Consider the following 237,943-nt stretch of genomic DNA (forward strand, 5'->3'; position numbering starts at 1 on the left):
CTCCCTTCAGGATGAAACATATGTCACCACTTGATGTCAGCACAGGACTTTGCAGAACCCAGCACAAAAATGCGGATCTGCAGATTTTTTTTTTTTAAAAACAAGCTGTTTACATTTTGCAAACCTATGTCAATTAAAGAACTCTTGTAGGTATAAGGTAATTATTCAAATTAGGTTATTTATAACAACACAGAGCTTCGGAAACTGTATTCTCACCGGACCTTAGTTTACACAGTCATTTTTTCCTACTGTGGTTGTTTTAAACAGTGTTCCATGACTGGGCAGCTGTGTCCTTGGGGACAGGCCACAGTGTACTCAGTGCGTTATGGCACTGACTTGGCTTTTTCTGTGTTGATATTATTGCAACAGGTCTTACTTTTAAATTTTCCTAATATTATGGAAAATTGCATAGAGTGTTTTGAAAGGGCTGTCCTTTCCTCACATGTTTTTTTTATAAAGAGTTACTGGGATTTCTTTTTCCATTCCTTTAATTACCGCAGTGAGCACATGGAGACGTGTTTCATTAAGGAGCCCCACACCCCTATTTCCTGCAGCCCTGCTTAAGGATTGCCTCCTGCCTGAAGCGTTACCCTATCCAGCGTGGAGCCTGCACGCGGTGTGAGATATGAAATCTGCAGTTCCTCAGGGTGGGGTAGCCGGGTGAGTTGGTCCTGCTCTAGCAACTGGTTCCCGTGGCAGTCCTCCCCCCAGCAGTGCAGGGAGCCAAGGAAAGGGGGTTTGCAGACCAGCTGCCCGGGCAGTGATGGGGCGGTGATGGGGACATGCCAATGCCACCCACCTCGTGCCCCTGGCTGGCCATCAGCCCTGCTGCGGCAGGGGCAGCTGTCCTGAGTAACTCTGTCACTGTCATATGCTTTTGGGAAACGCACACCTCAGCTAGCGAAAGGGGGCAGCAATTATTTTCCAGAAAATGTCGCCCCTGCACTAAGCAAATAATGAAAGCTGATGGCTGGGCTTGCAGCCACGTTTCTCCTTGGGGGTGTCCTCCCGCCAAGCGGCATGCGGGCACTGTGTTTAGTTTCAGGTTGTGGATGCTGAAGATGGTTCAAGTTGAAGTGGACCGTGGTGCACCTGCCCTGTGGCAGGAGGTGCAGGCTCACAGGAGCAGCTCCAGCCTCCCCTCTCCTCCTCTTCTCTTTGCATCAGCCCTCGGCAGGGAGCTGGAGGCCCTGGGGTGAGGGAAAGCCCACAGCTGCTTGCTGCCACAGGGCTGGGAGAAGGAGGAGGGACGGGGACTGGGCCCACGAGGAGCAGACCCCTCCGGTGTCACCTTGTACCGTGCCCCACCCCTGGTCCTGTCTGCCTGTTGCCAGAGCACAGCTCTGGGAAGCGCAGGGGCAGAAGAAAACGGAAGGAAGTGTTTTCTCTGATGTGCTTAGAGATGTGTAAGTTGGTGGTTAGTGAACCGGCAATGCTCAACTCACTGGAAGTGAGGTGATAGCAGGGGCCCCTCTTGCTCTGAGCCATCTGTGCTGCAGATGGACCTGGCGAATTTCTTGCCTCTGCCTCCTCTCCTGCCCCATTTTGCCTCTGGCACGGTCCTCAAAACTCTGCTGACGTCCTCTGTGCTCTCTCCTTGCTCCAGGTTACCCAGAGCCCCGGCTGGCAGGGCGAGGAGGTAGGAGCAGGCACCCCTTTTGCTAAACCCCCCCACGGCTACAGCAAGCCACCTCCTTGTCCTCCACATCATCATTTTCCACGCAGGTCACTCATCTCCTGCCTCCTGCCCAACAAACTGAAGACAAAAACTGCCCCGTGCCCTGAGTACCGATGGGTCCCCAAGGCACCATCCCTTTGCCTGAGGCAGAGGAGGGAACCAGGACCGGCCACCCCCTGCCTGGCTGGTCTCTCCCTCCCCATAGGGAAGAGCCCTGGAGAAGCTGCAGGCAAATCACAGCAATCGCTGTCAGCTCCAAAGAGATGGAGAGGGCAGAGGCCAGGTTTTGCTGTGGTGTAACTCAGTAATTCTTCTGTCAGAGGGCTGATTTTTGGGTCAGACATGTTGTGGGTCTTTAAGTTATACTTTGCATAGAGAATATGGAAGTGGAAGCAGCAGATTCAGGAACAAGGGAGAAGTTTTTTCAAATTAACGATGAAATGATCACTTGCAGACAATGTTTAGGAACAACAAGATGGGAGTGCATCCCTCAGCTCTGACTAGACACCAGTCAGTCCAGAACAGGGGACTGTGGTCACATGTAGTCTTGGTCAAGAGCTAGCAATGAGTGACACAAGCTAATCCCATTTACATGCCAACGTACACTCTGCTCGTACAAAGCACAGTTATCAGCATCCACGCTTATAAGCAGCACAGGTCTTTGTGTATACAGAAGCTACAAAAATGTCAGCTGAACTTTGCCTGGCCAGCAGAGAGGAAGCACATATGCTGCAAAGGGTTAATCCTTAGGGCAGTTAAAATGGATTATAATTCAGTTAAACACCTGGACTGCTGTCAGCCAGTTCTGTTCACCATCTGCAGAAAAAAAAATATTTTTTCTTGCCAAATCCAAAGGGCATCATCATTTCCAAAAGCTGGAGGAACTTGCAGTCATTTTGGAGGAGCGTCAGCACTGCCCTTCTGGTGTGGTTACAGATTGCAGGAAATCCTGGAGGAGCGGGCAGGGGGGAGGAATGCAGCCCCAGGGAGCTCTGATTCTCTCCCGTGGATGTTGCACCCACAACAAGGACTTGAGCCTAGCCACAAGGTTGTGCAAGTCTCCTGACAGCCTGGCAGCAAAACCAGAAACTGTCTTGGAATTACTCTGACATCTGCCCCATCCCTGCAAGCGTTCAAGGTCAGGTTGGACGGGGCTTTGAGCAACCTGGTCTAGTGAAAGATGTCCCTGCCCATGGCAGGGGGGGTTGGACTAGATGAACTTTGAAGGTCCCTTCCAACCCAAACCATTCTGTGATTCTGTGATCTCTGTAGATGCAAGCTCTGACATTTTCTATTTCTGTTCACACATTGCTAAAAATAGTAATTGTTGTTAATATTTCAGTTATTAAAATACATTCTTTCTTTACTTCCACTTTCCTGTTTCTTTACCTTTTTCTCCCACTTCTATTTTAATATCCTTTTCCCTACCAAAATTGCAACCAATAAAACTGGGTGTGGAACAGTCAGAGGATGGCAGAGCACATGCACAGATGTCTTATCACTTGAGGTCCTAGATACAGTTTCAGTCATGGATAAGAGAGTTTAGTAAGGTGGTTAGTTTTGCCATGAGGTGAGCAATATCCTGATCCCCTGTGAAAAATGCAGAAAATCCCCTTGGAGTCTGTGCCATTTGGATGAGGATTTTTTTTTTCTCTCCAATTTTCTCTGATAACATCTCCCCATTATCCTAGACTTGACTTCAGGATAAAAATGGTTAAGGATGGCTCACAGAGAAACCTAAACAGAGGATTTTCAGGCAAACTTCCAGAACACTGACAAAGTCTGAAGTAGGCAATGAGGAGATAAGAAAGTGTTTGGAGTTTACCTGAAATTCAGACTTTTTAATGCTGTTTCCTATTCCTCTCTCTTTCTGCCTGATTCTCTCCCCTGAGGTCATGGGGCAGCAGCCCTGCAGCTGTGTCCAGATGTTGGGATTTTAGGTGTTCCCATGACCAGCCAGTCACTTCCTCTGCAAGAGATTCAGCAAGAGGGAAGCCCTGACCTGACCTCAGCACTGCCAGTGGAAACCAGCACCCAAGAGCTTCCACCCACAGCCCAGACAGACATAGCTGGGTGGTAGAAGTGGCTCCTGCCATAAACCTGACTCCCAAGCCGTGGGAGATATGGACTCTGTGGACTTGTGCAACTGCTACACTGCTGGATTGCATTTGGGAGTTGACTTCTGCATTTATGACAGGGAAAAAAAAAAAAAATCCATCCATATTGAAAAATGATGGCAAAAAAGCTTATTCAAGTTTCAAAGTAAATCTTCCAGGATAGGTTGAGTTAAAACTCTGTCCTCTCTGTGAGGACTCAAATAACATTTAGGCAGAGCACAGATGACATGGTGTGTGCGTTCGTATGTATCTCGAGTGAGAATTGCAATTCTCTCTGCAATTAAGCAGCTGGGATAAGTGTCCCTGCAGACAGAACTTGTTCTTAAAACAAATTCCTAAATCATCACATTTGAAGAAATGTCATTATTGTCCAAAACCAGCAAGCTCTGTTTGAAGTCCAAGCCCACCTTCTGAAAAACAGGCATTAGCTCATAAAGGAATAGATGGTGTCCCTTAAGGGAAGAACAAACTATCAGAATTTTAGCAAACATGTTAAAAAGAGGAAAATATTACTTAGAGATCAGATCTGATGGCTACGACAATTAGGTTGATTAAATGTCAAACCATTAAGAGTTTTCTGTCAAAACACTTTTTACCCAGGGTAGGAGCTTTGACCAGTTGGTGTATATTCCATATTTCCCTCACCTTCCACATCCTTCTCCCCAGCTGATGACACCAATAACAAAATAAGTGCCATGGTATTTGGTTAAATGAGGGCCTCCTCCACCTCCTTGGCAGACATCTTTTCCATCTTTATCATAACGAGCACAGAACATGTTTTCTGTGACTGGGCTACGAAGGGCAAACTTGCAAGTGTCCTCATCCACGTAAGGGATTTGAAGCACTTTCATTCTTTTGACCGGCTGTGCACGTTCAAACGTGTTCCCAAAGCCACTGACAATTCCAAATGTTTGCTTCATCAGAACATCGTTAGCAAAGTCCTCTTCTGGAAGGCATGCTGGGACAACATCCTCAGAAAATGTGGCAGGTTCCTCTAATTTGAGAAGGGCTATGTTGCTGTTGAAAGTTTCTGTATCAAATTCAGCATGTGCAATTATTTTTTCCACTCTGTGCATTTCTCTACTTGAATCTTACTTTTTTTGTCCACAATCCCTATGTCAGATTATTAAAGTAGTTGTTAATAAGACAATACCAACAAGTCTAAACTGCGTCTTAATAAAAGAAGGGACCAAAATTCCTTGCACTTTGTATAGGCATTGTACTGTACAAATAGAATAGACCAGGCCTGTATCCTGATGTTGTAGCATTTTATGCCCATTTTGGAGGGGTTTAGAAGGCTGCCAAAATGCAAGATCAAGTAGCAGATCAGAACTTTGCTATCAGAATAATGTTCTCAATGAAAGTTTTGATACAAAGTTTTGGGCTTCATTACAATATTCCCAAAGGCACCCTTACAATATACAACCAAAAGCCTCAACGCAGAAGAGAAGGATCTTGCCCCTCTCATTTGTAGAGCAACATAGTCAAACAGACTTAAACAGGAAATAGATATTCATTTTCCTTTAAAACTTTAACCTTCTGTATACAAAAAATCATGAGTTTATATTTAGTGTTTCTCAATGTGTATGAAGTCTCTTTTGGAATTAAATGGACAGACAATTGGAGTTTAGGCAAACACAGTTTTTGCTTTACTGTTGTAGGCTGAGTACAATTTTTATGACAGAACACCATTTTTCAGTGCCTAGAACTTGTGATAAACTACTTTTTCATAAATGACAGTAATAAACAATAAATTTGAGGTTTCAAGTATGGAACAGTCTCAGACTGGTATCCACATGTTGTCAAAACAGTTATTGCTAACATCTGAATGAGGCATCTGGAATTCTTCAAGGTTTGGCCAACACAGGAAATTGCATGAAGGTGTAATGTTAGACCAATTTAACTACATCAGCTCAACCTTACTTGCCCACATACCTTTCCAGTTTATACTTGGCTTCTATCATACACAAGCTACACTAGGCCAAGCCAGGCTTACAGTAACTGTCCATTACAACAAAGTTGAACATGTATTTCACTGTTAGTCAAGGGACAACATGAAGCAGTGAGAAATAACAAGAGGGTAAGAACAACTCCGGCAGAGTTCAGTATCTTGCATATGGAGACTACAACACAAGACAGTTTCTTATTTTTGTAGTAAAGGGCAAAATGAGAAGCACTTACCAACTTACCAAGCACCACACAGCCACTTGCTCACCCTCCCCGTCAGTGGGATGGGGGAGAGAATCAGAAGGGCAAGAGTAAGAAAACTCGTGGGCTGAGATAAGAACAGTTTAATAATTGAAATAAAGAAATAGTAGTAGTAGTAATAATAATAATAAAAAATTGTAATGAAAAGGAGAGCAACGAGAGAGAGAAACAAAACCCAGGAAGAAAAAAAAACAAGTGACGCAACCACCCACCACCCACCAACCAATACCCAGTCAGTCCCCGAGCAGCGATCGCTACGCCCCAGACAACTCCCCCCAGTTTATATACTGAGCATGATGTCATATGGTATGGAATATCCTTTTGGTCAGTTTGGATCAACTGTCTTGGCTGTGCCCCCTCCCAGTTTCTTGTGCGCCTGGCAGAGCATGGGAAGCTGAAAAGTCCTTGACTGGCATAAGCAGTACTTGGCAACAACTAAACCATCAGTGTGTTATCAACATTCTTCTCATACTAAATCCAAAACACAGCACTGTGCCTGCTACTAGGAAGAAAATTAACTGTATCCCAGCCGAAACCAGGACACAAGAACCCGTAAGTCTTTAGACTGGTTAACGCAAGGAGCTCCAGAAAGTAAAATACTCGTTCAGTATTTTCCCCCCACAAAACCTTTCATTGTACTTATCTACTAGCAGAACAACCTGCAAAGAGAGAGAAGAAAGATAAAGCACAAAAGTACACATACAGAGAAATCCTGAACAGCTAGCTGAGATCCAAGCAGTGTTCTTAAAGTAGACATTTTCATACGTATTTTCTGTCAAAGGCATCCCTCATTCAGAGCTGGTGAGAGTTTCACTGAGATGTAGCCACCACAGCGGGAAACTTGTCAAGACAGACCTTTTTCTGGCTCAAAGTAGAGTTTGTGCATTCAGTTATTTTACCAGCAGATTTTTGTTGTTATTTTTTAAACAAAATTTAGCTAATATTGTAATAGCACTGTTTCTGCTTGGGGTTTTTGTTTCACTTTAGCCCTCGCCACAACAGGAGCTCAGGCTATTCTGATACCACCATGCTGCAACTTGAGTAACAGGGTGGCTGGCAGGGAAGGGGCCCTGTGGCTCACCCAGCTCTACGTCCCATATCTGCAACCCTTCTTCTCTCCTGGCCTCCCTTTCCCAACATTTGCTTGATGCTGAAATGGAGGCACAACATCATTCATGGTAGGAGACCTGTGCAGAAACACAGTACTCAGGAGAGTGGAACAACCATCCAAAATGTCGACACCAGGTAAGTCTGTCTCAAATCAAGCTAGGTCCCCTTGGCAAGTGGGGATGAGTACGATGAAGAATAAATGGCTGCTGGTCCTGATGAGGAGGGTCAGGTGATAAACATCTCAGGACGAGGGCATCTTACCTGCCGCGGGGACACGCGGGGTAAACTGCCAGCCTCCCTGGTGACCTCCGAATGGCTGCTCGGGGACTTGGTGGTTTCGTCATTTTCAGGATGAGCATCTGGACTTGCTGTGGTTCCTATGACTTGCTCTTGACCGGCTTCATGATTTCCCTGAAGCTTACCACACGGGAACTTGACTGTGAAGGCAAAACCAAGATGCTAATATTTGATGTCTGGATGGTACTGGGACTTCGAGGCACGTGCCACATGCCGAGAGCAAGGCATTCCCATCCATAACCTTGAGGAAACAGCTGTGAAGGTTCAGCTGCTGTTACCAGCCTTCACTTTGGCTCAGAGCTAACTTTTTTGCTGATTTAAGTGAATTTATGGGATGTGGAGGACCACAGTCTTCCATCTCTGTGGGGGATGGTGCCTGTGCTGTTCCTGAAGCACCAAGCCAAGTGACATGCAAGGGATAGTAACCTCCAGCAGAAAAAAAGGAAAGACAGTTGGTGGTGAAAATAATTCCTATCACCGAACTGCCATTCAGCAGAGCTTGTCTGACAGATCCCTCAGTATAAGGGATGGTTTCATGGTCAGAAAAGTAAATCTAGCTTCCAGTGCACCTCGTGGTGTTCTTCACCACAAGAAATTATCAAACCTGCTGGGACATGGGTTTTGCAGTCAAAAGCAGCCATTAGAGTTACAGATAGGTACCTATAGTGGAGGAAAATTGCAGGGAAACAGGTTGCCTTCAGGGAATCAACTCTTCATGAAAACAAGAGAAAACTCAACAGTTCAAGGAAAACTCCTTGACAGCAGCCTTTTGCAATTGAATTAGATATGCAGGTGTCCTTATCAGGGGTGGCTCTGTTAGATTTTTCAAGACATTAACAAAAACTTTGCAAAAGCAAAAGGACCAGAATGGTTGAAAAAGAAAAATCTTTTTCCACTTCTAAAACTTGCCCATTTTGACCAAGTGGGCAAATGGGTTCACCATTTTCACAGTATTTAAAAGTTAAACACCTTCCATAATTAGCATAATTATTTTCGTGTACCTGCTGTTATTAAATCTTTTGTAATTGGGAAACAGAGAAAAGTATTCTATGTTAGGAATTATAAGCTCATGACAGCAATTTGGTATTAAATGACAAAGGACATTATAACATATCATCAGACAGACAGAAGAATAGACCAAGATTAATAACTGTTAATGTTCACTTTGACTGCAGGTAAAACTGATGGATTTAAATTCAGTGTCAGTAGTTATTAATGTCTTTAGGTTACTATATGTTAACTGCAGAAAACCTGCTTCTAGAAGAAAATAGGCAGGTTTTATTCCTTTGAAATGGAACAGGTGATATTTGAGGGGAAACAAGTGAGATATAACTGCAATCACATTATGTCATTACTGCTGAAATTATAATGTGAACTGTATATTGTAAAGGGAGAAGTTTCTTGGGTTCCTACTCGTTTGGATCTGTACGTGTCCAGCACAAGTTGGAGGCCTTGAAAACAGACACCAGTTCTCACCAATGATAAATCTAACACATTCCTTTCTAACAAAACCTCCTGAAGCATGAGAGACCTATTTCAATCTGTGAGAGAAGAGAAATCAGAGCCCCACTGTAACCACCAGTTTCTCATATGGCTTCGTACCTGCTGGAACATGGGTTTTGCAGTCTGCTCTGAGAACGCACCCACTTGCACCGAACATTTCCGTGAGCTATTTTTGCCACTGCGCATCACTCATAGTTGCACAATTTGATGTTACTTAAATTATGACCTTTAGCTAAGATCTTAATAACTTTGTTGGCAACACCTCAAGCAAGCCATGTGAAAGACATGAACAGTTAACATTATTCCTTATGCTACAACAGCACTGCAACACACCAGTACTTACTAAATGTGGTGAAGATGTGATGTGTGTCCCATAGAATGAACTTTAAATGTGGCTTCATACCTACAGGAACACAGGTTTTGTTGTCATTGCCGAGAGCGTAGCCAGCAGCACAGGAACATACAACTCCTTCATCTCCAGTTTTGCAGAACTGCTTACAGTTCCAGTTGTTGACCTTGCATGCATTTGGTATGACTGCAAATGAGACAAACGTATAGGCAGGTTATAAATTCATGGTGATTTCATAGAAGCACAAGCAGCTCATAAAACCTCGCTTGCAAACATTAGTCAAACACCCCATCATTTTGGGAAATACTGTGCAATTCCTGCCAAAGGCCTTAGTAATAACAAGTTGTGGCTATCGTTATTTAAAAAATGGTAAGGTGTCAACATTAGGTAGACCACTATTATTTTACATCTTATTCTGTGTTTCCCAGCAATAACTGGCAGGTCTTTGAGGGCAAAGGAAGGGATAATCCGTACATGCCAGAACAGCCATCGTACTAAGGCAAAGATGAACATGGGTGTGGGTAAGAGGCTAAAATTAGCAACAGCTAAAGTATCAGTAACAAATTAAGTATTGGACTCTTGGTAGACCCTTGCAATATTCCTTTTCCATCTGTATATGGCTCATACTACTCACTTTAGCTCAGTCCCTGGCACTGCAAGATCACAGGCAGCATGGGAGAGCTCTTCCCAGCACTAACAGTGTGCCAGTAAGGAGAGGTAAACCAGTCCTAACAGATGCTGTCTAACCTGTTCCTACAGATTCACAATGAGATTCTGCAGCTCACCCATGTAGCCTAATCCGCTCCTTAACTAGCCTTATAGCTTCTAAAAAGTGTTTCCTATTCTTTAACCTGAGTGTCCCTCCGTGTGGTGTGATCCCATTACTTCTTGTCCTGGCTGTTCATCCTAGTGAAAATGGAGACTTCTTGCTTTTATTACATACTTTACAATTCTCCTTGGTTGTGTACTGTGGGACTGAGGGTGAAATTTTGGGTTTGTGTTTACTGAATTGCCTCCTATTTATGTTGGACCACTGTTCCAGTTTCACAAGATTGTCCTAAACTCTCATCTCGACTTACGGTAGTCCTCCCAGTCTGGAATGAGCTACAAATGCAGTGAGTAAACACTCTCTCCCACCTTGCCTGTCGCGGTGGGAACTACCCAGTACCAGAGGTCCTCAGGCTCACCTCTGTGGAGCCCGGCACTCCACATAATCCTTCCACTGACCAGCAGTTTCCCAACCAGATGCGCACCAAACTTACAGCAGTTTCATCCAGACCAGTGTTTGTCTTTCTGTTACAATAAAAGCATTATATAAAATGATGTTAGAAGCCTCCTTTAATAGAGAGACCTGACATGTACTGCATCTTTTGCAGCCACCCAGCCTGTTATGCTGTCCTTGGAGAAGACTGATGGGATGTGATTTGTTCCTGATTAGTGCAACTCAGCAGTGTCTTTCCTCCTTGTTGCGCACAAGTAATCTGGTACCTTAAGGAATAAAGATTTTCTTCTCCATTAGGAACAGACTAACATTTTCCTTGGTCTGTCTTCCAATATCCAGATACTTAGATCAGCTCTTGATTTTCACATCATGTCTGTCTTATTGTATTTGCTCCTTAGCTCCTCTTGGTTTATGCCAGCATGTTTGCAAGTCCAGATTTTGCAAGTCCAGAATGTTTGCAGATCCAGATTTTTCTATACTTCCTTCGGGAGGTCAGGTCATGAAGGAGCTCATGTTTTTAGTTAATCCTCCTGTCCTTTCTTGACCTTGGGACAGTTTGGACATGTGCCTTAAACACTTCGGGGTTTTGTGGTTATTTTTTTTAAGAAGTAGCCAAATCTTTCTCTCTTTTAAAAATACATTACTTTTATTCTCTTGTTCTTTCTCTTTACTTCCTTCATAGGATCTGTCATTTTACAGTTACTTCTATTAACCTTCTGTCTTTGTATTGTCAGCCACTTCTAGTCTGTTGTTCAAAATTAAATGTAGATTAGCATACTCCAAACTGCTTTCTACATGTTTGTAAGAGAAAATTTTCCTTGAAGCATCCTGAAGACTCTCAGGGCACCCCTTGTCCCACTAAGTACCTTTCCCATCTCATCTCTGGTATGTCCAAATCTCCCTCTTACTCCCAGCTATTGTAATGTGGGTGACTCAGGTGTTTGTTCAGTCGTGTCCAACCAGTCCTCTGTAATCATTGGATAACTTTTACAGCAAAATTAAACAACAAGGCATGCATCATGTCTGCAGAATGATTCACACACTTACTCTGTAGAGAAGCATCTCAGGCTCCAACCTCAAAGGCAGGTGGGACGCTTCCTCAAGTGGAGATGTGCTGTTTGTGTTGAGATTTAGACAAGCACAGTGGGTGATGGTGTGGGGTTCTGGTTCCGCTCTGCACTGTTAAACCTTGTGGGGTTCATTTTGTCACCCCATAGCTTATGAATGGATAGTAAGGATTATTTAATTGTCACTTCTCTTGAGGACATGAAGAATAGCACATTGTTTGTGCTGTCAGTTTGAAAGCCCTGCATACTGACATATTAACCCTGTATTTTACACTGACACAATTGTTTCAGTCCAAAATGGTATTCCTCTAATAACTAAGCCCTGGATATTATTGCACTGCAGCAGACAAATGGGAGCAATGCGGGTGAGAAAGCAAACCTACCAGGTTTCCACTCCTGTCACCCTGGTCCACAAAGCACAAATAATGGCAAATAATTACCTGTGTGGTTTAGACAAAGCAGCACAAAGTCAAGTTAAAGCAAAGGCTGTACCTGCCTGCACCATCTGAAGGAAAAGGAGGACAATGGGAGGAAGCCACATTGTCCCTTGATGACCTGCCATTGCCATCCTCCGAGCTCACTGTGCATCTCCCACCAGTTTCTCTGCAGGGCTCTGGGGCAGCTGTGAAATGAGAAACACTACAGTGCAAAGGTCATTAACTCACGAGAAAACAAAACCTCTAAGAGCAAAGCCTGGGCTCAATGTCAGCATGGGACTGTTAAAACAGAAAAAAGCCACTGTGCCGCAGCAATGCCACTCTGCAGGCACCGTGTGTCGGCAAAGACCCTCTCTCCTTCATTGGCAGCGTGGAGCTGGCTTTGCCACCAAGGCTGTGACACCTGTGTATGTCAGACTCCTCAGGAAGAGGGGAGTCCATAAGCCAAGGCAGGTTCTGCCGCAGCAGAATAACATGTGGTTGCACGGTTAAACTTGTTTATGCTACTGAAACTCCAAATACCAGACTGCCATTTGGTGATTTCCTCTGCAGGACCATGGTCTACTGCCATCTCCTTTCTCCCTGTCTGCTGAAGGTGGCTCTACATCTTCAGGAAATATGGACAAAGCCTCCCTAAAAGAGCTTTACTAGCCAGGCAGCAAGGAGCTAAAGTGATCTGACTGTTGCCCATGCCCCAAGGAAGACAGAACAACCAGAGCCAGAGCTTTGTGCCTCCTACAAGCTGGGCAGAAGCAGGAAAGCATCTCAGAAGTGAGGAGTAGCTCAGGGCACCAAATTTGCAGAGCTCAGTAAGCGTATTGCAAAGATGTTGCCTCCTAGCTCTGGTAGTGCCTTAGGAAGCAAGTAATGCATGGAGCTAATCAGAACAAGAAAAAACAAGAGGGGAAAATTGAAGCTTTTTTTCTGGGGTAGGCCTAGAAAGTGTTGCACAAGGTTTTGGTCTCCCCTGTTCCAAACCACTGTAGTTTGAAGTGCTTTAGGTAAGGTGAAATCGATTGTCATGCTGGTAGGTGAAGCCTTTGAATCCAGTGGAGCTGGTAAGCAGGCACCCTATACAGATGCAGCAGGCTGGATGGGGCCTCTGGGACACAGAGAATCCAGTCTCTGCCACAAGCACCAGGCCAGACCACGCTTTCACAAATTCATCAATTTCCACCTTATTCTGGATGGATTCTTTTTTTTTTTTTTTTCCCTGGCTCACACCGCTCCATGGGGACAACTGTTGACAGGACCTTGTGGTCTGGGACCCTGCCTGTAGAAGACAGTCCTGTCAGGTGAGTAAAGAGGAAGGAAAACCTTGCTTGTTATTACTGTGCTCGCGCAGGTCACAAAAGCATGACCATAACTGTGACCCTTCACTTGTGTTGCTCACCTGGAAGCACAGAAAACAGTGGCTGGCAAGACCTCCAGGATCACCCAGCCCAGCTCACTGAGCCAACAAGGGATCAAGTTTACCTCTGTTATTCTTCGGCATGTTGGCCAAGGCTCCAGCAAAGGATTCTTCTGGGACATTGCTTCCAGTTGGATGCTGCACCTGCAAAAGCGTGTTTTCATGCCTTACTGTAGGATGCCGTAACGAAGGCCAGCTTGTCCACCTCCATTCCCTAGGGCAGCCCGCATCGTGCTGCATGCCTGACAGCTAGTTACCTCTCCTGCTCGCAAAGTGCACCAACATCGGAGACTTCACTGCCCCCCGGCCAAAACCTATCAGAGGGCTTTTCTAGTCACAGAGTTAGAAGATTTTCCCTGAGATCTCCCTGAACCTTCCTCGCTGCAACTGAGATGTGCTATATCTTTATATCTTCACCACTGACATGATCGCATTAGTCCCTACTCTCTGCAGCAGCCTTTTGCACACACGAAGGCTACAGCTATGTTTCTCCTTAGGCCTTCTCTATTTTAGTCTAAAGAAGCCTAATTTTTTTCAAAGCCCAATGCCTCATGCACAAGAGTCTCTTGCCCAGATACATCATCTTGGACTAAGACTGAGCAATGTCCTACATTTTTAGTCCTCATATTAGTCCCTTCCAAAGCCTCAAAGTTATTACACTCTTTAATTACCATCCTTCCTTTCTTCCCTTTCTTCTCAGGACTGGCTTTTCCTTAAAGGCTGAGGAAACCTGAGCACTAGAGGGTAGGTTAGAGCTTCTCCTTCCACCATCCTTGGTAAATGTCAGCTCTTGCCTAAACCAGCAGTGTTTGCTTGCTGTGAGGAGTTCTGGTTATTTTAAAATCCACCAGTTTACACAGCAGCTGTGTGCTGTACCTCTTGCCTGTATTTTACAATCTGTTCAAATTTCGCTATGTGAAATTACCCCAAAACAACTAGTCTACATAAAAAAGTGTGCTTTAATTCTTTCTTTTCTTGCAGGCCCTAGAGTTGGTTATGGGCTTTGGTAGGAGGCCAAGATTTAAGCAGATGTTTCACTCGTGTCCTCTCAGCATGGCACAGGAGCTGTTATGAACGAGGAATTAATATAAAGCCCTTGCACCTTGTGCCACTACAGGCACCATGTCACAGGATGAAAGGCTCTCTAGGAACCAGTTTAATTTGTAAAAGACAAATAAACTCCAGTTGTGAAGCCCAAGGACAAAGTCTCTCATATTCTACAGAATAATGACACTTCTCTTCTAAGCACAGTCATGTTGCATGCAAACACGGACTTTCATCACCCTCTTGCATGCTCATCTCTTGAGCCAGCTCTGTGCCTGCTCTCAAGGTGCTACTTGACTTGACAAAGACGTATATACACACGGGCTAGTAAAACCCTGCTACTACCACCATTGCCAGAGGGAGGTCCTCCCCTCAGACACCTCAACACCTTATATAGTCCAGTCGGAGTTTCACTTCAGCCCTCAGGCCTCACTGAAGTAGAAGAATGCCCTTACCTTGAGTATGTAAATAGGATTTGGGTAGCACCTAGGCTGGAGGCTGTCCCTTTGCAGAGGGATGTTTCACCCTGATGGAGCACAGGGCAGGCTACCAGTAGGACAAGGAATTCGAACAGGAATCCAGTGGACAGAAGAAGTCAGGGGAACAAACATTGCTGAACAAACATTGAAGTAAGCCCGCTGAGGGTTTATACAGGTGGAGACCATCAAGCTGGGGTAACTGACCTGCAGTCCTTCCTGCCCGCATTTAGTGCTGACTGCAGCAATACCTTCCTGCTGTGCAGGGTTGTATTTCTAGTTTTTCAGCCTGGTTTGCTCACATGACGTGCTATACGAAACTAGCCAGTACTGGCTCAAACCCTAAGAGCTAAGTAGCAGGTGTCTGGTGAAGTTCAGTGCACCTCAGACAACAGGGGCACGTAACAGTTTAGAGGAGCCTTGGAAAGGCCATCAGGATGGTTAGGGGCCTAAAGCACATGATGTACAGTCACAGGCTGAGGGGTTTGGGTTTGTTCAGCAAGGGAGAGCTGGGGGATCTAACTGCAGTCTTCCACCGCCTAAATGGGGGTTACAGTGAAGACACGGCCAACCATTTCTCAGAGGTGCCCACAGAAAGAAGATGAGGCAGCAGTCAGAGGTTGCAACAAGGACAATTCCAACTGGACATAAGAAATTTTAGCCATGAGTGCTAAAACACAGAACAGGTTGCCCAGAGGCTAACAGAATCTCTGTTTCTGAAGTTTTGACTGTACAGGACCCTGCACAACCTGCTCTAATTTTGATGTTAGCCCTGCTTTGAGCATGGGGTTGGACCAGATCACTTTCATCTGTCCCTTCCATTGTAAATTCTTCCATGATTTCTGTAACTAGGACTGAAGGTGAGAAGGCTTAAAGAAGAATATATGGAGGAATGCTACTCCACATACAAAAAACCACCAGAGTGCGGAGCTTCTGCCTGGAAACCTTACAGCACAGATTAGATCACAGTAACTGAACAGCCTGTATGTGGGAAAACAGTGGTTGAGTTTGCCTCTTTCTAAGAAAATTAGTATCTTGGCATCTAACTTGCCATTTATGAACCTCTAGGCCAGTGAAAGTCTTTTAACTACCCCCCCTCCATTCTCTACCTCCTAATCAGCCTTGACATAAGGTAGGTGAAATGTGTCACAGGTATTTGTTTAGGGATGTTCACTCTTTTTTCACTCTCAAATGAGATTTTGTTTTCATATATTTGTAAGCTGACTGGAGGGAATAATAAAAAAAAAAAAGAACAAAAAAGAAAGAATGTTTTATTTCAAATGCTGGTGTACATCAATATTGCACCTTACAGAAACACCTAGAACAAGTACACATGCAAGGAGCTTTCCGATCCTCAGCCATACACAATCCAGAATATGATACAGAAAACAGTGAACATGCACACATTTTTTTTTTTTCTGATGAGCAGAACAGAAGTGTTCAAATTAAACTAAAGTGAAGTACAACCCATATAAAGCAAAACTCCATTTTAATTAGCTGGTGTTACCTAAGCAGGCAATTTTGTGGAACATGCGGTTATTTAGCATCACATGTTGAATACCTACTTGTGCCTCAGCTTTTACTATGCAAGCTTCCCTGCTCCCTTAATCTTCTAAATACATCTCTGGGTAGAAGCTAAACAGCTCTAGTAATAACAAACTCCCTACTGAGCCAGCTGGCTGCAATATGAGGATTAACTGAAGTCCTGTCCTTCCCACTTTCATCATGATTAGTGGAGGCTCGTATTATGTCCAGGAGCCTCTGGTGGAAGCACTTGGGCAAACAGACAGGAACCAAAATGGCAATATTAAAATAATCAAACAAGCAAACAAAAGACCCCACTGAGCAGCCATTTTGTTTGGGGAAAGCCCCTCATTGTACAAATTCAAAATAACACCAGCAGTCCGCATATACATGCTTAAAGCCAGGAATAAAACAAAAAGAAGCAGCACCGTAACTTCAAGCAACCAGCTCTCAAAACAAGTTTAGCAGATGTGGCTAAAAAAAACCCCAAAAGAATAAAGTTTTCGTTACAGAAACTGCACCTTGTTAGCTAACAGAAGGATCAAAAGCCACACCACTACGAATTTTGTCTCATGACTGTTCTTACCCATCGTAAGAACCTGGACATTTTGGTGTAGACACCATACTTGCCTTTCTTTGCACATCCTTCTCCCCAGCTAACAATTCCAGTAACAAAATAAGTATCCTTGTATCTGGTTACATGGGGGCCTCCACTGTCTCCTTGACAAGCATCTTTTTGCTCTGTTTCATAACCAGCACAGAACATGTTTTCTGTTATTGCAAAGTTAGTGGATTGCTTGCAAGTGTTCCTGTCAACATAGGGGACTTCAAGCACTTTCAGTTTTTTGGACAGTCGTCCACCTTCAAATTCACGCCCGAAGCCACTAACCATCCCAGATCTTTGGTTCATCAGAACTTCATTAGCAAAGTCTGCTTCGGGGAGGCATGCTGCGATAATGTACTCAGAAAACATTATAGGTTCCTTCACCTTTATTAAGGCTATGTCATTATCGTAAGTCTCGGCAATGTATTTAGAGTGAACAAGTATTTTGTCCACAGTATGCATCGTTTCAGAGTGTTCTTTCTTTTCTCTGTCCACTTCACCTGTACAAGAGTAGTAAAAGGGTCATTAATATGGAGATAGTATAAGAAATTAGGAACAACCTTGATAAAGAAGGAGAGTAGTATACCCATTCCTAACACTTTGCCTAAGCCTTTATACCATACAAGTAAACTGTAAAAATGTATTGCAGTATTTATTAGCAGCACCTGGATCAGTTTCAGTTCCTAGCTTTTGCTAATGGAGATTTTTGTACCAGTTTACATAAAGGCATAAACCGATTCAGCTAAACTAATGCAACTTGGGTGGAAGCTCTTACAGGAGTTTGAGCCTGGCTTATATCAGGGAAGAGAAACTGGTCTGGGTCAATGCTAAAACAGTGCAAATATAAAGTTGTGTTGATCTAGTATCATGCCTCAGAAGTTGTCATAATTTGAGTTTGTTTCTTCTTCCTCTAGTCAACGTGTCATAGCTCTCCTGAGTGTTCCTGCAGAAACAGATCTGTATGCTTCAGATGTGCCATGAATGATAAGCTTTCTGAAGAAGCACCACTCTGATGAACACAATACTAGCCGACACTTCTAGAACATTTGTTCTTAATCACTTCCTGGCAAAGAAGTGAGGGATGCACCGTTATCACCTTCCACACCAGCTGCCCCTGTTATTGCAAAGCAGGATTCTCACAATAACAAGAAATTATGAAAAGCAAAACAACAACAAAAAAGTAACAAACCATAACAAATAAAGTAATATGAGTACATCTCTCACGAGATTTAGAGCACAGAGGATTAGTCTGCAACATATGCTTAAACATCACAGGAGTAAAATAAATAACCACTTACCAACAATAATTTTGATTTCTTTAGATTGGTTCATACAATGAGCTGCAGTAAGTATAAAATATTCATTCAAAATAGTTCCACCACAAAACTCTTCCCCTGCCTCGTTTAACAGAACAGCCTGTGAAAGAAAAGAGGTAAGTGCAGAATTAAGAAGAGTAGTTTAACGTCAATGAGCTATAAGCAGGGAATTGATTTCTCTGCACACTACATATATATGCTTATTATTGTGACATGTACTACCCTGCAGGTCTCTCCTAATATTGCATTCACACACACATATGCTACAGATGGGCATGTACTGCTATGGAGTCTCAATTGTCTTCATGTGAAGCAGATGTTTGGCTTCCATGTTACCTCACCCACAGTGCTTAGTAACGTCTTTTAGGAACAAGACACTGACTGACTGAGCAGGAGAGCGCAGCCCCCAAATCACCCCATCTCTTGAGCTTACCACCCCAAAGAATTCCTGTCCAAGTTCTGCTCCTGTTTGCCCCGCTTAGTGTCCCGAATACACGAACTCATTTTGGCTGGTCCAAACTCAAGAGGAAAACTTAGGTATGAAAGTGTATTTGTGAAGCAAACACATGCTTTATATGCCATGCTCTCAGGTATACTACCTAAATGGACTGCTATCAGGCAGAACTGGAATATAACCTGCAAAAATGACACTGGCGGGCCAGCATGATTCAAGCCCTCTCTGGTGACAGGTTAAGCAGCACTGTCTAAAATTGCACAATGCCTTTCATTTTGAAATCTAAGGCTGCAGTTTGCAGAACAGCAGATCTAAGTGCCTAGGTTCACGCAATTCAGCTACCTCCAGCTACAAATGGCATACTACATGGGTAACATTCAGAAGGCAACCAGGTTAAATGAACAATTGCACACTTTCCCTCAGAAACACGTTCTGCTTACATGCAGAGCACAAACACCAGATTTACCTGCCATGGACATTCGCCAGGAAGACATTCATCACCACCTACTATCCTGGTATGGACAAATGAACCCTTGATACTTGTTCCATTGCCAGGACGGGTGGTTGGGCTTTCTGTGGTAGTAAGAATGTCCTCCTCCAAACTTGTTCCATTCTTGGGAAGGCCATCTTGATCACTATTTACATTGCTATTATCAGCAGGTAAAAAAACCGACCTTTTTTTTCTTTTCACAAAAACTTTTCCACAAGGATACTTCACTGTAAAGACAAGAATGTTAAAATTAGAGAAGGACAGAACCAGCACAAGAGGAAACTCCTTGACAACACCATCTCACAATAAATCAGTAAATGCGGCTGTCCTGTTTTCAAAACACTAGCAAAACCTTGGCAGATGTAACAAAGGAGGAAGACCAGATGGTTTGAAAAAGGAAAGCCATTTTGTGGTCCTAAAACTTGTCCACGGGCTCAGTCTCTGGACAGCATTTTCAAGGTATTTAAAATTTAAAACATCATCTTCAATTGTTTACATTGCTATATTCATGTACTTGCTCTTACTAAACCCGTCTATTAAGATGGGTTTAGGAATTAGGAAACTGAGTGTTTTATTGTAGGAATAATATGGCTCATGACAGCAATTTCTTATTAGTTATAAAGGATATAAAACCCAACATCATGAGTATATGGTTGACTTATCCCTCCCCCCAGGTTTGTTGAAATACAACAAAAATGTACAAATGTAAATAGCATTAATCGTAATTATTTAATGTCATTGAATTATTTTAATGATACTATAGTTAGTATTTGATTAGGTTACATACAGTTACTATTTGATTAGGTTAACTGAAATCCAGAAGAAAAGTTTTGGTGAGCTGCTATTTTACATGGAGTGTAAGTGTTTAAGTAAATGAGATACAACTGCAATTGCTTTTCTCCTGTCAATAGCGGAGTATAGTCAGGTAATTCTGAGAGAGGCACTTTGCAAAGGGTTCCACATCAGCTAGATTTTGATAAGTCCATCACATCACCTCACACATGGAAGACTTTGGAAATACAGATCAATTGGCCTCTGTGTTAAGTCTATGTCATGTAGAATAATGATGGTTCAAAAGACATTCTTTAACTGTGAAACAGGTCTCACCACCATTGCTATTAGTTTTTTACGTGGCTTCATACCTGATGAAACACAGCGTTTGCCATCCTCTGCTAGAACATACCCTTTTGCACAGGAACACAAAACATCCTTCTGTACACTTTTTTTGATGCTGCAGAAATGCTCACAGTCACCATTGTTTATTTTGCAGTACTTTGGTATGACTATAAAAGAGGTAAGTTTGGAGAAAAACTGTAAATAAACACTGACTTCATAGAAGATCTCGAAGTTCACCAAATTAAACCACACTCTTTAAACAGGATCTGTATCTCCACCTGTAAAACACCTGAAGCACATCTTAGTAACAACACGAGTGGCTAACATTAGCTTATGCCTTAAAAAGCAGTCACATCCACCCCATGAAACATGCTTTCCAAGTCCAAGAGGGCCCAGTGGCCATGTCATGGCGAGTTTAAAAAAGCAGAGACAAAATGACAGTGGAAGAATGGATAAAACACTAACAGAGAAGTCCAGGTATTAGTAAATCCTTGCACGACTCCTCCCTCCCGCCTTAAAAAACTCAACTCCTCATCACTCCCCTCAGTCCTGTGTCTGAACTTCGGTTCCACACCCTTTTAGTCTGGGCTCACCACTCTAACTTCTGGGCTACTGATACATGCTCCAATGACATAATTAGGGTAGTAGATGTATGTCACAGAAGTGAGACTCAGGAAGGATTTATATGCAAAAAACAATTCCTTGCAAGGCTGAGAAAGTCTGCATTGTCTACTGAAATCTACTTTCTTTGGTTCTTCACTGCTGTGAGCTGAGCAGGGAGGCTGTACTTCTGTACTTGGAGTAAAAGCTCTTCGAAATCAGTTATAAGAATCCTATGTTTCTTAGTTTTATCATCACGTTTTGGGGATTCAAGCTCATGTAAAGAGGCACTATCATAATTAAGAGGAGCATTCATGATTGGATGGGGCTCTGAGCAACCTGATCTAGTTGAAAATGTCCCTTCCCACTGCAGCGTGGTTGGACTAGATGACCTTTAAAGGTCCCTTCCAACCCAAACTATTCTGTGATTCTACAATTCTAACACTACCCAGCTGTAGAGCCACCAGGGATTTGTGCTTCTGGCACTGTCCTCCAATTCATTGTTGACTGCCATCCTATTCTATGCATTTTTCCAAGAGGCAACCAATGCTCATTAAGAGTGAGTTAACTCTCTCTGTTTCAGCTCCCTGGGAAATTCACTGTCACAGTTTCCTAAAGCAGAAACCTACCAAATTCGCAGTTCTTGCCTTGATAACCATCCAAGCATGAGCAAGTATAGAAACCAATTCCGTCTTTACAATGTCCACCATAGTGACAAGGATTTGAGCTGCACTGGTCCCCATCTACAAAAATAAACCAAAAAACAAATTATAAGAGTGCAAGCATTTTCAGTGAACTCTGAAGGATGTTAGTTTAATAAGCAATCTTTCATCTTTCCTTTTAAAACATGTGTCCTGTGAGTTGCCACATTCCAGATGGAGCAAGGACTATAAATGCCATCATTCCATACCAGCAATGATTCATATACATATCCTCAGTTTTGCAATCTGGTTTTGGTGGCTACTGTATGACGGTGCATACGCAAGCCTTTTTTTGTAGGAAGATAAAATTAATACTTCATGGTCAGAGTATTTATGTCATTTACAGTGAAGGCTGTAAAAGCAGACAGGACATTTCCACATTGCAACTGCTGTCTGAAGAGATTAACCACATGCATCTCACAAACTCACACATGCAGGACAGTGAGGCTGCACTGCATTTGGAGACATGTTCCATGCAGCAGCCCTTTGTCCACCCCGCCAAAGGTATCTCACTCCTGCACTGATGCTCACTGCCACAGTCTCTCCTACCCGGTGACGTGCTGCAACAAATGCATTCCTGCATCACATGACCTTGCTGGCCTCTTCTGCACTGTTTGATAAGAAAAGCAGGATATCTGGAGAAGTGACACTTAATAATAATTTGTTGCTTTAGATACACGCTCTTCAAATTTCTGTGTTTTACCACCTGTTTTCCCCTGTTTGGAGCAGATGGAAGAATGACAATGCCCACAGAGGAGACAAGATGCAAGAAGCTGCTCATCCTAAGCATCCAGCTTGCCACCTGCATGGTGGCTCTGGCCTGTGACCTTATCTGCTGCAGCTTTATCTGTCACAGGGAACACCTGCTGCCCCCATGCCTCAACATCCCCTTCTGTAGCTGCACTGGCCAAAACCAACAGCGTCCCAAATGCTGCGTCTGTGTGGTCCACCACAGAGGCACTGAAGATGGATGTCTATCCTCAACAGAGGGAAGGCGAGACCACCATTTACCAAAAGAAAGACAGACTCAAGGCCTGCAGCACAGCTCCTGGTTTCTGCCTCCTCCGCAGTGCCAGAGCACTCCATTCTGTAGTGGTCTTGGCTAAGCAGCACCCTCCTGTTAGAAACCGTACTCGTTTAGTTTTTCCCTACACTGTAGTTGCCGCTGTGGTAATGAGTTTCATATCAATATTGCACAAAAGCATTGCAGAGTCCCCTACTAAAAAAGGAAGCAAGAATGAATTGTTCTAGTAACTTGGCTGAGGGTAGCTGTGGTTTTCAATACTTCTAAACACCAACAAAGCATTCGTGGACTGCGGTTTAAAATGTATGAAATTGGCATTTCTGCTAAGAACAGTGGCACAGATGTTCTGCTGCTTGTATTCTCATGAGAAAATGGTTTGAAATTTTCTGCTCTTGTTCACTGCAACACTGACACAGGCTTTGCTTGAAATTTCAGCCTGTAGGTTGCAGAGTTCATCCCCCACTTAGAGGATTGTGAAAGTCTGCATCTTCTTCATGGCAACTGTCTTCAATTTTCTGCAGATTCCAAAAGACAAAGCTGAGCTGTCTTTGGTCAACATTTTTGAGGTACTCCTCCTAACATGCAAGCTGGACACATACTTTCAGGAGAACACGCCACCAAACACTAATACATTAAAAATCTGTCCCTGCATTGTGATTATGAACACTAGAACCCTAATAAACACACCTCAGACCTTTAGGAAAAAAAAAACAGAAAAGACTGATGGGTAGTATCTGCTAATCTACTGATATGTCTCCCTTGAATGCCAAACAGTTCTGTAGAAAACACATCCCACAAAATGCTCTATAATACAGGAATCAACAACACTCTGGCATGGAAGGTGACATGCAACTGGCAAGTGACTGTGCGATACAGTCTAATAACTTTGTGTTGTCTAGGGCATTTTGGGCATTTCAGCTCCACCCTCATCTATGACTCTTTGCATCTTGAATTCCCCCATCTGGGGCTGCCCCTCTGGAGGACAACTGACCAGCAGAGTCACACACCCAGTTTCTACTTCTCACTGTCCTTTGCATGCAAAGGGCAACTATTCTTTTTTTGAGAGGACAAAGATCATCCCAGCAATTGGAGACAGCTGAACCTTGCCTTTGAATGAAGCGACTGGGTTCAAGCAACAGCAAGGCAGTAAATCAGATTCCTTCTTCAAAGGAAACACAAAGTGAGGGCATCCCACAGTGGAAAGAGAGGAAGCAAGGGAGCAGGAAGTGGGTACTTAAGAGGTGCATCCTTTTTAACCTTGCAATAAGGAAGCTTAATTCTCTAAACAAACGCAGAGTGTTTCTTACCTACATAGACGTTCCAGAATTCCTCCTACAGGTAGATGTGGGAAAAGGGGAATAAAAGGAGACAAAAACGGTTAGATGAGAATTACTGAATTCTTCAGAAGAATATTAGAGCTTTCATACAGAGGATACTTGCAGCTAACAATTGTTAAAACAAATATTTAAGTTACAGGCACATACAGTGCCTTGCAGCCTGCTATTACCATTTAATGAAAAACATATGACCCATCTATAGTGCCCGCCTCTACAGAAACAAGTCTCATGCATTTTTCAGAAGTATCTAAAATTCCTTAGAGATTTCCCAATGTAACTCAGTCAGCATAACGCACTTGATTTCTTGCATAACTCTATCTTTCCATCAGTTTTGACTGAATTTACTTACATTCCTGTAATGCCAAATTCTCAATCTGCACCCTGCACACACACCCGTGCCCCCATCAATCAGGACCTCAGAAATCCTGAGATTTAAAAATATTTTGTCCAATTTGTGTTGTTCTTTCCCTCCGCACTGAGGACTCCAGGTATGCTGTCTGTCCAAGACAGTCCTTTTCAATGACATCTGGACACCAGGCAGAACAGGCTGTGCTGGTTCTGCTATAGATCAGCCAACCTTTATGTTCTGAAGTACCCTGGCGATGCACCCATGACTCCCCACCCAGGCCATCTCAAGGCCACTCCAAGAACAGCCTGGCCATCAAGTAAGGCCAGATTAATTTCACTTTAGCATTAACTCCAGTTTCAGGGCTGTTCTTAACAGCCACATAGCTACGGCCAATGTTCCCAATTTCCCTCCACCACCAAGTCATTTCAAGTTTTCAAATACCACCTTTTCTACTGACCCCAGTCCCCACAGCTGCATCATCTCTTTAACTCTCCCTTGAGCTTGGGAACAGATCACATTTCTGTCTAACGTTAAGCAGCCATCAGGGAAGGTAACATGAGAGTCGCACATACAAACTTCATTCCACATGTGCAACTTAACACTAAGGCATATAGGAACTGTCAACAGTATACATTCTGTCAATTCAGATATTGAAAGAGAGAGCCACAAAATGGTAAACACTGCAAAGCTGCTTAAGATAAGTTCGGCAAAATTCTCCCATGAAGTTCCATGTCAGCATTTGCCTTCTCAATCTTCCCATGGACTCTCCACCTAAGAACTCTAGAACATAGTCATAACCCTCAGCTATGCCACCCAGATAGCGTGAACGCATTTCTAACATGGGTAGTATCAAATCATTTAAAGGTCAAATATCTCACAACGGCAATCAAACAGATGAGAACAGGTAAAAGAATGGAGGCTTTAACATGGCTGACCTTGCAAGAGCTAAATTAAGACTCTTATTGTATGTTTATGCCTTAGCAATTCCAACCACAGTCAAATCCACTATTTATTCTTTGTGTTAAATGATTGAGAGCAACTTCTAAGTTCCGATGCCCAGCTCAAAAGACCTTAATACTATTTTGCAAACATGAAATATATACATCTGTGTTTCATATTAGTTCATCCTTACGGTTTTCTCCCGGTCTTCAAAGGCTTCTCTTGCTTCTTCTTTTGAACAGCGCTCCTCATTGCATTCTCTTTCAATACTCCCTTTCTTCAATTCCTCCAAAAAAGAGTTAGCACGTTTTGTTCTTTCCAAGAACTTGTCAGCATTTTCTTTCTTGATGAATACTAGACAATAGAGAAAATTGTACAGGTGGCAGGTAACATTTGGTGGTGGTAAAGAGTCATTAGAAATAAGTGAAGTGGAAACAAATCAAAACAGACCCTCTCACCCATAAGCAACACTGCCTGTGAGGTCAGTCCTCACACAGACTGATATATCTCAGGACCTCTCAGAGCAGTCTCTCTCTGAGAATCAGTGACTCCAGGACAAACCGTAGGCACCCAAAATTCTCTCCTACTGTTTTTAGTCTTGAAAATAAGAACATGCAGGTTGCCACTGAGGGCTTATATTTCTGTTGCTCCTGCTGAAGACTCCAGTCTTCATCAGAATGACTTTCCCTGAAGGCCAGGGAGACTGTATTCCTTGATTTGGTTTTAAAGCTGACAACCAGGCAACACCACCTTCTGCTCCAGGGGCCTGTGGTACAGAAACTAAATGCCACATGAACTCAAGATGCAGTAACGTATCTACCGACAGGTGGGAAAAGCTCTTTCACAGCCCAGCCCACGTATGAGCTCTACTGCCCTTCACCACTCCAAATCCCACTGTGCAGCCCTGGGGTCTTCCTTCCCTCTTAACACCACTTCCCAATTGCCTGTAGAAATGTTCCTGCCTTACCATGTGCAGGGAGAGCTAAGGCAGCTGCGTTCTAAGATTTAACGAAGAGCAGAAGTAAACGAACGTCAGCTTTAGCAGGAAAGTACAGCCTGAGGTCAGTTTGCTGGGTTGCTTTATTTTTTAAAAGCCTGGTGTCACAGAAGTGTGAGACCTGCTGCCTTCAAGTTCAAGATGCAGGTAGCTGTTGATTTAAACTGAAGGATCAGAGGCATTAAACTCAGCTCAGCCACTTGGCTGCGTGAACAGTAGTGTTACTCTCCAGTGACTTGCGCACACATTACCAGATAGGAAAAACAGAAACAACACTGGAGTAAATAAATTGCCAATTACCCTGTAAAAAGCATACATTCTTGGAAAGTTTGCGGAGTCTGGAAGCTAGCATTTAATTATGTTCTGAACACCTGGAATTTAAAGAGAAAAAATACTTTCCAATCACAGACTGGAGTGTGGAAGACAGTGCTGGAGATGGGACTTCAAGACCAATGGCTCACGCTCAGCGGGCAGCTTGCACGTACCTGCTGGAGCACTCTTCATGCAGCTCAATTCAGCAATAAATAAACCAGCGGATAGTAACCACATACCCTAATATCCTCTAAGCAAACACAGTGGGGACTTACTCTGCTTTCACTGAAATTGGTGTATCAGCAACAGGGAGCCAAATTCTGCCAGTGCTATTTATATTAATCGATCCCATAGAGCCCATAAGAACTTTGGAGCCCCACTTATTCTGAAAGTCTCCTCGCAGGGAAGGCTTACAGAAAGTGCTTGTAACGCCTAGCTCAGCAACTGTTAGTTCATTCGCCTACTATCTTATTTGCCCTTAAATCCCTCTCTGCAGTGACAGGAAAGCGACAGGATGCAGCCAGTGGGGTTATCGCCGCTATATTCCTTTGCCTCCACATCACCCGCGTAAGAGGATGTTTTTGTAAACTTGAACTAGCCGATTAGTCTCCCGAGGCTGGTCATTCTCTTTCCCAAGCTCTCCTTCATGCTTCCTTCTTCGGAGACATCAAGGAGCAACAGGCGTTGGTCAACTCAAGTAGGACGTTCCAGAAACGTGCAGAAGACCTCATTTTAAAGCCTAAGCAGGCTGACTCACTGAAGGAAGAGTTAACGACTTTTGAAAAAGCCACTTGCTGATGCCGCTCTGGACTTTGGTGTTGACCCTAGCGGCACAAACAGAGGGGCAGCGGGACGTGCTCCCCCTCCGCGGCCAAGTGCGCCCAACCGAGCCTCGGCCAGGCTCCCCCTCAGGGACACGAGCACCTCAGGCTGCCAGGGCCGCTGTCCCCCCGCTGCGAACAACGGGGAGGGCCAGCAACCCCATTTTATAGGGGGAAAAGGGGAAGGCACGGCAGCCTGGGAAAAGCCACACAAGATGGCAGCGGGACACGGCACCCCTGGGGCTCAAGCACCCCGAGGAGCCCGCCCGGGCAGCTCCCTGCCCCCGAGGGGGAGCTCGCCCGTCTTTTGGCGAGGGGTGGCACAAGTGCAGGCGAGTCCTCCGCCAGCTTGGAAACCCAATTCCCCCCACCCCGGGGGAAGACGAGCCCTGGGGTGCCCGCTGCCGCCCCCCGCCGCTCCCGAAGGCAGCTCCCCGGGCAGGCAGGGGCCGGCCGGGCCCCCTCCCTCGGCGGGGAACGCGGGGCTGTCCTGTCCCCCTCACGCACCGCCACCGCCTCCCGAGCTCCCCCGGCAGCCCCTCGAAGGCTGTGAGGCGAGGGAATAAGTAATAGATTAAAAAAAAAAAAAAAAGGTGCCGCCTTACCGCCTGCTTCAGCCCGCAGCTCGCCCGCCAGCGCCGCGCAGAGCAGGAGGAGCAGCGGGCGGGCGGCCATGGTGGCGCGGAGCCCCCCGCTGCTGCCGGCCCGGCGGGACGGGACGGGACGGGACGGGACGGGACAGACGGACGGACGGGACGGGAGCCGAAGCCTTCACCCCCCCGGGCGGGGAGAGACTGAAGCGGCGTTGCTTCACCCTGCCCAGAAATAGCGGAAGCGGCGGGGAAGGGGGAAAGCCGCCGCGGGATCTCTCAGCCGGGGGGCGGCCTGATGATGAAGCTCTTTTTTTTTTTTTTAAATCCCAAGGAAGCCGGCTTTTTTTAATTGTAGCTGTTATTTGCGGGGGAGGGGAAGTGAATCGTCACTTTTAATGAGCAAGCGCTGGCCGAGGCTGGCGTCGGCCCGGCCGGGCGCTGGCAGGTGCGAGGCCGAGCCGGGCCAAAGCCGGGCTCCCGCCCCAAAACACCCGCCGCCCTTGGCACCTCCCGCCCGCCTTTCCCACATCCCAGCACCATAGCCTGCTGGCTCCCTGCTTTCCACACCCAGGGCCCGGTGACCTTGGCCTGGCACCCGGCGGGAGCTGGCCTCCAGCTCCCCTTTTTTGGGGGGGTTTCCCCTCGGTTGTGCCCGGCGAGGTCTCTGTGCGCTGTGGAGCCCATGGCTTTGGTGCTTCCAGAGCCCGCCGCGGGTCTCCTTCATCGTCCGGCCTTCTTTAAGCAGGCTGTTCTATTAAAAATATACCTAAACCCCAGCTTTGCTGTGACAAATTCACTCTGTGCAGCCATTAGTACTGGTTGTTTTCTTTCAGCGTTTTACCCTTTTTCTGCCAGATTGTGATGAGTTCATAAGTGTCAATATTTACACTGGAACCTTACAGAGAAGAAATCATCCTATGGAGCATGGAAAACCCCAAACTATTTTAGCTTCAGGGTCTGGAGGGATGATTTTGCAATGCTGAGTGCCTCATCTCAATGAAAATGAGGTTTTATTTGCTGCTTGCTGCTTCTAGTCACCTTCCGCCCTGGGAATATATTCTGCTGGCATATGTGCTTTCCTTTTACAAGCAATGAGCACCTCTGGGCTATGTTTTCGTATTGTAAGACCTCTTGTTTCTCAGGTCTCTGAATTTGCTGCTTTTCCCAATTCAGTTCACTGCTTAAATGAATAGTATACCATTCTTCTATGTCAGAAAGCAGGTTATAGGACCTTCCGTATTGCATGGTATATGTACCATATAACGTCAATGTTTTCCCCTAATAATAGAGTATGGTCAATTGTAAGTGTCCCTCTTGCTGATAAGCTTTTGTGACTGAGCTGATACTCAGCATGATTTGAATGAATCCAAAGTGTAAGTTCGGCATAAGATACATGAACTGTTTTCTAATCTCCTGGTCAGCTTTATCTCCCTCACCTTTTCACTGTTTTCATGCTTAGATTAGAAGGTACATTTTTTTCGTGGTGTAGTTGATGGTGTTTTCAGAGGTCTTCAGGCTCTACCGTTTATGCATTAAGGCTTTAGAGAATGGTCTTTGGCCAGTGTTTTGCGGATGGTCAGACAATTATCTTATTCTGGGTTTCGATCTCAGGACAGAGAGTACAATTTAGATTATACTGGACAGCAAACTAAACAAACATTCCCTATCATTTGCTCTCTTCTATATCGACGAGCATAATACCAAGGCAAAGATAAGATTAAATCAGTGGTATTCTTATAAATATAGGGTTAAATATTACACTTAATAGCCTTACTGCAATAACGCTTGGTGCAAGAAGACTAAAATCAAGTTTTCATAGCAGATCTGTAAATAAGGAATTAACCTTTTCCCAGCTTTCTTGTGGTGGAGACTCTCTACAGTTCCTCCCCCTCAAATCTGCCTGTTGCCACTGCAACTGTTGGAGAAAGCTACTTTAACACAAGCTAAAAGAAAAATTTTTTCTATTTATTCTGCTATTGCATCATTACATTGCAGAACCCATTGGCACAGGAAGTTGTGAAAGCCAGAAGCATAAATGTGTTCAAAAGAGATTGCACACATTTGTGGACAACAGGTTCATTCACGACGATTCAACCTAATGCAACTTCTGGCTCAGGAAGTCTGTACATCACTGATTACCAGAAGTTGAGAGGGTAGCTGGAGGAAGGATCATGGTATGCTTGATGTGTTGCTGACCGTCTTTCAGCATCTCGCTCTGACCCTTAGCAGAAAATGGATGCAGAACGAGGGGGACGCTGTCTGATTTGTTATGGCTGTTCTGTGCCCCCTTGACAAGACATGCAAGTTTACAAACAATACTGATAGGGAAGTTGTTTTATATGTTCAAGTAGGCATTAGGCTCGTTTCAAATCATTAATAGTGGTGTAGGTATCGCATGTATCACATATCTAAGGAATGCTTCAATAGGAAAATGGCACAGAGGGACTGAGGGGCAGCAACATGATCTGGAAATGCTCTGGTTCAACATCATTAATCCATGTGCTGCTTCAGCCAGTCGATGTATTTGGATACCCTTGTGTAAACCCCATAGCTGCCTTTAACAGCACAGCCCTTTCCCCAGCTGACAATCCCAGTCAGAAACCAAGTGTTCTTGTACTGGGTAGCATGAGGTCCACCACTGTCTCCCTTGCAGGAGTCTTTAACACCGGCCAGGTCTCCTGCACAGAACATATTCTCTGTAATATTTAAATCGGTCTCCTTTTCACATTCCTGTGTCTTTACACGTGGCAAATCAACTCTCATCAGAACAGAAGAGGTGGCACCTCCATCTAGTAGGCGTCCCCATCCGCTCACTGTGGAGAACTTGATGGAGGACAGTTCATATACCGCAAACCGTTTTTCAGGCAAACATATCGGCACCACATAATCAGTGAGATTCACAGGTGTTTCCAGGCTCAGGAGGGCAATATCGTTATTGACTTGTCCATTCGTGTATCCTTCATGAACTATTATCCTGGCGACTCCACTTTCTTGCTCAGTTTTCTCATCGTAATTTATTTTGTGTTCACCTGGAAAAGTGATTAATCGCAGGTCATGTCTGGCACCTCCTTGATTCCTCAGAAGTTTGGGGAGATAGGGGGTTTCTACTCTGACACCTCTTAAGGACAATTCCTTTATAAACCAAAGGACAATTCCCTTAATACCAAAGCCTACACATTTGTCTTTTACTCTGGTTTGTCAGGATGAGAAGCTGGCACCACAACCACAGCTTGATAACATGAGGAGGGGAAGATACATACCCAGTCTCACCCGAAGCTGTTTAGGATGAGTATACTCCAAACAGTGAGCTGCAGTGACCACCCACTCTGGGGAAAGCAGGGTACCACCACACTTTTCTTTCTGATTCTGTGTTATAAGGGCCTGCCAACGTAAAACAAATGTATGTCTTACATCAGAGGTGCACTTGACCTGAATCTCAGTAGTCAGGTTATATTGCTTCTTTCTGTCACTTTATGCAACTGTGTTTGAGAATATGATGCTGATTGTCTGGAGAATTTGGGGGGGCAGGGGGTCTTTCCGTTGACATGTTCTCCATCTTGTAGTATGGACCCTGCCTATTGTGGCCAAGCGCATATCCCTGCAAGCTGCAGCTAAAATTCTTGCTGGTGGTATGGTTAAGGACTAAGGGGTCAGGAGATAGAGGAGGTTGTATTACCACCCCACTCCTATGAAAGCAGGCACTCCAGAACAAGGCTAAGGTGTATGGCTGAAACAGGTGGATCTGCTGGGAAGGAATCTGGTTGTCCAGACCTGGCGCTTTTTACACATTTTTAACATCATACATTTAAAACAATGAATTTAAGATAGTGTTTTCATAAGGAAAAAAAAAGCAATGAAAGATTTCTGAAGACTCACTTGCCATGGACATTCACCTGGAGGACAGATTAAACCACCTACTATTCTCCCCTGTGCAGTTGCATTTTTTTTTGCCAGCACTGGTATTTTTCCACATGGGTATTTCACTGAAAAAAAAGAAAAAAAACCCCAAGGGCAGCAAGTGTGATTTTATTGCACTGAATTCACAGCAAAATGTGTAAGGTCTTCAGTGGGGTTATGTTAGCTGAAAAAGTGGTTTCAGGTCTGGGAGCATGGGTTCTCAAAAGTAATTTAAAAAAGCTCAGCAGGTAAGTAGTCTTTTTGTTTGGAAACAGCCAGAAATACTTTTACAAATAGAGTGCAGGCCCATACAGTATCATTGACATATATTCAGCTACCACAGGAGTTTGCAAACAATGTATCTGCCTCAGATACGTGTCATCACAATGAGGTAGGCTGCAGGCTGGAGAGCAGAAATGACCCTGTCAAGCTTTGTAGTCTACAGATTTTCAGCGACCCTGCTGACTTTAACTCAGTCATACTAAGTGCACAGCATCCGCAGCATGGTGAGGCACAGGCTTAAGCGTGGGACGTGCAGCTTGCTATCCTTCGTTCGGGTGGACCCAAACATCTCCTAAGAGCAGACACTATGTCTTCTGGCATGCCTCCCAGCAGACTGTGCCTAGTTTGCTTGGGTCCAGAGCATCCTTGATTCTTCCGGACTGCGCAGCTCAGTCTAAGGTCCGTTTTTAGCCTGAGCAAGCATGTGAAGGTTGGCAATAGGAGAATCAAATCCTGAGGACTGAACCTGCGACTGAGCTGCAGTGCAGAGGAAGCCTTGATGTTTTCAGTACGTCCTTCACCCAACAGAGTTTTCCTTTCAGGAAGAAGAAGGTCTGCTTTTGGGTTTTTTTGTGTGCCACGTGGCTGTGCTGTAACTGAACACACTGCCCCTTACATCCAGCTGTCACTGCAATAACACTGTGTGGACGAGTGCTCACCCTCTATCACTTTGTGAGCCAGAGCCCTATAGCCCATGCTGAGCTGAATCCGTGGGACATCCCCACGGATCTGTAATAGTGTGGACGTGCCGGCTACTTCACCTGATGCAAAGACAGCATCAGGCTTTTGCAGGAACAGGCAAGGTGTGGAGGAACAGGACTGGCTCTTTGGTGGCAGCTGGTGGAAGGTCAGGAGAGACGTAACACAAACTCACACCCTCTAACGCTGTATGCAGGGCAACGCAACTTTGGGTGTTTGAAAGGGACATTGTGAGAGGTGACAGAAGGACGGTGAAGGGACTGGCAGTCTGGCAGTTACACAGTTTTGTCTCCTTGCAACACACGGTCAGTGCTACGGGTATTTTGGTCCCCAAGAAGCAAGCAGCAACAAATACATCTTCCTTGCAGGGGAAGACATGCTGAAAAGCCTGTGGGGAATATTGAATTAATTGTTCTCAGCTTTTAACAAAAGCAGCTTCCCCATCACGTGATATTGCAGAATCTGCTAATAAGGGATAAGCACATTACTAGACATTGTTCTCTAATGAAATTGCTGTTGTTGAGGGCTAGGTTGTCATTATCAGTTCTCTGCATGAGTGCTCCATTGAGGTGTGTGTAGGGGGGGCACTACCCCTCAGAATTACTTCGCATGCTCCCCGCAGCTCTGTCCATTATTTTCATATCCCCAGGGGTCTCTTTTTCCCCTCTAATAAAGTAATTGAAGTAGGCATCTGCAAGAGTCAGGTGCCAGCTTATGTACTGGAAAAATAATTAACTTGTGCTATCCTAGCCCCAGTTGAAATTTACCTTTTTAGATGAGTGAGAGAAATACCTAGCCATAGTGTCTAGAGAAATACCAAAAGTGTATTGGTTCTACCAAATAGGAGGAAAAAAAAGAGAAGGAGAAAAAAAAAAAAAAAGAATAACTGATTTTCTCTGGTTTTAATAGGCCTCTTCCTCTCTTGACTCCTGTGCTGAAATAAATATGGTCATAAAATCCATAGGCACAAATTCAGATTGGAGATCCGACAGTAAAACAATGCTGCCCAAAAATATTTTCCCAAAATATTTTACCTAGGAAGGAGGGGTCCAAAAGGCTCCCTGCTCGGTGTGCACGCTTTCCCGACTGCTTTTCTGGGGTGTCTAGCTTCCATCAGAAACCCAAACCTACTGCTTTGGACTCTGCCTTTGAAGAAGTGGTGGGGAGCTGGTGGCTAAGGGTTCTACCTTGCACCTCCCCATGTGCACACAAAGACTCCTCTTCCAGGGCTGGCTTAGACTTAGCATCAGGCTAGTAGTATCTTACCTTGGGGAATGCAGGACACGCCATCACTTGCTAAAGCGTAATCATCCGCACAGAAGCACACTCGTTTTTCAGACTGCTCATCAGTACAGTACTGTTCACAGCCACCGTTGTCATAAATGCACTTCAGTTTGTCAGCCGTGGCTAAAGTTAGAGAAAGAGTATTTAGGTTTCCAAATGTGGGTTTTGGAATTGAGTGAATTGCAACTTGAAATGTTGACAGGGAGGTAAGGCAGCAAAACAGATTTCTGTGATTCATGTACAGTGCCTGCATGCAACACACCTTCTGCTTGGCAAAAGCGAGGCAGACCTGGATCTCCAGGAATTAGGGAGGAAAAGTCTATGCCTAAGAAACATACACCTAAAATTAAGTCAGTCTGCATTTATACAGTATCTGAGCTGTGTGGAGGTGGTGTAATTGTGTGGTCACCGTCATAACATATGACTGAAAAATTATAACTATTTCGTACTTTGCCATTTGGCAGAAGGATGCTCTGGGATGGCTGTTGACAGTGCCCGGTTAGACTTGACGCGTGCCTGGTCCTTGTTTGGGCTCAGCATGTTCTGAGGGTATAAGTGTAACACTCAGTATGCGGTGACCACTGAAATCAACGGAAAGACTTCATTAACCGCTGGATCTGTCCCCTCAGGCTTTGTACGATGCATATGCAGCGTAATTCTCATTCTTGTACTGTACCGAGCTTCTAAGTCAATGTAACTTCAGCACTTGGGTAGGAAAAAAAATTCCTCCTTTTCACTCAGACCATGAAAAAAAAGGCTGCTTTTTTTTTTTTTTTTTTTTTTAACAAAGTCATCATAGGGCAATAATCATCTTGGTGCCTTGCAGGGCCTGACTGCCAGCTGGTTCGATCCATCACACGACACCGCAGGGAGCGTGAGCAGTAGCTGTCACTGCAGAATGATAATGATTGCTGCTGTTTATCTCAATGCCTTGCATTTGAATTATTAATGACATTTTTATTTTGCTAAGCTATGCCAGAGCTGACCTTTTTCACAGCTTTTGCCGTCATATTCGACGGGACAGCGGCATACGTAATCCTGAAACTGGTCATCGCAACTCCCGCCGTTCTGACAGGGGTTGGAGTCACACTGGTTAGGGTCTGTAAAAACATTCAGTGTCAGACCAGCTCACGTGAAGAGCTGCAGCAGCAGGAGCGTTTTTGCAGCTGCCAGAACATCCCGAACGATCGTACCGGAATAGATGTGCCAGAACTCTTTCTGGAAGAAAAAGATGCGAGATTTAATTAAAGAAAAATTAACTCAGGTTAAGTCCTACAGTCCTTGTAGTACAAGAGGGGTTACAGGCATCCACAGTGATGCCCCTTTGCCTTTACAATTTATCAAAGTTGATATCTATAAAATATTCTAAATTATTTCCTACATTCTACATTATTTTTATATACCAATAGGGCAGGGCACTGTGTAACACACACAAATAGGTTATGCATCAATAACCTCCGTATAGTTGAGGTGGGGTTGACTGAAACAGATGTTGCACAATACAATAATTTAAGGTATTGTCCGGCCAGGAATTGCTGGGGGGCTAGGGTGACAACTTAGAGAGCATCCACTTTCCCACCATTCCCCCGATCAGTACTGCCCGGGCTGGCCCATGCAGTATGCCCTCCTGCAATTCAAAGATGCAAACAGCAGGACACAAAGTGATTTTTTTGCTCTCATGGTTTAACGCGTCAAAGCACACCCTTGAGTAGGGGGAGTCCATCTGACAGCGATCGCTCACCCAGCCCCGTGTTACTTACTGTCCTTTCATCATCATGGTAAATCTCTCTCGCTTCCTCAAAGGAACACTTTTCTTCCATGCATTCTCGCTCTAGTGACCCCAGTTTTATCTCTTCGAAGAAACTGTTGGCTCGTCTTTGCCTTTGCAAAACGCTGCTTGCCTCTTCCTGCTTTAGAAAGACTGAAAAACAGTGGCATGTTCTGTTTGTCGCACAGTTGCGCTCTCTCCAGACAGAGAGGATGGGGGGGACGATTTCCCCTGAAAGCTTTTCTGTTTCCCAGGCTTTTTCTGAGACGCTTTAGAAAAGAAATGGGCAAACGTGAAAGAGCCTCCTTTCTCTAGCCTGCCTCCCAGGTAAAGTGGCAGGACATGAATTTTACAGAGCTGAGAGCTTAAGAGAAGATGGCATGTGACACCAGTGTTGTACATCAGTGACTCCTAAGGTACCATCGCTCGTCATATAGTAGGTGTCAACAGGCACAGCACAGTTGCTTTCAATTCTAGCGGCTGAAAAGCACGTGTTGCTTTATCTAGCGCTGACGTACCTGGCAACAGCCGATTTTCCTGTACTCGCTACAGTAAGTCACTTGGTGACAGGTGGACCACAGTCACCCCTAACTCCCCAGTGCTCCATTCCTCACCCGTGTTATCTCACACCCCTTCACTCTTCGGCCCTGCAGAAGGGACTTCCCTTGCCACCAGTAGACCACAATTTTAGAACCACTGCTTTAATATATTTATCTTTAGTTTTCTTCCGTAAAAAAGGCTACGTTAGGGTACATAGGAAGGCTGGACAATGCTGTTTGCAGGGTGGATGGCTCCTAGGTGCTGCCAGCACCGTAGACCGCAGCCACGTGGGTCTTCTCCCTGTGCATCTCTGCCATGCTTTGGAAAGACGTTGGGTACACAGGTTCAATAGCAGACGTGAGCAGAGCTCACATTGTAGAGCTACATCAACTTGCAACGGACAGAAGTATGCACTGAAAGAGCTGATAGCATTGTCACCACGCTGATCTGCTCCTCAGCTTTAGGATACAAGCACATCACACACCTATGCCCTCCTGGTATAATTCGGCGTAATGAACAAGAAGTCCCAGTGTGGAAGTGTACTTTTGCTCCATGTACTACACAGAACAAGTCTTGAAATCATTAATTTTGCATTTTTTTTCTCCTCCATGTCAGTAGGGGATTCTGGAGCTTCATGACAACAGCTTAGATTTCAGCGCTTTTAACTATTTCACCTGGGATTGTGGGTAGATTTGGGGATTGAGGCTGATGTATATCACCTGCCTTTTCCACGGGCCATTCTCCGCTACATGACCCCTGAGAAAGCGGGAGTTACTTCCTACCTGCTGGAAGGGCCTCAAGGTGGTTGCTGAAGGACAAGACTCGTGTGGGTCCTCACCAACATACACACAAACATAAATCCTGAGAAGGTTTATGCCAGTCTGGTGAGGTATCTCTAAACATTTGTGTATAATCAGAACATTTGCTGAGTTACACGCAGAATAGTGGTAATTTTCCCTGTATTTGAAAGTTACTTGAAGGAATAAAATATTGTGTGGCGTGCATTGAATTTATCCCAGGGTGCTTCATAAGCATTTGCCCACTGTAGGAATGTCAGCTGAGTCTTTCTGCCGTGATTTCAAAGTCAGGCTGTATGCATTTAATATGGCTTTCTTCAAAGGCTTTTAATTAACTTTACACTGCAGATACATGACACATGTATCAGTGCACAGGCACAGGCTCTGACAGAGGAGCGTGCCTGGGCGTGTGGCTGGGGACATCCTCCTGCTTTTATTTCAGCGTTCTCCACTTATTTACATTGGAACGCTTCTGACTTTGCTGTGTGTTTTTCCAGCTTTGTTCACTGTAGTGTGGGAGACCCAGTCAATGCCTAACTGGGAATATGAAAGCACTGGGTCTGCTTTATTAATTTGGGAGCTCATTTTCAGAGATGTACTGGAGCTACCGAAGAGCTACCGCCTCACTGCCTTCTACTGCTGCCAAAACAGAGTGGATCCTCACCTCTTTAATTTCTCATCAGCTGAGTGACAGACTATTGATTCTTTGCTTTGAAAAAGACCACAGTTCAACATGAAAAAACAATAAATCCAAGTTCCTTTTTTCACGTAGTGGGCAGACAGCTGATGGTTTGCTTGCCTGCTGTCTGTGCAGTGAGATAATAGATTCACTTAGCAGTCTAGAGGTGCTTTTCCTTAGTTGGCAAAATAAGCGCGTGGACGCCCTCACCGAAAGCAAACAGGAGCCTCAGAATAACTCACAGGCACAACCAGAGGCACAACCACAACCAGGACAAACATGCAACAGTGATCAAAACTTGCAATGAAAATGGTGTCTGAGTAACATGAGGTCCATTGCCAGTAAATATAATTACAGCTGTATCTTATGGACATACCTGCATCCAGGGAAAGAGGAATCAGTAGCAGAAAGCAGAGAAACAAAGCCATGCACTGCCTGGAAACCATGGTGAACCCTGCGAGCCAGCGTCCCGGTAGTGTATTGACATTTCAGCAAGGACTGTTTGGCCAAAGAGCTCAGCTTCAAATGCTCGGAGCCAGAGGAGGGGCCGGCGAGTCACGGAAACAGAAAAAGATCCATGACAGCCCGGCGAGCTGAGCAGAAGGGCACATGCAAATCCTGCAATGTGCCCTTTTCACACAAGCGGGGAGCTTGGTTTTGAAGCGCGCTCTCCTGACCTGTGCAAAGGCTATGCTGATTACACAAGCTGCTACCCCGGGCCTCCATTTTATATCTAACGCACCTTTTTCTTGAGAAACATGAATACCGGGACCCTGCATCTGTACGACTGGCACTTAACTTGGCCACATGGCCCCGCATGCAGGGAGCAGGGATGTGATATTTATCTTGACTTGGCAGTCAAGATACGGCCTTACAGTGCTTTGGAGTATGATCGAACCACTGATACCTGTCCTTTCCCATTTTTCCATCGCCAATTGAAACTCTCCACTTCTGGCTGAATTTCCTTGGAGACACTAATTAACCAGCAAGAAACACCCTACACTGTTTTTCTCCATCTTTACTGCAAGACCCATGTGGCCTGCACAAATTGTACCAGCTAGAAGAGGCACTGAGCTGATCCACGTTATATTTCATTAGTAACGATAGGGGTTTGAGGGGCAAATCCGCAGCAAGTGTTTTATCTGAAACACAAGCAGTCCTCCTGATTTAATGGAAATCAATTAATGGCATCAGACTAGACAGCTGACAACATTCTTGGGGAAATATTTACTTAAGATAGCAGTGAGGTAAAGAGCATGTTTGCCTATGAGAAGTGAAGCGTTGCCTGAGGGCTGGAGGATTTTCCAGGCCATTCTCCCCTTCCTGTGTGGAGAGGAAGGAGGGTCAGCTCTGCATCTGAATGCTACAGCAAAGAAAAGCAACAGCTGCATTGTTACTTTGCTGCCAACGCTCAGTGTAGCTCCCTGCAGAAGTCGTGATTGCTTAGGAAAGCCGGTCTCCCGGCTGTTCTTCTCTTGCTTTCGTGTTATTTAGTGGCAGTGCGCACAACTGGACGTCCTGCTCTGAAATTGCTTTCCCAAGAGGGGGCACCCGGGCACTTCTCTGGATTGAAGCCTGGCTAATTCCCAGCAGCCCAGTTCCTGGGACGGCTGGGGACCCGTGGCAGGTCCTGTCCTGGGGCAGAGGAAGGAGGCCAGTTGCTGGAATACGAAAGGAGCCACAGCAGCCCCATACTGTCCCCGCCTCTGCTTTTCGGGAACCCTCTCCACACCTCGTAGCCTGCCATCATGATCCTCATTCCCTCATTCCTTGTTTGCTTGCCTACGGCAGTGAGTTTAAAATAGCAAGGGCATGTTCGGCTTAGCAAGACCAAAGCTAAGCTTGTTGGAGCTGCTTGAAAATTTCTCTTTGTCTCATCTTCTTGGGGAACGATCTATCCCCATCTATTTGAATGAGTCGCGCAGAGCAGAGCATGAGGCTGTGCTTGAGGCCAGCCTGGGTCTGCACCTATTCCCCCCCCCCGAGCTGCGTTTCCTTAGGCTGGGTGGGCATCTCCCTGCCAGGGAGGGTGGAGCGACTGCCACTCCGCAGCGGCATCGCAGCACCTCTGTGCCACGGCACCCCTTCGCTTCCTCGTCTTCTTCCTTCGGAGTGTGCAGATCCTGCACATCCTTTAGGACTGATGCAATATTTTCCTTCTGTCTTCCTTCGTCTGCTGGCATCCCTTAAGCGTGAAAGATTTTGCTTTTGTTGCTTGGGAATACAGCCAAACACTCCCTGTTTTTAGAGCTCAGGGAGAAGCCCAAGTGCTGGGAACAACAGTCAGTTCATAGGGGGACAGTCCTTCTAAGAAAAATTCATGCAATTAGGTTTCATCAGGGATGACCATGCCCATGAGGAGGGCCGCTGGGGATTCAGCAGCCCCAGGACTTCACTACAGCTCTTTGCTCATGAACTTCATATTCACAGGTCTCGTCTCAAAGCTGTTCCCTACTAACTTCAGCCGGGCCACTTCTTTGGTTAAAAAGCTGTGTTTTTAAAGAAGCACTCCCCTTCCTTACTGTCTTACACCCCAGCCAGAGGAGCAAACATCAGTTTGTTCGCTTTTCTCCCCTCCTAAGTCTTACTTAATTTTTCTTCTTGTGTGGTCTTGCTGTAGTTCATGAGAATTGCCCTGGTATTCTGCTCTGTAAGTCTCCTTGCCAGTGCAGGCTTCAGCCTTGGCTTATGTTTTCTGAGCAATTCCAAGAAAAATATTAATGCAAACATGCACCCCTGCTGCTACTAGAATCAGTTTGGGGACAGCTGTTCAGAAAATATGATTTAGGGTATTCTTTAGTGCGTGCTTTGGATGTGCCAAAGTTGCTTTATTAAAAAGAAAAGAAAAGAAAAAAAATATTAAAAATATTAACAATGTGACATAAAAAAAATCTAAAGCAGAAACATTAGCCAGGAAGACATGATGAACTGGTGTCTCAGAACACACCATTCTTTATTCTTGTTTTGTTTCCTGCTGACATTTTTCAAAGAAAAAACTCTTACGATTTTGCTATTTTTAGTTTCATATTTTGGGTTGAAGAGAAGACAGGTATGAAAGCTATTGGGAACTGTGCAACTTGATCTGATCCAACAAGTCATTGGTCATTTCAACATGACTTTTCTAGTCAGCACTCAGGAACAATTTTAAAAAAATAAATCAATGATTTCTATTTCAAAGAGGCCATAAGAGATCATTTGAGTAAGCTGAGAAGTCTGTGTCTTGGTAAGAAAGGTTTAGGAACAAGCTGCCTCATGAATTTATGGACAATTCAATTTAAATCAATTTAACTCACCATCATTCATTTATCAGACTAATTAAAAGCAAGTCAAGCCTGTGATCAAGTTAATAATTTCCTGTTTCTATTGTATTAATGTATAAATACATGAATATCCTGCTGCTAAGGTTTAAAGCAAATTATTTACTTTTTAGACCTCAAAAGAGAACTATTTCTTTCCAGGAGAAAATTACTTGCCTGTTGACTGAGTTCTGTATCCCTGTAGAGCAAATATTTTCATAAAGAGGAAGGAAAAGATGGGGAGGTAGCATTATTGAGAATTTCTCTGTGACTGGCTCTGAATACTAGTGCTCAACATTTTATTTTTTATTCTTGATGTGGCTTATTCCTTCCTCTTCTTTTGCTGCCTGAGGAGAAGGATGTCTGAAGATACCCGTTAGTAAAGGAAATAAAAGACACAGAAAAATTAGATTTAAAATAAAGGCAACACGCCCCAAAGTATGTTTATGCCACTTACCTAGTTGGTAATAAGAGATACTAACTCTACTACAGCCCTTTTCTTGACTGTGTCCCAAGACCATCACAGCTGCAACAGGACCACTGGTAAATCCGTAGTCTTTTAAATGCAACGGGGGACCTTGCTGTCTTGTCAATTGATGTGAAACGAGTAAATATAAAAACCTGAAAGGTGATTAATCGATTTACTTCAATTGATTTGTCCAAGATAATATTTCAGCACCGACCTGGCTAATCTGAGTACAAACCTTTCAGAACAAAAATGCAAAACTTGTTCCTTGTTTTACTACCACCATCTTTAGGCTGCTGCTGGTACAGGCGGTGGCGGCAACAGCCGTACTTGGGAGAGGTGCAAAGATGCCCAGCAAGCATATTTTAGCACATCATCTCTTCTTGTCTGAGCCCAAAGGGACTTAACGTTGTGGGTGATTGTGGCCCGTCTCGGCAGGGTCAGAGCCGCGGAGGAGCCGGCAGAGCTCCTCGTGGTTTGCCTTTGCCCTGGCCGCGGCTCGGCCTCTCCTCGCGAAGGGCTGAGGGACTCCTCTTCTTGCTACACTGCTAGGCTGGATGAGGAAATGTTGCCGCTTCGTCTTGCAGCCTGCTTTTTGTGTACACCGCGCTGCTTTTTTTTTTTTCTCTCGAGGCTTTGTCTAGATGTAACACTGCCCCCAGATTTCTCAAGAAAAGGCTTGGGCTTTGGGTGAGGATGCTTCACTGAGAACATCTTTCGGACCAAGCAGAACGGCTGGAGCCCATTGACGAGGGGCGTGTGTTTGTTTACGTATGACAAGGTATTTTGAGCTAACCACGTACAACAGCGTGTGAGCAGCCGAGGGAGGGCATGGATGCCGAAACAGCCGTACCGGCCTTACCCACGCTCCAGCAGAGCCCTCCGGCACCTCGAGCCCTGGGCACCCGGCGCCCCTGCCCTGCTGCCTGCGGAGGCTGTCCTGGTGGGAGCCACGCTGGCATTGCAGAGGCTGCTGTGGCCACGGAGGCAAGCGAGGCCGCTGCTGCTCGGGGAGGGGAACGGCGCGCCTGTTTCGGGGAGCTGACCCGGCCAAAAATTGCCTGGGGAAGGGGAGGGGGGCCGGTAACGGAGTTGCTCCCTGGAGCTGGAGGGAGCACGGGTGCAACGGCGCAGCACTTGGGAGGCAAGAGGGGAGCTTGCTGCTGGACTGGCGGCAGCCCCACGCAGCGGCTACTTTGGCATATGACGTGCAGCATTTTTGCAGGTTAAAATGCTTTTGTGCCCTGTGCTCCTCGCCCCGCCAAGCCCATGTGTTTGCTTTAAAAAATAATCCATGTGCTCTGCGCTCTCCCTTCTCTACCTTCTGATCTCTGACTGACCAACATGGTACAGCTGAACATATCACCTTGAGGTGGGACAGCTTGGAAATATGTGGAAAGGAATAAAAAACCCAGGAGAAATCCCATACAATCTTGCTGGCGAGGGAGCTGGCATCCCTCTGCCTGAGGTCTGTCTCAGGAGCACCTCCTGCTGCCTGGCAAGTAACAACTCACCGGTTAAGGAGAACAGCGGCTTTGGTCCCCGCATTGCTGTTGGAGCATGTCATTGCACAGCCTCCTGCATAGAAAAGTGACAAGCTCCAAGTTTCACAAGCTTTACATTTCTTTCCTGGAGGTATTAAGGCAAGAAGGGGAATTTTTATAAATCATAGAATCATAGAATCATAGAATCATCTAGGTTGGAAAAGACCTTTAAGATCATCCAGTCCAACCATTAACCTACACTACCAAGCCCACTCTAGACTAATCAAGGGTAGACCAGACTAAACCATATCCCGAAGTGCCACATCTACCCGTTTTTTAAACGCCTCCAGGGATGGTGACTCCACCACCTCTCTGGGCAGCCTGTTCCAATGCCTGACCACCCTTTCCGTAAAGAAATTCTTCCTAATCTCCAGTCTAAACCTCCCCTGGCGCAGCTTAAGCCCATTTCCTCTTGTCCTATCGCTAGCTACTTGGGAGAAGAGACCAACACCCACCTCACTACAACCTCCTTTCAGGTAGTTGTAGAGAGCGATAAGGTCTCCCCTCAGCCTCCTCTTTTCCAGGCTAAACAACCCCAGTTCCCTCAGCCGCTCCTCATAAGACTTGTTCTCCAGACCCTTCACCAGCTTCGTTGCCCGCCTCTGAACACGCTCCAGCACCTCAATGTCTTTCTTGTAGTGAGGGGCCCAAAACTGGACACAGTATTCCAGGTGCGGCCTCACCAGCGCCGAGTACAGGGGGACAATCACCTCCCTGCTCCTGCTGGCCACAGCATTCCTGATACAAGCCAGGATGCTGTTGGCCTTCTTGGCCACCTGGGCACACTGCTGGCTCAAGTTCAGCCGGCTATCTACTAACACCCCCAGATCCTTTTCGGCCAGGCAGCTTTCCAGCCACTCCTCCCCAAGCCTGTAGCGTTGCATGGGGTTGTTGTGACCGAAGTGCAGGACCCGGCACTTGGCCTTGTTGAACCTCATACAGTTGGCCACGGCCCATCGATCCAGCCTGTCCAGGTCCCTCTGCAGGGCCATCCTACCCTCGAGCAGATCGACACTCCCACCCAATTTGGTGTCGTCTGCAAACTTACTGAGGGTGCACTCGATCCCCTCATCCAGATCATTGATAAAGATATTGAACAAGACTGGCCCTAAAACAGAGCCCTGGGGAACACCGCTCGTGACCGGCCGCCAACTGGACTTAACACCATTTATCACTACTCTCTGGGCTCGGCCACCCAACCAGTTCTTTACCCAGCGAAGAGTATGCCTGTCTAAGCCGTGAGCTGCCAGCTTCCCGAGGAGGATATTATGCGAGACGGTGTCAAAAGCTTTGCTAAAGTCGAGGTAGATGACATCCACAGCCTTTCCATCATCTACCAGGCGGGTCACCAGGTCATAGAAGGAGATCAGGTTGGTCAAGCAGGACCTGCCTTTTGTGAACCCATGCTGGCTGGGCCTGATCCCCTGGTTGACCTGTACTTGCCTGTGGAGTTCGCTCAAGATGAACCTCTCCATAATCTTCCCCGGCACCGAGGTCAGGCTGACAGGCCTGTAGTTCCCCGGGTCCTCCTTCCGGCCCTTCTTATAGATGGGCGTCACATTGGCAAGCCTCCAGTCATCAGGGACCTCCCCTGTTAACCAGGACTGTTGATAGATGATGGAAAGTGGCTTGGCAAGCTCCTCTGCCAGCTCCCTCAGTACTCTCGGGTGGATCCCATCCGGCCCCATAGACTTGTGAGCGTCCAGGTGGCATAGCAGGTCATTAACTGCTTCCTCCTGGACTATGAGGGCTCCATTCTGGTCCCTATCCCTATCCTCTTGCTCAAGGGCCTGAGTACCCTGGGGATGACCGGTCTGGCTGTTGAACACAGAGGCAAAGAAGGCGTTAAGTACTTCAGCCTTTTCCTTGTCCTCGGTGACAATGTTCCCCCCCACATCCAGCAAAGAATGGAGATCCTCCTTGGCTCTCCTTTTATTGCTGATGTACTTATAAAAGCATTTTTTATTGTCTTTTACAGCACTGGCCAGATTGAGTTCTAGCTGGGCTTTTGCCTTTCTAATTTCCTCCCTGCAGGACCTAACAAGGGTCCTAACTGGACCTAACTGTCCCAAATAAATGGGACAGTGTTTAAAGAGGGTTTCTGGAAGTTGGAGCACATCTAATGCCTTGGCCAAAGGCCTTGGGCTGTCCTGCTGCAGCTGGCCTCACCCTGCCAGGGTGTTTGTAAGGGCAGGAGAAGCTGTTTATCAAGTGCTTTGCTATTAAGTCAGAAAACCACCTTGCCCTCTTAGAGTCTTTACATGGCCATTCATTTCTTACCAGCTGCTTATGATCTCCAAAAAATCTCATCTTTATCTTCCTTAACAGCTGTTAAAATAAACAGTAGTTATTGCTAATGTGGCCATCATAGCTTACGTGTTACCTATTTAACTCCTTTCAAATGAAAGCTCAGAGAACCTATTTCAACATCTAAACATCTTATTTTGATAATACGGTATCTAGACACAGTTTACACCAAATCTTAAGGGACAACAGAATCTGGATCTTCTGTTCCTCCATCCTAAGTTAAGGGAATTGAATTTGGGTAGCTCCCCCGTACCAAGCTGATCTGGCACTCACCCCCACAAATCTAGGGAGGCTGCTAATTCTGGGGATTTGTGTGGACACTCAAAACTTTACTGTGCAGTCCATAATAACCATCTGACGTACGATACTGAAGGGGAATGGGAGTCCTTGTCATTTTGAGAGAACTGATGTAAATGAGTTATGGTCCAAAGTCCTCAGCGTTGCTCACTGACAACATCTGTGCAGAATGAATTCCAGCTAACAACCTCTGTATTGAGGAAAGACTGTGCTCCAACTTTGAGCCAGATATCTAGTATGTAAGAAGATGAGTCCATGATGTTTGCAACAGGAAATAAACAACATCACAATAAGAAATCAATCCATTAGCAGGCTTTTCTATAGAAAACTTTACTTTCCACTAAGGTAAGTCTGGGTTGGAATTACTTCATTCTTTTGCTGTAACAAGTATGATGTGGTTGTGCTCAGAAAGGCTGGACCTCCTTTTGCTCAGTAGCAAAAGGAGTTCCTAACAGTAGGAAAAAAATAACAGCTACCTCTGTAGTAGGTAACAAGAGTGAATAAAACGAATCAAACCCCAGTAACAGCTTAGCTGGATCATGTAATTGCACATGGCCACCAACTCAGCCCAAATCACTCCAATTCAGTGTGAAATTTGCATGGCAGTGTCCATCTGCTGGAGGGCAGCATGGCCCTGCAGAGGGACCTGGACAGGCTGGATCAGTGGGCCGAGGCCAACTGTATGAGGTTCAACAAGGCCAAGTGCCAGGTCCTGCACTTGGGTCACAACAACCCCATGCAACGCTACAGGCTTGGGGAAGAGTGGCTGGAAAGCTGCCTGGCCGAAAAGGACCTGGGGGTGTTGGTAGACAGCCGGCTGAACAGGAGCCAGCAGTGTGCCCAGGTGGCCAAGAAGGCCAACAGCATCCTGGCCTGTATCAGGAATAGTGTGGCCAGCAGGAGCAGGGAGGTGATTGTCCCCCTGTACTCAGCGCTGGTGAGGCTGCACCTGGAATACTGTGTCCAGTTTTGGGCCCCTCAATACAAGAAAGACATTGAGGTGCTGGAGCGTGTTCAGAGAAGGACAACAAGGCTGGTGAAGGGTCTGGAGCACAGGCCTTATGAGGAGCGGCTGAGGGAACTGGGGTTGTTTAGCCTGGAGAAGAGGAGGCTGAGGGGAGACCTTATGGCTCTCTACAGCTACCTGAAAGGAGGTTGTAGTGAGGTGGGGGTTGGTCTCTTCTCCCAAGTAATTAATGATAGGACAAGAGGAAATGGGCTCAAGCTGCGCCAGGGCAGATTTAGACTGGATATTAGGAGAAATTTCTTTATGGAAAGAGTGGTCAAGCATTGGAACAGGCTGCCCAGAGAGGTGGTGGAGGCACCATCCCTGGAGGTGTTCAAAAAACAGGTAGACGTGGCACTTTGGGACATGGTTTAGTGGGCATGGTGGTGTTGGGTTGACGGTTGGACTGATGATCTTAGAGATCCTTTCCAACCTTAATAATTCTATTCTAGTTTTACTTTCATTAAAAAATAATCCAGCCACCAAGCCAGGAAACATGAAATTAATTATGACTCTACCCTTAATTGGTTTAGTGGTGGACATGGTACTGTTAGATTAATGGTTGGACTTGATCATCTTAAAGGTCTTTTCCAAGCTAAACAATTCTATGATTCATCTCCTACCACGGCATGATGGTCCTTAAAGCCATTAATCACTGAACATGCAAACATGTTCCTCTCCAGATGCTGCAAGTGTGAATGTGGTTTCTTGTTTCTCACCTAGCTGCAGCCGTTGCCAGACATGGATCCAGCTTGTTCTGCTAAGACCACAGGATCAAGAGGAGTGTGTGTAGAGGAGGAGGAGGGGAACCATGGGATACACAGCTGTCTTAGGGAAAACCCAACAGCAATGTGCCGTCTTTCAAAAGAGGGTGTGCAGGAGAAAAGGAATCAATCCAATTACCTGGCAGTTGCTTTCATTTTTATCCTCAGCCTGCAGACATGCTTTAATTCCCCAGTGCCAGGTAAGTGAGACAAGATCACAAGGGTAAAACGGTGTTTTTCTGAGATGGTCCAGAATGAGTAGGCAAAAGGATTTGAACACACAGACCCTGACAAGCAACAGCTGGACACACCTGGCTTTCCTTTGCAAATCCTTCAGCCTCTCTCTCTTTCTATATGATACCCATAAGAAGCTCTTAAGACTATGAGACAAAATAAAACACAGAGCATGTCTATATAAAGGCATTCAGCAAGAAGTGCTGGAATTTATTCAAATTTTCATAATTACAATAGAGACCTCTGACTTTGAACTTGTAATTCACAACAGCAGTAAAAAAGGAAATGGTGAAATGGGTTGTATTAAAGTGCAATGATGTGGAGAAAACCATTGAAATAACACAAATGAGGCTGCGGTGAGAAATGAGAGGACAGTCTCATCCTAGCAATGACAGCAATATAGAAGTAAATTATGTTACAGATAATTTACAAAATAACTTACACATAGATGAAGATAAGCCAAATCTCATGTTGCCATTCCACTGTTAAATATCAGACTAAATATTCCCGGTCAGCCCAGTATTATATGGGATAATTAAAACAAGATCAGAGGCTTTCTGTGTTGGAAAAGATGACTGACGTAAAACCCTGATCAGCCTTTATATTGCAGTATTGCAAGAAACCTAAGTATTTATGAATTGTAAAGTGACACATCAGCAGCATGAAGATTATAAATACATCTTTTACATTGATACATTATATCTACACACATATACATATCTACACACACATATATACACACAAGCACATACATGCACATATATAAGTACATAAATATGTGTGTGTGTGTATATATATGTTTCAATTTGTACTGACCATAGTCAGCTGCATTTTGATTGCGTCTGGGGTAGGGTTGCTTTTGCAACTCAGGAGTAAGATTATTCTTTAGAGTATTTGTCCTTTACGTTTCCTATGCTGCAGCCTCTAAAATCTAAAATTCTGGCATAAAGACAGACTGCAGCGCCCAGCCATCAAAGGGTCTGATGGTTAACAGCAGTTCCCATTGCTTCTGAAAAATTACCCTCTTAATGTCCACATTATTTTTAAGTAACATGATACATGAATCAGTTAAAAACCTATTTTCATATAAGTAAAAATTTTTGAGATGGACAGGAATGAATACAATATTCCATACATGCACACAGTTCTGGACTGTTTGTAAGGATGAAGTGCAAAGAACATCTGACAAGGTGAAAATTTACAACATTGCTTACATCACACCTTGAAAAATGGCAAGTTTAGCCTACCCTTCTTTTAAAAAAAATTTAAAATACTTGTCTGTAGCATAAATCTGACTCTTCTCTAAGATTTTTCTTCTCCCGTGCTCCCCTTTTGTAGAAAAACTATGTTGTCGTGTTGTTCTCTTTGAATAAATCTGCAACAAACACTATTGACTAAAAATACGACTGGTTTCTAACCGTCATAGGTTTGTCTGAAGGAAGGCTCTTTACCCAGAGTGCAGCCACAATAGTTTCCTCTGCCTGTAACTGCATGTTAATTGTGAGAGCTGAAGGTAACCATGCAATTACTGTTTATTAAGAAATCATTTTGTGAATAAGAACATTGGTGTTTCATTGTGCCCGTGCGTAAGGAAAAAGATACTACTAAATTGCCAAGGCTATGTAAACACAGTGATCTTGGTAAAGAATTTGATTCTGGGGCCAAAATACCTCAGAAAACAGCTATTCCATTGCACACATCATTAAAAGGTTGGAAAGGATAAAATAATAGTTTCTTTTGATGCTGTTGTGGTCAGTGGATCGGTCATGTCTGCATTCCAGTCTCTAGGGAGCAGAAGAATATCCTGAAGATCCAAGAGAAGAGAAAAGGCTGGACCAAACCTCCTTCCTGGTTGCTGTATGAGTCCCATTCACTGCATTGACCGAGGTACGTCCTTGGAGAAAGGGGTTTTTGGGGAGGAGAAATTGTAAACTCAGATTTATTTTCTTCATACCTCTCCTGTACAGCCGTTGCTGTGTTACTAATTTACAATAAGGATTTAGCACTGAACACATTTTGTTTGCTTGCATTCAGATCCTGGCTGTTACAAAATGATCCAGTTCTGCAGAAACCTGATTGTATATCAATGAGAAAATGTGTTTTATGCTAACAGCTCTGCAGCTTCAGACTTCAGAGCAGACCCTATTTCAAATCGTTTAACTTTTATTTACAACTTCACATTCCATGCACTTTTCATTAGGATCTTCTGGGAGAACCTGTAACAATGACCAGTGAAAATACTCAAAGCTCACAACAAACAGAGAACCACCAGTTCTGTGAGTCCAACATCCAGAACTCTGCACAAAATGCACAAAACTCCGGAGTTACCTTCCATGGAGGTGAGGTGAAAATTTAATGTTAGCCCTTAATGTCCGAGAAGCTGGTGCTGCTGGCATTGCAGCTATCACTGCAACTTGATGATGTGCTCAAAGTGCTGGAGGCAGTGCCTGATTCTGGGAAAGGGAAAGAAAAAAACCCACATGAAAATATGGTATGGTTGCTGTTTTTCACAACTTACTTTCATAACAGGAATCTTCAGAGGGACAATCATCTCATTTATAATAAATAGCCTACCAGAGCTGCTTAAAGATTGAGCTGATTTTGAATTGCCTATGAGCATCAGCAGATTGTTTGCTGGGATCCAACCTTCTCTACCAGTGCTCAGGTTCTTTACATACCTAAAATAATATAAAAATAAAAAGTCAAATTGCTTCGTTTCATGCCTTCGAAAGTTTTACCCTAAACATCTGCCTTCCAAACACACTTCTGCATATAAAAGTTTCCAAACAGAGATCTGCGTACCAAAGTCCATCCTCCCCTTCACGAATCAGTTGAACTAGATCTCCACTTTTCACTGTAAATTCTTCAGAAACTCCCTTCTCATAATCAGTCACAACTGTATATTTACCAGGAGTCTAAATGCACACAGAGGAAAAACAAACAAATTACTTCTTTTGAGTAATTTAAGGTATGTTGCAGCTTTTGTTAAGAACATTTTCGTACTTTTCCCTCCTTTCTCATGCACGTACATGCTGAAGACAGTGTAAATGTACATACTGAGAGGCAGTAAAAAACTTTCTGTTCAGTTACATGCAAATTCAGTACATGAATTCTCACACCCTGAAAAACATTCAGTGAAATGTTTTCCATTACAACAATTAATTCAAATATCTAAAAAAAAAAATCACAAGAAAAAAAACCCCAAACCAAGCTGCCAAACTAGTGACACGATGTATATGTCAAAGTCTGTTAACATGGTAGCTGAGCATGTCATTGTTTGACTGCTGTACTATGTATGGCATAAGCAGTCACGGTCTCACTAGTCCGCGGCTACACAAAGGCCCAGACAGACCTTCCCAAAGTACAAACACAACACTGATTTAAGAGAAGGGGTTTTTTTCCATTCCCTAGGAATTTTGCCCAGCTGAGAATTTCAAGGCAGACACTTTCCTTCCTGCAAGCTTCGAAAGTATTCCTGTGTACTGCCACACACAACTTATCAGTAACATTTGCTTAGCTCAACACAAAAGCATTTCTGGTTACCAGCTTCATCTCGCCTCCCCCTCCTCCTCCTCCTTCTTCCTCTGCATCTGATGAATTCAGCGGATCTTCAGCACTAGACCAGCCATCATTTTCTTCAGATGCATCAAGAGAGTGAGATGTTTTAGCCCAACCTTGGGGAACAAACAGCCGCTGGTTAACTTTGAGCCACTGACTGGGAGAAATGTTCTTCCCACCGAAAAAGCTTTTAAGTGATCAACATAAACAGGAGAAAAACAGTTCATGGGGAAGTTATTACAGCCACTAGGTGAAATTCACAGCTGGCAAAAGTTGGCCCATTTCCAGAGTAAGTGGAGTTGTGGCAAGACACAGCAGTGAATTTGGCCCTTTGGATTTATGTAGAGGGAAACAGATGGAAAGAACGCAAATTCCCAACTAAAAAGAAGCTATTTCTCCCTTATGCAATGATGAACGATGGGTAGATACTCTTTTTCTTGGGAGGAGGTAGAAGACAGGAACGTACACTCTAGGGGAAGAGGATGAACACATGGGATTGTCACACAAAGCAACTTAACCAGCCTGCTAGAACAAGGGATGGCTGCACATAGCTTTGTTCAAACTGTTGAGCGCTTAGAGTTGTCAAGAAATTCAAACACAAGCTACTGGCACTCTGTACTTCACCTGACAAAGCAGTTTATTATTTAAGGGTGTTCAGGCACAAGGATTACTTAAACACCAAGATAATTCAGCATGCTAAGTCACTGCACCAAGCACCACAAGAACCATCTTCTGCCTGTCATTTATTGCCAAGTGTTCCTTTTTGTCTCTCAGGGTGAAGCATTTCATTTATTTAGAAGGCTGAATCATATCCAGAGTGCACAAAATCCTTTTCCAAATAAAACTACAGTAAGTTTTACTAGTGGGATGCTTTTCACTGAGGTCAGCAGCTGCTAATAAATGTGTCAAGCTTATAATGAAAAAAAAGTCATGATAAAAGACAAATAAACATTTGTAAGTAAGATTTTGGCTCAAGCCAAAGGGCAATAACAATGAAACTCAATGAAAAGAATGAAAGGAAGAACAGACCTCCCAACTTTTATGTAACTATTAGTTAAGTGGACAACACACCAGCATTTTTGCTCTTTGCTGCTTCTGAGGCATTTGTTGCATGGCTGGTCATACCAGTGTATTAGGAAAAAAACCTGAGCGTCGCCAGAGTAAAGCCAGAGCAATCTAAGAATCACAGAAAGAAAGCACACCCAGAGCACACCAGACTGGGACTTTTGCCTCGCCTGTGCTGCTGGATGATCTGCACACGGTTTGAAGTACTGACCTATTTGGCCCTGTCCAGGGTTAAGAATGAACTTTCATCTGTGAAGAAACTGAGCAATAAATTCCTGCTGTATTCCATGTAAATCTCCTTGGAACCTCACATCTTATTGTTGGCTCATGGGACAAAGCTGAAACCCTTTCCGTTATTTCCAAGTTAAGAACAATGCAACAAAAGAAAACTTGGTTTCTCCTAATTGTTCCAAGCTCTCATTAGAAAACACAACCAACGAGTTGCACAAAAGTAAAATCACAGTAATTGCTCTGCCTGCAGCATCATACTCACTGGCCTGCTCATCTGGAACATTTTGGGTAACAGCTCTTGCTTCTGAGCATATATTGTGCTGGTGTGGGTAAGAGCAGACCTGCCTGATCCTGCCATAGCAACAGCACTCCTACTCCTCATACAAGCTGGCACTCTGTTGTTAACAACTCCGTATAAAAGCCCGTCTCATCCTGGGGCAGGAGGGGAAGTAGTCACCATGGTCATATTCATATTAGCTAACTACAGGCACCAAAATTATGCATGCACATTCATAGAATCATAGAATCATAGAATCATCTAGGTTGGAAAAGACCTTTAAGATCATCCAGTCCAACCATTAACCTACACTACCAAGCCCACTCTAGACTAATCAAGGGTAGACCAGACTAAACCATATCCCGAAGTGCCACATCTACCCGTTTTTTAAACGCCTCCAGGGATGGTGACTCCACCACCTCTCTGGGCAGCCTGTTCCAATGCCTGACCACCCTTTCCGTAAAGAAATTTTTCCTAATTTCCAGTCTAAACCTCCCCTGGCGCAGCTTAAGCCCATTTCCTCTTGTCCTAATGTGCATGTGTTCAATGTGTTCAATGTGCATGTGCCTATTCTGCACGGTGTGACTAAATCAGAGCTCCCTATAAAGGCAGGAAATGTCAAAAAATGGCAGATGGTCTTGAGAAAAGGCAAAGTTATAGAGAAACAAGCTTAGATTTGATGGCGCCAGGAAAACCAAGAATTCATTAACCACTTCTCTTCAGAAATGGGGCCACAGGTTTATTCACAGAGGTAGGATCTATCTGCAAGATGGGATTCTGTCACCAATTCATTTTCCTTGAGCTCACTGCAAGGTAAGCTGGAGCGATGGAGCAACGAAAGGAAACGAGTGGGGGTAACGTGCTCTGCACCAAGGAGCTGTGACCATCACCTGGTGCATTTTCATCCTGAAATGCCAGGGTCAACTGCCTGCTTATCCCTATTTGAGTTGGGGAAGGAGAAGAGATAAAGTGTCAGAAAAAAGATCGGAAGGTGCAAGACAGAAAGGGGAGTTACTAGATGTTTTTAATTAATTTACTTGGTTTAGTGGTTTCATAAAGTGAGAGGCTGCTGGACAGGACAGCAAATCAGACAAGTCTGTTCTAAGGACCCAACGATTTTACTGTAAATTAGCAACAAGCGAGGACTCTCCACCCTGGAAAATTTCAGCATCTGTGGAAGAGGCCACACCTTTGCTTTCGGACAGCATTTTCAGGCCCTCAGGATTTCCATGGTACCTGGAGATCTCAGAGGTTTGACTGCTACCTGCAGAAAAAATTAACCTCATAACTCCCACATCCACACTTGTAGAGTTTCTGCATGTGTCTGGCCTGGGATTACACTGCCTGCTGTTCAGACAAGGTGAATGGTGTTGCATAGTTTCCCCAGCACAGCAGCTGAACCTGCACTGTTTCCACAGGTGAGACGAAGACAAAGGTTGTGGAAACCTGGAAAGGAGGATGATGGTAGGGCTTGAAACAGCTTCATCTTTAGAATAATATTTTCTAAAAGAGATGGTGGTGGAAAGAGAGTCAGGAAGAGGAGGACTGCTTTCCTTGTACTCTCTAGTTAATTAGCCCCAGAGATTTGTAACTCAAGCCTTCACCAACAGCCTTGCTGGTTTGAAATGGGCCATTTAACTGAAATGCTTTTTTATTCTTTGCTTAGCTGTGGGTTGGGAGGACAGGAGGCAAACTGCTACAAGGTGTTCAGTTAAATTATCTGGGGTTCACAGGGTGGTAAAAATTGCCTACTATCACCCAAAGAAAGATGCAGCAGGGTTGTGACTACAGTAATAAATGCAGATCTAAAATGGAAATTCCACATGACAGTGATGATCCCCACTCTGACTAGAGTACATGTGTTTCAGATTTCCACCCCTCCCTTTTTTTAAAAGTTAAATCCTCTCCACAAGGGGCATAGTGACAGGAGGATGCTAACTGGAAAACCAAGTATCTCACAGCAACTGGATGCCACTGTAGTTCCATTAAACATCCAGCTTCTGGTTATTTCTTCAACAGAACATCCCTTTCCCACTGCCTTCTCCCAAAAACTAGTAAAGTCATATGCTGCTTTATTCAATGCCAAGGTAAAACTTCAACCAGTTGCATTATCAAAACCAGTATACACAGAAGCTGACAGACCTACTTGGAAAAACTCAGCTGCTATCAATACCACTGCACACAACAGCATCATACAGGTATCCCCAGTGCTCTGATGTAACACATTATATGAGGGATGTGTGGATATCTGTGGAGTACAAGATGTGGTATCACTCTACCTCTTAAACCAAAAGGAGTTGGGTCACTCACTACTTCATGGCGTTTAGGTTTTTTGTCAGGACTGGTAGGAGAAGCTGCAGGAGGATGAATAGGCAAAAAACACAGAAGAGAGATATTGAAGAACTGGAAAAAAGAGAGTAAGTGGATTGCATACTAAATACCTTTGAGTTTACACTGGAAAACAAATGGATTTCTGTAATCACTCTAATTTTAGCCGCCATTGGTCAATTACAGCAGAAGGAATTATTTACATGTAGTTATTTGAAGATAAATTGACAAATTTATTTTACAGTAGTAGATGAAAGTATATGTAAACTTTTCCAAATGAACTAGACATCAATTGAATACAATTAATGTTTGTCTAAAATTGAAATTCCAAATTAAGCAATCATTTTTATATAAATCTAGTGCTACAGCAATACCTGGTCCTGTAAGAAGGATCATTGGCAATGTCTGGCTTTTAGCAGAAGGAGATGGAGTTTCTGTCAAGGCAAGCATGGGATATTAGTGCTCACCTCATTAGCATTAGATACACAACCCTAGACTCTCTCCAGAAAGAACTCAAAGGTAATCAGGTTTTAAAAAGGCATTCTGAAAAGATGCTGGGGCGGGGTGGGGGAATCATGCTCTTGAACAAGTGCCATTATCTTAATGCAATTCAGACTGTTCGAAGACAGCTGTTCAAAGCAAGAATTGAATGTACCAGTGTGATTACTTGGCAGAAGGAAGCAAGGAAGGGCTCAGATTTCTATCGCCTGTTTTAGCAAAAAAAGTAAAGACCGCTTCTGGATGCATAGGGAAATTCTTCTTTCTTTTTGTATCCAGCAAAACAACATTGTCATACTTATTCTGCTGTAGTTGTGCTTTGGGAGTTCTGTTATCAAGGATGCTAATATAGAAATATTCTAGAAAACCTTGATTCCTTTTTGCCAAGTACAGGTGCATTTGGGGCAGATCCACTGAAGCTAGAAGCAGGCCAGGTATCTGGTCTGAAGACAACTTCCTTCCTCTAGTTTTCCTACAGGAGAGAGGCACTACAAACTCATTCCTTGGCTGTGACAGTGAGACCAGAGGCATTGGAACCTGCACTCCTTCCCTTGCATCTCCAACAGCTCCACTTTTCCCAGGCGCAGCTCCTTCTGGAGCTGGTTTCTCTTGAAATCTCCCTGTCAGGGTCAGGGACTGAGGAACCTAGCTTGAACTTAGGAGAACAAGCTAGTGTATACACTGAAAACCTGTTACGCTACACATACACACACAAAGTGATGCTTCAATTACAGCCTTAGACAGAAAACAATCTAGCTTTTTTTTAAAAAAATTACCTTTCTGACTTTTGAGGTTAGTAAAGCCCTGCAACATAAAGCGCTTTTTTGACAGTACAGAGCACTCTGAGGTAGAGCTAGTGTCATCTACAAAGGAAGAGAGAGACACAAAGAAAGGGGAGAAGGCCATGAAGAGGTCAAGGCAGAAGATCATTTACAGCCCTGCCAGGGAACTGGCACGTTTGGATGAGAAAGGACAACTGAAAGTCCAGGTACAACAGAAGAACCTAAGTGGCCAGTTGTTCTTACAGTGCAGGGGCTTGTATTGCCACTGGTCTAGTAGATAATCTCTGTGACGGGAACCAAAATCAAAAAGAAAAATAATACTCTTCAGAACAGATAATGCCAAGAAATTTATGCAGAGGAAGAGAAACCTGACAAGCTGGGCAGCTCTAAAAGGAGACCTACTGAAGACTTGGGCCTCATAACCCACAGATCCCACCTCCTTTTGGCTACCCTTCGTTGAGGTGGCTTTGGGCCTGTCCACACCACACAGTGGAATGCAGAAACCCCCCAGCTAAGGGCAGATGTGACCAGCACGCTGCTGCAGCGTGGGCAGCGCTTTGTGGGTGGGCTGCCTTAGGGCTGAAAGTGGCACAGCCCTGCTTGTTCAGGTATAATGCTGCGTTTGCCTGTGCTACCATGGCTACTCTGCTGGTGGATCTGCCTGTGCATCTGCAGTGCAGGCATGCTCTTCACAATTAAAGGTAACAATACATACGTGTAAACTCACCTTTGCCTTTCTCGGGGTACTTTGGTGCTATTGTGGTGCCATAACCTTCTAAGCTTGTGAGATCAGCTTTTCTCTCCTCCATTTTTTTGGTGTTTCTGATGTGGTTCCGTGAAGGACTGTTTATTGGAAACAAATTAAGACAATCAATCCAGCTCCAGCAAATCTGGGTCTGAAACAGGGGTGATGACCTTTGGTCACGGGCTGCCTTTTACATACAGATTTATAGGCTGCAAACCATTTCTTAGCTATGTCCCAGATCATACCTTCCAGGATTGAAGAAATCATGGTGACTGTGCATAGAAAGACCATGAGCACACACAAAGGAGAAAGACTCCCCAAACTGACTACAACCACACGTACTATGGCAGTGCGAACTACTGAAAAGACAGCTCAGGACAACTTCCACTCACTCCCAGCTACAGGCACACATTCTGTGCTGACATTTCCTCCTGAACATACTAAGGAAAAAACAGGAACTGGAAAAAAAAAAAAAAAACAACACCTCTGCCCCTCGGAAGGTCTTCACACACGAACAGATGAGGGATAAACAAAGAACACAGGCTGGATCTTGCAGTTGGATTCCCACACACCTCTGATTGGGAATGCAATGGAGAAAGACATCCCACAAATACTATACATCTGGGAAATTCTTCCCGAGTGATAAGTAGATGCATAAAACATGCAGGGCAGACAGCCACTGATACATATTTGAGCACACACCATGTGGGAATGACTGAAGATATGAGCGCATGGCCTTATGCGCATATACACATATCACAAAAAAAAGAGTGAGTAGCAGAGGATTAAAAAGAGATGTCAGAGAGGGGCAGAATAGCACGCGGGAGCAGAAGAATATACAGGTTGGTAGGGTGAAGGACAAAAAATAGGAAGAGAAGAAAAGCTTGACTCAGAACTTGGGAGGAGGAATCAACAGGAATCAGAACTGGAGGAATCAACACATTGCTTAGTTTTTATTAAAAAAAAAAAATTGGAAGAAAAGAACAAGGGACAGAGAAAAGAGGTAATGCCCTGAAAAAGATAAAAGGAAGATAACATGACATTGGAAAAGGAAGGGGAAAAAAAATATCCAGGTGAAGGAAAAGAACAGAGAAGGAAGGGAAAAGGCTGCTCTACCTAACTCTCTTATCTGGTGTATAAAGTATATAATTAGCTGTTCAACAAACAGACCCATAATACCACCAGGATTTTGGGCTGGCACAGAAAACGACATTTCTGTGTTGTTCTCTATCAACTGGCAAAGCCCATGCCACCGCTACTCATTTTCTGGAGATGTATAAATCCCAAGCTTTACAGCTTTATAGTAGGAAGAGACCTAAAAAAAACCCCTAAAACATAAGGGCCAGTATTAAGGGACAGGGGTAATGAAGAACTGCAAACTAGATGTATTAGCATATTTACAAGACAGCCAGGCTGATTTGAGAACATACATACTTACCTTGTACAAGATGATGCTGGTAGAGGTAAACTCTGTGTTTGTTCTAGTGTCCTGTGCTGACTAGCTTCTGTAATGGAGGAAAGAAAAAAACCTATTAAAATTGATTTGTGTTTTGAGCTTTTCACTTCTACAGTCCTACACAGTGAAGATATACAGGGCAGGTTTTGAAGTTCAAAGAGAAAAGAGATTAAAAAAACATATATATGCAAAATATTTTACCTCTGCATGCCTGCAGTTGACTCGTCAGCACTTTTCTTATTTCATTTACCCAAGTAGCTTTAACTTCAGGGGTTGGTGCCTGCCCGAAAATAAATACAATCAGCCATCAAGCACAGAACACTTATTGCACAAAGAGCTGCATGCCAAAGTGCAGCCTTGGAGGAATCATTCAAGAGAGACAGAGCTCCCTCTCCAGTCCTTCAGTGAAGAGAAACTAGTTGTGACAACTGGAACATGCTGAGGCAGAGGCTGTGCACGTGCTACAGTCAAATCCCGGCTCCCAAGCCATCCACTACGCTGGTGAGAGCAATAGTAACGGTGTATACAATATCCCCCATGGATATTGTAAAACGTGGTTGATTTTTTTTCCCCAGAAGACTCTGCAATTGAAATATATTGTTTAAGAAACTACCTTATGAATTAATCTGGTGTGTTTTGGTTTGGTTTTTTTTCCCCTACATTTCCTCGTCACTGTCTATTAGTGATATAACAGAGGGAAAAAAAACCCCAGATCTTCTTAGGGTTAGACTTCACCCCGCCTCCCTTTCTCTCTCTTTTTTTAATTTTAATGGCATGTTGTTTACCTGTATGATGTAAACTTCTTCCCTTGCATTATACCAGATTTCAAACTTTTTTGCATCCCCTTTGACATTTTCTGTTATTCCAACTGCTGCCATCTGCAAGCAAAGAGAACAGAAGCTGACCTACCAAATTGCAATTAATGACAACAATGGAAGCAGGCGGCTACTGGTATTCTTTGGTACCCTATTTCTGAAAAGCAAAGCCACATTTGGCTTCTTGCTCAAGGAAAAGAATAACTAATAACACGTGATCTGCATGTTGGATGTAAGAGATTTAGTGCTTTATGTCAGCTTGGCTACCTCGGAGAGAAGAAAGGTTTAGGTACATTAAATTGAGACTGACCCACAGGATGTGTCTTTTAAAATCCAGACCACCAGATCTTACACCTATTTCATACTAACCTGCTCTACTCATTATTGCATTTTCTGTGTAATTAATGCAACTGCCATTCAGCTAGACTAGTATGGTTTGGATTTTCTCAAAGGATAATTTCCCCCTACCCTGACTCTCTAACAGACCGCGACACAGAGTGACGCAGACCTGCAGCACCAGTTAGGTTTGCCTGAAAGGGTTAAGTTCCCAATGCAAATCCATAACACAGCTTTGCTAACAAAAAACTAGAATATTGTATTGCTGCAGGCTAAGCCCTCAGTACCTTGACCTTACTGGACTGCTCAGTGTCTTACATTTAAGGAGTGTTTGTAGCTGTAAGAAGGTGCTTTCTCATATCCCTCTCCGTTTTCTTCTCGCTTTTTACAGAACAGCACTGCTTTCTCATGGAGGAAGAGGTGTCGCTGCATTGGCTTGAAGCGTGCTAAATCTTTCACCTTCGAGTGACCCTTTTTATGATCAGTCCAGACATTGAAGGATCCCTGCATTAAAAGCTTGCCCAGATCATTTAGGTTTCCCTGGAACAAAAAAAGCAGTATTTCCAACTACAAAAAGATAACATTGGACTAAAATGCATACTCTAAGCAGGTCTTTACAAGTTCTGTCATTCCAAGTAATCTCTCACATCAGTGTTTATGTTGGGTTTGGAACTGTAATAAAAACAAAGTCAGTGTTGGATTTTTACACATAATTTGCTCTCTCCCCAACACTGTTCAGGCAGGATTTTACAGCCAAGAGTACCAGTAGCAGAGATACAGAGATCTACACATAGAGAGAGGAGGAGGCACAATAGACATATTTGGCTGTTTGGGCTTTTTTCCCCAAACTCTGCTCTAAAGCTGCTTACGTTGTGTTTTGTTTGTTTGGGTTGGGTTTTTTTTTTTTTTTTTTAAACTGGAAGTTTTGGGTGTAGTTTTACACATAGATGTAAAAACTTAGTTGCAACTCCCATTTGGCAGTAGCCTAAACCAGACTCTTCCTGACGATTTTCAGTTTCTAACTCAGTGTCAAGTAGATCAAAGAAAGAAAACTTGGGTAGACGGAGTAAAATATTATTCATAGCAGGAAAACTTCAGGAGAGTATAGAGACATCCATTTTCCATTATTTTCATTACACAATTCAGTTTAAAAGGCACCTTTTGTAAAACGTTCTTCTCAATATTGTTAGTATACAGTACAGGGCATACTGTACAATATATCTAAGAAATAAATGAAAACAAATTAAAAAGTAAGTAAAAATACTGTTACTCACGTCATAGCCTGTAATGGCTATCTGGTGCATAGAATCATTAACTGCTTTGAGAATACCCAGTATAGAAGTTAATGCCTCCTGAAGATCTTCAGCACCTTCACAGTTCTTACTGTACTTCAGCATTTCCTGAGAAAGGAAGGAATGGCAACATACATACTTAGCTTTGGAAACAGCAGTAACTAGGAATGTTCAAATTTTAACACTTTCAAAGTTATCCAGTAAAGCTTTATACTATATAATCTAGTGGGTTAAATACTGGCTGGAACTCAGAAGACCCTAAAGGTTTACTTCTCCAACTCTGCTGCTCATTAGCCAAATACATTTCGTCCATCTAGAGGTTTTGTAAACTCTACCTAAGAATTTTACAAGACTAACTTTGCAAACATATTTTTCATCACAATTGCTAAACAAACAAAACACAAACAAAAAAGGGTATTATTTATTATTTTTACTTTTTAGAGGTGAACAAATGTAAAAACATAGGCAAATTTCATTTATTATTTGAATTATGGTGAGGCCTGGGATGCTAGTAACAGACTTAAACTGACTGCACTGAGCATTGTCTATACATTTAAAAAGGCATCCCTTCTCCAAAGGACTTATTGGTGAAGCTGCATGTTCCAATTTGATCCAGATAAACAAAACTGCAAGTTCACGTGGAACCTTGACAGTATGAGAATAAGCATTTACTCATGGACTGCAAGCAGTAAAGATACTTTAAATCACAAACCTTTCTAATACTCCTCTCCTTAGACAAGCTTAATATAATTAATTCTTTAAAAGCTGTTAACTTCAGCTCAGTTTTAACTCAAGAGTAAATTTGGTCCAAGGTAATTTTTTTATACTACTGTTAAATACAATTACTGAAACGTGTGTCTATGTAGGAAATATTTCTTAAAACAAGCCAGCTTCAAACATGGCAAAACATTGTACGTTAATTCGAAAAATTGTGATATTATATTGCTCATTTTGCTCTCTCAGTATAGCATGTTTAAGTGAATCACAACAGCATCCTTCCTAAAAACACCCTACAATGCTCAGTTAAGTACGTTTCCTAGAATGCATTTCCTAAAACTCAGCAAAGCAAACTCCTGCAATATGGATGAGGCGACTATAACTGATAAGTAACAACTACTTCAGATACTCTCTTTTCTTTGTTGCAAAGGCTTCCTACTCCTTCTGTTTCCCCTAATCAACTTTTCATTCTTCTGTTTGGCAGAAATATAAGGGCAAAAGCAATTGCACAAAGTGTCTCTGTGTAACATTTTCCTGTCTACTAGCAGCTTTTTGGCTGAAAGAGAAAAGAACTGAGCTGAAAGTTGATAAACTGGGATTTTTCTGTTTCGATTTATACATCTGTCCGCTAACTTTTAGGTTTCTCTCCAGCAGGATGAGAGAAGCAGCATTTAAAAAAACAAATGCACAAAATATACTTAGCGTTACAGTTTAGTAACACGTACCTTTAGCAATAATTGGTATTTGGTTATTCTTTGAACGGGTTTCAGCAAGTATGAGTCCAAACTGAGCTTGTGATCGAGTTTCCTTTGACATTCCTGTAATCAGTGTTGGATTTCATCAGTACACTAATCAGTATTTCTGTTATTTGTTCTTGAGATAAATGGTGAAGTTTTTAAAAAAAAAAAAAAAACCCAAACCCAACCAAAACACACACACTCCCCTCAAATATATTGTAGACTCAAGCAAGCATACCTGGAAGAATACAGAATCTGAAAACTGCCTCCACAAACTTTCAGATCGAGGTTTATTTTGACAGTATTTTTCATAAATCTGGAAATCTTCCATCTGAAATTGGGGAGACAAGCAAAAAGTTAATAAATTCTTGTGACTTTAATAGACAAAGTTCATAAGAATTTTTTTCATAATCAATAAGGCTAAGAAAAAACAACCACCACAAAAAAATGCAGTTCTTTGAGGCATCCCAAACAAAAAACAATTATTCAAAATCACTGATTTTGTAATGGCTACTAATTTTGTACTTGGAACATCAGAATAAAATGTTCCTGTTAATTTTTGCTTCAGCTGAATATTAAGCACCTTACAAAGCAGCATATATTATATTTACAAATATATTTATATTACAATATGAAAAATACTTCTGTGAATGCCCAACCATGAGTCCCTCTATGCAATTTATTTGAAAGTCTTTGCCCTTTTTTCTTTATACATTTTCATTTTATGAATGTGTTTTTCCCTGGGAGTTGCCCTAAGGTGGACCAAGCAGTTTGATGGCCCTTATAACTTCAGCAACTAAATAGCACGACTTCAGCACTTGTTGAAAGCAAAAGGAAATAAGACTGTTGAAAATGTCATAGTAACTATAAAGGAAAGACTAGATAGGAAATCAGCAGGCACAGAAGTACCTCTGTCCCTCAGTTTTAGGAAACAGCATCTCCATGGATGTAGCCAGTGAGTGGGAGGGGGAGGGATGGCTCCTTCCAGGAGTTTTAGAACATCAATAGGTAGCACCAACAGGACATTGGTTTCCGTAAACAGATTCCTGTTTAGCCTTTGGTATACTATGGGTGAGACTCATTGTTTCATAAATCCCAGATTAAAAAAAACTTTAATTCTGTCATAGCTTTCTATTTTCAGAATATTTTTTACTTACTCTGTTGAGGTGTACTCTTTAAAGAAAACAACAACAACAAATCCGGTAAAGAAATCTAACCAAGTAAACCAATCATTTATAGTGATGTGAAATAATGCAGTGCATGACTCCATGTTTTCCTAACTGCCACTTCAAGAAAGCAGTTCTCTTTCAACAAGGTAGTAGCTCTTTAACAAAATTAATTACCCCACACAGAGGAAAATATCCCCAATTCTCAATTAATATGTACATACTCAACCTGTTACCTGTTCAAGACAGATGAAGGGGATGTGGTGGCAATTACTACATGAAAATCACTCTCACATGTTACAGGCTTAGAGGGGCTTATAAACGAAATGCTAGCAAAAGATGACACATACCTGATCCAGAAAGCACCGTCCTACTAGTTCTGGGTATTCTACATAGTTTTCTAGTTCTCTCAAGAATATTCTATGAGAAAGAAGATTTTCTTAGAGCACATGTTAAAAAAGTTGTAGTAAATTTTTACATTCTTGCAATTCCTTTTCTAAACTTCTGAAACAGAACTGTAATTCTGTACTACAAAACTAAACAAAACTCTTCTAGATCATGTACTTAAAAAGGGATAACAAATTAAAATAAACAAACATTCTGACCAATTTCTTTTAGCTTAATGTTGCTACAACTGAAATAAAATATGACATTGGGAAGGGAAGGGGGATTTTGTTTCCCTGCCTTATGTATTCAGCAGCAGGATTTGTACAGCTTAAAGTGTTTGGTTTTTCCTTCCAAATACTACCAAACACCAAAAAGCCAAGAAACGAACCAAACCCCACCTCTCCAAACCAAAAAAAAAACACAAAAAAAAAATGATCAGTGGCAAAACATCCAGTCTAGTTTTGCCTGAATAAGAACCAACTCTTTAATATGCTTAATTTCTCTTGAAAATACTTCTCTTTTCTACCAATTTAAATATTATCCTGTGAAGAAATACCTCTCTAGCAGCAAGGATTCAAGATTCAGAGAGGGGCCACTCAAATGTAAAATTAACCAGCCTCAACCAGATGAAAGAGTTGAGAATTTGTGGTTTAGAATAATAATTTACTTTCCATAGCAAATTTCATTAAAAAAAAAAAAAAAAAAAAAAAAAAAGCAGCCCAAACAAACCTTGCTTTAATTAGCTTGTAACCAGATCCCAATACCTTTCTTCAGGAAGAGGACCACAGTGCAAAATTCTACCTGTGTACTGCAAACATTTGAATAAAGTTTCACACAGCTTTGCACATCTTTTATAGATATTTTGCTTTTCCTCTTCTATGCAATATGAATTTTGACATGCCAGATAGCCAAGTGGGACTCAGTAAGGATCTTGTAGCAATTTAAATCAGATTAAAAGAAAGACTAAAGAATCCCATCCAAATGCTATTTTTAGATCTGAATGCAAATCCTCACCTGTTGTGAAAGTGATAAATTTCTTCCATGTTCCCAAACAAGATATCCTTCTTATTCTGGAGTTCTGGTGAAATGAGATGAGCCATTAAAGGATTGTCCATCTCTGCAGCATAACCCTACAACACAGGAGATAGGCACGCTGATTATTTCCCTGTACTTGCAGTACTTATCTCTCTCTGACAAGGCAGTCTGCCTGCAGGCTGACAGACAGCAAAGAGCTCAGTATTAATCATGAAAAAAGTATACAAATTCTGGTTTTCCATCAGTCCAGTAAGACACACCTATATATTAGAAAGACCCTTGAATATTACCGCAATTTTAATTAAGCAAGGTTGAAACAAAGTTTGCAATCATTTCCACCAAGCAAAGGCTATACATTCCCATACTGCTTACAAATTATAGTTCATAGTTTTTCTGTCAAGACTTCACACATCTGAGTTGAAAGCCACAATTCCAGTAGACACGCAAACCTTCATGATAGTCTTAGCTATGGGGGAACAAGCCAACAGTAGTTATTTCTGCAGGTAGCAGAAACCATTAAGCTGCAAATGCTATCTTTAAGACATTTTCATTAGCTTTTGTACTGAAAGTTGTAACTTTAGATTCTGACATCTTCCATTTATCATATAAGGCCACATTCTCTTGTCATGTATCTGGTACAGATAAGGAAAAGAGAGCACACAGGTGGCTTTAGCTCAGGACTGTTCTTCTTTGGTCCCAAGGTCACTAATCTGCAATTAAGTGATCTCCTGAAACACTAAAAAAAAAAAAAAAAAAAAACAAACCTACTAAAAAAAAATCAAAAACCACCACAAAACCAAATGCACACACCAAAACCAAACAACCCTCCCCAAAAATCCCAAACAAAACACCCCCAACCACTCAACCAGAAAAACTGCAAGAATGCTCTAGTACCTGTATTGTAAGTAGATTTCTTAAAGCAGATTTCTTAGTGTACAGGCACTGAAGATGATGAGACCTACTTTAGATTTGGATGAGATTTATCTTTTTTTTTTTTTTTTTTTTTTAAAAAAAAACCCCACAATTATCACGGACAAAGTGGTCACTGCATTAGTGACATTGATTATAATAAATTGCTCTGAATTATAACAAACTGACAAATTAAATGAAAGGATAAGCAAAGGTGCACCTACAATCAAGATTTTCAAAGTGATGTCCAAACTACAAAAAGCAGAACTAGCTGGTAAAGTCAGCTAGCCTGAAGAATTCAAGCATTTGGATAGGACAGCGATTAGTTTTTTTTTTTTTAAATCAGAATCATTCCTTTAAAAATCTGGGTATTTTTTCCTCAAACACCACAAAAAAGAAAAAACAATGGTATAGGCAAAGATGCTGGAGCTCACAGATAGCTTTGATAGTGTTGATCCCTCTCCCATATTTCTCCCCCCAAATAGGAAAACGCAGAGTCTGAAAGGGGGGGGGGGGGGGGGGGGGGGGGGGGGGGGGAAGTGCTACAGCCTTAAAAAGATAAAAATCATTTACATAAAATGGAATTAAAAAAAATTATCAGGGAAAGAAGAACTGCAGCCACCATGCAGTTTAGATGCAGTGAAGAGATGCATGAAGAGAATGATTCATTTCCACTTGAAGTAAAGATGATGCTGAACATCGCAGTAAAGACAGCACTGGCATAACAAAGGGGTACCTAACCCAGCAGAGGTGAAAACAAACCTGACAGAGCTCAGTACTTTGGAATTCTGAAAGAACAAAAGGCATGAAATCCATACACTGACAAAAAGCTTTTTACTTCCCCCCCCCCCCCCCCCCCCCCCCCCCGCCCTTCAGGCTGTTGCAGTACTTACATTAAAAAACTAATATATAAACCTTCATGTTTTACTACCTATGCAGTACTTGTGTTTTAAGAAAGGAGAGGGAAAGCCACCCCACGCAAAGGCATCACTTAATCTCACTTTAATATAAGGCTTTGCTTAGTCTTCCATTTGAAAGCTGTTCTAACACATCGAAGTAAATAGAAAAAGAAGTCAATACAATACCTAAAAATAGACTAGACCAATATTTTTCCCCAATAAAAATTACGGATTTTACAGACTAAGTGGGATTACCATGGTTATTAATGAAAAGAAAACTATCGAGCTCAGATAGAAGCAGCTATAGCAGTTTCCCACTAATCAATCCTGGGAACTACCTTGTTTTTTTCTATCGGAATCCTTGGCAGAGAGAAAATGCATGGCAAATAAATATGACATAATAATAGGAGACCACTGTCCATACAAAAGGAGTATCAGGTTATTTTACAGGAGAAATGGGAAGATTAACAGAACAGAGAAACAAAGGGAATTGGGAGACTAGCCAGAACTACAATTACTCAAAAGCTGGAAGACTGCCATTGAGCCATACCTCAGCAAGGATCTGATGCAGAATTACTGTTGGCAGTCTCAGTCACCCAAGTTCAAGAGATGAATCCCAAACTGCAAGGAGGCACAGAGAAGCGTGCCTGCACGGTCAGAGTACTGGAAAGTCTATCACATTGGCAGAAAACCAAGACAGCTTGGCCTAGCAAGACAAGGGTTGCACTATACTCTACGCAAAACAAAAGTAATAGAAGAATAGAAAGATTCTGCAACAACCCTCCAGTAGCAGCAGTAAGGACCAAAAATCCTCCAACTATTTGAGTCTTGATTTTATGAACAGAACTGTACAGATAACGTTGCATACAAAAGCAGAGAATGAAGTGATCCTTAAGGTCCGCTCCAGACCTACCTTGCTTTATTACAACACATCAGATGTGACCATCCTACTGTCATCAACACTTTCTAGCACTTGGACCAGACCCAGGACATAAATGCTATGGGAAAACTCAGCACAAATGAGGCAAAAGCAAGACCAGAGTTCAAAACCCTCATACAGTACTCTTACTTGAAGGTATGTACTCAGAAATTATCACTCCCAGTCCATAACTTAAGACAGCTCCTATTTAGGAGCTTAACAATTGGCATGGACACCAAGAGTAGCCACCTGGCTCAATTCGAGTTCATCCTGATTAAGAGAATTCAACCATTCAGCCTCAGTTATCTGCAACTTCATTGTCTCCTACAGTCAAACTGGACTACAACAAGATGACACATCCATGTCTGAAAACTTAAACTTGACGAACACCACACAGTACTGCAGCATATTTCTGCAAGCAACTCAGTAGTACTACAATTGTGCCTCCACAAGTGTGGAGCAAAGGGAACACCTTTGTTTCCCTTACAACTTCAAATGAAGATATTTACTATTACAAGGCACTCTGTTGCCACAGTTGTACCCAAGACATTTGGAATATCACTTCAAGATATGCAAAGAGGGATGCAAGAAGCAAATTTTCTCCTCTGACACAAGATTCTCTCGATGCAGATTCACATTCTTGTGCGATGCACGACCTTCCTGGAGTTGACCCAAGACTCTGGAACGAACTTTTGCAGGAATGAATGATCATTACAGATCTCACTATGTTCCACCTACAGTTAGGCACGTCGTATTTTCTGCCCAATTTGTGTTTTCTAATACAAAATCCTATTTGCGTGAATATTTCTAGAAAAAAATTGCACATTCCTGCCTCTGTGAAAATACAATGAGAGAGGAGAGATAGAATGACCACACTGCTGGACGGGACAAGCTGAGGCATTACAGTGATAAGGAAAGCATAAGAGCATCCATGAAATGGAAGGGATAAATAGATTCACTAACAGTTGCAGTGAATTTTAATCTTTACCTCAAGAACACAGAGAAGTTCTTCCACATATGCTCGTTCAGTCTCAATAAGTTCATTAATTACATGCCTGTAGACAAAGAATGACAATTAAGACACACCTATTCACTTATGCAAAGTAAAGAGGCAACATTAACTTTGTGTTTCTACTTTACTTCAGACAATAAAAGAACAATTTCCAGGTTGGAAAAATGTGATGTTTCATGGATATTTCTGTCAACAGTTTATATATGCTTATTGAGAAGCATGTATTTTTAAAACTTTTTTAAATTTTTGAAAATGTGTTTAAACAGAAAAAAAGTAAAATCTAGCATTTTAAGTGCCGTAGTAACTGAAGCAGTGAAGCATTTTATCATTGTACATACAAAATCTGATTATGCCTGTGTTTGCAAGTATTACATGAGCTGGAGTTAGAGCTGCATAGGATTATCAAATACAGACTTGAAGTCACACCAGTCATTTTAATTAGATGCATTTAGGGCACACTTTAAATATCACAGTGCTCCTTTAACTTTAACGCCCCTAATGGTCAAGCAAGCATGCTTCCCTCCCAGCCCCCTCCTCTTGTGATTTTGTATGATTTAACACATGGTTATAACAGTGAGAAGACAGTAGTAGTATTCAGTTTACAGCTAGAAATGCAAGCTCTGCTATACACATTGCAGGTGGTACTAAGTTCTTTTTTGAATAGAAGTGATGCTCTTTAGTTTTTACATAAGAAAGTGATTTTTTGTAACATTTATCAAAACAGGGACTAAAATGAGTCAATAGAAAGACAAAGTCTTCCGAAGCATGGAGACCAAAACCTCCGATAGATTTACAGGAGGCTTATTACTCAAAACTATGTCATCTCCGAGACGAAAGTATGTAGTTATCCTGCCATAGCATCACCTCACTGCAGCAAAGCTAGAGTCTGGTACTATATGAACTATAAATAATGCTGCAGACAGATTGAAATATCTTCTTCCTCTGTGTACAGAGCATAGCCCATGCATTTCAAAAAGCACTGAGGCTTAATTCAGAGAACTGTCTTATCAAATCCTTAGCCAAACTCAGCCCTTTGCTGGAACCAAATCGGAGAAAAAGCATTTTTTGTTTATCAAAATATACTTACTGTCGTAACACAGCTAGGTTTTCTTCATCATCCATTGTAGATCCTCCTCTGCTTTGATGGAGCTTCAGTCATTTCACTCTAAAGAAGGAAACAACCAACCAACAAAAAAAAAAGTCATCATGGCATCACAGATGGGGGAAAAAAACACTTTAAAGTGAGAGCTTTGCGCTCAGCTCTACTTGCATGCGTTTTCACAGGAAAGCCTGTACTCCATTAAAAAATGAAGGCAATTTGCAAGAATGCAGCAAAAAAAAGTAAGTCAACCTGAAGGTCCTGAAGCACACAAGAACATTTAGACACACGGAGTTCTCCAAAGGCCAGCTTAGAAAAGACCATGGTATGAGGCCCCTTTCCAGGAAGGCAACATCAGGAGCATCAGCATCTTGGAGGCAACACTGGCCTTACTCTGTTTTCCAAGCTAAAAAATGAAGTACTGTGCTAACTTTCTGGTTACTTCCTGATTTGACACAGAAGTTCACTCTTGCAACTTCTACTGTAATGGCTGACCTAATTACGGCTTGCTGAAAGAAATGAGAGGTTCTGCTTTCAATCCCCCCTTGAACCAACCCTTTTCTCCAACTGTTGTCCCTACTGGTCATGTGGTCCTGCCTTCCTCCTTGCATTGTCTCTTGCTGAACCTTTCCCGAGTTGATTAAACTCTCTAACCCAGTGGGAAACTACTTGTTTCTGTTGCTGCTGTCAGGTTACTTTCCTTGCCAGAGGCAGGGCAGGAAGACCATCCCCACTTGGGAATGGCAACCCATTAGGTCAGGTGAAGCTGTCTTGGAGCCAACGACAACTACCTCTTCACTTCTCCAGTTTTAAGAGTAGCCAATTACTACTGGCAAATAATAAATATTTCCTGTTCATAGATTTTATATTTTGCTGCCCCTAACATTTTTCTTAATATAGGCAACTATTTACTTTACCTTCCCTCATACCCAGCCCAGTGACAAAGCAGCCTCTATTTAAATCACGAGTGCTGCACCAGAGTTACTTTGATAGGGGCAATACCATCACTTTTCCAGTGGAATTGCCTCATTCTTCTTGAAGTTCCTGAATATTCCATTGTATTATGATTTTCTTAAGCAGTACGTGCATGAAAAGCGCAAAGAAAAAAAATATTACCTTTCCTCTTCTGTAGTTTACCTTCCGAAGAGCACTGCTTTCTGAGTTGGATACATATTCTCTTTGAAGACCTAAGCACATAAACCAGAATCAAACAGCAGTTAGAACTTGAGCAGATCTGACACAGATGTTTGTGCAACCACAAATTACAGCTGAAACTTTCTAAGCTTCTCAGCATAGTGTGAAAAATTAGTTAAAGGCTACTACAGTTACTTACCTGGAGAGGTACAAGGAGATTTTACAAAGGCTTCAGGTCTTGGTGCAACGGGCTGAACGGGACGTGTCTGCTTAGCTGCCAGTTTCTTAAGACTTACTTGTCTCTTTTGAAACATTTCTTCCATACTTTCTTGCTTCTGGAAAACCTTTTGCACATGCTCCTACCGTTGCCACAGAAATTTAAAAAAAAAAAAAAAAAAATCCCTGTCAGAGACCTATCAACAAGCTACACTGCCATTTATAGCACATTGATTTGAAATTGTGATGGCTTTTATACCACATATAAAAATATTACCCTACTCTTCACTCCTAACAAGGCATAATTTACAGTCATTTAGTACATTTAAAAATTGGAACATCACTTCATAAAACATTTCGTGTGCTTGCTGTAGAGAAACCAATGGGGTTCAGGTTTCAATTTAAAAAAAAAAAAATAGGGAAAAGTTTTCTTCACAGTATCTGATGGTTCTGTTACATGAAGAGATCAACCAAGAGGAAAAGTGACATATTCTCAAGTTCTAAAAAAAAGCGGTTACAAAGCAGAAGTCATACAAATATCAAGGACAGGCACGTTTTTGCTACATAAAGATATTTCAAATACTCACTTGGGAGATTTTTTTTTTTTTTTTTTTTAAAAGCAATCCTACTATCTGAAAAATTGAAGTAGTTATTAAAAGGCTCTGAAGCCCTTGATGCTTATCCAAATATATGACAGGACTAGCACCTCAGGTAGGGAAATGTGTTGGTTTTCCAGTTCCCAGGTATAACTCCTAGTACTGATAATTTAGCTTTATCAATGGCCATGCAAGAGAGCAATTCTAAAATTAACAAATAGACACATAGATACACATAAATGTCTTCTGGTACCTTTAAATCCTCATTTAGGATGTGTGCATACTCTCTGTAAATTTTATTCAATTCCTTGATTTTATTGCCTGCACCAGTGTCCAGGAATTTCTCAATCTCCTGTAATGCTGATTCTGCACCATCCTGAGACTGACACTTATCTACCGGCTGTGAAGCCAGCAGATAAATTCCTTCATCGCACCACTTCATAGACTAGAAACAGAGAAAAGAACAGGCTTAGAATGCACCAATGTCATCATCAAACACTAAGAGGTCTAAAACATTTCATACCTCTACTTGTGACGTATTCAGCTATTTAAGGAGAAAACTTCCAGCACACCCAGATATTTTTACCTGCTGTTATGACAGCTGGTTGACTGAGGTTTTAGCAAATAAGATGGGAAACAGAACTGTTCCATACAAAATTTACCTTTTCTAGTAAGCCATGAAGTTCTAGGGATTTGTTAAGAAGATTCCTCCTCCGTTCTGTCTCAGTAGTGAAGGCATCACAGAGATGATGAAGTTCACTACATTTTGGAATAATGGAGTCCACAGCATAATGATTGCTTTGAATAAAAGCATCACCCTCTGAGGCTAGCATTCTGGCTTTTGCTATAGTTTCCTAAGAAAGCAAGCATTAATTTAGGTACATCTTTCCTTGGATCAACATCAATGAAAAAAATTAAAAATGATACCATTTGTTTTTATACAGTAAAATACACATGTTGATATACATCTTCAGTTAACAGCTGCCTTGCTTCATAAATCAAAGTGATTTCCTGTCTTCCCAGATGCCCAAGAACTTTTATGCCTCCTCCTTTATTGTATCAGAGTACTTCAGAAGCATTAATGAGTTTAATCGTATGTCTCCCTGTAAAGGAACCACTATTGTCTTTATATGCCTTAGTTATTCAGCAGCATGCTTGTGTGCGTACGTATGCAATTTGAAATACAGCTGCAATCTGAACCCAAATTAAAAAATACCCAACTCTGGCACCTCAGCCTCAAGAGCAACAGCCTCGCTTATAGAGCTATATATTTTATTGTGAAGCACAGATCATAATAAGGTTCCTTTCCTACTTTGTTCAGAGTGTACGTTTATGTTGGTCATCTTTTAACCTATTGTACATTCAATACACAGCTTTTTAATTTCTGCGATTTAATGAAGTAAGTGGCTTTAATAGGAATGGAAGTGGCCTCTTCATGACTAAGAGCAGAACTTGGCTATGTAGACACTTCATGCAATTCTTCCATGAACCAATCACACCGACTGTGGCTGGTCACCCTGCTCTTTATTCAGGGATGCCCGAGAACTGGGCTGCTCCAACAGTTAAAGACTTTATTCCAAATTCCTTCTGCATATTACTTGAGACACTGATTCTGCACTGTTGTCAGCTTAAGCTCTGCTCATAAAATACACTCAATAATCAAATGCTGTTCCCCTCCATACATGCATTGTCACGCTAAAAATTAAGGAGACTTGCAGAGTTCTTACACGTGATTTTTCTTCAAAGTTGGCAAGATCTTTCAAAATGTGCTCCACATGCGAACAGCTGTTTCCCACATCTGTGAAAGCAGACAGTCTCTCAGACACAATATCCAAAGCTGCTTTGACCTGAAATGAGACACAGCTATGTATCAATGAAGATGATTCCACCTCTCTGGAGACCCATCAGTTAAATAGCTGATAGCCACTATTTCCAGTCAGGTGACCCACACTATGGGGTTACTGGGACACAGAGACAAATCACTCTTTTGTCAGCTTACCTTTACCCCTAATTCAAATGAAAACAAATACAAAGAAAAGGCAGTGAAGTAATCCTATTTCCTGGTACTGAAAAAAAAATGCAGGAAAACTAATGCTCAGGAAACGTTTATGATCTTGCTTTTACCAGATGACAATAATAAAAAGCAACATTAACATAAACAGCAAAATGTGTGGGAGAGGTCCTCACCCTAACAATTGGTTGAGAGGCAGGCAGACAGACACACACACTTGTAAGAGGGTTTCCGAGCGTAGCTCCCATGGAGACACAGGGGCTGTGCTCTGAGATCAGCTACACCAGCATACAGTGACTGTAGGTACCATCAAGCATATGAGTTAAACTAACATGAGATCAGAAACTGGCTGTAAAAATTTTAGTTCAGCCTCCACCCAGCTTCTAACGTTGTGGTTGCAACTTCCCACCCACAGCGTTGGAGACTGTTTTAAGAAATTTCAGCCAGAACTTTTAGGTAAGTCTTGGTTCCATAAAAGGGCCTATTGGCAAGATGAAAGTTTTGCAGCCAGCATATTATGCTTCTGTGGTGGAGAACAGGTTTCAAAGGAGTTTTTGAATGCTTACATACTGCTGGGCCCATGTTAAAAAAAAAATTGTAAGACTGCAGAAGAGAAGCTATTATGTCTCTATAGGCAAGTATTCAAGGTAGTAAAGATAGCAGGATGTCAAGTAAGGACACGTACAAGAAAAAGGTTGGAGAAAGCTTTCAAGCACACACAAGAGCTGCAAAAATAAGAGGGGGAAGTATTTTCTTCTGAATCATTTTTATATTATCAAATATTGACTGCCACCAAGAAGTTCTCACCTCTCTAAAATTCTGTTCAAAATTCCGGAGGTGCAGACACTGCTCAAGTTTTTGCTGATGCTTAATCCAAAACTCATCAAAGGCAGTCTCCGTTTGATGTAACTGAGCCAGAAGCCTTTAAAAAAAAAAAAAAAAAAAGAAATACTGTAAGAATGATGGGTGCAACCTTCAAGGGACAATACAATCTTCCACAGTAAACAAAAAGCCTCCCCAAAGCAATATTTTCCAGAAAAAATAAACTGGATACAGGAAACTTTTTGAGTATTGCACAGAATTGTTTCCTAGAATAACACTGACGTAAAACTGAAACCCAGCACAAACATTAAGTTCTGAAAAATTGGCAAGTGCTGATTTGAAGCTAGCTGCTGCACATACTACTTCTCAGCTCTGGCCTGGGGACATGGCGACTTGAGGCTAGCAAACATAAAAACATGTGTGGGCTAGGACCCAGAGGAACCCAAGCCTTGGGCGATAAGGAAAAATGAAGGCAAAAATTCGTACTGCTGTGACCAGCCAGCTGCCCTTACGTTTTATTCCTTGGAGCAAGGCTCATAATAAACCTGAAGGTCATTGCTCCTCCTCTTCTGAGCAGAATTACTACTTAAATATCACAGGCAAGTGTACAGCAGTACTGCGATTAAAAGAATCTTCTCCAATTATAGTTTTGGCCAATGCCTTAAGGCTTTTACTTTTCAACTTGTCTTCCAACATTGCATTTGACAGTATGGAATCCTGTGGACTTATCTTTACAGTGTGCTTTGCTGTACTTAGGCTATATCCAGGGAAGGCCATACATAAGAATTTTAATGAATTTTTGTCTTTAATAGCAGAGAAACGAACCTTGAATTTACAAGTTAAAACTGATTAGAAAAAAGGTGGGGACACACACGTACACACAGTTTGTTCCAGCTTCCGTCAGATATTGTATTGAGTGGGAACATTTTGGATAAATTAGTAACCCCCACCCCGATTGCCCTTCGTATAGCTGATAGCAACAACAACTAAAAAAAGTGACTTCTGCCAAGCTTTGTGGATTGGAACGGACAGTTATTTGGAAAGAAAAGTCAGCCCGAGTGTAACAGAAACATGGAATGACAGACAAAAAAAGAATGCAGAATACTGCCTCGGGGAAATGAGCTATGCTTTCATAGCTTTGTGCAAATTTACATCTGTGCTATGGTGATATCATGTCTTGAAAACTGGCAGTAATTTGAGGGAGGTGGGGAGCAAAGGAAAACAACATCTATTACTCGTATGCCCAAAGGAAGCATATAGGAAGTTTGTGCATAGACACTTCAAGAGCGGTGTACTCCCTAGCAGCCCTTTAAAGGCCACTAATGACATTGCTAAGATATCAGCAACGTTAGAAGCTCCTTCAGACAGGTTTAAAGAAAAAGAAACCTCCCACTTCAATTCAAAAGGGCTTAATGAAAGTGGACAAATCTACTGAAAAGAATCGATATACCACTTCTGTCTTCCCCTCCTGCTTTCCCTACAGCAGTGAAATTTCCTTGGATTGCCGTTCGGTTTCTAAACAAAGCATTGATATCTTTAAAATAAGTAAAACCTGCTCAACTACATAATCCAAATCTGACAGAAAGGGGGGGGGGGGGAACCCCAAACCAAAAAAACAGCGTTACTTTGTTGGTACTGGAACTCAAACCGCATCTCCTATTACCTTACATCCAGGCAACCCAGTAACGAACATCAGGGGACTACTTTGCTCAGGACAGATCTGACAACAGAGGAGTTGTTTCTGAAAGTACCTTTCAGATGTTCACATTGTAACATTTGCTTATTTGCTACGCATGCATATGTAATTAAGTAAAAGAGCTGGGGAGGGGTCAAAAAACAGAAATGTTCAGTATTTTGCTCCTCTCACCTTTCTACTGTTGTTTGATTGTCTAGCTGATCTTGATTCAGTTTGTATTCAGGATTCTCAGTAACTGGTTTTGTAATACTTCCAAGGATATCATCTCCCTGTTCTACTGCTAACCTGATATCCTCCTACAAAACAAAACAAATAAACCACACACTGTAGTTTTGTGGTGGTGTTTTTTTTTTTTAAGCAGACTTCATAAGGCACCAAACTGAGGATTTTCTTTTAATAGCAATAGAGCAAGCACAGTTCAATTAAAAGCAGTGTTTGACAACAAATACAGACAGTAAATGCTAAATGTCAGCTCTTTCTATGTTTACCATCTTAAGATCCCAGTGTAACTGAGTTGAATTTTCATGATAGATAGCCTTCTAGTGTCTTCGGCTACAAATATCTCAAAAGTTTTAGACGTATAGTTTTGAAACCCCACATAGTTTTAATTTAAGCCAGTTTGAAAGAACATTTGTCCATTCTTCAAAAGGTCATATATTTTCATATGCATGCAAATACAATCAAATTTCTTGTTGCAAACAAAAAATTAAACACACCACTATGTATAAAGGAATTTCTGTTTCCACATACAAATCATTATGCATTTTGTACATTAGTAAACTTAGCCTCAAGAATTGTCATTTTTGAATGCAAAAAGCATTTTAACATCAAACTAAGCAAAACAAGTTCAGTAAGATTTCAATGTTTCACATTATTATTGTCTATTAACATCCTCCAGATTTTCCATTAACATTATTAGCTATAAATTAAAACACAGTTTAACTAGAAGATAGCATCTTTACAGAAGTTACATACCTTCATTTTGTCCTTCTTTTCTGTGTGTGTTGCAAGAAGGGAGCTGGTTGATTGCACATCATTTGGTAGTTCTGTTTCAGCCAGCTCAGTCCCAAAGGACTGAAGAATCTGAGCTGTTTGCTTAACCTTTTGGGCGAAACCTTCTATAGCCTTTTGGAATAAAACACATTAATGATGTTTCATGCTCATCACATGCATACGTACAAACAGACACACACACACAAAATATAACTCTCAAAACAAACCCGAGCAGATGAATTACGAGACTGAAAAATGGTCAAAGTATAATTTTGCAAGCAACAGATACCGTCACCATTAATTCCTTAATTGTATGTTTTTCCTAGGCTTGTATCAGGTATATCTTCCTCATATTTTTATAATCTGGAGTTATTCTACAACTTGAGCTTTTTCTTTCTTGTAGCAAAACCAATAAACCTCAACACAATAATACACTGTAGTTCCTTTGCTCCAAGTGTTCAGAAAACCACTCCCAAATTATTACTCATTTTTTTTTCTCTAAGATGACTAAGTACCATTGGGAACATCTTCTCACTCCGAGCAAGTCAACTTGCATCACTTTGAATCCGTTTTATAAATGACAGGGTATAAAACAGAAGGGTTCGTTAAGCTGAAAAGTTAAAATAAAAACTTAGACTTACAGTGCGACGGGACAGCCATCTGTTATGGCAGTAATCCAGGGTGCCACCAAGATCTTCTGTTAATTGTGTTTTATCAATGTAACCCTGCAGTTCCGATACTGAGCCCAGCATTATGATCTGCAGCAGCAATGAAAAAAAGTGAATGCAAACAGTGGTGAGAAGTCCCTTAAGGATTCTAAGCCCCATCTTTCAGCCTCTGATAGAGAAATTTCAGTTTAATACCGAAGCAAGTGATGGAACTATTTCCTTTGGGTATAGAATAAACAAATGTAACAGTTGTTTCATTTGAAGATGATGTAAATTCAAGTAACAGCAAATAAGCATGTGCACCACAGTTAACTACGTATTAAAATAAAGCTTATGAATTATACAACATAAATTACTCCATTGGGGTTTTTTATCTTGATAAACCATACATGGCTATTTTCTAAGAGGAACCTTTCATTCAAGATTCAAGAACTACCTTTAAGAATGGGCTTTTTTGTTGGGTTTGGGGTTTGTTTTTTTTTTTGGGGGGGGGGGGGGGTGGTGGTGGTGGTGGTTAGGGGTGGTATTGGTGGGGTTTGGTTCTTCTTTTTTGTCCTTGCTGGCTAGGCTAAGTACTTTAACAGATCCCTGATAATAAAGTGAAAACAAAGGATTACTTACAGGTACTTTCATTTTAAACTCATCTTTGTTGAACTTGAAAGCAATGTCCGAGAGAGCTCGATGAAAAAATCCTGTTGGGCGCAGAACGAGGACTAGTTGCAGGTTTCCCGGGAAAGATGCCTGCAAAACAAGTTCAGTCTGTTACTTGGTGGGTCTCAGCTCCAGAAAATATTTTTTGAACAAGGAGAAGCCCCTGCTAAACCACAAACTAACTGTATCAAAGGCCTCCCCTAATGGGGTGACCAATCACAAACCTACCAAGGCTTGCACAGAGAACTTCATTCAAAGAGACATTTACTCATCTTTGGGAACAGGAATCTGTTCTCCTGGAATCAAATTTTTCAGGACTGGCTTGCACTGCTCTTCAGCTAAGATTACATCCTAGCCAGAGGCTAATGAACAAACAGCGATGGCTTAGTACTTTTTCAACAGCACTACCTTCACGGTTACCTTATCTTCTCTTTAACAGAGGGTGCCAAGAGAAACCTCCATTATTGTCTGAATGCCTAACACCGCATTTCTAATTTGCACATATACTACCTTGCCAGTTGCCTACACAAATTATTGCCACCAAGACTGAATTTCCCAGACAGAAGCTTAGAAATAAACTTTAATTTTGCAGACAAAAATAAAAATCAAACATAGTAATTCTCAGCTGTATTTTTTCTCATCATCTTCCAACTAGTAGTCTGATGGATCTTTCCCAGTTCTACAAGTGATAGAGGGAAAACAGAAGAGAGGAGAAGGAAAGCAAAGAAATAGCATTAAATTACTAAAAATCCACCACTGCTGTGGCAGAGGTTTGCATACTTGGCATTTAGCCATTCTTGAAATCATGCAAGTCTTCTCTATTCAGTATTTCCACTGCAGGGAGGCAGTGAAACTCACTAAAGAAATTATCATTATAATCATTAAGTACGCAATTTTATTCATTATGCTGTTGGAAATTCTGTCACATCTCTAGCAAATTGAATTACAAAAAAAAGCCAACCAAAAAACAAACACTGACTGAAGCTGTTAAGCTGTGCTCTGTTTCCATGTCTGGTTGGAGAGTGGTTGAATACTCATTTTAAGGTTTCCAAGGGTTCCAGCATTGGAAATTACAAACTTTTAAAGAGAAAAGTAGTTAAAAGCTTTTCTGGAAGACTTCATAGATTCATTGTGGTTCCCCAGATATTCAGTGTACAACTGAGATCTCCAGTTGCCTAAGGAACCATAAGGACTTGAGCTTCACAATCTGTCTCCACCTCAGTGATGTCCAAATTTTCTAGAAAGCACGGTGGTTCGGTCCCAAAAGAGTCTGTCTGAGGGCTGGGTACAGAATCCAGGTAGTTCTGAGTGCCCACACCAGCTCCCCATCCTTGCACTGTAAACAGTCTTTTTATGTGTATTAAAAGTAGTACACCCTGTGGACTTACAAACCCACAGTTATCAAACAGAAGAAAAGCTTTTTATAGAAAATTCCTGACTGTATTCAGAAGCAAAAGTTAAGAAAAGTTTGTTTTAACCATTTTTTTTCTCAATTATCCAACTCCAAATTTTTTTAAGAAAATTATTTAACTCATACTAAGAAACAGTGTAAGAGTGGCCGAAAGAATTTTTTAAATTAAATCTCCTGAATAATCTTTTTGGAATGATAGCTATGTAGCCTATTTATTTAGACTGCCTGTAACAGCAGTGTGCACACTCTGACCAAGCCATTAATTTTCACCTTTAACTTACAAAGTGTGAAATTTATTCAATGGCAGTATCAACATTTCAGAAGAAAAAGCTCCAAAAAGAAATATCTTTTAGCTAATACATTTTGACAAAATAATGGGTCTTCATGTGAGATATCCACCTCAGCAGATGACATCCTGTCATGACAGCAGATGACACACTGTCTTTGGCAGGGCACATTCATTACCCATGTAGCCTTACCCAGAATACTGGGAAATGCCTATCTCCTGTTAGCTTCAAGTTGAGTAGATACATTAGAAACACACAGTGGCATGAAATGAAGCAGAGTGAAAGACACTGAACGGTAAAAATAAACTTTAAGTTGCATGTACAGTAATAAATTTCTTCATTCTAACTTTAAATTCTCACTTTTACACTTTGTGACTGTAGTCTAGATTTTACTCCAGAGTTTTAGAAAAAATATCCTGAAAGGGGCCTGGGATCCTAGCAGACCACAAGCTGAACGTGAGTCAGCAGTGTGCCGCTGCAACAACCAAGGCAAATCAGACCCCAGGCTGCATCCTAGCAGAGATAGACACGTGATCATCCCACTCTACTCAGCACTTGTCCAGCTGCACCTGGAGTACTGTGTCCAGTTCTGGTCCCCCCAATCAAGAAAGCTGCAGACAGACTGGAGATGGTCCAAAGGAGGGCCACGAAGATTATCCATGGGCTGGAGAACCTGCCCTATGAGGAAAGACTGAAGGAGTTAGGTCTCTTCTCCAGGGAGAAGAGATGGCTCAGGGAGGACCTCATCACAGTATTCCAGCTACCGCTTAAAGGGTGCCTACAAAGAGGACAGAGGCTCTCTCTTCACAAGTTGCCATGTGGAGAGGACAAGGGGCAATGGGTACAAGTTGCACCAGGAAAGGTTTAATCTCAATATAAGAATGAAATTATTTTACAGTGAGAACAATCATTCATTGTAACAACCTCCCCAGGGTTGGGGTAGAGTGCCCATTGCTGGAGGGTTTTCAAGATGCGATTGAACAGGGTGCTAGATAATCTCATCGAGGCTCTCTTTCCCCACAAAAGGTTGGGCCAGATGATCATTCAAGGTCCCTCCCAGCCCTCCCAGGGAGGTGATAGTCCCACTCTATGCTGCACTGCTGTGGGTGGCTCCACCTCAAGTACTGTGTGCAGTTTTGGGCACCTCAATATAAAAAGGACATCAGACTATTACAGTGTGCGTGGAGGAGGGCGACCAAGATGGTGAAAGGCCTCGAGGGCAAGACTTACGAGGAGTGGCTGAGGATACTTGGTTTGTTCAGCTTGGAGAAGAGAAGGCTGAGGGGTGACCTCATCGCAGCCTACACCTTCCTCAAGGGGGGCAGCGGAGGAGGAGGTGCTGATCTCCTCTGTCTGGTGACCAGTGACAGGATGCCAGGAAATGGAATGAAGCTGCATCATGGGAAGTTCAGATAGGACATTAGGAAAAGGTTCTTCGCCGAGAGGGTGGTTGGTCACTGGAACAGCTTCCCCAGGGAAGTGGTCATGGCACCGAGCCTGTCAGAGTTCAAGGAGCATCTGGACGACACCCTTAGTCATCTGGTTTAGTTTTAGGTAGTCCTGAGAGGAGCAGGGAGTTGGACTTGATGATTCTTGTGGGTCCCTTCCAACTCAGGGTTGTTGAGCCTGAACCCAGGCTGTTATTCTACTATTCTATGATATTTATACTATTACTGAAGCAAACAGTAGTAGCCAAATGCAATGCAATAGTAAATTTTTCTAAACTGTGTATTAGCTTTTATGAGATAGAGAGTTTAACTGCATGACAAAATTAAGTAGGGTCTCATTAATGTTCAATTCAAAGAAAACAGATAGAGAATACACATTACATTTTTTTCCCATCTCAGCGTGTCTACCCCAAATGATGCGGTTGAAATCACTAGTCTTGTATCATCTAGACTAATTCCCATTCAAGACTTGCCAGAAGTTTTCTCAACCTCTCAGCAAAAGCTCAAATTCTAGATGACTATCTACAACACTGTTCTTGTTCCCACTAGTCTGTCTCCTATGCTTGTTGTTTCCCCATGTCTGTCCCGCTGCCTCCCCGCAACCAACCAAACAAAAAACACCCCAGTCTCAAAAAATCATTTCTCCTCTGCTTGTCGTAGCTAGGAGTCAAATCTTCAAACTGACCTTTGTGAAACAACACCAAAAAAGGGAGGATTGCTACAGTAAACAATGCTGGACCAGTGCCAGCTATTCCAGTTTATCTGAGCTTATATCTTCACTGCCCAAATACTACTATTTTCCTAATTTTTTTTTTTGCTTTCTAAAGCCCTGGTGACTTGTAGAGACAATGATATGATGCAAGAGACACTCCTTAGATGTGTTTGAACTTTATCAACCAGTCAACTTCACCCTGAACAAGAGAGAACAACAGCAACAAAAAAATCTCTGCTCCAGTCCAGCAACATATTTGTTTGAAGCCATTGTATGCTAAACAGGCAGAGCAAACAATGACTTCTCAACAATGCTCTGCCAAGTGTTAAGCACAAAAATAAATATTCATGTATGCTTAGCAGTGTCATAAAATAAAGTGCCTTCAAGGACTGTTTTAGTGAAGTCACTGAACATCATTGTGACTTGAAGTGGGGTTTGTGTGCTTGAAAACTGTTTTTTCCAAAAGTGTGTATCTTTACTAGATTAATTAATATCAACTGCTCCCCCAACATCTTGTCTCAAATATTGCACTTCAACTCATTTAATGCCTATGCAAAAGAGACCAGTGGGGAAAAAAAACCACTGTAGTATTTTTTGTCCCCTCTATGAAAATTAGGGTAGCCTCTATTCTATTCTAGCCCAACCCATATATCCTTCATCTCACTTGCATCAGCACTGGCACTTACTTGATTAGTTTTGTATCTACTTACCTCCTTCACTTCCCCATCCAGTCAGGCCAGTGCCAATTCCAAAGATACAGAGAAAGATACAGACATGCATGTAGTTACCAGCTTTGAAATAAATCTGACCAAACCAGGAATTTATATACAGCACAGCCCTTAAGTCAAAGCTTTCCAATACACTGAGATCTTTGCTGCCCTATGAGTACCCCAAACCTGGAACATGGGAAGAACTTTCACTCGTTGGACAAAACAGGAGCTACCTTAAATCCTCCATGAAATCAGTTAATAAATACTCAGGAGAAGGTTGACCTGCTTGCTTTCAGGCTTCCGCTGCTCAGGGATGGGGAGCTTTCTTACTGCATGCTCCAGGCCTCTGGAAAGGGGGAACTTACAGAAACTGAACCCAGCTGGCTTTTGGGCAAAATATAAAATTAAGTTAGTAGCATATAATCTTAACTATCACTTTCCTTCACAGAATAATGACAGAGGGGCTGTCTGTAGCACCAGTACTGTGACCCTGAAGTTAAGCAGCTGCTAACAGGGGGAAGTAAGGAGAGGCAGGCCATCTTACAAATGAAGATGACATGATGCTGAATGCCTGGTGAGGAACAACAAAAGCTGAGCAGGAAACACCACCTGCCTGATGCTTGGTAAGGGGTGGTAGCAGCTTATTTGCAGGGAAGGAAGGACAGTATTTCCCCAAAGACCGATACTGAGATTCTTCCTATCTTCCGTTTCCACTGTGTAACGCGGTCTTGCTCTGCTGGTGCCAAGAGGGAGCCATTTAAGTTACTCAACAATTTTACCTGCACCAGTCAGGCAGAGCAGCAATCCCATGCGCTCCGGCCTGACAGCAATTGTAAACCATACATATGCGCTACAGGCTATTGGGCAGACGGCATTTTCAAAGGAGGAGTAAGTCCCATTAAATGACATACTTTACACAGTAGTCACAATATTCATTGAGACAGGATGCAGTGCTGCCAGGCTGCCGCTCCGTGGAAGAGGCAGCGCAGGAGCAGAGTGGTGGCCAGGGTCTACAACCAGGAGCTGGTCACTACAGCTTTCAGCAGTGAATACCAGAAATTGAGCTTTTGAAAAAGAAACGAACACCTTTGGCTTTTCAAATCTCAGGTTTCCTCCTATGGCTTATTTAGTATACAAAGGAATGATGTAGATAGATAGGTATACCTTTTAGACAGAGATGCACTTAAAATAAAGTTGCAGTCTGCTGTTCAATGCCACAGAACAATTCACTCAGCTGCCCTGGTGCTCAGAAGTCTTTTATACTCCTACACAGCAAAGGAAAACTGTTCTGATAAACAATGAACCTACAATCCCTTTTCTTCTGCTTCCCAAGTAAACAGCCAGCTTTCATAAATATCTGAACCATGCGAGCCATCAAAGAGCTAATGCTTGACTCGGTTTTAGTAGTTCTGCCCTAAAATACTTGAAACAACACTATTTTTCATTTTTTGAAGAGCTTCAACATACCCGCATTACCAAACTCTGTGGTGGTGTTTTCCCTTCTGCACTTACTAGTATGCCGCAAGCCACAGGGCACTTCTTTCCAAAATACCTCAGTATATAAAGGAGCTAATAAGTACTCTTTTTTTTTTTTTTTTTTTTTGGCAAGACTGTTTATTCCTGGCTAGAATGAAGTCTCTTACACAGGCTTCTTGTCAAGAAAGAATCTTGAATTAAATCAATTCATAAAAGAAGCAGTCTGAAATCTAGCTTTAAAAACATTGAGCTGTTTTGCATTAGATCTGGGCTTAATGCTTGTGATGTTATGATCCTGTTTTCAGAGTTTAAGTGATTCACTTCTCTCTTTTTATGTATTAAAAAGCCATGTAATAAAAAAGAAAAGTGGCAGACTATACGAAGATAACTGTGAGAGTGCCCGCACATGTAATATTCTCAAAACATCCAAAGCAATAAGACAAAACCATACAGCATCTCAAAATAACCTTTTTAGCTTATCATTTACTGGAATCATTCATAACAATAGCTACAAAATTAATGTAAATACTGTTCTTGCTTCATCATCCTGTCAAGTTCTTTGTCTTGTTTTGAATCCAAGCAAAAATGAGAAGCATGACTAGTGGCTGTAAAAAGAACAGTTTTTTCAAACGTAACCCATACAAATTGTCATTACAGTTTTCAGGACATGATACAAAGAGCTAGTTAGAAACCGGGCTAGTGGGAAATACCTATCCATAACATAAAATAGTGCCTTTCATGGAGCATCAGTTACTAAACGCATCTTTTCTCCATCAACAACTCACTAAGAAACTCAACGTCTCTCTACAAACAAGGTCAGCGAACTCAAGGTTAGACTACTGTAGTTCACTGTTTCTCACCTTGGATATAAAACCAACGATAAGACTCCAGATGGCACAAAAATGGGACTGCCTGGCTCCTGCACGGTTTAGGCTGGTATTAGCACACCAGTCTCTCCATTGGCTTTTGGTCTCCTCCTGCCAGCTAAAGGTCTTGGCCCTAATCTTCAAAGCAATTAATGGGCTAAGCCTCTGTTACAGCAAAGGTGGCATTTTGATTTATGAAGAGCTAAGAAAAACAAGTCCCCTGGACCACGCGGTCTGAAACAGAAGGCATGAAACCTGCAGGCAACTCATCCTTAGTCAAAGGTGGCAAATCAGGAAGCAAAGTTCCCCAGGAGGTTGGATAAAACGCAACTCTTGTCACATTTAGAACAGGCTGCAAAGTTTTGTAACTGGATAAACCTTTCTCACTACCACTTGAGTGACCTCCATACCAACTGCTTCCTCAAGAGCAGTTGCCCACACGTAAGTTATTCTCTAAGCACCAAGTTTAAGGTAGTTTATTTTCTCTGGACTTTCAATATGAGGCTGATGGATGGCTGTGAGTGAAACTTTTCATGACTTTGAGTGCAGTTTTTTGTTCGTCTGAAAGGCTGTGTTCACGCTTCAACCTTTCCCTCAAGATGGAGGAAGACAATGATGACAGGACAACAGAGACAAAGACCATGCGATGACACAGGCTTCATTTTAAGAAAACACACTGGAACTATGAACAGGGCAGTGTGAAACCTCAGAATACATTGGTTAGTAAAGTTCCTTGCTCCTACAACTGTGGATTGAATATTGCTTGTTTGAATATGATAAGACTAGGAGAGAAAAGAAAAAAAAGAAAAATGGCGGGGGTGGGTGGGGGGGAACGCGAGTCATGTTTGACTGCATGGAAAGGAAAAGGGGATCAATTTGTCTGGTGTTTGTCATTCACCTGACTTCCGTTGGAGAATATGGAGCCGTTTTACCAAGCTCTGTGACTGCTCCTCCCTGCACCCTCATTCAGGAACCATACCTTATTTCCATGAGCCTACCCACTTGCTCAGCCACAGGAGCTAAAAAGTTCAGCAAGGTCTTGTGCATCTCTGTATACCGTGGTTGGACTGAAAACAGGACGTTATAATACAAATTTAGAAGAATCTCAGCAGCTGACGGGACAAAAATGTAAGAACTTTTGTAGCTTCAAACAACAATGTAATAAGAGTGAACAATTTGCAACAGCTAACTTTGATATTTTTCTTGTAATACCTCTCAGTTTTCTACAGCCTCTCTAGGAAGATGACAATTTACTGCCAAGACTTCACACTTAACAATATAAAGCTTGTCTTTTGGTGTCTCTACCAGAGCTCCACCTGTCAGCCTGGCTATCCCAGTAGGCCAGATTCTTCCTAGAGACTCAACAGTAGGGATGAATTCTGTCACCTTACAGCCATCTAAAAGCTAAGCTTTCCCTATAGTCAACAGTATCTCCAGGTTATCCATCCCACCTATCTCAGACAGGATGAGTCGCCCTCCAAACATGTGCCATTCCTGACTGCACTGGGCTAGTAACTTCACTTTAGCTAAAACAGGGGAAAAATAAAAAAATAATCTTTTTTGCAGTGTCTCTTAAGCCACAGTGTCTGCAGTCTTGAACTGGCTAAGGGCAACCTCCTGGGCCACCTGCCCATTGCAACTTTGTCAAGTAGAGTATAACAATAGCAAACCCTGCATGCCTGTGCACATGCTTGCTACAATCTCTCTGTCACATCTTGGGAAAAGAGGGACCATCTTTCAGCCCAGTGCCTCTGGCTTTGGTTTCAGTTCTGCTGTCGTTGCACGTGTTTCAGCAGCAGTCATCCTGGGTAAACACTGCAGCCACTGCCCTTCCACTATGTCTGCAAAAATAGGTTTACTTCGTCTTCACAGCCTTGACTCTATCTATAGCAACCCTAAAGTATCAGCATGAAATAAAGATTCAGCTCTTCATTGCTCATTTTCTGTCCCAGGAAAGGAAATGATCCCTAACAACAAAGAAGGCAGAATGAAGCCTAGAAATTTTTCATAATAGAGAAAGATTTTCCACACTAATTTCAGCCTGAAACAAAAATTCTTTATTAGTTTTGTTTCAAAACATACTTCTAATGCCTACTAGTACAAACCAAACATTTGTGTCTGAAGAGTCTTGAAAATAACATAAAATAATAATTATTAAAAAAAACCCCAACATGTTAGTATGAGTTTCTGGTTAGCAGCTGCTCAGTGCTTACAAATATATTTCATACAGTTGCTGGGATATTAGTGATGGGCAGATGCTCTAGCCAGGATATTCCTGTTGGGCAGCACTCCAGCCACAGCACCCTGCGCTGGCATCTCTTATTTCACAAATCGAAAGGGTCAACCCCCTCAGGGCGATTAGAGACAAATTGGGAAAGATGGCTGGGAAGATGCTGCATGACCTAGTACAAGTGAGCCAACAGCCAAAACGCTCTTCTCAAATAATGTGAGACTCATATCCTCACACACAGCAATACGCTTAAGCAATCAAAACTGCTAGAGATACCAGGCTTTCAGACATTAGGTTCAACCTAGACAGCCCAAATAACACTCAGATGGTTCATCATCATCATCAAAAGACAACTCTGATGGTTAGGAAAACCAAAGAAGTGGAAGTTAAGTCTCTAGTTACCCTTGAGCCATTTTACAATCTTTGTCCATCAGCAGGACCCAGAGAAATCCTTGCGACATTGGTGCAAGATATGTATCACGTATACTTGGCTTTGAGCTTTTTTCTATTTAGAGTTCACTTATGGCAAATATTATAGTAAAGAAACCGTGGAGACTGTAAACAAGGATTTGTCACTACATCTTTTTTTGGAATGGGAAGGTAAAATTTTCAAGTGTTCAGGGATGACGTGACTACTGCAGAAGCCCAAGAGGAGTACCGCCAGACGCAATATAAAGCCAACACTGAGCCGGTCCAGTGAAAAGAAACGGATATATAAAAAACAGATTATGCCTCTAACAGATTAGACTTCAGATAGGAAGCATGATTTCTCTTTTAAATAAAGCTCACAGAAGAATGAGAAAAGAAGAAGAAAGAAAAGTAACCCACCATCAACAGCACTGCAACCCATAAAGCTCGCTGCACTTAACACCCTTTTCCAGGCAAAGCCCTTAGCCACCAACACCATCACTACAGTGATGGATCCTGTATCATGAGGAATAGATACCCAGGTTCTGTATATTGTGCTTCTAGGCAAAATAACGCACACAGGAGGAATATTCCAATAAACATTAATATTATGGCTATAAGCAACATGTCTGTACTTGCCCCCAACCCCCTACCCACCTCAATTGCGTACATAAAAGGACTGTCATATGTGGAATACTTATCTGTCTTTAAAGAGAAACTACAGCATTGAATTTGGAAAGAATTTTAAAAATTCCAGAAATAGAGTCCTTTTCCTTTAATCACCCCAAATTGTGCTTTCAGTTTCCACTACTGGAATCTGTTCAATGCTGCATCTCAAAATTTCAAAGTGAGCTGCAAAAGCAGGTTTTGCTAATATTTCTGTATATTTTTAATATTTTAGCATTCCTAAACATACTTACTGTGGAAAAAGTTGTATTGTGGGAATATTATATCATTATATATTCATTCATAGAAAGTCATATAGCGGGAATGATACATTACCTTTAAATAAATACCTTTTAATTTACAATAAACAGTTCTTTTTCTTTGGTCAAAATGGGGCTACACAAAAATGACATTTACTGTTTTGATTTGACTTTTTACAGAGCTTAAAATTTTCAGCCATGAAGAATTAAAGAAAAGATGCTTACAGCTCTGTTTTTCAGCACTTACTGGGAAGATTATCAACACTAACAATTCAAGCAAGGATAACAAGAAAAACAACCCCATAAAGTAAACGAACAGTATGGTAAGCACATGATAAACATGAATTTGTCTTCTCCTACTTGTGTAAAAAAAACCCCACACCCTCTAATAAGCTTAGTTTTCATATTTAAAAAAATACTTATTAAAAAGGAGACTGAAAGTAACCACATATGCTGTTGATTGATCATAGTAGGTATGTAAGCTTTCCTTGCTTACAAGCAACCTTTGTTTTAATTCAAACACCACAAGATCAGCTTTTACACCTGAATTCCTTTCACATGTGGTAAACTTGAATCAGGACGCTCATCCTCAACTCTTCCTAAAAAGGAAGCTCTATGAGATAGATGCACAGGCTGTCCACGTAAATATGAGTTCCCACTTGGGAGAGCTGCACGCTGCACACGTTCACACGCAGACACACACACGCTCTCCAAGTGCCTTCGCAGGCTAACGTCCTGAGCTGCAAACTGCATTAAAAGCACGTCATCAACACATGATGCTTGGTCCCAGTCAGCTGGGATACAAAAGCACTACTGGATACTTTTTGTGTCATGTATCAGCTATCATTTTGTTGAAGAAATAAAGTCATTGCTGCTTTTCTAATTGTAAGAGGAAGGTTCAACATGGAAGATCTTTCTAAGGAGTTAATTTAAACCAGTACTCACTGCTATCCGCAGTATGGAAGCTTTCACAGAGGTCCATTTGTCCTGTCTGCGATCTATGACAAGAATAAATCCAATTCCAGCATCTCGTAAACTAAGTTTGGAGAAGGAAAGAAGAAAAAGAGAAAGTTTAGTTAAAAATACAAATGAAACTCCTCTGATCCTCTCACTAAAAAAAAAAGCTGTTAAAAACTAGTTAAAAAAAACGTAGCTTGACCTTTTTGTGCAGAATCTTCTCTTAGATGTTTAGATGAAGAAATACTATACTACACAGATACAGCAGTCCTAAATAAGTTCCACAGAGCTTCAAACCATATTAAAATCATGAATTCTTCTTTTGCATGAAAGACAGTTTTTACATTTCTTGTACTGAGATTATTTCAGAGGAAAATAAACCCCTTTGATTCTCCATTGCTTTGGTGCTGATATAATCCCTCCTTCATGCTGCTTTCAGCATAATTTCAGGATCAAAACAAAGTTGTTTTCCTTTTGCATCTACTTTTAACCTTCTGTTTGAGTCGTCTTCCTCCTCACTGGTATTCAAAACTCCTTAAAAAACGCAGATCCTTCTGATCATTCTGCGATACTGCTCCACGCATCTGAAATTCTCATAAGCCTCCAGGTTGCAAACTTGTTCCCAGGTGCATTTTTACATTCACTGAAAGAAAAAATCCCTATAGCATTTAAACACTCCGAGTGAGCGATGAGAAAAATGAGATCAGATGCGCTTCTCTGGAATGGAAACATCTGTGAGGGAGATCCCGCTCAAATCCTTGCGTACGGGTGACCTTTCTTTTTCGCCTGTGCTCAGCTGCATGTGCTACCGAGTCCCAATCAAGGGATCTGCTCCTGTTTTGTAATTCCCCATCTAAGCCAATTGTGCAATGCCAGCAGCAGCCCTTGCCAGCCAATCGCAATCAAAATGGGAACGACAGACAAAAACAAGGCAGACGGGCTTGGATTTGTTATTTTCTCATACATTTGGTCATTTTTAATATATGTGCTGTATTTTCAGTCCGGGTAATAATTTACTGCAAGGCCTACTGTCGGCACTGTGTGACATTTAGAAATATTGTGCTTCGGTTTGTTATCATCGTACCTTAAAAGACAATATAAAAATCAACAGAACAGAATGTCAGGATCCCCTGTTCAAGATTGCTGAATCATGAAAACACTGGCTTTGCTTTATAAGTTTATGTTGGTAGCATAATAATAAGAGGATGTTGAGGATGAAGAACACAGGTACCCAGATGTGTCATCTTAAGCTATTCTTCAAAATTACAAATTTAAACATGACTCACAGTCTATCCCCTCTCTTTTAGAAACTGTAATCTCTCTCAAATTTACAGACTAAATATTTAGGGGGAAACATGAATAATGATAAAAAGTGCAAAGGAACACTTGCTTGCTTTCAAAAGAAGCTAAGCAGTCATTTTAACATAGGAGAATATTAGCAACAACCCCTCACTGCCCACTTTCAGCACATGTTACTTAACTCTTGCCTCTGGGTTAGGACAACACTGATAAACAACATCTGAGTACTTGCCTTGTTAAGCCTGAATAACCCTTGCAGAGAAACAGAGCTTTATATTAGCAATATGCTTCCCACTACGGTAAATTTCCATTATTTACTAAAGCTTCCCCTTTTCCTTCTCTTTATTTGAAAGTCAAAAGGAGGAAAGAGATCCAGATTGATTTTAGCATCTTTCTGTTCTCCATTTAAAGTTCCCACCATTTTAATCTTTAGTCACTAAGCAAAATAAAATGCTAATAGCAACCATGTTCCATAATAATCCAGTAGCAAAACAAACTCTTTGTGTCACACAGCATAAATGTGGATGAATAGAGGCAAAAAGGTGCTACAGCTGTTCCCACAGCAGTTTGTGCAGATTCTGAAGAATATTAAGACTCTTAAAGAGCTATTTCTCCCGCTCAGTAGCAGTCCCCAGGAGTCCTGAAATTTCTCCATACTTCCTCAGTGGAAGCATAATCTCAGATCCCACAGAGTATCTAAATGCAACATCTGTATTGTATTTCAAGAAACTATTGACATTTCTGTGTAACAGGAATAAAATTAAAGCCTCTGGCAGAGCGTCAGTCAGATTTCTCTCCAGAGGCACAGGGAAATACAGGCTCAGCTGGGATCCCGGAGAAGATCTAGATGGCAGCTCCACACAGTTAATTATCTGCCTCAACACCTGGCAATAAGCAGAGCTTACTATCATTCTCCTAGAAAAAAAGACAAGGCTTACTTAAGTGGAAGAGTTGACAAAGGAAAGCTCATTTCTAAGATAGCCCGAAAGATGTCTTTAGCCAGCCTTCTTTTTCCACTGGATCAAATATGTCGGGTGGTTGCACGATTCAGAATGCGGCCCCCTTCCAGGCTCAAAAATAAAAGCCAGGATTTCCCGCTGCTGGCTAGAAGAGACCCAAGGGCAAAGTCTTGAGCACCTGACTTCAAACCGTAAACACTCCATTAACATAGATTGTTTGAAAAGAATTAAATGCTCTGTTCTGAACCAACCATGGTGGGAAAAATATTTGTTATCTTGACAACAGTGTCTTGGCTGGCTATTGAGTCTGGGATCCGTAGGCAGGAAGCAACAAACCAAACTAAGACATTGTGTACAACAAAAGTTGAGAACATTACGAAGACAACAAAGTCACGTATTCAAGACAAGTAAATATTGGAAACAGGCCTGTTTGCCAGTGCACCCTTGCTCTACTGACTGTCCTGGTTTCAGCTGGGATAGAGTTAATTTTCTTCCTAGTGGCTGGCATAGTGCTGTGTTTTAGATTGAGAAGAAGAATAATCTTGGTAACACACTGATGGTTTAGTTGTTGCTAAGTACTGCTTATGCTAGTCAAGCACTTTTCAAGCTTCCCATGCTCTGCCAGGTGCACAAGAAACTGGGAGGGGGCACAGCCAGAATAGTTGATCCAAACTGGCCAAAGGGCTATTCCATAGCATATGACATCATGCTCAGTGTATAAACTGGGGGGGTTGGCCGGGGAGCAGTGATTGCTGCTCGGGAGCTGTCTGGGTATTGGTTGGTGGGTGGTGAGCAATTGCATTGTGCATCGCTTGTTTTGTATATTATTATTACTGTTATTATTATATTGTTATTATTACTACTACTATTTTACTTTATTTCAATTATTAAACTGTTCTTATCTCAACCCAGGAGTGTTTCTCACTCTTACTCCTCTGATTCTCTCCCCTATCCCACCAGGGTAGGCGGAGTGAGTGAGAAGCTGTGTGGTGCTTAGTTGCTGGCTGGGGCTAAACCACACCATGGCCATTCTTTGCTGCCACACATACTCACATACGTAGTTACAAGACAGTTTGCAAGACACCCCTCTCTTTTAGGGCATAGGATGAATGGTGCTCTGGTAACAAGCAGGTATTCAATTTGTCTTTGGCTCCTGATGTAACTGTGAGTGCCAGCTGTCCCTCTTTCCCCTCAGCCATATTTATTACATTCTATCCAAATACTGATTTCCTCTCCACCCCCCACACCATTTGCTTGAGTGTAAAGCATTTTGGCTTCTGCTCTGTGTCTCAGCAGAAGCATGCTCTGATGGACACAGCCTGTCCTGCTCATCAAGCTTTACCCCCTGCCTTGCTCCAGTCACACTGTACTTATCAGCTGAGCCCAGGTCTTCGCATGCCTCTCAATCACTCTCCAATAAACTTGTCACCACCACCCAAATGGGAGAGCCCATTCATCACTTCAACCACTCTCATTCCTTGCTTCCTAAGTCTTGGTGCTTTGTTTTTTTATTTTATACTATCAGGACATATGATCAAATATGTTCTCACCCCACTCCTTCCATATGGCAGTCCCCTCATCCTCCAACGCAAGTCTCCCTTACCCTATGTCCTACTCAGTCTTTCAGTATCTTCCCTCGGGTGGACACGTCCCTTGGCTGTGGTCCTGCCTGTTGAGTCAGGCAGCTTGCCTGCACTGCCTGCTTGTCAACAGGCGGCACTCGCACTCCATGAGACAGTCTTCCTGCTCTCAGCCCTGTTAGTGGACCTGGCTCTAGAGCAGCTCATTCTACAACCACGGAGAAGCCCCTGCTCAGCCCCAGGATGAAGCGGGACATTTTTGACAACAGACTCGAGTAGCTACTGAGCATCTGTGACCTGGGATTTAGGCAGACTTTTCTCAAGGTATTTCCTTGACACAAAGACCATCACTCTTCTAAGTGTCAAGTCCAAGTCCTTGACCAAAGGATGGAGACGCTTGAGCTTCTCAAACAAAAGGCTGTTTCAATGTTTGAAAAGCACTGTAGATTTGTTCCCTGGCTTATTGGGAACAACTCAGCTATTTTGGCTGAACTTTAAATCAAGAACTCAGGTGAGACCTCACAAATGGAAAGAAAATTTGGCAGAGTTGTAAATGACTGGAAACCAACCCTTACAGTGAGAAATGGCAGACAACCTTAGCAGAAGCACCTGCCTATTAAGGCTTCTTGACATTTCCCTTACAACCTCTGTTTTCTTTAATGCATTAACTTGTATCCGGTGTACTTTCCGAAATATAATTTATATAAGCTTGTAATTCAAAGTTAGTATTTCCTTCCTTTGTTTCCCTCCTAACACACACAAAAAAGCCCCATTATGAGATAAGCTCTGTTATTCTGTTTTTTCACCACAACAAAGTACAGAACATTTTTAGAAAGGCAGAGAAACCATCCCTGCTCTGCAGGAAATATGTCCGGCAAACTCACAAAGGCCAGGTCAGAAAGATAGAAAGCAGAGGAAGGCGAACAGGGGCCACAGAGGGCAGATAATGGGAAAAAATGCAGCAGAGGGTAGGCCGTCTGCTCAGTCCCCTCCCTCTACCTTGGGGAGCCAGTGTAACACCATTTGGAGATGGTGAGAGAGTAAGGTTGAAGCACCTGCCCAACAAGCACTGAGTTCTCCACGTAGACTGTAGAGCAGGAACTGAATTTTCCACTTAGCGACTCCTCAGCTTTAGATTATGGGGACATCTCCCTCTGTCTTGTTTGCAAGACTTATGAGCTCATGCACCTGGGGGAAAGGGTGGGAAAGCTTATAGTACATAGGACTGCAGAAAGAAACTTCCCTCTGGGGTGTGTGGAAGCAATTACATAGTCACCATCTGAAAGATCCTTGCATTTCTCCAAGGTATGGGTGGTGACAGCTGCTACACAAATAAGTTCCTATTGCTTCTACGCTGCTGTAAGAAAACTGCTTGCATACATTGGTCTCTACTACAAACAAAACAAAGCAAATCTTCAGGTTCATTGAAGCGACTCAATAATGTTCAAGCTCTTGTATGTTTGAAATTCTGTGCAGTATTTTAGGTTAAATAACTCCAGTTTAATAGAAGTTAATTTCAATCTTAAAGCCTTATTATTAAACAGTTGGCTTACATTACACTCAGGATTGTTCCCTACCTTGAATACCTCTGTGTATACATAAAAACTGACTAGAAATTCTTGCTCTCAACAGCCGAACAGCTATTTTCATAGTAGGACTTCAGTAATATTCACTCAAGAATTACTGCATTGAGCAGAGCACCAAGGCAATGTCTGCAGCAATCTGCATTATAAGCAGCTGAAGCCTTTAGATCCCTAGTACCACCCATTCTTCAAGCTTACTCACCCTCTGTAGCTCATCACTGACCACCAATGTGCATCTTGAAGAGATGCAGGGTCTCAGGCTGCTCACAAATCCTGACCTTTTTTGGCATGCAACACATAGGCCTATGTAGGAAGGACTGGAATTGGCCCATCCACCCATCATCGGCCATACTACTGTATCACAATAGGACAAACATACAAGACACAGTGACAGACCATTTTAGGAATAGTATTGCCCATCCTGTCCATACAGCAGTTAGCTTTATGCTTGGGCATGCCACAAGGGTTCTGTGGACCAGCTCTTTAGGAAAAAAAACCCACAAAACCAAAACCCAAAAAACCTCTAAGGTAGAATTTTTCTCCAGTGCAGGAAGAGACAAACTGTAGTTCAAACAGGTTCAGCATATACAAGGAGACAGTCCAGTAGCCTGAGCACAGGGGTAACAAACACTTTGAACACCAAGCATTCCCGTGTGCCCCCAGTGATAAAAATGCTTCCAGCAGCTATCACTCTTTGAAGTCAGAAGCCATCCTACATTCAGTCGTCAGCAAACAAGCTAGGGTAATCAAGAACAGCATTCTCTGTTACTTTGCTTAGGAACAGGCTATTGGAAACCAGGCACTAACTAGCGAGGTTATTGTTTCCCAAGAGAAACTTTGCATCCTACATTTTTGGAGGCATTTCAACTGATTGAACCTGAGCCACTTTAAAGACCACTTCTCCATCTCTCCTGCTGCTGCTATGAATGACTTCTCAGGGGGGTGAGGGGGAGACAAGAACTCTTTCTTAATTGTAAGTGTTTCATACATTAAACAAATGAAACCACTAACACCCTGGCAATGAATGAAAACAGAGAAGAGCCATCCCCTTAGTGGCCTTGATATGCTCTAGAAGACAGCCAGATAACATGGTGAAGAACATGGTATTAACAAATCAAGATAGAAATCTCCAGCACAGCAACTATGAAAGAAAATAATTCAGCTAAGACCTATGGTGACATTTCACATTACCAGTTTTATGCTGGTTTCCCAGCAAGAAAAAGGGCAGGGACAATTCACCTGGCATAGCCTTGCCCCATATCTCCCCTCCTTGTGTCCTTTATGTAGGATAACCAAGACTTCTTCTATTTGCTCACTAGGTAAGTCCTAGAGGATGCAGTTCTTCCCAGAGCAGAAGAATGTAATGGTTTATGAATTTGACAAAGACAAAAAGTTCAACTGTAACATTAAACAAAATCTAATACCCAGGCACTAAGCAGTAATTAGACCTACAGCAGTTTCATTTTCTTACAGTTCTTGATTACTCCTTATCATAAAGCCTATTTTGTTTCAAAACTGGCAAATGTATCCACTTAATTCCAAAACAAATCCACCAGCTGGTTATTTTAAAAAAGGAACAAAAAAATTATCATATTTGGCATGTTCCCTTCATTTTAAAAGGCGTTCTACTTATTAATTTTAAAATATTTTTGTACTTGATTGGTCTAAGTATTTTGATCTGTTGACAGCTTCTTTCTCACTATCCAAAGTGAGATTAAGATTAAGGACTTCTTAACATTGGAAACCACACTCTCTAAGGAGAAGAAAATGGTCTTCTGCTTTCTTGTGTAAATGATGGAAATAAGAGGATATATCACACTTCACGAAGCTCCAGTTTGAAAGCTTTAGATATCGCAGGCTTTTATAGCCCATAATAACCAGCCTCACTGTAGAAGTCGCCTGATGAAATCAATTTAGAGATAGCAGGAACTGAAAAAGAGTAATAACCAGGCATTATTTGAGCTCTACATTGGACAATGAACTTTCTAGTTTCAACTGCTAAGTGAGCCTGTAGGTTTTAACACAGTATCTAAGCTGAATACCGCTTTGTAACGCTGCTGCTATTTCAGATCTTACTTGGGTGTTTTCTAGAAACCTGCACTTACACTAGTACTTAAAAGCATTCAACTGAAGAATAGCCTGGAAAATAATAATAAAAAAAGTTATAAAGGTTTATAACACCAGTGTTACAAATGATATCCCAGATTTGCAATGTAAATGTACAAGTCATAAAGTGATTACACATCTAAGACAAAATTGGAAGTGTTCTGAAAGCTGGACAGTAATACCTTCCCACTAACTACACTTGCTCTAAATTAGCTAACTTTAAAATGATACTTTCCATTTTTATGACAGAAAATTTGAAGTTTGCATTGGTATTGAGACACCAGTGGCAAAGAAACAATCTGCCAAGAAAATAAATACAATCAAAACCTATTCCCGAAAGATGGCTGTGCGTACAATTGCATAGCCCTGTCATGACATTTAATTGGTTAGACAGAAAATAGCAATTTGGTGCCAAATTCCGCCACAGATGTATATGTATGACTAACTGAGGCCAAAGAACATTGCACACATCTGAGAACAGAATTGTTCCTAACAAGGGTAACATTTATGAATATAACATTTATGAACACCCAGGTGAAGCTCTTTGGACACCTAGCAGACCTCCTGAGCCCCTCAAGCAAACTAGTGTGACATTCCGGCTCAGATTCAAACTGTGGGCCTGACAGGTCAGTTCGGATTCCCGCAAGAATCACTGTCAGTTGAGGTGTGTAACTGGTCTATCAGATATTAGTTCTTATTCCAGCAACATTTATGAGAAAAAACAGAAATGATGAGTGCACTCCATTTCTGGCATGCAGCACTGCATACGGGACAAAAATGGGAATGCAATGATTAACAACTTCTGCATAATTTTAAATGGAGTTAGTAATATAGTTTTGTCTTTAATTTTTGTAACCTGTATCTCTTCAGCTGAAAACACTGAAGAAGTCAGCTAGTGCAGGAAGTGCAGTTGGGAGAACGTGTCCATTGCTTCTGATCTCCTTGGAAAACCATCCATAGAGCACAGACCCAGGGAAGAGGCTCACCTCAAGCTTCCTGAGGTGCTTGGTGGTGTGGAAGTCACTGCACTGCACCTATCTCTCTGCATCCAAATCTCTGGAATCAGGGATAAAAACTTACCATCTACTCCTTACTGTGTTTCAGTAAAAGGCTATTGGTCTAGAAGAATTTGTTGTATTTGATTATTGGGCCCTCTCACAGTCAGCTCAATGAACTTTCACTGCAGAAGGAAGAACCTACCGAACTCAAACTAAGGCTGACCATTGGTCACGAAGAAATACAGGAAAAAGAAGGAATTCCAGCAAAAGAAATTTAAAATGAGACAGAAGTGCTGCTGTACAAGTGCAGCCTCTAGTGGTCTCTCCAAAAATCACTGAATGCCAAGTAAAATTACTTAGAGATAAAGCTTCTGGCAGTAACAGCTGCATTTCACCCAACACAGCTGATGTGATACCCCACAGTAGGAGCATAACCTGTAAGCAAGGAGGCATCACTTCTCATTGATTCTTATGTTTAAAATCTGATTTTGCAAATAAAAATTCACCACCCCCACCCCCCCCCCCCAAAAAAACCCCACCCAACTAAATCACTATGAATACAACAACATGCATACTATTCTACCATCTTTTTCATTCTACACTGGAATTCTGTGAATAGATGGATTTTTAAATGCACATTCGAAATACAGCATTTGGACCTTCTCTTTACTTTGGTTATGATAGTTACTGCCTTCCTTTCAGAGAAACAGATGAAGCTGCATGGGAAATGTAGAAAACCCAAGCCTTCGTGTTGGAGCTGAACCTGTAAAAGTTTCATCATTAGACAAGGTTCAGATAAGAAATTTGATGCACTTCTCTCCCTCCACTATGCACTTTTTTTTCCATTCCTTCTCCACATTCCAGTTAACTCTGCCTAAATCTTATCCAGTGTACCACTGATGAAAACCTTATCTCTTCCCTTTCCTATTCTGCTTACTTTTGGTCTCAGCTGTTATTAGCTCATGCCCCAGGTATGTCTGAGAGCATACTGTATTTAAATTTTCTCAGGATTGGGGAATCATCAGATACACAAAATGGTATTTTAGGATCTCACAGCAAGTGGGCAAAGAAGAATTTAGATGAATGTTGGGTTGTGAGGTGGCATAAATAAAAACCATGACAGGCAAGTGGTTATAATTTGCTCATGAGGCAGAAGAGAGGAGCAGAATCATACAGCCTGGAAGAGCAACAACATGAAAATGCTTTTTGAAACTTTATAAGCATAGACAAGGTAATTGCACATGAGATTGTATCAATGACAGGAGATCTTAGAAGCCAGATAAACAGGGGAAAAAAAAATGACGAAAGCAACTTCAAAGAGTTTTGTCTAAGAGGCTGATAATAATGCAAAACTTTGAAATTCTCATCCAAACTTCACAATGACTGTATCCCAGAAAACCACATGTGGTTACATGCAGCTCTTTCCCTGATCTGAAAATCCTTCAGTGACCACAGGACTGCAACAGCAGCAGCTTACTGCACCTGCCTGCAAAGCAAGAACCCACAAGGAAGATGGGCTACTATCAGAGACATACTGTCAATGAGGTGAGTGACAACTCGGTGATGACCAGGAGAGCTGGTCTCAAGCCTTGGTCTCAAAGAAAACCAAAGCTTCTTACCCTACACAGCAGTAAGTCTCTTGAAATTGTGTGATATGAATCCAAACATGTTTACCTGAGGCACTTCTGTCTCAAGCCCAGCTTGTGTTCCTCAGTCAAATAAAGCAGTATTGGTACATGCCTGATTTATTTTTAAGTATTTACACTGATTTATATAGCACACACAGTCACATTCCTTTTTTTCCCCTCCTCACTCAGCTTCAGAGATATGGGCATCAGTATCTTCCTTGACTGGTTCCTATAGCTCCTCTTTATCTCATATGCTATTCTAGGTCCTCAAAACAGTCTCTCTCCCACTTTCAAGCCAATAAACAAGCAAACATGACTGACTGCAGTACAGTAATGCTGGCTAGGTTCCATCATATATGCTGACATTCTTTCTGCTCCAGAAAGCTTATGCTGTTGGGGAGAAGCTGAGGGAATGTAGCCAGTGTTAAAAATGGGAACTAAAGTGTCTGGGCATCATTATCTGCCTGGACCTGGACATCTGCTTGTACCACATGCACTGATTTCCTTTCTGTGGTAGCAATCAGCCTTTTTTTATGGTAACTTAGAAAGCCTTACCCCACAGACTAAAATCAGAACAGCTTTGATGCATTTCTGCAGGTAACAGAAATAAGCATTAAAAGACAAACTTATTGCTTAACAGATCCTCTTTTAGTGTGTGAAATTAACTAAAGTAAGTTGTTTTTTTTTAAAGAAGAGTTTTAATTTTCTAAATGGAAAACCCAGTGTAATCTCTTCAGGTCATGCAGAGCTGCTCTTGGAAGGACTGTTTGAAGAAAGACAACAACTTTGAGGACTCATTTAGACTTAACTACAGATGGCTGAAGTAGGTCACAATATCCTTGAGGGACAATTAAGGGTAAATAGGTCAATAAAGGCAAAAGGCTTCATGTTGGTTAAGCTTAAGTAAATATGAGCAACAGAAAGCCTACACAATCCTTGCTTTAGAACTATTAAGTCAGACTCCATAAAAGCATTTTTACACCTATTCAGAACTATGATATTGGAATTATACATATTTCCAGTACACTTCAGCAACAACTAATGCCACTGCACAAAGTACTGGTACAGCCTTATCTGGCGTGCTGTGTTTTAGAAAGATGAGCTTATACTTAAATAGGGTGTAATTACTCTGAACTTAAGACTAGACTAATGAAAGCTCCTGCACGAGGTCCAGCATTTTAGTAATTAACTTGCACAATTTTACAGTGCTTAATTTACTTTGCCTCCTTGGCAGAAGAAGTTTACCACTGGACAGCGTGTGTCATGCATACTATTCAAATCCTCTAAGCCCTGAAGGTGTAAGTGGGATTTAGAGACTAGAAAGGCTTTGCCTATACAGAGCTGAGCTTTAAAAAAAGTTTAAGACATGCACAAGGTGGACATCAAAACAAATGTAAATTGTTCCAAACCCAGTAAAAATTCAGACTCTTATGAAACATGTTGAGCTTTGACCTAATCTTGTCAAACCATGTATCTGACACAAAAGCTTCAGACTGCCACTTAACTTTAAGATGCAACATGCTTACTTCAAACCTAAGCCTTTACATTTCCTTTCTGCTTACAGGAACATATGGCATTTACAACTGTTTGGCAGCTGTGCTCTCAGAAAGGAACGGCACACACAGCATGACAGATTTTGCTGGAAGTCCTAGGATGTTCTCACTGAGAAATTTGAGGGGCTGCCAAGGTAACAGCAGGGTACAGGGTCCACATCTTCAGCCTGGATTGTAACCCGACAAAGAGGAGAGTGTGGAAATGAAACACAGCTGACAGAAATAGACACTGAAGTTGCAAAGCTGTTGCTCAGCATGTCAGTGCGAACTGTCAGGGTGCCTGGCTTTTGGCACTTCTTACCCATATGTGACGACGTTCATCCCTGGCACTCTATAAAACAAAAGTGGTTAACTCTTAGCAAGTGGTGGGCTGCTTGTTTAGTTTGTGGATAAATGAGGAAACGCGTGCGGTTACCCTCCCACACTGGCTCTTTGCAAGGTCAGCCTGGACCCTGAGGAACTTACCAGCTGAAACCACAGCATTACCCCAACATGGCTGTTCCGGCTTCCAGAGTGCAGTGGTTGACCTATGCTGAGGAGACTGGCCAGACCCGAGCTCTATGCTCTGCAGTGTCCCTTGCGCTGAGGTTTGTTAGCTCTGGAGCTAACACCCATGCCGTGCTGTGGCATGTTTTTCTGGTCCTTACCTAAATCCACCCCATCACGCTTTGCTGCAGCTACGCTAGTGAAGTCTGCTCAGATCTGAACCTGCTGGAAGGCTTAGCACAGACATTTCTTTTTCAGTTTTCCAGGTAAGCCCGGTGTTATCCCAAATGATGGGCAGCTGGTGTAGTTAACAAGGAACAGTCTAACGGAAGCTTAGCAAACCCTAACAACTGAGCTTTCAAACTGTCAGATGTCAACACTTTTGGAGGTCACCTTGTTCTGTTTCATTACTCTGACAGGATGGCTCCCTAGTTTCCAACACCAGACGGTACCACAAACAACAGGATTTCTTAGAAGGCCACATGGTGTTCAAGCATTTGTAAACCATCAGGATCTCAAAGAAGGGGACGTTCTCCCGGGCAGGAAACCGACAGGGACAGCTTTCAAAACAGGAAATTGCCAAACACGACAAGTTAACCTGAGATATGCTCAAAATCATGCAGTAGGACAGACGGGCATTACAAAGAGAAGCTGTACAAGTCTCTTTCTGAACACAACTACAAAAGGCCTGTGTACTATTAATCAGCAGTGTTGGGACTCAAACTGGCCATCAAAACCTGTTCTGAATTTTCTAATCTACACTATTTTTATTTCTCTTGAAAGGAACTTGGTATTTAAGACTCAGTGTTACACTTATAAAATACTAATTTTCCAAGCTCTTGTGACCACAAGAATTTTAGCTTGCTTTCTTTGTTCAAAGGAGAATCTATATGAGCAATGAAGAAATGCATTAAAACTATATCCTTTTGTTCTCTTGTACAGCATATGTTTTTTGATTGCAGTAGAAACTGCTAATAAACCAGAAGCAAAACCATATGTTGAAAAATCCCCCTTTTTTTTTTTTTTTTTTACCCACTGCAATTATCTATTAATTTATTTTGGACCAAGTTCTCATGCTACACCCTACATTTGGTAAATTTATATTCCAAGAATGTGTACACGCTTAAAATATGTTTAGAGTGACAGCTGTGATGGATAGAAGTAGGTATGAATAACACTTGCCTTCAGGGTACATCGCAAATCTTAAAAGTCTATTTAGTAGGATAACTAGAAAGAGGTAAAAAATACTTTCAAAACAGAGGAAAAAAGAAGATAATACTGAATGCCCTGAAATGACTTCTTAAGGGTACATTAGGCAGCTATTTCAGGAGCCTATTGTAAACCTGAATGGAATATTCTTCCTCCACCCTTTGTATATATGGGATGTAAAAGATACATCCCGCAGGTGTCTCTTCCACTTTGCAATAAGAATGATGGACACTGTATGGAGGTTATCAGTTTTTTACTCAGCTAAGAGGTGAGACAACCTTGTTCTGCATTACCTCCTCTTCCTATCCAGCTCAGCAGCAATCCCCAAAGGACTCACCCAGTGTTAGGAGACATTCTTCTCTGCAGAAGGAGAATCAGACTAAGCTACATAGATTTATAAAATGTCCTTAAAGCATCTCAAACAGATACAAGACTTGGCTCACTGTCCTCTGCTGAAACCCAGTTGAATTTACAGTGCTCACCTCTTACAGACACTTATCTAGAGATACGACTTTATTCAGCAACACTATCAATAAGAACTATTAATTCCTGTGGATCAGTTCTTATATGTTAAGTACTTGTACCAATTCAACTTTTTAGTTAAAATACCCTCCCTAGAAAACATTGCCTTAAATATATCACATACTGCTGTGGATTCTCCTTCTTTCATCTTGTGTACTGTGTGTATAAAACAAAAAATCACCCCACCTAAGCAAAATCTTTCTCAGTAAGAGAATCCCCACCTTTTTAATAAAACTGTATTTTGTACTTCAATAATAATAATAAAAAAATTACTAGCTGCTAAAAGGAAAAATCTGTTTCAGAAGAATTACACTTATACCTTTACAATACATCTCATTACCAAAACAGTAGTTACAAAAGCATTAGCTATAATTTTCCATTGTCTATAGTACTCATCCTTAATCCCTCATTTTTTCCTGATACAGCAGTGATCTTTAAGTACACATGGTACATGACTTTTGTCACACACCATGTCAACAACCCTGTACTGAATATTTTGAGATTAGTACAAACCACACATTAGACATTGTGTTTTATCCAGCTCTCTATAGAACATGAATTTACCTTGCAATGTTAACAACACCCACCTGAAGATGGTTCAGCTCTCTGCTTAATGATATACAGTTGCACCAGAGTTCACCGAATATCTTAAATTGAGATGAGGTATTCCCTTTCCACTGTCTCCTTTCTTGATATCCTCATATATCAGGCATTTACACATCTAAGCACATGCTGATAGATCTGCTATTTGCACTATGCTACTCCATGGTCATCTAAGTTGTCAACACACAAGTTGTAATAGTTCCATTCCTAAACGCAAGGTGCCCCATGAGACATTTAACTCTTCATGATTAAAGTTCACTATTAAAAAGACAAGAGAAGTTTACACAGAAAAAGCTTGTGAAACCCAGTGTTTAGATAGTATAGAACAAGAATACAGTAAGAGGGGACAAGGTCGTGTCTAGCTATAAAATTAGAGGCAGTAATAAAGCTAGGTTAAGAGGTTTCAGTTTTTCTCTTTCAACAAAGTCCTAAGCTAGTCTTATTACCAAGACTACTACTTTTACTTGGGAACAAATCCTGAAAACCTGATGCCACTGCTAAGATTTACTATACCAGTGAATATTTCATTGGGTGAACTCTACTGCAGAGCACAGAAGGGTCCTGTCTTATGAGGCTCTTAGTAGCTCCTCACTGTCATTCCCATGAAATATCATTTCCCTTAACATGCGACTGCAGGCAGTCAGACAATGAGTTTTGAGTTATTGCTGCCAGCCCTTTGTTGTGACCAGGAATCTCGTACGGGGCCAAGCAGCACAAGTAGTTTTCTGAGGAACTGTTGTGGCTCCAGACATGTCCATGCTCTACAGGACTTTTCATAGAAAAGTCCATTTCCGCTTAGTCAGTCAGAACAGCTGAAAGACACAGTTACGTATTTCATAGGGTAAACGACGCTAATCTGGAGGGCAGTCCACGCATAAGAGCCAGGGGCTGCCTTTTTATCCTTCCTGTAAATCTGTACTCCTTAGGCCTCTTTAATAAACTTAAGTAAATGAATAACTAACTGCTCCACTCCCCTCAAAAGCAGTTTCCAAAGCATCCAAAACAGTCTGAAATTTTAGCCCTTGAAAACTAAGCTGACAGCAAAAATCCTACTTTATGACACCTTTAACGGCACTAGAAATATCACAATTCAAGGAAAACTATAATACTGCCCATCTTTGGGGTATAGGCAGTCAATAATTTACCATTAGCAAGACGTATTTCATAAGGGCATGTATGCTGACATCCAGCTAGTGGCATTCCTGCAGTTTGTTATTCCTATGAACCTGCATAACAGCTCATAAACAAAATTTTACACAATAAGCTCATAACACTGCTAGTGAAGATGTCAGGGATGTCTTCGGCCCTTTGAGAATATAGCAATTCTCAGGCACAAAAATGTCCCAGTTTTATCAGTATCTTAACAGTGGCATTATTTTTACAAGTTTGAAATTGAAAGTTATCACCCTAATACCTAAAATATTGTTTTATTCACACTAGTTAATACCTTACTCTTCATATCTAGCCAGCTGGGCTATCTCCTTCATTTACTCAGAACAGTGATCTCTTTCTAAAGAATCAGAAATTAAAGAAACAAGAAAATCCTACAAGACCAGCCAGACTTAAGGAATGGCCACTGATGGCTCAATATACATAGAATAATTGTTGGAAGGTAGGGGAAACAAACAGAAAAACCTCCAGAAAACCTACTCCCAGACTTTTAATTAGTAAAAACGTGCTCCTGCCAAACTGATGCTCTGGGATGCACTCAGTCCTCCCCCCTGCAGCAGATGCTGTTTGTTCTGATCAGAATTTCTCACACAAACCCCACTCTCTGCGGAAGTTCAGTGGGCCACCATGAAGCACACCACCAAGGACTTTCAAAAGGAGGAGCAGATGTGAATTTAGTACATAATTATTTGTAATAACAGTATTCAAGAAAGATACTATCAAGGGAGGCTTAGCACCACACAGTTTAACCAACACAGGGATAAACAAAGAAAATGAAGGTGGCTGTCAGCTTCACAGCCCTTCTCTCTGATAAACTAGGGGTTAACAAGTACAACCAGGAGTGCAGCTTACAGTATTGTGCTGCATATAACCAGTATTCCCTCACAGGGAGTAGGTCCTACGAAATAATTAATAGCAAACCCTTTACAAGAAGAACACTGTTTCTCTGCATGCACGTACAGTAAACAAAAGCACACACATGCATGAAGGAGATCTGCCACAATTCGCTCCAAACGTGAATCGAGCATGGTCCGTGCTGAGTTGCACTGAATGCTGTCAGTGAAAAGAATGTGAAATACAGCTTCAGACTAACATTTAATCAGTATTATGTAACCTGTGTTTCTAAGAGATTTTAATCTGGGAGAGCCATATAGCCCAATTTGACAAAGACATAAAGGAGATCCCTTGATTTATACCATCATTCGTGTTTGAAGGAATCTCAGGAGGCTTCTAGTCCAACCTCCTGCTCAAACCATGGTCAACTCCAAATTCAGACCAGGTTGTTCAGGTCTTTCTATGGCCAGGTCTTGAAAACCTCCAGGGACAGAGACTCAATAGCCTCTCTTGGCAGCCTTTCTCAAGGCTTCATTACCCTCCCAGCAACAATATTTTTTCCTTATATCCAGGTCAGAACCTCTCTGTTCCCATTCCCACATCAGGCCTCTTTCTCCCCACCACCCCCCTCTGTGAGGAGCCTGTTGCCATCTCCCCACTGCCCTCCCATCAGTGGGAAGGGTGGCTGTTGGGCCCCCACAGCTTTGCCTCCCTGACAGAGCAAGCCCCGCTCCTGTAGCCCCTCCTTGCACATCAGCTCCAGCCCTGACCATTATGGGGGCCCTGCTGGACTCACTCCAGTTTTTGAGCCCTCACCCTATTGTAGCTCAGAGCTGGGCCCACACTGCAGGTGGGGTCTGGAGAGAGCCAGCCAGGGGACCCCTGCTGTCACCCACTCTGGGCCATGCTCCTGCTGGTGCAGCCCCAGGGTCGCCAGCCTTCACTGCTGCCAGGGCATCCTGCTGGCTCACGTTTAGCCTGCTGCCCACCTGGGCCCCCACGTCCTCTTCAGGAGCCAATTAGTTCCCAGCCTGCACTCTTGCAGGGGGTTAGTCATCCCAATCGCACAACTTGGCATTTGTTATCGCTGAATTTCATGAGGTTCCTGTCAGCCTATTCCTCCTGCCCATCTAGGTTTCTCTGAATGGCAGGCCTTCCCTCAAGTGTATTGACTGGTTGACTAGTTTCTCAGCCACAAACTTGATGAGGGTACAACTCCATCTCCTTCTCCAGATCCTTGCCAAGGATGTCAGGCAACACAGATACATTGGGTTCCCTAAGGAACTCTCTCTCTGCAGGTAGAACATGAGCAATTAACCACTACTCTTTGAGCTTGATGACTGAAGCAGTTTCTCACCCAGCCAGCAGCCCATCTGTCAAGACCTAACAACACAAAGTGGATACAAGGGTGCTGGGGAAGACACTTAAAAGTCTTGCTCAAGGTGAGGTAAAAGACATGCACAGCTTCCCCTCATTCATGCATCCAGTAATTTCATCACAGAAATACATTGGTCAAGCACAGTTCATTGTCGTTCAATCCATGCTGGCTACTCCCCATCATCTCTCTTTCTTGTGCTAATAAGCATGTTTTAAGAGAACTCACTCCATAATTTTCTCACAGACCAAAGGGAGGTTGACCAGCCTGTAGCGCTCCAGATCATTATTCTTGCTCTTTCTGAAGATGAATGCAATGTATTTGTCTTTCTCCAGTCATCATGGTCCCTCTCTGATCTCAAAAACCTTTCAAAGATGATGGAGAGCAGCCTCACTATCACACTGGCCAGCCTCCTCACCACTCTCGATGTAGTTCATCTTATCCCAAAGACTAGATTTGGGTCAAGATTTCTCAAGAGATCTTTGACTTGATCCTCATGGGTCACTAGTCATTCTCCTCCTTGAACCCTCTCTCTAAACACATAGGCCTGGGAGATACTGTCAGAGAAGACTGAAGCAAAGAATTCAAGTGACTCAGACTCATCTGTGTTGGCTGCTACTAATTTACCCAGCCCATTCAACACAAGTCTACACTTTCCTTGTTTATTCCTGCAGTGCTAAAGCAACAGAAGTTTTATTGATGTCCCTTGCCCCTTGTCCTTCAGCTCCAGGTGTGCTTTGACTTTCCTGAAATCATCCCTACATGTTTGGGCAATGTTTCTATACTCCTGTCCCAGTGTTCACTTCCTATATGCTGTCTTTGTACTGCGGCTCAGTCACAAGCCCCCTGTTCAGCCAGTTAAGCCTCCTGTTATGTCTACTCATTTTCCAGGATGTACCATTCCTGTGCTTGGAGGATGATGTCTTTAAAAACTTGCCAGCTTTCCTCAGCCGATTTACTCTTCAGAGTTGCTTTCCATTGAATCCCACCTACCAGTTCCCTGAATAAGCCCAAAGTCTGTTCTCTTGAAGTCTAAGGTCTGTACCCTACTCTGCTACTTGCCTTCCTCACCTCCAGCAGGATCTTGAACCCCACTGTTTAATTCCCTAACAGATCTTCAAACAAAACCACAATTTTTATTGAGCAACCCATCGATAACACTACTGTGCCCTCTAAGAGAACCAGGATTAATTGCTGGGCCTGCTTAGCACCCTCAGTTGAAGTTTTGGAAGTGCTGCGAAGACTGTATATTCAGCTGAGCCAGGGAAACAGAGCACAAGTGGTTAGGACAAACCTCTGTATGTAACTATGGAGTATTCCCTCACACTGAGAGCCATCTTGAGTAGCATCCAGAAATTAGCATGTTCTGCCAAAATCATACGTGTTTTCAGTTAAAACACAGAACATTGCATTCTAAGATATAGCAAAGAAACAAGAAGGACAACGTCCATCACAGAATCAGCATCCATAGATACTAGGAAGTAGTTTTCTGATGAAATATAAATAACACTATACAACTCATCTAACAACTACATTATGCAGCTGTCACTAATCAACACTCATTGACACTGCACTATAAACTGCATTTTCCTTTTCTTTAACTAAATACCAAGCCTGACCTTTACACCATCACGTCAGTGACTGTGAAAAATTACTTAGCAGATAAAAGGGTATTTTCTCCTAGACAGGTGCCCACCTTGGGATGCTCGTCAGGTAGGTCAGGACGTTCTGGAACTCCTTCTCGGGGATCTCACTGAAAGCTGGATAGTCTGGAAAGGTGATAACAGGGCATCCATCTCCCCCTCTTCCACCTAAAAAAGAAACAAGCGTTTACATGCAAGTCCCTTTACCTAGCCTCCAATTTCCCAGTAATGAAACTACTGTGTTTCTTCCTTTTTTTTTTGGTGCAGGGCTTGTCAGCATGGACACTGTTTATTCTGAACAGTCTAGTCTCTTTTTCAGAACTTAGGAAGTTTTATAGGAAGGAACTTGTTACACCACATTAGATTTTTTCCGTACAAGTGTCTTTCCTCATGTGAACATAGTTTTGACACCAGGTGGCAGTGCATCTTTCTTTTGATAAATGTCAACTATGTAAATATAAACAATTTGGAGAAAGAAATGAACTGATTTAGGGGGGAAAAAAAAGTTAATTCAAAATTAAGTAGGTGAATCTCCATCTTGAACTGAATTCAACCTTCTTACCAGTTTGAATTCATTCCTACAACAACCCCCACCCCTTCAGTTAACTGTTCTGCTTCCAGGACAGTCTAAAAGAAGTGGCAGAACATTAAAAGAAATGGGGGAAGGTATTTCAGATAAGATTTCCTGTTCAACTTCTCAAATTACCTACAAAAGGTAAAGCAGAGCCGAACACCTACGCTGCAGTATGGCTGCTGCTGAGCTAGATACTATCTGTATCTTTTCTGGCATTTACACTGCTGGGTAGAATTCACAAATGCAACACTTTTTCATGTGCTTCACACACATTTTTATATACAAAATGTAATTTTTTTTTAATGTTAATGTTTCCTGTCTTATGCAAATATGCTTTCATACAGATAGGCTGGACAAAGGACTTGTTGAGCCTTAGCACCTGCATGAAGTTAACAGCTGGGGGGTGGCAGGGACACATTGCTGGAAAGTTATCTTTGCTTGACAGTTCAAAAAGAGAAGAAAAACTGCGGCAAAATAATAAGGGTATATTTTCCAGCCCTGAAATCTGACAACTGTGCAGAAACCAGCTGTAAACTGTATTAACAACACTGTCTGATCATGACAGCAGCAGTGATTTGTGAAAATTATAGTGTGCTATTACCCACTTCAAGTGCCTTTACATCTAACCTCACCAGAAAAAGAAGAGAAATATTTGAGCTCAGATTCATTTGATAAAAGAAACCACCATTTCCCTCCAAAACCGCATGTAACTAGAAGAGCTGAAATAGTATCCTTATGTTAATTTGTGGTGAATCTGACTTCACTCTACCAGCTTACAGGCAATATGGTGCAATGACTGTGTAACTCTTGAAATCAAACTACATCAGAAAACAATGTGCTCTGACAGCATTTAAACAACAACAACAAAATGCAACTATTATGCAAATACCACAAGTTTGCAAACATAACCTTTACAACACATCCAAACGCAGCAATGTTAAGTCAAAGGAGTTAATTTTAGCTATATAAATGTTCACAACACAAATGTAAGTTAAGACCAATTTTGATTTTATCATTTTTTTGTTCCACCCAGGCTCTCGGGACCAACGCATTTTCCCCTCTCATTAAAACATTTTTCAAGCATGTTAATGATTATTTCTGTTGCTCACGAGGTGTTCTGCTCTCTCCAGAATATCTATTTTTAGGTACAACTATACATTATTTGCTGTATCCCTGTTGATTACTTGCTTTGTTTTACTTAATTTCTATAAATAGGACATATGAAACAAAAGAATAACAACAATAGGCTTGCAGTACATGTCCTAAAAGCAGAAGCCCTGACTATGACCTTCAGGAAATTCCCAGACCACCACCAATTGTCAAGGGCAAATAGAGCCATCCCGCCTTGACATTGCCTATTAATTTTCAGTTTTTAGTACAGTCATCCATGGTTATCTTGGGTGGAGATGACTCTGTCCTGCCACATGCTGTTAGATGATCGTTGTTCACTGATTATCTTTTTCTCCAGTATTTTCCTGCTGGGACACTTAAGCACACATATACCTTCAAATGCTGCTCAACTGCTTTTCCTTATTAGGACCTCGCCACTGAAAAGAGTTTGGGGCAGGGTGACCTCAAGTGTTATACATAATAAATTCTGTAAAATTTCAACTTTAACATTACTGACCTATAGAAGCTGCTTTCTATATTGCAACTTTAAATACATGGCTGTCAATGGGAGATGGGCCGCTCTAGTGAAGCAGTCACTACTTACAAATGAGTGTTTGTCACAGCAAGCTACAAAACGGGCATGGGAAATATAAAAAAGTAAAAATCCTACACATAAATTGTGTTTGTATTAAATAACAGTAAAAGCAGTAGGTGGGTTCACTTTTTAAAGTGTTCTTCATTTCATAATGAACCTGATGCAGCAAGGAAAGATTTCTTCCTTTATTCTTGCTTTTCTATCACTTTTTCTTGCTTCACCTCTGCAAAAGCAGCATTACACAGTTTATTCCTAAATTAGCTGTGTAAAATGTGATTTTCTTCCCTTCTCCCAGAAGCAAATCAAGCCACAGAATTTAGGGGGAGGAGATAAAAGGGGAAGTTTAGGAAGCTAGGTTGGGTTTTGTTGCTGTTGGTTTTGTTTTTAGTGAGAGAGAATGCATTCAAGTGACAAAGTGAACAATTTTACTTCTCTCATCTTCTTGAAACACAGGTTTAAGGCAAAAGTGTAAACATCTTATTAAAACCAATTCATATAATAACTTCCCAGCATCTCAGAATTATATACACCCAATTACAAAAAAAGGACATGAAAAATTAGATGAACTCTATGAGTGCTACAACTCATGACAATAATTCAATTTGTACAGAGTAATTTTTAGAACGAGCGACTGGAATTTTAATCACCATCAAAAAAGTAGTGACTTAACTGTAGTATTTTAATAAATTCAGGTCTGTTGGTAGACTGACTGTGTCTAATTACCTCAGTCATAACCACTGGAAAATCACCTCTTTCTCCTTCCCTTCTAGCTCACAGTCCTGAAATTTTCAGCCACGGCTATGGAACAGCCTAAACTTATTTGCTGGGCAAGCTCTATCCACAATGGCACATACAAGCCCACTCACCTATTTCTAGGCTTAAGCAGGGATGGACTGACCTATACAATTGGAATTCAATAGTTTTATGTGTTCCTAAGACAACCAACTATCTCTTGAGAGCACTGAGAAGATTTTCTTAGTCTGATCTTAGTGTTTCGTTGGTTTTTTTTAATTCTGAAAGGATATTAACCCCCCTTGTTTTTGTTAAAAAATATAAACACTGTTGTGACTATGCAAAGGTAAGGTTGGATGGGGCTTTTAGCAACCTGGTCTAGTGAAAGATGTCCTTACCCATGACAGGGGGGTTGGACCAGATGATCTGTAAAGGTTCCTTCCAACCCAAACCATTCTGTGATTCTATGAAAATGTTGAAAAACATTCAGTATTATTTCTTTTTGAAATATTAAACAAATGCCACTTGAGTGCCAGCTTCAGTTTTTGTTTATTGCAAAGAGCAGAAGAGAATGCATCAGTCCTTAAGCGGGTGCAATCAGTCCGCACACATTTTACCCAAAACGATTCCCAAGAATTACTTGAAACTTGTCTCATAACATGCATCTGTAAGGAACATTCTCCAAGTGAGAGGGTTATTACTTGTCACTCTAAAAATGGAAACACCATAGAAGTAAAGAGCACTGAAGCATATGTCAGCAATTAATAAAAAAATAAACCACACCACCACTTTAAATGAAGTAGATCTATTTCCACCCTACTTCCGTGAGCCTTCATCAAAGGAAAACTTTGTTATTACCTCATTTATAACTGACTTTGGCAACCTATTCAGCTGAAACTTGTTTAACAGATTTGATACCAAAGAAAACACAAATTACCTTTCTAAAATGGGAATTTTCAGTGGATAAACCTCTACAATTCTAGTAAACCTCCAGTTAAGTGGAGCTCTTCTAAATAGATCTACATGCCTTGGTCTAAGGCCAGTTTTTACAACAGCGACAGCCCTGCATTTTGGAAAAATATGCGTTTTAAAAACATGTTGAATTGCATTAGCTCCACAGGTTAGGTAGCAAAATGACCTCACTGTGCTTAGGAAATAGCACTTCATGTTCCTAACTTTTGTATACAATTATTTAAACAATAGCACCAACCGTTAAAATTATGTGGACCCAGAGCATCATAACCTTGTGTATGAAATAAGTGGAAAAATGATCCTTGGAAAAATAGCTGTGCTACTGTGAGATGAGACTGGTAAAGTTTACTTTAAGCCTAGGTAATTTAGCATTTATTCTTCATACTCTACTACATCTAACTTTTTCCATCACAGCTGCAATCCTTTTTGGGTTTGTTTTCTTTTTTTTTTTTTGTTAAGCAGGTAGGGTGATAGAGAAGTGCCAAGCCAAGGAAACTGCAACCCTGTTTTACACAAATTCTAATCAAAAGGCGTACTGATGATTTGGTATCTAAAACCAAATCTCAAATGAGAAATAATTAATATTCTTTTCAATTTAAAATGGCATTGACAGGGAAAATTACAAAAACTATGAATTGTGCAGCTGCTAAAAAACGTAACACGTGCGCATGCACACAGACATAGAGAAAAGTGTAATTACCCACAGCCCTGGGAAAGACATGCTAGTTTTTTTGGTACGGCCAGCAAAACTGGGGAGCAGCAAAGGAGGTTGCTCAGACTTTCAGGAAAGAAGAGCAGATTATTCTGTAACGTTTTCCTAGTTATTCTGCTCCTGTTTGCATAAGAAAAGGTATTCTCAAAAGCACTCTGCCCAACCCCACAAAAAGGAAGCAAGGTAGTTGGATATAATTAGATGATGATGGAGCAAAAAGGTAGGTCGTCTGGCTTGAATCTATAATGCAAATGAAATGGTATTGGGCCTGTAAGAAAAAAATATGATCTGTATGTTGATCAATATGCACACACAAGATTCAAGAGCACCATCATTGTTAAACAGCTCAGATCTACAACTCTGGTTCAAAAGACCTAGCTTAAGTGAAAGTAATTTGTTTGCAGTCATGTCAAAAGTGAGGTCCTTGTGTGAAAGACAAGGGCTTACTACTGATTTTGCTTTACTGTTGTGGTGGTTCAGCTATTACGTTTGTATGTTTCTGATAAAGAATTTCTCCTTTCTACTTGCATAATATACTTAACTGGAGTACTCAGTATTTGAAATTACGTGTAGACTTCAATGAGGTAGTGGATAAGAGCTTCATTGCATATCCTTTGCAAAGGAAACAGAATCAAGAGGAATTTATTAAAATATTCTTTCCTTCAAATGAGAGAAGTTTTACTTGTATAACTTCACAAGCTGCATTTTGCCCACGCTGGTCAACAGCAAGTATACTGGCTTAGAAATCAGACTGCAATAACTAAATTTGTAGGTGAATGTATTTGAACTGGCCATCTCTCACCAAGGATTCATGTTTTTCCTTTCTCTTTACTACTACTATTTTTTTTTTTTTTTTAATCTCTACAGGCAGTAGGTTTAGCACAGTGAATATAAAACAGCAGTTAAGGCTACACCTGTGCAAGACAAACTGCTAAGTAATACACCTTCCACTGTCAATACACAAACTTTGAACATGTTATATCAGCAACAAAAATTGTTGATATTTTAAAATAACTGATGCAATGTATGTGGTACAGGATCCACTCAGAAGCTCTCAAACACAATTTTACAAACAGACTCAGCACCTGTGGATACTTCAAAAGGAACGGTTTAACCAGTGAGGTATTTTCAGGTCATGTCCACAGAGGAGAACAAGAGCACAGCCAAGGAAATAGTTACAGAGGACGAGGAGAAGGTTATTATTTAGAATGATAATTTAAAAGGCCAAAGATATAAGCATTTTGAAAGCTAGTACTAATGCTAAATTTTTCAACTGCAGAGAAGACAACTATGAATTGATAGGCAAAAATGCAAGTAGCATGAACTTGTATTTCTATTTCCTTTAATGGAAGTACTTTGTTTGAAGTTGTTCAATGAATAAAGAGGCATTCAAAGGAAAGTGAGCTGAAATAATTGGTTCAGTACTTGTGGTGGCCAAAAGTCTCATTTGCACATCATGCAGCTTGTACGATTTAAGATGCATATAAACATACACACCTGTCTGTACGCTTCTGTTCATCTACATTTATTTTAACGTACCTGCATACAGCAATGACAGATAGTTGCAAAGTTGGGCATGAAAGTCACACAGCAACCTTCCAATCAAGGAAAGAGAAAAGAAAATACTTATGAAAGAAAATATAAAATATGAATGAGACACTGTAAGGAATACATTTTCCAGATACTTTTAAATGGACCTTGCAATGTCTTTCGTGAAGACTAAAAAAAAAAAAAGGTAGAAGACCCTTTACAATGCAGAAGAAAAGTGGTTGCACAAATACTAACTAAAGGAAGAAAAAAGTAAAGCACGTGAAACAGTGAACCATCTAGAGAGCATGTTTAATACAGCCTAGTAACAACAAAAAAGAGTAATGACAATTCTTGCAAAGATAAGGACCTTGTTCCACAGAAACAAAAAACTCCAAGGCAAAAAGTAAACAGCTGGGCCTGACGTAAAATATTAACTTCAGGGTTTATAAACTTGTTATGTGAATGACTGATGGAAAACCTCATCCACAGCTTGTCCTTTCATTAGATTTAAGCTGAGCACACGACTGCATACTCACTGCTGAGCAAGAGCCTTCAGCATGTGTAGGAGTAACTAGTACCTTGATCTCATTGCACTTTGCTGCATTTAATGAAAAACTGAAGCATTAATCTAAGTGTTTGCTATATTTTATTTCATTTCAAGCCTAATTTGGATGTCCCTGTAGCATTTCCATTATAATCGAGCGGATTGAGGGACACTAATTGCTTTGTACCTGCAGAGGAAGAGAGCAAGAGAAAGAAGTGACCCCGATTTATACCAAAACACAGAAAGTAGCTACAGCCTTTAGCCACAGAAGCAGACTAGGTTTCATTCACTATTCAAGCAAGCGTCCCACGAGACCTAGCTACATCCTGTTAGAGAAACTAAAGCGATTCTCAAGTATATGTTGCATTGCTGTTAAAAAGACAAAACCTAAAAAGTAAAATGCATCTAAGACATTACACTTACAGCCCAGAAAGCCAACCGTATCCTGGGCTGCATCAAAAGCAGCGTGGCCAGCAGGTCGAGGGAGGTGATTCTGCCCCTCTGCTCTGCTCTGGGGAGACCCCACCTGGAGTGCTGTGTCCAGCTCTGGGGCCCTCAGCACAAGAAGCGGCTCCAGAGGAGGGCCACCAAAATGACCTGAGGGCTGAAACACCTCTCCTACGAGGCCAGGCTGAGAGAGTTGGGGTTGTTCAGCCTGGAGAAGAGAAGGCTGCAGGGAGAGCTTATTGCGGCCTTTCAGTACTTAAAGGGGGCCTATAGGAAAGATGGGGACAATCTTTTTAGCAAGGCCTGTTGTGACAGGACAAGGAATAATGGTTTTAAACTAAAGGAGGACAGATTTAGACTGGATATAAGGAAGAAATTGTTTACAATGAGGGTGGTGAAGCTCTGGAACAGGTTGCCTAGAGAGGCAGTGGAGGCCCCATCCCTGGCAACATTCAAGGCCAGGTTGGACGGGGCTGTGAGCAACCTGATCTGGTTAAAGCTGTCCCTGCTCACTGCAGGGGGGTTGGGCTAGATGATCTCTAAAGGTCCCTTCCAACCCAAAGCATTCTATAATTACGCAATTCACCATACCTGCAAAGATGCTATCTACCAAAAGTATTCATAATCTATGGACTTTCATTTTACTGAGTTTTATGCCATGTCCCAAGATTCTAGTTCCAAGACAACTTAGTAATAAGCAAAAAAGTCTCCTTCACACACACTGCGAATGTCTTACGTGGCATTCTAGCAAAGCCACTCATAAGCACGACTGTGAGAATGAACAAATTGTACATAAATAGAGTATCAAAATATTAGCTCTGTTCCTTTGTTCACAGAACCCCTAACATCACTATTTGGTACAGCACAGAAAATTAACCATCAGTGTTCTGCAGGAGAATATTAGGATAAAAGAATTGAAGTCCGTAGTGAAATGAAAATTCCTAATAGTCAAATTGCCCAAGAATAGTAAAATACAACAGAGTATATAGTCACAGTCCACAGTAATGCAGCTGTCCTACTACTTCAGGCAAGCAAAACTAAAACAAAAAGACTTCTAATAGACATAAGGGTGAATAAATAGAAGAAAATAGAATGAGGAACGGCTGCTCTTACTAAGCTCCACTGGACAGTGGATGTAATGAGTGCTGAAGATGCCTGTGGCTGCGGGAACTCAACAATCTTAAGATGTGAACAATCTCCAGTTGAACTCAATGAGATTTTATTCTACTGTAGTCACCAGTTTTCTTCCTCACTTCAGAGGGGCATAATGTAAACCCTACTTAGAGTTTCCTAGATAGGCTGATTCTTGCATAACACTATTATGAACCATTTTCTGCCTCTGGATAAGAAGGAAGAGCTTGGAAAGTAAAAAAAAAAAAAAAAAACAACCCACCAAAAAACAAACCTGCCAGAAAAGAACTGTAGCTTAAACACCATCATCTTAAATGGAGCATGAACAGCCAGCTTCATAAACAAAATAATCCTATTTCCAAGTGCTACCACCACCCCACAGAAAACACAGTCACTACTGCAGACCCACACTTAGTTTAGCTTGTATGGCAGGAATAAATCATAACTAATGGTTAATTACGAGTACAACAAGATTCAATGAGCTCCTACCAAGCAAAGCAGTACATTGCTTCATTCCCCCATGTCTCTTGATCTGATGCAGGGAGGGATTTCAAAGGAAGAAGGAACAGTCATAAAGCCCATCTTCAGCCTAGAGAGGTAAATGTCCTTTATGCTGAAGGAGGCAGGGCAGCTCTGCAAAGCCACTGATGCTCTCCCTCTCCATGTACTGAAGGGAGGGCAGGGCAGTAACTCCATCAAGTTCGCTGCTGCACACCTGCAAGAGCTTTACAGGCAAGAGGGCAGGAAAACAAACTCAGAAGCTTATCAGACACCTGCCACATGGCCTGATCAGTGAGCAAAGGCACTATCTTCCTTTACCCATTAGCAGCCAGACGTGGTTCCAGCATCAAGATGGACCAAGCCCAGCAACCGACACATGCATGGCACATAAACATAGGCCCCCATCACCTACCTGGCACAGGTTATCCAGGGGCATCAAAGACACTGCGCTGTGTGAACATGGCTGTGCTGCTTTTAGAGATGGCTTAGCGCCTAAAAGGAGGTTCCTTTGCAAAAGGCAGGTGGTGATACGACACTGAAAACCCCATCCAGAACTCAGCGCTACACATGCCTGACCCCTCCCACTGAGGCTCTGGGGGAACATGGTACTGTAGTGCTCACTCAGACACTGCTTTGGTCAAGTCCAAGGTGTCAGCTTGGGCTTCAGTATCGAACCTGACAGCACAGCCAGTGGCAGCGTAGCCTGTGGGCCGAGGAGGACTGCAAGACCACAGCAACCACCAATGCATCCACACTGCACTCTTGAACTCTCAGCAAGGGCTCAGTTAGCTCTGAGAGCTCTAGATCAGCGTTTGAGCCCTGTCTCAGCTCCAAGCACTGGGGAGTTCAGGGTAAGTACCTACAGCTCCCTGTGCACTGACTACAGGAGACTACATGTTCCTGTACCGGACTCATCACAGAATCATAGAATGGTTTAGGTTGGAAAAGACCTTTAAGATCATCCAGTCCAACCATTAACCTACACTACCAAGTCCACTCTAAACCAATCAAGGGTAGACTAGACTAAACCATGTCCCAAAGTGCCACATCTACCCGTTTTTTGAACACTTCCAGGGATGGTGACTCCACCACCTCTCTGGGCAGCCTGTTCCAATGCTTGACCACCCTTTCTGTGAAGAAATTTTTCCTAATTTCCAACCTAAACCTCCCGTGGCGCAGCTTAAGCCCGTTTCCTCTCGTCCTATCGCTAACTACGTGGGGGAAGAGACCAACACCCACCTCACTACAACCTCCTTTCAGGTAGTTGTAGAGAGCAATAAGGTCTCCCCTCAGCCTCCTCTAAGCTAAACAGTCCCAGTTCCCTCAGCCACTCCTCATAAGGCCTGTTCTTTAGACCCTTCACCAGCCTTCCTTATTTATTTTCCCCCATTTATTCTTTTATGCTACCCTCAATTCCATCCCATTATCCTGGATACTGGAAAATGAACTATAATATTAAAGTGCTATTATACTTCTTTTTAAAAAAAAAAAAAAAAAACAACTTGCTTTCATAAATCCTTGAATAACAAGTCTTGGTAGACCGCATTTTGAGTTGCTCATAAAATATGAATTTCTCTTATACAAGACCTCAGAAAACTATGAGAGCACAACAGGCCCAACCATACACCTGAGCAACGTCTGTAGAAGGGAACACCGTAGTCTTACCTGACAGGTAAGCAAATTGTTTCTTTAACTGGTCCTGAATATCTGCAGCATAGAGGGGATTGATATCCTGATGCATGATTTCATCTGTGGATGAAAAAAAAAAAAATTTGCATTGCAAAGTCATTTTATGTAAAATTTCATAGCAGACATCGAAAAGAATCACCCCTAGAACACAAACACCCAGAAAACTATTCAAGTTTTGAAAAATACGTGAAAATGTCTGGAGTCTTTCAAATGTCTGCCAAGGGCAAACTTTTCTTTGAACAGCATATTGATAAAAGAGTAAAGTAACGTGGATTGGCTGACACTTGGAAGCAGGACAGGATGTCACTGAACCAAACACTGTAGAGCTAATATTCCTCAGGAATGATATTAAACAGTTGGTTTTTTACATATCAAATTCAATTTTTACTAAAACCTTCTCAATTCGCACAAAAAAGAGAAACTTATGATCCCTCCAGCCTGTTGTCTAGTGTTCAAATACCCAGAGGCAACAGTGTTCAATGTGGTAGGTAGAACAGGCTTGAAAGGACATCCTCACATTGAACACACACATTTATACCTCAGCTGTGAAAAGCATTGCTTAATCTTTTATCTCAGCCCTTCGACTTTAGCTTAAATGACAAACATTCTGCTTTCCTGAGTCTTCGTTTTCTGCCACAGTGTTTGAGCAGAGGTGTTTCCCATCTATTTGCAGAGGTCAGGCAGAAACCTAAACTTCAGTGACCATGATAAAGACTTCATGACAGAGTTGCCTCATTCATTAAACTGTGACTTTTTTTTTTTTTTTTTTAAACGGGTAAACAAAGTTTTACTCTTCTGCAATTTCTAAAAATTAATTATCCTACATTTTTAGCCTCACTGAAAAGCAGTGGAGGGATAACCTAACATTTTCATTATTCGGTTTTGAACATTTCTTTTAATCTGGCATTGTATAAAGAAGCTTTGGGTTTAATATACATTGAAATGCCACAAAGCTAGACTCAAATCTGACACTCAGAACTGTGAACAGGAAAAGTAAGTAAAAACTCAAAAGTGATGTAAGGATAGGTGTCATCTACCTTGAAGTACAAGCTGATCAAACAGACATAGAGCTCTGGCCCTCAAGGAAGGGACTTGCTATCACTGAGATCTTTCAAATGCTAGTCCTTGAGGAGAGAGCTGCTCACTTTTATAAGCGATTCCCATGTGTGTAAAATTCCGAGAACTGCAATTATTTGAGAACAGCAAAAAACCCTACTTTCAGTTATGTCTTCCAGATAAGCAACAGCTTATACTGGGAAAACAGAACTTCTCTGTTCTCTTTCAGTCAGTCTGGCAGAGGAAGATCCATGACCACTTTTCAAGGTCACACACTGATCAGAGCTATTTTTCTGCATCCGGTGAACTGCTGCTTGATCAGAAGACCTCTGCATACCATGCTGTCAAATCTGTAAGTGGATATGTTTAACTGTTAAAGTCATATTTCATCCAGACCTTCACTTATGTCATCATCTTAATGTTTTTAACAGAAAACTGAACATAGATCTTTCAAAAGTCCAATCTCAGATGGCCAAGTAATTTCCAGAAGAGGGGACCCCGCCCAAAGGAAAAAGGATTTTAGATTTTATTTTTGCTGTCAGTGCTTTTTAATATAAGGAGCCATCCTGCAGCAGTGTTTAAGAAACTAAACACCCCTGATTCTGCAAACCAATGCCTGCAGGCAGACCCATTTACCTGAATAGAACCTATTACAGGATCAACGCCTAATTTTTGGGTGGGAGATGGGAAACAGGAAAAGAATGTAATCACTTTGTAATATGCCAACCTGCCTACAGTCACAGGCAGGAATAATTTTCATTATTGCAGCATAAGCATGTAATAAAATAGGCGTGTTTTGCATACGTAAGTAAATACATGACACACACCATTCAAGCAGGCAAGACATTCCTAAGTCAGGGAAACTCTTTACTTTATGTTTCCCAGGTGCATAATGACCACTACTTCCTCATGTATCCGTGCGATCAATCCCACTGCGGTCTTGATTTGTGTCAGGTAAAGTCGCAAGTCTAGATTTGATTGCCCCAATGTTCTCTCTGATAGGAACAGCAGCTTTTGCAATCAGCACAGGGCAGCCCACAACCTTGCGGTGAAATACTGTTTCACTGAAAAGACACTATTTCCCTCCCCCTGGTTTAAAACTCAGTTTTAATTCAAGTTTAAGAGCCAGTGCATTTGCAACTGCAGGAGCAGCACACTGTCCCTGTTCACAGATGGAACACCTCCAGAAGCCCTTCCTGCTGTGCTCTCCTCCACCGAGGCACAGCCCCCTTCTCATCATGCTGATCTGGTTTCATGACTCTCTTCAGGAAGCAGAAAATGTCTTAAAATCAGAGCTGATTTTCAATAATTTGAAACAACTGAGATAACAAGTAACAGTACAAAAAAAAAAAAAAAAAAGGCAAGAAAATGCAATTTTTGGAACTGCTGAGCAGTTTGCATCCAGCAGCTTGACAGGATAAACCTGAACCCAGTATCACTGCTCACAGATTTAACCAGAAATCCCTCCCCAATACCCTGTCTCCTTTCAGGGAAGATGCAATTGTAAAAACTCATCGCTCTGCATCATTTCCCTTGTATCTAGCATCCCTCTAGAAAAGAGAGTTCACAGTTTTTCTGGGACTGAATCTGATTTCACTTTAAGTTTGTCCATCATTACTTGAATATGCTATTTCCTTAACAGGGTAAGTAATGAAAGGCATGCATACTAAGCAGACTGAGAGGGCACATGCTCCTTACACTCATGTACTTTGGGGAAAATAATTTCTTGGATATATTCTTTAAATAGATAACCTGCCACCTGCTACAGTCTTTAGGGACAATTTCCATTTTAGTAAAGCTAATTAAGTCCACATTAAAATACAGAATTGCTGAAAATCAATCTCTTCACTGTTTTCTAAGAAATTTTTATAGGCTCGAACTCTACTTCCATTTAAATGGATTAAGATTTACACAGATGAAGATTTTCCCTGTTCTACCTTGACTGCTTTACAGAGTATTTTCCAAACAGAGACCTAAGAGTTTGTCTGTTTTACTGTATCTAAAATTAATGGCTGAAAAGAGATGCTCACACCAAAACATGCTAGAATAGCCAGTCTTTCCTGAAGAGCTTGTTTAAAGATTTTTCCAGAGTAGTCTGCTTAAAATAAAGCCTCTGGGATTTATAATGCATCTGGTATTGTGGGTGCTAATAAACAGTAAAAGAAGGTTCTGTAAAGTTATTACTGCTTTTTTAATCATTATTTTTTAAAACTGAACACACATAATAGCTGGGAATGCACAACAATTTTTTTTCTAAGCCAACAACTGGAGGTTCTATAAAACACACATCATCTAGTGTTTAAATTATGAGTGTAAGACAGGACAGAAGTGGCATCTTGCTAACATAAAGGAATCAGTTAAATATGTGGTTCTCATTTAAAAAAGCCTTTCTGTTTAAAAATGTGAACCACAGTCTTGTGGATATATGATCTTCTAATTCAATTTTAAATCCTGCTTTGATAGGCCTGTCTCTATGATGGAGGAAGACGGCTTAAAGGGGCGTGACCCCGTCCCATCAAAGGCACCTGACTGCGTTTCAAATGAAGCAGGATGACAGATTTAAGCACGAGGGCACAAAGATAACTTGTGCTTGAATTCCCTCATGCCAGTAAACCCTGAAGAAACCCAGATCTGAGAATACAATCAATGTCACTCAAGTCAAGATTTTCACTTATTGGTAAAGAGCTCCTCTTTCTTTTGTGATCAAACCAAAACTCATCATCACCATTCGGATTTTGCCTGACGTGCCGAAGCAAAACCATTTCCACAGAAGACAGTGCTGGAGGGGAGTCTAAACAGACCGTACCTACATTACATGGAAGGAAGTCTCCAGACAACTCATGAGCCTCTCGTAATGGGTTTAATCCAATTGCCACCGAGCCAGCTAGAATTACAACACCCTTTGAGTAGTACTGCACGTAATTCTATAGCCATTGCTTTATACCGACTTGAAAGCCAACCTGTTTGTACACATACAGACACAATTATGCCTTTCAGCACAGATCCCAGTAGCACACCATAAAGCAAACGACAGATCATTTTTCCTCCTCCTCCTCTCTCTTGCTGAGTCAGCAAGATTTTCCTGAAAACGTGTCTATGGCTTCTCTACGAAATTCATGCCTCAAGTTGGAGAAATAATGTCCTTTTCTCAACCAGTTTTGTTTTACTTCTCCTCTGGAACAGCCAACCCACTCAAAGAGTTGAATGCCTTTCATGAAAAGGGTCTTCATTTGAAAACTCTTCATTAAAGCACCCTCCCATCTGGTAATTATAAATGCAAGATAATGACTTTCAGAGCAGTCTCTTCATCTCAGCCCCAAGGCAAACCTTTCATTTCCTCATTCGTCCCTCTTCATCTTCGCCCCTGACCACCATCACTAACAGTCAGCTCCTTTGTGTAGCCCCCAAAGGACGAAGGGCCAGAGCAGCAGAGCTGGTGAAGACAGCCCTCTTCCGTGCTAAGCCACATGAAACTAATGAGCTAGTCAAGATGCCAAGAGAGCTCTCCAGCTTTAAAACTGAATTTTAAAAATTGCCACTGAGTAGCGACAATGCCTTGCAAGCTCTGCTGCTAGGTGTGCTCAGGCACAACAGCTGCAGACCAAGCTCCTCGGGTCCATGTGCTATTTGTAGCCACACTGGGCTGTTGACATGAGTTCATGCAAGTGTTCATAAACTAAGTACTAAAACCTCACCAGTTTGAAATATCTTCAGGAAGAGTTCATTTCTATTTTATTTGACTACACTGCAATCAAAACTCTCTTTAGCTCTCCACTAAAGTATAGTAAGGAAGGAAATTGTCACCTGGGTAAAACAGTGCTCTTGCAACTTGTTTGGTTTTGGTGAGCTAAAAATATACCAAGCAAGCAGGAAGTAAGAATTCCTCACCTCCAACAGCATCCCAATTGTTCGCAGAAACAAAAATAAAGCAACCTAGCGCTCCAAACAGCTTTGTATGGCACTGGGTGTCCAAAAATATTTTAAATGATATGGCTATGTAAGAATTTTACTTGTAAAAGCTTAACAGCCTACAGTCAAACTACATCTCCTGTTTCCTCTCCTAGTCAGAAAAAAAACCATTTCCTTTCAAAAGCCCCGATGCATAAAAGAGATGCTCAAGTTGACACCCTTTTTCTTTTCATTGAATCATGCTTTACATAAGTTCCTCTTCTGCAGCATTACTAACATCAGTCTATTTTCTAGGACTGCATAGCCTATTGCCACAATATGCATAGAACAGCATGTCTGTGCAGCCCATTGCTACAGTAGGCTAGGCTGGAATCCTATACATTTTCAATGTTAAGTAAGGATCTAGCCGAATCAAGACTTGGAAGCAGTACTGCCAAAGAAAAATCTAAAACCTTAGGAGTGATGTTCCCTCTATTATAAGCCCATGCACAGTGGACAGATGCATTGTTTGAGTAGTGTTTTTAACGACTCATGCATCGGAAGCCCTGATCATTCAGATCTTTCACAGAGTCCATGAGATTTCTGCAGCACTTTTCATAATCCATAGGTATTGGTAATATTTAAATGATTCTATTGAAATGAAACTTGATAACTCTGCTCGTTTAATTGTACCTAAAGAACACCACAACTACTTAGAAGAGATGTAAGTCAATCCCAAAATGCTACAATTCCAGTATTTAAATACAAGGGATGGGAACCTGTAATGTGTGAAATAACAGAAAAACAAAAAAACTTTGTATTATGTAGATGTCTCCTGAACCACCTGCTTTAACCAAGTAATTCCTGCTTCCTGTAATCACAATTAAAGGAAGAAAAAAAAAAAAAGTCCATCTGTTTCTTCTTTGAGATCACAGGCTTGGAGCTTTGGCACAGGACTATCTACAAAACTGTGAGGATGACTGTTTGGTTTCATGTAGGGAGAATAATCACTGATCCTTCTTTTAAAAAAAAAAAACACTTCTGAGGTGTACAGCAAATGCAGTGCTGCTGGGCTGGCACAAGATGACAAGAGCTGTAACAGTCCCCATTTTCTTGACTCAAATTATGAAATGCCTGCTCAAAAGCATGCTTTGACAGCCAAGACTTTTGTTTCTTTCAAACTCTTCTCTGAAATTTTTGTATTTGCCCACTTACTATGCATGTCAAAGGATGTATTTGTCTTTGTTTTCTTCCTTCTTCCACCTCCACTTTTGCATAAGGCAATAAAGTTCTCAGTCTTAGTTTGCCTAAATAATATTACCTCAAAGCATAAACGTCAGAGGAAATATAATCCTCTCACTTCCCTGTATAGTAGATGTACTCACAGGATACTATGAGTGCTAAAAACTACATCATCTTCCTCTTCTGCTTCATCAGTCACACCTTCTTGACAAACATATTCTGTAGTCCCACAGCTTCTCAGGGATCAGCATTAAGTTTGGATATGGCTTACAAAAGTAATCAAATACTAGCTGATCTGTAACTACAAGAAAACTGTAGTAATTACGAAGGTAATCTAGGGATCAATACAAGACCAAATATTTCTTTATACTCGAAGAAAATCTAAACCAAGACAAATCATATTAGGAGCTACGCAAAAAAAAAAGGGGGGGGGGGGGGGATGTTGCAATTGTTGCAAGAAATCTGAAAGTGTTAGCAGTTATAGCATCTAATCTGTTTTGCCATGCTTTTGCTCCATAAGGTGTTTTAAGTGTACCTAATCTGTTTTGGTGAGAAAGAGATGTTCTTCATGCTATTTCAAGTCATGATAATTACTCCCTTCCCAAACTGGGAAGGAAGGGGAACTTAGTCATGCCACACAGCCATGTTATAGCATAACTTTTTGTCAGCTGCAAACATGACTTAAAGGGCAGCAACACCATCACATGGACTTACCATCTAAAAGCAAAAATTCACGTGGTATGTATGGCATGCTCTTACTATTGCAACAGTAATATTCCTCTCATCCTCTTTCCAGGATGTCCTGAAGAAAGCCAAAGAAATTTTATTTGCCTGCTGGTAAACCCTTTTCTGTTCTTGCAGGATAGTTTCAGACTGCTAGGAACCATGCTCCCAAAATACGGTTAACTTCAGCACCATTAACTCCTTAATACTGCAAATCATGCTGAGTGTATAATATAAAAATATTTCTAAAGCATGGCGTGTACTTAGTCACCTACAAGCAGCAGATTTTGCAAAAAACAAAGATTTTTTTTTTTTTTTAAATGGAGAAATGTTAGATACAGCCTGAGCAGCAGAGAATGTTCCTGTAGCCAGCACTCAAGTGATAAGAAGGTGAGTGACCCAGATGTGTCTTGCTTAGTACTTTAGCAAGCAAGCCTTCATGGAATAACAAAAATGTTAGATTTTGCCAACTGCATTTAATAAGATTTAATGCTCTGAGAAAATTATTATAGGAATTTTGCTTTCTAAGTACTAAAGCCTTGCAAAGAAGGGGAAGCCTTACAAATATGGAAAATGAAAAGATCAACTCTGAACAGAAGAACTGCATGCAAATTATAGGACTCATCTTCAGCGTGACTTAAAAACTAATGATGCAATCACACGGCTTAAACACATATGCTAAAGTGGACATCTTTTCAGGCAACGAAACCAAAGATTCTTCTCCATTGAAACCACCTGCTTTCAGCCCTCCCTCTGCAGAAAAATACATATCTCAAAGCATGCCCCAAAGCTTTAACTGAAAAGTTAACACACACAGGACCAGCTGCATGAGTACTTGGCAATTCTACTAAATGCAATGCTATTTTTGTGTGGTATTTTGGAAGCGAGATAAGATTTTAAACAACACATGATTTTACCCTTGATCTGAAAATTAAAATCACTTTTACAAAACAGCGAAGTGGTAAAATCTACTTGCTTGTTGTATACATCTATTCTGAAAAGAAATTATACTTCCTTTACTCAAGGAGGATTACCAATACGAATGGCTACAGTACAAGGCTGCATAGCACACTGCTTCAAACACTGGAAATGGGACTGGAAGTTAATCACAGCATTAGGCTGCAGTGCTAATAAATGTGAGGTTGTCACAGAATCGTTTGGGTTGGAATAGACCTTTAGAGATCATGTAGTCCAACCGACTGCCATGGGCAGAAACATCTTTCACTAGATCAGGTTGCTCAAAGCTCTATACAATCTGACCTTGAACACTTCCAGGGATGGGGCATCCACAACTTCTCTGGGCAACCTGTTCCAGTGTCTCACCACCCTCATCGTAAAAAAAAATTCTTCCTTATGTCCAATCTAAACTCACCCTCTTTCACTTTAAAACCAGTGTTACTTATGCTGTCACTGCAGGCCCTGGTAAAAAGTCTTTCCCAAACTTTACCATTTCAGTGATATGTAGGATGGCTAGAATCACTTCTAATGAACAATATATTTTACGGTACTCTGACACAAGCATGGTTTTCCATAGAACTGTCCATCTATAAACTAATGTTTTGAAAGGGGGTGTGAAGCACTTGATAGGTGTGAGAGAGAAAGAAGAGCTAAGTGTTCACTAAGTGGCTTATATGGAGCTGAGGACTACTTTTCAGCTAGGACACATTTACCTGCAGCTGTCTGTAAACTTCCCAGTTCTTGGGACTCTAACTACAGATGACTTACAAAGAAGAGGTTGCCAAGTTCATAACCAAACTGGCTGCCCCACCTTACCACGCAGATGACAGAGTTGTTAACGAAGCAGCTCTTGAAGCACTGTGGCTTACTGCCCAATACCATTAAAAAGATGAAACCCATCACATGTCTCTCTAAAACACTTCCAATATTAATTGCTTCAGGTAATACAGAGGCAGGACATGGTTCAGTATCTCTCATGGGCAGCTAGAGTCCTTTAATGCAACACAGTCAGGTCTGCTGCTCACATCCAGCGTTTTGCAGGCAGCACACTAGAGGTTTGGCAGGAGCCTCCCTTCCTTTGCTTTATAGAACCCCATTTTCACCTCTTTTAGGTCTCAAATGAAGCATCCATTCATTATCCAATCTGAGAATTTGGCTCATGGCTGTAATGACTAATCAAGTTCTGCTAAATAAAGCTCTGGCCCTCTAAGCAAGGAGTTATTTTTTGATAGAAACTGACTGTGCAATACAAATCAATGAAGATAAAATTTCAGTGTCTCATCTGCAAAAAAACATTAGATTCTGCTTCCATAAGTGCAACAGTCTAACTGGATGTTACCCCTATTTTGAGAGGTTGTTTTGCTAGACTTAAAGTCTAAAGATTGGCAGCTTTCCCTTAAAAATCTGCCCTTTCGGGCATACAGGGAAATTACTTAAGCAGAATTTCCCTATTGTGCATGTGCCAAATACAAAGTAGATGCATATTAAGAAAGTTACAACTTGCTGCTTGTTAAGAAAAGCCATGGTCCATAAATCATCTCAAGTGAAACACAAAATCCTTGCTTAGAACTTAAAACCAACAAAACCCTGTCATGTTCAACTGAGAAGTGAATAGATGCATCACTTTGAATTAGATGACCTTCACAATTTCTCTCACCTAACCAAGCACAAAACCAGAAAACGAGACCAACTACAGCAAAGCTGAACTTTGATGTAGCAAAATTCCCCAGGCTCTGTGGAGCAAAGGTTTATAAAAGCCAGGGTCTTTAAAAAGCACTGTGAGCAGCTGCTCTTCCATTTTCAAAGACTTCGGGTCTTCTGCACAAAACAAAGGCAGTAGGGCTGTATTTTGAAGAGAAAAGCCACGTAAATGAAAAAATATTCTGAATATTTGAAATATTTGATGCTTAGAAAAGATAGATACTTTGATACTGAGAAACAGCATCTATAAAAACACTTGAGGAAACAAACATATAAGGCTCCCTTCATTTCAGGGTATCACAGTAATGATGAGAGGCAGCATATCTCATACATCGTGTGCAGTGGGGAGGCTAAAGAGCAAACTTTGACCTTAAACTTCCCTGTTGGTGGGTATTCTCATCTGAAGTCTCATTTGACCTCACTGGATAGACTGCTCCTTTGAGACTGAAGGCAGGTTAAAATAAACAAACAAAAAGCCAAATGAACAAAAAAAGTCCCATCAGTGGTGTTAAGATGGGGATTTACTTTTAAAAATGTGGCCCTAGTTCCCAGTTAAGTACCAGGTTTCAGTGACACCACTGAGGTGCTCTACAGCAGTTTGGAACATTTATTTTAGTTTTTAAAGGACACTAATACTTATTAGAAAGGAGTGAATGTCTTTACCGAAAACAAAGGGATGAGAGGCAACACTCAGATGCCGCAGCACAGGGAATTCCAGCTGAATGCAAGGGAAAAAATTCACCATGAGAAGAGCCAAGCACTGGAACAGGCTGCCCAGCAAGGCTGAGCAACCTCCACCCTTGGAGATATACAAAAACTCAGATGGACAAGTTCCCAAGAAACCTGCTTCAGCTTTAAAGTCAGTCTTGCCTGGAGCAAGAGGCTGGACTAGGTCCCTCCCAACCTAAGTTTTCCTGTAATTCTGAAGGAATTCCCCGGTGAAAAGTCCCCAAGCCCACCTCACAGTCCTGGAAAGAAAAGAGAAATTTCCAACATATATATCACAGCCTTACAACAAATGAACACATACAAACTATTTGTGTACTAAATTCAGTATATTGACTTTAAAAATGAATACAGAATAGGGTAAAATTTAGTTATGTTGGCACCCCTGCTGAATCTCAGGCTAATAAAATCTGTCTACAACCATATATTACATGGTATATCAATTTTCTGGAAAACAAAATCAAAACAAAAAAACTAAGGCAATAGCTTTTCCAAAGGAAAGAGGAAACATCCCGGAGTCATGATGAAGTAGCTCTGCTTTCTAAAAAGATCCAGGCAACAATTTGTTTCATAAGAACTGTTCACAACCCTCCAGAAGGGTCCTGTGTCAACAGCTAACGGCTTTGCAGGATGCAAAACTATCACCTATAGCAGATCCCTTCCTGCTGCAGTACTATAGCTCTGAGAAGGTCACATCATAACTGTCTCAGACAAACAAGCCCGGTACCAACTCGCCTTACTTTCCTCCTTTCAGATAAAGCTTTGGCATGTTCTTAACACCTAAGATGTAGCAAATGATGGCAATTCATCCACTGTACCATTAATTCCCCAACATGCGACTCCCAAGTGCTGTGCCCAACTCCAGCAGCTGAAGGGAGTCCACCTTCACTGCAAATAAGGCTGAGATAGCCAGATTTTAAGGACACTCCCCTCAACTACAAGCACACACAGAAGACCTCTGCCAGGACTCCAGTCACCCTCTTTCCACATTTCTCCTACCTACAAACAAAACTAGGAGAGCCTCCACAAGGGATCCTGTCCCTTGGAGAGAGCCTGCTAACTCCTGGGGATCCACAGCCACAGATCGGCAGCACTGGCTCCACACCCTGCTACTGCAACACCCAAATCGTGTCAGAAGCTTTTTAGTCTCGCAGTGTACCTACGAGACAGGAGGTGTTTTCACCCCCATTTGGATGTTGAAAACCAGAACCAGCATTGCTCGCAGCTACCTGCACAGTCTTTAAGCGGAACAGAGACTCAAGTCCAGTGTCCATATTCCCAACCCATCCTCTCTTTTCAGTTTGTCCACCATTTTTGCTGTCTCCCTACCCTCACTCCCAGACATGGGCTGACAAAGGACTTCCCCAAGAAGACATTGTTTTCCCTGGAAATCTTCATAGGGTTGAGAATAGAAGGATGGGTACCCAAATCTCCTTTGGTTTAATTTTCTCCCCTCTGCTGACTGTAGACACAAAAAAATACCCCATACAGCACTCCAGAGGAAGAGGAAAGAACAGTGCCAGGAAAGGGACAACCCCTCTGCTCACTTCCAACATATCTCCAGGAAGGAATGATCTCTGGCACACTGAACATGCCCACAAGAAGTGGCAGTCAACAGAAGAAAATCAAGCCTTGGCAGTGGCTAACAAAAGCAGCCCTGCTCACTTATTTTTCAGTAATCAAATACAGATTAAAACCCCCTATTCTAAACTCAGAAACTTATACAAATGGTCCTGTCATGGCTACATATGCATCACCATGATTTGACACAAAACACTTGCTGGTTCTGCAGTTTAAAACAGACATCCCCTCTCCCGTACAGTAACCAGCCATTTCCTAAATCCACCTCTCCCCTCCTCTCAGCACAGACAAGGATGCACGTAAAGACCAAAATTACTCAGACTGATTAATCCCTCCACACTTTCAATCTGGCTAGCCTCACCTTTCTTAAATCTTTCATTCATTCCTCCTAAGCAGCATGCCTTTTGGTATTACCCCTAGTAGCATAGAGCACTACTGAGAAGCAGAGCACGCAGACTCACATGTTGATAATTTAATTAGTAATACTAATTAAAGATTAGTAAGAGGATCCACCCTTTAGTTAAAAGATCCACCCTTTACATACCTGTTTCATTTAAATTTGACATTTCAAAAGCAACAACGCTGGAAGGTTAGACACCAGTCCATCGACTCAGTGCTCTTTCTCTGGTTGTCCTCTGCAACAGTCACACATACCAGAAGCGGAAAACAGAACTGGAAATGTGAATTCAAGCACCAGAATAAGGAAGCAATTTTTGCTTGTCCCTATTCCACAAAACACGCTTTCAGTTTTGCAATGGACCATAGCTGCACTATTAACAGCAAATAATATCTCCACTGTTTCATTGTATCTTAACAGAAACAAGATTCCTATAGAAAGCTTTGACTGAAAGAAATTTAAAGAAATCATGCATTTTAGATGAACCCTCCTATACTAACAGCTAGGGGAAGCTAAATTTTATCCTTTGAAAGAAAGTATGCTTTTTCCCCTACCTCAAACAGGGATAAGGAGAAATTATGTATCCGATATTCACATAAAATGCAATGAATTGAAAATTAAAACCCACTACAATTCAGGAACAGCAGGACTCTCTGCAACAGTGAATTCTATTTGTAAGCTTTAGCAGTGGTTCTGACTGCCATAATCACTGTGCGAGCAAATCCTGAACAAAGTACCTTCCATGTAAAATACAGGAACAGGTTTAGTGGATACGTCTGATGTACTGAGAAACACATCTGCAAATAAAAGGATACACTGCAAATTTACACAAGGACAGAACACACACACCCCTGCAACAATAAACTGTATTTATATATGAATGCACACAAAAAGAGTACAACTTCCGTCTTTGTACTAAAATACACCCTATTTTCCTCAGTAGGATAATGTTATCTGACAGAGTTCCTGCCTGACCTGCAACCAGGTAACTAAGAAAATTTGAAAAACTAGACACACCTGTGCTTTTCTTCAGAAGAAGCCACAATTCAGCAATATCTTTGTAGAGCAAGGAGATCAGGCTTAAGGTCATGTTGCTTCTGATCGATTTAGTACAAAATAGTTCCGCAGACAGTGACCTATTTATCTGTGAGCTCGTCTTCAGTGCAAAATGAGAGCACAAAACTCCATCTTTCAGTCAAAGCCAAGCCACTGGGGACACAATACCTTTCTTCAAATTACATGCAGAGCAACTGTGCCTGTCAGCAGGCTCAGAGGTACTCCGAAGGGCTCGCTGGTTGCTGGTTACCACTTCTTGTCTTCCTGCATAAAGTGCTGGCACACATTAGATTTAAGCTGTTTGCTTTAAACATGAACACATGCACTGTTCAAACATTATCAGAGTAAGAATGCACTAAAAAAATTAATCCTAAGTGGGCTTTGCATGAACCTCCCTTTGAGAGCCCTAGTTCTAACAAATGATGATCCAGTAATTCTGTCATCATCATCTTTTTCTACCACCCATCCCTACTCCACACAGGGAAGTGAACTGCCCAAGGGGCAGATATCCTTTTCCAATGAACCTTTGGTTAGAAAGTTCCCCAGAAATGCATGCAGCATTTCCTATTTGTGAGGGAATTCTCACCCACATGTCTTTGGCAGAACCAAACCGAGGTGTTTTCCTTGGTGGTAAACCCATTAAGCACCTGCTCTCTATGAAGGAGCCTACCCAAAGCACCAGGAACTGCCAAAAGGACATGTATTCTACTAATGTGACTTTAAGTTGAACTATGTACAAATCGTATTCATAAGACAGTAGGAAGTAAGGCAACAGATGACAAAAACAACTAGAACCAAAGTATTCCATTTGATCTTTCAGACATGAATGCTGAGCAGTCTTGCTTTACTTGATCCTTTAAAGTAGTTGTCCAGTGACAGACTACCTGTTAACTAATACACTTGAGATTAGTTACTGGCCATCCAGACTCACTAAAACAAAGAGTAAATCAAGGAGAGGGAGTGACAGCAACAGCCATATGAAAACAAACAGATTGTTTTTCTTCACTTCATGGTGTTATAAGAGCCTTTTCCCACCAAGAAGGGTCAAGGAAAGAGGACAGCGCATCTGTTCACAAAATCCCATTTGCAGATGGGGAAAAGCTCCGTTTCTGCTTCAGCACTCCCGGTCATCAACCAAGCCCATAAAACCAAACCAAAACAAACCCAGGTCACCCACAAACCACAGCAGAGGTTGTTTTCTGAAGTGCCTCATACCTGTATTCTCACCACGCATCTGCCACAGGGCAGGAACTGTTGATAATCCCAAACCAGTCAGACACATCATAATAATCTACCATCTATATAAGGAGCTCTATTCATGCATGGCATTAAAATGCGACCTGAAGAGTATAATTGAAGTAATTTATTTTAAATGCTGCTATGTCATTTTGGGGCCCATAACATTTTGTACTGTGTCAAAACACAAGTTTCCTAAGCAATATCAGATGTTTTTAATTAACGGTAGATTTAAAAGAAATAACACTCCTTCCAAATGTTTTACTTAACTGTTCTGTATTTTACAAGGTCATTACTAGCATATTGGATTTTGAAGAGAGTTCAAAATTAGTGAATGAGTCTTCACACCGCTCCCACAAGTCATGTAAATACTCACACATGTGAAAGTTGAGACGGAGTAAGTGACCTCTCTTGGATCAGGTAACAGCACCTGTCGCAACGTCAGAAACAGGATCTACCTCTCAACTCTAAGCCCGCACTCCCTCCTTTCCAGGACTGTCACCTAACCGGCTCGGTGGAGGTGCATGCCCCTAGATCTGTATCTTGACTTGCAGTCCTCAGACAAAGATCACAGTTCACAGCATTTTATTTCTAGCTCTTGCACTACAACGTGGCTCCAGGAAGAACAGTCTCAGAACAGGTAAAAATCCTACTACATATGATGTACCATATGCAAGTATACACACCGATATTAACTTCTTACTTAACAGCACCAAGCTGGTCTCAAACATTTGCTAGTGAGAGTCCTCAGCAATACGTTTGGCTGACTAGGTACGCCTGTTAGTAGTAAACAGGGGTTTGCTGTCACCTGCAACATAGAGTGCTGAAAACCCAACTCTTGTTATCCAAAGTTTTACGTGGTGATAAAGCAGGCATAGGAGTGCTTTCCAAACATGCAAAGAGAGGAAGAGGAAGTTTTATGGCTTCCTTCAGAGATTAAAGCCAAATGAAAGAGGAAACACACCCTTCCCAGAAAGGTATCACACTCACCTACGTGCATTCAGTAAGATACAGGAACCTGATATTTTGGCAAGCTGGCTACTTCCTTAAGAAAAACAAAACCCAAAACATGAATGTAAGAGAGAAAAAAGAACCACCTACAGCATATTGGCTGTACTTGTTCTCATTGTCAAGACAGAGGAAGTATAAACCCTCGTATTAATCAACACTGCCTGTTCCAGAGCCCCTTCATGTTGTCCATAACATGGACAACCACCTCTCAACAGGCTTCTGCCTTCAGATATCAGAGCAGAGGAAACAGAGGAACAAGTCATTCAGGTGAAAACCAAGTACTAGTTTAAAACTAGTTTAATTTCTCAGACTAGCGCAACAGATACATGTAATACCCATCCTCCAGGCTCCCACCTAGCTTCCTCCTTCCTGGCCTTCAAATCTCCAAAACCCAGTTACCTATGTTTTTCCTGGACTGCTCGAGATCTAATAATGATCAAGGATAAGAGCACCAAAATACAGCATTGTTTGTTTCAACCCTACTATCCTTCAATATTAACCAACTAGACACACCTTCACCTCCCACTTTCAGGAACCAGAGTGTCCTTAGACTGAACAACACACGTGAAAAGATGGTACAGAGAGCTCAGCCTGTGCTGTACAGGAGGCTCAGAGCCTGCTCCCGCTGTGCTGGAGGGACAGGAGCCCACCCAGAGTCTCTGTGGAAACTGGCCTCAGCTGCCTGACTAAACGGTATTTCAGGCAAAGGAGGTTTTTTTCCTAGCAGTTCCACTCTGCACAGAAAGCTTAAAATTTCCCTGGGCTAGAGACACTACAGGCTCCTGTGAAGCAGAGTATGAAACACCCTTCTGGGAAAAGAGGGCTCCAGCCAGTAACCAAATGCCTTTTTATTTTAGGACTCTACTTTGGACTATGTGCGTGGGGGAAGCATTTGCTCCAGGGTTATAATACCTTGTCTCCTTGCTACGCGCTTCAGAGAACAGCAGCAAGAAACAACAAACGAGTCAAAGCACAAAACCCTTCCCTGGCCTTCACGATCCAGCTTGAAAGACAACCTGAGAGCAAAACTGTGGTAAGCGGGCATGAATATTAGCAACAAGACTTAGGGGCAAATTTAAGCTCTATTAAAACACACAGGAGCAACAGCCCTCCTGAGAAAATGTGCGTGGGCACACGTGTGTATATTTATAAATGCAAGGAAATTAATTTCAACTCCAGTCATGCTCCATTCTCAGGTTAAGCTCTCCCTGCCACCTCAGCATGGGCTGCGAGTGACATACTCCAGCCCACAGAGCAGAGGAAAACGCTGTGGAAGAAGCTGTTAAAGGATGCATGCAAAGTCAACTGAGGGTAAAAGGCTGTGTCATCTCAGTTTTGTGAAACCCAGAGAAGGAAGCTATGACTGTGGCTTAAATACACAAGGTACTGTACCTGCTTAATAAAGCACGTGCAAGTCCGCAGCATAAGGGTGGCAACGTTCGTGGTAAAGGATATTAAAGTTTGGCAAGTTCAACATTGAAGTATAATTATTAAACGTATTTTTCCTTCAGGGGTGTGGTACTTAGCAAAAAGCACAGCAATAAAACTATGTGGCACTTCGTGGGATTCAGCATGACAAAAGCTATCCACATATAGGATCATCTTTAGCATCATGTAAATGTATTCTCTCTCAAAAAAAAAAACTAGCAAAATACACCTAACTCACACCGGTAACCGCAGAATTTATAATTGGGTGGAGTTTTGAAGATGTTGAGTAATTTGATGCATCATCTGTTGGCATGTAGTTTAGCGTACTAGACGATTTAAAAGCCCTATTCATTTTCTTCTTCTAATCCTTCTTGATGGTTTTTTTTCAAAGAATGAATGCAAAAAAGGTTTCATTCTTTTTAAAGTCATCAAGCATTCAAAATTGCCAATTCTGCCTGGTTTAGATCAAAAGATTCCAAACCACTGAAAATGAGTTTATATACACATTATATATCCATATGCACACACATATGTGTTTGTATAAATCCATTATACAAAGCAGCTTGCTAAATCTCCACACAGCAACAAAACTAACCCATTTTGAACGCTTTGGCGGTTTTCAACTCAGATGCTAAGTCATCAAAAAAAAGTCCCTGTATCACATCCAAACCTAAATTTACGCAAGCACGAGCAATCAAAACTCATGGTCAGAGAAAAATAATAAAAGCTGCCATCCATAAAGAAAGACGCTGCTTCCATGAAAACGAGCATGCTGGTAATACCAATAGTTGCTGGAGCACTTCAAAGTGAAGGATGCTGTTCAATTAATAGGATGAACCCTGCAATCTTTCAAAAAGGTACTGCCAGGAAGAAACGCAAGGAAAGCTACTGAGGAATTACATCTTAAAAGTACACTTTGCACTGTAAGACCATAATAAACTTCAAAGCTTTGAAGATTACACATGCCTTACACCTGGTATCCGGAAAGTAAAACAAAAAGCAAAAGACAACTTCAGTGACTTTTAAGGAAATCAGGGACAGCACTCCTCCGACCTCGTGACTACACTTAGAGTTTCTTCCCAAAACCATGACAGAAGCCTGGCCACTGAATGCAGTTATCATACATCAGTTTCCATTTCTAGTTTCAAAATCATATCTTTCTGGTGTTCTGTGCAGTGAATTTCAATCAGTTTGTATTTTTCTATTTACACATCCTTTCTAAACAAGCTCCCACAAGTATTTAATCATAGGCCTCTCCTTCCCTGTGCTGCAGGATTTACTGAGTTTTCTCGACGCAAAAACCGGACTTCTCTTCAGGTCAAATTTAATCACTCAGGAGTTACTAGTAAAACACTTTATCCTTCAGTATTTGGTGACAGTTCTGTCTGTCCACAGCTGCAAAAGCCAGCAACGAAACGGATGTGACCTTTTTAACTTCACAAGCAGCAGTACTCCGTACAGCAGTGCCTGCGACAAGATGTGGCTACTCAGACTGCACTGGGGTGAGGAAGAGAGGACTCCTGGCTCTGCACTGAAGTCGTCTGCACCAGTATTCAAAATTCAGTAGGTGGGAGATTGCAGTCCGGTAAGAATTGAAAACTATAATTAAAGGTGGAAATCAAACCACCACTGACATTAGATAGAAGGTAGGACTAAAATTCAGGGAAAGAACAAGAAAAGAATGAGGATGAGATCCATTTTTATAGCAGCAGTGGGATTAAAGGAGCAAGTGGCGGAGATAAGAAAAAGAAATGGATGTGGAGTTCAGTGGCAACAGAAAGGATAACCCAACAGTGAGTAACAAGAACAGAAACATGTGATGAAAGCCGAACAGGAATTGAACTCAGGAAAGGAAAACCAGGTTTATTTTGTATTCTGAAACAAGATATATTAGTAAGAACATTACTCCAGAAAGCAAGGAAAACCAACACAGGCCATTACAAGAAATGAAGTGGTGTGCCACAATCACAACTATATTTATAGTCAAAATATAAAATAAAATTTTGTCAGCAATAGGAAACCCTTTTTGTGACTCTTAAAATACACAGAATCTTTTTTTTTCCAGATTAACAAGACACTCAGGAAGCATAAAAACTTTCAGGTCAAAAGTTGTGGGAGAATTGGTTCCAACAAAAATATCAGATGCTCCTGTAACACTGATGAACACAGATAAAGGCTGCAAAACCATTTATTACAAAGGAAGGAAAGGAAAAGAACATTTGCAGAAATCATCATTCCCCAAAATCCTGAAAGAGCAAACAGGACAGAGAGAAAACTGCTTTTGGTTTGAGATAAAATTAAAAGACAGAAACCATTCATTCCATCACACCTCTAAAATAATTGGTTCAGGTGCTTTAGGACAAGTTAGTTATAATATTTCAGTACAGGAGGATCATTCGTAGCTCCCAATTAAATAAAAATTCTGGCTATTAGATCATCTCAGTTACGTGTCATTTTAGATTGGCAAGTAAAGGCAAAATCCTTCAGAGTTGGCCATCAACCTTAAGTCTTACTTACCCTGCATAAATCTGACCCACATTATTGTGAGATTACACTTCAAAATGGTCAAACCCACATAAACAGATAGGACAAAAATGCCACTGTCTTCATAACAGCTTCTTACTTTTCAAGCCAGTTTTGATTTTTACTCATTATTTGGAATTTTTGTGGCCAAGGCATACATGCTGCAGCAAGCTGCCTGTGGCCCTGCAACCCACCAAGCCCCCACTCATGGGAAAAGTGTGAAAAAATGCAAGCAAACGCTTCAAGCACTCCTCAAAGCTCACCATTCCCTCCACTTACAGGTTCCCAAAATAGTATCTCAACTTCTGCCAATCCTTTCATCCTCCTGTGCTTCAACAAGCACCACAGTTCCCTCAAGAAAAGAGGAGGCTTAACATCAGTAAAGAGTAACCAAAGCTCATTTTCCACTGATCAAAAAGAAAAAGAGCAGAAAACAAACTAGCTGCTTCTGGTGAGCCAACCTGGAGAACTGCTTCAGGTTCTGGACAGAAATTCAATTCCTTCCAAGAAAGAAAATCTCACTGCAACTAGAGAACAAAATACCTTATCCCTTGTGCTTAGCAGTGCGATATTCTTTCTTAAATTTAGTCAATGGAGAAAAGAGAAAGCTCACACTGTTTGCTCTCTGTGGAAAGACACAACATACAATCACACCTGACCTTTTTACTTTATAGATGCAGGATTTTTAAGAAAACATTCTTGTGTCATTAAAAAAAGGCAGTGATCCCTTTAATGAAACACTTCAAAAAAAAAAAAAATCTAACCCTGCAAAGAACTGTTGTAACATCCATAAACAACTGCAGCGAAGATACATAGCAGCTGTAACTGTGTCCTGTTTCCAGTCTCCAGGAAGCAAACAGGAAACCTATACCCTTACCTGATTGAAAAAGCAGCCAGTCCCCGAGATTTTAATCAACCTAAAGCGACAGACATTTTTCTTCTTTTCCAGTTTCCTGGGATGCTTCCTGACCCATTCAGGATAGCCGTATGGAGGCCAAGCTCTTTAAGAGCAGCGTTACCTTCATTTTCCACATTAAATATTGCTACTTGCCCTATTACTGTATTTACTTTTGACTTAGGTGTGACAGCTCAGGCAGGGTTGTGGATTCAAACAACAAAACCACTCCTCTGCCAAGGGCGGTTTATCGGCATTAGCCTCTAACTTCAGAAGGCAAGATTTTTTCAGCACACCTCAAAAACCTTCACACTATTTTGAGATGTGCAGTAACAAAAATAGATGCACCAGCCATGCAGGAGATGTAATTCTGCAAGCCTTTAGCTAACAAGGAGGAAAGACCTATAAAAACTTGGCAATCCATCACATCCACCTCCTAATCTCCACCCATTAGGACTCGGCACTCAACAGAAAGCAAATCTTGCCAAGTCCCCCCCTTTTGCAGTTCTGGGGCAATGCCTCAACCTCCAAAAGCTTTTGAAATAGTTTTGTGCTTCTTCTCCTTTCCATAATAAGAATGAAGACGTAAAGAAGGATGAAATGAAGGCCAAAGAGCAAATTCCACTTGTTCTGACACATGCAGCAGCTGAACTAATGCCCATGAATCTCACAGGAGTAAGAGACGACCCAGACACAACCCCCAGCCATTCTTTATGCTCTTCCTCTTGTTGCCTTTGCAAAAAATGCACTTAGTTTCCACCAGCTCCTGTCTTACCCAGCACGTACCTGATTAGTTGAACATAATTTTAACTTAGCCCTTACCCTTGTAGTTTCATTAAGAGACAAGCATGGGGCAAGCGGATCAAAGGTGAGGGCACTCTTTGTAGTTCCCTGCACTATGGTGGCAGCAAATAAGACTTCTTCAATTAAAGTCTCATCCTGCAGCCAATCTTTGAAGTAGTTAACAGTGTCAGATTTTATGCCCTTAGTCCAAAGCCTCCATCTCCCCTTACTCAAACACAGAACACCCTGTGACTGCTGCTGTTTTGATCCCCATGCTGCAGCAGTTTAGCCAATGCTGAACGCATATACGTACCTTTTCCAGACACTAAATGCACAATACCAAGGATAACAAATCCAGATACCCAGTCAATTCAAAGGATCAGCAAAGAACCAAAGACGCTGCTCAGACAAAAAGAACAATAGTAAAATAACATTCAAAGTATTAAAAGTATCCCCACTCCCCAGCGAGGATTTATTTGCTGCACTACATTTTGGAGGGGAACTTCAGAGCAAGAAATGGGATTTCTGTTTAAGAAATGCCTTGTACAGACTTCTTCAGAGCACTCAGGGAAGTAAGGTTTAAGGGGTGCCCAAATATTCCATTTTTTTCCATCCTGAGATTCTGGAAGTGTTTTCCAGCAACCCTCAGGGTTGTTTCTTCATTGGAGTCTCTTTTCCCGCACTATGAACAAATTTGGTGCAGCTTACGTATAAGATGTATTCAAGTCCCTACTGTCAGTTGCATATAATTCCTCAGAACACAAAAAACCAATCCACATCTTCTTTTTAATCTCCCTAGTTTATTAGCTAGCGAAGGAAGCAGCAGCTCAGCTACAAATAAGAGCATGTAAGTGTATTAGTTTCCACAAACCAACAACAAAACTCCATGACTTCATTAAGCTTAGTTCATGTTTTCTTCTTCAGGCAAGAAGGAAGGACCTCTCACCATACCTGAGTGGAAGGAAAAGACTCACAGCTCTGTCATCAGCTTGCCCAAAAAAGCAGCATGCATCCGTCTGACACCTCCTGGCAGCTGACTGCTATTCAGCTTCAGCCAGCCCAGCTGGGGCAAATTCACAGGCATTTAAAAATTCACAGGTGCAGCCACCAACAGTTAACTGACAAAGAGCCTGTGCAAAAACTCCTTTTGCAAGCAGGTCTTCAGATCAAGAGCTGTGCTATAAACCAGCAACTGAGGTTTCTCCTTAAGACTGAACACTGAGAAATGGACTCAGACCTAATGGGAGCCCAATCGTATCTGTAGCAGCAGTTCCACTGAAGCTACTGCCTGCCATGCAACAGCAGAGATTAGGAGCTAATCAGTATATTTCTGGTGTGCTCCACAATCTGGCAAACTGTAATATAACCTAAAGCCTACTTTGTCACATCTTCTCTGTTCTTTTATTATTGTTGTATACCATATTGCCTCCCCTCACTTGCTTAACTGTTGGTATCGTGCTCTAAAACATGCCCTCTGTCTCTGAAGCACTGATGCTGTTTGCAGGTACCAACAGCAACCTCTGTTTTTTCCTTTCTAGAAGAAACGTAGTCACATAGAGGAAATTGTTTTAAAAATTTTAAACTATTCAAGAGTGAACAAGCCCATTGTTTGGAGAGGAGACCTCAGGGCAGCAGTGCACTACCGTGACCGTGGTGCAGAGCATCTGTAAAAATCCCGTGGACCGCACGGGTTTGAAGTTGGAGTGTGCTGGGACAGGGAGAGAGGGGACAGAGCATTCTCATTGTTTAAATGGAAACAATAATAATAACAGGTTTCTGTAACTGCGAGAAGGAAGTAATCTAATGTGGAAAACAGTTGTTATTACTCTGTTTATGAGTCCTTCTTCCCGAAAAATATGCTGGGTTACTTTGTAACACTGAAGGGGGCTAAACTGAGGTGACCTGAAATTGGGTGAATGGCTGAAAGCCCGTTTAGTAAGATGGGTTCGGGAATACCTTTTCTCTTTATTACACTGGAAGCATGCCAGAGTGGAAAATACTGGGTGGAGGATCCATAACTCTTGTGACTGTAAGAGCTTTATCCTCAAACCCCCAGACAAATTCCAGTTGTTTAGGCAGTAAACAGGATTCACTGCCAAACGGTGGCTTAGGCACCTTCAGGGAGGAAGCTGATACCTGAGTCCAAGAGCATGATCCTCAAAACAATCTCCTAACACCTTCAAACCTGAAGGTTCATTAGAAATTTTTCCAACACAACTGAAGTTCTTTGCATACGCACTGATCTAAATTTAGACAATTTAATATAGAAAGAATTTCCAAGAGCCAGGCCAAAACCCCAAGTCCTTCCTTTGGCAAGGAAATAGGCTTTGGGGCCACTAGGACAGCTCTAATAATAAAGGTCAGTAACCAGCTGAGGACTCTGAGGGTCCCACTTGTTAGCTGATGTACCCAAATTCCATTTACATCATTCTGTGTCTTTGAGCCTCATGTGATGCTTAAGCAGCACTGTACAGCCAGTCACCTGAGCCAAAGCAGCTCCTCTCTCAAACTGCAAAAAAATGTAATCCCTTTGTTTGACAACATAAATCTTAAAACTTCCAGTCACACTTACAAAAAAATAGCAATCTCCTCTCAGGCTATCTTAAATACACATGTTGTCTTGCTGCTTGAGTTAAAAGATGACTAAATCTATATTTTATTTCTCTGATGCCTTTGCTGCCATAGCACATTCTGTTGTGTCTACAAACTGTTTCACCTGTGAAGAATTACAAGATTTCATCACAAGCAATGCATATACTTCATTCAGTCAAAGGAGGTATCTTTTCATGAAATATTGAGTTAGTCTTTATCATTATTCAGCACGTGCATCTGGAGACTGTTACATCTCACATCACGTCTTATGAGGAGTGGCTGAGGGAACTGGGGTTGTTTAGTCTGGAGAAGAGGAGGCTGAGGGGAGACCTTATCGCTCTCTACAACTACCTGAAAGGAGGGTGCAGTAAGGTGGGTGTGGGACTCTTCTCCCAAGTAGTTAGCAATAGGACACAAGGACATGGCCTCAAATTGCGTTAAGGGAGGTTTAGATTGGATATTAAGAAAAATTTCCTCACGGAAAGGGTGGTCAAGCATTGGAACAGGCTGCCCAGAGAGGTGGTGGAGTCCCCATCCCTGGAAGTGTTCAAAAAATGGGTAGACATGGCACTCTGGGACATGGTTTAGTAAGCATGGTGGTGTTGGGTTGACAGTTGGACTGGTAGAGGTCCTTTCCAACTTTAATGATTCCTAGTTTTACTTTCATTAAAAAACAATCCAGCCCCCAAGCCAGGAAACATGAAATTGCTACTCTACCCTTAATTGGTTTAGTGGTGGACTTTGTAGTGTTAGGTTAATGGTTGGACCTAAACGATTCTATTATCTTATCTGATTCAAGTAAAAAAAAATCACATATTTCTGTAAGCAAAGCATAGCATAAAATATTTTCATTTTACTGACATCAGAGAATTTTGCTTCTCAACTTTTAAATAACTTCTAATTACACAGGAAAACATTCAAAATCTCAGTAGCTTGATTTTTTTTCTTCAAGGAATCTATCCCTAGAATAGCTCTACAAAGCCACATGACAACATCTGCAAAAATTATTATTACAACTTACCTTGCAGACAAAGTACATAATTTTCAATAGCTGGAAGTCAGAAAAAAATCAGAGGAGGAACCAAGGTCAAATGTTATCAACCAAAAAGGGAAAAGTTTACACTGAAGAAGGTAGTAGACACCACCTGTACTTGCACCTGAAGTCCTCAAACAATCTTTGTTAGCCATCATGGTAGATGATACAGAGACAAATAGCAAAACATTACCTGTGCCCCACATGCACAGTCCAGTTACAATGTCTGAACGTACTCCTGGAGTCCTAGAGGTTTATATTGCAGAAGCTAGAGTGTTTGCAAGTGAGTTGAAGGAGAGCTATGTGGTTTTGGGCTCCCAAGAATGACATGTTTTAAGTTTCTGTTTCAAAAATCCAGCTATGACATTCAGTATCGGAAAGGTAAAGCTTCTCTAATCTAAAAGGATAGAGGCCGTATCTTGAATTCTTTGTTTTACATGCTAGCTCTCCTTAAAAACAACTGACCTACTGATCCCTATCCATTTTCTCATACACACCTTTGGACTCCACCAAAGATGGTAAGAATTAGGTAAGTGGCTAAAACAGAGAAAATGCTTTTTTTTTAATCATGAAGGCTTAGGAATTAAAGAGTAATTCTGCTCCACAGACTCACTGCACAAAACAAGCTGCTTGTGTTTCATGAAAGCTTATGACTTTCACCTAGAAGAGGAAGAGGAGAGAAATACAGATTGCATTTTTCCTTCAAATAAGAGGCTGAAAAGCAAGTAGCTCCTCCCCCAAAAGCCAATGGACACTTATAAACAAGTTCTTCAACTAGCCCTCTACCATATAATCATATAAAGTATATGTCACATACTGTGGAGACTTCTAAAGTGACTTCTCAGAGAAGTAAATCAAAAGATGGAATCATTCCGAGAATTACTCATGACTAATGCAACTAAGCAACTATGTTAAGACTGTCCATCTGAAATTCCTAATGATATTCAGAATACAGCCCCATCCAGGTTAAGATTACTGTAGGTAATTCACAAATCACAAGAGTTATTGTAATCCAGGACAACTCTAAGATAAATTGTCACCAGAATTGTACTAGTCACAATTTTTAAAAGTATGCTCTTGACTAACCACTCACATCTGAAATTACAGGATCATTCTCTCCCAGCTGCCCCACCAACTGCTACGTGTTTAAGTGCACAAAACTCCTTACTAAAAGACAACTGCAAGTGACTCCCACTGAGCCCCTCAAGGTCCTCTTCTAACTTGGTCCCTGGACTCACTTTTTTGTGGACTCTACTTACAAACATTCCAAAATTGACTAGAAACTTGGAAATGAAAAATAAATGTAAGTCTGATTAAAATAATTAGATGAGGATGAGACTCAGGGCATGCTGATGGCAGCGCAGGTGGAAAAATCTCACATTTTTTCCACCTGGGGATAAGAAGGAATAAGAAGAAGCAGCCCCTACAGAAGATTTCCGTAGGGTTCTCCAGTTTGTTCTCTGGCCTCACTCCAAAAGGAAAGAATGAACCTATTCAACAGCCCGGTCCCTCACCCCGAATTGTGTGCAAGTTGACAAACTCACCGTCAACGACACCAAAGACTGCTGACAGGTACTAAAGAAGAGTAAATAAATGTGAAAACTAAGACTGTCACCAGCCCTTGTCCATTAGTTTCAGAAAAAACACCAACCAATGAGACTGAGGAAGGTTTCATGCCATATTTGAGTCAAAGTGCAAGAAACAGAAGTTGTGTGTGAGACTGGATTTACTGCTGACTAAAATAGAATCTCTTCTGGGTTTTTTTTAAAATCACTGAGCAAGAAATGAAACACATAAAAGTTGTGTTGATCTTCACTTCCTGCTTTGGAAGAAGACCTAGTGGCTCTGAAATAAGATAGAAAAAAAAAAAATACAAGAGCGAGCTTCAGTCAGGAAGTGCTGGAAACCTTACAATAAACTTTGATCCTTTTAACTTAGCGTGCTTTACCACGAGGCCATGTATGTTCAACCTTTTCAGGTTAGCTTAACCTTTGAGGTTAATTTGAAGATCATGCGGGATTTTGTGAAACACTACAAGCATACACAGTAAAAGGAAGTAGTGCAGGCCATCTTATTAAGCATGACTTCAGCACAGCTAAACAGATTGCAACAGCACATGAGATTGGAGACTTCTTGAAAGAACAATGAAGAAGATAAAGGGAGTAAATATAGTCACATCCTGGCTCCAGGACTGGTTCTGCCCAGAGAGTAAATACCTTCTTGTTGACAATTCTCCATATGGAAAAGCAAAAGCATGCTGTAAGAACAGCTCTAAATTACTGAAGCAAAGTATCTCTGCTTATTCATCATGGAAACTGTAAGTTCTTTTTTTCACTATTGCATTATTTTTTCCAATGTCTTTTCCTCATAAAGGCATATATCCTTCAGCAGCCATGAAAACAGGAAAAATATAACTTCCTACTAACCCACTGCATACTATGGCAGTAATGCCATATATGCTAGTGCCTCTAATTAAATGGGCTTTTAAAATAGCACTAATGGTTAGGAAGAGATTTTTTCCCCATTTCAAGAGTCACAGGCACAGTCAGATTTTGTTTTCTGAGAATTCATTTTACATGTATTGAAGTAACACCACTATTTTTGACATTTTTTTTTCCATTCATATGTGTAACACTCAATGTCACACAACAACAACTCTTAGATAAGGTCTGTTCCTTGTAAGAGGACTCATAGTCAGCTTAAATATTAGCAAACGGAGACAAAAGAGAAAATCATAGGCAGAGGCTGGGGAGGTCTGAGGGGCAAGGGAACAGGCTCAAGGAGTTCAGAGTCAGTGTATCTATTGGAACGGGAGCCTAGAGGCAAGGTCTTGTATTGCCCTTAATTCTGTGTGCGTGTGTGTGTCTCTCTCTAACTGGAAAGATTCTTAAAAGCCCTTGCTTTCTTGGAGGAATCATCATCCAGGGGAATAAAAGCAGTGGCCTGTATATCAGTATACCAGAGCCTACATATTCCTTCATGATTATGCACACAACTGAAGAAATACCATTTTTCACCCAAATTGAGTAAGGCACCAAAAGTTTTAAAATACTAACGTTTATAACATTGTAATTTAGAATTTATAATTTTATGTTGTTTAAAAAGGAATCCAAATCACTTTTTAACACAGGAAATGGGAAATAATAAGCAATTTCAGGGATCTTGAGTGGGACTGCTCTCAGAAATCTGCTGCTAATGTCATCCATTTAAGACATTTCTGCTTTCTATCACAGCATGCATTTCCTTCACTTTTACTTTTAACACAAAGAATAAAGATTTTAAAATACCCCCCCCCATATTAAAAATTTCAGAAAAAATCAGTTAAAAAAGGAGGCTGGTGTCCCTCAGTTTTATAGGACAAGTCCATACAGACACCTAAGTGAAGGAAGAAAAACATTTGCCAGTGTCACTGAATTGGTATCTCTGAGCAGTAACTACCTCTTTATCGTGAAACATATACTGAACACATCACAGCAGCAAAAACTGCCCTATAAAATTGTGTGATGATGCTCTGAAACTGATTTTTGAGGGAAGCAGCAGCTCATTCTTGATGGACTTACTGCTTCACAACTTTTCTGACAGCTGTGACTGGTTTTGGTGATGTGCTTACTTTTCAATGAGTAACTTGCCTGAGCCCAATACATCATTTAATTTAAGCACATCACAGATACTAAATGGTAACAAGTTGGGAGTGGGGATGCTATTTGAGAGGAAAGAAAGTTCTATTAAAACCATATATGAAAATTTAGATCCTAAAATATCTAATATTTTACTTCCTTCAGAAAATGGGATTTAAAATAAAACCTAAACACTACCACCCACCAGTCAGACACTTCCAACAATATGCATTCTGTGAACAAGGTGTATTTTCAAGAATCAATGAGCTAGCAAAATTTATAGTAGTAAGACTCTTGAAATGCATGCTTTTTTGGCACACATGAAACATGGAGTTCAAAATGCTTCTAACAACACAGTTCCAAGCCATACACCTTACACACTCCTGACTTAGCAGACTACACAAGTCTGTTCACATTTACAAGATCTAGGAGTTATATATAAGTTAAGCCAACTCACCCTGTGCCACAAAATGCAGCCACGAACACCATTCTGAGAAAAAATAATAGCTCTTCATTTCTGCTACAGAAATGCCTCTCCAATTCATCGTCAGAGAAGAAAAATGTCTACTTTTCCCTTCCTCTGCTCAGAACAAACTACCCGAAGATGGTAAGAGCTTTCATATTAATTGAACTTTGTTCCATAAATACAACAGGTGGCACAAGATGACTTTACAAATATATTTTCCTCCAGTAACATCATTGTTCTTGTAATTATCTCTTTAATTATAGTGTTCTCCCCTCATGTCCCCACCCCAAATATTTACAGACTGCCGATATACCTGGTTTCTGATACAACATATCCAAGCTACAGACTGAAGCCCTAAGCATATTTTCACTCATGTTAGGCTTTAACAAGGCAAAGCAAAACTGGTTTTTACTCAGATATTCACAACACTATCTGGAAATAGCTGTACTGAATTTCTTACTCACGGGTTTAATATTTCAGTGCGGTTTATCCCCTCTGCTATGGATTCACACCCAACCCTCTTCTCCAACTTGCCGCTGGAAAAAGTGCAAGGGCATTTCCAGCAGGAGAGGCAATGGAAGTCTCAAGCGTGGAAATCCCAAATCTCAAATAAATCCCTTTTCAACATGTTTATCCAGCAAACAGACAAAGGTGTGAATGCAGCAAACAGTAAACACAGCCTTACACGCCTGGACCTATCTAGCATGGGGACTAACAGTAATAAAGTCGTAGTGGCAGACTTTAACACTGACCAGAAATCTCAGTGTTTACACAAGCTTCAGGCAGGCTTTGGCTGTGTTGAAGCCTTCAGGTACTTAAGTATGTCTGCTATATTCGTGTATTCAGTCTGACATATGTTCAGTCTGACATTTCCTGCATCCATGCATTTTGCTATTGTACCTGTAAGCTAACACCCTCTACCCATACAAGAACGCCTAATATCCAACAGAAATATTCATACAGCTCCAGAGGAAGATGCACCATATCTCCATCCCCTCGGCTTCCTCTAGACTCTTCTTCACTATTTGTGGTGGATTACCCAGGTTGTGGATTAATCAATCTTTGTCTGACGCTTTCACTACAGAAGTCTGTCAGTATTAGACACCCACATTACAGCGCTGCCTCACTGTACCTCGTTGCAGAACTTCTTTGGATTGGAAGGACCCTGGGACATGGACAGTCTCCTCATCCATCCATTCATTACATGCCTAGAGCATACACACAAAAGCAAACCGCCTCAGAGCTTCAGTCGTCTTCATCAGAAAACCAACCTGAATCCAGTGGGAAAAGATGCAGACTACAGGATACCTCCAAAGATACTCCCCGTCCATACTAAGTGCAGCACAGACTGAAGACGGATGTCTTCGGAGTCTCCGCTTGCCAGACTTGTTTTACAGCTCTTGGTTCACGCTGACCTACTGTTCCCGTTTGCTTAGAGAAAGCAAGAAGAGGGAGAATCTCAAAGCATGGTCTGTGAGCACCACACCAGGAAGCCCATCACAAAGGGCCACAGCAGGCCAGCACCCTGGGAAATCACCCCTGCTGATGGGAGAGAGGTGCTCCCACAGAAGGCTGCTTGAAGCCATGGCTTTCCAGGGCTGGAATCCTCCATAACCTCTACAACTGCCGTCCCACCTGCCTGCAGTCGGAGATGCAGCAGCACACAGAAGATGTATGGTCAGGGACGGATGCAGAAACCACAGTGCTGTCTCACACATATCATCAGCCTGGGCCCTGCCTGCCCAGGCAGGAGGGGACACACAGCACCTGGTCCCAAACCTCTGCATTCCAAAGAGCAAGTGTCACCAGAGCCAGGGCTCAACCAGGGTGAGGGGATAAAGGCAACACAGCCTGCCCTGGGTAAAAGACACCCACAGAGAGCAGCGCAATGAGGATTAGGCCAAGGAGGACAAATACAACTGTCCATGAGCTGTAAGTAAATAAAGTCCGCTTTGTTAAAATGAAAATAAAACAGAGATGGATTTGATGAAGCATGAAGACTCTGGAAGCCAGACCAGCTTCCCTATTAAGGCAAATAAGGTAATGCAAAATCAGCATATGAACTAGGGCATTTATTGTTCATGTAAAGATTCCTGTATTCTATATTAAAGATTTTAACATGCAGGGAAAGGGTGAAGTGACAGCGAGCAAACCTGCTCTCGGCAATTTCCAGAGATGCTAATGAAGAGAGAACAAAGCTCTGTGAGACCTGGGACAACAGGATAGAGTGGCTTAGTTTTATCACAAGGAGAAGAGAGATGCATACATCATGGGATTCACAGAATCACAAGCACATTTACTTTGGAAATACATGCTTGCCAAAATTGTAATTTTACCCTGCATAGCTATGGGACAGAAATGTTCCCAGGCTGCAGTACCTCTCCTCTTCCAGTCTAAACCCTTGGTCCACCTTCTGTGTAACATGTGGTCTGAACTGACACTGAATGCTAACTGAGATCTGCCATCAGGAAGACGGGAAAACTCTTATCGGTCCAAAAGGCCATAAAACGGCTTTGACCAAAACAATGGAATAATTGCTACTGGATATATGGGGTTAACATTAGAAGCATATAATTGCTTTCCTACTGTCAACATAAAATGGGTAACAGGAAGGAAAGGAAACAGAATTTTTGCATACTTGAAGACTTCAAACAGAAAAGGCTGCAACACAATCAAAAGGAGATTGGGAATAATAATAAAGATAGGTGGGAGAGAAGACAGGCAGCTTCCTACAGAAACATGCAGTTTTCTGACTATACACAACTATATATAGTGAAAGAAACCTGTAGGTAAGAGATGACTGTACAGCATTACAAGATTTATGTTAAGGATCTGAGCCTGAAGGAAATTAGGCTAAAATGAGGAAAACTATCTATGTTGGAATGTGTTCAATATATTAAATCCGTGTTTTTCTCCTACGCAGTCAAGGCTTTGCCTATACTTGGAATTAGCTCCGATCCATTCATGAATGGCCAGCAGGCGCCCACAACTTATGTACATCAAGTACATAAATGTTATAAATTAATTGGTGCAAGTGGTAACTTTTATGGCTACACTTTGAACTTGACTGCAGTGTGATTGCTACCAAGTAATTGTTCAATCCTAAAGGAAGGCAAGACTGAAATTTGAGGAGGCCTTGTTTTGCTTTGCTTTGTAAGACTGCATCCCGTGTGTTTAAAATACAACTGAATTTTTTCTGACTTTACTGTGATTACCAGCAATTAACATCAAACCTTCTTCTAGTCTGAGCTGAATGGAATTAATTGTTAAGTCTTGATAATTTATTAGTTAGCACTCCTAAAGGTACCAAACCTTGGCCTCATGAATGGCCGGAACTGGTAAGTCAGGAAAGGTGAAATTTTTACATTTCAGATGTTATGAAAAAGAGGTTATCAAAAAAACTTACAGTTCTCATTCCAAACAAAATAAATGACGAAAGACTCAGTGATAACAGTACAAAAGAAGGCATGAACAAAAGGAACCACCAGAGAGGCATTTTTCTCTTCCTATTTTTTTTCTAAGAGTAAATGTCAATGTTAAAGAAAGGAATATTGAAAGGCTTTGAAAATTTTGTATTTTCCTATAAAGGTAGCTTAGCTTATGTTGATTTCAATTTCATATGCTCCAAATTAATTTAAAAAGAAACAAAACAAGAGTCCTCTTTTAAACAATAATAGGTCAATGTGCATATAAAACCAAGAAAGGATTAATTAATTATTGAAAAATCTGCTTCAGCTTATCTCAGCCAGTCAGGGTTAATCTATTTCAGGGAAAAAACCCAACAAAATGTAGCTTTACTAAATACAAAGATTATATAATTATCAGTCACACTAACATATTATTACACCACGTACTGTATGAAACAGACTGTGAGACTGAATAAATGGCAGCAAGTCCTAAATTTAGTACATTACACTTAAAGATCAGAGGCTTCCTGATTTTTTTTGAGTACAGTCAAAAATATTTTTTTGGTGTCATTAGTCAAATTTTTTAAGAGTGGAGAACTCAGTGAAGTTCTTCTAGAGTATTGAAGGGGGCTTGGTGTAAAGCATTCAAATCTGTGTCTGTTAGATACTACCATACACCTGGAACTGCAAGGAAAACAAGATCCAATGTTTTTCTCCAGTACGTACTGGTGACAGAGAGTAATCGCTATCCATGAGTAATATCTATTATGGATAAAGGTATATATTTTTTTAACTGTAGTAGTTGCTAAATCGCTACATGAGTATGCTTTGAGAAAAAATACCAGTTCCTGCAAGAATCATCAAAGTTGAGAAAATCAGTAATGCCAATACTAGGCTACTTACGGCTCACATTCACCTCACATGCTGCTCCAATTTAAGTGCAAACATTCTATGCAGATATAAATCACACTATAGGATCACGTATACATTCACCTCACCAGAGCATATTTGACGTGGGTTATTCCGTGAGTGCCGTCTGCCATGCAGGATTTGGATGAATCTTGGTAGGATCCTAAACTGACTTTCATGTCCTTCCCTTAAGAGACGGCGTTGAGACATGGATGTGTATCCCTGTTTCTTCACCAAGTTATTCACCAAAGGAAATAAAAAAATCAGCTCTTCAGAATTACACTCTTCTAATGCACTGAAAGATACTCTGATTTTGTTTTTAAATGTCAATGGAACATAAAATTTCTTTGTCAAATTCAAATGCAACTGAAAAAGATAAAAAAAGGATGCAGATTTAAAGAGCTGGAAATGGGTGCAGTTTGATTATTTGTATTGTGCTTTTCCTTGGAGACCAATACCTGGTTTTACTACAAAGGAAAAAGAAAAATCAGTGTGCTTAATGGACTGAAAATGCCAAGGTAGTTTCTGCACGAAGCTGTGAGACCCTCTCAGTTCCTAGCATGCTGCACCCAGCAGACAGGACATCTTGCCACAGCTTTCAGTCTGCTTTCAGTGTGACCAGTATAAATAAAGGAGGCACAGCTTCTCATGTAAGCAGGTCGGAGTAGCAGATGAAATTTTCAAAAAAAAGTGTGAAACGGTCTGTTTTTCAGCGTTTCATCCAAAATAACTGTAGCCAAACTAACAGCCCCGTGCTGCTCCTGGTGAATAAAAGCCCCCACAAAACATCAAGATTTTAGTGCACTCCAGCCACGCACAGCGATCCAAAGCTGCTGCTCATCCCAAGTAGCTGGTACTATCGCCTCTCTTTTCACATCCTTCTCCTTAACATGAGGGACGTTCAGTCATTGCAAAGAGACATCTGAGATTTCTCCTGAAGAAGGGCAAGTTGAAGGTCTTTCTTATAACTTCACGGTCTTGCTCGTAAGTTCACAACTCAGCACTCTGAGAGCAGAAATCTCACGCTGACACTCGCTGCATTTACTACTTCTGTGCCTGAAGCACCCTGTAACTCCTCAGGGGCCAGCAAATTAAAAGACAATACCGTTGTCGATACAATGTTGTCAATTAGAAACTCCTCTTCAGTTCGTTTCCCTAAGTCAGACTCTCACCATCAATCCATCTCCTCTTCCTCCCCCTGAATTTGCACAGAAGTGAGGACCGAGCCCCTCAAAGGCAAAGCCTGTTTCCAGAATATGCAAGCAGAGAAGTCTCACAAGAAAAAACTGAATCTTCCTGGGAGTTAACAAACAACTAATAGGAAGGAAGGGAGGGGAAATGAATCCCAGGCTTTCTTAAAACACATCAGGAAACCCTACACTGTCTGTTCCCTCTGTCTCCTTCAATGCAGCAGAGAGGAAACTGATAATGCTGCTTTACTTGGCAGTCAACATTTTCCTCTCAGTTCTGTTTAACTATGTCCTGTGTGGCCACAGATCCACGACAACCCCAATATTTACCATCGCGCACATCAAACTGAAGAAGGAAATGTTTTGAAATACGGTGTACCAATTATCATTACTCTGAAAACAAATTAAAACAGGTAACCTTTATTTAAGGTCACACTGAAGTAAATATTAACTAACTTGTTACAAAATACTAGCTTGAATATACCTTGTTAACAGAGGCGATTCATTACAGTTTTAGTTGGAAAATGTTTGACTTTCAACATGAAATCAGGGGCAAATGTGACAATCTTGAAATGTGATGATCAAGATAGGTATCAAAATAATTATGAACTGATGCATTTTGTGCAAATATCACTTGTTCTCCAAATTCATTATACTAAGCAGATAGACCACCGCAGACTGCAGCCATACTACTCATCCTGTATCAAAGGCCTACCAAGCTTAAGGAAGGAAAGAAGAGAACAGCTTAGTGGTGGAAAACCACCATGCTACACACTGCCACTGTACTATATATTCAGGGTTCAAACAGAAGAGGAACTGAAATAAGGCACAGCATCAATATTAGACAAAATTCCACATTTTCTTGTGCTGCTCATCACTGGAGGGCACAAAGCAGTGGTTCTGGTCAGATACAGGGGAAGAATAGCATCTGCAGAGACAACACTGCAACCTGCTCCTTGCTGCTGGTCCAAGTGGAGGCACCAAATGTGACCAGGAGATGCCTGCGGCAGATCGCCAACTGTCAGGGCTTTCCTCCTGCCTGGCAGGCTACTACTTGTTTGGGGCTTTTGGAGCACACCAGCCTCATGACCAAAGGACCCAATCGGACAATCAAGTGGGACACTGATGAAACTACACATCTTCTTCCAGCAGCCAAGCCACCAGCTCGAAAAGTGACCCTTCGTCCCAGTGGTGTTTTCAGCGTGCGGTGACACTAGCGGCACATGGTGGAAACCTCCCCAACAATTTGTGCAGAGCATTATTACAATGAAGCAAAAGGACGTTCTCCTTGCTTTCTTCATGTATCAAATGCATGCAGAAGATTGATGACTTGAGTTGTAAAGTTATTAAGTACACACAATCCTACTGAGAGCTAGCCATTAGCTACATCCCTGTCCACAAAACAAGCTTTTAATCTTCTTTCGAGCACTCAGATTTGTGCCTAGAAGCAAAGAAATTAATCACAACAATGGCTATGGCAGTGCACAATCAGAAGGAAACAGATGGTGTAATGCAGTGTTTTCCAAACAGCAGCAGCTTCTATCTCCAGGAAAATAATCTGAATATTTTCCCTTGCCGTTGGCATTACTATAACAAAAGCTCCTAGTACAAGGATTTCTTCTCTGCTCTGTACTGCATCAGCAGACTACGTAGCAGTCTAAGTAAGTCTAAGTAACATTCTCTGAGTCTTACTTGGCAAAACCAACTAGACTGCACCTATCTCTTCTTTCACGTCACATGAACAGTAACATTCAATGGGTAACACCTCCACGATTATCTTTAAATGACTACAAACAGCCTGATGGAACCAACAAAATCGTGGCAATGAAACAGGGCTTATTTTTCTCATGCTTCATTTCCAGGTCTGTTTCTGACCACAGGCGTAGTGTTGCACATTGACAACAGAAGCAGCCACACTGACTTATGTCTGTATGCTCTCTCCGGTTCTTCTTTTGAGTCCGGGGAATCTCACAATGTTTTAGTACAATAACTTGCAAGTTTTCTTGGGAATCATAAATTAAGCTGCCATCACTTTCATCACTACTGACTGTTCTCATCATTCCTTTCATCTTTTTGTTTGTATAGGAGCCTTATCTTTATGGGACACCTCAAACACCCTACTATGATTTTTCCTCCAAACCCTAACAATTATTTACAGGCCATACCTTACATCCCCACATTCAATGCAGCACTGAAATGTTCACATTATAGGACCATGTGTCCCTCCTAACTGTACAGTGCAGGAGGCTCTGGTAGCAGAATCAACACTGCCCTAGTGTTTCTCCTCTGTTTCTTCCACTCCTCAAAACAAGTTGATCTTCCTATCTGCTGATATGACACTGCCACTGGTGTTGCCATTTCTCTTGAATTGTAGATCTTGTTTTTCAGGGAAAAGAGTGCATCTCATGGACAAGAAAACATGGCACCTCTCATGCCTGGCACTTCAAGATCCCACCATGCACACACCACACAGGAGCCCACCTGCGAGGTCTGTATCTAACACTTCTCCTGTCTTTCCCCTGGAGTCCCTGCAGGGAGGAGCTTCTGCAGAGAAACTTCAGTATCGGAATTGCCATTGCATCCCCAATAAAAACCCAGAGGACTGACTGCAAGAGAGATCTCGCATGAAGAATACAAAAGACTATGAAAATTATATGGGGAATTACATCCAACACACACATATGCAGAGCTCAGAAATTACTGTTTCTTGGAACAGTTTCTAAACCCCAAATATAAGGGTACATACAAGCTAAATCTCATAGTTTTTTTCAAAAAGGTGCAAGTGCCATGTGTATCTTTCAGCATCAGCACATTTGCAATAACAGTGAAAACGAAATAAGTGGGAAGAAGAGTGAAATGTTGTTTAGATTTTTCTCTTTAAAGCATGCTTCATCAATTATCTCTTCACACATTTATTTTGTTGAGGAGTACAAACAGAAAGCTAAATTGGACTCATGCTACATTATTGAACAAAATGATCATTTTGCACACATTAAAAATATAACATACAAGCTACTTCTAAGCTGAAATGTAACCTGTTTTATAGAGTTGAATACCCATAAACCATAACAAGGTAGCACTGATTGTTGTTATGCTTAGTCCTGAGCTTTCTTATCATTATACATAAATGTTGAATTATGGCAAGTATTATGTTTGTGTTGATTTTTAAAATTAAAAACAAGTTGATGAAAATCAATCCATGCCAGAGGCTAGTCACGAGGCTAAAACAGTAAGGAGTCAGCTAGAGACTGATTTTAAATGAAAAATGAAAGGGTAACTGAGACATTAAAGACACAGAACTTGATATTTTTACAGCCCACAAATTCCACAGGGCTGTTGTAGAGGGAAAATGCTGAGAGAAAACCGGTCTGAAAACGCAAGAAATAAATCATTATTCCATGAATATTCTAGTATTCCTGAAATACAAGAAAAGAATGAATCTTCCTTTTTCAATGTGGATGAGATGAATATAAAGTTTAGGTACATCTTTTGCCTGTATTTTTTTTATGCTTGGTAGAATTAGATAGGTGTGCTTATATTTCACTTTCAGGCTACTCTATCAGAACAGTCTCTCTAACAAAAAGTTTAGAAAGGGATCCCATAATGTAATCTAGAGAAACTACATTTAATAAAATCCCATGACATATAAGGAGAAGCTGGAGTGGGGAGAAATCTCAGAAATGCATACGAATGGAGATACATGGTGGCAAACACAAAAGCTATTACAAACAAACTCAGTACTCTCAAAAATATAGAGAGTGATAAACACTCTCAGTGTTCTGATATTAATTTATTAAAGGTTAGGAGTTAAAAGAATTACTTGATTTTAGGAGAAATCTACACAGAAACCCCGAATTAAGTTACAGAGCAAATTAGGTTAGTTGTCCAAGCTTAATCCTAACTGGACGTATCTGCTCAGAGACAAACCACGAATGTAATAAGCGTCAGATGAATATAAGTAGATCAGGACTGAGATAAATGGACAGCTTGCATTCTATTTATACTTGCACATTATGCTGCTGAACCACAGCTGCCAGTCTTTCTTAAGAGCAATCTCTCAAAAAATAATTAAAATAAAATAAATCCTAAAATCAATACAGAGCATTTCATAATTTAAATGTACAATAAGAAACAAAAAAAATCACAAGATATAAAATTAGGGTTTCAGCATTCTGGAAGTGTTAATATTTAATTGTCAAGATAACAAAAAACTTGTAAAGCCTAACACCTGCCCTCTAATTTAAGTAATCTTATATTGCATGTCTGAATTTGACCCGTCTGCTAAAGAACAAGTTCCTCCACCATTAGCAATAGAAAATACTCAGAAAATCACAGAGGATCAAATATCTAGAAGAGAATGGCTCTTTATGACCAGCCAAGCAAAGTGCAGTTTAACATCTAACAAGACAGTTCTTCTAGTTTGTTCTTTAATGTAAGTCCTTTAACTTTTGAAGGCAACTAGCAATCAATTTCAAAATTTCAGAGATGTTCTGGGAAGGAGCAAGGAAACTGCACTTATGCTGGTGAAGACCAGGAGGGCAGAACATTGAAAAAGCCTGGTTAGCACCTGGTGCCAATCCAAAGCCGCAGGTAAAGGCTACGGTGATACTCGAGTTCATTAAGCAACTGCCACCACCAGTTCACTCATTTACTTAAATTCTATTAGGTAAAATGACATGGCAAATGACAATTACAGGTTGGGATTGAGCAGATTTCTGAGAGATATGAGGGCCATCTTTTTGGTCAGAAGTGAAGGCATGTGAAGAACAGGAATCTGTTCAGACTAGGAAGCTCCTGGGAATTATTGTGGTCCTATGCTTGATACGGACCCATGCTTTCACCCCACCACACTGGCTCAGCTCTGTGTTCGGTACCCAACTGCTGCTGCCGTGAGCACAACGCAAGGGAGGGAGATGACCACAGCAGGCAGTGGGCCCGCAAAGAGGGGATTTTTGTGGCAAAAGAAGGAGAAAGAAAGTGATAGAAGACCTTAAGTGTCACTACACAACTGTGCCTGCACACCATAGAGCCACGGCATGGCTGCTGATGTAAACCAGATAAAACAACGGCAGAAAAAGAAGTGGCTTAAAATATAGTTTTATTGACAATGTCCTGTAAATATACTACAGTTTCAGGCATATTGGCCATTCCTAGCCCATACACCGTGGGACACAGTGGTCATTCCCATCATGTGCCAGCTACATCTATAATCAATAATAATAATCAAGGTAAGGGGCTGAGGGTAAGTAATTGCCTTTATCCATTAAGTTATGCTACTGGAAGCTCTGTTCAAAAATCATCTGCATCTGTGTATGAGTACGTACTATCTATATAAATACATATGAACATATAAAAATGAGTAATACATGCAGTCAACAACAGACCTTCCGGCAAACAGCTCTGTGAGGAATCAGCTGGGGAAGAGAAAGCCAAAATTTGATGTTCAAAGAACTTTTGCTGGAATTTAGGAATACTTTAGTTATGCTCAAAAGGGAGTTCTAGTTCAGACATTGTATCTTTTAACAACTACAGCAAGTACACAATATTTCCCCATCGGGTTGATTTCTGGCAGAAGTAGCCAGAGAGGGAAAAGGGGTTTGTAAGCATTTACACTCCAGTCAGATACTGCTGCTCTCCCCAGCTGGGTCTGCCACATTTAAGATTAGTGATCAGCTCACTAATGAAACCTGCACTTCTTTCATTTCTCTACAGGAGACAGAGCTACCTCTTGCACCACGTAGGAATATGTTTCTCAATTATTTGAAAAGGCTGGTTTTGCTGAGGTTCAGGATACTGCAAAATCTATAATTAGATGGCTGATTTTCAGAAGGTCTTTTCCTGAAGACGATAACCTTGACAATTACAAAGTGTGGAATATGGCATAGACCACTGCTAGATCGATGCATCGAGACAGCTCTCAGCAGGGGCAAGCCCTGGCTACAGCTTATGGTGTTCTCAATAATCTAATGTGTACAGTGAGAAATGACTGCTGTGCACCTACATAAATAGATGACGTTGTCTTGCCGTGCTACCGCAGGCCAGAAGCACCCTTTGAGCCTTCAGTCTCTGCTACTGTAATTTCCTTCCTCTGAAAAATGTTCTCTCTTGCCATGCACTTTGGACCCGAGGGATCCTGTGCTCAGCTCTCACCTCTTCCCTGTCAGGCTTTAATTCTTTTCCACATTTCACGATCCTCCCTCTTTAGTCTCTCCATGAATGGGGTATTAATAAAGCAAAAGATTCTTCAGTTGAGTAGCTGCTTTGAAATTCTTCTGCATGCACTGTTACACCAATTACAAATTTATATGGTGGTAATTCACTCAGCACAAATGAAACAGTGCTATTAATACTTCACAAAGCTGGTATGCAGCTAGAAGTAATACCTTTTAGGGACCTTTTGGGAATGCTGTAAAAATCCCCAGGCTGTAAGAACCTAATACAATTTTTCTCAGGCCACTGTTAGGATACAGCACAGTACGTTTTCTATTGCAACTTTCTGAAATGGCCATAGGGGTGCAAGAGCATGTAAGTGTTTGGAGAAAGAATGAGATTTGCATAAAGAATTCATGAACTGCTGATTTCAATGATCGCTCATGTAGGCCTCCAGCAAAATGGGATTTTCCCTGTGTACAGATAAACACATTTAGTTGAACTGGGATGAAGGGTGTTACCGGTGGGACATTCACCACTTTACTAGACAGTCAAAGCTTTAGTCTGTTCAGAGTTAGTTTGCCTCATTCTGCTTATCAGCTAGTCAGTTCTAATAGACATATTTTAATTACACAGTCATAATTAAAGACATTCAAACAAATAGATCTAAGCACACAGTGAGAGCGAGACCAAGGGTCTTTACGCCATCTGGAACTGCAAAGGACTAGGACAAGTCCGCGTTTAAGTTTAAAAATGAAAAGCTCTTTGACAACTAAGAATCAACAGAGAATTTCCTTCTGAAAACGTAAAACAAATTCTGTATGATACGCACTTACTTGGCTGTAATTCTTAGAAAGACTGAGAAACTCATTCCATCTATAGCGTCTTATCAGCAAGCACCAACACTGAATGGAGCCACAATCACACAGCACTCTGTTTGACCTGACCCAATACTGCTGCCAAAGGGAGGATTCCCGCTCCCAGTAACCTCCCCCTCTTGCTTCCCTGGTGTGGGCATTTGCATTTGTGCAGCCGCATGGTTAATTATACACAGATATGTTCCAGGTAGGAGAAGCAGGACAGGGACACATGATGTGGCTCCTGGTTAAAGTCAATAACCCTGGCACAAAATGTGGTATGTGGAAAGCTGCTGAAATCCCAAATACCTATTGATTTCCAGGTTGGGCATATTGGTTAACGACTGTTTCCTAACATGAGTACTGCAAGCTGTGCTTGTCTCTTTTGGATTCTTTAGCAGAGATAGTCGCAGAGATCTGCACATGATTTAATAAATTAGTTCTACTGATTACTATTTATGGCTATACACTTAGAGCTCCAATAAAGGCACAATGGGGAAATGCATCACTGGACTTACAGTCTCCAAATGAATTATTATGTCAAAACATGTTGAAAGAAACTAAGATTTTGTGAATTAAATATATGAAGTAGAAATAGGCAGTGATGAAGTCATGGCTCCTCTTGACATAGTCTCATTGCACGAAAACACTGAAGGAAATAACATTGTTAGTATGGAAGCTACTGAGAGAGAAAAAGCTAAAACATTATAAATTATACCTGAGCAAAAATGTTTTTCTGCATATTCTCTCATGTGAATAGAGCCTACAAAGGATAAAACACGTAGATCCCCACAGCTGTAGAGCTGTACAACCAAAGGTCAATTGCAGTCAGTAGCCCTTTCCTCCCTCTCAGATTTTGGTCTCATTTGTTACATTTGGATTCACAGATTGTTTTTTTCCAGACAATCTAAATGATGCTTCTCACTTGTCAGTTAAAGATAGTGCTGTGCCACCAGTTTTTGTTTGTCTCCATATAAAAGAAATGTTACACAGGCATGCTCTGCCGTCTAACAAGGATTCGTTTCTAAAAAGTGTGACACTTAAAATCATTACCCCATTGCTTCAGTCTTCATCCTTACCTGACTCAATCAATCCTGGTTTGTCTGAGGAAGATGATGATGACACTGAAAGTGCAACTATTCAGAAAGAGGCAGCAACAATGCTCACACAAAAAGACTGATACTGGGGACTTGATCTCAGGGATGAAGTAGTTGGGATCTTCAAGCAGGGTGATCTGCTCTAGAAAGCTGGCATCTCTTCCAGGTGACAGTTCTGATCCTGCTCTCACCACTCCATCCGCCATGCCATATATATGTCCCTGTGCATCTAAACTGTGTGTTTTGGTCCCTGCACACATCCCACCCTCCCCACAGAAAAACTGCTTTGTCCTCCGAACAGCCTCTGGTGTTTCACCTGTGTGACTGACAACAGTTAGCAGAGCAGGGTGTTCAGCAGTGTAACTCCAAACCCAAGGACAGGTTCGTCTCAGGAAGCGGTCCTTTCATTTTGCAATCAAACATGAATTGGAGACACGGTCACAGGAGCAATCTTTGCTCAGTTTTGTGATGTGTAGAAGCCACCAGCACCAGGTGCCTCTATTAGTAATGCACAGGTTTGCACGGAATAGTTTTTATTTTATACCTTTAAATACAGACAGCGCATCTGGAAAGTACCACGTATGTTGACCTTCCCCATCAGAACATACGGGATTTCCAGATACATCGTTGGAGTCAGAAGCAGGTAGGAAAATGAAACAGAAAAGGCACAGATGCTGCAGTTCATGTTAAAGATACACAATAAACAAACATTTGAGAACTTCCCAGCTGCTTCTGAATCCAAATAACTCCAAATCAAACCAAAGTTGTATCAGGGAAAAGGTTGTTACTGAGTGCAGAAACTTTGTAGAATACAGGCTTAACTGTAGTTTATATAGCTCCTTATTACCATGAAAGCTTTTCTGCATCAAACTTTAGTGGCAGAGCACTCCGCTTTGTAGCTACATGCCTGGACTTTGCGGCTGTCCTGGATACTTATAATATCTTATAACATCTCCCTATATACAACCATTCAATTATCTTCAAACATTTAAAACCAGTCTGGGAAAACCACTACAATGTATAGCATATGGATATGGCAAAACAAAACAAAACTGGTAATGAACTAGAAGAAACAACTGGCTACTATGAAAATTAACAAAACCAGATTATTTTAAGTAGTAAGACCTAGAAGCCTTCATCAAGTTGCTGTGTTTTGATCTATTAAAGTTCCATTTAGAGTGAGCAGGAAATAAGCTCTGCCACAATGGCACTGGAGTGTTAGTGGGCTTTGCTGGGAAGATTTTAACCAGTGGGAAAATTCTTAACACTGCAGGCTGCCACCAAATTCCACCAGCCAACCAGGCAACAAGTCCCGTGTACCCTGCCCACGTAGCTGAGGACACAGGAGGCTTCTGGAACATCCACCCTGGAACTCAACTGAGCATGTCCATAACAAGTAGATTGGCTTTGAGCAGGACTAGATGACCCCAAAGAAGTCCTTTCCAATCTAAATTATTCTATGATCATCTTGTCCATTTAGCTCCCTTGCTGTTACCCAGCTGCGTTCACTGCTTTGATTCCCACAGAGAAAAAGGGAACCATTTTCAGTGCTTAATTTATATCAGTTGTTTCAATTTCCCAGTGAATTAATAATTTAGCAGAATTTTATCTTCCTCATTTTAGAGTTATGTGAAGAGGCCAAGCGGTAAAGTAAATCATTAAATTATTTACAAGTTGTACACACATGCAGGCAGATAAATGGTGTAGCATTATATATTTAACAGTTTTTAGAAAGTACAGAAACTATAAGCATGATAGCCAAACTCCTTTGTCAAAGGAGAGAAAAGTAGTCTTCAACTCTGTGTTAATTTTTTTAGTCATTAAAAAGATTTAAAGCAAATGTATTTAAGGTAGATCTAAAGTCTGTACAAACTTCAGAGCTACCAGAGTAGCAGTTTCTGGCTGCAAATGAAGGAATGAGGCTCCATTTCCACATTGGCAGAATCCTTCATGAAAGGCAATTAAAGCCCTGCTCCATGTTTTAGCAGGGTGGAATTGAATAAATCACAAGTGTGTAGAACTTTCAAGTGCTGGCAGCTGATTAGGTTACCACAGACTAGGAGAACAAATTATAAATTCATTTGTAATGGGTGGACAGCACTATAAAACAATGAACAGATCCTAAATCCTCAAGTCTCCAATTACCAACTCTATTCAGTTTTCTTAAATGAAGGATTACGTCTTCTTACTTTGGTGCTGAGAAAAAAAGAACTAAGAAATAATATTAAACTGCTGAATTTTTATACCCTACAACTCCAAATAACCTCTACACATGATGAAGACAAGCACAGCAAACGAAATTCCTCATAATTCAGTCTTTCTAAATGTATTTACTGTCTTACACACGCAGCTGAACAACCTCTTTCAAATAAAATTTAACCAGAAATAGGTTTGAAAAATGGAAATAGGTTTGAAGTATCATCCTCTGAGTATTTACTACAAAGTAACCATGATACAGAACAAAGTACTGCTATACTCTTTTTTTTTTCCCTGTAACTTCACATTTTTCTTGAAAACTGATTTAAAAGATACTTCTTTCTTAATGTCCATATATTTTACACAAAGACCTTCTGTTAAAATTCATCTGGCTATCTGAACCCCCTTCCCCCAAATGCACACAGACAGACATAGTCATTAAAGGATTGGCTGAACAAGATCTCCTTTCTTTTCTGAAGGGGGCCCCTCTAACAAAGGACCTTGGAAAGTAGTCTTTATTGTCAGGCACCGGGTGATGCAATCTTTTACAGCAGTGAAGATTTAGATCCACTTCCTCTATATCCTGACATATAGTAGCATCTCTTATCCACAATGTATTAGTATCCTCCTACCCTCTTTTTTTCCCAAAGTGTTAGGGCTTGTCATTGATTTTAAGTTCAGCAGGAGCTCCTCTGAGCACCTAGTACAAGCTCCACCGTACCCAGAAGGTTGTTTTCTATCCATAACATGTGTTAAGCCCATAACCTTGGGTGTAACGACAGCAAGACGAAAGGGTTAAAGGCACCTCCAGCTTTGGGGCCTGCCACAGTTTCCCAGAAACACACAGCCTGGCCAGGAGCTCACTCCTTTCCCTGGTGCAAGCCCCTGCCTCCTCTCACCGGGAAAAGACCACCAGGCACAGGTGGCACAAGGGTCCCCGGCAGAATAAACGTGGCTGCCAGCGCAAGGTGGAGGCGAGCCTGCCAGCTTGGGGAAACACAGTCAGCGAGACCACAGCATGAGGGGAAGGAGGCTGGATTTGGGTGATGGAACATGTTGGGCAGAAAGAGTCATCTTTTAGTGAGAGGAGACGCTATGAGGAGGCCTGTGGAAGCAAAGGGATTTGGTACAGGGGAGGCTGGGGAGGGGCAGCAGGGACTGAAGGAGAGCGAGGGCAGAGGAGATACAGCCATTGGGAGAGGAGGTGTAGTGTGAGGCTGGGTGCAGCAGATGGACCTCAGGCAGGAGACCAGAGCGGGGACCCGCTTAGGACAGCAGTAATGGGGAACCAAAAGGCCAAGATGAGAGTTAACTTTGCAGGACTCATATAAGCAGATGAGAGAGCAGCTCTGCCATGCAAGGGAAACTGCTTCTGCTTTGCCTGAATTCCCATGCACTTGCTGTTCGGTGCTGGCTGATTGATACCTCACTTGGAGTAGCTGTTTTGCTGTAGTGTATTGAAGAAAACAGGCAAGCCAGACTTGGGATTGTTCCGTTCATATTGTATCAATGAAGAAATGTTCCCTACGATGCAAGCAGGGAAGGGGAGATGGAGGGCGATAGAGAGAACAGTGCACGTGTGCAGGCAAGACATCATGGTAAGAAACAGCCTAATTACAGCTTATTTTGACATTGCAAGTATTGACTGTTTAGGGACACAAATTTTAATCAAGTGTGGTAAAACACACCACTTTGGTAGGTCACCTACTCTTACATGATCTTACAGATGACAATTAGTTGCCTACAGAGCAAAAAATGCAAGGCCCTGGAGGAGCAACATTTGGCAGTTGGACAAACCTAGATGTACCTTGTTTGCTTTTCAGAGTGTATCTTACACCTCAAATCCATGATTTAAGGCACTTTTCCAACTGAAACAAGAAACTTGAGAGCTTGAATATATTCTCATCAAACTGCAACATAACAGGAACTCATAACATACACAAAGTAGGAAATGTAAAAATATGTATTTCTCACATTAATTTTCCAAGTATTATAAACAAATAATAAAAGTTAATAACCAGTACATGACCAAAATGTGCTCAGATAACATTTAAGATAAATAATCTGGTGCTGCAAGATAATTTTATTATGAGTATAGACTTCTAAATGGAAAAAAGAAACATCTAACAAGTATGTTTCATATCAAGGCTAGCAAAACAGTATGCAGCTGCCACATAATTGGGCTTTTCTTGCTCAGAACAGGATAAATGGCAAACCTTAACAATATTTGTAGCTCTCAACAGATGGCTTGGAAAAGGCTCAAAAAAGATGTCTCAGCAAAAAAACCTAAATGAATTATGTCTAGTTCTTCTTATCGTTGCAGTTGATCACTTACAAATACTTAGAAGTTGTTACTAATACAATGTATACTTTGCCTCTACTTTAGTTTAAGCAATAATGCTTTTCAAATTCTTTTCTCCCATTTCAGTTTGGATTCAGCTATGACAAAACTGTAAACTGCAATTGATAATATTCACTGAACAAGAAAGGAAGAGAAACTTACTGGCTCGGTAAAGTAACAACAAAGTGTCAAACTAAAAGTAACGCTTTTAGACACAATCTGCATATTCAGCTTTCAGCCTTGTGCCTTCCCAGATCACCATCCTATTGCAGGTTTCTTCAGACATAGTGCAAGGACAAGATGCAAAGGGAAATGCAGAGTCTAAGTCAATCACTGGTTGCACCTACATCCTATTTACTCACCTTGTGAGTTAAAAATCTGGCACTTGGAGAAATTTCAGTATTGGTTTATACATACTAGAAATCTGAATTTCGCTGTAATTTCTAACTATACAGTTTTCATCTTCAAAGCCTGCTGAAAAATACTGCTTGAGGAACCACATATTTGTTTAAGAGGCATGAATAATTTTGTAAAAGAGTTTGGCTAAGTGGTGCCATATAAAATGTAACTGTTGCTACCTTTTACAGCAGTGAAATTAAATATTATGTAAAAACAAACTGTGTACAGATATCACATCTTAAAGTGCAGCAGTCTTCAGTTACAGGCAGGGGAGAGAATGAGCAGAAATGTCACATGTTTCTAATGCATGCAACATGGAAGACTAAGAGTCTGATATGACACCCACAGAAATGAACCCCAAGAAAATAGGTGAGCTCAAAATGAATTAACTTGAACCCTGACAGAGGTATGCATCAAGAAGTCAAAAGTCTCGGTCCAGAAACTGGGTTCATGAAAGGCAGGTCCTGCTTGACCAACCTGATCTCCTTCTGTGACCTGGTGACCCGTGTAGTGGATGAGGGAAAGAAAGGCTGTGGATGTCATCTACCTAGACTTCAGTAAAGCCTTTGACACCGTCTCCCATAGCATTCTCCTAAGGAAGCTGGCAGCTCATGGTCTGATGGGCGTTTTCTTCACTGGGTAAAAAACTGGCTGGGTGGCCGGGCCCAGAGAGTAGTGGTGAATGGAGTTAAATCCAGTTGGCAACTGGTCACAAGTGGTGATCCCCAGGGCTCTGTTTTGGGGCCAGTCTTGTTTAATATCTTTACCAACGATCTGGATGAGGGGATTGAGTGCACCCTCAGTAAGTTTGCAGATGACACCAAGTTGGGTGGGAGTGTTGATCTGCTAGACGGTAGGAAGGCCCTGCAGAGGGACCTGGACAGGCTGGACCGATGGGCCGAGGCCAGCTGTATGAGGGTCAACAAGGCCAAGTGCCGGGTCCTGCACTTTGGTCACAACAACCCCATGCTACAGGCTTGGGGAAGAGTGGCTGGAAACCTGCCTGGCCAAAAAGGACCTGGGGGTGTTGGTAGACAGCCGGCTGAACAGGAGCCAGCAGTGTGCCCAGGTGGCCAAGAAGGCCAACAGCATCCTGGCTTGCATCAGAAATAGCGTGGCCAGCAGGACTAGGGAAGCAACCATGCCCCTGTACTCAGCACTGGTGAGGCTGCACCTGGAATACTGTGTCCAGTTTTGGGCCCCTCAATACAAGAAAGACATTGAGGTGCTGGAGCGTGTTCAGAGAAGGACAACAAGGCTGGTGAAGGGTCTGGAGCACAGGCCTTATGAGGAGTGGCTGAGGGAACTGGGGTTGTTTAGCCTGGAGAAGAGGAGGCTGAGGGGAGACCTTATCGCTCTCTACAACTACCTGAAAGGAGGTTGTAGTGAGGTGGGGGTTGGTCTCTTCTCCCAAGTCGATAATGATAGGACGAGAGGAAATGGGCTCAAGCTGCGCCAGGGGAGGTTTAGGTTGGAAATTAGGAAAAATTTCTTTACAGAAAGAGTAGTCAAGCATTGGAACAGGCTGCCCAGAGAGGTGGTGGAGTCACCATCCCTGGAAGAGTTCAAAAAACGGGTAGATGTGGCACTGTGGGACATGGTTTAGTGGGCATAGTGGTGTTGGGTTGATGGTTGGACTGATGATCTTAGAGATCCTTTCCAACCTTAATGACTCCTAGTTTTTACTTTCATTAAAAAAATAATCCAGCCCCCAAGCCAGGAAACATGAAATTGCTACTCTACCCTTAATTGGTTTAGTGGTGGACGTGGTAGTGTTAGGTTAATGGTTGGACTGGATGATCTTAAGGGTCTTTTCCAACCTAAACGATTCTATGTTTCTATGTGTTTAATGGGCAGTGGATCCATGCAGATCTCTGCAGAAATCAAGTACCCACAGTACTGTAACAAACAGATCAAGAAGCATGTCTCTGCTTTGCCAGACAACAGCCATAATATACCACAAAATACCCATTTCAGATTTGAGGTTAACCAAGACAAGTAAACTTCTAAAGAGACAACTGTACTTGGCTCAGGAGCCCAGGAGACACTAATTATGGGAGAAGGTTACAAAGATCAGGAGTTTCACCATTTGTCCTCTGAATTAACTGCAGAGCACTAGTCCTACCCAACCCCTGTTCTTCCAGTGCCACAGCCATGTGTTCCCACTACTGCCCTGGTACCACAGATGACCAGCTCAGATGACCACAGGGCGAGGCAGGGCAGCCTACAGATTTGACAGTAAGCACATTTCTTCTCTCCCCTCCACAAAAAAAACCCAGTTTTCGGTTGAATCAACAAACTGAACTAGTTAAATGGTTCAGACAATTGCCAGGTACCTGTCTCTCCCCTGATGCAAGAGAAACTATGGGAAGCCAAAGGCAAGGGAGAGAAAAAATGTAGGACCAGCTCTTTCTTCAACAACTTAGTTTCACCAGATGGCATGTATTTTAAAAATGCATTTTAACTTTAACCAAGGGTGATTAATATCCACAGATGGCTCCCAGGACAGAGAGAGAGCAGTCCATTCCAGATGCGGCTCAGAGGAGTTGGCTTCTGCTCTGACAGCTGTTCAGAGGACACTGTCCCTCTCCACTCACCATAGAAGGCGGCTCAGATCATCCTTACTAGAATAAAATTGGCTTGTGCAAATACCTGCCTGTAGTAAAATGCCATACAAAATAATTTTCTCTATCTAGGTATCTGAATTCCTCAATTAAATGGAAGCAGGGCTAAGAGAAAGGATGTGCTTATGGAAGCATCTTTTCTCTACATTGCAACCAGTCAGAGTATTTACTACTGCTTTGGCACAGAGATCCTTCCACACCTCTGTCATGTTATCTAGAGGTAGGCTGGGAAGGTATTTCACAATAAATTCAAACAGGTCGTAAGGCCAAGACTTCCAAAAGAGCAAACATCATCTGCATAAAGCCAAACGAGGCCATCATTTTCCCATTTCCAATATTCATCATCAAGTACAGTGTGATATTACACTCACACTCATGAAAAAGTATATTCAATTCTGACATAATTTTTTTAAGAAAGTGTAAAGTTGAATTTAAGTGATTAATGGTTCTTGCTGAGGCAATTGATAGCCAGATAAAGCAAGTGCAAATTACATGACAACAGGCTGAAAAGAATACATAGTCTCTAACTACAAAACGGAGCTAATTCTTCACATGGGATAAACTTCCCAACTGAATGACTTTTGAACCGGACAGTGTTGGGCAATTATTTCAGAATGCAAGCAGCTCCATTACTTCCTCAAGTATGTTATATTTTGCTTTTCAGTCATGCATCTTATGACACAGTTTTAGAAAATGGAAAATCTGGTTCATTCCATAACTTATTATGCTGTCTTTGTCAGCTGCCTTCAGAAAGAAACATGATTTATTTATTTTTCCAGCAAAGTCTAATGTCTCTAACCTGTTTTTAGAAATGAAAAAAAGAACAATTTTAGATACGAATTTGGTTATTCAGACATACTTTACACTCTCTTTGCAGTAAAAGAAAAGATAATCCTTTTCACAGGCTTACATGATTCTGCATATGGCATCTAGAAATAAAATACACACTATATTTGCAGTCACAAGAATATTAAAGCTTCCTTTGCTTCAAAAACACTGTTTTGCTAAATACCGCTAATCATAAATTTAGAGCAAATTTTTTTAACATAAAATTTTTGCTACACAAAATTATTTTTGGCAAAAAAAAAAAAGTTTTTTCCAATGAACAGTTGGTTGAAATTTTGCTTTTAGTAACAAAAAATATTCAATCAATTCCAGTTTGAAAAAAAAATCACTAAAATTCGCTTTCTTCCTTTTTGCTGATAGCTTTAGCAGAAAACTGCCTTCTCATTACAAACGTGGCTAAAGCTCTAATAAGGAAAACATTCTAATCCACATATTGAGGGCAAACCTAGGGCAAAAGATGTGCTTGCAAAGTGATTTAGGACCAACTGTTTTCAAAAAGCTTCAAAATTAAAAACTTTATTAAAAATGGTGGTTGTTGGGTTTTGATTTTGTTTTTTTTTAACTGGCCTGATTTATTAGGTGGCAATAACATGGTTTATTACTAGCAGTCAAACTATTGCTTCGCACTAGAAACTTTTGTTTGGGGAAACAGCAGTTTTGTTGACTAACCATGTAAATCCATCAGAGGCTAACAAGCTAGCCAAGTGTTGACCTTACACCATACAAAATCACAATTCTGCATTAAGCATCGAGAAATGTGATATTTTATGCCATTTCCAACCAATTTCTCAAAAAAAATAATATTACAAAGATGAAAACCAAAACACTAGCAAAAATGCTATTTCATATCTTACTGTTCATAACGTAACTTCAGTTGCTTACTGACAGAAGCAACTGAGGTGAAGAACAAGACCAGGTAACAGCCCCGGATATCCAGGTTTACCTACAGCCATCATCAAACGGATGCCACACAAGGCCACCCCCGGATGAGACAACACGAGGGCAATTGCCGTTTCCCTGGGCTCCCGCCCTAGCCATGCCCTGACTTTATCAGGGGAGGAGATGCCCAAATGCCAAGGCCTCCCTCCCATCCCACCCCATCCCAAGGAAAGGAGATCCAGGCAACTGAGCTGAGCAGGAACCACAAGAGGACTCCCACCTTCACAAGCAGAGCAACAGACCTGCCAAGAGATACCGTGGGGCACACAGCCCTTATTCTCCCAAATAAGAGCAGGCGCAGCTAGAAAAACTGCTTGAAGCCCACTGAAGGTACTGTGTAGTGATGCGCCTGACCTTATTTCTTGCTGGGAATGTTCCTCCCTCATCAGTTCCACCATGCTTGTCTGATGTTTCCTTTTTTGCCGTGTCTGATACAGATAACAAGTCACTTGAGGCAGGGAGCTGTCGAGTGCGGTATAGCTCACCTGCAAAGGGCTTGGCAGGCTGTGCAGTGCCATACCCAACAACAAAAACAGAGCAGAGCAGATGACCAGCCTTTAAAACAAACACAGCTTCATTTATTCATAGCTTAATAACTAACTAATTCATTGCCTAATGTGTTATTAGTAACACATTTTAAAAATCAGGCTTTGACCCTCAAAAAATCTCTTTCTAAAGGCATAAATAGTTCAAACTAAGCTTTTTTCCCCCCCTAAGTATTTTGTGAATGCAATGGTAATTTGAAAAGCCTAAGATCACCAATATTAATGATGTTATAAAATTAAATCTGATTCTTTTAATAACTTCTTCCTGCGTACATCACAATGCCAGTAAATTGCAGCCAGCGCAGCTGCCTGCGGAGCACTCCAAACTCAGTGAAGGGCCCCTTGACAGCCAGGGAGGCTCATGCAGACCCGGACAGGCTGTAGGGCAGGATCTGTGCGGGGGAGGCTCTGCAAACCCCCAGCACAGCCCCCAGAATGGCCCAAGCTCCCTGCACAGGACAGCGATGCGCACACAGCAGGAACCGAGCAGAGCTGTGGGCCTTCCTCTTCTTGACACGTGTGCGAGGCTTGTGAGGCCCCACGGAAGCTAATGAACAAAAATAGCCCCCATATGACTACCCCACAGCTGATCTGCTGCCAGGAGCAGGGAGCGGAGAGAAAGGTTAGGAAAGAGTGGAATGTGGGTGTACAAGTTGCTTTGCTTCCTTTTCTTCCATGTGTACCTTTAAATCTGAATACTATATACTGCATTCGCTCCTATTTAATGTCATAGGGCTAACTCACTATACCAGCCGTGCATCACACGCCTCGCATGTCATGGAAACGCTCAGACTAGTTGTCAAACCAGCAAGGCTGCCGGTCCGGGGCAGTGGTGATAATGGGCGAGCGGGAAGGCTCCTCTCTCGTACCACTGCCTGCTCCTGCTTTCCTTCTCAGGCAGGACACACACCAGAGAGCCACCAGCGACGCCGCAGCTCAGGCAATGCCCACGTGCAAAAGGTCAGGAGCTACTTGATGGGAAAGGATGGAAGAGGAACTCCTGAGGGAACAGGGGGGAACAGGAGGGGCTTCTCTGCAATGTGAGTGCCAAACAGTTAACACCCAGATCCCTTCCTGCCTTGGCAGCTGTACATCAGGACTGTATCAAATACCTGTATTTCCGTTCAAACCGCTCTTGGATATCTCTAAATTCTCGCCCTCCTTAGGGGATAAAAATTTAAATCCCGCCTGTTCTCACCAGCTCCAATAAGAGCTCCCTACAGTATCATATAAATGTCAGGCAGAGTCTTTAATGAATTCAGTCCTAGACCATTACACTAAAAGAACCATCGGGGGGGTGAGGGGGTGCTTAAAAATAATGTAAAATAAAACTTTATTTTTGAGAGTTATTGTTCTGTTTCCATGTTTTAAAAGGCAGGTGGTAGGATGCAGGGAAGTTTGTTCCCAATTTTCTGAAGGCTGGATGGGAACTGTTAGTACTACTTTAACTTAGACATATATAAAATTAACAACACAGTATTTAATGCATACCTTCACTCTCCTTCTGCAAAATGTATGGCAGCCCTCTGTGCCATCCAGCTGTTACCAGACCTTTTTAATTCCCTGTTAGATCTTAAAAAAATGTAAACAATTGCTTTGAAAAACACCTCCACCTGCCATGCTGAAATAATTAATCTTCTGTCTTCATACAACAACAGAGGGAAACTGTTTCTATTAATATCACTCTCCTGCTCCAGGCTCTCAAAGCAATTCAGGTATACTCTTTTCAAAGGAACTGACTGTGAAACAGCGATGGCACCAAAGTCAGAAGCAGGCTGCAATGTCCTTGAAAGGCAAGTACAGCATTAGCTAGGGGTAAGAAACACTGAAGAGACTCAGCAGCAGGAAATTAAGAAAGTATACAATTAGAAAGCTGGGAATACTATGTATTGTTTTATATTTTTTTCTTACCTTTACTTCATAAATTACTTCACAAGTGATTTGTCTGATGATGGAAATGACCATTTTTTTCTGTAAGCTGCTGATACCATTTTGAATACCAGCAACAACTTCAGTGGCTTCCTCTTGCTCTCCTCGACGCACTCAGATGCTCTTTGCCTCTCTTTACCTTCAAATCTCTAGTATCAGAACTCCAAAGTACATAGCATGGGTCACTTGCAGCCTCAGCAGCCCTTGCACAGAACCCAGAAGGGGGTTTTTTGACTGTGGCTGTCCTCGACAAAACCAGCTGTGCCAAGATCACAGCAAATGTCTGGGTCCTGAGCAGACTGGAGCTGTCTCATAATTAGAGCCTGGCATCTACTCAAGCATGAATTAAGTAACGATGATGAATTTTTATCACTCTTGTGATTCTGTGTATGTAGGTCATATTCCATCATCTCTATTAAATATAAAGCTATTGTGTTTCAGGGACTGTATTATGGGGGGCCCCAGCTTCATGTCCTACTAAATGACTATCTATGAGTAAAACATCCAGAAAATCTTTTTATAACCTTGTTTCTGCCAGCTTGCTATTCTTACCCAAGCTGCACAACCAAACACACCTGTTTTGCTTCCTTACCCCATCTTTCTCCTGCTCTTCTTTTCTCTTCTCTGCTTCCACTGTTAATAGTCCTCAAAATCAGCTGGGAAAATTCCTCCCTCAAACAGAGACACGCTTTTTTCTCTACTTTGTTTCACTGAATGTTTGTGCGGGAGCTTTTATTTTGTTCTGAAGTATTTTTACAAGAGTAGACCATTTTATATAAATGTACTTTGCCATTCCAAATATGCTGAATGTCTGAGTAAAATGTGTCAAAAAAGTGAAATGCTAAGTAAAGAAAGCATCAAGCTGCCTTTGTTAAATCTGTTGGGTAGTAACAACCAAGTTACAGACTCAGCTGGAAGCTGACAACAAAACCCAGCAGGAGAATTACCTGGTGTTTGGAGGTGGGAGTGCATGGTATACAGCAGTGAGAGAGGACAAGTCAGGTAAGTTTTGCCCTGCCACACAGCAGGCACCTGCCTGAGAGTTCAGGCACTTCTCAGAGGCAGGCAGGGAACTGGACAAACCCACTCTTAGTTTTCACCTCTCCACATGAATTCACCAAATGAGTCTCTCATTCTTCACTGCTGTAAATCCAAAATTACTTCACTGTAAATCCAAAAATTGAAAATGCTGAGATAATGGAAATAGGGAATAATCAATTCAATTACAGATACTCAGTGGCAGCAGGATACAGAGCCGTAGGGAACATTAAAGTTTGGCAGGGCCTTTCCACAGCAGTTGCTTCGGGAGGCATCATGCCTATAGTAACAGATGCAAGGTAAACATGGGATGGGGAAACAAATGAGTCATGCAACACGCTGGTTCGTTCAGTGTACTCCACTGGCCAAAAGCTGATGCAAGGCTGGGTTTGCAAAGCCGCTGTTAAAACACAGGCATGTGACATGAGGTAACCTCAACCAACTGGTTAAGTAACACAGGGTAACATGGAGTGACAACCAGCAGCCCAGGACAAAATACTGACCAAAGTGAAGCACTTTGCTCAGCCCAGAAGCCAGACACAGAACTGTTTACAGAAAGGCTATAATTTATCATTTGATATTTTTAATAACAAAGGTTGTAGCCTGAAGAGTCATTTTTAAAATCAGCTATGTGTATTCTCATTATTTTCTGTTTATATAAGTTATCCTGTTGTTCCATATGCAAAGCCACCTTCCCTTTAAATTCATCAGGCTATAGGCAGGAGTTGAAAGAAAAGGAAGATACATTTCTGGCTTAACAAGAATCAAGACTATAAAAGAACCGGGACAGTCACTTCTTGGTGCAAATTTTTTGCCTGCTACATGAAGTGCTAAAGACAGAAAAGACTTTTAGTAAGACCGGCACTTAGCAAATCCCCCAAGCACATTAAGGGGAACAGTGCTTACACCCCTGAAGTAGCAGTGCAGGTGGAAAGTGAAGGCCTATCTACCGCATAGGAGTGCAGTTCTCAACTCACCAAATACCTCTTTGCCCAGATTATCAATTTTAAGAAGTCAGACTGCTACCGAGCAGCATTACACACCGACATCCGCAAAACCAGGCAGTACCATGCTGCACTGTGCCTTATCAGCTTGCCACAGTTTGAGCAGCACGTTCTGCCAGGAAGCCATCTTCCCCTGTGTCCCCAAAGGCATTCAACTGCCTAAGGCCCCGTCACACCAGCTCCTCCCAAGCTCAACCATCAGCCTTCACATGAAGATAGAAACGTTTTGGGATGGGTATCACTAGGCTTCTTCATTTCAGCTTACGCTCATGCTGAAACTTGCAGTCAGTTCCACCTTTTGTGTGACCAAGTTTAACATCTCTCAATCATAACACAGGATTCATTGTGCCCGACTCCCCGCAGCTCCAGGGAACCACGCAGGAAGCCCAACAGCCAGCTCCATGCTTCCAGTATACCACAACCCAAGTAGCACTTCCCATCAGTCATCAAGAAATTCAAAGCATTAGTACAAAAACTCAAAAGCCACAAAAAGACCAGCAGTAACAGATTAAGGATATAACTAATATCCAAGATTGCTTTAAGTGAGGGGATCTACTGCCTGACACTGCTGAGACTGTGCAGTAAGTCAACCTCCAAGATGATGATCCTGTCTCTACCTACGCCCAGGACCATATGCTTACCCTCACTGTTCCACAAGGCTTGAGCTGGCTGCACCCGCAGTGCTGTTCAAAGCAATGTTAAAGGCTGGACTACCAGACAGTTTGCCTCGACCACAACGCCTACATTCCTACGTGTGGTGAGCCAGGTGGCTCATGCTCAAGCTATGCAGCTATGGGGATAACTGGAGAATGTAAAGTGAGGTCAAAATATCTAACATGGTATCGCAGGCTTACTTCAAGAGACCTACAAGTGATTAATCCATATAAAAGCATCCAAGATCATGCTCTTTCTGTATGAAATAAAAGCGTATCTGGCTGGTATTTAATAGGACAAGACAAAAGAAACAGTGAAACAAAATTAAAGTGGCTTTGCCAGATACTGTAAAACAGCAAGCTCAAACTTCCAGCTAAAATGCACTGTTTCGGATACTGAAAACCTTAAGAAGTTGTTGGGCTGACTCAGAAACAACAAAATCACAAGTCTCTTCTGCAGCTCATTTGATCTGCTTCGTTCAAGGTGAGTGACCCAAACGCCTCCTGCTCCCTGGCTTTGCTCGACACATCAGCTTAGAGCAAACACCTTGAAGACAATGCAGCCTGTGTTAGGTACCACACCTCTGTCCCCAAGCCATGCTGTTCCTTTCCTGCAGAAGTTTCCTGTTACTTGATATGCACGAGGTAATCTTGCAGCTTGGCTCTCTGTGGTTGCAAGCGTGGCAGGCAGCTGTGCCTGGCACTCTTGCCGAGGAAGTATTCTAAGTCATTGTGATAATAAAAATGCATCAAAGCAACACGTTTTTTCTTCTTTAGTATTACTAAGTACGTAAGTCCAACCAGGGCTTTCCTGGCTCTGCAAGCTTTAAGTATATATACCCAAAGTCCATAGACTGAACAAGGAGACTGACCATTATGCATCCTGAAATCCTCTGAAAAGCCACTACAAACGTGCCATCATTTACTGTTTAATGCCTATTTTGCCCCGATCTCCTGTTTGTCTGTTGAAAGCTACCTGCACAGATTGCAATTTTCCTACTGTCGTTCAGCAACTGCAATTAAAATCAGTGAAAGACTGGGGTAGATTATATGATAAGAAAGGTCATTATTGTTGACAGACCCAAAAGAAGTGCACATGGATATAAAGTCACATGGGCATTTTCTTTCTTTCCTTTTTTTTTTTTTTTACCCTAATTCTTGAAATTTTAAACCTCATGACAGGAAGAGCATGCCTACTCTATACCCTCTGGCCTGGGAAATCAGAGGCATCTTTCATGGTTAAGCTCTACATGGGAGCAGGAGAGCTGAAATGCAGGGCCAGCAAGCTCGTACCAGACAGAGGCATCCCCCACTACCATTAAATGCCACCTAGGTGCAGTGTGTACACCAACCACTTGCTGATTTCAGAGTTCTCAACTGGATCTCTTTGACGCCACCAGCTACACGGAAAGCTGACAAAGTTGCCAAATAGTAATTTAATGCCCTTCACGTTCAGACCTGCCTGCCTGCCAAATTAACACGCACACGCAGAGCACTCTGCGACATGGAGAAAAGAGATTTTTTTGGGGTTCCTGAACTGGAAAATCAAGTGAACCAAAGACAGGTGTTAGAGGGTAAGAAAGAGCAGGCAAGCTCGCAAGAGAGTAGGAATGGGGAGGACACACAGAACAGGTCCTTCCGGCTGCCCACAAATTTATAATGTCCCTTCAGTGTGCCCAAGGGTGTCCCCATTGCTCCTTGCAGTAAGCCAACTTCTTCATAGAATCATAGAATCATAGAATCGTTTAGGTTGGAAAAGACCTTTAAGATCATCCAGTCCAACCAGTAACCTACACTACCAAGTCCACACTAAACCAATCAAGGGTAGACTAGACTAAACCATGTCCCAAAGTGCCACACCTACCCGTTTTTTGAACACTTCCAGGGATGGTGACTCCACCACCTCTCTGGGCAGCCTGTTCCAATGCTTGACCACCCTTTCTGTGAAGAAATTTTTCCTAATTTCCAACCTAAACCTCCCCTGGTGCAGCTTGAGACCATTTCCTCTCGTCCTATCGCTAACTACGTGGGGGAAGAGACCAACACCCACCCCACTACAACCTTGTCCTGGTTTCGGCTGGGATAGAGTTAATTTTCTTCCTAACAGCAGGCATAGTGCTGTGTTTTGGATTTAGTAGGAGAAGAATGTTGATAACAGGCTGATGTTTGTAGTTGTTGCTGAGTACTGCTTATGCTAGTCAAGGACTTTTTCAGCTTCCCATGCTCTGCCAGGCGCACAAGAAACTGGGAGGGGGCACAGCCAGAATAGTTGATCCAAACTGACCAAAGGGCTATTCCATACCATATGACGTCATGCTCAGTATATAAACTGGGGGGGGTTGGCCGGGGAGCAGCGATCGCTGCTCGGGAACTGTCTGGGTATCGGTCGGCGGGTGGTGAGCAATTGCATTGTGCATCACTTGCTTCGTGTATCATTATTATTATTATCATTATTATACTGTTACTATTAGCATTACTATTTTACTTTATTTCAATTATTAAACTGTTCTTATCTCAGCCCAGGAGTGTTTCTCACTCTTACTCCTCCAATTCTCTCCCCCATCCCATCGGGGTAGGGGGAGTGAGCGAGCGGCTGCGTGGTGCTTAGTTGCTGGCTGGGGCTAAACCACGACAGTCCTTTTTGGCGCCCGAACAGGGACTTGAGATAACAACAGATTAATCAGAGTGTATTAAGGAGTCTGTTAACAGTTGCCGGTCACGATATTAGTTCTTCTGATCTGCACCATGTTCTTTTTTTTGCAGCACGCGTTAAAGCTTGCTGTCAGTTTGTGTAGTGTGCTATGCTCTGCAGTGATTCATGATCTTTTGCTTGGGAGGCTCCTTATCAAAACCCTGACCTTGAGCATTCTTTGGTATTTGGGTTTCATACAGAAGTCACTACTGTACTTCGGGTACTACCTCATAGAGAGAGTTAGCAATTATACTTCTTACTCTGAGAGGCTTGTTGTGGAGGAAATACAGAATGGCACCTTTGCTGCTTTCTTCTATGATGTTTCCTCCTTCATTACAACAACTTTCCTGTATCTTGAACACCCCTGGGCAGTTAAGATACTTCTATTGATAATTCTTGGGAATGTTGTTTCCATTTTGATAAAGGTCAGTAAGCAGTTTAAAAATACCATCCAGAGATCTACCCCAAGGCTGGATAGTTATGAGTGGCAGGGTGTGTGGGATCGTATGCGCAAGTACCTAGGGCAGTGGGGACCTCCAGTGTTTTGGAACTTCACCCCTGAACAAGTGCAGAATCCTGAAGAATTAGTAAAGTATTTGGAAGAAGTATGTTGTCACCCTGGTAGCTCCAGAGAGACACAAATCATTGCAACATGCTGGGGACTGGCCCATGCCTATCGAGCCGTGGTCAACGCTAATCAGTACCCTCAAAAGAAAGAGAAGGTCTCTGGATCTGATAACAAAACAACAAGCACTGTGGCTACTCAAACCCCCACTACAGGCCCTGCGGCTACTCCAACCCCCACTACAGGCCTTGCAGCTACTCAAACCCCTGCCCCAGGCACTGTGGCTACTCCAGCCACAGCCATGAGCACTGCGGCTACTCAAACCCCAGTGACAGACACTGTGGCTAAACCAGAGAACCAACCTGCGCCGGTATCAGTTGCCCCTATACAGAAGAAAAAATACACGAGGAAATCAGTTCGTTTAGTAAGGGATGAAGATGAACCAGGGCCATCACGAGAACCAGAGGAGGAAGAACCCATAAATGAGATGGTGACCACCCGATCCCTATCCCTGAGTGAGCTGCGAGATATGCGAAAAGATTTTGGTCGTCATCCAGGCGAGCACATCATCACCTGGCTGCTCCGATGCTGGGATAACGGGGCCAGTAGCCTGGATTTAGAGGGTAGGGAAGCCAAGCAGCTGGGATCCCTTTCCAGGGAAGGGGGCATTGACAAAGCAATTGGAAAAGGGGCAAAACCGCTCAGCCTCTGGAGGCGACTTCTGTCAAGCGTGAAGGAAAGGTATCCCTTCAAGGAGGATGTTTTATACCGCCCAAGCAAATGGACCACCGTAGAGAAAGGTATCCAGTACCTGAGGGAATTAGGCGTGCTGGAGGTGATTTACAGTGACCTGAATGATGAGCGGTTAACCAAAGACCCAGATGAAGTCAGGTGCACACAATCCATGTGGCGGAAGGTGGTACGGAGCGCACCAGCATCGTATTCCAACTCGTTGGCAATACTAGCCTGGAAAGACGACGAGGCACCAACGGTGGATGAAGTGGCTAGACAACTCCGGGACTACGAAGAAAAGCTCTCTTCCTCCCTACGGGCCTGTGTCTCGGCTGTGGAAAAACTGTCTGAAAAAATATGCCAAGAGTTCCAACAACTCAGAGAGGATCTGTCCTACTCCCCACCTGCACGGACCAGTGTCTCAGCCATTAGGAGTCAACGTCCCTATGCTCAAGAGAGAGGATATAGAGGATACACACCACGGGGCACCCTGTGGTTTTACCTGCGTGATTATGGAGAGGACATGAGAAAGTGGGATGGAAAACCCACCTCAACCTTAGAGGCACGGGTGCGTGAATTGCAAGGAAAAACTATTAGAAAAGGCGGTTCTCCCAGGAAAATTGCAGCTCCAGTTTCCAGTGAGCAGTTCCCGAGACAGAGTAAGAGGGCTAATTTTACTTCCGACCTTGATCAGGGAACTTTTGATTCACATTTACAGGAAGTGAACAGCGAATACTGTGACCAGTGTTAGAGGGGCCCTGCCTCCAGCCAGGTGGAGGAAAGGGACAACCGGGTTTACTGGACTGTGTGGATTCGATGGCCTGGAACGTCAGACCCACAGGAGTATAAGGCTCTAGTGGACACTGGTGCACAGTGCACGCTAATGCCATCAAACTATAGAGGGGCAGAACCCATTTGTATTTCTGGAGTGACAGGGGGATCCCAACAGCTCACTGTACTGGAAGCTGAAGTGAGCCTAACTGGGAATGAGTGGCAAAAGCACCCCATTGTGACTGGCCCAGATGCTCCGTGCATCCTTGGCATAGACTACCTCAGGAGAGGGTATTTCAAGGACCCAAAAGGGTACCGGTGGGCTTTTGGTATAGCTGCTTTGGAGACAGAGGAAATTAAACAGTTGTCCACCTTGCCCGGTCTCTCAGAGGACCCTTCGATTGTAGGGTTGCTGAAGGTTGAGGAACAACAGGTGCCAATTGCTACCACAACTGTGCACAGGCGGCAATATCGCACCAACCGAGACTCCCTGATTCCCATCCATAACCTGATTCGTCGACTGGAGAGCCAGGGAGTGATCAGCAAGACTCGCTCACCCTTTAACAGTCCCATATGGCCAGTGCGAAAGTCTAATGGGGAGTGGAGACTAACAGTGGACTATCGTGGCCTGAACGAAGTTACACCGCCGCTGAGTGCTGCCGTGCCAGACATGCTAGAACTTCAATATGAACTGGAGTCAAAGGCAGCTAAGTGGTATGCCACAATTGATATTGCTAATGCATTTTTCTCCATCCCTTTGGCAGCAGAGTGCAGACCCCAGTTTGCTTTTACCTGGAGGGGTGTTCAGTACACCTGGAACCGACTGCCCCAGGGGTGGAAGCACAGCCCCACCATTTGCCATGGACTGATCCAGACAGCACTGGAACAGGGTGAAGCTCCAGAACATCTGCAGTACATTGATGACATCATTGTGTGGGGCAATACAGCAGAAGAAGTTTTTGAGAAGGGAAAGAAAATAGTCCAAATCCTTCTGAAGGCTGGTTTTGCCATAAAACAGAGTAAGGTCAAGGGGCCTGCACAGGAGATCCAGTTTTTAGGAATAAAATGGCAAGATGGACGTCGTCAGATCCCAATGGATGTGATCAACAAAATAACAGCTATGTCCCCACCAACTAGCAAAAAGGAAACACAAGCTTTCTTAGGCGTTGTGGGGTTTTGGAGAATGCATATTCCAAATTACAGCCAGATCGTAAGCCCTCTCTATCAAGTGACCCGGAAGAAGAACGAATTCAAATGGGGCCCTGAGCAACAACAAGCCTTTGAACAAATTAAACGTGAGATAGTTCATGCAGTAGCCCTTGGGCCAGTCCGGGCAGGGCAGGATATTAAAAATGTGCTCTACACCGCAGCCGGGGAGAATGGCCCTACCTGGAGCCTCTGGCAGAAAGCACCGGGGGAGACTCGAGGTCGACCCCTAGGGTTTTGGAGTCGGGGATACAGAGGATCCGAAGCCCGCTACACTCCAACTGAGAAAGAGATACTGGCAGCATATGAAGGGGTTCGAGCTGCTTCAGAAGTGGTTGGTACTGAGGCACAGCTCCTGCTGGCACCCCGACTGCCGGTGTTGGGCTGGATGTTCAAAGGGAGGGTCCCCTCTACACATCATGCAACTGATGCTACATGGAGTAAGTGGGTTGCATTGATCACACAACGGGCTCGAATAGGAAACCCCAGTCGCCCAGGAATCCTGGAAGTGATCATGGACTGGCCAGAAGGAAAAAACATTAGAATATCACCAGAGGAGGAGGTGACACGTGCTGAAGAGGCCCCACTGTATAATAAATTGCCAGAAAATGAAAAGCAATATGCCCTGTTCACTGATGGGTCCTGTCGTCTCGTGGGAAAGCATCGGAGGTGGAAAGCTGCTGTATGGAGTCCTATACGACAAGTCGCAGAAACTGCTGAAGGAGAAGGGGAGTCGAGTCAGTTTGCAGAGGTGAAAGCCATCCAGCTGGCTTTAGATATTGCTGAAAGAGAAAAGTGGCCAGTCCTTTATCTCTATACTGACTCATGGATGGTGGCAAATGCCCTGTGGGGGTGGCTGCAGCAATGGAAGCAGAGCAACTGGCAGCGCAGAGGCAAACCAATCTGGGCTGCCGCATTGTGGCAAGATATTGCTGCCCGGGTAGAGAACCTGGTTGTAAAAGTTCGTCATGTAGATGCTCATGTACCTAAGAGTCGGGCCACTGAAGAACATCAAAACAACCAGCAAGTAGATCAGGCTGCTAAGATTGAAGTGGCTCAGGTGGATTTGGACTGGCAACATAAGGGTGAATTATTTATAGCTCGGTGGGCCCATGACGCCTCAGGCCATCAAGGAAGGGATGCAACGTATAAATGGGCTCGTGATCGAGGGGTGGACTTAACTATGGACAGTATTGCACAGGTTATTCATGAGTGTGAAACATGCGCTGCAATCAAGCAAGCCAAGCAGTTCAAGCCCCTTGGGTATAGTGAACGATGGCTAAAATATAAATATGGGGAGGCCTGGCAGATTGATTACATCACGCTCCCACAGACCCGCCAGGGCAAGCGCTATGTGCTCACCATGGTGGAAGCAACCACTGGATGGCTGGAAACATATCCCGTGCCCCATGCCACCGCCCGGAACACCATCCTGGGCCTTGAAAAGCAAGTCCTGTGGCGACATGGCACCCCAGAAAGAATTGAGTCAGACAACGGGACTCATTTCCGAAACAACCTCATAGACACCTGGGCCAAAGAGCACGGCATTGAGTGGGTATATCACATCCCTTACCATGCACCAGCCTCCGGGAAAATTGAGCGATACAATGGATTGTTGAAGACTACCCTGAGAGCAATGGGTGGTGGGACGTTTAAACATTGGGATACGCATTTAGCAAAAGCCACCTGGTTAGTCAACACCAGGGGATCTGCCAATCGAGCTGGCCCTGCCCAATCAAAACTTTTACGTACTGTAGAAGGAGATAAAGTTCCTGTAGTGCACATGAAAAATATGCTGGGGAAGACAGTCTGGGTTACTTCCCCCTCTGGCAAAGGCAAACCCATTCGTGGGATTGCTTTTGCTCAAGGACCTGGGTGCACTTGGTGGGTGATGCGAAAGGATGGGGAAGCCCAATGTGTACCTCAAGGGAATTTGATTTTGGGTGAAAATAGCCAATGAACTGAATTGTATAATATTAATTGCTTTATAATACTGTATGTTATCTCTTAACTATATGTTATCTCTTAACTGCATGTTAATATAATAATATAGTAGGTTAATATTAAGTATATAATACTATATATTATGATTGCTATATGCCGCATCAATGGTATTGCAGTAAGAATTGCCCAGCCTAAGGAAAATGAACTTTGATGAAACCATGTTGGAATGAGAACTGACTTCAGCATGCAACAGTCCAACACTGCACACCACCTGTCCTGCTCTGAAAGACTGTGATGACAGATGGAACCCAAAGTCATGGGCTAAATGAACTCAATGGACATTTTAGAGGGATGGGCCATAGACGAAGGGAATGATATCTGTGTGTATATCAAGATAGGGAAAGGGGTGGTGATTAATTGGAACACATTGGAAAGGGGAGGGCCTGTGCATGACGTAGATGGTATAGAATAAGGGGTGGATACTGTCCTGGTTTCGGCTGGGATAGAGTTAATTTTCTTCCTAACAGCAGGCATAGTGCTGTGTTTTGGATTTAGTAGGAGAAGAATGTTGATAACAGGCTGATGTTTGTAGTTGTTGCTGAGTACTGCTTATGCTAGTCAAGGACTTTTTCAGCTTCCCATGCTCTGCCAGGCGCACAAGAAACTGGGAGGGGGCACAGCCAGAATAGTTGATCCAAACTGACCAAAGGGCTATTCCATACCATATGACGTCATGCTCAGTATATAAACTGGGGGGGGTTGGCCGGGGAGCAGCGATCGCTGCTCGGGAACTGTCTGGGTATCGGTCGGCGGGTGGTGAGCAATTGCATTGTGCATCACTTGCTTCGTGTATCATTATTATTATTATCATTATTATACTGTTACTATTAGCATTACTATTTTACTTTATTTCAATTATTAAACTGTTCTTATCTCAGCCCAGGAGTGTTTCTCACTCTTACTCCTCCAATTCTCTCCCCCATCCCATCGGGGTAGGGGGAGTGAGCGAGCGGCTGCGTGGTGCTTAGTTGCTGGCTGGGGCTAAACCACGACAAACCTCCTTTCAGGTAGTTGTAGAGAGCAATAAGGTCCCCCCTCAGCCTCCTCTTCTCCAGGCTAAACAACCCCAGTTCCCTCAGCCACTCCTCATAGGACCTGTGCTCCAGACCCTTCACCAGCCTTGTTGCCCTTCTCTGAACACGCTCCAGCACCTCAATGTCTGTCTTGTATTAAGGGGCCCAAAACTGGACACAGTATTCCAGGTGCAGCCTCACCAGTGCCGAGTACAGGGGGACAATCACCTCCCTGTTCCTGCTGGCCACACTATTCACTATTCCTGATACAAGCCAGGATGCTGTTGGCCTTCTTGGCCACCTGGGCACACTGCTGGCTCATGTTCAGCCGGCTGTCTACCAACACCCCCAGGTCCTTTTTGGCCAGGCAGCTTTCCAGCCACTCTTCCCCAAGCCTGTAGCATTGCATGGGGTTGTTGTGACCAAAGTGCAGGACCCGGCACTTGGCCTTGTTGACCCTCATACAGCTGGCCTCGGCCCATCGATCCAGCCTGTCCAGGTCCCTCTGCAGGGCCATCCTACCCTCCAGCAGATTGACACTCCCACCCAGTTTGGTGTCGTCTGCAAACTTACTGAGGGCACACTCAATCCCCTCATCCAGATCGTTGGTAAAGATATTAAACAAGACTGGCCCCAAAACAGAGCCCTGGGGAACACCGCTTGTGACCGGCCACCAACTGGACTTAACTCTACTTACCACTACTCTCTGGGCTCGGCCACCCAACCAGTTTTTCACCCAGCAAAGACTACGCCCGTCCAAGCCATGAGCTGCCAGCTTCCCAAGGAGAATATTATGGGAGACGGTGTCAAAAGCTTTGCTAAAGTCCAGGTAAATGACATCCACAGCCTTTCCATCATCTACCAGGCGGGTCACCAGGTCATAAAAGGAGATCAGGTTGGTCAAGCAGGACCTGCCTTTCATGAACCCATGCTGGCTGGGCCTGATCCCCTGGTTGACCTGCACTTGCCTGTTGAGTTCACTCAATATGAACCTCTCCATAATCTTTCCCAGTAGTGAGGTCAGGCTGACAGGCCTGTAGTTTCCCGGGTCCTCCTTCAGGCCCTTCTTGTAGATGGGCGTTACATTGGCAAGCCATCAGTCATCAGGGACCTTCCCTGTTAACCAGGACTTCTGATAGATGATGGAAAGTGGCTTGGCAAGCTCCTCTGCCAGCTCCCTCAGTACTCTCGGGTGGATCCCATCTGGCCCCATAGACTTGTGAGCATCCAGGTGGCATAGCAGGTCATTAACTGCTTCCTCCTGGAGTATGAGGGCTCCATTCTGGTCCCTATCCCTATCCTCTAGCTCAAGGGCCTGAGTACCCTGGGGATGACCGGTCTGGCTGTTAAACACAGAGGCAAAGAAGGTGTTAAGTACCTCAGCCTCTTCCTTGTCCTCGATGACAATGTTCCCCCCCACATCCAGCAAAGGATGGAGATCCTTCTTGGCTCTCCTTTTATTGCTGATGTACTTATAAAAGCATTTTTTATTATCTTTTACAGCATTGGCCAGATTGAGTTCTAGCTGGGATTTTGCTTTCCTAATTTCCTCCCTGCAGGACCTAACAAGATCCCTGTACTCCTCCTGAGTTGCCCGCCCCTTCTTCCAAAGACGGTAGACTCTCCTTTTTTCCCTCAGTCCCCGCAAAAGCTCCCTATTCAGCCAGGTCGGTCGTTTTCCCCGCCGGTTGGTCTTACGGCACACGGGGACAGCCCGCTCCTGCGCCCTTAAGACTTCCTTCTTGAAGAAGGCCCAGCCTTCCTGGACCCGTTTGCCTTTCAGGACTGCCTCCCAAGGGACTTTCCCAAACAGGGTCCTGAAGAGGCCAAAGTCTGCCCTCTGGAAGTCCATAGTAACAGTTTTGCTGCCCCTCCGCTTGGCATCACCCAGAATTGAGAACTTTGTCATATTGTGGTCGCTAAGCCCGAGACGGCCTCCGACCTCGACATCTCCCACAAGCCCTTCTCTGTTAGTAAACAGCAGGTCAAGCGAGGCACCTCCCCTGGTAGGCTCGCTTACTAGCTGCACCAGAAAGTTATCTCCCACATGCTCTAGGAGTTTCCGAGACTGCTGCCTCTCTGCTGTATGGTATTTCCAGCAGATGTCCGGCAAGTTGAAGTCCCCCACGAGAATAAGGGCTAGCGATTGCGAGACTTCTGCCAGCCACTTATAGAACGCCTCATCTACCTCTACATCCTGGTTAGGTGGTCTATAGCAGACTCCCAACAGGACATCCCCCTTGCTGGCCTTTCCCCTCATCCTTACCCATAAGTACTCTACCTCGTCATCACCACTGTCGAGCTCTATGCAGTCAAAACACTCCCTAACATACAGAGCCACCCCACCACCTCTCCTTCTTTGCCTATTCCTTCTGAAGAGCTTATAGCCATCCAGTGCAGCACTCCAGTCATGAGAGTGATCCCACCACGTTTCTGTGATGGCGACTATGTCATAGCCATTCTGCTGCACAAGGGCTTCCAGCTCCTCCTGTTTGTTGCCCATGCTACGTGCATTGGTGTGGATGCACTTGAGCTGGGCTATCGATTTTGCCCCCAATGTCGCCATGCTGCCCCTGGGCTCCTCACTAGCGGGCCTGTTTATATCCCCTTCCCCCTTCAAACCCAGTTTAAAGCCTTCTCAATGAGTCCTGCCAACTCATGGGCGAGAATCCTTTTCCCCTTTGGAGACAGCCAATCTCCATCAGCCGCCAGCAGGCCCGGTGCCGTGTAAACCTCCCTGTGATCGAAAAACCCAAAATTCCACCGATGGCACCAGCCTCTGAGCCACCTGTTAATCAGATGAGTTTTCCCATTCCTTTCAGAACTCTTTGTTGCCACTGACGGGATTGAGGAAAACACTACCTGTACTCCCGATCCTCTGACCAATCGCCCCAGTGCCCTGAAGTCCCTCTTCATTGCTTTAGGACTTCTATGTGTAATCTCATCACTACCCACCTGTACAACCAGCAACGGGTAATAATCGGAGGGCCTCACGAGGTCGGGGAGTTTCCTAGTAACGTCCCTAACCCAGGCCCCAGGGAGGCAGCAGACCTCCAAGTGATGTTGGGCACTTGGAGGTGGTTTGCGAGTCCATTCCTTCTACATCTGTTCCTAATTTGTCAAGACAGGTGAGCCAGCCTTCAGAACTTCAAAAGTCAGCCTGTCAATAAGGCAAAGCCAGGGAAATGAAGTGTAAACTTTTGGCCCAGATTGTGAATATGACAGAAAATCAGGAGCTACTAAAAACTGACTGAAACTGAAATGGCTAAGGGACAGTACCTGTACTTAAAATACAAGCACTGCATACGTATTTACTAAGGAACTACATACTTGTTTATCTTCTTTGATTTGCAGATGTTTCTTCTTTTTGCAGAGTGCTAAAATTTTGTTGGAGGAGAGGAAACAGACGGTAGCTGTAATAGTGGCACCTTTCCAAGGTGGAGAGAAACCATTAGTTGGGCTACCACAAGCTTAAGGCTGGGAATGTTAGATTTGTATTGCCTGTTTGCATGAATTGGACAACATGGTCACTGAAAGGCTTCCAAGCTCAGTGCCGATGCAAACACAAGTCATGACTGACAGAAAGAGCCGGCGTCTTAATGCCGTTTCTGTTATTAGTCAGAGCAAATGGAGTCCTCAGCAGAAAACTCATGGCAGACAGTAATATGGACAATGTACGAGGCCCCAGACAAGATTTGTTTATAACCTGGGGCTTCAACCTCGGAGCCACTGTTCCACAGGGAGGGGAAGTTCTGCCCATAAACAGCAATTTGTGGGAGAGGGTCTAATTTAACACAGCAACAGAACTGAAAAAGAGAAAGAACGTAGAAACTATGGTGAAATGAACAGAAATGATGCAATTAGCCATCAAAAAAATAAACAAGGACAAAACCAGCATTTCTTTTTTTTTTACTTTCAATACTCATTTCATAGTTTTCCTGAAAAAACCCCACAATTCTAATGGAAAAAAAACCTGAGGTAGAAATAGAGAATTTCTTTAAATCGCTTCTGCCTTGTTTTAAGGATTTATATGAAAACGGGGAAAGCAATAGTCTGGTCATCCAAGTCCAGGAGGCCATTTGATAGAAGGGAAGTGACCAGGAAGACTGAGGAGCATATGTGGGGGTAAACAGAGGAAGATGTCATGGGAGCACCCTTATTAGCTGTTTGAAGAGGGCAGGGTACAAGCTCATTTAAAACTGTGGAGCAGGAGTCAGAGAAGGCCTATGAAGAGGATGATACTGTTAAACTGAAGAGCATGATCTTTATGACCTTAATAGCTAAATATGGCCAGAAGCAGAAGAAGATAATGTATCTGTGAGGTGCTGGAGGATAAAGTGAAGGTGAGCAAGATGAGAAATAATCAAAGCTTGCTAGAGGAAACTGTTCAGATTCGTAAAATGTCGCAGAGGAAGGCACTCGAGGGATCCTGTGAGAGGATCACACATTCATGAGGGAGCAAGGAGAGAGAGGTCAGTAATTTACCATGGGGGCTGGGAGCATGAGTAAATCCAAAATTGGTCAGAGCACAGGGAGCAGAAGGACCACTGAGGAAAGTGCTGGTGTGGCCATGTGGGACGAGTAGCCCAGAAAGGCTGTGTCAGTGCCAGACTGACACAGGGGACTTGCTAGCAGGAAAGCAGCCAGAGGCAGAAAGGTTGTTGTGAAACAGCACAAGATTATGGGCTGCAACTCAGATTTACCATACCTAACTTTAGGCATTGGGAGGTGCTAGGTTAGGAGCTGAGCTACCCCAGGCTTCCCCCATCAAGGGAAGGACAAGTGCACCTCAGGAGGTGGAAGGACTTCCCCTCTGAATGTGCCCCCTTCTGTCCTTTCTGTGCACATGGATTTTAGGGGAATTCCTCTTCTGACTTAGATGCTTAAAACTACATGGGATGAATCTCAGCCTGCTTATGGGAGAAAAAGGAAAAAGGAAAACTGAAACAATCACCTAATAAATACAACCACTGGCTGTAGAAAATAGGTGCATTTGGCTTGGCAATACCCACACAGGGATTACAGAGAGGCAGAAAGAGAAAGAGAAGGGGGAGGAGAGGGACCAGCTAAACCCCATGACCATGAAATTGGCAGTAAAGTAACAGCTGCTTTTTCTGAAAAATATGCAAGTTTAATGAGCTAAATATCAGCACACAGTTAGAGTCTGCTGGCAAGTGTGAAAACAGCACTTGGAGCTGCTGGTGGCTTACATGAAGGTCACAGTGTACCTACATCTGCACAGCTGAGAGGCAGGCAGTGTCACAGGCAAACCAGTGAGCCTGCTGCTAGTCTGGAGGCTCCTTCTACTTCAATTCCGGAAGAAAAGGCTCCCATATTCCCAACCAATTCTACTACACATTATTAAAATTTATCTTGCCTGAACTAAAGAACACAATCTTTATGACCTTAACAGCTAAACATGGCCAGAAGCAGAAGAAGATAACGTATCTGCGAGGTGTTGGAGGATAAAGTGAAGGTGAGCAAGAGAAGAAATAATCAGAAATAAACTACAGCAACAATTCTAAGGGAATGGAAAAAACAATGTAGGAATTATTAAAATTATAATTTTAATAAATAATAAAAATAATTTTAAAAAAGCAAAAGACAGTATGCCCTAGCAAATATCAGGCTGGCTTTATTCTTAGTTAGACATTCAGAAAATCAAAACAGGCAATAAAACAAATATCCAAGCATTTAATAAAGACAAGTTTTGAAAAGAGGAAGATAATCAGGGGAAAAGTGCATAGGAAAAACAAAGAAGGAGAAAATAGTATGCATGGTGACGTTTACTTGTAATTTAATGCTTGTCCTCATCAGATTAAGTCTTGCTCTCCCCCCCCGCCCAAAATGTTACTAAGAAGGTAAAATACTGATTTCCCCTATCCAGAAAAGCTGATGCAGCTAATCTGTCCATTCCACATTTGTCACGTAAACCTATCTGTTCATCGGACTACAGCATCAGCCATCTTGCCAATTATCTCCTTGCAACACATGGAAATTGAAAAAGCTGAAAAAGTCACCTTTAGGAAACAGAGGACCAGGGAAATGGGAGGAAAATTTCCAAGTTTTGATACTGCAATGAATAATACCTTAAACATTCTGTATCAGCAAACCACCAGTTTGCCTCTAACGACAAGAAGATGCAAGACTTCTGACATCTGTCAACAGACTAAGAATAAAGGGCAAAAGAAACAGTTTCAAAGGATGCAAAAACCACACCTCTTCTCTTTCCAGTAACTTTTTATTCTGAAATATGTTTACATCTCTGCATGAGCAAGAGCCAGGAAAACACTCCTAGATCTAATCACAGATCAGCTTATTGTACGCTACTGTTCACTTCTAGTTTTGAACACATAAGCATTTACATTTTCAAGAAAACAAAATCTCTCAGAAATCATAATAATCTTTCTACAGTGCTAAAATCATTTTAGCAGATATACTGCAATTTTTAATCCATACAGATGTAAAACCACATTTACCACGATTAATTCATTCAACTCTTCATTCTCAGGAAAGTGCAATTTAGACCCACCCAAAATAGTGGCTGCAGTGCCTTACAGTTAGCTGGGCTTTTCACTGCTTCATCTTAGACCCGATCTGCTAGACAAATCTGTAATTCCCCCCACTTCTTAGCTACAGCTGAGTCAGAGATAAAAAGGGAATCAAGACCCATTTAGAGTATCTGACTGGGCTAGCAGCTACCCAAAACTATTCAAGAGGACCTTCTAAAGCTTGTCTTATGAATACCTAAGCACTAAAAATGTTAATTAGTGTTAATACAAACAAAAGTTTAACCTGGTGACGAAAGCTCTTAATGTTTTCTTTCCTATTAATGCCAGCATGCATAAAGAATGCTAGTCAGATTACCAGGATTTTCTGTAAATCCTACAAAATCACTAGCAGCATCCACACAACACATTATTTAAGACCAGCAGCTCCTCCTACCAGCACACTGGGAAACGGCATTTAATCTTTGCATCAATTCTTCTAGGGCCATTTCTTCAATTTTCAGCCAGCATCTCATTCTCTGGTAAAACAAAAAGAATCCACAGCAAACATGCTCTCCCTGCTCCAAGAATGAAGGGAGGGAGGGGAAAAAAGCCCCAAACCAGACCACTACAGCAGTGCTTCGCAGTCCTGCATTTCAATTACTCCACACAGATCCCGCTCAGCACAAAGGGAGGCAGGAGTGCACGTTCCCTCCTGGCAGTGCCTGGGTGAGGCAAGTGCTGCTTGAAGCCAGAGCCGTGAATGTTAATGACAGCAGGGCTGCTTAGAACTTCTCTCCCCTCCTCTGCGTATGGGTTTGCCCGCAGTGGAGTCCTCAAATGCCAGAATTAATGTGAAGCGTTGATTAGCCGACGTATCGCCAGTCTCTCCCAGCCTGCAGCGAGTGCTGGGAAGGGCTGCGCTCAGTCGACAGCGCGGCGAGGGAACGGCGAGCAGCCAGAGCTTGCAGAAAGCCCCATCCTCACGCTTACGTGAATGCTAGGCTCCTTTCTGCCTTCTTGCTCGTTTGCTGCAGGGTGAGTAGCTGGGGAGGAAAATGCCTTCCTGCTGACAATGCCACCGCTATTCCGCTCTCACCAGCCCTCACGATGCCTTCACGTTCAGTTTGAAATGGTCATTTCTGAAGGCTGAGGACTTCAAATTTCCTTTAAACACCAAAACAACCACAGCCATCTTCCAGACTAGTTGGAAGAGCTTGACTGCTTAAATGTTGTGCCACAGCAGTCTCCGCAACTCCGCAAAATCCAGATTTCCATGAAATCTGTATTACCACCTTAGGCAAAGGGTTTTTAGAGTCAGAATCTATGGACCTCACAAGGCGTATGGAGTATATACAAGAGAACTGCTGTAGAAGGCAACTAGGAAAAGCAAGCCTAATGGCCACTAAACTTCCATTTGCTATAGAGGGTACACCACCACTGGAAAACTTTCAGGGATATAGAGAATCCTACAAGACTGAAAGACGTACAATGTCTCTCTGTACAACTGCTCCTGGTAATTGATTTACAGTGCTTTTATACAGACTGTTTTACAAATTTCAAACTATGAGACTTTTAACACTTTCCTTTTTCAACATTATCTTGATGCCTTCTAAATCTCATTATTCCCATGTTTTTGATGATCATCAGTTGAATTCTCCCAGTCTTATAATTACCCTATTGGTTTTAGTTATGTCCTCTTTTATTTTAGCCATTAAAATAAATAAATGGTTATCTATAACTAAAAGAAGAAGGGAAGTTTTTCTGTACACTTAAAAGGACTGCGTTGTGTTATTTAGGACAAAGATTCTTCTCTACAGATTACATACATCAGGCAAAAAGCAGCAGTACTGCCCAGGAACATACACAGATACCTATAATGACTTGCTCATAACTCTCAACAATATGTTATTATATTGGGGACATAAATTAAAAAAAAAATTTTTTTTAAGAGGACTCATCAATCTATCTGGGCTTCCTTTGTCAATAAAATTAATTGAGATCATATTTAAATACTCATTTATAAAAAGTCTCACGTTATTTCTGCTCTAAGTATGACAGGCCTACAGCAGCTCCATGTATTATATATGACTAGAGTCATATATATTTTCATTTCTATGTTAATAGAAATGAAAAAATTAAGTCTTCAGTCAAGCTTTTGCATAACAAAGTATTACTATAGAAATACAGCACCTATACCGACTTGATATGGAAAAAGTATTTAGTTTTTCTGACTGCTATTTATGATTGCATGTTTGCAAAGGAACAAGCAAGCTGCAGCAAGACCATGATTACCAGGTCAGGCTCTGGCCATTCAGGTGGTGAACCAGGAGCAAAGGAACTAGAAGAGGCGTGCAAGTCCATGGGTACATATGGATAGCTGAGGCTTGTTTTGGAACAAAGGCTGTGGGACAGAACACTGCATCCAAAGACAGCCCAGGGACAAACTCCAGATATCAGGAAGTTAATGGGACTTGTTGACTGCAGCAAGTTGGAGGCCTAAGACATTTTAGTGCATGCAGAACAGCAAAATTCACTTGTAAGATTACACTATTTCCCAGTGCAGCAAGAAGTGCAGGAGACATATTCACTCATAAGCATCTACTGCAACAGAAGATGCTAGGTGAATCTCAGCTTCCCTTGAGTGTCCTGCCTCAATTCAATAACAATTCCACATTTTCCTTGGAGAATCAGCAAACTGCTTAAGCCTCCCAATATATCACAAGGTCCATTTTTCCACGGTGTTTTCTCAGTGAAATAAAAAATGAAAAGCAAGACATAGATGCGATGAATTTTATCACATCAGCCAGTCAACTTTCAGGATCACATGCATATAATATCTATTTATACTTGTACAAAATGAGTGGAGAACTCTAATATGGTAGTTAACCCCAGTTATACCAATATCACCACTTTATATATACTTTCTATACCTTCAAACAAATTCAAAACATGCAAGGCATAAGCAGAGCATCAAAGCAAAAGGTTTCAGTTACCTGGACTAAGAGTTAGTTTACCTAAAACTGTTCTTTCTTTTAATCATTTACTTGTTTACTCACATACATTCAGGGAGATCAGGCAGCCTTGTCTGGAGTGATACAGTAACAAGCTTAGGCATAGTTTCTCTACTGAAGGAAACAGAGATACAGTATTTTCAATATACTTAACCACAGAATGAGGGACTAGGATCCCTGCTGGTTTGAAACTGGAATCAAACCAAATCACCCATGGCTTCTGAATATCTTTGAATCAGAGTAAAGAAACAGACCTTAAACTAATTAAAATCAGCTCTTAACAAGAGGAGCCAGCTGAGCCTCCTTGCAACAAAAATCAAACCATACCTTACCACAAGCTACCTAGGGAATCAAAACGGTCCTGGAAAAAACAGCGTCAGTACAGCTCAGGAACTAACTACTGCAATTTTCACTCTCTTGAAGTTTGTGCCTGATGCCCCACACTTCTGCAGGTCATCATGACGATCATAATAGGGAGTTAAACATGCCATTTCAGCCCCACACATCTCATGCTAAATCAAAATTTGAGTGTGAAAGGATTGATGTCCAGTACTAGCACTGAGAGTCTGTAAACACAGTAGGAAATGTTTTCATTTTTTCATGTAGAATGTGATTATTTTTAATATGTATATTTTGGTTTTACTGAAAAATTCAACCTGCTTCTGGGATTCTGATTTTTAACTTCTGCTAATGTATCACCACTAGCAAAAATTCTTCAGTAGTCCCAGGCAAGGCCCTGCTGCAGCAGAGGAATTCATACTGAAGTATACAACTGTGTAGAAATACTTTCACAAAGAAATTTGAGGAACACATGTCCTTTTAGTTCTGTCTTAGATGTTTAAAATGTAGTGAAAACACTTTTGTCAAATGGCCTGTACTCCTATTTCTTTCAGGGGAAACTGCAAAGATAAGAAGCAAGGAGCAAATATATTGCAGAATTTTATCAGTCAACCTCCAGGGCTACATGGATGTAATATTTGACCTGATTTCTGCAGGTTTGTACTGATTTTCTTCTAAAATTCTACCAGGTTTAAAAGCCACAACCACTTTATTTTTTTCTTTCAGTACTCTACTTCACTGTGTTTTTGGCTGTGATCTCCAGCAAACCCTGTTCAAACACAGCAACATACACCCCTGTTATTTTCAAAGAGCTCCAGCCAAAAAAACATTAACTAGTTTTTCAAGAAATTATAGCTATTTTGAAACTGTTCCACAAGTAACATACAGCTGTCCTCTCATGTGAGGAGCCAAAGCAATAACCTTAAGTCATTAGCATATAATCATGTAATGAGTATTGCCTGAGCAAAAGATATGTGCAACAATATACCTAAAGATTTCTCTGCTCACTTTACTTTGATCTCCACAATATCATTCATCAATGAGTTCCAAAATTTAATGATGTGCTGTGTGAAAAACTGCTTTTGTTTAAACTACCTTCCTGAAATTTTTCTGGGTGCCCCAGATTGCCTTTTGTGAAGCAGTGGAAAAAAAAACAGGAAACAAACACTCTCTATTCACTTCCCCAAGCCATTCATGACTATACAGACCTCCACTGTAGGTGATATTATGTCCCCTCCAATTGCCTTTTTTCCAGACAGAAAATTTCCTACACTAATTAGTTCCTACTTGTACAAAAGCAACCCCATACCTCTGACCGCCTTCACCATGCCTCCGCATACCCTAATTCTACTCTAACAAAGCAAACAAAACTGGACATGGTACTCCAGAAGTAGGCACAGCAGAGCTTACACAGTGACATAAGGATTTTGTTGTTCTCAGTTTCCCTCTCAGCGGTTTGTAATGCTCTGTTTGCCTTTTGGACCAACACTGAGTGCCGACTGAGCTGCTGCTGTTTTCAGGGAACTACCCACAATCGGTCAAGATCTCTTACCAAGGGTAACAGCTAGCTTAGGGAATAGTGTTGTGTTTTCTCATATGCATCACTCTGTACAAACAATTAATTTCACCTACTCTACTGCTCAGTTACTTAGCATCACCAATTTATCCTCCAACTGTTTGCATTCAGCATTGAATTTGACTGTTTTGATTAATCTCACGTATTTGCAAATTCTGTCTTTCCACACGTCCTTTCCATTTCCAGCTCATTTGGGATTATGTTGAATAGCTGAAGCTCCTGCAGAAATCCCTGCTTTACTCCACCAGTAACCCCCCATCCACCCACGCACAGAAAACTGACCACCTAAAGCAACTGTTTCTTATATTTTTAATCAATTATTAATCCACAAGAGGGCTTCCATTTTAACCCCCAGAAGCTTAGTTTCTGTAAGAGCCTGAGAGCATGGCAGTGGAAGAAATACTATTTATAGGATATAAAGTAGGACTACAAGAAATTAAAACACATACAGGTTTCCCTGCCATGTTGCATGGGCCCTACCACATTGCTTGCTGCAAAGGGAACGGGCAGAGCATATGGATGGTTATGCCTATGCAGCTGAATCCTCTGCCAAACATCCCATACTGCTGCTCTCCAGCGATACGACATGGTCAACATCAGGCAGGCAACTCAGCCACGCTCTTTTCTGGACGGCTGCAACATTACATGCTACAGAACTCTATAGACTGTGTAAGCAATGAAACTACAGGCATCCACGTCACCACTGCTGTCCTAAGACACTGCAGACGTAGCCAGAAAGACTTACCTAAGCTGGGCTCCTGCAGAGCGGGAAGAGACCCATTGAATGAGGTTTTCATAGTCTAGGTCCTCACAGGTCCTACAAAAAACTTCCACATACATCCACTGCACAAGAGAAATACTGATCCCCAGCCTTAAATAAAATGGGAAAAAAAGGGGAGACAGGACAGTTGATATGAAAGATCCGAACAGAAAATGCATTTTTAACATTTCAACCTCTTCTTGGCACCAATTCTTCCTTCATGAAGCAAAGGGATTTTTCCCTTTTATTTTTCTGAATGACTGAGTTCTCTTGGTAATCAGCCCAGTTAGGCTTTATTATGTAAAGCATCTGGGATTTGAAACTGGGATTCATAAGCAGAGATGGCAGTATTCTGTTTCTGGCAACACCTCACTCTTTCACAAGGAGAAAATTGTTCCTAGATTCACAATCTCAAGAAATACAGAGAACTTCGCATTGTACAAGTCATTACCCTGCAAATACATGCAGGAAGGAAAAAAAAAAAAAGTAAAAGTCTTTTCTTCTTAAAAACTTGACATTCAAACACCCGTACAAAGCCAGAGTATGAGCAAGGTTCATATAGGAATACACACTAAAGAAGCCTTCAGATGTGCAGCAGCATTTAATAGAGGAATTCTACCGAAATTATGCCTTGTTTTACTCATCTATTAACTTACCAAATCTCTATCAAGTCCTCTGTGTCAGATCAACCTCCATAATATTTTCCTTTGAGAAAGTAAGTGCCATACAGGAAAAAAAGGCCTAGTGGCTGCTCTCCACCCTCCCTCATCTGGGATGTGTGTTAGCCACACAGGGACCAGCCTGACATGGTACCCGGACCAAGTACTCAGCAGTAGGGGAAAAGCTTCACCCTCTTTCTACATAGGTGCTCCCCTTCCTTTCCATTATTGCCCAGACCCATGGCTGAGAACTAGTAGAAGATGGATGAAATGCAACATACTCATTTCTATTTGGTGGCCTCATCCCCAATTCGGCCCAATCTTGCTACAGTGCAGCTCCCAGTACTTTCAGTCTTCTTCCTTAAACATCTTTCTTTCCCCTTTACCAACTGCAATCTAGCCTCTCCTTAAAAAAAAAAAAAAAAAACCAACCAAAATAATCAAGATCAGTTCTTGAAGTTTAGCTTAGCCACTAACTCTTCCATAATTCATTTCTTTCATACCCTGTATCTCAGTTTTACACTAGAGCAGCATTCCTCATACTCCCGTGAAGTTTTGTATTTAGGCTCTTCAGCCTGAATGAACTTAAACTGATTGACCAGATCAAGGGTTTCAATACTCCCTAGCATAACAGGCAGGGTCTTCTTTTTCCCCAGCCTCCCCTTGTTTGTAGGAAGCAAATAAATGAAATGTCATTTGAATCTCTTCGACTGATCTTCTGTGTTTCTAAGGAGCGCCAAGTTTCCCATTAACTGCTTCATTCAGTTTTCTTCATCCTCCTCTTTTGCCACATGGGATTAAGTAATCACTGCAGAGCCAACAGCCTTGAAAGACTTTATTTAGTGTAACACCTCCAACTGCCCCTGCTCAGCTGAGGGCTGGTCCAGGCCTTTATTCCTCTCCAGTCTGGAGAGCTAAACTACCCAGATGTGCCAGCAGCTGCAATCCTCTAAAAGCAGGCATGGCAATGAATGAATGTTGCCTTTTCACCAGCGCAATGCCAACTAAGACCCTACCTCTCTAAGTTTACTGAGATGTCTTTATAGATGAAGGAAGCGCTTTCTGTAGGAGTTAGGAAGACCGAAGACAGGAAGCATGCAAGTGAGCGAGGAAAGAACTTGCCACAAACAGAAATAATATGGAAAGAAATGAAATATCACTGTTATTTTCTTCCTTGGGCTGCTTCCACAAGTATGTGTAATTAAAGGAAAGGCCACACAAGGGAAACTGTACTCCAACCCCTAAAAACCATGAAACCACAGTACTTTAAACATAGAAAAAAGTGGAAATCGGGGAGCTCATGTTTTAGAAGAGCAGATATTGAAAGGTACCATGATACTTAAATAGGTGGTAGAGTCTGGATGCAGAGATGTCATAGTCATGTTCTCCACCACAGTTAGTTATTTTGTATTTAAATGAAGAAATGAAATTGATCCAAAGAACACATCTTTTGTTTTCTCTTGTCATGGTGGTTTTCTTTTAAAAGGAAATGCAAGGTGAAGATTCGTAAAATTAATTACTCCCCCACAAAAAAGTCGGTCCAATATTTTTTTAAATCTGAGGTCTTCTAAAAAGTATTAGACTTTAAATCAATCCCTTTTTGTGTGTGTTCAGATCTGGAGTATTAAGAAAAAGTCCAAATTTTATTACATGTCCCACTTCATAAAAATCACTATTTCAAAAGAACTGGCCGTACACATAAAAGTTTAGCAGGTCTACCATTCAAGAGTCAGGGCTGATTTAAAATATTCTCAGGAAATTACTCTGTAACAAAATGTGATATTTAACTGTCACTTACAATTGTTAATTTCACATACAATCAGCAATCTAAAAAGTATTCAGAATAAAAAAGTAGGGTATTTCCAGGACCATTCAGTTTGATTGCAGAGAATAAAACTGAAGTGCTTACCCCTGAGGAACAGGCTGACAAGTTTTATCACAGATAAAGGACAGAGTAGAAGGATGTCAACTTTAATTTGGAACGTTTTTTTAATGGAACGTATCTTAGAATTTGACTGCCCTTCTCCACTTTTACATCTTTCAAAATGTAGCATTCACTGGAGCTTTAGGGTGACGGAAGGCTTTTCCCTTTTCAGAAAAGAATAGTGCGATACTCAGGGAACGCACTGAGGACATGGGAAAATGCAGTTTGTGATTAGTCTGGGTGAGTTGCCTACCTCTGGCAGACATGCCCCCACAAGGCTACTTACTATTCTGCCCCGGGTGCTGGCCTCCCTACTGGACTGCACCCCAAGCACTGTTAAAGGACTTGGCTTTGTCTTGATGCAGAACAGGAAAATTTAGAGATGTCTCAAAAAAAATCCAGGAATAGGAATATCACTTCCAACAACCACAAGGGTATTTAGCCTGTAGCCAAAGAGGCCAAACCCCGAACAAGATCCCAGTCTTGCTGCAGAACACTTCCCTCACCACGGGTCCTTCAATGGTGCCTTTGTGTCTTTAACAACAGAGCTTGAAAACTTCTCTGCGTACGTTTCCTTAATAAACTGATTCCCCCATCTATTTTATTGCATACAATCCCCAGTAAATAAAATAGCATTATTTTCTTAGTCTGGTTATTTACGTTGACAGATGCTTCATACATGAGAGAAAGACCAGGTCAGATCTCATCAAAAGTGGGAGGAGATTCCAGGTGGGGGGGGGGGGGGGGGGGGGGGGGGGGGGGGGAGAAGCCTCTGAAAAACAGGCTTTCACAGACAATTACAACTTTTTCATTTCTTGACAAGCAAAAAAAAAAAAATCACTATGTTCATTTCACAATGATTTGTGGGGTTTTTTTTAAATTAGAATATGAAATAGTGAACATTTATCAGTTCCCATCATTTTTTCCATTTAATATTCTTCACAGAAGACACTACTTCCCAAACAAGCCAAATCAAATTGATCTCTCCTGGGAGCTGGTCTGCACAATGCCTCACTAGGTGAGGGAAAACGATGGCTCTTCAGTTTATAGTTTCTCTGCCTTCATGATGGTAAAGCTGTCAGAAAGGAAAATGTCATCTAGGCTTCTTTACATTGTAAGCCACATCCAAACCACCATTTCATACCTTCTTGAAACAGAAAGACTGAATTTTTGCTTTAATGGGCTTCTGAAAGTGTTGCTGTTAGTTTTCTTGATGGACCATGGTCCTGAATAGTTACTGCTTTTGAAAGAAAAATGTTAAGTGTGCATGTATACATTTCCTTGTTATTTTGATTACATACTGCTGTTGCTTTTTCTTATTTTCCCTCCTTCACTCTTACAGCTATTTCCACTCCATAACAAGGATTCTTTTGTCAGTGACAAGCTTAATGCAATGGTGTTTATTTTCACTTTCTTTGCCTTTAAAATGCAGTAAGAGTGCTTTTCGACAAACCATCTATTACACATAAGAAGTTGCATGGACTTCAGTTTCAAATAATTTTTTAAGCTTTATAACATCTGGATACTTTAAAAAACATATTTTGAGTTGAGTTGATCACAACCACAACCAAGAGCTGGCTCCATAAATCCACAAAGATTAACACTCATCGCCAGAGCACAGTATACCATTTCTTCTTCCAACTCATGAGATGTGTGTTTCTAACCCTATCCAACGCTGTCAGGTCAGTTGCAGTTATTGGTAACTAATAACCTCCAGGATGCACCAACCAGTGCATCAAAATATTTTCAACACTGGAATTCTCAAGAGTTGCTTTGTAATCATGCTGCTCTTGCACTGTATTCTGTTGCTCATTTAGACATGTCATGTTTTACAAGACATAAACAAAGTTCAAAATGAGACTTCCACAAAATTTCAGGTTCTGTACTCTTGCTATTTCTCAAGTTCTTCAAGTTTCTTTCTGCAAAGTTTTGCTCTTGGAGTTCTTCTCTTCACAAGACCAGTTTCAACAGGCTGAAAATGACTCACTCATTCAGCTGCCAGCTCCCCCCCAGAGACTCAGCAGAATGTCAGTGCCATCCTGCCCCACACTTCTGCCACTTACCCATCTGTGTTTACTCGTCAGATGTAGCTACCACATCAAGATTGAACAGAGCTCCCTCAAAAGCTCAGTAGTTGAATGCCTACTGAAACCCAGTTGTACAACTTGGATGTGCTGATTCAAAGGGCATATCTACAATGATGGTTTTGGTTTGGCTCCCATCAGATGTTATTTATGACAACATTAAAAAAAAATTATGACAATAAAAAATTCAGAAGCACACAAACATTTCCAAGAAAGTAAAGGAAAAATACATGAATGCATCAGACAGAAAACACAGCATCTCACACTATTTCATTGTACACGGTCATATATTTGTTATAGCATACAATGCTTCTGCATGATTACTGTCAGGGTGTTGGGCCTGGAAATCAGTTCAAGGAAAGAGAGAATTATGGTACCATATGCCCCTTTCCAAGACAGCAGATTTACAATGAGCATTCTCCGATCATGTTCCTGTATACTTCATGGCAATGCCTGAATCTCTGAGGAGAACATTTTGATCCTCTTCACCACTCCCACATACATAGCCAAGAGGAAGAGCATTTTCAGAGACAAATACTGTCAATGCATCAGCAGAGCACAGATGAGCAGCAGGGAGAACAGGGAGGCTAGAATTATGAAATATAATTTAAAAGCTGTGATTCCAAAGGGCAGGATATAGAGGAGGCTTGAGGATGCCCAATACCATGCACTGGAAGGCCTGACTTGAAACTTTAGCTATACCACACTAACACACATGAAAGGAAAAGTCTCTTTGGTCCCTGGAGACTGATCTGCATTAGCATCCCCCTAAGAGCCATTTACTTTCTTCAAGATCTTGACCAACCCTTCAGGGAAACAAACAGGCATTAAGGAAATAATCGCCTTTGCATCTGTGGTTATTAGTACAGTTGAATCTACCATTGCTAGGATCACCTGCTACAAAAGCAAAAATCACTAAGTAACTTTCACTGGAAGGCTCTACTTGGTAAAACAAACTAAATGCATAAAAATAAACAACCTAGCAAATAATGTTTGGAGTTATGTTATCAAATACAGAAGTCAGATATTCTGTAACTATCCAAAAGCTTTCCATAACACATTTACCTGTAAAAACCTGCTACTCCATCTTTCTAAACATCAGAGTTATCTTCACTGTCACATGTATGTGCAAATGGGATGTCTCGTAGAGTAATTAGCAGTGGTGTGGCAAAGGGTTGCAGGCAAACAGCTCTCAAAAAGTAGACGTAGTTATGCTATTAGATAGCTTAACTTTAATTTTATTGCTTTCATGGGATCAGGCAGCATGCTGTTCAAGGACCTGCACTGTTTGCTTTACAATAGAATAAATATTTTTTAATTAATTTTCTAGGTTTTTAAATGTGTAGAGGCAACAAGGAGGAGTAGGATAGGATTCAGAAGATAGATCATGAATAACAGCTGACATACAAGTAATTCTTTCACTCTACTTACATCCCTTTCCTTTCTCTCCCCCTGACATTTGCAAAAGAGTATTTAAAACTGAAGGCTAGTTTCTCATGGAAAAAACAGTATCTGCTTGCTCTCCCCACCTCCCCAATCCCCAAATAGGCTCAGTTTGTATACACAGAGCACATGGACCATTCTGATGTAATAATATTAGTAACTTTGACCATCCAAAGCAAATAGTAATAGAAGAGAGTCCATGACAACTTCACTTCAAGTCCTTTCTGGAGAGAGAACTCTTTAAAAAGATATACCTCCAGCAATGACAGGCAACATTACCCATAGGGAGAATACAGTAAGGTCTCAGATTTAAACGTTGTTTAATGCTCATGAATAAAATCCCAAATGCAAAGGGCCTAGTGACTAAACTTATATATAATTTCATGTGAACAGCTGTCTCCTTTTAGAGAGGAAAAAGAGTTTATGAAACATTTTAAAGCTTATTTTAGCAAGCAATCTCACCATGGAATCACTGCCAGATGTCTCTACAATATTTGACAAGCTACAGCCAATGTTTTGTCAACATGTGTCAAAAGTGTTTTTCTACACCGCATAGTCTTCTCAGTACTATATGTTATTTTTCCAATATATATGGGAAACCATTTTACTAACAGAAAGACAGTCACAAATGTGTCTTCTACCTCATGTACTTGTGACCCGGGTACACACATGAAGCTATGTTAAACATACCTGCTGAAAAACAATTGAATTCTTATGCAACACTTGCTTAACAGAACTTCTCCTTCTTAAAGTACAATAATGCAAGTAAGTTTTCAATTAATTCTTCCTGATATAATTACACAACCACGCTGTTGCACAGATTTGTTTTTAGCTTGAACAGTTGAAGCTAATCACAAGCATCACTAAAATCTTCTAACACAATATATGAAATCATGCTCCTCTCACAGACAGAACAAAAATACTAATCTCTGAGAACACATACATGTATCCCGTATTGAATTAATTAAACACACTACAAATAAAATCAATGTCCTGCCAAAATCCTATTATGAGGCAAATGTACCAGCAATTCCTTTCAGCAGCTCTCTGATCTTCAACTCCAAAAAACAGCTAAGACTGCACACAATAGCACTGAGCTTTAAAAGGCAAGACTTTAAAAATAAGTGTTCAGAAAACTAGGTGCTGTCTGTATGTAAATATATATATATACACACACTGTCCATGTTTAGGCTTGTAAATACCAACCTTTCTTGTTGTTCTGTCCAAAATCCAAAGCATGTCGCACATCTCCTTTGATCAGGTGTTCTATGTGAGAACAGCATAAATGACACAGCATTTGAGAAACAAATGTAGCAAAAAGGTCCAAGTGTGCATGTCAAACTCTTCTCAAATGCAGTAAAATTGACAGGCTCAGTGCAGTGCATTTAGCTTTTGCAGTGAATCTGTTTCCAAGGAAACCAATAGCTGCAGATGTTTTCCATATAACAGGGAAAGAAAATTCAGCAGTGTGATTACTTGTTTACTCAGTGTTTTATTCACACATTTTTCTGATCAATAGCAAACTATTCCTCAAACACTGTTGGAAGACCAGACTGCATTTAAAAAATAAAATAAAAAAGAGCCTTCTCTACACATAATCTTACTGAAAATGTGTTGCTAAAGGAAGCATGCCACCTTTAAATGTTTTCCTCTTTCTCCTCTCTCAGTCTCCTCTCCCAAAGTGACCTGCCTACCCTGCTTTGTCTCCTTCAATAAAAGCATGCAAACCCCACCCTGTATCACAAGTTTTCATCCTAAAAGGTGCTCCAACAAGTTGGAGACACTATAGGAATTGTCTTTTCTTACCATATGCATAGCTTTGCAAAATTGTATCATGCTATAGAGATATCACTATGACTGACATGATTTATGCTTCTTAGGGTGAGAGTACAAAATACAAATATTTAGTAAAACCATAATGGAGATGCAGGGTAGAAAATCCACCTTCCCTACAGGTCTTCCACAGGACATTAAACCTGTAACTCAAAGTTACACACACAATGCTTACTTCTCATTTATACTGCAGATTCCTAAGCTGATATATAAAAATGAAAACACTATGGGCACTGCATTTAAAAAAGAAAAAAAAATTAGACCTCTCTTCTCTGGATAAGATACCAGAATATTTACCGCACCTTCTGAGCTCTGAAAGCTTTTTTCCCCTTGTCCTCTTTCGGTGCTATTGATTCAACAGCAACATCTACTGGGCATGGAACGGCAAGATTCAATTTCTTAAAAGAGATTAAAGGCCCAGGCACAGTAGCAGAAAATACTTACAGCATCTATTTCTGGATACTTTTGCATCCCAGTCACTGCAAAAACAGAACTGAAAGGAACAAAGCTTTTAAATATGCATTTGCTTTCTACTGACCCTTCCAAAAGGAAAACAAACCCAACAAAAAGATGGATAAAAGAATAGTGATGACTTCTGGTTGCCATTTGGAAACAACATATTTATACTACGTCTCCTAAGAATATTAGATACACTGGGCTAACAATAGCAGTTGACAGGAACTCTGCCAGTAAAAGTATTCAAACAATCTTCAAGTTCATGCAATGAAGAGGTTTATTATACACTTTTTTGCTCTTTAAATCTATTTTCCCTCTTTGTTAAACAAATACACAGATTTAAAAAAAAACACAAAAGCAACCAAACAGCAGTGACTAATAACCAGCCAGATCAGACTAAGCAGGTGGTCTTCAAAACTTCACAGGGAACAAGATGATCACATGTGGACCTATTAAATGCTAAGAACAAGAAAAGGACTTTGGCCTAATGGCACCCAACATTTACCTTCCATAATGGAATCTACCAGGGTCTAAATCCCGTAAAGGGCAACACAAGAAGAATTGAGGCCTTGTGAGAGGGACACAGGCTAATCCAAATTTCTGGCAGCCCCCATCTAAGCAAGCCAAAGACAATGACAGAGGGGTAGCTCAGCTTCATCCCTCTTTCTGCCCTTCTGCAGAGACTGGCATTTCATCTGCCTGCTGCAAAGCACACATCATGATCAGGGTTCACAATTAAAGCCCTTGCCTGGCTTTCGACAGCTATGTAATTCCTTCATTTAAAATGCAATCAGATGAGAACAGGTTCCCTACTCCAAGCACTGAGTACGCATCACATATCAAGTGATTATTTATTAGATGTATAAATGCTACTGGAAACAGAGAGCAAAACTCAAGACTCATTTTACAAGCTAGGGCCTCACTCAGTCAGCAGGGAACCAAGTTTCCCTTTCCTCTGGTCTAGTGAATCTTGACTCCTTCAAGAGTGTCGTCACCCAGGAAGAGCCCAGCAGCTGGTAATCTGGGCATCCACCCAGAAGCAAACCAAAGAGCGCTCTCTTTTTCTAGGCAAGTGCTCCAACCACTTCGCTATGACGTATGTCAGGAACCCCAATACCTCTGTATCCAGCCTCCACAAAGCTGACCATTCTATCTTTCGAGCAGCTCAGCAGGGTGTATACTGGGCACACATAGCAGCTCCAGAGCATGGCACATGCCAAACTGCAGACAGCCTTCTGAAGAAGGCAGCAACTCTGCGCAAAGTCAATGGGACCTATCAACCCCAGGTAGCTCAATCCTCACCAGAAAAACTACTGAAGGAATTATGAAGTGAGTGAGGGACACCCTCTTGGACTTAAACATCTAAACGCTACTGAAGTCCCCCAAACATTGGTACTGTTCTCTCCTGCGCGCTGCTGGTGAGCCTCTTCCTTTGCAGTGCAGTGAACAAAAGCAAGGCCAGCAGCCCTGCTGGAGCCACACCAGTTAGTAAAACGGGAAAGCAGCCTTGCTGCTCCCTTTGGGACCAGTCCTGGCTGCACACATGTATGCCACTGTGATACCTTCTAGAATCTCATTTATAGCTTTTCTGCGTAAATGTGTTTTGCAACAGTCAAAACGGCAGGCACAGATGATTTCTGTGGAATGAAATATGTCAGGGTATGCAATACACCACATTGTACTATTGCTCAGAGCTAGAATTATACAATAGCATGCTACAGCACACAGATGGAACAGCAAATTTCTATGTATAGTATAGTTCTAGAACATATAGTATATATTCTAAAATGAGAGGTGTTTCTGAAAATAAGCGGTAATAGGGAGGGGGGAAAAAAAAAAGTAAAATAGCTTCCTTAACATGCGTAATGGGGCATTTTTGCTGTATTTTTTTCCCCCACTCCTCTGACTGCAAGCCCTGCCTATGTGGGAGAAGGAAATTCCAGAATTTCTCCTGGAAAAAACCTCTCCTCAGCACAGAGAGTGCTAGTGAAGAGGACTTCAGGCAGCATTAAGAGAACTGACTCTGCTTTAGGCCCACCAGCCTTGTTCCAATTGGATTTTTTTGCAAGTCCTGACAGCATTACAGAAGTCCCCAATACCTTTTCTGCACATACATAGCGTCATGCACACATCCACACACCTTACTGGAAACAGAAGCTGCTGGCAAGACTGCCTTGTTTTTCAAGGACCTGCTCCCCACCTCCCAGAAACCTCAGCAGAAGCGACACTGATGCGGTTTTCCGGGAACTTTCATCTTTTGGACAGGTCTCCTTGGCAGCAGTTCATCCCAGGCAGCTTATTTTCCACTGCTGCTTTCCCTAAAAGAAACCGAGTCAATCCATCATTTTCAGCATCGCTGTTTTGCCCCAAGATGATTCTTGGATGGAGGTCGCGTGTGCTGCTGGGCTACCACAGAGCCTTCCCTCCCTCCACACACTTAGTAATTAGCAAAAGTACATCTCCCCAGGTAAGCCTGTGCAAAACAGGTCACACAAATTTGACAGCAGTAAGCTTAAACTGACAGACACCAGATGCAATTTCAAATTTATTTCCCTCCTCCTCTCTACATAAAAAGTTGTTTAGTAATGGTCAATGGAACATAAATTACTCTGTTCAATAATTAGTTTAGATGACATTTTAAGACTACAAGCAATAATATAATTATGTGCAATAAATAATTTTAAAGAATCACAATTTTTCTAATGTACCTTATGATCAACAAATAGGCTTAAGCAGATCTGATAAGCCGAGCTGAGAGAATAAAACTGCTCACTAAGTAACTTAAGTTGCTTGTCCAAATTAAATAAACTTTCTTTAGCCTCTAGCGATTAAAACAAACACAATATCTTCAGCTGGAGGAAAAGGTTTTCCTTTGACAGCTGGCTGTTTAACCAATTCTAGTCAACTTTAAAATAGCACAGTTTTCAACAGGAAAGAAACCCAGCCATATCAGTATGCATCTAGTCTGCAGTTTGTACCTGTGAATAATGAACAAAAGGAGTTCCCAGGCAGCTGTCTATTTTCAGTGGTAGGAAGATTTCTATGCACCTTACTTGTGGACATAAATGCCTATTGTAGCTATAGTAAAATGCAAAAATAGACTTGGAAAAACAACCCTTAAATAATTTATTTCATTATTTTCCAGTATTTCTGTTATCAAAGCTCCCTCCTCCTATGTAGTGATGGTTTGACTTTCTAAACACTCAAAGAGGGTGCATTGATTAACCCCAGCAAATCTGTGCATTTGCATGAAACAGCCCTGAGTAATTCTTCAGCGCCAGAGGCAACAACTGAACCCAACATCTAATCTGGGTATTGGCTAGAACAGAGGCAAAGCAATTAATTTCCATGACAAGTGGTCCAGCTGGAAGCCAGTGAGTCAATCTAACCCACCATTTTTTACCCTACAGATGTGTAGGTGATGCTGAAATGACATTAAGGCAGCATGTGAAACCTTGTAGCTCAGATGGTTTCTATTGCACCTATGCAAGACCTAATGTCTACATTCACAATTTCTCCATCTTCATGGCCTTCAGAGCGCGTGCCAAATCCAGCAAGCAGTCTGCCGCTACAGAAGCGGATGAGGCAACAAGCAAGGAAGAACTCTAAACTTGCAAACTTGCCATGCCACTGCTCTCCATTGCACGGGGGCACAGCGGAGGCATGAGATGTCTAAAGTCATGACTACCTTGTCAGAAGAATAAGCCAGTTTCTATAATAGAGTCTGTATTTCCCTGTTTAGATATTATAATCAAGCAGATTTACAAAGATATCCACTGCCTACAGATGCAGAAAAATGGGATTTACTGAATGCCTAAACAGGTTAGACATGTAACCCCTCCTGAATTTCAATTACACTGCTGTTTAGGCACTTTCCAATTTCTTTGGAGCCACCTGAGGCACCAAAAGCACAAAGGTACTCATATCAGGGAGTAAATAGAATTGACAGAGCTTTCCTACTTTAGTTTCAGCAAATATCTAATGTTTCATCCTGCATGGAGAATATCTGAAAAGTGAAGCATGATTTAAATCAAAAGAGAAAGATTCATTACATTTAGAGGTATCACAAAAGCTATTAATTCTCATAATAAACTAAAAGTTATTGCTTTCTCTTCTGATTAAATGGCTATATATTTCCAATAGATTATAAACAAAAGGACATCCATAACTACATAGTAGTAAAATATATAATCCCAAGAAAGTTGTATTAACTTCTACTAGTTTAATGTTGCTAGAGAATAATTTCATACCTCCCTATGCAACATAAAAATGCCACTATTTGACGAAACTCCAAATTTCAGTTTACACACATCACATCACGAAAGCGTTCTGAACACCGTGCAGAACAAAGCAGGTATAGCTTCCCCCTAAGTTAATCTTAAGAAGTCCTTGCTTCTTTGTACAGACTATTGGTGTTTGCCTCTCCCTCGGCAAGGAGCTCTCCAAGCACAGAACAGGCAGTGAAACGAAGGCAGTCAGTCGGGCTGGCAGAGCTCCAGCTGTACCTCCCAGGTTCATGTGATCTCACAGCTAACAAGGAACCCCAGCCAAACTCTTTCTGAAAAGCAAAAGACTCTCTAGGAAATGGGAGAATGGAAAGGGAAAAATAACAAATGCTGTGGCTGGGCTGCTTATTACAACAGAAAAAAGTGAAAAAGTAGAAGGAAGCGCAACAATCCAGCAGATGTATTTCCAATACACTTAATATACCATTAAAAGTTGCGATGAATCAGTGTACGCCACTGCAGCACTCAGTACCTGGAACATCTCCCTAAAATCTTTCCTAATTGGGTTCAGGGAACTTTGGAGAAAAATTAAAAATGCTTTCATGCCTTCACTATAGCTGCAGATGGTACCATAAGTTCTTCAACTTTATCTTAGTGGCCTGGCCAAAAAGAAAAAGAAAAGAAAAGATGACTAGCAGGTAATAAAGGCTAAGAGTCATTTCAGGCAGCAGTTTCCTGAAAGTGTGTATTTTTTTTCTTTGTCTTTTTTTTTTGTCTTGTTTTTAAAGTCGCATTCTTCCTCTGTTACTGTATGAAATAGCCAGACAGGCAAGAAAGCAAAGAGCAGTTGAACTGAAAATTCATCAAGTGTAGCACCAAATTATAGACATATATATATATATGCACACATTCATACACACACTCTGAACTTTATTGCTGACATTACTGAAATACCTCTCCATAGCTCATTTTTAGCTGTAATGCCTTTTTACACTAGTGGAGCATTTCTGCTCTAACTACTTGAACTGAATGCTGCTAGCTGAACAAGAAGTTATTTTTATATATTCCATATTTGCTGTAATTCCCAGGAAAGAAGGAATTCGAGTAAGATGTTTAATATTAATTTCATTTAAGAGGCTGGTTAACCTGCATAGCTTAAAAGTCTTAAGACGAAAATCCTGACAAGACTCCTACTGATTTTAATCAAGCTGGGATTTCATTGCTCTATTACTTGAAGCAGCAGCACAATACAGATGAGGTTTACCATGCAAAGGTTCTCCTTTCTGCGTTGTTAGATAGATTCTTCCAATTAGCTTTAAACGTGTCTCGTTTTGAGGAGTTAAACTTGTAAGAATTTGCCAAATCCCTTCAGTAGAAATTAAATTTTAATAAAAAGCAGTTCTTTTAACTAACAAACACATAAAACATTGGCTCATAAACACCTGCTGAGACCAATAGCAGTCCTACAGCAGCCAGTAAAGGAGCAGGCCTGTAAAGACATTTATTTATAAAATTGAGTTCCACTGTAAGCAAATAGCCTTGAACACTGAGAAATGCTAAGTGTGCACATATCTGCTATATCTTACTTGGACATGCACTTCACATCAGTCACACTACCAGTACCAAACAGAAAGCTCAGCACAGATATACTTAAAAGCTCCCACAGTAAAATCCAGCCAGTCCTTTAGGGACAACCCACTGCCACCAAGCAGACAAAGAGAAGCACACAGCAAAACAAATACTTTTCTCTGCCAACAGTTACGGTGATCCCAGTTCTATATTCATGAAAAAGAAAATAAATTCCTAGTCCCCCGCCTTGAGCGTTATGACAGATACCACCAGGGACAGCAATAGCTCCCAGCTCTCTGCTGGACTGCGTATCACTAAGTGGCTTGTGCATTATAGCTTAGGGACTCCTGCCCTACTTGGCTTGTTTTTAAAGGCAAAAAAGGTCATGAGCTATTTAGCACCTGCACAGATAGGCTGAAAAGTCTGTAATGCCATCTTCATTCCACAGAAGACGTACAAATGTTAATCAGATGACAGCACGCTGTTGTCACTCCCATGAAAAAAGCAGTCTCATTGCAGCTGCACATGGAATTCTAACACAGAATAAATCTCCGACTGCCTCACAAATTTTGGTCTTAACTTGACTTTTTTTTTTTTTGATTATGCAACCAACATCATCAAAAATACTTGGTATGATGTTCATAGCCTCATTTTCTACATATACCTGCTAGCTGTATTAATCTAGTTTATAAATAATCCCTTGAAAAAAGCTTTTCATCACATTGTTACTTGAGGTATGGTGTAATGTACACAGCTTTGCAAATTAAAATTTAAATTCTAGTGAGATACTGAGCATGATAAAGCTTCTCGGAGAATATAAAGCAGCTCCAAGAATCAAGAAACTTTCCAAATATATTGCATAAATGGAGGACTTCTCCCCAAAAAGGCACTGGATTAATTCTGTCATTCTTTTAGCTACCAATGCAAGCAGCTTCTAAGAGATCATTTTAAGTTCCTTATTTTTTAGTTAAGATTTTTAAAAGGTTGTATTTGTAGACATCAAGGAATAGAATGGACTTGATCCAAACAGCACTAGCTATTTTTTTTCTGAAAAGCCATTTAATTTGAAACAGTGTAATTATTATAAACACCTACAATGCTTCCCTCATACATTACTACTGAAATCTTGTATTTATACAGTTGTGACTAGTGGAAGCAAGGGGCTAATGAGTGTAACTGAAGTTATACTCTGGGTTCAGAATACAACTGGAGTCACCAGGATGTACAAGCATTTAAGAGACAGCATGTTGTTGGTTTTTCCCCCGCTCTGATGCAAGTGATGAGCCATCAGTGGTCTCGATAATATAACCTGACCACACTGTTCCAGACAGTGACATTGTAGCAGGTATAGAATTCAGTCAAAGCTGTCAGCTTCAGTAATGCCATTGAACAGTGCCTAAAAGGTGTTTACGTATGGAAAACAATGCAATTTAACATTCTGAGATGATACCAAGCACATTTCTTTCCAAGAGCATGAGTGTAACAGATGAGCATTTCAAGTGCCTGTGAGTGCAACAGCCGATGGTGTGTTTTGCAGCACTGTTATGAGTGTTAGAATTGGCACATCGCAGAGTCATTCAGCTGTCTTTTCAACTGCCTTGTAATTTCTCATGCAAAAATCCTAACAATCATGTAAAATGGTAAAACAACACCTGTTTTATAATTTAAGATGCTTTAAAAAAATTTTTCTACTCATGAAGTATGTCTCCTCAGGTAAGTTTGGACCAGGGAGCCTCTAGACTTCAGTCATCAGTCACCTGTATCCTTGGATTCCTCAAAACCTGGGCAGAGTCATGATAGTCCCCTTACTTTTGTAAGAGCTTTAACTGTAGCACCTTTGTGTCCATTTGCTATAACATCAGCAATTACAGTTCCCAAGACACCACAGTAGCAAATCTTGATACCGCAAAAGGTTTCTGCTGTTTCCCTCTTGCTTTAGCATCATGGCAGGAAGCTAAAAACCCCGGCATGGAAAGATGATATTCCAAACAGATCTGAAGGAAAAAACAACCAAACAAAGAAAAAGTGACAACTGTTTGAAGGTGATCATCTCCAGAGCAGAAAAACCCCATTAAAAAAAAAAAAAGGGGGGGGTTTTGTTATGTAAACAGGCCTCCAAGCACAGCACTCCTGAAGTCCAACCCCAACCAGGTAGAACAACATAACAGGTACTGAGAAATTATAGAAATACGGGATTTTTTTTTTTTTAAAGACTCATGACTGTCTTCCACACCTCCACCCTTTCTCCATGATCTTTCCATTTTCCAGCCTCTTCTGAAGACAAGAGAGGGAAGGATACATTACACACACCATTTGAAATGAGGCAATAGCACACATAAGTTGGTTGGACGTTATCATGCTTCTATCTCAGTTGTGCTCTGCCTCAAGCTGAATTTCCCATGCTGCTTCATCTATTGCTTTCAAGCTAGGCTTTTAAGCCTTCCAAGAAGCAAAATGTTCTCAAGCAAAAGTGTGTAAACTCACAGACACAATGAAGACCTGATCTTAATTACAACTTCTAGGAAAACACTGCAGTAAAAATATTGCTATTAATATGGTATCAATAACATAGCAGATGAGTTCCTGGGGAGGGGGAGGGAACAGAGGCGTTAAAACTTCAGCAACATATGGTTTAGCTAAGACGACCAGCAAGATGCTCTCCATCCCACAGTACTATTAGTCTGCATGACAGACTAAGACCCCTCACATTTGCTTACAGAAGCCAAAAACAGAGAAGGGAAAAAGACTCCAGCAATATTGCTGGAGTTTATTTTCCACAGCAGCATTTCTCCTTCTGCCTTTTCCCACCAGAAGACTATAAGCTTATAGTCTATAGCTTCACATAACAAGGCACTATGGCTTTCTTTACCAACCACAAAAATACTTGCTTCTTTTCCTGAAATAAGTACTTGAACAAGTATTAGAACTAGAGCAAAACAACTGCTCATCCCACAACATACCCAACATACAAATTGCCCATTTTAAATATTCACCACATCATGCTGCTGTAGTTCTTTTCAGAACAGATTCTTTTTAGCAGTCCCTTGATAAAGTCAGAAAATATTAACATGCAGATTGCATCAATTAAGAGCAATAATTTGTTAAAAATCAAAGCCCCATAAAATGGCCACAAACACAACCACGCATTCAATCCCCAATACTAGCAACAGTATTAGTTATGACACAGAAAGAGCCTTCCTACTGAATTTCGTTTTAAAGTTTAATAACTTTACCAGAAAATTATCTGCAACTGAGTTTCTCATACCTAGCTCTGGGAAGGCTCCTTTGCCTGTCTACATGCTGTTCTCTTCTTCTAGTTGAAGGAAAACAAACACACCTTTTTTTTGAAAACTACATCCCACTTTTTCCAGGCATAAAGAGTATGATCAGGTGCTTTTCAGTTTTGATTAATGGCTTGCAATTCAGCTATCAAGCCAGGCATGGATGTAATAATGAAAAATCCGCTACATCTCAGGCCAGGAAACTTTGTTCAGAATTTCTTTCACTTTTTTTCACTTTCCATGACAGAAAGACAGCAGCCACAGCTAAAAGGTGAAATTAGCATAGTCAAGTATGCACAGGTTATTATAGGCAGTCCCATGCTTATGATGTATATACACTCAGTTCCTGGTCCACCTTCACTGCATTCGTTCTGATCTGTGCAGCTTACTAAACTTCCTTTGTAGATCAACCAGTCAACCGTTGATTCACTGTTACCTCAACAGAGAATACACATGTACCTTAGTCTGAACCTAAGAGTAGCAATTTTCCGTTTTAGATCCTCCAGATGACACAAGACAGAACTACCTTTCCTCTGACTTTATACTCCAGGCCTGCCTTCCCAGGAGTTGTTTGTATCTTCTTCCATCACAGAAGCAACCTACTAAAACCAAGAACTTCTTGAAATCTCTTAGGCTAGCTCAAAGCACCGAGATGGAATCACGTACACCTACCTCTCCTCCCACAGTGGTTTGTTTCACTCAAGATTTCATTAAGAACAGGCCAGAGGCTGCACAAGCTCTTTAAGTAGTCTGTTGGACAATCCCCACAATTAGGTCTAAATCATCTCTGAAGAAATCAAGTTTGCATTTTCTCGTTCTTATTTTATTAGATATGGACAACAAGAAAAATAAAACAAGCAGATGTCCACCTTCCTCTATAATTTACAAAGATCTCCACTAGAAAGTCAGAATGTGTGTGCTTTCCCTTCTGTTTTCTCTTGTAGTCTAGATATACCCTCCTTATTTCCACAAAAGTCGTATTTTGTAAACCTCTGACCAATCCTGACATCCTTCTCTGGAATTTCTGCAGGGTTTTTTGGTATCTTTCCTTGTTGCCCTCAAAAGAAATCTCATATTCTGGCTGAGACCTCACTAGTACACAAATAAAATGATTACTCTAATAACTATTTCCTGTTAAACCACAGCAGAATATGAATCATTCTGTAGTAGCACCAACATCATTAACTCATTCAGGCTGAAAGAATGAGCTTTTTTTCCTTTATTACAAAGGAGTCATATCCTGCCTTGTAATTGTATATTAAATGCAAAACTGCATTTTAGTGAATTTCATCTTTCTGGTTTTGGATCATCTTTCCAGCTTAGAGAGGTTTGCATGAATATGTGTAGATATTTTTTAATTACCTAGGAGGCTTTTTAAAAATTTATTTAACAAAATGAAATTAAGATGTGTAAATAAAGACCAATTACTATCAGATGCAACTGCTAATCAAATTATAGAATTATAGTCCCTCTGCATCAGTACCAAGGCAAAAGTCACGTAGTTCATACATGAATGCAACAGCCTCCTGAATGGGTAAATATAAGATCAGATGGTACAGGAAAATAATGTATTCTTAATCCCTGTAATTACAAAATAGCACTCACTACAGTTTTCTGCTTAGGCACCACAGCAACAAAAGCAATGTGGTAAGGTGCAGAGGTATTTTGTACTTGCTTCTCAGTAGTTTCTCTAAAGTACAATTTTAAAACTGTAGGAAGGTAGGTCAGGTTTCTCTGGGATGACTATTTTTTGCTAATCAATTAAATTTATGGAATTATTTTAATTTCTTACAACAAGCACCAGTCCTCCCGAGTAAAGGTCTTCACTCTTCATTGGCTGCTGCTAAACATTTATTTGTGGTGACATCACCCTCCTCCAAGTGAATACTCAGCTATTCCTTTATTTGGGCTCCCTGCCCTACTCTCATTGCTAGTGATGATACACACAAAATTCTTGAAGCCATCAGTCCTCTTCTTAACACAGTTTGGAAGCCAGCTGGACAATTTTCAAAATATGCTATGTTCTTCTCACCTGTTGTGCTTTCTGGTACCTCCTGCTTATCTCGCACAAGCTGCATGATATCCGACACCACAACCTGATGGTTTGTATCGTCTTCTTTCTCTTCATTAGACTGGCTGGCTGTTGCAAAACAGTTGCAGCTTCCAGTTTCTTTGCATGGGATCAACCTCCAGTACCAGTAGTCAGACATGAAAATGCTCTAAGTTGATTTCTGAAATTTAAAAACAAACAGAAAATCATTTTCTGCAGGAAGAAAAAAACCTAGCTACTTGAAAGAAAAGGCTCAAATAATGTTAAGATTGACAGTTACATACAGATTATCGTATCTTCAATTTTATTTAAAGAAAAAATATGCAGTTTATAATAGCTATTTATGGTATCATATGCAGTTCATAAAAGTTATCCACAGTATTGTACCCAAAGTAAAAACTTCAGGAGTCCCCTGTAGTTTCTCAAAGTGCTTAAATCGTAGGTCAGGGAGCTAATCACAAAACCCCCCAAACAATATCAAGGCATCAAATTACATATGATCTTAATAATAACTGCATGAAGGCAAAAAATATCAATATCACTCTATTTTCAGCAGAACAAGTCAATATTTATCTTAAAAGTACCCTCTGAAACCCACTTTAACCCAGTGAAAGAACACCCCAGAACGCAGACTTTCAAAAAGTGAAACAATATAATAATAATATATTATGATTCCCATGATATGGGGGGCTGAAATTACCATTTGAAATTTTCATAAACAGATTAACTGAAGGAAACCTTGACACTGGAAACGCGGCAGGAAGAAAAGATGCTTTGGTTTCTGATGCAGCACCCAGGTCCTTCGGGGCTGCCCTCTTCCTGAGCAGAAGAAAGGGGCAATGGGGGGGCAATCTTAGCCTAGATAGAGCTAATTACCAGGCTTATTTGTGCTTACAGGTAAGACAGCGAGCATGTTCTTAAACACCTCTAGGTTTCTCAATTTACATAAACAAATGCCAGAGAACTACAGTGGTTTTACTATTTTACATAAACAAAAATCACCCCCTTCTTGGAATTACAACTAAATCACCATTAACTGTAAAAGATGTCTTCTAAACAAGGAAGCAGCTTGAGCTTTCCAAGTACTTGCAGTTGCTTAGCACTATTTGGGAATTCTGCAAAGTGCTAGCAAGGTGTCATTTCTTCAGGAAATTACACCACATCCAGAGACAGGTTTGTTCCCACTCTCCTCCAGAGGGCATGTGGGCAACAAAAAAAATTGTCCAAACCTCCAAGCACAAGGGACCTGAATAAGCTTTTCCAAGTCTGTCTGGAAAACGCCAAGGCCAAGCAGGGGAGATGTACGTCCAGGTAAATTTAGTGCTTTTTGGATAAGGAAGAGATGCATGATCTCCATTTATCCTACAAGCATCACATTCAAGTGTTTCTACCATATCTCTGTTTCTAGCTGCTGATTAGCTTCAGTGAAAACACCACTCCAGACCATGCACATTAACAGCAATACATGTAGAGATTCTCTACATTACATTTAAAGGTGACAGTTTTATAGACCTGAAAAAAGTAAATGCCATGAAGAAAAGCTTGTTTGATATAAAAGGGTCATCTGTTTAAAAACAAACAGCCAAAAAAACCCAAAAAACCAAACCTGCTCACTTTATTTAGTACCAGATCTCCCAGGAATCACCTATGAAGGATTAAGTACTCGCTCTGTCTTACATTATTTCTTCAACAGAAAAGAAGATTTCCAGATAAAATATTCTTCTTCAAATCTTACTGCAAGGTGCATCTTCTTACCAGTTTCAAGACAGTAATTTTGTTTTATTTTAGCCAAAGTACTGCCAGTTTCCTCAATTCTCCCTTTGCCTGTTCCCAGGCTTTTCAGGCTTTGCAACATTTGTCAGAGGACGCGTAATGGAGTTAAAAGCAAATTGCTCAACTCTTTCTACAGCTGCCAACCCAAAGGGTTCAGTGCACACATCCTCCTTGTCACACAGGTAGTGGCAGACAGTTACAGCTGTACTACACAAACACATGCTGCTTGTAAATAATGTACGTAGTACATAGTACGAACTTCTAAGCTGCATCTGCCTCTGCAACCGCCTGACATGCCACGTGCAACGATGGGCCACAAGCGTGCACACACAGGTACCCAAGCAGCATGTGCACAGAGGTCTTAATGAAAGAAGCATTTCATAGCACTTCAATAGTTTTTTTGGCGGTGGGTTTTTTTTTTAGTTCCGTGGGAGATGCGGGATTTCTTTCTACTATCCTTACACTTAAGACATTAAAAAAAATAGATTTTTCTTCTTAAAGCCAGTTAGTAAAGTTTATTTTCCTGTCCAGAACTTCTTCTTTTTACCCCAAGAACTGGGGCAGAGACGGGGAATTCTCCTCTGAAGGAGACAAAAATCCCAGAAACTTCCAGTAGTTTTTCCCCTGCTCCTGTGCAAGCTGAACTGAAAAGCAGCTGCATCTATGCTTCAGTAGTCAGCAAATTACTCTAGGAATAAAATTTTGATTTATTGCCTTTCCTTAAGGAATGGAAACTCCTGAAGATCACCAGAAATAATTATATCCAAACATGCAGTTACAGACACACATTTATGACCTTAATCCTACTTTAATTAATTTTCTGACCCACTCATCATCTTAATTTTGATTTTAAGAGCAGTAATGTGAACTTAGTTTTTAAGCCAACAGCTCAGGGACTCAAAGGGCAAAGAAGTTGGGGAAAAAAATATGGGAGGACTGAGACATAATCACTGCATATGTTTTTCGTACTTTCATGAAGCAAGGCAGCTCACAGAGATATTCACAAAATTGCCTTGACCAAGATTGACAATAAAAAGGAAAAAAAAAGTGTTAAAAAATGGAGGGGATTGATCTTTTGTCTTAAGAGCTAACGTAAAATCTTCCAAATAGTCACAGCGTCCTTGATGGATACGTGTCTGCTTGGATCACTGCATTGATACTGCAGACACAAGTAGTTTTCCTTATTATTTCAAGACATCCAAAGATAAATCAATGCCCTCACCTAGCATAAAACTAGACTGATGTACCAAGAAAACAAAACAAGAATGAAACCCCCACTGGACATTTGCAAGTCTAAACAACTGCTCCTGAATCTCAATTTTGCATGCTAAAAATCAATACTGCTTGTTGGGGTTTGTTTGATTTGGTGGGGAAAGAGGCAGGGACGGGTGGTGTTCTTTGTGTTTTTTTTTTTTAAACCAGATTGCAGACATCAAAGTTGGTGAACTACCCGAGAAAAAGCAAGGGCAGAATTTGGATCCATTTGTCAGGGCCTGAAGGCACTGGTAGACATCACTGGCCCTGACCAGCCTCAGCTGGGACCTCTACTCACAGGCCCAAGAGCTGCACATAAGTTCAGTCCGAGGCCTTTAGTCCCTGTGTACACTATTGTCATGCCTGTCTGCAGCCCTGTCCCCTGGGCTTGCCTATATCACAGCCTGCTTCGAGTCCTGGCTCTGGATCCTTTCGCTTCTGGCTGGATTCCCTGTAGGGACATGGTTCATTGCTCGCTGGGTCAGGGATGGCTGGTAGAGTCTGCTACCAGCGCCCGGTTGCGGTGTTCAGCCCCTGCAAGCAGTGCCCTGGTCAGTCAGTCTGTGTTGGGGCCACCCTCGGCTCCTGCCTCAGCCCCTCTCGTGCAGCAGCCCCACTCTTGCTGCTCCCTGACACCATTTATTAAATTTATCAAAATATAACTCTCATGGGCATACAGCAAAGCACACAGGAACATGTGGGACTTAGCAGAGTAGATCTGATGAACGTGGTAGTTCCTCACCGCTGTATGAAAACAGGCAGAGATAAGTTACAGCTTTAGCATGCGCTCCAGGTTGTGAAGGCAGGAAGGTCTCCAAGAACACAGTAGGTACAATGGGTCACTGTGAATTCACAGTCTCCATGTAAAAGCTCTGTTCTTGCCCTGTGATGCCAGTCACTCCCAGAGGGAACATCAGGAGGGGGTCACCATCCCCTCATTTACAACAAACAGTTGCCAGCCATTCTGATATCAATTAGGCACACCACGTGCTTCGTCTGCAAGGGCTGACAGCACACTAAATGGACGAGATCCTAGCTTTGAAACTGTAATTACAGATGGGGCCAATAATGCATTAATATGCAATATCTGAAAAGTCACAGCAGTCAGATGAAGTCCCTGGTGACTGGAAGAAGGGAAACATTGTGCCCGTTTTTAAAAAGGGAAGAAAGGAGGACCCTGGGAACTATCGACCTGTCAGCCTCACCTCTGTGCCTGGGAGGATCATGGAGCAGATCCTCCTAGAAGCTATGCTCAAGCACATGGACGATAGAAAGGTGATTCGAGACAGCCAGCACGGATTCGCCAAGGGCAAGTCCTGCCTCACCAGCCTAGTGGCTTTCTATGAAGGAGTGACTGCATCAGTGGACAAGGGAAGAGCTATGGATGTCATTTAGCTGGACTTCTGTAAAGCCTTCGACAAGGTCCCCAACAACATCTTTCTCTCTAAATTGGGGAGATATGGGTTTGATGGGTGGACTGTTTGGTGGATAAGGAATTGGCTGGATGGTCGCATCCAGAGGGTAGTGGTCAATGGTTCAACGTCCACATGGAGACCGGTGACAAGTGGAGTCCCTCAGGGGTCTGTACTGGGACCAGCGCTGTTTAACATCTTCATCAATGACATAGACAGTGGGATCAAGTGCACCCTCAGCAAGTTCACAGATGACACCAAGCTGAGTGGTGCAGTTGACACACCAGAAGGATGAGATATCATCCAAAGGGGCCTGGACAAGCTGGAGAGGTGGGCCTGTGTGAACTTCATGAGGTTCAACAAGGCCAAGTGCAAGATCCTGCACATGGGACAGGGCAACCCCCGGTATCAATACAGGCTGGGGGATGAAGGGATTGAGAGCAGCCCTGTGGAGAAGGACTTGGGGGTACTGGTGGGTAAAAAGCTGGACATGAGCCGGCAACGGACACTTGCACACTGCAAGCAAACCGAATCCTGGGCTGCATCAAAGGCAGTGTGGCCAGCAGGTCGAGGGAGGTGATTCTGCCCCTCTGCTCTGCTCTGGTGAGACCTCATCTGGAGTACGGTGTCCAGCTCTGGGGCCCTCAGCACAAGAAGGACATGGACCTGCTGGAGCGGGTCCAGAGGAGGGCCACAAAAATGATCCGAGGGCTGGAGCACCTCTCCTACGAGGCCAGGCTGAGAGAGTTGGGGTTGTTCAGCCTGGAGAAGAGAAGGCTGCGAGGAGACCTTATTGTGGCCTTTCAGTACTTAAAGGGGGCCTACAGGAAAGATGGGGACAATCTTTTAAGCAAGGCCTGTTGTGACAGGACAAGGAGTAATGGTTTTAAACTAAAGGAGGGTAGATTTAGACTGGATATAAGGAAGAAGTTTTTTTACAATGAGGGTGGTGAAACACTGGAACAGGTTGCCTAGAAAGGTAGTGGAGGCCCCGTCTGTGAAGTGTTCAAGGCCAGGTTGGACGGGGCTGTGAGCAACCTGCTCTGGTTAAAGCTGTCCCTGCTCACTGCAGGGGGTTGCGCTAGATGGCCTCTAAAGGTCCCTTCCAACCCAAAGCATTCTATGATTCTATTAAGAAGTAATATGTAATACTATTATGTAGCACTCCACTTCTTAATTAAGGTGCAAACACTCTCTGACCCGTTGCTTGTAAAATTCAGACAAAAGAGCAGTTTTTGAAAGAAAGAGTCCTTCTATCCCAATCACTGCACACACACCTCACTGAATTTATTTCAGTTTCCCACCCAAAATCCCCCTTTATTTCAAGAATAGCACTGCAAAAGGAGTAGTTAATAATTATCTTCAAACATAGCCAGATTATGTAAGGCATCCTGTTATCTCAGAAACTTAAATCCATATTCTGCAGCCACTTCATCACAGCAGTTAAACCTGATTCCTAGGGTCCCCATTGCTCTGAGTCGATACGCTATTACTGGATCTCTGTTGCTGCCACATGGTGCAATTTCTTCAGCTATTTCCCTGGTTATTTACGCAGGACTTTAGTCAGGTGTAACATAAACATTTAAATGTATCTCACTTCTAAGACCACTTGTCCAATATTTTCAGATTATCCTGTGAATTACCTCACTTGGCATCTAATCACTGCAGTGTTTTACCACACTTTCACCATGGCTCCATTTAAGTCACTGGGAAAAAAAAAAATGGTTTTACATGAGGAAAACTGGTCCTAATTTAGCACCTACTATGATTTCACACCCTTATTTTCTGTAAACATGATGACACTTTATTCCAATGCTCTTAAAGAAAACTGTTTAATACATTGTCCGGCCTGAACAAGCAGGCTCACACGTAGTAATTGACCAAGGTCAGCACACCCATAGAGACAGAGAGAGTAGAGTCCAGCTGATGACCTAAGAGCTTATCCATGTACCTCACAGGTCTCTGCAGGAGAATTGGACTGAACTGGACACCAATGTCTGTATAGTACTAATTAATGTTTCTTTATTTTAGAATGGATTAAAGTACACTGAATAGTATTTAAACCTGTCAATATTGTTCTGATGAGAATCTTATTTTAAGTGCTCTGGGCTGCAGCTTTCTTTCCAATTTTTATGCTTTGCAATACTGGCCAGTTATTCTTCCCACTGCACAATACACCAGGAAAGTGCAAAATACATAAGACACACATACATTATAGCCCAGGTTCCTCCCACCTAAATTCAGGCATTAAACTGAGAATTCTAAGTTAGGAACCTACTTGGCCCATGTGCCTTCAGCATCCACAGGAGTAAAAGAGATGCACATCTCCTGAGGCTCACTGGCCCCCCACATTGACTCCAGAGAGCCCAAGGCAATTGTGGATGAACCTGAGTTTGTATGATGAAAAGTCCCACTTCTGTATTACTGACAGAGTGCCACAAAGAATGAGTCATATAATAGAAAACAATAAAGCATTTTAGGATTTTATTAAAGCCTATTAAACTACTCAAGTTCTGCCTATAGAGATATTGTATTTCTGGTCTTGCCCCCGCCCCCAGTCCCTTCTCATTTTTTTCAGAAAGATGGGGGAGGGGGAAGCAGCAGCAGCAGCAAAGCCCCAGACATTCTCATCTCTCTCTAGGGCATGTAGAATACCCTTACGTGTTTTAAACCAAAATCACTTTAAAGACTAAATTTTTTTTCTCATTTGGAGCTTCACTGTGATCAACATTTAACTTGAGTAGTAAGTAGTCCTTCAAGATAAATGTTCTCATTTTTTATTTAAAAGCCTTCCACAAAGCATTAGAAATCATTAACAGACTTATGCAGGAAATTCTGATTTCAAGAAAATTGCAAGACTATTTAGCAAGAGCTAAACTGAGGCCTCTTCAAAGGAAGGAAAAAAAAAAAAATCAACTGTGTTTTGTAAGAGAAATGCTTTCTTATTTATTCAACTTCTCATCTGATAGGGAGCCACTACTCTTTCGAGGAACACTTACAAGTTTAAATGAAGTCACTCAGCTCTCTTCCTTCTACCTTTTGGGGCAGCCACACAAGAAAGGTTTATCTTTTGTTAAATAACCCAGAAACATGCATCATATTTTAAGACATCTAACAAAAAGAATAAAAAGGTAAACACACACACACATCACAGAGGGTAGCTGAGTTCTCCCAAGACTTGAGCAACCTTAGAATCACAGAATCGTTTAGGTTGGAAAAGACCTTTAAGATCATCCAGTCCAACCATTAACCTAACATGTACAGGGGCACAATCACCTCCCTGCTCCTGCTGGTCACACCATTCCAGATACAAGCCAGGATGCTGTTGGCCTTCTTGGCCACCTGGGCACACTGCTGGCTCATGTTCAGCCGGCTGTCAACCAGCACCCCCAGGTCCTTTTTGACCAGGCAGCTTTCCAGCCACTCTTCCCCATGCCTGTAGTGTTGCATGGGGTTGTTGTGACCCAAGTGCAGGACCTGCCACTTGGCCTTGTTAAACCTCATACAGTCTGCCTACACCACTCTGCACGCAGGCACAGGAATAGCTTCAAGTACTCGGCCAAATTCTCTCTCCCTTTTCAGAGCTACAGGCCCAGTGCACACCAAGCTGCCCACAGACCATCACAGAGCAGAGCATCAGGGCAAGGGAACAGCTTCTTGCAGGTATGAAACAAGGTATGGACAAAGTCAGAAGTTCTTCCTCCTCCCCCACCAGCTACAAGCATCCTAACCTGAGCTGCATCTCAAGTCCTTCAGAAATCTGGATCTTACACACACACTATTTCTACTTTGGATATACCACAGGAAAAAACAAAGGCCCTCAACTCTAATATGGTATTGGGTTTGTAAAGTGGCTTGCTGTCCATTTTGTACAAACTTCATGTCTAATGGTGGGCAAAAGATCTGCCCTATCTTCAGTCAATATAACCATATAAAATCAGAGTCTGAGGAGTGTTAATGTAAATGTGAGAAAAGCACCATATTATAGAATTCTGGTTGCCTAGAGATCATTATCAGCAAAAACATAATTTCCTAGTCTTTAAAACTCCCACCAAACCACCTACATTCCTGAAAACTGAGCTTTTAGAATTAGGTATCTAAATTTCTTCTCCTCCTGCCCCCTCATACTGCCCCCACACGCCAAAGTTTTCCTTCCCACTCATTTCTCCTTCCATCCATGAGAAATCAAATAATCATACTGGCCTAGACATGATGTCCTCTAAAACGGCATGAAGGGTGGTTTACATCTCTCTAAAACTGTTCCCAGTCTGTATCTATTTCCACTTGGATCACATTTCAGAGATTTTTCTCAAGACCCCAGAGAATGACAAGCTAGGTTTCATTTTTAAATTAAGCCTGAAACACAACAGAACCTGACAGTGCTACGCAGCATTCTGTGGAGAATGAGGTGGTTACATGCTTGACCCCTTATTTTAAGGGGCTGATAAGTCTCCCCTTATTCAAGTTATTCTCATGATAAACCCAAACTCCCATCTCACCAAAGCATTATTCTTACACGTGCAAAGCCGTGACAAACATAAGACACTGCCACCAGCGTGAAGACACTATGCAAATACCATTTGTTTAACTTAGAGGTACCCATGGCCAAGCATGCAAATCCTAACTCCTAGACTAATTCAGTTGAAGGAAGCAAAATATATGCTACTTTCTGAAGGTCAGTGAATGCATGGCATGTTCTGTTTATTTTTAATTTATTTATCACAGAAACAAGTATTAGAATATTAGCAGTTTCTCTTGAAATCAGAACTTGGAATGCCAAAGACCTTTCTCTGGAGAAAGCTCCTCGGACAGCATCTTTGTTCAGTGACCATATAACAGGAGTACGTGCTTTCCTCAGCTTAGAGGACACAGGTCTCCGAGAGATCACTTGGGTCACTTCATCCCACCGACTTGCTGACAAACATATAATAGGTGTCCAGTTTCAAAGGACTCACAGAACATCTACTCCACAAGTCCCTTCTCTTTCTCCTCCCTCCGGACCCCAGATCGATTGTTGCAGATCAAAAGCATTTTGCAATAACCCATAAAAAAAACCTCAAGACTCATGGCTTCAGCGTTCAGCCTTTTACCATAACATGCATGGGGGGGGGGAAAAGCGTGGCTGAGATTTCCTAAGGCTCAAGAAACTTTCCCTACTGCCTGTCTACTGACATAGAGAGCACTGCCAACATCCCATGCCTGCAGAATTTGTTGAACAGAAGCGCAAGGTAAAGGATACCCTTTCAGAAAGAAGAGGTAAGTTCTCTCCTGATCTATTTGGGATTTTTTTTTTTTTTTTCAAGTAACCATGCTGAATACTTCCTAATGAAGTTGTTCCAGATTTACGCAGCAGGGTAATTTTGTTAGAAATAGCAATTGACAACAACTTGCATCTTGAAAGATGCACTGTATTAAAAGTTTCGAGTAGATGTACATTTTAAGATGATTAAACCTAATATCTACTTTGAAGGTCCTGCAGAGCCTCAACAGTGCACACAGGAGGCTGCCTTCAAGACTGATTTTACGGACATCTTTGTCATTAAAAAAAAGCCTTTCCATACAACTTCTGTAAATACTTTTGTACAGTCCAGTCCTGAATCAGTGAAGCATATAACTTCTGGAAGCCACGTGAAACACAAGAATTTCAAATTTCAACAGAAAAAAAATTATGTGGATGCAGCCCAGCCCTCCCTACAGAAGGGATAAGGACAGTAAAAGAGGGTTGTGTGGTAGCAGCCAGGCCCAAAACACAAGAAAAAATAGCCAACATCAACAAGCACTAAAAGAGCGCTCAATCCTCTACCCTATCACTGTGCCTTTATTAGGCATATACTCTAGCACCTTCTTGAATTGGGGTCCAAATCAAATTTTTGCCTTTCCCCTCCTACTTACATGACAAGTTGTGTACTTTTGTTTAGAACGGTAATCTTTATTTTTTCAATATGCTAACCAGACTTGCACTGGGTAAGTACATTTAATAAACAGAGACCTTGCTAATGAACATTATTTTGACTGCTCCACTCCCCAAACCAGAAAGGCTGTATGTGTACTAATAAAGTCCAAAAAAGATTGTCATAAAGAGGCAAGCTATAGGAGATGTTTTAGAAAATAAATTTGGTTTCTTTTTATTTGCTTTCTGAGTCTTTATTATTCACATCCTCAGTCATTCTGAAATCACTAAATCAGACTGACCTTAAAACAATTAAATAAATGGTTTGTGAGAGCAAATTTATTGCCAAGTCTATCAAGACAAAGTTGTACGTTCTTTTTCAAGGTTTTTGCTAAAATACCTTTAAACAAATCTTTCTTTCTGGCTTTTAGATTGCACTGAACACTTAAGTCTCCTTCCTTTTGCAGATACAAAAAGAAACAGAAGTAAAAAAAAAAAAAGAAACCCAACAAATCCACAGACAACACAGATGGCTAATTTATTTTGATAGTCCAGCCCCAGTGAAATACAAAAAGTAAATAAACACCACAAGCAGCAGAAACATCCTATTTCACACTCCGCGTGATTAACCATTGCAGGTAACACCAGCCAACAAACCCCCACATCTCAAACATCTTCTTCATACCAGGGGACCGCTTTGTTTCTCTAATTCCGGGATGCTTAAATCAATCTACTACAAAACCAAAGCACAAGCCCTGCTCGGACCACCACGGCGCCGGGCAGGCTGCGGCGGGACAAGCCCCAGGCCCCCACCCCATCCCACGGAGCAGAGGGCACCCCGTGGCGCCCACCACGTTTATTTATTTATTCGTTCGTCCTCAGGCAGGTTACCGTGCTTGCCTTTGTTTCGCTAGCCCAGACCTACCGCCACCGAAACTGGGGGTGGGGGCAAAAAAAAGAAAGAAAGACAACCCTCCCCCTGACAAAAACCCCAGCGAGGAGTCCCGGTGGCCGAGGGGGAAGCCCCACCGCCGGTGCCCGCTGAGGAGAGCCCAGCCGCCGGCGGCACGGGGGCTCGCCCCTCACCCGGCCCGGCCCGGCCGCCCCCCTGCCCGGCGGCTCCCGCAGCCTCTGCCCGCGGGGGAAGCGCTGCCCCCGGCAAGATGGTGGCGCTCCCCCCCGGGGGCGAGCGGGCGAGCTGTGCGCTGCTGCCCGCGGGCCATGAGGCGCCCGCCGCCACTCACCTCGGCGCCCTGCCCGCACGACCAGGTAGCCGCTGCCGCCGTCGCTCAGCAGCTCGCCCGGGCGAGTGGGGCAGCGCCTCCCCCCCGGGCCGGCGGGATGGCTGGCAGCGCGGGGGAGGCGCCGCGGGGCCCCGCCCGCAGCCCGGAGAGTGGGGGGCGGGGGGGGGGGGGGGGGGCGCGGAGAGGGGATGCCTTTTGTCAGGGCTCCGCTCCTCTCCCCGGCTCCGCCACCCCGTGCGTGCTCCCGGGGGAGGCGGCCGGAGGCCCTTTGTGTGGCGGGGCGGGGAAGGGGAGCGGAGCAGAGCGGAGCGCTCCTCCCCGCCGCGGGCCCGCCGGCCCCGCTTCCCTCGAGCACCTGTAACGCCTCACCCGCCCCGCCGCCAGCGGCCGGTCTCCGCCCGGGGGGGAAGCCCCGGGCCGCCGAGGCGGGAGCGGGGCGAGCTGCGGGGGCTCGCGCCTCACCGGGCCCCTCCGTGGGGCCCTTGCGGCCGTTGGGACCCCCCGAGGCGGGGCCGGCGGCAACGCCTCACTTCGCGCCACACCCAGCCGGTCCGTTAACGGTTCTTTTTTGTTGTTTTTTCGGTTTGTTTTTTTTTTTGGGGGGGGGGGCGGAGTTAACCTGAGGGCTAAATCGCCCTCGTCCTTCACGGCCACCGACAGGTAGGCGCCGCCGCCATATGCTGGGGCCGGGGGTGCGGGATTGGGGCGGGTGGGGAGGCGGCGGGGCGGGCTCTCCCGCCGGCCCTGTGAAGAGCGGGGCGGCGGCGGCTGCGACTGCCCGGCGGCCAGAGGCGGGGAGGCACGGCCGGCTGGCAGCGGTGAGCCCGGCTGGCAGCCGTGAGCCCGGCGGCGCGAAGGGCAGGGGCTCACCGGGTAGGAAGAAGTGTCGGAGGTAGGGTCTTAACACGCCATTTTTCTAGGAAAAGCGGTTATATCCAGGACAGCAGTTACAACCTGTAGGGGCATTGCTTCATCTTTTGGGAAACTACGGCAACTGACAGTAATGACACGGAGGCAGGATCCGGCTGAGCTACGCGAAAGTTTTGCGGCCTCGGTTCTGACATTTCCTGGTATTTCAGGGTTTGGCTCCTGGCGTTTTATTTTGCTTTCATCAGAATGTGTATATGAAGATAACAGTACTTTTGGTGTTTACATCTTGATCAGACAATTGAACAGCTGCAGGTGAATTAGACAGTTTTCCCATTACAAAAAAAAAAAAAACAAAACAACCAACCAACAACATGTATTTGCTTTCTTATTTGGGTATCCTCAAACAGTAAAAACCTTCCCTATCAGGAAAATAGCGCACAGCGTGTGCTTTTGTGTTGGATGTATAAACACGTGTGGGCTTCCGGGGAAGCACCGGAGATGTGTGCGTAACTGACAACGCAGAATTTTCCAGTCCCTTCTTCTCTCAGGCGGTCAGCAGTCTTTCAAGCTACTCTCTACACCCCTGCTCCAAGAGTGGTGGTTTACATTCATGATAACCAAACCGCAGGTTTTGGGAACTAAGTTTTTCAGGAAGAGTATTCCAGGACTGAGGACAAAGCGGGATTACCACTTATTTCTTGCACTTTCTTGAATAAGAGGCATGTGATTTTTAGAAAAGCATCAGACGACAGAGATATGTTGTATACACTTGTCTTTCTTCTTAATAACCTGAAATGCTCTTTCTTAAAGCCAGGTCACCCAAGGTAGTGTCAGGAAATGGCTTACAGAAGCAAGGTTTCAGTATCTAGCGGTTTCTTACAGCAGCTTAACCCAAAATGCAGGTCAAACAGAACCTGACATGCAAGTAGGTAATCAAGTCGCCTTAGCAGCAATCATGCTCTGTTTTCCATGAGATACCCTATGCTGCAGTATGCCATGGGAAAGAGTGACCCTGCGACACTTCAGTGTAAAACAGGGGACTCTGCAGAGAGAAAGTGCAGATTTAGGTAAATCACTTTTTTTTTTTTTCCTTTTTTTTTTCCCTCAGTACCTCACAAGAACATTTTCAGTGTTGGTTGAAAAGAAGTGGTTGGTTGTCCAGGGAAAAGGGCCAATTAATAATGACGTGAAAGAGCAGAGAGGATGCCTTAATTTGGAGATACTGTCAACAATAGCTTTGAAAGAAGAGTCTGTGAAGCACAAGGGAGACATCGATAAAACATACAATTTATATGTCAGTTCTGTTTTGTGTTGCCGGTCCTTTTTGGTCTCTATCCCTATAGCTACCCCTATAGCAGTAAACTAAACAGGGCTAGGGTTCAGGCTTAAACTGCAGCACACGGTCACCCTCCGTGCTGTTTCCTTGGTGGTGGTGTCCCTGGCGTGGTTCTGTCCTAGCAAACCAGCAGTCTCTGAAGCAATTCCCAGCGCAGCTCATGGGTCGGTATGGCCCGGTGGCCATTCCCAGCAGACCGTCTGCATGCAGCTGACCTATTTTGGGAGATAAGAGAGTTTAGTTGTGTGTATGCAAGCCGTGTTGTACCAGCTGGTTCCTGTGCCAAAGGACAGTTCCTGACCTGCTTTATTTGCTCATAGAAACAAGAGGCTTCTGACTTTTGCAATGCCCACTGTGTTCTGTGTCAAACCAGAAACTTAGGCACTAGCTGGTTTCAAGCAATGAGAAGTCAGGCAAGAAGATCTGAGCATTTTTTGATTGAGCAGGATTTCTGCAGAAACCTCTGCTCAAAAGAAGATACAGTTGCATTGGCTAGTAGAATCAGAATTTATGGAAGAAATTTATCTCATTACAAGTAGCCTTTCCTTTGTTTCCTCACAAATGTTATTCCTTCTGCATTAAATAAAATATATTCATGACTATAACATTAGCTTTGATAAGAATGCTATATTCCATAGAAGATACCCTTTTGTTCTGGCTGTGCCAAGAAGCTGGGGTGAATTTCAGCAGGGAAGCAGTTAAGTTTCAAGCAAACATCAAGAACACATTGCATTTAGGAGTTCTGAAGAAATTAATAAAGAAAGCAAGCCAGCCAGCCGCTGGAGCAAATGTGTGCTTTCACACTTGCACAAATCACACACAACAGCTGAATGTAAAAGTGGGTTGGAATGAGGTTGAGATATCTTAAGACTTGCACCCTAAATAGGAGGAGTAGGGTAGGATTCCTGGGAATTGTAAACCAATGAAGTATTACGGCTCTGGCAAAAACTGTACCAGGGACCACCTCCTTCAAATGCATGTACATGGTATTTCAGTACTTGGCAGTGTGGAAGTTATTTATTTATAATAAATACGGGGGTAGTTTTGCTGATTTTTTTTTTTTTTTAAATTTTCAGCTCAAACAAAAGCTGTGATGAGAAAGCCCAGAAGGATCTAACAAATGCTGAGGTGCTGGACGTGCTCATATATTGCATAGACATTGCAGACTATGAATGGACAAACTCTGCAAGGTGTTTGAGACTTGCTGGCATTGCTGTGCCTTGGGAGTCAGGTTGGGAAGACAGGTGATGGTATTTTCAGTGAAGGGTCTTTAGTTCCGGAGTTAAATTCTCCCGATGTAGTGCCCCATGCCTGTTGCCGAATTTATCCAGAAGAACACTCTAGAACACATGTTTACATTAAATTGTAAGGAGTAAGAAGAGGTGTACGAAGGTATCTAAATAGGGAATCGTTTTTGTGTGCCCTGTGTGGTCCGGTGTGATTCTACATGCACGTATTTCAAGTGAGAGCAGAACTAACTACAGCACTATAGCAAGAAGTTCTCTTAGTATGAGCCGTACCCATTTCTGCTGGTTACGAAGTCTGGAGGGGCTACAAAATGACAAGAGGTTGCTTTTCAGGGAGAGATTACATGAATTGTGTCTATCAAATATCAGAGACCTTTCTTGATTGAGCAACTGGTCTGAGCCACGTCTTGTACAGAATCAGAAACTGTCTGTAACATCAGAGCAATCTACTGAGAAAAAAAAATGCAGAAAATTAAGCCTCAAAGCTGTTATTTGGAGAAGTTCTCCAGGGTATGTTAGGAAAATTTTTGAAACATGACGAGAATAAAATAGTAATGATTGTCCACAGGGAAGAGGAAATTAAAAAAAATTTTTTTTTTTAAATTGACTGACAGTGATTCTCTTTTTTATAATTGTGGCAATGATTAGTGAATGATGTAAAACAATTTTGAATAAAACAAGGGCAGTCTGAAAAAAAATCAGAGCAACTGAGAATCGTGTAATAAAGCACTGGGCTGAATGATTTATTAGTGGCAAATACGGAAATGTGATAAAGCGGGAAAAGGAAGAGCCAGGCTTCAGAGAATCCCATTGCTAGGCTGCACAATTTCATGGTTTTTGCAAGATGTGAGCAAAATATGTTACCAGAAAACCTAGCCTGTCTTCTTATTATACCATAAACATTAACAAACATGACTCATAGGCTCAGGGGACACGGTGCAATCATACTCTGCTTTCTGATGGTGTAAAGTATCTCCACAAATTCCTCCTCCTCTGGTATGAAATATTTACCTTCATACAAATCCTAAGAACTCACTAAAAATAACAGCAGTCTCTCCATAAATAATAGAAAGACTCTTGATTTCAGGGTTATTCTATGGCTGAAGCAGCAAGCTGAATGTGCTAGAAATAGCGTGGCCAGCAGGACTAGGGAAGTGGTCGTCCCCTGTACTCGGCACTGGTGAAGCTGCACGTCGAATACTGTGTTCAGTTTTGGGCCCGTCACTACAAGAAAGATATTGAGGTGCTGGAGCGTGTTCAGGGAAGGGCAATGAAGGGTCTGGAGCACAGGCCTTATGAGGAGCGGCTGAGGGAACTGGGGTGGTTTAGCCTGGAGAAGAGGAGGCTGAGGGGAGACCTTATCGCTCTCTACAGCTACCTGAAAGGAGGTTGTAGTGAGGTGGGTGTCGGTTGCTTTTCCCAAGTAGCAAGTGATAGGATGAGAGGAAATGGCCTCAAGTTGCACCAGGGGAGGTTTAGATTGGATACTAGGAAAAATTTCTTCACCAAAAGGGTTATCAGGCATTGGACCAGGCTGCCCAGGGAAGTGGTTGAGTCCCCGTCCCTGGAGGTATTTAAAGGACATGTAGACGTGGCACTTAAGGACATGGTTTACTGGTGGACTTGGCAGTGTTAGGTTAATGGTAGGACTTGATGAGCTTAAAGGTTTTTTCCAACCTAGATTATTATATTGTATTGTATTGTATTGTATTCTGTTCTGTTCTGTTCTGTTCTATTCTCAATACCAGCGTAGCCCATAGTAGTCCTTTTAGCCTATAGGAAGTTGGAGTTTACCAAAAGGGCACTGCTGAAGATTCAGCTTGTTATGGCTGGGCGATCCTTTTGTGCCCACCAGAGTTCTTGATGAAACACAGAATGACTGCCATAACGAATGGGATTGTGTTGAAAGGAACTGGCTTGGGGAGGAATCAAATGGACAAGACACTCAAATGTGTGCATTGACTAGGAATAAAACTAATTAGCTACAGGGAAAAAGAAATGTGCACACCAACTGCTCTTTGATGCCCTTCCTGAACTCATTTTGATCAAAAAGCAGTGTACAGGCTTGGGCTTTAAAAACCAGATGGCAGGATGGGAGACTTCTTAAGCATTGTCACAACCTGTGTGAGGACGCACGGGGTGCTGGAGATGAAGTCATTCATTGTAAGCCTTCCACCATTTATTGCCATGATTCCCTGAGCTAGTCACTGCAACAAAAGTGAAGATACGCTCCAGTCTTCTAAGATGTAAGAGGAATGAATAAACCAGGAAGAAAATGATCTCCAGGGAATCAGCTGATAAAGGGGAATCCTTTGGTGGGACCTTCCCATTGGAAGGTACTAGGAAATCTCTAGCGACAGGAGCAGGGACTAAGGGAAACCGTAGCTAATGTGGAGGAAGATTCTTTGTTTATATTGCTCTAAAAGGGCAGGTTAAAAACTCCAAACTCTTCTGAAATCCGGAAGGGGCTTTTCTGTGCTTTTTTCATTCTAATTGAACCAACACTGTGTGGAAAGTGCTAGCAGCACAAAGCAGGCAGTGTTTGTGCAGCTGATGCTTGCCATAGCTACCCTGCATAGCAGGGTTTCCAGAAGGGGCCTCGAAGAGCTGGGTATGGTTCTCCCTGAGCAGCCCAATCTCAAAGGCCTGTCACGAGATGGAAGGCAGTTTCCTACAGGCACGGAGAAATCTACAGTGCAAGTATCACCCTGTACGTTGATTTAGCAAACACGTGAGATTTCTAGCAAATTCGTGCTGGAAGTGGCCATGGAAAATCTGTCCTGTTGATTTCCTCAGTGGTTGGCACAGAATCAGACTCTTCCAACTTCTGGTGCCTGTAAAGCATATGTGATGTGTGGAGCATGTGATTCTCTTTCCTCTCCTCCCTTCCTTCCTTTCAGGGTTGTAAAAGTGAGGCCAGGCCTCTCGTTAGCAGTCCCACAGCCATTAAAGGTGTTGGGAGGACTGGGAGATCTGCCTGTGACCCTGAGCGTGGAATACATCTAAACGGAAGGAGGAGGATTCCCTGGCTGGAGACCTGGGACTCTAAACATGCTTAGGTCCTACAAAACCCCACAGTGTCAGGCTGCAAGGTCCAGACCTTGTCAGCTAAATAAGATTAGTCCTAATCTGTGAATTGGGGACACGGCCACAAGCAACAAAAGTCAGGTAGGAGGATGAGACTGTAAGTCCATCCTGCTAATGGCTTGTGCAAGTGCCCCAAATTCTACCTTCACTATTCACATTTCGAATTTTGCATGTCTCTGTGTCTACGTTGTCATAGTGACAGAAGGCACTGAGAATATTTTGTCTTTTTTTTCTTGGACATGGATGCAAAACATCTTTTGCCATGTATGTTTTCTTTCTCTCCTAGTTGATTTTTTTCTTGGCTTTCCCGAGAGCTTAAAAAAGAACTGAAATCATTAATGGAGTTCACTGTGCTTATATTTGGTACCATGACAGAGTAAATATGTTTTTAATGTCTGACAAACAAATACAATACATAGTGAAGGACTTGGGCTGCATGTCATGATTAAAAATATGTTGTTGGTGTTATTTTGTTGTTCTTATTCTCAGCGTACCATCCAACAGAGAATCTTCTGCTGGCTGTAATGGGTGCTTAGACACCTCCATTGTACACACACAGCTATCGGTGCCTGAACCTGAACCTCACGCTTGGCTTCTGGGATCATATTTTGATGTCGAGTTGTTCAACTACTCAGCTCCCGCTTAATTCCTGCCTTGGCTTATGCAGAGAAGAGGCAGAGAGGGAGAGGAGAGTGGAAAAGGTCCCAGGACTAGAAACATGGTGTGCTTTGGTCTGCAGTATGTAAGGAAGGGATTTCAGAGGTGTAACGTGCTGCTGCCTGTTCTGCGGGAAGCACAGACTGCAGATCAGAGTTTTGGACTGTGCGCTATGAAACAGCTGAGTAGTGCACCATCATAATGGTGAAGACTAACAGTCAAGGAAAGAGTTTGGGACTGGACAAATCATGGACTTTCTTTAAAAATATTAGTAGGGAAGAGCATGTTAGTTTTGACTACATCCAGTGTGGTGGTAGAGAATAAATGGATTTGTAACCCATAAATCCTATTAGAAGAGTGGTGTAACATGGCAGTAAGATGAAATGTCTTGAAAAGTAATGTAGAAGATGAGTTGGAGGCAGATGTTCAAAATGAACAGTCATGAGATTAACAGGTCAGTCCATGTGAGATGACTGAGTTCTACTGTGTATCAGTAAAATTTATTTTTATGCTACTATAATACTTTCCTAACTCCCAGGCCAACTGTATTGGGTTTGCATGGTGAGGTTTTGGTAGCAGAGGGGCTACAGGGGTGGCTTCTGTGAGAAGCTGCTAGAAGCTTCCCCTATGTCCAATAGAGCCAATGCCAGCCGGCTCCAAGATGGACCCACCGCTGGCCAAGGCTGAGCCCATCAGCAACGGTCATAGCACCTCTGGGATAACATAGTTAAGAAGGGGGAAAAAAAAAAACAAACCACCAAAACACTGGGACACAAAGTGCAGCTGGAGTGAGGAGTGAGAATATGTGAGAGGAGCAACCCTGCAGACACCAAGGTCAGCACAGAAGGAGGGGAGGAGGTGCTCCAGGCACCGGAGCAGAGATTCCCCTGCAGCCTGTGGTGAAGCCCATGGTGAGGCAGCTGTGCCCCTG

General features: G+C 42.1%; 3 protein-coding genes and 1 pseudogene across 3 annotated transcripts; all 4 read right to left on the reverse strand.

Moving 5' to 3' along the window:
- Positions 1 to 4,361: 4,361 nt before the first annotated feature.
- Positions 4,362 to 12,119, reverse strand: LOC104030192 (coagulation factor X-like; annotated as a pseudogene).
- A 4,039-nt stretch (positions 12,120 to 16,158) lies between these two features.
- Positions 16,159 to 28,178, reverse strand: F10 (coagulation factor X). Its single transcript, XM_075717126.1, has 8 exons — positions 28,109 to 28,178; positions 25,567 to 25,727; positions 24,056 to 24,080; positions 21,653 to 21,766; positions 20,450 to 20,590; positions 19,284 to 19,534; positions 18,346 to 18,463; positions 16,159 to 17,547 (listed from the first exon to the last, which is right to left on the reverse strand). Exons 1-8 carry the CDS (start codon positions 28,176 to 28,178, stop codon positions 17,000 to 17,002), a joined length of 1,428 nt encoding a protein of 475 aa, XP_075573241.1. The 3' UTR covers positions 16,159 to 16,999.
- Positions 28,179 to 30,586: 2,408 nt separating this feature from the next.
- Positions 30,587 to 38,488, reverse strand: F7 (coagulation factor VII). Its single transcript, XM_009486905.1, has 8 exons — positions 38,419 to 38,488; positions 36,019 to 36,179; positions 35,452 to 35,476; positions 35,245 to 35,358; positions 34,241 to 34,381; positions 31,973 to 32,079; positions 31,357 to 31,477; positions 30,587 to 31,125 (listed from the first exon to the last, which is right to left on the reverse strand). The coding sequence occupies exons 1-8, from the start codon at positions 38,486 to 38,488 to the stop codon at positions 30,587 to 30,589; spliced, it is 1,278 nt and encodes a 425-aa protein (XP_009485180.1).
- An 11,826-nt stretch (positions 38,489 to 50,314) lies between these two features.
- MCF2L (MCF.2 cell line derived transforming sequence like) lies at positions 50,315 to 218,402 on the reverse strand. The gene is given in 34 exon segments (XM_075711408.1): positions 50,315 to 50,409; positions 50,531 to 50,634; positions 50,759 to 50,871; positions 51,500 to 51,630; positions 55,367 to 55,441; positions 55,790 to 55,849; positions 56,690 to 56,776; positions 57,423 to 57,538; positions 58,879 to 58,945; positions 59,098 to 59,176; positions 59,682 to 59,774; positions 60,366 to 60,587; positions 61,322 to 61,447; positions 62,782 to 62,874; positions 63,032 to 63,124; positions 64,310 to 64,379; positions 65,361 to 65,476; positions 69,097 to 69,163; positions 70,208 to 70,269; positions 70,271 to 70,285; positions 71,336 to 71,406; positions 71,553 to 71,712; positions 72,419 to 72,610; positions 72,828 to 73,019; positions 73,893 to 74,012; positions 74,984 to 75,098; positions 76,866 to 76,990; positions 77,670 to 77,819; positions 78,329 to 78,445; positions 78,977 to 79,096; positions 90,426 to 90,516; positions 110,039 to 110,153; positions 120,499 to 120,582; positions 218,225 to 218,402. Coding segments are annotated over 34 exon segments (3,714 nt in total).
- Positions 218,403 to 237,943: the final 19,541 nt, after the last annotated feature.

This window comes from Pelecanus crispus, chromosome 1 (assembly GCF_030463565.1).
Source record: "Pelecanus crispus isolate bPelCri1 chromosome 1, bPelCri1.pri, whole genome shotgun sequence".
NCBI classification, from domain to species: domain Eukaryota; kingdom Metazoa; phylum Chordata; class Aves; order Pelecaniformes; family Pelecanidae; genus Pelecanus; species Pelecanus crispus.

Excerpts from the sequence above, each read along its gene's own strand:
- F10 (XM_075717126.1), bottom strand. The coding sequence starts at position 28,178 with ATGGCCGCCCGCCCGCTGCTCCTCCTGCTCTGCGCGGCGCTGGCGGGC. Across the intron at positions 18,464-19,283 it reads CTGGCGAATGTCCATGGCAG|GCTGTTCTGTTAAACGAGGC; the intron begins GTAAATCTGGTG and ends TTTCTTTCACAG. Across the intron at positions 17,548-18,345 it reads AGAAATCAAAATTATTGTTG|GTGAAGTGGACAGAGAAAAG; the intron begins GTAAGTGGTTAT and ends ACTCTTGTACAG.
- F7 (XM_009486905.1), bottom strand. The coding sequence starts at position 38,488 with ATGGTTTCCAGGCAGTGCATGGCTTTGTTTCTCTGCTTTCTGCTACTG. Across the intron at positions 35,359-35,451 it reads GTTCTGGCACATCTATTCCG|ACCCTAACCAGTGTGACTCC; the intron begins GTACGATCGTTC and ends ATGTTTTTACAG. Across the intron at positions 32,080-34,240 it reads CGTGTCCTGCATTCCCCAAG|TGAAATACCCATGTGGAAAA; the intron begins GTAAGATACTAC and ends CTTTTTTTTCAG.